Genomic DNA, 283516 nt, shown 5'->3' with positions numbered 1-283516 from the left:
GACCTCTTTTCCCTGAGATGGCCAAGTAAAAAGGATGACAACGGCCAACACAACAATAGCCATCCGGTGTGAATGCCCAGTCTTGAAGCGTAAATACGTAGGTCATAGTTGCATCTTATTGGGCAGATCACATCACGTAATAAGGATGTATCTGATTGCTTAATTCTTGGTACCAGAAATCCTTACGTACAAATATAGGCACATGATATTTTAAAAAGCCACTTTGGAGCAAAGAGGGTAGGTAATTACTATTCTTATTTTTGTTTTGTAAATCAGCCAAAATTACCCCTACTTTTATTTTCGTCAGATCGGCAAACAGTACATTTTTGGTGTGCTGCAGAGGTCCAGTGGTTACTTTACATGAGTTGTGCGATGGAAGAGGCTGAAAATCACTGAGCTGAATGAATGCGTTAGCTTGTGGAGGGATTTTCTGCTGAATTCCGTAAGGCAAGCTCAGCAACCGTGAGCTCAACCAGCGATTTCACATAGCAGTGACGAACCCTGTGCCCAGTCAAAGTCCTCTGTCCCCTGCACTTCCTTGCTGCCGGTCTTGCAGCTCCAGAGCAGGGCAGCACACCGCCCCTTCTCCACCGTCCAGCCCTGGAGGTGCAGGGCACACGGCCGAGGCCAGGAGTGCAGGACTCCAGGGTCGGGCTCGGACTCAGGGAGGTTGGTTTGTTTGTTTCCCTGTTGTAAGTTCCCCTGTAATCTCACCTGCAGTGGTGATATTGTCGGTGGACATGTGATGCATCATCACTCCCCAGGCAGCAGCCGCGGTTCTGGGGACCGAGCCAGCTCTGCGCGCAGGCATGCTGGGACGTAAATTCCAGTGGGGAGACATTGCAGAGCCCTGGGAGGGGCACTGCCCTTTGGGAACCCCAGGTCCCGCTCCGGTGTAGACTGGGGCCACCAGAACGGTCCTTGCCTGATGCTTCTGATATTGAGCCATAAAGATTATTTATCAACAATATCGGTGCTTTTCATGTAGCGATTTGTTTAAGTTGGGTGTGGTTATCCCCCCTTTTTAGGTGAGGAAATGGAGACTCAGGAGGATGACTCGCCTGAGGTCACAGAGCCTGAGGTCACGCAGCCAGAGAGCAGCAGAGTCTAAACTGGGTGGTGCGGCCCCAGAGCCCACGTGCTTCAACTCTGCGTGGGGCTTGGGACAGAAGAGCCCACAGCCTTCACAGCAAACCTGTGTGGGGCAAACTGTTAGGCCCGAGATGCAGAGAGGTTGGGTGACTTTGTTCAAGGCCACAAAGCCGCACTGGCATTCAACACAGGTGACTGGGATGCAAAGCCCACGTTCTTGGCACCCTGGACTTGGGAGCCATGGCCGTCCTTGTGGGGAAATTTTACCCACAGTGCTGTTTCCTCAGCTGGAAGAGCACGGCCCTTGAATTGTGTGGCCTGTTGGCTTCCCGCCGCTCTCCAAGATTCTACCTTCTCCAAAGCCACCACTGTTGGGGGGCAGCAGGGGAGGCCAGCCAAGGAGCAGACTGTGCAGAGAGCCCTCTGCTAAGCAGCCTGGGGTGGAGAGCCTGGAGCTTGTGCTAGTCCAGCTGTCCTCCTCCGCCTCTCCGATGTTGTCACGGCAACCACTTGGGCATCTCAAAGGCGTCTCCTTCAATAATCTGGGCCTCTGATGCCCTGCAGGCCTGTAATGAAGGGACAGTTTGTCAGCGCTGACACAAACATTGGGTTGCCCGAGCCGCCTCTGTCATGTCGTTTAAGGAGTCAGCTCAAGCCAGCCGACAGCCGAGCAAACTGTGAAGATATTTATTTGTTCAGCTTCCTATGGTGAAAACCAATGTTTATGAGACAGGGATTTTTTTTTTGCAGTCATCAGTTTTTTTCTCTTTTTGGTAAGGAAAGAACAATATCTCAGAAAGTGATCACGTAGGTCTTCCCCCTCGGTCGACCGCGGCCGAGGCAGGTGGAGCCCCAGGGAGGGTGACAGGCGTAGGAGGTGCCATTTGCAGCAGACAGGAGCCTTTCTCAGGCGTTGTTCCTTCAGGGACATGTCAGCTCTGCGTGGAAGGCAGGGACCCACTCCGTCCACAGGGGCAGACGTGGGGAAGGAAAGCAGAGAGGGTTAGACACATGCCCAAGGTCACACGGCGGGCACACGACGCCGTCAGGACAGGAGTCCCCCGAGGCTTCCCGTGGGGAGTCCGGAGCTCTTGCTGCCCCCTGGGCTGGGGCGCCCTGTTGCAAGGCACCTGAGGAATCCAAGGCACCGAACCTGAGGTCACAGCAAGGAAGGACAGGGAGTATCTGTCCTTGATCTTTCCATGGGTTTCTACTATTATTGACTTGATGGTGTTTTTTGGAAAAAAGAATGATTAGAGCAACCAGATAAACAAAACTTAGCTGCTGTGGGTTTGTATTGCTTCTTCTTGGCCTTTATCAGGGCTTGGGGGGAAGAGGGAAGGTTCCAGGGGCCTGGAGGGTGGTCACCAGGGCCTCCCAGCCAGGGGCCTGGGGGTCCTCCCTCCATCCTTGGTTTCAGTCTCTGGGTTTCGTCCTACCTGGCAAGGTTCTAGCTCTGGCTCTGGCACTCGTGTGGTGATCGCGGGCAAGCTCCCCAACCACTTGAGCCTCGAGCCTCAGTCTTCTCATCTGCACAGTGGAGCTGACCATCCCCATACTTTTCTCACAGGTCAGGATTCTGTGTCTTAAAGACAACACACTTGCCAGACACCCAACACGTTTAGTCCTGGGCTGGCCCCTCGGTGATGAAGGGAGGGCCTGGGTCTGGGCCATCCGTGTGGTCCAAGTGACCCGAGCTACCTCTCTGGGTTTCTGCTCAGCTGTGGCGAAGCAGGGTGGCATCCTTCGGCAGCGATGGCAGCAGCTCCAGGCTTGGCGGCCGGCCGGGCGCTCCCTCTGAGCGGGGCTCTGCATCCGTGTTGTGCACTTCACACTCTCTGAGCACATGTGCCCATTTGACAGAGGAGGAAAGGGAGGCTTGGCAAGGTGAAGTAGCTAGTTCCAAGTCCCTCCAGTCCTAAGTGGCAGACCTGGGATTTGAACCCTGGTCTGTCTGACGAGTCTCTCCTGCCAGGCTACTGTGAGCAGTCAATGAAACACTTCTCACAGAAGAGATAGTCAACACAACATTTTGTCCAAAAGAGACTCACCAGGGCTTTTAATTTCCCTCTCCTGCTCCCACTTCCTCTAAATCAGGATGCTTCTGCGGCCCCCAAATTAGATGCCACAGGCCACAGTCGGGACAGAGCTGGCTCTTCAGGGGACAGGCGTCCTGGCCCCCAGCCCTCAGCCACCAGGCCTAGCCGGGCAGCAGGGGGCGGGGGGGGGGGGGGGGGGGGGGGAGGGGGGGGCGGGTTGCTGTGGCTCCACCCCTCTGAGAGCCTCTCTCCGCAGAAGCCTGGTCCCCAACTGTCCCCTGGGGTCAGATCCATCACGCCACGGCTGCACTCCATCAGGCGTGCTCCGCCGGAGGGTCAAGCGGCCCGCCAGCACCGGGCGCTGGGAGCCCGTGGCGGCCATATTTAATTTAATTAAGGCTGTCAGTGCTATTGATTTTGGCAGTTTCAATTACTAGCCTGTTATGGTGTCTGGATCAGCTGATCTGTGATGGGTCCTATCAGCAAAGACACACATGGAGGCGCGGGCCCTTCATCTCCTTTAAGCCCCGACACTTCCTGCCACGGGCCGTGAGTTATTGCTTTTATCCGGCCCCGTTCCCCTTCCCTTCCTCATAATTAATTTCTCATTAGACAGCTCTTTATTGTTTAATTTGTGCAGTTTATAATCAAATTGGGCACATTAATTGTCGTTGAATTTAAGGCTAATGAAAAATAAAGGTTTTCAATAACTTACTCTTCCATTACCCCTGACAAGATAAAATAAAATGCAGGGAGAAGTGTCAGCTCTTTACATTATAAATTGGGTTTTTTAAAGAGCATGGGTATTTAAGGAGTAGTTATCACACATTTAGTAATTATAAGCCCTATGCTGCAAAACACTTATTAAGATATAATTCTGCTGCTTTGCTAGGCAGGTTGAAGGCTTGGATGGCGGGGTGGGGGGTATGCCCCGGGGTCTGCAGAGGGACGGGAGGCCAGCCAGGAGCTATGTGGGTGCCTGGGGGGCAGTGGAGGCATCACGCCTTGTGGGCAACACTATTTGGCTTGGGGAAGTGTCGAAGGAGCACCTGCTCCTGGGGCTTGTCTCTGTCCCCCAGAGCTTTGAAAGCCTCCCCAAGGCACCTGGGTGTGCCCAGGCTTTGCTGAGTCCTAGAGACCAGCAGTCAGCAGGCGTGGGCCAGATGGACACACACACAGATGGGTGCAGCTTAGTGGGGAGCAAATGAGAGAATGGTCAGTGAGGCCTGGCCACTCCCCGACTTAAACCTAGGCCTTCTCACCTCCCCCACTTTGCACCCGCTGCTGCATGGGCACCGACTGACTGTGTGCAGGGAACTAGGACAGGGGTTGCAGGAGAAACAGGTGACTTAGGCTGCTGGCACGTCATTATGAAGCACCCACTGTATACCAGGAGCTGGGGACCAGAGAGCTAAGGTCCCTGTCTCAGGAGACCGCAGACTTCGGGAGGCAGACATCCAACAGGCCCATAGAGAAGACGTGTTCAGCCTGTGACAGACAGCAGGCAGAGGCACTCAGGGAGGGGACGAGAGCCTGGGTGGGCAGAGGCCAGCGTGGGCAAGAGGCTGGGGGCGGGGGGGGGGGGTAGGCCAGAGCGAGGCCTATGAAGAGGACCACCTGGTGGCTTCACACAAATTATTTAACCCCTCTGTGCCTCAGTTTCCTCATTGACAGCTGCACAACTGGAGGGTCCCATGAGGAGCCCGTGAGGCAGTTGGGAGAGTGTCAAGTCCCCCGGAAGGGTTGGGGGGCTGCCGTTGCTATGACCATGGGGTGGCTGGGGAGGTCCTTGCGGGGAGCAGCGTCTGAGCTCTCTCCGGGGCTATGAGGAGGGAGGGAGGCAAGAACAGAAGCAAGGAGACAGAGTAGGAACAGACTGCACTCAAGCAGGCAGGGGTGGCTGCAGCTCAGACCAGCATGCAGCTGGGGGTGGCGCTGAGGGCTGGGCTGTGGAGGGGCAGGCAGTGCTGCCAGCAGGTGGAACAGCAACTGCAAAGGCCCAGTGGCTGGAAAGGACACTGTTTGGGGTGGGGCAGGGCACGGGTAGGGAACAGAAGGCTAAATGGCTGGTGAGTGAGCATAGAGCCTTAGGGGGCGAGGCCAGGGTGCCGGCAGAGGCCAGAGCCCACGGAGGCTGAGAAACCAGGCCAGGGAGGTCGGGTTAACCCTGAGTGGTAAGAAGCCATTGCTTTTTTTTTTTAATTGAGACATAATTCATATAACACAAAGTCCACCCTCTGAAAGCTACTGGGTTTTAAGTAGGGAATGCTGGAGACTACGGCAGTAGGCTCTTAAGACGGTTCCCATGACCCCCACCTCCAATATTCCCACTCTTGTGGCTTTTCCTCCTCCTGAGTGTGGGACTAACGGATGACCCGCTCCGGACCAGTAGCAGGCGGCAAAGCCGATGGGATGTAGGTGATTATGTGTACACGGTTCCCTAACGTACACGGGGAACACCCACCTTGCTCACCAACTCCCCCCCACTGGCTTTCGTGAGGTGTGCATCCATTTGGGGGAAGCCCAAGTTCAGGCAAAGTACTGCCGATGACATGCCGGAGCCAGCGGCAGCACCCAGCCGACAGTCGGTGGGAATCTGAGCCCTCCAGCCTGCAACCATAGGGAACGCCATTCTGCCAATAACCAGGTGAGCTGGTAAGTGGATCCTTTGCTGACCAAGCTTCCACGTGAGAACCCAGCCCGCAGAGGATCCAGAGAAACCACTCCCAGGCTCAGAAGTCTGTGATAATGAGACAACAAACGTATGCTGTTTGAAGCCGCTACATTTGTAGTAATATTGTTACAGAGCAACAGATGACGAGTGCAGAGACAGTCTCTGCACGTCACACCGCTGCGTGCCTTGCAGTCAGAGCTGCGGCTACCGTGTCAAACACGTTTGCAGAGCAAACCACCTCGGAAGGTACAGACAGCGTCTGCCTCCCAAGCAGGGGGCACACTTGTTTGCTGTCTAGTGTAATGAAAACCAATGTCTCCCTCTGGGACAACAGTTGGGCAGGTTTGCTTGCAGCTCGTTGTAAAAGATGCAGGTTCCCTAAGTTTGGGCTTCCTTGCCTGCCACACAACCCACTCCCTGTGCAGACACTTCTCGGCTGTGCTGTGTCACCCTGTGGGAACCAGGGAGTCCCAGAAAATGGTGATTTCCCGGCCATTGCTATTGCCATCAGCAGCACCGCTGCTCTCTGTCTCTGGTCCAGGAGTCCCGTGTCCCCTGGCAGCACCCAGGACACGGTGACAGGCCTACTCCTTGACGTCCACGTGGTTAAAATCCCAGACTCTTCACAGCCCCTGACGGAGGGGTGACGTGCCCTCATCTGCATTTTGAATGGCTCTCTGGGGCTGCTGCGCGGGGGAGAAGGCGGCGAGAAGCCAAAGCAGGGGAGCCGATGGTGGCGCTGCGGGCGGAGTGTGTGCAGCGCCCAGATTCGTATGTTGCAGCCCTGAGGCCCAGGGTGATGGTATTAGGAGACAGGGCCTTTGGGAGGTGAACTAGTTTGGATGAGGACATGAGGGTGGGGCCCCCATGATGGCATTAGTGTCCTTATAAGAAGAGGAAGGGACACCAGAGATCTCTCCCTCTCTCTCCATTAATGAGAAGGTGGCCACCGGCAAGCCAGGAAGGGCTCCCATCAGGGACCCAATTGACCGGCGCCTTGATCTTGGATTTCCCAGCCTCCAGGATCACGAGAGAGATGTGTCCTTGTTGTTTCAGCCTCCCAGTCTGCAGTGCTTTGTGGTGGCAGCCTGCGCTGACCAAGACCGGGGACTGGGACCAGGGCGGAACTGGTGAAGACAGTGGCATGAGGTCTCGAGAAGATCCAGGAAGACGTACAGAGGGATGGGGAAATGGAGGAGGGATCAAGGATGCTGCTGAGCCTTTGGTGCGAGCGGGTTGAAGCTACTCTGCTAAGGTGAGGGCGGAGAGGCAGGGGAGAGGTGGGGAGAAGCTGACCAGGTTTGGGTGTGTTGGAGAGGAGCAGTTGGGAGTGGGAGCCTGGCCCTGAAGGGAGGCGTGTGGATTGGAGACACGGTGTGCACACGAACGCAGGGAGGAGAGAAGAGGGGAGATGGAGACAGGGCCTGGGACGGGTCCCTGGGGCGCTCCAACCTGGGGAGGCCTGGCTGCCAGGTGAGCCTGGGTCAGAGCAAGCCCTGAGCACTGACCGAGAAGAGTGAAGCCCTGGGTCGTCATGAGGGGGCCCGTGAGGGGCCAGGCATTTACCCTCCTGCTTCTGCACCATGCGGAAGTCTGGGGACTCCTGGACCAGGGGGCCTGGAAAGTTAAAGGCCCTCAGGGGCTTGGGGAAACAATTTACCAACTGGTATGAGAGTACTCTCAAAGTTAAACAACCAGAGGGATTTTAGCAGTGTCCATGGAATATCAGCCAACTTGGAGAGCCCTTGGCAGGGGTGACCTGGGCTCCCCCCAGTTCCTTGCATCCCCAACCCAGCAGGGAGACTGGTTGCCACTGGTCACTGCTTCCAGCTCCTGAATTTTCATTAAAATCCCGGGCATTTCCCCGGAGCTCAAAGGCGTCTCGATTAATTACGGGCAAATGTTGGCTCTCCCCCCGGAAATCTGCTGCCCCAGGCTGGCTTGGTCCCCTATGATTTTATTAAAATCCACCTTGCCAGCCAGGGCCCCGAGATTTATGGCCACAGCTAATAGGCTGCCTCCCCACGGGACATAAATCTGGAGCCTGCCCGGGGAGCTGCTGGCTGCTAAGAGGCGGGTTAATTGTTCCACCTAGAGGGTTCCACGGAGGAATGTTCAATTAGGCTTCTCAGAAAATTTGGAGCATTAAATAAGGTGAACAGGGATTTGCGAACCATTATTTTCTGGGAAACAGCCCTTTCCGGCTCCCCTGGCCCATTCCAGGTCCCTGGGCCTCTTCTTGCTCTTCTCAGGCTGGAGGAGGGCTCGGGGGTCACAGGCAGTGCCCCCAGCAGTCCCTTAGAAACCAGACAGCGCCAGGACTGGCCATCCTACAAAAGCCCTTGACACATTCTCACCCACAGTGAAGTACCGACTGGCCTCCCTGAGTCTGTGGGTGAGTCGCTTCGATCCTCAGAGACTCCGTTGCCCTTCTCCACTGTGGGGTGACACTGTCCATTCCATCCGCCTCGCAGCGTGGCCGGAGGGCCATATTCACTCGTACATTCCTTTGTTCATTCAGCAACCGCGTGCTGGGAAACGGGTGAGATCTGGGGCTGTCGGGAGAAAAGGACAAGGTCCTGCCTCAAGGGGTCTTGAGGAAAGGCCGACAGAGGGACCCTGAAGATGTGACTGGTTAATGCTAAGACAGAAGAATGGGATAGGGAAGGATGTAGGAGCCTAAAGGAGATGCCCAACCAAGCTGGAGGATAACATCAGTCAAGGAGGACATCCTGGAAGAGGAGACGGGAATTACTTTATTTTGCTGTGCCTGGGCATGGCTGAGCTCCCCCATAGTACCGCCCCAGCCTGTCCCATCATGCTGCCTCTTTCTCAGGTTTATTTATGAGCTTTAAGAATATCTCTTTCACCCTGCATTGTCAACCACGGGCATCGAGCCCTTCGCTATGGATTAAGAACCTTGGGTTCAGAGAGGCTGAGTAACAGGCCCACAGCCACACAGCTGGCAAGTGGGGGAGCCAATGGTGAGACTGGGGCTGACAGCTCTGCAGGATACACGGTCAGACCAGGGGCCTCTGGCCGCCATGGTCCGCAGTCCTGTGAACACCCGGCGGTGATGTCCATGGACCCTGGGTCCCCTTGCCTGCTGGGTCCCCTCTGCGGAAGAGGCCTTTCTTTGAAGCACCATTTATGGGGACCTGACTTTTGGCAAGCCCTTTATTTGTTCAACACCCCTTTGCCTGAGCCCAGCTGTCCCCCAGCCTGTGACCTGGTCTGGCCTCCCAGGCTGCAGGGTCCCTGGTCAATGGAAAAAGGATCCCAGTGTACCCATGGAGTTCACAGGCCCCCGGATCTCTGGAATGGGTCCTCCCCGGGCCCCCGCCCCCTGGTCCCTGGAGCTTGGCCTGGGATCAGGCTGGAGCCGCGTCTGAGCTGCCAACCGAGCCCAGTGCACACACCGCCTCGCCCGGTAAACAGTCTTCTTATGAAATCCCTCGGGTTGCCTGCCGCCCTTGGACAGCACCCTCTCTTTCCTTTGGTGCTAATTGTACCAAGTAAGAGAGACTGAAAAATGCCCCCTAGGTGAATGCGCAAACAAGGAGGACACCAATGCCAGCCTGTTTGAGTCAGTGAGCTTTGGGTTTTGTGACGGGAGGGTGGGTGTTGTCTGATATCACGAACACATCAGCAAGAACATCATCACAAGGGAGCCCATTCTCTGACCGATGTCTCACTCTGGGACGCAGGCAAGTCACAGGGCTACACGGGCCTGGGCCAGCCCTGGCCCTCTGGCTGCACCCTCCGTGCCTCAGTTTCCTCATTAGGAGCAGAGCCACCAAGCCCCAAAGACTGTTGTGGGGATTGCTGGTGAAATGCTTTACAACCTGTGAAGCTCCGTGAGAGCAGAGGATTATCAAAATACTTGGCATCTTTATTTTTAACCTGCGTGAAATTCTGGAAACCACTGGCTGCCAAGAAACGCTAAGCTGCAGTTTGTGTTCCGGGGGGAGGCGGGTTTCGGTGGGGAATTGCATGGTGCGCGGCTTGTTTATTTGGGGAACATGGACGGATCTGTTCCATGGATGGGAACATGAGGCAGCCCCAGCCACCAGCTCTCTCCTTGGGTCTCCCCCACACTCAACCCGACGGTCTGTCTGCTCACAGCTGAGGCGCTTTCCAGGGTCTGGGGAAAAGGTTGTGTTCGCCCAAGGTGAACCTGCCTCACCTTCTCCCTGTCAAGGTTGGGGGGTGGTCAGCCTGGGCAGGGCAGCCTCCCCCAAACGCAGCCCCCTACAAATATAATAGCTTTTCACCCCCGCAGAGGTGTGGCTGCTAGAGTCATCAGCACAGAAGTAACCCCCACTGATTCTCCCAAAAAAGCTGTGGTGGGTGGCAAGTGGGGACCCTCATTTTCCAGCTACGGGAGTGTCGGTGAGACACTCTGAGGGGCCATGCTCCGGAGCCCATGTTGCATCGGCAATGCTGGTGGGTCCCGCTTCCCTTACTCCTCTCTCCCCAGGAGCATCTCCTGCACATGAGAGTCTGTTACCAGGGATGCAGACCTGGGACAAACACTAAGAGTAGCTGCCCCCATTTCAGAGATGAGAAAACTGAGGCACCGACGTTTCAGAAGCTCGCTCAAGGCCCCGAGGCTAGAAAGTGGGGGAGCTGGGGTTTGAAGCAAGGCTGGCTGGCTTCCAGGGAGATGAGCTCTCAACTCGCCCTCAGCAAATGCCCACTGTGCACGGCCTTTCCCCAGCTGCCGAGACACCTGGGCCTCCCAGGCCCAGGACAGCATGGCATGTGGACAAGGCAGCATGGATTTCAGCATCTGCCACTGGACCCTCCAGGGCTGCCCCAGCCATTCCTCCCTTGCTCTGGGGTAACAGGCCTTTTACCTCCGCCTGTGCCCCATGCTCTCGGCATTCTCTTTGCCAGAGGAGGGGGGTGGGACCCTCCATGCTGGCCCACTTGCATAACTCAGGTACGATCCCTGCACACCCACAGCTCACCATCTGGCTGGAAATACCCATGTGTCCATGGTTCAGTTCCCCAAACATGGTACACTAGACACAGTGCTAGCCACTGGGACACAAAGGACACTGTCTCTGCCCTGTGTCCCTGTCCAGACTCACCGTAACACTGCCCACTGCAGAAACACTCCCTGGTTGCCAAAATGTAGCCCAAAGCAGTAGAAAGAGCACCCACCTCCCTTCTGCTTTCTTGTGCTCCTGCAACTATGTTACATGGAACCTAACTGGGCTCATATCCCTGGCTGCAAGGAAGTCTGGGAAATGTAGTTTTTAGCTCTTCAGCCCCTGCAGCTGAGAGAGCAGGAGGTGAGCAGGGATGCTGCAGGCCAAACACAGGAACCCATCCACCTCTGCGCGGTTTTCTCCACAGCTCTTGTGGGCACCCCACACTTCCTTAGAGATTTATTATGTTTATCAAATTCTGCCACCCGAAGGTAAGCGCTATCTCGTGTACCCGCAGCGCCCACCCAGTGCGGGGCTCATAGTAGGGTTCAATGAGTATTTGTAGAGTGGAAGGACGGCGTTGTGTGTAAACATTGGCCACTGCTTCCCACAGGTGGTTCTGCCCCGGCCTTTCACCATTCCCCTCCCCACACTGTTTCTAGGGACCCCCCACCCCAAGTAACGCTTGTCACGTTACTTCCCTGCCGGAAATCCTTCCATGGCTCCCCATCGCCGAGGGATGGAGCCCAGACTCTCCTGCCATGGGGACTCTCCTGTCCCCATGTCCCTAACACTGCCTTCCCGGCTCATCACCCACGCACCCCTCCAGCCCACCGTGCCACGCCGAGCTGCCTAGCACTCCCAACACATGGTGGCTTGTCCTGCCTCTCTGCACCTGCAGCTTCCCCTGCTCGGATGTCCACTCACACTTCCTCAAGGGGCAGATTCCTATTCAAACCTCAAAGCCCAGCCCCAGACTCCCCTCCTCCGCAAAGCTGCAGCTCTCTACTCATCCCTTCCTGTGTCCTTGCTTGCCTCCAGGGTTCAAACAACAGCGAGTTGTCCAGTGCAGCTAGAACTTAGGGTGCAAATCTACTCATGGACTCACTGTCACCGACTTCCCGACTTTGATCCAAACCTACAGTGTCCTCAGGTCGACGGGGGCAGTTTTTCACTCCCATTTTGTACACAAAGAAACAGCGGTCCAGAGAGGTTTGAGCTGCACACGCCCAGAAGTGCGAGGCCGAGGCCAGCGCCAGACCACCAGGGCCCGACTCCAGAGGCAGCACTCCCGACTCAGCTCGCCCCAGGGCTGCACGGAGCGCCTCATTTAAGACTTGACCGAGAAGGGCCTTTTGATCCAAATTACACAGCCCCTAGTACTCCGGAGCAATTAACGCGGAGCCACCGGATGGCATTCGGAGCTGCTGTACCCATGTGGGCGACAAGGCGGCATTATTATCTGGTGCCACGCAGCCTGCCCAGCTCTGCCCCCAGCCCAGGACCCAGGCCGGTGCCCAGCACAGCTGGAGGGGGCATGATTCTCTCAACTGAAGTCACAAAGCTTGAGGGGCATCTGTCCCCACCGGCTGCAGAGTTTGGGCCCCGACTGCCTGGCTCACATCCCCTCAGGTCAGAGGTGCCCACTCTGAGCACGCTGTTCAATCCATGCCCCCACCCCCGCCACTCCCGATCCCTGTTACCGACTCCACTCCTTCCTTTTCTCACCCTCACTTCCCCAGCACTGCGAACACAGCCTGGCTTCCGGCAGACACCTGAGAGACAATGAATGCATCGATGTGTGTATACGTGCGAATGCACGCACAATCCTAGGACACCACTCACTAGTGGGCGACTTTGAGCAAGTGGCCGTCCCGCCTTCGGGCCTCCACGCGCCCTTCTGAAGAACGGGAAGAGGCCTTTCGCTCCACCCCACCCCGCCCGGCACAGGGCAGACGCCTGCAGGCAACAGAGGTGAAAGCCGTTGGCATGTGGCCTGGCAGGTAGCAGGGTCTCAAACTGTTTTCTTGCTCTGCTGACCAACCTGCCCCCCCCCCATATCTCTGCAGTGGCACTTGCCAGTCACCTACTGTGACTTCATGTCTGTGAGTGACTGTCTGAAAGTAGAGGGAATCAAGAGTTCCAGTCACCTAATGCTTAGTGGCTTCAAACAAACATGTCCTTCTATGTCGTGATCCAGGCAAGGTCCATCGGGCCATTCTGATGCCCCACGTGGCACTGGTGGTCGTCAGTTGGTGGCATATGGCAGGCAGCAGGGCTGGTGGGACTGGAGGGGATATGCAGATGCAGAAACACAAGCCTAAGGCACTCCCCCACCCCCACGGGCGTGGAAGTCCTGGAAGGTGTGGAGTGGAGGGGAGGCCAGTGTCTTCCTGACCGGGAGAGGTTCCAATGACAGGACCACGTCCACGTCATCTCCAGCACGCAGCCCTCCCGGCTCCACTCCAGCACTCACTCGGTTGACACCACACCCACACGTCTCTGATGCAGTCGGAGCAGCCCCGCCATCCACTTTCCGGGCAGCAGGAGCAAAGCCACGGCCACGTTGGCTGTGTTCCTTGAGGGCCCCAGGAAATGTAAATGGGATCACACAGGATGTAGCCTTTTCGTCTGACTTCTTCCACTCAGCGGAATGCATCGGAGGCTCATCCACGTTGTTGCCTGTGTCAAAAGTCCGTTCCCTTTTCGTTGCTGAGTAGTATTCCACAGTAGAGCTATACCGCAATTGTTGATGCATGCATCTGCCGGTGGACAGGTGGGTTCTTACTGCAATCACCGGGCTCCTACAACTAAAGCTGCTATTAACATTTGGGTATAGTTCTGCTGGACACATGCTTTTCTCTGTCTTGGCTAAATACTAGCTGTCACATGGGTGGGTCATATATGGTATAAGTGTGAGCTGGAGAAATTGCCAAACTGCCTTCCACAGCGGTTGAATCTTTTCACGTCCCTCCCTGCAGTGGGTGCGGCTCGGTTGCTCTGCCTTCGCTCCGCGCTAGGCACGGTCTGCCCATTTAAAGAGCTGGCCACTCTGGTGGGTGGAGCAGGATCTCCCTGGGGTTGTAGTTTGCACTTCCCTGCTGATTGACGACATTGGGCCTCTACTCATGTGAATATCTGCCATCCGCCTATGTTTGCTGAAGTGACTCTTCAAATTAGTTTGAGTTCCTTCTTAGTGAGTTGTAAGAATTCTTTATATATTCTAGATACAAGCCCTCTTATGGGGAAGTATTTTTGCAGGAAACTTTGCCCAGTCTGTGGCTTGCCTTTTCACTTGTGTGAATGTCTTTTGAGAAGCAAAAATTTTTTATTTGACGAAATACAATTTGATGTTTTTCTTTTACGGTTTGTGGCTTCTGTGTCCTATTTAAGAAACTTGTGCCAAATCCTTGATCACTGCAATTATCTCCTACGCCTTCCCCTTGAAGTTTTACAGTTTCAGCCCTTACATTTCGAGTTATAATCTACCCCGACCCAGTCGCAGCATGTGTTTTGAGGTAGATGTCAGGGCCCGTTCTCCTGCACACGGCTCCCCAATTGTCACGGCCCTATTTGTTGAAAGATTATCCCTTCCTTGTTGAATTGCCTTGGCACTTGGGCCAAAATCGATTGCTGGGCCTCCTTCCAGATCTGACAGTCGGCTTCTGCACTTCCCACTGAAGGCAGCTATGAAATCCAGATAGGACGCAGCAGCAGCCACTCAGGGCTCCGAGCAGAAAACAGTAACGGAGGGTAAAGGCAGGGTACCAGAATTTGAAGGTCCCCTGAAAAACGAGTTACCGTTTTAATAAGCATCTGGAAACCCGAAAGTGAGCACTGTGGGACAGAGAGTTCTAGAAGAAACCTCTACCTCCAGTTCTTAGGGTAAGAAATAGAACTTGTCACCCTCAGGGCAGGTATGGAAATTCTCTGGGTTCTTCCATTCTCCCACACCCCCTCCCCCAAACCCCAAGAAATCAGTGGGAGTGCCAGGAAGGAGAACCTGCAGGAGCCCCCACTGAGGAGGTGGGGTCTTCCCTCCCCATTGCGGGAGCTGCAGTCCCAAGTGTGGTCAGCCTTGTTACTTCTTTCTCTCCCTTCCTTCTGCTGCCGGCCCTGGATGTGGGTGCCACTCAGGGGGTGTGAAGAAGAATAGATTAATTGAAGTCCCAGCTTTCTGGCCAGAGGACTGAAAAGGGAAGCCAGGGAATTGGCAAGTGCTCGGAATATCACGGAGAGGGAGGAGCTTTGTTAAGTGACCTCATAAAGCTGTTTCTGAACTCCTGGATCTACCCCTCCCCCACTCCTGACCCCTTATGGTGCAGGTCCCATCCTGTGTGGTAGATCTTTGAGAACTAGTATAATAAATCAACCAGCACCCAAGTCCTGGGCTCATCAATACCCAGCGAATGGAGTGTGTGGGGGGTACACCCGAGCGGCATGGCCCAGGCCCAGTAGAAGCCGAGACCACTGATTTGGGACCTTCTTTTTCTAGAATGGGCATTTTACTGCTATAAATTTCCCTCTGAGCTCCGCTTTGACTGCATGTCACGCATTTCGATAAGTTGTGTTTTTATCAGTCATCTCAAAATACTTGCTAATTTCCCTTTTGGTATTTTCTTTAACCATTGGTTGTTTAAAAGAGTAATATTTACTTTCTAAACATCTTTCTGTTACTGATTTCTAATTTAATTTCATTCTAATCAGAGAACACACTTGCTATGATATGAATCCTTTTATTAAGACTTGTTTTATCACCCAGAATATGATCTATTTTGGTAACTATTCTGTGTACATTTAAAAAAAATGTGTATGTTGCTTTTGTTGGATGGAGTGTTCTAGAAATGTCAGTTGGGTCAGCTTAGGTGATTGGGTTGTCTGAGTCCGTGTCCTCAGCGATTTTGTCCTACTTGTCCCAGCGGTTATTGAGAGCATTCAAATCTGTGACTGTGCATTTGTCGATTTCTCTTTTCAAGTCTATCAGTTTTTATTTCGTGTATTTTAAGCTCTATTACTAGGAAGGGTACAGAGTCACCCTGTCCCTGTCGAGGTACATGGAAATCTTACGGCAGCCCCTCCTTAGCAAGGGGGGTTTAAACTGGACATGCAGGTCAGCCTCCTCTCCCACTGCGGACTAGGCACCGCTTTCTGTGGGAGCTCGGTCTGCAGGCTGTCGCCGGGGCCCAGCGCACGTGCATGGAAGTCCTGCAGGTTGGGGCCCAGTGGGTCTGCTCCATGGAGGAACACACAGCCACCCAGGGTACACTGGCCGGGGGCAGCAAAGCCGGGCGCCCAGGAGTCGGAGGGACCAGTGTCGCTTCAGATGCTGTCATGAAGCGTCAGTATCTCTGCAGTAGCCCAGGGACAACGGCTGCAGCTTCCGGAGAGGAAGTAGGACCATTAAAGGAAGGGAGGGGACTAAACATGCCCACGATGCCCAGACTTCGGCACAGAGCCGGGAGCCCAGAGGGCGCCAGATGCTGACTGAGACGGCACCGTGCGCCCGGCAGTGGGCCCATGGAGGCACGGGGCGTGGGGGAGTCAACTCGCATCCCAAAGCTCCTTCACCGTGCTGGGCAGCGTGCTCGGAAAGGGGTGTTCCCATCGTCTCTAAAACCCATAAGGCTTATCAGAAACATGTTTCTATTTTATGCCGTTTCATTTCTCACTATACCTTTGCCAACTAGGATTTATTATTTCCGTCCCTTCTCTTAATAGATGAACACATTGGCTGGGAGAGCCAAAGTCACTGGCCCAAGGTCACCTAGCTGGTCAGTCGCAGGGCCAGGTGCGGGGGGCCCTGACACGACAGGGTCCTTGCCTTCAGGGACTTATCTCAGCCATTTAGTAAGAGAAGAGCAGCCCCAACAATACACAGCCCTACCTCAGAACGTGCTGCCTTGTCAGGCACAATGCATGAATATTCTAGAATGCAGACTGGAGGAGCCTGGGACGTCTCCCTGTTAAAGCAGGCAGGAAGGAGGAGGAGGAGAAAGGCATGCTGGGAGGAAGGATCTCTGTGAGCAAAGTCACAGAGATGGAATTTAGTCCAGGGTGTTAAGAGGCAAGAGATGAGACTGGTTAGGCGAGAAGTACCCAGATCTGGGGGGGCCTGGTCCACCTGGAAGGATGGACCAAGGGGCTCTCCAGAGCTTAGCTCACTCTCTTGGCTATTTGTGGGGTCACTAGAGATTTCCAGGCATGAGTACAGGGGTCCACGGAAGGCCCCCTGGCAGGTGTGCAGGATGGACCACACGAGGACAGTGGCGGGTGTGTGGGGTCCTGCAGCAAGGATAACAAAAGAAGCGAGTCAAACCGAAAGGATGGGTCAGGGATGAGCGAGTGAGCAGAGACGGAGGAAGTAGCTCATCACGGCGCGAACATCAGGGAGCCTGGGAGGCCTTTGCTCTCACGGATCCGATCTGCTTCCTTTGCACGAGACACCGGAGAACTTCCTTTGGGGTCTACGGATTGGGGCGGCAGATGGCAGAAGGAACAGTGTGGCGGGGTGCCCGGGGGAGGACTGAGGAGTCGGACAGTTATGGGTTTGAAGCTGATTCCATGGGTTACCAGCCAGGTGGTCTGGAGTGCATCTCTGGGGGCTTCAGTTTTCTTATCTATACATATAGTTCTTATGGGATTGATTAAAAACGAGACTGTGAGTGTTCAATCCAACATCCGAGCATAACGGTAGTAGTGAGTGTTCAGTGACAGTCTTTGCCCTCAGCACCGCCATCACCGTAACCTCAACAACCATCATCATCACTGCCAGCACCGTCACCATCATCACTGTCACTGTCATCGTCACCACCACTCATCATCACTGTCATTGCCACTACCACTGTCACTACTGTCGTCGTCGTCACCGTCACCACTGTCATCAGCCTCACCACCACCACCACCACCACCATCAGCACCACCACATTGCAGAAGCACAGACCATAGGGCTGGAGGAGCTCTGGCGGGGTCCCTCCTGTCACACTTCTTACTTTACAGAAGAGGACCAGAGACTGGAGACTCGTTCAAGGTCATGCGTGAGTCCACAGCAGAGCTGGAACCGCAGCCAGAAACTCCCGGCCCCGCTCCCGGGTCCTCAGCCCCGACACCAGACCAGGAAAGGAGGAGGCTGAGCGGCCTTCTCCCGGGGCGCGCCAACAGCAGAGGGGGACGTGAGGACTCTTTCCTCCTCCCCGTCCAGGGGTCACCTGTCCATCGTCAGTCCTCGACTGTTGTTTTCAGACCCTCAGCAGGGGTCAAAAGTGAGGGCGTTTCTCACAAATTGTTTTGTTTCGATTTTTAGTGAAAAGAAAATTTTCAAAGGAAACGGGGGGAAACAAGGCAGATGACAGATGTGGAAGTGGGCCTAAAGCACCGGTAGGTTCCAGAAAATCGTGCCGTGGGTGCCCTCAGGGAACGCCTATGGGACTGCTGAACACAGCACATGGAATACTTCTTAAGCCCCACGGAAGTCCCCCTGTATTTTGGGGGGCACTCCCAGGGATTTCCTGTCAGCTGCGCCTCTTTCTCACGCGCGCTCCCCCGAGTCCCGTGGCGTGGTCACAGGCCTGCGCCGTTCCCAGGAATCTTCACCCCTGCCCCCCGGTGGCCGTGTGCTTCTTGATGAGTTCACACACGTATGCCCTGGGAGCCGACTTGAAATGTTCCCTCGACTTCCACGGAATTCCTAACTAACTCTCATGGCACGCCGGTCAAATTCCCATGAAATGCTCACAGAACTTGCATCAAATCATCTCAGAAGCCACAGACAGCGCTCAGAGAAATCTTGCCGAACTCCCTGGGAACAAAAATAAACCAAAGACTCTCAAAAGTACCAAGGACAAGGTAGGTCCAGTCCTTGGGGGTCTCTGTCCAAGGATGCTGAGGACAGGAAAAGGAATGGGGACTTCTTCCCAAATGTAATAAGGTGGCACCTTGTTGGCCTGTCTGGAGTTGCGTCTTTCAACAGGAGCGGCAGGAAAGGAGAAGCTCGTATTGATGGAAGATGGGGGACAGATCTGGATTTTATCATCAAGTATTTTCTCCTTCCATCCTGTGTTGTCAACTCCCAAGGCATCTCCACCAAGGACCTAGTGACAATTGAGTGGACTGTCCCTATAAAGTCCTTCATACTATTAACCAACCCCCACCCCCTTCTCTCGGAGCCGTGGGTGAACCAGGCCTGCTCTCCAAACCATTAATTAAGCCGGAGTCAATTAAGAGCCTGGGATGCTGGCACAGTAATGTCTGGCATCTATTGATGCACCGTGTTCGCTTCAGGGTGGGACGCAGAGACGTGGGGCCACAGAGATGTGGAGCCCACCCCGGAGCCTGCTGTTTCAGGACGATACACAGAAACTGGATCCCAAGGGGCTCAGCGTGGGGGACAGCTGTCATACAAAGGGGACGCCCGGGAGGCCAGGGAGGCTGCCAGGCAAGCACTACCCAGCCTTCTGTGCAGAGGCATCTGCCAGGGCTGCTCTGCACCAGCCTGGCCCGGTCCCAAACTCTGGGCCTGGCAGCTGGGGCCCCACGAGCTGGTCCACTGGCCTTCACGCCCGAGTTCCTGAGGTCTCAGCAGTGACAGCTGCTCCCTCAGGAATCCCAGGCTGAGCTCAGCGCCCCTGCCTTTCCCTGTCATCACACCTGGCACGCAGCACAATTCTAGTTAATTAGGTGGGGGGTGGATTGTTTAGGGCCTGGGTTCCTGGCAGGGTGGGCAGTCTGACTTGCACACTGGTGACTGCACACGTGGGCGTGCCATCCGTGTTTGCTGAGTGAATAAACGATGAGAACCCCTCCAGCGCTGCGATAGTGGCAATGATGGTGGCTAATGGCGCTGGGCATGGTGGTGAGCAGGCACCGGCCTGCACCTCGCCACACGTGGAACGCGTTCAGTGAATCGAGGAGTATGGATGGCATGAACGAGTGGGAATGTGCATAACACATACTTACTGAGTGCCTCTGGCTTTCCATTCATGGTCCAAGCTACTGGACACATTTCATTTCAGGCTGGTTGAAGCAGCCCGTGGGCCGTGCCTTCGGCGAGTGTGGCCCTGAAACCAGCTGGGCCCCCAGAGCCAATATCAGTGCCAACCCCAGTCCCCAATGCAGGCTGTCACTGTTTGCACCTCATTGGCCAGAACTGGGTCCCTGGGCCGCCCTGAGCTGCCAGGGAGTTGGGGAAGTGAGCACCCTGTCTTTGCAGCCTCTGTACAGGGGGATGGCCCCAGCAAGAAGCAGGTGTTGCTGGGGGAGCCGGGGGCCAGTGGCTGCCAAAGTCCTGAGAAAGGCCCTCTGAGGAGGTGAGCCTGAGCCTGGGCTGGCGGCAGCCGCTCTGAGCCTGGCCTTTCCTCCAGCGAAAGAAGGAGCGGTGAGTGACGCCACCACAGCCACAGTGGGTCCTGGAGGAGCACAACAGATTCACTGTAGGCTGCTCCACCGCTCACCACTCTTACCGCCTCTGCGATTGTTACCACACCCGCGTGCCACCTGGACTTAATTTACTTCACAATTTTCTTTCAACTGCCTCGCCATTTAAAAACCTTAATCTCATTCTAAGCAATGAAAGCGATGAAATCACAGTTTGAGTGTGTATAGGGCAAAGACCAAGGTCTCTTCCTCCAAAATCACTCTCCCTTTCTTGCCTGTGGTAGAGCCCCTGATTTATTTGCCTGGCCAAAGGGCTGCTTAAAACAAAAACATTCCATCCTGATCTTTCTTTTGGCCAAGAGCAGTTTTTATAACTTGTCCTGATCGGTAGGCTATAAACAGAAGGTGTGAATTAATGGAGAGAAATGCATCTTTCTCCTTTCCTGTTCTGCTTCCTGCTGTCTGGAATGTAGGCGTGATGGCTGGAGCTGCAGCAGCTAGTATAGACCCTGAGGTGACCTTGAGAATGGAAGTCCTGCACAGTGGAGTAACAAGATGGGAGAAAGAGGGGCCTTGGTCTTGCATTGTGTCATGCCAGCCCTTCACTTTCACCAAAGAAGAAAAAAACTTTTTTTTGTTGTTGTTGAAGCCACTGGTTTGTTGTCTGTCAGTTGCAATGAAACCTATTCCTAACTAATATAGTGTGCTAGGAACATTTTTGAACACATTGAAATAAACACTTTGAGACTTTCATGACCACTGGTGATTCATCCTGGGCGCCCCCCACAGAAGGCTACGAGGACTTAGGAAACAATGACATCGTGTAAATGAAAAAAACTTGAAAACTGCACAGCGCTCCGCCCACCCCAGCCTTGGTGTCCTCTGGCCCTGTCCAGTCCCCAGCAGATGGAAGGCATCGGGCCATACTTCTCCGGATGGTGATGACAAAGGAGGGGGACCCAGGGGCATTGACAACTTGAGTGTGAACCTCAGCCCCTCTGCTTCCCTCCCAGGAACAGATAGATTGTGCCACCTCCTTTCTCAGATGGGCTCATACCCTCGGAATTCACATGAAATCTGTTACTTAAGGCATAACCCTGCAAGGCCAGAGCCCTAGGTTCCAGTCAAGGGAGTTAATTCAGAGCGTCTGGTTCACCTCTTCAAGCGTCTTGTGCTCCTTTGTGTGGCTGGTGCTAATGTGTGGTGCCAGGCTCCGTGCCCCTGAGACTGAGGTCTAGATAGGGGTGGCCTTGGCCCTGGGAAATCAGGAGGACTTCAGAGACAGACCTGTACTCAGAGGGCAGTGCCTTCATCTGAGTTCCTCGAAGCATCCTGAGATCCTGAGATCCTGAGACAAGGATTTCAGTGGGCGGTGATTCTGGGACGCACCATCTTAACCTCTCTGGGCCTCCCTGATCTATGAAATTGGCATAATAAGGGCTCCCCACTCCCCCCATCAGGCTGCTATGAGTTACTAATTATTGGTGTGCAGGAGCTGCTCTTCCCAGCTCCCTGTCGGTGACATCACCTTGAATTGGCCCTGGTGGGAGCTGGGAGTGTTTACACCATGGAAATTGGCAAATGCTACAGAGCGAGGCTTCCGGGGAGAGCTGGTTGTTAAGCACTGACTAGAGCGCCCCTGCTGCCGGTTGCACGCAATGTACACGAGGGGTGCCTGGCACACGGCGCCCCACCCAGAGGCAGCAATGACATCACCGAGACTACCACAGGGCAGCGAGAGAGCCCAGGCCCGGGGGCTGAGGGCACCTTTACCCCGGCTCCATATCTTCCACTCCAGGCCATGGGCAAACCCTCTCATCCCTGAAGCTCAGAGCCCCTGCCCATGGGCAGAGAAGGGCACTGGCCAAAGGGCAGAAGGGCTCTATTCTTGTGCAAAAATAGACTGATTCTTTGTTATCCACCAGGCACTAGTTTCTGCTGGAAAGCAACAGGAGTTCAGGCAGATACAGCTTTGTGTTCCTGCCCCAGCTGGCTGCTGAAATCGGCCACCACTCTCCAGTCCTGTGACTCGAACAAGTCACCTGCCCTCTCTGTGCCTCAGTTTCCTCGTCTGAAAAATGGGAGTGACAGTGGCATCAGAAAAAAAATGCCTGGCACGTAGGGAGTGCCCTATAGATTTTACTGCTAGTAACAGAACAGCGCTAACACCAGGTTCCGGCACAGCTGCGGGGGCGTCACTCTTTACGCTTCACCTCTGCATTAGCCACTCAGCAACTGCATCCAGCCAGATCCTGTACAGACTTTGGAGAGATGTCCAGGGCGGTGTGGGGAGCCCTGGAGGGCTAGCGGAGGTCGACTGGGCCCCTTGCACACCGCAGCGCACCTCTGTCCTGGATTTGCGCCCCCACATTCAATTCAGGCTGCCTCTTCCCCTTCCCAGCTGAGAGGCTGCGGGCCCCAAATAACTTCTGTGTCCCCTCACCCCAGCGGGAGCTTCAGAAGTCAGTGGCTGGGACAATTGCGTTTCTTTTCTCTTTCCAAAGAGGGATCAGCCCCGGAGGCCCTCTGAAAGCGCTGTGATCACGTCTTCATTTGAGGGTAATGGGATTAGCACGGCCCACGGCAGAGCCTCGTGTGCGCCTTGGGTAGTGGAGACGGCAGGCACTGCTGGGGTGGTGGTTGTGGGGAAGAGCTGCTCCAGGCCCCAGGCCCCCCACCCACCTCCATGCTTGAGACATGGGGAGGGGGCGGGGTGCCCACGACCTCCGAGGGGTGCAGGGACCGCAAAATGAAATGAGCCCCACCCCAAAGCACTGCAAGCCCAGCCCTGGACTCTCCACCTGCAAGAAGGGTCTCCGGGCCTAAAGATGTCAGAGACTGAAAATCCTGTGTGTGTGTGTGTGTGTGTGTGTGTGTGTGTGTGTGTGTGTGTGTGTGGTGTTGGGTGGGGGTGTCCTTTTCAGCCTTTAGAGACCCCATCCCCCAAAATGTAGGGCAAAACTAAGGCAGGAGCAGAGGAGGGGAGCCTGCTGTTGCGACCTGTGTGAGCCAGCTACATCTAGTCCTCCGTAGACCTCCGTGCGGCGGCGCTTACCGGGACCCCAACACAGCGCGCCTGCCTGGCAGCCTGGCTCCTGAGCTTGGCGTGCAGCGATATTTCCCAGAATTCTCTCCACATTCCAGGGAGGCCAGGGCCAGCCACCCTGGGCCGATGTAAGGTGTGTCCCCATTTCACATAGGAGGGGACCCCAGCTTAGGACTAACGGATGCTGAAACAGGCCCTCTAAACTGACATCAGGGGCCCCCAAATCAGAGGCTTCGGAGGGATTTTGTCTGTTAAAGGCACATTATATGTATTTAACATTTTTCTTGAATTTCCACTCTATTAAACATTTTATTCTCATTTAATTTTATCATTTTCCTAACTTTTATTTGAAAAATGTCAAACCTACTAAAAAGTTACATGGTGTTACCACTGGCCATATTTGCTCTCTCTCACACTCTATATAATGGTGTATTTGTATACATGTATTTATATTACGACGTACTCAGGTGCACATATTTATAGTGTATATGGAACATGCACACACACGTGTGTGTATATAGTTATATGTGTGTGATGCATATGTTTGCACAGAACCACCACAGACATCAGCGACAGCTGACTTTTAAACACGTCAGCGAGTGTCACCTACGAGGACCTTCTCTCACATATATAACCACAGTAATGATTTCCACACTCGGGAAATGTGGCATCCACTCGATTCCATTATCTAATTAGTAATCCGCACCCGGATTTCCCCCTCACTTCACTCAGTAACAACGTCCTTTTTCCCTTTTTAGACCCAGGATACCATCAGGGATCACTCGTTGACTTTATCTGTCGTTTCTCCAAGACGCAAGAATGTATTTCACAGGTGGAGGAATTGAAAGCTGATGGAGAGGGACCTCTCCCGCTGCGTGGCTATGCAGTGTTGCCCGGGCGTAGGCAGTGAGTCCCCTCCCACAGGCGGCCCCTCCCGGGCCCCTGGCCGGTGCTTCGTTGCTGCACAGAGTCAGTACAATGGTAGAGTCTGCCTTCGAGGAGTGTCCTGAGTTCAAGTTCTTCACTTGTCAAATGACATGTCCCCGAGTCCCAGCTCCTGCCACGGGAAAGGTGGGCACGCTCCCCAACAGCCCCCTCCCCTCACTTTCCCAGCCCTGCTTTTGTTCAGAGGCAGGGATGGACCGGGGCTGCCCTGGCCAGCCCATCAGCCTTTGCTGGACACGCCCTTTTGCATCCTCCCTTGCAGCTAGGGTCGGGCATGTGACCCATCAAGCCAGTGAGGCATAAAGGAAAGTTTTTGGAGCTATTCACCTAGGGCACCTTTTTCCTTTGCCAGTCAAAGGAGAAACCGTTCTAGAAAATGCCCCTCCTCTAGCTGTCCCCCCACTCTCCTGCCTTGAACTTGGCTGCTATGCCTGGAGCTGTAGCAGCCATCGGTGACCAGAAAGCAACACTCCTTAGGACAAAAAGCCGGCTGTCTGAGGAAGACAGAGCAGAGAGACGGAAGAGCCTGGCTATGGGACGCCTGTGGTCAGCTGGGCTCCGGCCTGAGCTCCCCCTCCCCCTGCTGCTCGTGGGAGAGAAGGACATGCCTTTGTTGCTTAAGCTGCTATCAAAGGCATTCCTAATTGATACTTTCAGAGGCTTCTAAGAAACTTCCCGACTCAGTGGAAAGTATAAGGTCCATGAGGCCAGACAAAACCAGGTCCAAACATCTGAGGCAGACTCTAATTAGGTCTGTGAGCCTGGGAACAGTATTTAACCTCTCTGAGTCCAAATATCTCAGAAAGAAAACGGGAGGGGGGGGGAGGCAAAACTCCAGGAACTGCAGGAAGTGCTGTAAGGCTGGGAAAATGTATGACATGCCTACATTCATTCGATTGCCCATTCAACAAACAGTCGTCGAGCACCTACGCCATACCATCCATTTAATAACTATTTAACGAGCGCCTCCAATGCTCTAAGCGCTATTTTAAGCTCTGCAGGTATCTCCGCAAAATAACGTCCTTGCTCTCAGAAACGTGCAATCTGCGGTGGCCGTCAGCTTCGCCTGCACGCCAGCAACCCTGCCCGGCAGATGGGGTTCTCTCCCCGTCCACGGATGAGGACATTGAGGCTCAGGGAAGTTGGGCCTCGTGGCAGCCCAGGCCACCAGGCCCTGTTCCCACCACTGCCCAGCAGGGCGGGCCCTGAGTACCGTGAGCCAATCCCAGCAATTCCGCAGCTGTCAGAGGCTCTGCAGGAAGGACAACACCTCTCCCGACGTTTTTTTTTGGAAGTGTTTCCGATTTTGGCCCCATTTTATCAGATACATGAAACAGATTATCTGGAGAATGGACAGGCTCTGTGGTGGTGTGTTCAGAGCCCACAGCCTTGACATTCAACTTCTCCAAGCGGCGGGGGGACAGGGGGGACCGGGGGTTACCCAGCTGGGAGGCTCTCCTGCTGATTTTCACCTTCCCCTGCCCGTGCAGTTTTGCAACAGCCTTGGAGACCCAAGGGCGGAGTTTCTGTCTCCTTAGGGGAGAGCAGGAAAGGACTCCACTTCCCAGAGCTTCCACATTTCATCCTCACGTCCACTCTGGGAAGTAGGTGTCACTCCTCCTGTTTTACAGATGGAGAGACTGAGGCTCAGGGCAGTCACCGAACTCACTCAAGGTCTCACAGCCTGCAGAGCGGGGCCCGCTTACCACGGTGTGTTACACACCTGTCTCCCTGCCTGACCGTGGTGCCGAAACCACGCCTGCCCCATTTTTGCTGAATCCCCTTAGTTCAGGGTCCCGTGCCTAATAAGTGTTTATTGAATTGACCCGTGCTGTCTAGGACCCCTTGCTGCTGAAGGGACTGTGGTTAAAATTCTCCCACGCTCGTGCCTTAGCCTGAGAGGGGCTGAGCAGGGCATAGGGCAGGTGCTAGGAGGAAGGAGACTCATATTTGAGAGTAAAAGCCAAACCATTTAAAACCAAATAGCTCTCCCATTACAGCCTGGGATCTGCTTCACCTGAGCCTCTATGTGTTTCCATCACACAAGTAAACCAAAGGCAGGTGCTGCTTCTGGAAGCAAGAAGGGACGGCAAGGCGCAGGCTTGGGCTTTGGGATTCTCTATGAGTGAGCCCAGTAAACCCCTTCTCCTCTCCGGGCCTCAGTTCCCCCATCTGTAAAATGAAGGCAGTTGGATTTCTAGACTCAATCTTCCCTCTACTCGAACACCCGTCCCAGAGCTAAGATGGCTGGACTTTATTCCCAGTCCCTAGAAAGCAAAAGTTCACAAGTCTAGCTTAAGACGGCTTCGTCTTATCCATTTGCAGAGTGAGTAGCTTCACAAGCCATTAGGATTCAACCTCGTCAAGGCACAAATGATAGTGAAAGTCACACTGACAGGGTGACTTTCATCCTCCCCATTTAACAGATGAGCAAACTGAGGCACGGGGAAGCTAGGCGATTTGCCCCGTGAGCACTGTGAAGCGGTGGAGGCTGACGCCCAGTCTGGGCTCCTAACCACTGGGCTGGGGCTCCTTCCAATTTGGCGTCTGCTGCGTGCTAGACCCGAGGCCAAGATCTTACACTCAGTATTCCGCACTGACTGCCCCCACTGCAGACAGAAGGAGACAACGATGCTTATGATGCTCACACAGGAGGCTGAGCTGGAGTAGGGCCTCCCTGCAAGTTCCGTGCAAAGGCCTCTAAAGATGTGTCCTTAAGCAGCCCGACTTGAGCTAGAATTCCTGCTCTTCCACCCAGCTCTGTGACCACAGGGAAGTTGCCAAACCTCTCTGATCCTAATTTTTCCCGCCTGGCATTTCTGTCGTAGACCTTTGGTTCCTGGGCTTTGCCTCAGGGGATGAAAGGAAAACTCCCCTGAGTGACTGTTTCCAGGGAGGCTGTCCTGCAGGGGGATTGAGGAAACCCTCCCTGCTGCCTGTGCACACAAGGTGAGTGGAGCCAGTGAGAGTCTGAAGGCAGTCTCCTCTTCCCCTGACCACATTCTTGCCTTCTCACCTCCCTGCTGGGTGTCTGGAATGCCACCTCCACGGCACGGGAGTGCCCAGCGTCCCCTGACCCAGCCCCCAAGTACTCAGAGAGAGCCGACATGGAGAACAGAGCCGCCTGCAGAGGGCTTACCGTGCGCTGGCTGCGCTGAGAGACTGGCGTGTGTTACCCTTTGTGGCAGATGGCGTTCTCTCCGTTTCACAGATGAAGACACAAAGGCCCCCGGAGACCACTGCCATCCACCATGTTGGTGCTGGGGTAGAGGCATCTGCCATCCCCGACCAATGGCAAGGTAACAGCCGCTCCTTGGGTCCAGGCTGCAGACTCCTGGAGACCAGTGCTCTGTCTGATCCGCATGTATACCCCATAGGATGTGGGGGGCCCCACCCGCAGAACCCCACTCCCCGTCCACCTCGGATGAGAATAAGTCTACCAAGACATGATCTGTTTGGGGAGGAAGGGCAGCCAATCCCTCGAAGGAGAATGGCCAGAAGCCTTTTCCTCAAAGGGCTTTTATTGGGTTCAGTTTGCACAGAAATACAGGTAAAGCTCATCAATCATTGTCAGGCAGTAAGGATCAAAAAATAGATATCATTCAAAGAACTCTGAGGGCTTGTTCTGAGTCAGGGTCAGACAGCTAAAGGGCTATAAAACTTTGAGAAATAAACTCATTTCATGCTTGTACCCTTATCAGAAAATTGAGGGCATTCTTAGCAAAGCAGGTTTCATAGGGTTTTATGCATCCTTTCTTAGCCTGATTGCCCTGGGGAACCACCCATTCTTGCCCAGGGCTGCACTGCCCTCTGGCATTGTTTCAGGCTTAAATCAGGCAGGGGAAGGAAGGCAGCCAAGAGATTAGGAGACTTCTTGCAGACAGAATGGGACTCAGGCTAAGTCAAAGCTGAAGAGTAAGCGTCCATTGCCCCCTTTTTCTATAGGGTCCTTCCCTGAGGGCCCCTTTGTGACTGTGCCTGTCTTAGGTTGTCCCTCCCTTGAGGACTCTTACCCGTCATTGGCTAACCAGTCATCTGCCCAGGGCCAAGCAGGGTGAAGTAAAAGGGGGCAGAGGCAGCACCCCTGCCGGGAAAATAAGCTTTGTCTCCTTAGTGGCTTATGGTCCCAAGGTCCTTTACTCAGCCTCAGCCATGGGGGGTTGCAGCTTCTGAAACCAGGCAGGGCAGTTCCCAACAATAGGAAGGCTTGGTGTTTAGTAGGTGCTCACTAGTCACTGAATGAACAAAGAATGTGTGAATGACCCTGTGTCTGTGGCAGTGACTGACTGGCTGCTCACCACACCCACTTCCTCTTCCTCCCCAGGAACTCAGCTGGACTACATCTCCCAGCATCCCTTGCAGCTTTGGCCAACGGGATGTAGAGAGGTTATGTGTACCTTTTCTCAGTCCATAAAGCCCTTCCAGGCAACCCTTCACTCTTTCCCTCCCGCGTTGTCTATTCATATGCAGAGGATCCGGCAAAGAATTCAGAAGTTGGAGGGATGATGGAACCAGAAGGTGGAAGGTGCCTCTGCCTGAGTCACCACCCAGAGGATGGCTGTGGGAGACGCCTGCTCTGGGCTACTACTTGGCCAAGAAATCAATTTCCATGTGTGGAGCAGCAGGCGTGTGGAGGGGGTTGGACACAGTATTAGACTCCCACGTGGACAGGGGAGTGTGAAGAGAAAGCTCCTCCTAGAATCCGAGGCTCCCAGGGCTGGAAAGGCCCGTGGGCATCATAGGGGCAAAGCTCCCACCCGGGGCTGTGACCCCTTTACACCGTCGCTGCCAACCGCTCTCCCAACCAGATCTGTGCCCCCACTGTGCGGGGAGCTCACCCTCTGGACACACCCTCATCTGTCTTCAGGCTGCCCTGGATGCAGGAAGCAGTTTGCTCACTCAGCCTTGGCCCACGCAGAGTGAGCTGGCTTCTCCCTACGCATGGTGGCAGGTGGACCCCAGGTCCTCCTGGGTGACTTCTTATCTCTTCACACTCTCAGAGGCCTCCGGCCTGCCGTTCCTCCCAGGCCAAGCCCTCTGTCCACCCGTCCATCCACCGCTCCCCGGCCCCGTCTTTATCACGCCCAGTGCACAGGCCACGTGGAGCACTACAGCACCGCCTCCGGCATTGATGTTGGTGGGAAATGCCCCTGGTGACATTCCCCACCCCGACACCCCATGGCACTTGCCACCCTTTATCTCATTTCCTCCTCATGACCACCCTTGGAAGGCACATCATTGTACTGAAGAAGAAACTGGAGCTCACCATTTGCCCGGAGGACTAGGACTAGAAAGTGTCAGCACGGGGCTCAGATCCGGGGGTGTCACACACGAGAGCCCAGGAAGCCCCTCGCAGGTGGTGAGGAGCCCTGGGCCCAGGGATCTGCAAAGGACCAGGCCGACCAGCTCTGGCTTTAAATGGTCACAAGGGCCCCTAGGCTCAGGTGCCCAGGCCCGTGTTCTGTCCACTGTGGTTGCCCTGGCCACATCCCTGGAGGGCTGCAGCCCCTCCCTGGGCCCCTGGGGTGGGGGGTGGGGGTTACGGGAGCATCGGCCAAGGTCTGTGCTGCGTCCAGATCAGTTAAGGGAAGCCCGGAGTCTGGCAGGGCCAATTGCGGAGCAGACCTCTGCTGACTGGAAAGTTGCTAACATATGTCCTTAATCCGACCTGCCAGCCGTTGCCAGGTGCTAGGATGCAAGAGCAGCTCTGAGGGCCTGCTGAGTGTGGACAGCAGGGCCCTGGCCTCCTGGCCGTGCGTACCTACTGTGTGCCAGGGGCTCACACACATCATTCTACTTCATCCTCACAACAGGCCAAAGGGATCAATAATGCTATACCCACTTTCCAGATAAGGAATCGGAGGCTCAGAGAAATGAACTCATTTGTGTACACAGCTGGGTGTGGAGAAGAGATGAGATTTGCCCACAGTTAGGTCCACCTGGGTTTCAATTCTGTGTATACATTCCGGGACACAATTTCCTAGTTTTCCAGTTTGGAAAGGTTTATAAACAGTGTCTTACCTCTCTCCTAACAGCTCACATGCCGTGGGGCACCGTATGGGCTGTGGGACCACAGGCCACGGCTCACAAGACAGTGAGCTGCATGAAGGCAAGGACTGAGCTGCTGAACCCATCTGCCCATGGCTGTCACTCAGGAAGGGCTCAGGAATTGGTGAGCGACTGAGACTCCAGGGCTTAGCTGTGCAGAGGGTGAGGAGGGGAGAAGGACTGGGGAACACAGGAAGGCAGGCACAGGAAGAGCAAAATGGCAAAAGATACGGGGAGAGAAAGTCAATAGCAAGGCAAGTCTAGAGGGGAAATGCGTTGCAATAAAAGCAAGAGTGATAAGAAAAGAAACAAATGGAAAGGCCCTTGGCAAAGGGAAGATCTCAGCCTCCACGAGAATAGATCGTGCTCCCCAGAAAACCAGGCAGCCATCTTGGGAGGTGGTGAGCTCCCTGTCCCGGGAGGTGTGCAAGCAGGGCTGCACGCACCTGTGACTAGGAAGTCCTAGGGAGGGTCTGTGCAGCCTGGAGCTGATGTACAATCTTCTCCTACCCCCAAGAGATGGAGGTTCTGATAAGGGGCACACGTATGCTCCTCTCACATCCTTCTGTGGCATTTTGAATGAATGTAGAAAGACCGAGAACTGTAAAATCAAAGCTCTCTTCTGCTCGATGTAGATGCTCTGTCCTTGACCCTGAACTCCCAAATCCAGGCCGAGACCAACTGTGATCTTGATCTTGCACAGCACCATGAGGGGATGAGATTGGAATTCCTCCACCCACACTCAGGGCTGCTGTGGCCTGATCCTGACCGCCCACCTCCTCTCCCTCTGCACCCTCATCCGAGTTCCACATAAGCCTGCACTCAACCCTAGGCAGCCCCTCCCTCACTGACCGCATCGGTCAGGCATTGGATGGAGGCTGACCCTAGAGAGTGCTATCACCTCGGACTCCTCTGTCTAGTCCAGGCCTAGTTTTCTTCCGCTGAGGAAATCGCCAAACAGGCTCGCAGCCGAGGTCAGTTTTCCAGCAGCTGGCGGGCCTGGGTGGCATCACAGCGTCCACCACATTGGGTGATGTTCTCTAGCTCTGTGACCTCGGCCACATTCTTGAACCTCTGAGCTTTGGCTTCTCAGCTGCAAGATGGCACACACGGTGGTCCTCAAGCATTTTGGTCGCAGGGCCCCTTCGCCTGGCTGATGCTAGTGAGAAGGACCCCAAAGCATGTTCTGCGTGTGTTATATCCACTAACATTTAGAAACTAAAACGGAAACGTTTTAGAGAATGTATTAATTCACTTAGAAGTAATAGCAAATCTCTGGCATGTTAACATAAATAACATGTTTTTAATTTCCAAAACAATTAGTGAAAAGATTGGCATTTTGTTCCATTTCTGCAGATCTCTTTGCTGTCTGCTTTCAATCCGTCGCAGTAGGCCGCGCGGCTGCGGAAAATCTGGCCTCACAGATATGCACTTGGAAAAGGGAGGAGTATTTTAATAGGCTTTTCAGATAATATCTAGAAACTACACAAACTTGACAAGTGGTAGTGTTTTAGCAGTTGTGACATGGAATCTGAACACACAGCCATGCACTTTTTGTTCTTTGTTACATTGGAACCCATCCGTTTCTTCTGCACATTCAATGGATCTTTGACCTGTGTGTGATTTTTGGAATATCATGCGTTCGTCCTTTGTAAAGCGCTGGCTCACTGACTTGGGAGATCCGCCAAATGTTGACACTTCTAATTACACAACGTCACACAATCACATTAGTTCATTTCATCACCAATTGCACTGCATCGCCACCAGAAACTGTGCAACTATCGGGCAGCAAGCACGGAGAGGAAGCCCTGCGAGGACAGCAAGCAAGCAGCCGTCTGCAGGCCAGGAAGTGAGCTCGCAGCAGAAACTGAATCTGCCACACCTCGATCGTGCACTTCTAGCCCCCAGAACCATGAGAAAATAAATGTCTGTTGTTCGAGCCCTCCTGTGCTTTGTTCTGGTAGCCCCAGCAAACACGTGCACCCTCTCCAGACCCTTCTCCTCCCCAGATCCCTGTGTGGCTGGTTTGTAAGGCTTGAAAGTCCTTGGTCAGCTGGAAAGAACTGGGCATGGGCAGATAATATTAGTGTTTGACACTGTGTCCCCAGGCAGCCCTGGAACTTAGCTCCCAGCCCCAAGGATCCTGCCTTGAAGGAGATTTCTGGTGAGAACATTCCAAAATGCCAGTGGAAAATGCTGATGCTGGATATTTGAGAACCAAATTGGGAAGAACACAATTTTCTAGTTGATTTTCTAAAATAATAAACAGCGGAAAGAATGCCAGGGTGGTAGTTCTAACGACCACATGCCAGAGAAAATCAGCTTCAAGCCCTAAAGCCATTAAGCAGACTTACCAAGGCAGATTTTGTTACCAAGGCAGCGGTTCATCTGACGATGTGGTGATGGTGATGGTGGTGATGGTGGTGGTGGTGGTGGTGGTGATGGTGATGGCGATGGTGGTGGTGGTGATGGCGGTGGTGGTGATGGTGGTGGTGATGGTGGTGATGGCAATGGTGGTGGTGCTGATGGTGGTGCTGATGGTAATGATGGTGGTGGTGATGGTGGTGGTGGTTGGTGATGGTTGGTTATGGTGATGATGATGGTGATGGTGGTGATGGTGATGATGGTGATGCTAATGATGCTGGTGATGGTGGTGATGGTGATGATAATGATGGTGGTGGCAGTGATGTGTTGATGATAGTAATGCTATGGTAAAGAAGATGATGCTGATATTGTGGTACTAGTGACAATGTCAATGATGATGAAGGTAATAGTGACGGTGAGGATAATGACGGTCATGAAGATGCTGCCGCCGACCCTGATGACAGTGGAGATGTTGCCATGTGAGAATGATAACTGCAGTGACGATGACAACAGCAATGACGGTAATGAGAATGAGGATTTACTGCTCCTTGTCTGCAGAAAAAGGAAGCTGAGCCTCTTCCCCAGTTTGGGAATTACTCTTTGACATTGTTTCTCTGACACACAATTCTCCTGAAGGAGGCATCCAAAGAGTGCCCCTGCTCCTAAGAACGGGTCCCTCTTGCAAATCCTAAGGTGTCCATGTCCCAGGCCATAGACACCTGTGACCACGGGACCCTCCTCTTGGACCAGTGGTGGGCACCCCTGCGGGCTCATCCTTAGTGGAGCCATGCCCAGGATGGCCCGCTGGAGTTTAAGCTCCTGAAGACCGTGGGTCACTTTCCCTGGCTGAGATCTCCCAGTTTGCAGGCCATTAGAGACCTGGCATCCCTCCTGTGACCCATGTGGAGAAGCTCAGACTCACCTGTGGATGGAGAGACAGAGCCCGTGGAGAAGGTGAGGCCTGGCAGCCCCAGCTGGCCCAGCCACCCCAGGCACAGAAGGCAGGCCATCTGGAGAGTGACGGCCCAGCCGAGCTCCCCGCTGAATGCAGCCAAGCGAGCCACCCCAGCGGCTTCCTCATGAGCAGAAGAGCCACCCAGCTTAGGCCAGCCGACACACAGGATGGCGAGATGCCGTAAATCATTGCTGTTGTGAGCCTCCATGTGAGGCAGTGACAACAGGTACTGGAAACTCAGAAGTCCCTGAGTACCTCTGTGAGCATTTCCCAAGAACAAGGACATTCTCTCATACACCCTGTGCAGTTATCCAAGTCGGGGACTGTAACATTGGCACAATAGTATGAAAATCCACAGTCCTTATTCCAATTTCACCAGTCGTCCCCATATGCCCGTTACAGCATTTTCCGCCTCCAGTCCAGAATCCTTTTAAACAAATTTGTTCCTAATGGCTAAGAGTATCAAAGATGAAACATATCTCTTACTCGAGCAGCTCAAAGGAAACTCGGACCAGCCATCCCCCATACCCACGACCCCACCCACAGCTCCCGAGGGTGGGCGCCCAGGCCTCACTGGGCAGCCCTGGCCAAGTGGAGGAAAGCACTGTCCAGACACACCAAAAGGGTCCGTTTCCCGATTTCACCCCACTTGCTCCATGACCCCACACGTGCACCCGGGCCCCAGAGAGTCAGTTTCCCACCTGCCAAAATAACCACTTCTCAAATGGGTGGGATAGTCTGGGCCTGGGGCGGAGGCTCAGTCTGTGGGGTTCCATCCTTCCTTCCCAACAAATGCATGCTTTCATGGGTGAGCTACATACATTTTGGCTCCAGAAGGCTCAGCGCCCACAGGATGGAAAAGCAAACTTAGTTTTAAAGGAGACTGCACATCCCAGGGACCACGTTGGCTTCACTGCCTAACAGTGCAACCCCAGGCCCAGCAAGCACCTCCCCCACAGCCCCAGAGATGCTCTGGTTTCAGAGAGACACTGGGGCAGGAGTGGCCAGGGGCAGACCCGCCCAGCACAGAGCCCCTCTCGGAATCCCATTCAGCAGGGCGTGTGGACCAGTCTCCCCTCCCCCCCACCATTATCCTGGGCCTTCCACTTATACATCCACCTTGGGACTTGGCCCCTCTATCTGTCCATCCCCAGCACGGCCCCCAGAATTCACACAGGAATCCACAGGCTGCCCACCACACAGCAGGGGGCAGAGGTGGAAATCACAGGGCCCTCAGCAAACAAATCAAAAGGCCCTGTCCTCTCATTAATGGGATTGCCTAGAGAGCCCTCCGGGGCTGGGGCTAGGGCTGGAACGGAAGGCACCTGTGAGGAGGGGGCGTGGCCATGGCCCAGGTGTTCCTCCTACAGGAGCTTGGCCTCACTGGCACCTGCATCTGCAGGCGCAGTCACCCCAGCTCAACAGGTGTGACATCAAGGCCCAGAGAGCTTCCAGGCTTTTGCTGAAGTCAGAGTGCAGATTCAAAGCCAGGTCCGCCTGTGGCTGAGGCCAGGGCCTGCGCCCCAGGGGGCTGCTCCCTGTGCTTTAGTGTAGGTGCTGCGGGCTGAACTGCTGGGTTCAAATCCCAGCTCCACCCCTCCTTGTACGACCTCAACCTCTGTACTCCAACCTCCAGACCTCAGTTTCCCCATCTGTCAGCGGGTACCGGCAATGACAGCTTCCCGCTAGGGCAGCTGTAAAGGGCTTGCACCGGCCTGCCCCCCCGGAAGTGGTGTGTTACCAGCGCCTCTGGTGCTCAACCGGCGCCCTGTCCAGGCATCGTTAGACAGGAACAATGCGGTTTTGTACGCCAGCTATGCTTCAATGGAGACTTTCAAACTAAATCAATCAATAACTTGAGAAAACATGTTTTCACTTTACCGAGGTAACATTCACGTAGCACATAAGTAACCGTTCGGTGGCACTGTGTTCACCCCCATTGTCTAGGTCCAAGACGTTCCGTGGGCCCAGAGGGAAGTCCCGGCTCCACAACCTGTCACTCACATTCGCCTCTGCGCCCCAGCCCCTGGCAACCCCCAATGCACCCCCTGTCCCTAAGGACTTGCCTACTCCAGACCTTTCATATGAGGGGACTCAGGCTCTATCTGCCGTCTGGCCACGTTCACTCAGCCTCACATTTCAAAGTTCACCCGCTTGCAGCAGGTATCGGCGCTTCATTCTCTTTTCTGACCGCGCAGGGACCTGCCGTGGGAACGGACCACGCTCCGTCTCCCCGTCGGTCGTCATCCATCCGCTGATGGACACCTGGGGGGTCTCCGCCTCTGGGCTGTTCTGGATGACGCTGCTGTGAGCGTTGGCGAGCGAGTCGTGCTGTAGACGTCCGCTTTCCTTTCTCTCGAGGAGCGGGGTTGCTGGGTCACACGGCCGTTTTAAGTTCCCCTTTGGGGAAGCCGCCAGACTGTGCTCCACAGTGGGTGCCCGTTCTGCATTCCCAGCAGCGGTGCGCAGGGTTCCTGCATCTCTGTCTCCCCTCGACACTCGCTGCGTTTCACGCGTGGACCACAGCCATCCTAGTGGGTGTGGCCGGGTGACAGCGTGGTCTTTAATAAAGCTAACGTGGGCGCTGACCGCTGGGCGTTGACTTGTGTGAGCTCTGGAGGCTCAAGCTCTAGACGAAGAGTGAGCCTCTCTGGCCTCAGTTTCCCCCTCCGTCACAGGACCTGGTGGGGCTGCACTCGTGTTTTTCAGACGAGCTCTGTGGACACGGCAGAGGGAGGAGGACTTGAGGCCTTTGGCCTCCAGGGTGGAACTGGCAGGTCCTTCTGGAGTCCCCGAGGGAGTTGAGATGAGCCTCTGGCTGGACTTGCTCCTGCTGGAGGTTTTCTTCTTACACACAGACTCTCACACCCAGTCGTGGGGGGGCCGCCCCAGTGGTCAGTTCAGCCATTTGGGGCTGATGTGCTGGTGGCTTCAGGCAGAGCCCCCAGCCTTCCAGACCACCAAGTGCTATTGAGCCAGATCAGCAGCACGAACAGTCCCCTCCTGCTTGGCTCCTGGCCTTCTCCAGCCACTGTCCCTGCCCTGAGTGGGCCCAGTAACCCCCGTGGCCACGTGGAACATCCCAGGCTCCTCCGTTTCTTAGGAGGGCGTGTGCTTTCATTTCAACCACATGTCTATTTCTCACTGTGACGCTTTTGCTCCGGCTGTATGCACCTTCTGCCCAGAACACCCGTCCCCACCTTCTTGACACAACCTGCTTCTGCAGATCTGTGAGACTCCGTTCAGCACCGCTTCCTCCAGGAAGCCTTCTTTGATAACCAAGCTGGATTAGGGGCCCCGCCTCTGCGATGGCACTCTCTACCCAGCTCCAAGTGCTTTCTGTTTAACGGGCCCCCTCCGCTGGGCTAGGAGTGCTTTGCACAGGCACTGCGGGATCCATCTGCGGGTCTCCAGCCCTCGTTGAGACCACGTCTGGGATACAGTGCCCTCGGAGGGGATGGCAGAAGCCTTGCACCCCATTTCCGTCTGGGATCCAGCCTGCGCTCATGGTCCCTAATTTGGCCCTGAGCTGGGCCCATGGCCCATGCTGGGTGGGTCACACATGCTCTCGGGAATCGGCGGCATGGCAGAGTGACAGAGGTGGCCCGGGGCAGCCAGGTGCTCTGACGTCTCCTTACTTTCTCCTTACTTCCTGCCACGTAGAAACCAGAGCCTCCCCAGTTCCCATTCTGAGGCCTGGTGGTTCAGTGTCTCCTGACTTCCGTGAACTATCCCAAATCCTGGAAAGATTTTGGGGAACAAAGTCTTTTGTTACGTAAGGTTTGCCAGAGTCCCTCTCTGTTGCTTCCAAAGAACCCTGGCGGGTACAACCCACTCGTGTTTTCTTTAACAGATGCGCAGGTGGGCGACTAAAGGAGCCCGACACGAGGGCAGAGGTGGACAGCCAGGTGGGAAGTCAGGAGGAAGAGAAGGCCCAGCGGAGGGAACCACCGGCTGGCCGGTCGGCTGCAGTGAGGGGGCAGGAGGAGCCCTGACTGCGAAGCCCAGCCAGAGACTCAACACCGGACACGCCCCCAACACCGCCTTGCGGTAGAAAGCGTACTTCATTACTTCATCCGTCCTGCACAGGCTGCTGGAGGCCTGCGTGCTGCACGGCCTGGATTCCAGAAACGTGCGTCCGGGACACACACTTTCATCTTCTTGGCCTCTTTTGTTTCATCGTGGTTTGATACAAAGCAGAGGGAAGGTTCTCTGCGTGGTGGCGATGAGAGAGCCAGGAGCTAGGAAGGAGACGTTGGATGATACCCCTCTTCCCAAGAGTTTTGATGGAGAACTTGGGGTGCAGCGTGGCGCCCCGCTGCAAGGTGAGGTCACTGCCCAGAATCCAAAGGTTCCCTTCAGCCACCACCGCGCTGCGGCTGAGTTGTTTTACTTCAGTAAAAATTGATAGTGTCTCCTTCAGGCCTTAAAAGGTGGGCTCCAGATGGACTAAAACCTTAGATGTGACTGCTACAATAACAAAGCAATCAAAGAAAGCAGAAGTCATCTTTGTTGCTAAGGAGGGAATGATTCTACTCCCAAAGTCCCTAAACGTGGAAGACAGGAGGGAGCAGCAGTGATGGGCGTGGCTGCTTCAAAAGGAAGGGTGCCTGCCTGTGAGGGGCACCACGACACCACGACGCCACGACGCCACAGCAGGGGTGGCAGCCAGCGCCGAAGGCTAGACTGCCAAGTGGTTACTTACCACTTAGAACATGCAGCGACGCTCACAACACGGAAGGAAAACACAGAAGATCTGATAGAAAAATCCACGGAGGTGGGCCTGAAGGGAGGCCTAACAAGAGATGTTCAGACTCCTCGGTGGTGAGAGACATGGTGATTTGAAATGCGAAGTGCAGCTTTGGCTCTTTGTGAGGAAGGTGAGGTCCCCAAAGAGGCTGAACCCCATTGGCTGGAATGTCTTGGAGAGCCCAGCGCTCCCATGCAGGGTCTCCAGGTTCCCAAGGCTCCACTCTGGGTAGGAAGTATGCATCCGAGGCAGCCATCACATAGGTACCTGGTGGGGCAGGTAGCAGAGGCCTAAATGACATTGGTCATGGGAACAGGGGACTGGGAACAACCCTCACTGGGAAACCCGTAGCCGTCAAGGTAGGGGCTGCAGGTGTATCGCTGCGCCACAGGGTGCGACAGGACAGAGGTGACCATTCAAGGTCACAAAGCAGGGCTTGCCTTTCTCGTGCTGACCCCTGTTTTTGCCACTTTTTAGCTGTGTCTGAACTCGTGGGCAAGTGAAACCCTTGAGTGTCTGGGCAAACAGCGACTTCCTCCTCCAGCAGACTGGGAGATTAGGTGAATCCTGGAGTGAATGCCCCCTTCCCCAGGCCTGGCCCATAGTAGGTGCTCACTAAACAATAGCCCCCAGCTCTTGCAAACACGCCATCCACAGGCAGGCAAGGCTCAGGCATAGGGCACCACTTGTCCTCATTCCTGGGGATCACCACCACCCAGCCAGTGCCCCGGGACGGGCACCGAGTTCTTTCTTCATTCATGCTCTTGCAGTTGCCCAGTCTCCCACCCCCTCCCCCCAGCCCTGTCCTGCCACAGGAAATGCAGCCACGGCTGATCCTGAGGCCAGAGTGGCCCTCTGCAGCCGCCGCTGTTCCTTCCTGCCCACCCCCACCCCCGCTGCAGGGCCCTGATTAGCCTGGGTATTGGATGACCCCTGCTCTTCTTCCCTGCCCCGCAAGGGTTAATCAGCCTTCCTGCTGGGCGGCTGGAAGGAGGCAGCGGGGCGGCCTGGCGGCAGGAGGCTTTCATTACTTTGATGGGATACATGTGCTGGGCTTTATCTCCGGCCCTTTCCCCGTAATTCAGCGCTTGAACGTCTCAGCTGTCGGCCGATCTGCAGACAATTGCTCGGGGTAACACTATCCGGAAAAAGCTGATAAAACGCAGATGTGACGAGGCCTCTGAAATTTGCGGTTTGCTAAGTGGTTTGCTGCGATGCTTGCCCGTGGCCAGGGCGGCTTTCCTTCCAGGTTGGGAACGGAGGGGGTGGAAGTCGCTTTTCTCTTTAAGTAGAAGGTTGCATAGAGGAAGTGACTGTAGAATTTCTTTCTATAAGTAGGAAGGTGGACAAATAGAAAGTGGAGGGTGGTGTGACCCTCCCCCAAGACCTGTGAGCTCACCTGCTCCTCCGGGCCTGACCAGCCTCCCAGGGCATCTCCCGGAGTGGGGTGCCCGGGGTCCTCTGTGCAGCCTGGTGCGAGTGTGGCGCACTGGTCACTGTGAGGAAGCCTGTCACCTCGAGGAAGACACTTGACCTCTCTCTTGCTCAGCTGACTCACCGAAAGGCCCAGTCACTGAGAACCTCGGGTAGTCACCACGTGTGATGCGCCTACAGAATGTCAGGCACACAGTAGGTGCTCAGTGAGCGATACAGAGGGTCCTGTCCTTCCTTCCATTCACTTAGTTTCCGAGATACCCCCAGAGAGTAAAAGCGACATAATGTTGATGTGAAGACACTGGATCCCCGTTGGTTGGTAGGGGAGGGGCCAGGTCCTTAGTCCCCAAAATCAGGACTTCCCAAGCCAGAGTCACCAGGCTGGACCCCTGGGTTGAAACAATAGCCACTGGGGCCTTCCTGGGACAAAGGGAGGGTTAGGGCAGCGCCCCCCAACATGTACATGAACCCAGATCCCTGGTTCCCATTCAGGAGATCAGGCTGCATTTCCTCCTGAGGTCCCAATGATGCTGATGTCAGTGGTCACTGGGCCACACTGTGAGTAGCAAGAGGCAGGAAGATGCCAGGTCATCAGGCCAGAGAGAGGCGCTGGGCAGATCTAGCCCCAAGGAAGTCTCTGCTGACCAGAGAGGGCAGGCTGTGTGGCTGGTGTTGCACAGCAGGCCAGGAGCAGAGCCGCGCTGGGAGGTGACATCCACGCCTGGCTCGGTGTTTTCCCCACCATGCTGCTGGCGGCCCACCTTCCTTAACTGGCCAAGCACTGTTATCAGATGTCGGGTGTATACACACCAACGTGTCCCAAAGAGAGCACACTTCTTTATGCCCGTCCCATCACCTTTGTGACAAAGGCAAAAGTACGGGAGTTGGTACCATTCTGTGCTGTCCTCGAGGCCACGTAAGGTGGTCCTTGGAACCGCTGAGGGGCCTGGCTCACAGCAGCGAAAGCCCTGAGCAGGGAGGATCTCTAGAGAGAACAGTAGTCCCAAAGGAGGGCTTGTGGAAGTGGGGCCGCAAGCTCTCTTTCACGTTCATGCTAAGGAGGAGGAGGTCCTTTTCATGCATTGGCCTCCTTCTCTACATCTTTCCCTCTCATCCGTGAAGGTTAGTTGCACCCATTTTCAGAGCAGGAAAACCGAGGCCCAGGAGGGTTCAGCCACGTGTTCCAAGTCTCCCAGCTAGCAGAGGCAGAGCCAGGACTCAAAGTGTGTTTAGGAGCGTCCGGCTCCGAAGGCCACACGCTGGTGTCTGTCCCACGCTGCCTCTGGAGAGACAGGCACAACCCTGGGGTCAGCGGGCAGACACTTCCGCCAACTCCACAATGTGGGGCTGGGCCTGAGTTTTTCCCCCGGGAAAAGGCCCCTGTGCGATCAGAAGGTCCGCCTGCAGTTCCCACTTTTCAAGGAAAGAGGGCGTCTCTCCCCCTGCTGGGTGTGGGCAGAGCTGGTAGCAATTTTCCCACAATGTGTAAATTAGTCAATCTCCGAGTCTGTAAACGGGGCCCTTTGAAGGGACCTTAATGAAGGACTCCATTAGGGCTTAATGGCGGCTGCTCCAGCATTACTGGCCCGAGTGCCTTTTGATGTCTTGGGGCCACTGGGTTGGAGGCTCGACTTATCTCGATGCCCCGGCTGGCTTAAAAAAAAAAAAGAAGAAGAAGAAGGCAACAAGCCCCCTTAGAGAAGTTGAAAATTTTTAATGAAAAAAGTTAGCCCTGGCCTGACTGATGTTGGCACTTCAAAGCCAGTGCGCACTAAATTGCTGTAGACTGCTTAATTCAAAAGTGCTCCCTGGCGGTGACAGCCCAGGGGTGACAAACTACAATTGGCACCAGGAGACGGGCGAGATCAAAGGCTGGCTATTGTAATAGTTTTGTCCCGTGAAGAATTGCTTATTGTCCAGAGTTTTTAAGCCTTTTTTTTCTCTCTTCTTTTCTTTTCTCTCTCCCTCTCTCTCTCTCTTTTTTTTCTTGGCTCCCGCGCCTTCTCAGGGTCCGTGTACATAAATACTTGTAATTACCTCCTTCTGATAATACACTCAGTTTGCAGAGGCCGCGGCCGCCCGTCCAGCCGCCTTTCTCGGGGCTCACGGTGCTGTGCCATTGGTTGGAGTGTAAAGACCATTTCTGTGTTTTTGTTAGAAGAGGTCCTCCTGGGCACCCAGAGGGCAAATTGGAGCCGGACCAGCTCCTGGTGGGGCGGACTATTTTAGGATTATTTCAGATTAAACGCTGCCTGGCGGGGCCCTGGAGGGGCACTGGGGTGTAGGTGGTGCTCGGCTGTCAGTCCTGGCTGCCCTCTGGCCTTTCCCTGAGCTTCTCCTGGCCTCCATTTCCCCAGCCGTAAACTGGGGCCCATTCGCTCACCCTGCAAGTGTTTACGGAACTGTGACCGGAAGACTTGTCTCGCAGGGCTGCTTGGGAGACTAAGAGAAAGTGAACCTAAAAGCACTTGGTGAGCCAGGAATTCTACCTGCTCCTCCTCCTCCTTTACCTCCTGCCTCCATCTTGTTTGGGGGTCCATTTTCAGTCCCCACAGTTTACCTGGCTCATTGTCCAGGAGCACAGAACCCAGAACGAGATATCCGAGTTGTTTCAAAACTTCTACCTGCAGGGAGGTGACCCCTGAAGGGAAAGCGTCCCCAGGCCTGGGTTCAAATCCTCCCTCCTCTTCTCGGAAGTATGACTCGGCCAGGCCACTTTCTCCTTCAGAACCTCCGGGAATGATCCCAGCGAGGTCTCAGGGTTCTCCCGGACCTGACCCAGGCTCAGACGTGGAAAAGGCTGCGGCAGCAGGGCCCGGACCGCCTGAATGCCATAAACACCACGCTGTGCGTCTGTGCCAGTTTCCGAGAGGAGCCACAGGCAGCCCGGGCCGGTTCGAGCTGGGTCAAAGCTGAGGTTGACTGGGGACCATTAGGGAGCAAGGAGGCTCCGGTTCCTTTTATTGCTTCGAATATTAGTCACCAGGAAGCCGCCCCATGAAGCGTACAACCTTCGTATCGCTTACTCGTCTTGAATTAATTAAGAAGACTGGGATGGGGACAATTAGAGAAACCTAAGGCCGATGACATCTCCTTGTGATGGAATTTGCTTCTGCATCCACTTGGCCTCCCCCCACCCCGCCCCCGGTATTGGCAGGTTTGTTTTTTCCCAACAAAGCCTCTCGCGTGTTGGAGGACTGGATTAGAGAGTCTGCGGCCACGGGTACCTGCAGCCCGGGAGGGAGGGGTTGAGGGTCAAGTCCACGTGTGTCTGTTTACACGGACTGCGTGTCTTGCTTTTCTACTTTCTTTTTCTTTTAACGAACTTCCCCTGCCCTTCCTCCCCGCACCCACCCCCCGCTGCTGTTTCTGTCTTTTGTTTTTAAATCCCACTGGCACCGAACATTGGAATTCCCAAACAGATCGAGCAGACCTTCTAGGGCGGCATGCTTCTGAAGCCAGCACCCTAAGGGTCCCATTCCAACGTCCTCAGGGAACCTTCCCGGTGTCTGCAGGCCTCTCGAGGCCCACAGTGACTCCGAGACGCTCCCGCAACCATGAAGGGGCAGATGCGCCTGCGCCCTACACCCCGTGATCGCGCATAAGCATGCGTAACCCCAGCTGAGCAATTATGAATCATTAAATCAATTAGAGACAGTCTAGCATCAGTGATGAGGGCCTCGCGGGTGCGGGCCCCCGTAATATTTTAACAGTAAACGCAGGAGCCCCGGCGAGGGCTGGCGGGAGAGGGAACAAAGGCGCGTCCACATGCCGAGCCGTGTTGCCTGGTGACCCTCCTCCGCAGTGTCGGCGGCCTTCCCAGGGAGAACAATGGTAATGAAATGCCCATAAAATATTTGGGGGGCAAGTATAAAGCTTCAAAATGAGTTAATTAAAATCGGATAAAACATGAGTCTCCAAAAGTAGGTTGAGTAAATTTAGTGCTTGAAATCTGACAGGAGAAGGTTTTCCGAATGTGAAACAAACTTTATTTAAAGTGGCAGGGCTGGGGCACTGGGTGGTGGCTCCCAAAGCCTTCCCCCCTGCGTGCAGGCCGTGGGTCGGGCCAGGGAGGCCTCGGAGAGCCTTGCGGGCCGTTCACAGTTCCGCGGGCCAGCCGGTGCCCTGTTTCGAGGCCGCTTGGGGCCAGGGTGGATTAGAAACCTGTCTCGGACGTGCACAGTGAATGAGGTGGGCAGGTTCCGAAGGAAAAGGCAGCTGCTTGAGTCCATTCCCACGTGCTCAGTCCAGGTGAGCGAGCACTCCACAGTGACCAGTGGGCAAGGGATGGAGAGAATCAGCACTGCGACTCAGGTCTCCAGAAAGGGGCCACTCGGTCCAGGGGGCCAAAGCCCTGCTGGAACTGATGCCTCCACTTCTGGTTGAGATGCAGTTCATTGGCTGCCAAGCTGGTCTGAGAGCCGCTGCAAAGGAGCCAGCTTCCCAAGTCCTGCTGTCCCAGTGTGTGCAGGCGCTTGGGGACTCACTGGTCAGTGCAGACAGTCAAGGGATGATTACAACTGTGACGGGTTTGATGAAATCAACAGCAACTTCATCGCTTTTCTGTTTTCTCCAAGTCTGAGCCAAAGGTTTCTATGGGGCTTGCTGTTTAATCATGCAGAGAGATGTGAACAGAGCTTTCCAGTGACAAAGGACCAGGTGCCTTCCAAGTGACGACCGGTACAGACTGGCTGCAGGGCACACGCGTGCTGTGCAAGGAAAGATTAGGAATGCCAGCTCCCTCTCCACCAGGCTGAACCCGCCCTGGGCTCACCCCTGCCACAGGCCCTGCCTTCCACACTGTTCCTCCGAGGTGCCCTCTGGCCTTTCCCACCGGTTGCTCACCTCCCTGCCGAGCCCTGAAGGTGGGTGTTAGCATCCCTGTGTGGTGGATGAGGCTACTGATGCTTAGAGCGGACGAGGCCTTGCTCACAGCCCCGCCTAGCCAGGAGCTGGCTGAGACTCAGTCCCTGCGTCTCTAGCTCAGCCACGCGTAGCTCCTGCCTTAGGCTGCTTCTCAAAGCTGGCACCATGCATATTTGCCATCAGCCATGGGGGAAAAAAAAATCCCCCAATGACATGCTCCCCAAAATGAATGAATTTGGGGTCCTCATTTGTAATTTTGAAGGGTTGCTTTGAGGATCAGCCATCACACCCCTATGCAGACCCGATTTTCCCCCAATTCCAAGGCCTGGAAGAGACCTGAGGGGCAGGGGACTCTCACCATCATTAACCCTCCCGAGTCACTGGCTCCCCACCCCCACCTTCAGCTCTGCAGTTGGCTGAGATTTCGGATCCCAGTGGCCTCCAAAAGGACCCTGCAGCCCTTCTGAGGGTCTTGAGGGTACATCTTGGGATCGAGTCCTCTTCCTCCAGGTTCTGCTACAGCTCATCTTCCCCACATCCCCATGGCACCTCTGCCTCTGTTGTGGGGAGGGTTCTAGCTCCCCCACCGCACATCAGCACTGAAGCCCCAGTTCTCAGGGTGCCCACGCGGAGGGAGCTCCATGGTAAGGTTTGGAGCTGGGGAAACAACATTGCTGGCATCCCCATGGGTTACACTGTTGGGGGTCCCCTCAGGGCTTCCCTGGGACCCACAGGCACACGGGAAGTAATGCCATTTTCCTTTGTAGAAGCTGTACTCTCTCAAGACCCCCTCATGGGTTCGTCCAGGGGATGGATTTGAGTAAGACTATTGTCTGAGTCCCAGAATACCGAGTCACCCTCTTCTAGGGACTTGGGTGGTGCTCTTCCAACAGCCGTGCATGCATAAACAATGGGTCCTTAGCCGCAGGCTCCTTAGCGGCGCAGACACCCACCCCGTCCCTTCCTCAGCCATTAGCCTGATGTGCCCAGCGAGGTGGGCCCATCAGCAGTGGGCACCTCGTGGGCCACACCGAGATCCCTGCTGCTCATATCAGGCATGAGATAAAAATACCCTCAAGAGTAGAAAGAAGAACCGAGGTCTGCTGACCACAGGCTTGACGTCTGCTGTCGGATGAGCAGCCTGGCACCATCCAGCCGAACCTTCGGCGATAATGAGCATGATTGAAACATCCTTTGGGGTCTGACGGTGGGAGTGGGCCCGCCACACCCAGGTGACTCTGCAGGTTCTCGTGGGCGCCCAGGCTGGGCCGCGACCCCTCAGTGGAGGGCCTGGAGCAGCCACACCCTCACGGCACCAGGCACCAGGGAAATGAAAGGGGTGGGAAGGAGACCAAAGCAGGCAAGCTTCCCCCAGCAGCCTCTGCCCCTCTAGGTGGGGGCACTTCTCCCACCGCAGGTGACAGTGGGTGACCCACAGTCAGGGCAATGCAATCCCACCTTGTCTTGCTGATGGCCAGCAGCCTAGTAACCAACTCAGCCCACAGACAGCTCGGAAGGCCAGGGGTCTAGAGGGTGGGCCTAAAGCGGAGAGGGACTAAATCCCAAATCTTTTCTATTTGTAGTTTTGTCGAGGACTGACCCTGCACGGACCTCACACCCCTGTGTCCACCCACGCCGTGGGCCACTACGAGCTGCCTCTGACCCTGGCCATGGCCAGCCAGCCCACATGATAGCAACCCGTCATGAATTGAGCCCGGGCCTTTCTGCTTGTCGGCCAGTCGGGTCGCGGTCCCAAGCCTCGGCTTTCTCATCTGTGAAATGGGCCCAATGCTAACGCAGGCCTGGCTAGCCCACACGAACGTGGGGGCGGAGAGAAGTAAAACGACGGGTGGAAAGCGACCTGCAAACCGTCAGGAGCACGGGCGTCAGAGGCATCACTATTTTATCAGGAATGCTGAAGAGTCAGAGAACTCAAGGCAACGTACCTTCATTTGGTTCACCTGACGTGATAGCAATGCGTGAGCCAATCCCAAGTCCATGTTCTTCCAATTGGGCTTCATAGATGGGGGGCGGGCAGGGGTACCCCCTGGAGGCCATCCACGGGGGGATGGCAAAGGGAAGGGTTGAGAGGGCAGAGCTTGGTGTCTCCGGCTTGGCCCTGTTCCTCCCTGCTTCATAAACTGTCACACTGCTGTGCAGGAAGGTTCTAGTCCTTGACAGATGTCGGGAAGCCCCAGCGCAATGCCACACAATGCCGCCGGCAGACTTGTGGGGGAGACAGACCCCCATAAATAACCCCAGGCAGGGCAACAGAGGAAGAAGCCAAGCTCTTTGCTGGATAAAAAGGAAAGAAAAGCCAAACCAACCCCATTTCCCAGGCTGTGACAACGCCACTCTGGCCCTACTGAGTTTCCCCAGGTGCACGCATTCCGTGCATCGGATTTGCTCAAATCCCTCTGAGCCCTCCACTCTCCTGTCTCCAGTCCCCCCGGGTGACCCGGACCAAGTCGTTCCCCCTCTCTGGGCCTCAGTTTCCCCACATGCATCATGGGGGGGACCGGACGGTTTAAGAGCACCCGTGTGCTCAGCCACCCCAGCCCTGAATTCGCCAAGGCCCTCTCCCTGCCATCCCCTCAACCCCCTTGGAGCCCTGCCTCTGTCTCCAGGAGCCTCAGCACCCCCACCTCTGGCCAAAGCCCCTACCAATCCAGACTTCCCCTCCTCCCCCACTGTGTCCCCACAAGGCCATCGCAGCAATGCGGACAGAAAGCAACGATGTTTTAATTTACTTGATTAAATCGCCATGTGGACAGAGGCTCAAGAAGGACTCTGCTCTACAGAACTTTTCGTTTAATGGAATTAGTTGAAACCAGATCAGCCGAGCCCCGTTCCTGCAGGCCATCTGCCCAGACGGGAACGGCGACCCTAAATAGAACCCCATGCTGCCGGGAGCCTCTTCTAACTGCCGGCAGGGAGCCGCCCCCTGCACCGGGCTGTCTGTTCAAATGGGTTCAAAGCTCTGCCCTTGGGGGCCAGCTGTCCGGTGCGGCTCACATGCACTTGCGTCTTAGGCTTGGGAACTATCCTCAGATTCAGGTTCAGCGCCACCTGCAGAGGACTCCTGCCAAAATCAGGGTTGGCCCAGCCGTGATGCCAACACAGAGCCTCAGGACTCAGATGCGAGGGCTGTCAAGTCACTGGCCTGGACTCCTTGAGAAAATTAGATAAACCAACATTTACTCAGCCTTTTAGAGTCTCCCAAGAAGTTTCCCATGTGTGCCACGTAACCCCTGGGATAATACTGAAGTCCAGCTCTGCTGGCGACTGCTACTTTTCTGCCCTTCCGTGCACTTAACACACCTGGTTCCAACCCTGTCTCTGCCCACACTAGTCATGCAACTTCGGGGAAGCCACTCCACTCTCGGGACTCAGTGTCCCCATCTGTGGAATGGGAGGGGAGGCCACGACACCACTCTTGGGGCCACATGGGATGTTACGTAGGAAACCATCTGGTGTGTCAAGGGGTCTTGCTAGCCCATGCCGGGAACCCCAGGTGCCAACGTAAATGCTATAGGCTGTCCCCCTTGTCACTCAGCGAGCAAGCTGCCAGTGGCAAATGTACTCACGGAGGAGGACGCACCTTTTAGAGCAGGGGTTAGCCAACTCTGGCCCTCCAGCTAAATCGGGCTCCCCTGCCGTTGTAAATAAAGTTTTATTGAGACACAGCCGTGCCCATCATTTACATATGACCTTTGCCTGTTGTGCAAGGAACTGCCAGGCCCCCAAAAGCTTAAAACACCACCTCTGACCCTTTACAGAAACAGTTTGCCCACCTCTGATAAAAGTAAGAGGGTCCTGCAGTGGCACCCCCACTGCAAAGAGGCTGTGCAAGGGTGGGGGAGGGGCAAGGAAGCTGCTTCGGGAGCATTTTAGCCTAATTGTTAATGAGCTTGTTTGACCCCTTGGGGCCCCACTCCCTGACCCTGGGGAGCAGTTGGAGTCTTCCGTGTTTTGATGTGGCATTCCTGCTTCAAAAAGAAATTATGAATGTGCCCTATTAGCCTGTCTTGGGGAGTTTCAAAGAAGGGAGGTGGAGTGGGGATAATTGTTCTGTTATCAAGGGCGGCTTTATAAGTCTGGGACTTCCACCGCGGGGAGTGGCTGCTGTATGGAATTGATACGCGAGGGATTTATAAGGTCAAGTTTTATGAGCCTACAGATTCTCGTGGTGTATTACCACATCCTTATTACAAGCTCATGCTGCTGTCCAGTTAAAGCAGCGGAGCTAATATATTACCCTGCCTGCCTGGGCCTCAGACTCGAAGGAAACGCTACAAATAAAATACTGCCTCTGGGAGCCGAGTGTGCCCTGATTTTTCCGCACAAGTGACTTCGGTGGTTTTCCTCCTCTCCCCAAGCCACAAAGTGAACAAGGGGCTGCCGTTTGGTTTATGCCCCTGAAACAACCCCTGGGGGTGGCCCTGGGGGGGCCCTCCCCAGCTGCAGGGACCTACTGCGGCTGTGCCCAGAAAGTATGTCTCTTCACCACTGCCACTAACGGGGCCATAAATTAGGGCTGGGCTGTTTGTCTTCGGGCAAAGGCTGTTTGAGTGGAAAGGGGGAAGTCAGCCTGAACCAGGACGTGCCCGGGCTGGTTTGGGCGTCTGTCCCCTCGGCGCCAGGCCTCTTGTGCCCTGCACTGGGCGGGGATTGGGGAGGCTGGCCTGGACTGGGGTTTTGGACGGGCTCCAGGAGCAGAGGCAAAGCCACACCATGGCCATTCCAGGTGGGGCAGCAGAACCTCGGGGCCCTGACTGGGGAGTGGGAGGGGCCCAGGCCTTACCTCGATGGCCACAGCACCACGTGGAAGAGATTTCCAATTCTTTTCTGACGACTCCAGGGTGATTCTTTGTCCAGATACGCTTGTTTGCTCCTCTTCTGAATAAGTGAGCTGCTACACACACACACACACACACCTGGGTCTGAAGCCAACGCAAATGTTGGTGACAACAGCTGAGAGGGTGCCCCCAGAGCCTGTGGTCCCCACCCATCCCCGCCACACCACACCCCAGGTGAGGTGCTGTCAGAACCCAGGTCCAGAAAATCCAAGTTCCTCCCTCCGCGCCAGTGGCCAATCACAGACAAGTGCTGGCCAGAGGGTCCACATCACCGAGTTCTTGCCCACTCTCTGTGACACAGGCCAGTCACAGTGCCTCTCTGGACTTCATTTCTGCATCCCTAAAATGAAGGCTCATTTCTAGAAAGTAATTCAACCATCTGTGCAAACTCCTGAGATCATCTTGATTCAGGAATTCTACTTCTAGGAATCTATCTTATGGACATAATTAGGTATTTGGATAAAGATTAGGGATAGAAATATCTGTTGTGTTATTTATATTTTAAAAAATCGAAATCACATAAACACCCAACCATATGGAACTGACTACATAAACTTAGGGTCCTCTAGCCGGTGGAATGCCAAGCAGTCATTAAATATGTATCTTTGTAATGAGTTTGTAGCGACAGAAGAAAAGCGTGCTCTAATGCTGGTGGATGGAGCAGGATGCAGTCTCTCAGCCCCAGCCCCCGCCGGGCTGGGGAAAGCGCAGGTGCTGAGGTTCAACCCTCAGAAGTTGAGGCTCCTCATGTGTTCCCCCACCAGACCCACAAGGGCAGCTGCAGGACACCAGGAGAGTGACTCCAGCCTCACACCTATAGTGTCGGGCACAACTGGAGCGACTCCCATGGGCTCCGTGCAGGCGGTGAAGCCATCAGCGCCCAGGGTTCCCACAGCCTCTACGCGGACCTGCCATCACTCACAGAGGAGGCGGGTGAAGTACAAGTGCTGCGGAATGCCTGAAGCGAGGCATCATGGCCTGGCCCTCACTCGACAGACCACGGAGGCACAGAGAGGTTATGAAATTGCCCAAGGTTACACAGCAAGACAGTGCTGCCTGACATGAACCCAGGCAGGTCCATCCCATGAAGCCCTTTCGCCCTGCTGGGCGCTGGGCACTGAACACCCCCTTGTGCCCGCTGTGTGGACTGTTGATGTTTGACTCTCCCTCCGCACAGGGGATAGGGTTAGGGAAAGCTGGAGAAGCGGGGTGTCTGGGCAGAGGCCAGGCACTGTGCTGGACACTACATACACGACTGAACAAACACGTGTGAGGGGCTCACCGAGCTGTTTCCCGTCTCGAATCTCATGAAATCCTCGCTGGCTCTTACCCAGCAGGCACTATTTTTGTCCCCATTTACGGGCGGAGAAATTGAGGTGCATTCCTAGCCCAAGGTTATACGGACTAGTTGGTGGCAGAGCTGAGATCCAGGGGAGGCAGCCAGGCTCCAGAGCCTGCTGGAATGCTCTCGTGAGCCCCACCACCATGGGGTGCCCTGAGGTTTGCTCTCCCTCTGCCTCAGGACACTGTGCTGCGGGCGCGGTGGCTCTCCAAGCATTGCTTTCACACAGTGACTCGGGGACACAGTGTGGCTCCGGCAGGTGTGTCTGCATTGTCAACTCCAAGAAGAGGCAGGTAGAGGCAGAACCTGGACCTTCACAGCTCCAGGGGAAGGGGCGTGGCCTGGTAAGGGGGGGCTCCTTTCAAGCCCCTCCATTGGCCAGTACCAGTCATGTGGCCCCACAGGAACTCGGAGAGGCTGGAAAGTGAGGGCTGTGTGTTCTCTCCAGGGAGAGGAGATGGGGTGTTGGCGGTGACTCCCACAGTCCGCCTTTCTGGACACCGTCAGGTCCGTACACAGCTCATCTCAGTCTGAGAGCAGGCCTCCCTCTTCCCGCAGGGAGAGCACCCCAGAGAGCCCCAAAGCCCACGTTTCTGTCTGCCTGGGGTCAGGGGGCTCTCATGCCCCACCTAGAAGGCTCCAGAGACCCAGAGGCCCCCTGACCTGCTCCCTCCTCCCTGGCAGTGCCAGGGCTGGCTTGGCCCCCTGCCTCTTCCTCTGGCTCATATAGGTGCCCAACGCTGAACAAGGGACTAGACGTCAAGGTCAAGCCAGGGCGCCCCCAGGACAGGGGGGCTCTGTGTCTGGCACCTGGGTGTGCTCTGGCTTCCTTCCCCCACTGCAGCCCCCTCATGCAAAGGGGGGACACTCCTGATTTCCCAGCACCACTGCACTAGGGAGGCCCCCCGTTCAAAGACCTGTGGGAAACATTTCCTCTCAGGTGTCCGTACTGGGAAGAGCTGAGCTTTCCCGGGCTAGTGTCTGTCTTACAGGCCCAGTGAGTCTTGTCTACCTCTCCGCTTTGGCCACGACGGAACAGTCCCCGCTGTGGATCTGTACACGCTGCTCTGTCAAACTCACCGAAGACCGAACTCAGCTCGTGGCTCGGCCGTGTTTTCCTATGGCCCCCAATGCTCTCATCTCCCCCATTCTTATTACATTAAGCATAGCTTGGTGCGAGGTCTCCGATCCTTTCAAATGGGGAGCAGAAGTCTAAAAGTAAATATAAATAAGTCCAGCCCTCCCGCCCTAACATCTGCTTCCTGCCCCTCTCCCCCCATCCCTAAAGCTTGCTCTAACAGATTTCCTAAGGAGACATATTAGTTTTCCAAGCATTCAACACGGAGCCAGGCATGCAGAGGGATGGAGAATGCAAAGGCCACATGCATGCATGGCTGCGGTGATCGCCAGAGCCCACACGGCCCCCTCAGTGGGCTTCTGCAACGTTCGCCTTAACTTAGCCTTGAAATGGCAGAGAGCCGCGGAGGAATCCCAGCGACCGCCCGATTCTCCTCCTGCCCCTCCATGGTGCTACAGCCTTATTTAGAGAAGTTCGTGTCTGGCACCAGAAATGGCTCCACGGCTGTGTTTGCCACGGCTCCACCATCGCTGCCCGCCCCTGGCCCGGGCAGCGCTGGGGACTGGAGGGAGCCTGGCGTGGCGCTTTCGGTCAGCACATCCAGAGCTCAGCCAGGACTCCTGACCTCTGAGACGTCATCACAATGGGGGAGGAAGCAGGGCTCAGAGAAGTGGGCGTCTGACTCCTCAACCAGCCTGGGAGCCCCTGAGAAACCTGCCCTGCTTGTGCCCAGGGGCTTCCTTCCCAACGGCCGCTGTGGGTGGGCTGATCAGCCACCCTCCCTGCCTCCCCGGCAGGAGATACACACAGAAAGGGGCCAGTCCCACCTGAGGTAGGGACTTCGTGACCCGAAGTACTGGACCCCCAGGGAACTGGGTTGGAGGACACGCACTGAGACCTGAACCCCAAACGGCCTCATCTACTGAGTCCCCGGCTGGGAGCTGAAGCATGGGGACCCTTCTACAGGATGGGGAGGCCCCCCAAGGGATTTTCTTCCAGAGAGAGGAAGTGCATGATGAATTCACTCTGCCCCTGGGACAGGCATCTCTGAGAGCAGGAGACACAGCGAGCGAGGAGGTGAGCCTCTTTCTTTGGGGGGTGAAAATGTCAGCCACTTGTCTCGGTCACGATAGGCGTTGAGCTCTCACTAGGCCAGTGCTGTGGAGCGGCAGAGATGGAGGCATCCCCCGAGACCCTGCCGCGGTCGGTTCCATTGAACATCCCTCCTCAGACGGGCCAACAAAGGGGGTCGGGACGGGGTGCTTGGGACAGCGTTGCGCCCTGATTTTCTACCCCTGCCATCTCCTTTGCTGTGTGACTCTGCAGTTCCTCTCACTGAAGAAACCGAGTCTGTCTGCCACCCCTGTGCTCACTCATGTGACCTGCTATTGTCAAAAGGATGTGAACCAATGAGACACCTGCGCAAGCTTGAAAAAGCACTGATGGGTGTCTTTTCTGCTCTTGCAACTCTGCCTTTGCTGTGAGAACCTACCTGGGCCAGCCTCCTGGAGAGTGGGACACCAGGAGCAGCCCCATTCCCCCAGCCATCTAGTGGAGGCCGCTCCAGGTTAGCGACCCACCACCAGCCACCAGAAATGACAGGGACCCCAACCCAGACCAGAAGAACCACCCAGCTGAGCCCAGCCCGAACCGCCGGCCCAGCCCACTCAGGAGAGAAAGAAATGCTCGCCTGTGTTGGGGCCCTGAGCGCTGGGGCGGCTCGTGGGGCTGTGTTATTGAGGCGGAGAAAACAGTCCTCTTGCCGCGTGCCTGTCTGAGCAGGGAAGGACCCCAGTAAAATCTCACCCAGCGATTTTAAGCTGTTTTCTAGGAATGCTTCAGAGGCACGTTTCATATTTCAATGTTGTAATACAGTTGTTAACTATTATAGAAATGGAATAAAAATTGACACGCACTCGAGCAGACGGAGAACCAGATTTTCACAGACCGGAGGCCACCGCAAATGTGTTATAACTTTTTAAAAATGTGGACTGCCGGATTAACTAGATTTTGTCCAGACCGCTGGGCAAGATGTTTGAAAAGTGTTACCATTTGCAACTATTTATCTCTGCAAATGCGAATTACTTTCAACACGGATGATGCAAATGGATGTCAGAAATCAGAAATAAATGAGCTTTGGAGGCCAGGAGAGCGAGTCTCAGAGAGCAGTCTGAATTTTAAACGTTCATGTTGAAAGCCACCTCCCTCTCCTCACTGTATGGCTGTATCAGTAAATGCACTGTGGATGAATAAAATGTGGTTTGTACTGTTTTATTTACCGGAGCTCGGTGTTTGGAGCATGGGGCAGGCGTGGGCAGTTCCGCACCCCCAGCACCCCCGTCACCCCCATCACGAACAGTCGTGACCCATGGGGAGGGAGTATGGCCGAGACATGGGTCCTGTGGCAGATCCCCAAGGGCCTGCCAACTGCAGGTGCATCTAACTCCACACCCCATGGCCAGGTCCCCCAGAAAGGGACATCTCAGTGGCTGTCCCCAGAGCAGCTGCAACTTTGGGGCCACAGTTCCCTTCAGGAGGAAAACCCTTTCCTGTCTCCCCAGGGTGTTACCATGAGGCTGGAGGCTGGGGGTCAAATCCAGGACAGAGCAGGAGGTGATATTAGAGGCAGAGGGTGGCAGTGCCGTTAACGAACTCCAGGCACCCACTCATTCATTCACTCACTCATTCACTCACTCATTCACTCACTCATTCACTCACTCATTCACTCACTCACTCACTCACTCACTCATTCACTCACTCATTCACTCACTCACTCACTCATTCACTCACTCATTCACTCACTCATTCACTCACTCACTCATTCACTCACTCATTCACTCACTCACTCACTCATTCACTCACTCATTCACTCATTCACTCACTCACTCATTCACTCACTCATTCACTCACTCACTCATTCACTCACTCATTCACTCACTCATTCACTCACTCATTCACTCACTCACTCACTCATTCACTCACTCATTCACTCACTCACTCAAGCACTCATTCACTCATGCACTCACTCACTCATTCACTCACTCACTCATGCACTCACTCATGCACTCACTCATTCACTCACTTACTCATGCACTCACTCACTCATTCACTCACTCACTCATGCACTCACTCATTGACTCACTCATTCACTCACTCACTCATGCACTCACTCACTCATTCACTCACTCACCCACTCACTCTTTCATGTGTCTGCCTATGTGTGCAGACGGCTGACTTGGTGCCGGGCCCTGTGCTAGCACCAAGGAGTCCAGGTCTGGCCGGGTCCCCGTGGAGCCCCCATTGTAGCAGGGCCAGGGGTGGGGGGAGTGGAGTAGAAGGTATAATGCCCCTGGGGTTGCCGGAGTAGGGTTTGAAACCTGGTCTCCCTCCCTTGGGCTGTGTGACCAGGAGCCTGGTGCTTAACCTTTCTGAGCCCCGATTTGCTTGTGAGTAACCGGAATAAAATCATATGTAGTAAAATGCCCGATGCTGTAGACATTTTCCTACCAAAAGCTAGCTATTCCCTTCCTCCTCTTCCTCCTCCTCCTCCTTTAACTTGTAAATAGCTGGCAAACTGTGAGTACTTTATTGGTGGTCACCCACCCCCCACACCTCTGTGGGTGAATCAGAGATAATCAGCATCTCTGATTATCCCTCCTGCTATTCCTAAAGTGATAATCATGGCTACCTTGGTCTCCTGGTCGCTGGGACAAAGCTGGCTGATTTCACATGACCAGCACTTACCATCTCCCAGGTCTAGAGGCCGGAAGTCTGAAGCCACGGGGTCAGCGGGGTTGTCCCTCCTGCACCTTCCAGCTTCTGATGGCCCCAGCTGCTCCTTGGGTTGAGACAGCGTCACCCCAGTCTCCGCCTGTCATCACATGGCCCTCATCTCCCCCGTGTCTCTGTGCCTTCCCATGGCCACCTTATAAGGACACCGGCCATTGGGTTAAGACCTACCTTCCTCCAGTGTGACTGCATCTCAGCTACCCCTGCAAAGACCTGAGGTTACACTCTGAGGTTCCCGATGGACATGATCTTTGAGGGGACGCTAGTCAACCCTGCACAGAGGCTAACCAGAGTTGAGCGCACCTGAAATGCTGGCGCCATGCTGAGTACTTAACAGGTTTTAGCCCCATTAGCGGTGCAGGGCTCTTAGGTACCTGTTCTTATTGCCCTGGTCGAGCCTCACCACCAACCCCCCAGGCAGGACTGTTACCATCCCAGCAATTCTTTGGAGGGACTGCTATCCCCATTTTATAAGTGGAGAAACGGAGGCACAGAGAGGTCAAATTCTTTGCCTGAGGCCACACAGCCCATAGGAAAGCAGAGGCAGTCTGGTGCCTCATCTCCCCTGCACACCACTCCCGCTGTCAGACAGGATGCTGAGGGCTCAGGCAGAAATCCTTCCGGAAGCTCCCTGGAGCCCATCACAGTTTGTTGTTATTATCAACAGCGACTTCTGTCCCATTTCAGAGGTGAGAAAGTGGAGGTCCAGAAAAGCCAAGTGACTTGCCCGTGACCACAGTGCTGTGACGTCCCAGCTGCCTGGAGTCTGATCCCTGAAGGCTATGACTCCTGCTAGCCCAGGCTCCCGCTTGTCCCACACGAGCTGAGCATGGCTCCTGGTCCCACCGACGCCCCAGGACACCCTCCCCACCCCCACCCTCCCCCCACAGGCTCTGGTGCGGTGGCGGCTGAAATCTGTTTTGTATTTCAGCAGCAAATTGTGCCAAACACACCAACCCAGAGCCATTTAAAATTCCTCAGGGCCTCGGGGAGGTTGAGGGCAGTGCCTGGGAACATGGTTGCTGTGCCACCTCCTGCTGTGGCCACTCAGGACCCGAGGCACCCAGAGCCGAGCCAAGGCCAGGGGAAGGCCACCAGCAGCCTGGGCCCTGCAGGGGAATGGCCTCCCCCTTCCTCCTCACACTGTCCCTGCTTCATTTCCTAAAGGCCTCTGGGGGAGTTCAGTCCTGACCGTGAACTCCAGACTTGGCCCTGATATAGCCCGTTTACAGCCGAGAAGGAAAGCTCCCCACTTCTCACATAAAACGTTTTACACAGGCCTGCACGCTATGTCCTCCACGACGAACCGGCGCTCCAAGCCATCAAAGAGAGGCTGTCAGCCATCCAGGGGGCTGCTGGGGACAGACAGGAATCCTGGAGCCCAAGCTAGGAGTGTGTGGAGGGATTCCAGCAGGAAGTGAGGGTGTTGCTGACTCAGGGCCCAGAGGGGATAGGCCGAAGAGTGGGCCGGCTTCAGGGGGCGCTGGGGTCCGTGGGGGCCGGCCTGCCTCCATGGCAAGCGCTTCTCAGCTCTGACTGAGGGTTGGTGGGCGGGAATGCAGGCCCAACAGGCCCAGAGCTCATTGGCAAGAGACACTGAAAATCCAGACTTTGGGGTGTAATTGTTAAATTTTTTGCTAGGCTTTTTCGATGAAATTTTTCAATGTTGTTGACTAATTCAAGGTTTTTTGGAAAACGCTGTGCAGTGTCACGAAGCCCAGGCCTTGGGCTTTGGGACCCGTTGATGAGGCACCAATTCCACTGGTTCTCATTGCCGTGGGGCCCTTGGGAGCGAGACGACTGGGGGAGCTCACACATCCGGGACCACACCCTTCTCCAGCCTTGGACGTGCTCGGGGAGCTTCTCTTCTCGTCCATACTCTCTCCTGTGCTGACTTCTTCCCAGATCGTGCTCCTAAAAAATATATTTATTTACTTATATTTCAGAGAGAGGGGAGTGGAAGGAGCGAGGGAGCGAACATGAAGTGAGAGAGGAACATGGATCGGTTGCCTCTTGCACACACCCTGACTGGGACTGAACCCACAACCCAGGCACATGCCCTGACCAGGGACCGAAACTTTTGCTTCACGAGACGTCACCCAGCCCACTGAGCCACACCAATCAGGGCTCCCAGGTCACACTTGAGAGACCCACAGATACTCCCCAAACCAGTGTCTCCGGACGTGTCCTCTCCCCTGAGGCCCAGGCCCAGTCGTCCATCTCCCTGCCTGACACCTTCATTTGGACGTCTGACAAATGCTCTCTCAAACTTCACTCATGCCCAACTCAGCCACAGAGGCCACTCACCCTCCAAAGCCTCTTACTTTCCATCTCAGCAACGCCAACTGCGTCCTAAGGCCCCAGCTGAGCCCACCTCTAGGCACCCTGAAGATGCGTAGTTGTCATTTAAAGTCACGGAATTCTGGGGGCGATTTGTTACGTACATGGATAAATGGCTGGACGAGTGGACAAATAGGACTGATGTGGAGATAAGCCCCCCCCCTCTCTCTCTGGGCTTCAGTACCACATGGGGAAAGTATTCCTGATAGCTGACGTTTACCGTGCTTAGTGTTGTTCTAATTGTGTCGTTACGCCTTCCTTGTGTACAAGTGACACGCGGTCCACCGCACATATTTCAAGTGCACGGTTTGACTCTTTATTTTTTATTGGACTTATCGGGGTGACATTGGTGAATGAGATTATCTATGTGTCAGGTGTACGACTCTGTAACACGTCACCTGTGTGTTCTATTGTGCGTTCACCCCCACCCGAAGCCAAGTCTCCCTCTACCACCGTGTACTGCCCCCCCCTCCCCCCGCTTTGGGTCTGGCTAATCTTGCAAGATCCCTACCCCTGTGCAATGATCCCCACAGCCAAGGGGGTAACATATCCCCAGTCCTCAAGATTTCCTGACCCCCTCTGTGCTTTCTCTCCTGTCCTCTCCACCCCCGACTCAGACAGCTACCCATCCCTCGCTGTCACTAAGATGAGTGTGCCTTTTGTGGAATTCTGTGTCAGTGAAATCATACACGTGCCCTCTCGCCCATCCAACCTTTCATCGGCCACGCCCTACAGCCCCGTGTCGGGTGTACAGACAGTGTACCCGCTGCTGGTGCTGCGCGGCAGGCGTCCCGCTGTGCACACACGGGCCCGGTGTGTTCGTCCGTCCATCTACCTGCTGCTGGGCACTCAGGGGTTTCCGGTCCGTGGCCGTGGCGCACGGAGCTGCCGCAAGCCTGGGCGCGTGTCTGTGTGCGCACGTGCCCCCGTCTCTCTCAGGTACACATCTAGGAGTGGAGTGGTAAGCCACGTGGTGGGGGTGTGTTGAACTTCTTAAGACGTTGCCAGAATGTCTTCCAGAGTGGCTGTGCCCTTTCACGGTGCCAGCAGCCGTGTGAGAGCGCCGGCTGCTTCACAAACTCAACGGCGCTGGATACGACCTGTCTTTTATTAACTTGAGTTGTGAGGCCTTGTGAGGCCCAGGCATTTCGCATGTAGCTGAAGGCAGGAAGGAGAGCCTGTGTATATGGGGGGGGGTGCAGGTGGGGCACGGGGGGGGGGGGGTGCCCAGTGGGGCGTGGGAGACGTTTTGTTCACGTCACTGCTACTTTCTTCCAAGGAGCAAAAAACTTTGACTAAGTTTCCGCCAGCAAATCTCCCTTCTGTCTCATTGGCCAGCCCCCACGAATGAACGAGTAATTAAATGAATGAAAAAATATATATTTATGTAGATTTATATTTAATCGTGTTTATAGAATTATAAATACATATGTATAAAATGTTCTGGTAGGAAAACTATAGATTTGGGAGCGATACCAGGTGTGAATCCGAGGTCCATTTGAACCACGGGGAGTGAATCACTGAGCTGGGACTCAGTTTCCCCACGTGTAAACTGAGGAGGGTAATACTTACCTCCTGGGCTCTTGTGAGATTTAGAGAATGATGGTGAACGTGTTCTGAACCATGAGGTGACTGGTGATGTGTAGTGAGGGTTGGCCTCTGTGCTCACCTCTGTTCCTCAAGGACACCATGCTGAAGCGTAAGTAGTTGTCAGAGAGGAACGGACGTCAACGGGCGATCCCTCACAGGTTCAGCGGGTTAACTGAACTGCGGGCTGGCTTGCTTTTTCTGACTCAGCCTGCCACCCTCCCCAGAGCGGACACTAGGTTCCCCTAATGCAGCGCCATCCGGGCAGAAGCATGGTCCTGGGGTAACTTAGAGACCCATGTGATGGCAGAGATGATGAGCTGCTGGGGTGGGAGGGCACTAACCCTGATCCCCATGCTGCTGGTCCCTGAACCCTGCCCCAAGTAACCCGCAAGTAAGCATGTCTCTGCTAGGGCCCCTCCCCAGACGGGGCTCCAGGCCTGGGGCTGGTTGGTGGCAGCCACCTGCCCACCCTGAGCCTCACGGACGCTGCCTGCAGACGGGGCCTCAGAGCAGGAAACGCACACACATTTTGGATGGCACAGCAGATCCTTCATATCAAATGTCATTCCATTCAATGTCGCTTTGTCGTAACGTCAGTGAGAAAAGAAATCCTCTCCCAGAGGGGCCATGGTCCGTGGAGTTTGCCTGTCCCCGCCATGTCTGTGTGGGTTTTCTCCGTGGACTCCGGGCCCCACCCACCCCGGAGATGTGCGGTCAGGTGAACCGGCGTGTCTCTGCTGCGGTCCCAGGCTGAGAAGAGGGTGGGTGCAGGGGTGTGAGCGTCCCTGGGATGGGCGGAAGGGCATCCTGTCCAGGGTGGTTTGCGCCTCGCACTCTGAGCTGTGGGAGAGGCTCTGGGCACCTGCGAGCCCGAACTGGAAGAAGCGGGTGGGAAAATCATTCTCTGACCTGTTTTCGTTCATCTTTCTTAACTGTGTATATAGCTCACATTTATGTCCCTGTTTAACGTTCTAAGTGTTTTGGGTCTTTATTTAGAAGTTTGCTGATGATTTTGTGGCCAGAAAAATGCCATAGGAACTTACCTTGTTTTTTTTGAAGTGGCCAGTCTAGGGTACAGGTGGCTTGTTACATGTCACTTTGCTTATAGTTGCTGTTTGCAAGAACCCGTGGCTGACATTCAGGGGGCCCACACTCTGCAGACCTCCTCCCCCCCTGTGCCTGCTCCCAGTCCCATCGGACTTCACGCACAGAACGAAGTTCAAGGTCAGTCCAGGGTTCATGTCAGCAGCCTTGGTGACTGGCAGGGCTGCTTGGGGTTCCCTTCTCTGTCCCATCCCGCACAACTTCCACTGCCTCAACTGCACCAAACTCCCTCTGGTCAGGTCTCCAAACACACGGGGTGGAGCCAGGCCTCCACACCTCTGCCAGGGCAGGTCCCTCACTGGGAACACCCTCTTTTCCCATCTCAGGTGAACTCACCTGCCAACACTTGGCTCCAGGCCCACACCCTTCTGGGAGCCTTCCCTGACCTGCTGGGGCCAACCTCCTCCCCTCTTAGCCACCTTCTCCCCATTCCCTGCCTTCCCTCTGGGAGGCAGCTCTGTGCAGTGTTGAGAGCTGCTTTCTGGGGCCTGAGGATGTGCTGAGGGGTTCAAATCACAGCTTCCCACTCACTCCAGGTGCAGGGGGTGGGGCTCAACGACTCAGCCTCCCTGAACCTAAGCCTTCTCGTCTCTGAAAGGAGACTAATTCCAGTGCCACCAGGGGGTTCGTGCAGATGTCCTGGGAACTGACTCTGGGCTGCTGTCTTCGCCCCACGGCCCGCCCAGGGCATCATTGCACCGTTCACCTGCCCTCGGCCTGGAATGCGGGCTCATCTCGGCAGTTCCCCTGAGCCGTACCAGCTCTTCTCAACACTGCGGATGCGGACTCACCTCCGCTCCAGGGACGGGCTCTGAAGCAGGAGCATTCCCCATGCACTCTGGACTCCCCCCACCCCCACCCACCCTCCCGGAATCAGCCCGCCTGCAGGATCCAAAGCAGATTGCGGCCTCCTCCTCCACTTTCCGCCCACCCCAGTGAGAATTCCCTCCCTGCCCATCCCTGGGAGTCTCTGTCCTGGGCTGATGGGCTGTTTATGGTCCTCATTCCTCTGTTTATGTTCGCCCTCCCCGCCCAGGCCTCCAGCCCCCACTTGCTCAGCCCCCCTAAGGCAAGCGCTGGTTTACTTTCACAAACCTTAAGAGGAAGAAAAAAACCAGGCAGCCACAAATGCCAAATCCCTCTGCAAGGCCCAGACGCCGCATCATAATCATCTGGGCCCCTCTGCACAATCACGGGCCATGCCAAGTCTCCGGTCTAGAGGGGGGAAATACCATGTAAATACACACTACAGCAGACTATAGGTCTATAGTGTCGATTCCAAATTGTTTGCAGCCCTGAAAAAAGGCAGAGAAGCCGGCTGCTCCCTGACGAGCTCTGGGGCCACAGCGAGCCTCCACTTCCTCATCTGTGAAATGGGTGCAGCTGAAGGATACTTCAAGGACCAAATGATTGAAGACAAACGAAGGGTGGAAGCCAGCACCGGGGACCTGAGAAGCCCTGAGCATGTACCCATCTTCTCCCGTCCTGAGCAAAACTGCAAAAAACAAAATAACAAACAGGCAGGAAAAATGAGCAACAGTTTACAAGCAGCCACGGGGGCGCCAGGAAAACCCAACGGACAATTACTTCAAGCCGGAACAAGGAGGCTACTGGAAGGTCCATGGGGTTAGGTGGAGCCAGCTTCTGGGCATCCAAGCCGCTCTGAGGGGAAAAAATAAATTAAATAAATGGTTTCTCTAATACGGGGCCATCTGGCGATTTGATAAAAGTATTGGGTTTCTCAAGGCAGCCCGCGAGGGCTCCCCGGGCGCCCCGTCTCTGGCCTGAACGTGAGTGGCATGTGGAACCAGCGTTACAAATGGGAAACAGCAGCCCCTGAGCCTGTCCCTAATGGGAGCCTTTCATCACCCAGTTACCCTTAAGCGTCTCCCTTCCTATTGTAATTGGCCCTAAATGAAAAGCATTAGTCCTGTCAATAAAAACTAATGGTTCTACTTACTAAAAAGAAGGGGGCGGGGACAAGAAAGGAGGTCTTTTTAAAAGGCAGGAAGGGACTGGCGTGGCCTCCGTTCCAGAACTTCAGGGTTTGATGTAGGGGTGCACAGGGCCACCGTGGGGAAAGTGCTTCTCCGGGAGGTGGGAGGCCGGGTCCCCATTCTGTATCTTGCTGTGTGACGGTGGTTCGGTGGCTCTCCCTCTCTGGGCCTCCCTGATCCTTGTTAAAGTGAATGTAATGAGACCGCTCCAGCCCGCTCACAGTAGGGCTGGTTTCAAAGATCAAAGACGACGCTGGACAGGAAAAGGCTTTGAAACTGTAAAAGGCTACAGCCCCGGAGGAGTCATGGCAATTTTATGGGTCCTGGAGATGGAAGCTGTCCCCCCGGCCCCCAGGCAGCTCGGCCGCCCTCTGCCAGGATGCAGAGGGAAGCCTGTCTGGGGTCCTGCGGCTGCGGGCCCACAAAGAGGGGCTGTTTGAAATTAAACTGAGGAGGCACTCTCCTTCCGGCGGCTTGGGGGAATGAATACTTATTAATTTGTTTGCCTAAGACTTTTCAGAAATGGTCTAATCTTCCCTTGGCCAGCGGCCACCCCCGGCTGTGGGATCTCTGGGCGCGTGAGTGGGAAAGGTGGGTCACCGAGGGAGCACAACTAGAAGAGCCTGGAGGCGACATGTCCAGCAGCGGCCCCCCGCCCCCTCCCACAACTTTAAACCACTCTGCTTCACACTTGGCACGCTGGCTTCATTTTGCTATCTGACCCGGAAGGAGAAGAAGACATGTGGCTTGAGAGCTGCCAGGGACCGACTTGGGGTGGAGAGGTGGGAGGCTCATGCTGGAACACCTGCTGGGCCAGACCCCTCCGGGCAGCTGAGCAGCCCTCAGGTGCATGGCTCCACCAGCCCGCTGCAGATGTGGCTTGCCATCCTGTTCCGTGGAGGCACCAATGCGAGCTCATCCCATAGAGGGAACGGGTCAGGTCACACAGCGTCAAAAGAGGTGGCAGATTCAGGCTGGGCACAGAGTGGGTGCTCCGGGTGCCCCGTCCTGTACAGTGGCTTCCTCAGGACAGCTGCTAAGCGCCCAGCAGCCACATTCTCCTGGTGCGGCAGACACCACCGTCACCCTCACCCTGCAGGTTCATGCTGCCCCCTTCCCGACGCCAGCACTGTCCCTCCTTGCCCGAGGGCTTCCTCTGGCCCACAGAAGAAGCTAGAAGTGTTGGGAGCCCCTGCAGCTGGGGTGCGAGCCCCGGTGCCCTCTCCCTTGGGCGGGCTAACTCCAACTTGCCTGTCTGTACTCCTGCAGTGGGAATGACTGTCCCCCGCCCGACCTCACTTCCCTCATCCCTGAATCTTCGCCTCTGCCTCGGGCTCTGCTTCCAGGACAATCCCAAGGGAGCCCCGTGCCGGTGGTCAACTACACAGCGCAGAAGGAGACAGACGGCAGTTCCAGGTGCCGACGGGAGGAACTGCACAGAGGTGTCAGTGAGAGAAATAAGCCAGACTCAAAAGGGCACTCGCCGCAGGGTTCTATTCACAGGGAGCTGTAAAGGAAGGCAAAATGAATATGGGGCAGGAAGCAGCTCAGCGATGACCCTTGTCTGGATGCTGACCGGAAGGGGAGGTTCCCAGGATGTTGCTGGTGTCTGTCTTTATATGGGGGGGGGGGGGGGGGTTTCCCCTGGGTCTGAATATAGGCACACACCCAGTAAGCCGAGCTATTCCTGTAAGATTTTTGTACTTTATGTATGTTATACCGCAATTAAAAAATAAAAAAGAAATTCACTATTTCGAATGCCGCCGAGAGAGAATCACGTATTTCTGTGTATTATCTTTCTCTAGCTTCATTCTACTATCTTCCCCTTGTAGTCCGTTCTCCCTGACTCGTCGATCTATTTCTTTTCATCCAATCAGATCGCACGTCTGAAACGCCCTCCAACCTTCTGCAATGAGGGGAGTTAAGAATATCAGGAGGCAGAATGTGAGTAAGGGTCTGCTTTCTCACTTCATGGAAGTGATTCTCTTTTATTGCCTCAGCTTCATTGCTCTGGGTCTTAAATCAGGATTTTTCTCTGTCTGCCAGTTTGCAAATGGACCAATTTCTACCAATTGGCCTTAACGTACACAAATCAGTCTCGTAAATAAAAACAAAAGTTTTCCAGCTGACTCGGCTTTGGTTTTACATCCGCAGGCCCCTACGCACCGTGTTCCCCCGGCAGTAAAATAAGAAAGCTATCATTCCCTTCGACACAGCATAAACCGTCGTCCTTCCCCGGGTAAGTCTCAGATGCCGACTGTGGAGGCAAGCCTCCGCTTCATTCCGCTGAGATTCCAGAGTAATCTGCCTCGCGGCCTGCAACCAGAGAGGCCTTCAGCGGACCCCGTTATAAATTAACATTTAATCCTGGCCCAGGAAACGCTGGGGCTGGAGCAGCCCACGGGGGCGGCTGAGCCCACCCCTGCAAAGCCGTCCTAGCTTGGGGCCTGTGGACCCACCACAGTCCGAATCACAGATGCCATTTCTGGAGTGGCCGCATTCAGGGCTCACTCCGTGACACCATGTGGTCTTGGGTGGTGGGAAGGGGGCGTCAACACCACTGTGAACCTCAGTCTCCCCCTACCCGCCCCGCACCCATAACTCAAGGCGCACAGCCTATGGCTTCCCAACTCAACGGTCTCTGGGCCACAAGCTGGTGAGCACAGGACCATGTGGTGTCCCTGGAGCCCAGCTCAGTGCCAGGTACACGGCAGAAACTCAGCCCATGTTTGTTGAATGACTGAGCAAGGACCAACTCAAGGGGTGGTGCTGCTTAGTTGGGTGCAGGGTGCCAGTGGTGGGGGTGGGGTGAAGAATCCAACACGAGGGCCAGGCACCTCCTTGGGTAACTGCTCAGAGGGCAGTGCCTTCAGAGTGGGCGGGGCACAGCGGTCGGGTGGGCATGGTGGCCTGCCTGCTCCTGCCCCAACCCACTCCCCCGGAGAAGAGTCTGGGTCTCACAGAGCACTCAGCCGTGGTCATCATTCCCCCATCCCAGTGCTCGCAGAGCACAATCTCATAGATGAAGGGGACCTGCTGTTCCCAAGGCGGGGCCCCGGCCTTACCGGGAGAAATCACCTTTCCTCCAAATGGAAACAGACTGGGGGACCCTAAAGACAAGCGGCACCCCTCTGCGGCAGATGGGCTGGGAGGTGGCCTGGGCCTGCACTCATGCTGGGGGTCACATGGAAGTGGAGGCTCGGATCCCATAGGTGTCTGTTCCCCCTGACGGAGCCGGCCCACCCAAGGGAGACCGAGCAGGAAAAGCCTCACTGCCCACCCAGGTGATGGCTGAGACATGCCCCCAGTGGCAGGGACCAGGTCAGCCCAAGGGTGAGCCCCCAGATGGGACTCATCTGCAGCAGAGAGAGGGATGGAGCTGCATACTCGGGGACTTGCAGAGGCCGGGGTCTGGGCTGGGCAGGGCTCTCCTCCCGAGAAGGCCCAAGTCCTGAGCAATGCCTGGGAACACAAGTTGGACCAACATTGAACCGGTGTCCCTGCTGGGCTGCGGCCCCCAAAGACACAGCCCTGACCCCCCACAGACAGCCTGGTCCCCAGAAGGGCAAAGGTTCCTTTACTCTGTCCACCTGAGTTCAGCCCTTCACAGTTGACGGACTTTAAACCCCTGTGAACACCACCAACCCCCACAGCGGCTGAGGGCACGCAGTGTGACCTTACGACCTTCCAGAGCTGAGCACGCGGAGGCTCAGAGAGGGTGGATGACTTCTCAGGTTGCACAGAACGGGTCGGACTTTTACTCAGGAATGTTTAAGCTCAAAGCCTGCCCATGGAAGCAAGATGAGAAGACTCCTCATATTGGGAGGGAAATATTTTATGACGAGTAGGAAGCAGCTTGGTATTTTTTATATGAGGAACCCGCCCACAATTATAAGGTATTTCCTTTCCAAAGCAGACTTGCAATTGGCTTTGCTGTTTTTGTGTGATTGTCTGTGACGGGACCCTCTGCCCGGTCGTCTCGCAGGGTCTCTGGCACCAAGGGGTGATGGATAAAGCCACTACAGCCAGTTTCCAGAAGAAAATGCCCGGGTTTGCTCCAAGTGACCCCAGAGTAAGAGGAAGCTTGCCCACCCTCTTGTACTTGCAGACTGCTGGTCACTGAGACCGAAAAATGACCGCAACTCCGTTTCCGTGCCGGCCTCAGAGAAAACCCTGAACGCCAACTGCTGCAGTGGGAACTAGACTGTCTGCATGCCAAGGGGCTCTGGGTTGGAGGGTGGGTACCTCTATGCCTCCTAAGAAAGTGGCCACGGAGTGCACCCCATTTCTCGGACAGCGATAGTAAGGGGAGCCATTTGCTTCTCTGGGTTCCGCCACCTGTGGGATTTGAGACCATGGATAAGCTACTCAACTTCTCTGTGCCTCAGTTTCCCCACATGTGAGCTAGGAGCATTGAGACCCACCTGCCGGGGTGGTTCGAGGGTCAAGCACAACAAAGGTCAAGTACCTCGCCCAGTCCGGACACGTGGCCCGCCTTGATAAATGTCCCTTTTCTGGCCTTCCGAAACACACCCTCTTTCCCCCACCCCCTGGGGACACCTGCTCTGTCACCTGAACCATGAGGACTCCTGTGGGGCTTCTGCCCTTTCTGTGTATGCGGCAGTGAGGGAGGGCGCAGCCACTTATTACCGGTAATGAGGCAGCTTGTACCATCTGCTTCACCAACTCGGGTGCGGCCGACACGCCCGTTCCCTTCCAGTGAATCGCGGAAGGGCTTGGTGCTAGGCCGGCAGCAAGTCCCCATCTCCTTCCTGAGGACCCCTGTCCGCGCACCGGAACCCGCCCCCGTTGTTTGGGTCCTTGGGGCTCACTCAGTCTACAGGGGGTTGGTTCCTGCCTCTGAGGTCCCTTGGAGAAGTGGAGTCTCATCTGTCCACTGCTGTCGTTGCTCTGCATGGCCACAGGATGTCACTGTTGAACACATGCTTGGGGCAGTTTGGCTGAGACTTGCCCGGCCGCTGGCACGCTCTTGCTGGAGCTCACGGTACCCGCGCCCAGCACCTGCAAGGCCAGTCTTGAGGTCCACTCTGATGTCCCCATCTCGGTCATTGCTCCCCAACATAGCCACTGTGCAAGAGGGGCTGGCCCAGAATTTTCAGAATAGGTCGTCACTTCTGCTCCGACCTGTTTTTCCCCCACCCCCACCAACCCTCTGTGAGAGTTAATTTTATGTGTCAAGTTGGCTGGGCCACTGTGCCAGATATTTGGCCAGACGTGATCCCGGATGTTCCTGTGAGAGTATTTTTGGAAGAGATGAACATTTAAGTCAGTGGGCTGGGAATAGAACAGGTGGTCCTCCATACGTGGTGGGCCTCGCCCAGTCAGCTGAAGCCCTGAATGGGACAAAAGACTGACCTCCCCCAGGTCAGAGGGAACTCTGCCAGCATACGGCCTTCGGGTTCAGGCTGCAACAGCAGCTCTTCCCTGGGCCTGCAGCCTGCCAGCCCCCTGCTGATTTGGGGCTGGCGGGGGCGGGGGGGGGGCACTCTTTAAACTAACTCTCCCTCTCATTTTCTTGGTTCTGCTTCTCTGGGGAATCCCAACTTCTACATCCTCCACCTCTGCGTCTGCCGGGTCACCAGGCCTCCCTCCTCTGACTGCCCAGCAAGTTCTCCTTTGGGTCCCTGGTGCCTTTTCCTGACCGCAGATCCCGATGGGAGTGACCTCTGCATCCTTCAGCTCGGAATCCCAGGGAACTGGCACAGGGACCTGGGTCCCGGGGCCACATAGGCAAAGGGGCACCTTCCTCATCTCTCCTCCTCGTGGTCTGAGCCACGAGGCCCACCCATCTTGTCACTGCAAACTCAGAGAGGACCTTCAGGATTTCTTGCTCCCACCCTCTAGGGCCAAGAATCCTGGCAACGGGAAGCAACAGAAGGGACCTACTAGCAGTGGGCCTACTAAGTGCACTTGACATACACTTTCGCACCTAGCTGGATTCTCTGCCGATCCCGGGAGGCGGCTGTTGCACATTCCCAGTGAGAAGGAGGCTTAGCAAAGGGGGTCACTTCAAGGTCACCTGTCGGTCAGTGGCAAAGCTAATATGCCCCTCAGAGGCCATAACAACATTTTAATAAAACTCTATTTTTTTAATAGGAAAGAAAAATTGGATTTGTGCCTTAATCTTCAGCCCACTTTGGCTCTCGGGGCCAGACTACACTCCAAACTTTTAAAGCCATGTTTGGATCGATTGGCCAAGAACAAAACAGCTTCCAGGGAGTGCGCTCGGCAAGGCCAAGCTAGTAACTTCCAGCAAAAGGCGGCCAGAAGGCCGAAATGAAAATTTGATGTCTATTGTTTATCACATTGTTTCCCCAACACCCCTTTATGAAGAATGGATGGGGGCCCAGGAACCCCAATCACCATGCTCCTTCCAGGAGGGAAAAGCAATCGTTTCCCTCACTCTGCCTTTCTTGTGTTTGAGTCAAGTTTATAGGGGCCTCGGTGTTCACTGTCCCCAGTTGTTATGGGAAAGAAGAAAGTGCCGGCTGTGTCCCGAGCCTCTGGGGTCAGTCTGCCACGAGCTGGAGGTATGACCCTGCGGAAGTCATTGCGTCCGCCTAGTCCCACTGAAGGTGAGAGGCGTGACTGGAGAGCTCTGAGGTCCCTTCTGAGGTCCACAGGCTCTGGTCCTGTGAACACATGTGGGGGCCTTCCAGGGGTAGAAGGCTGCTCCCGAGACAGCGGGGCCCAAACCGCTAACACAGTCATACCGGAGCCTTTCCAAGGCCCAGAGGCTGCTCCGGGCTCTGGCGCCCCTGGCTACGGAACCTTGGACAGCTCACTGAATATCTTGGCACTTTCTTATCTGTGTGTTCCACATGGGTAAGGTAGGGAGGATAACGCTGGGCCAAGGCCTCCATAAAATTTTGAAATGGCTTATGTTAAAATACTATAAAGCTACAAGGCGGAGTGCTCCCCTGACAAGGTTTGAAGACAAAGTTTGCTGCTTCCCTCTTCACGCTCCCCTGCCAGGCCCGTGGCCAGTGCGAGGTGTCTGGGCAGGAGCTCCTCCCCCCATGCCAGCTCCACACCACAGGAGGGCTGCCCACACGGAGGGTCCTTAGTGCCCAGAGGAGCCTCGCCGACTCTGTGGCACTGAGCAAGAGAAAGGCCATTGGATTGGCCAGAGAAAGACAGAGTTAGGACTGGACGGCCTCTGCCATGGCCACTTCCGCTCCCTAGTCCGCCTCCGAGGCTCATCTCGTGCAGCCCAGAACGTCCCTTCTCCAGAGGCACATGTAGCTGTTTCTAGCAGAGTTGGGAAGGACTAAAACCCGGCCAAGATTCTGAAGATCAGTTTCCCTGCCCTCCTGCCCCTTATAGGCTGCTGCCAGGGGAGGGAAGTGGGGAGCAAAGGAAGAGCCCTGGGCCACAAGGGCCGGGTCCCCACAGTCGTGTCTGGCAGGGCACAGCGCCCAGCTCTGTGAGCAGCAGAGAGGCTGGAGAACAAGCTGAAGGTGTCGGCCCACTCGTCAAGGGCAGGGCCTTCTCTGATCCCTGGGAGACAGAGCTTGCTCTTTCAAAGAAAGGTATGATCATCTTTAAAATTGGGGCAAAGTGATCCAAAGGCCCAGCTCCCTGCATCCCAGGGTGCCCTCTCCCCAGGCGTGGCAGAGATAAGCGCCCGCACGCCATGCAGCCCCGTGCCCCACGGGGAGCCCGCAGCAGAGGTGGGTGTTTGTGAAAACATCAGGCTGTGCTAACGGCTGGCTGTGCTGTTCTGTGAGCTGCTCGTTGGTGTGGGTCTGTATGGGACAGCCCCTCGACTTGCACCGAACCTAAGGCGAGGGCGAAGGCCAAGGCGAGGCAGGGACCCAGGGCCGACCCCTAAGTGTGGCTCCTGGTTTCTGGCCTGAGCACCTGGGCGGGTGACAGATGGGTCACGTCTCGGGTGGAGAGCACTGGGGAGGGAGCGGTGGGCTGGAGGTGGGTGAGGATAATGTGAGGTCTCTGGGGGAGCTCTAACCTTCCAGAGCTGAGACCGGACAGGAAGTCAGTCTGCTGCCCATGTCACCTTGCACAACACACCTGTGCGCGTCTAGGCGAGGAGGGTTTTCCTGGCAATGCAATTCTGGACAAAATCCCAGCGGCACGAGCCGCAGAGCGGGCACCACCTCCGGGACGAGGGGGCAGAATCTGGGAGGAAGGTAAGGACTTGGAATGACGGGTTTCACACCAGAGGTGACTGAGTCACCCTGAACTGGAGAGCAAACATTTCCACCAAAAATGGAGCCGGGAGACTTGGGAGATGAGCTGAGTTCAGTGGAAGAAAATGTCTCTTGCGGAGCTCATCGCTCCAAGCTAGAGAGAAAACGGAGAGCCAGGTGCGCCCAGAAAGTCACTTAAATGTTGCCACTAAAATGGAGACAGAAAGACCTTTCTCACCCCCCAGAGGGACAGGAGGAGGAAATGACAGAGCAGGTGCTTTGCAAACTCGGACGTGCACCTCCTCCACTGTGAAATATTATAATTCCTAAAATAAATGTTGGATAGTGGAGTGTCAGCTTCTACACCCCACCCCCTTGAAAAGGGTTCAGCTGTGAGCTCATCTCTAAGGCAGTGGGCCCCAATTTTTGATCTGGTACTCATTTAATAAAGTTTTCACTGTTATTATCTGTTGCTTAATTTCTTTATAAATCTAATGCATGGTCTACTATTATTGGCTAACATCCCAAGACACAGTAACCTAATGAGGGCACAACTTACAACTACGGAGACAGTAAAAAGAGCCGTGGTTGCCCAGGGTCTGGGGGGAGGGAGGTAAATAGCGGGGCACAGAGGACCGGGAGAGGTTTCCGACGGTGAAATGACTTAGTATGACACAGTGATGACGGGTACCTGACCGTACACATTTGTCAAACCTACAAAACGCACAACACAAAAATAAACCCTAATGGCAACGATGGGCTTTAAGTAACACCAAGGCAGCGATATGGGTTCTCACCCACTGTAACAGACGCACCCGCCAGTGCCCGGCGTTAATACTAGAGAAGCCGGGGTGGGGCGGCACCCGGGACTGTCTGCGCTTTCCTCTCAATGTGTCCCTAAACAACTGGTCGATGTTTCTCTCTCACATCAGTGTGTCTGTCCCTCTTTCTCCCTCCCTTTGCCTCTCTCTGGAATCAGTAAAAGACAAAAAATTTAAAGATAAGGAAACTGAGGCTTGGGAAGGCCAGACTTGTCAGGTGTCCTGACAAGCCAGGGAATGAAGCTGGGGTTCACTTTCAGGTCTGACCCAAGTCCACATAGTCCCACCCATCATGCCCTTGGAACAAAAGGCCGTGACACCGTGTGTGAAATTTGACATTGAACCAGGGGATTCCATCGGGAAAATCCGAACTGCCCGTCACGTTGTAATGACTGCGTTGCTTCGAGGGAGAACGATGCACGTGCAGCCATCTTCTCTGAATCTGCACACTTCAACGGACCACCACGGATCAGGCGTTGTAGTGGTTTTGCGGGTGCCCTTACCGATTATCGATGTTTCACTCTCCCAGTTCCCTCCTCAGGCCCCGCCAGCCAGCGGTGCAACTCCTTCCCGCCCCAGCAGGGTTGCGAGCACTGGTCAGCTTGACAGCCCCACCTTCTACCGGGCCCCGCCCTCCTGTGGGGGTGGACAACATCCCCTAGTGCTGATCCCAGGACCGTGAGTACTACCTTATATGGCAAAAGATATGCTGGTGCTAAGGGCTTGGAGAGGAGTGCTTTTACTGGATTTTCCAGGTGAACCCTGAGTCCAGGGACAAGTGTCCTTAATAAGAGAGAGGCAGAGGGAAACAGAGACAGAAGTTCAAGTGATGTGCCCAGAAGCCAAGGAACGCCAAGGTCTGCCCACAGCACCAGAAGCTGGGAGAGGCAAGAACCCAACCCCCACCATCTGGCCCGCCTTCCGAGAGATGTGATGGGGAGCCCAGCCCTGCCGACACCTTCATTTCAGACCTCTGGCCTCGGGAACCGTGAGCGGATGAGTTTCTATTGCTTTTAGCTATCGGTGTGTGGCAATCAGTTACAGCAGCCACAGGACACTAGCAAAGGGGAATCCTAACACACTGTCTCCCTGACCCCCAAGCAGGAGCAGGAAACAACAGAGGTCCCTGCTTCTCTCATATTTTAGGGTTCAGCACCCCTCCCATGGAGCACGGGCCACATCCACTTTGTTTGTACCCCATGTCCCCAGGGCATGGTGACTAGTGATCCTCCTTCATGCCGAAACTCTCAGGGTTCAGGCGCCAGTCCACAGGTTCAGAGCTCAGCTCCCACACTTACTGCAGCCACGTGGCTTTGAGCAACAGGCCCCCGAGTCTCCTCTGACCCCCTCCGCTCTACAGACAGGACAGGCGCTTCTCCTCGGGCAACCGAGGGACTCGGTGACACCACAAGGGAAGGCCGGCCCTCGGGGCCAAGCACACCGCAGACGCTCAACACACCTGTTATTTTCATCAGTAATAACAGTAGGTGGGAAATGTGCCGTGCGGTTCACAGGAGAAGCAAAGCTGGATTTAGTGTCAGAAATCGAAGCTTCTCTTTTGTAAAATGTGCATTCGTTGGTCTCACAGTTCGGGACTGTTCAAACACGCAGATTGACGCAATCACACCTACTATGTTCCCACTGCCCGCATTTAACAGACGTTCGTACGGTGGCTCACGGGCCTCAGATCGCCCCGAGTCCTTGCACTTCTCTTGCTTACGGGGTTCGTGGCTCCTCGGAAGAGTAGTCAGCTGTGCCTTTCCTCTTTCTCTTAGTCAGCCTTCCGAGGGCTGGCAATTTTATCAACATATCAAATCACATGCTTGGGGCTCTGCTGACCCCACTGCATGTTTATTTTCTCTTTTAGCAATTTCTAGTTTTACTTGTGTATTTCCTCCCTTTTCCATTATTTGGGGTTTTTCAGTCCTTTTTCTAACTTATTCGGGGGGATACAGTTGCAGAGTAGAGGGAGCGCTGGGAGTCACAGGGCTGGTCCTGTGAGGGAGCTGGGAAAGCAGGATGGGGCAAGTGGTAGCCTTTGAACTGCAATTTGGCCTCAGAAAAGGCCTCAGCTAGTCCTGAAGCGCCAAGCACTGGGGCTGGGATGGCCCCCGGGACTGGTGGGCTTGTCTCTGTGGCATCCACTAATCACAGGGCCAAACCAACAGCTGGGGCTGTTTACATGTGCCTGCAATTCCGAGTCCATACTCGGACCACCTCTTACTCACTCACACATACCGCGCCAGTGGTCCCGCTGCCCTACGTCGCCCAGGACCAGGGACCAGACAACCAGGGGCAGCTTCGATATGTCCCAAAGCCTGCTGGAATTATTCAAAGCAGCCCCTCCTGAAGCGCCATCCTAAAGCTTGCCTCGCCCCATCTTGCATTTTTGGCAGAAACCCCAGTGAGGCTTCGGCCTGGGCTTTCCCCTCACTCCTGTGTCTGCCTCCTGACGACCCTGGGGCTTCCCCGCATGACCCCTGAGCAGTGTGGTGTGACCCTCCTCTCGGGAAATGCGGTAAAAATCTTTCAACGGCCTCCCTTAGTCATCTCTATACAGTAAAATCCGGCAAGTACAATTGAGACAGGGGGCCAGGCCTGTATTTCCCCATCAATAAGTTCCTAGGTGTGGACTGTCCCCACGAAGAGAGTGGGGCCTGGGCAAGGTGGCTCTTTTCCAGCTACCCTAAGAAGAAGTGATTGCTGGCTAAGCAGAAGCTTAAATAACCAGACGTTTCTTCCCAAGCATTCTAGGTCCTCCCTTTGTTTCTGTACAAAGCAACAGGAGCCGTGGGGCCCACGGCCACTCGTGCTGAATGCTGACATTTCTTTCTTCCTGGCCCAGACCAGCTGTATGGCCTTGGAAACGTCCTCGGACAGCTCAAGGTCCCCGATGCTTCCTGGATAAAATGAGGAACCAAGGCTTGTGCCCCAAGGCAGCGACCCGAACCCACGCTCTCTCAAGAATGTTTCATTTCCAGTCTGTGACTCTCCCCTGATGACCGCTGACACGACTGGACATTTCCTGGGCCCCAGGCATTATTTCTAACTGCCTGATATGGAGAAACTCAACACTCGTCACACCATCACAGGGAAAATGCCACTATTGGCCCCAGGTTATGGGCCAGAAACCTGAAGCACAAAGAGGTTCAGTGACGGCCCGAGGTTGGCAGACAAGAACTGGCGAAGCTGGGATTTGAACTGAAGAAATCTGTCCTCGGCTTTCACATCTTTGTCCACAAGGCTTTATTCTCTCCAGGCCAGCCAAAAATGTTGCATTTATATATTTTTTTATTTCTGGAGAAATTCATATAGTTGCTCCAAAATATTATTTTCCTTTTCATCCTGTTTCCCATGGAGTTTGCTCCAAAGCAGAATTCCCTTCAGGCCCATTTAATTTGGCATCAAGTATTTTATTGGTCAAACATTCATTTTATTAACATTTCATCTTATGAAAGCTCAGTATAATTGCACTGGTTACATTTTTCACAAAATTATTTTCACAGGGGAAAAAGAGCTGCCGAGCAGAACCGTCGTGCGGAAAATCTGAAGGGGGTAAAGACGGCGCGGCCTCTCGTGCAAAGTATTTTCTCCCTTCCTCCCCGGACACGGACACGGTGTCCCAACAGGGTCCTCACCAACACTCCACTTAGGGTGGCATCGAGGAGTGCTCACTGCCGAGCCAACCTTCCGATTGTAGGGCCACTGCGGAATCAGAGCAAGTCTGTTTAACTCACAGAATCTCAGAGCTGATTGAGAACCGTTCCTGAACCCTTACGGGAACCCAGGGCTCTCAGGCACCGGGTCTTGTCCAGCCTCGTCCAGCCAATTCGCATCAAGTCTGAACCCGCTTTTTTTTCCTGGGTTTTACTCAAGTAGTCTCCCAGAAGTCTGGCCAAGGGAAAGAGACCAAAAATAAATAAATAAATAAAATAAAGCAAGGTTTTAATTTGATTTTATCTTCAACGAAATGGTGGGATTGAGTCTTAAAATGTTTTATTTACCAAAAGCCCATAAAAATGAGAGTGAAAGGTCAGGGAGGGGCGGGGCATGTGTGGGGCGAGGACTAGCACAGCCATCCTGTGGCCTCAGCAGAGAAATGACCAAGCACCAGGGTCCCTTGCTGGGCAACTTCCAAAAGACCCTAATCTCCAGAAAGGACAGCCCCCAGCACTTCGTGATTTAACCTTCAGATTTGTGTTGGCAAACACATGAATGCTTCAGAAAGGCAGAGTGGCTGTTCATTAAGAAGTTCTAGACGGCCTGTAACCCTAGCTCACAGAAAATTAATGTTCTCTTAAACAAACCCAGGTTTCTTGGCCCAAGCCACAGGCCTGCAGGGCTTGGAGAGATGTTATTAAAAATTGTATGGAAAGAAGGCAGAAGGCCAGGCCTGACTGTCCTCGAGGACGGTAGGCAGCTCCCATCGGCCCGACGCTGGGATGGCGAGGCCCCTCACGCACTGTGAGGGAGGCCCTGTGTGCGTGCACCAGACCCCTGCAGAGCAGAGCGGAGCTGGTGCTTAGCGGAAGATGTGGGAGCACACGGTCACTGCATGAGGCAGGGCCACCTATGAGTGGGTGGACTTGCAGAAGCCTCCTCCTCAAGTCAATGAGTAGACAGTGTCGTGGACCAAGCTCCGAGACGTGGATCTCGCCCTGGTTTGCTGCCTTCCCACCACATTATCTTGGCTTTGTCCTTTTCCTCCTTGAGCCTCCATTTCCTTACCTGCGAGATGGGCCTTGCCCTGACTGGTGTGGCTCAGTGCATTGGACATCATCCTGCAGATGGAAGAACCACTAGTTCGACTCCCACTCAGGGCACATGCCTGGGTTGCAGGCCAGGTCCCCAGTCAGGGCACATGCAGGAGGCAACTGATCAGTATTTCTCTCTCACATCGCTGTTTCTCTCCTCCTCTCTCTCCTTCCCTTCCCCTCTGTCTGACAAGCAAACAAACAAACACAAAGCAAAGATGGGCTGAATGACCTGAGCGTCACAGAACGGGTAGAAGTCAATAATAGCTGCAAACGTACAAGGTCTTTACCATCACCAAGCACTGTTGTTCTTGGCATCCGTAGCATAATTATTACTTCCCTTCCAACTCTGACCACACCCAAGTGTCCACATCCCAAGGACAAGTGATGTGGGGTGTGGTTTTGGTGGACTCAGAGCTCGGTAAGGTTAAAAATGGCAAATTTAGGTCTGATGACGTAGGAAACAGAACCATTGGGGGCTTTTCACTAACAGAATAAATAACATGTTGAATTGGCTTTTAAGAAAGACTATTTGGCAGGACTGTGCCCGAGGGACTAGAAGATGAGAAGGACCAAACCTGTAAGTCAGCTCAGAGGAGCACAGCGATAGGGCAGAGGGGAGAGGGTGGGGGAGGCAACCGCGAGTCAGCTGAGGGACCTTTGAGGACGGCGCAGAGACACTAACCAGTTGCGGGGGTGGAGGGGCGGTAACTTCGAGAAAACAGACCACGGAAGATAACGCATCTGTGAAACAAGAACAGGTTGCTATGTAAAAGGTGCAGTTAGGGAATCAGGAAAAAGGGAAGAAGCTGTCTTGGAATTAAAAAATACAGGGCGGGGCAAAAGTAGGTTTACAGTTTCGAGTATGCAAATCACAGAGTTTATTCTTGTATTACTACTTTTTAATTATGGTATTATTCTTCCTATGAACAACTGTAAACCTACTTTTGCCCCACCCTGTATAGTAGTAGAAATGAAATGAAAGGATTGGAAGATAAATAGAGGAATGTGACAAAGAAAAATAGAGGAAAATGGCAGAGGAAAAAAGTGGAAGGAAAGGGCCCTAATTAGAGCCCAGTCCAGGAAGTTCAGTGTAAGAATGATGAAAACTACCAGGGAGAAAAGAACGAAATAGAAGAGGAAACCCTCAAAGACGTAACCCTCCAGAAAGAATATCTTCCAGAACGGAATGCGTGAGTTGGCAGAGCGAAAGGGCCCATTGAGTGCCCTGGAGCCAAAGGAACCCTGGGCAAGACACATCCTTATGAAAATTCAGAATACTGGGGACAAAGAGAAGATGGTCCAGCCTCCCAGAGAGGAAAGAAGAGATCACGTGCAAAGGACCAGGTGTCGCAACAGCGTCAGGCTGCGCAGCAAAGTAACTTTAATCCCAAATGCTACACTTGGCCCAATTCCCTATCCGGTCTGAGCACAGAATACTTTCAGACATGCGAGGTCTTTAAAAATGTATCTCCCATGTGCCTTTTCTTAGAAAGCTACATGAGGATGTGCATTTTGTTTCCTTTAAAAATGGAATAAACCAATTAAGAAAAAGATGTGGTGTGTAGGAAAACAGGATCCATCCCGGGAGAGAAACCACAGGAATCTCCAAGACTGTGGGGAGAAAAGGAAGAAAGGGAGGAAGGGAGGGAGGAAGGAAGGAAGGGAGAGGGGAAGGAAGGAAGGAAGGAAGGAAGGAAGGAAGGAAGGAAGGGAGGAAGGAACCCAGACTGTGCAGGAGGCCTGGACTGGCTCGGGTCAGGAGAGGCTGCTGTAAGGGTAGAACTGTGTGGAATACCGGATATGTCTGAATAGCATTTAAATAATCATATGCATAATAATGGAAAGGCAAATATTAATCTAAGAAAGTTACAATTAAAATGCATAGGAAGCTGGAAAATTCAAAGGTTGGTGGGGAAGGAGAGGGAAGGGGAGAGGTGAGGAGGAAAGAAAACTAAACCACGTTCTTCCATAGCTGAGGGCGAAACAGGGGCGTGAGGAAGTATTAGCGTAAGCATGTTATCTCTTAACGTGAAGGTAATCACAAAAAAGAAAAGAAAAAAGAGTGGAAACTTGTAACCTCCAGGGAAAGAGAGCTAAGGATGGGCAGGAGGTGGCTGATTTCCACAAACACCGGAAAATTATTTGACCCTTTAAGTTGGGCAAATGTAAATTCTGACCCAAGTAACATTTAAAGAAGGAAGACGTGGGTTACAACTTGCAAACTTGGGAAGAACAAACACCCAAGACAAATCTCATTCTCAGCTCTGGTGAGAACCCAGGACTGGAGAGCGAGCTTGGGTTGTCATGAAAAAGGGCCCTTCGCTCGATATTAAAACTCTGAAAACTCTTCCCAGCTCCACAAGAATTCACTGTGTGATTTGGGGGAAGTCCCACCAATCGCTTGGCTTCCACTTTGGCCTTGGAGCAAGGCAGGTGGGACTAGCGAGTCCTAGCGCCCCCTCCTGGAACCTCTATTCTGGCCCCGGGCATGTAGATGGAGAAGCCATTTGCTTGCCAGGCACAACCAGGGAAAAGTCACCCCAAGTTTCGAGGCAGCATGCAGAAGACAGACAGCCCAGAAGGCTCTGGGGCTCATCCCTCCCGGAGAGCTCAGCCGGGTCAGCAAGTCTACCACCTTGGCGCAAGGGGATGGAAAAGCAGATGGCAGACGCTGAGTCTGAGCCTTCCCTTTCCTGACCAGCTGCTGTGCCGCCGCCCCCCCTCCGTCTCAGTGCATGAGGCTGCCCGAGGGCAGCGTCCCTGTCCAGAAGCCTGTCCCTGGTGTGCCTGGTTCAGGTGGAGTACCAGTGGCCCAGGGGGTCACCAGTCCTGCGAGTTCTGCTATGTCTCTGCTTGCAGTTTCCCCAGTGCACCATCGCTGGCTCTGCGAGAGGCACGTGGTGCTGGCCCGGTGGTGCTGGCCCCTCGCGGGCCCGTGCTGCCTCTGCCGACAGACACCTGGGCGGCCTGACAGCCCCAGGCACTGTGAGCGTCCCTGACACGTGGGCCAGCTCCCAGGATCAGCTCTTGGAGGCTGCCGTGCTCTCTCTTTAGGGTAATACAAACAGGTTGGCGGGCTCGCTGTGACAAATCAAAACAAAACTCGCCCTGCTTTGGCTGTGGGGCACTTGCTGAGAGCGGCGGGACCATGAGCACCTGTGGTCTTTGGCCAACGCGCCAAGAATTTATTTCCTAGCAACCACGTTGCTGCTGTGGGGAGGGAGCGAGAGCTGAGGAGCAAGGAATCCGTTTTCTAAATAGAGAACCAGAAAATCCTTCGGCTTGTTGTAAATCAGGAATCCAGATAGTCTCCGGAAGAAAAAAAAAAAAAAACAAACTTTCACTGTGTGTCTACTTAAGCCTTCAAGAAGCAATGCTGCCTCTCTGCCTGTGGCAAAAATGGCCCCCATCCCAGAATCCTCCCGCACCCCACCCCTCCTTCCTCTTTTAAAACATTTCCATACAATCCAATAAAATGAATGAAAGCTAAAGAAGCCCGAGTTTAATATTCAGGGGATATAATTCAAGTGTGGCCAGTTGGACAGCTTCCCTGTTAATCAGAAGAATGACAACGTTTTTCTCCTTGTTTTCTTTGTAGAACAAGAAGTTAATGCCCTCTCTGTTGAGGGGGGCCACGTGGTGGGTGCTCACTACATCTCCCAGGAAAAGGCTGGGGACCAGATTTTCCCCCGCCTGGCCGTGTAGGGGGATCACAGGAGAGCCTCCCTGAGAATTCAGATCCCTGGGCCCTCTGAAGTTCAGCCTCCAAATATTGCATAAGGCCCCCACTTTCTCTGTCCCACCCCAGCCCCAGGGCTTCTCGTCCCTCTGGCTGCTCGCTGAAGCACCCGCATCTCTCCTCTCCCCAGCCAGGAGGGAGGGCCGGTTCGTCGTCTTGATCGTGGTGTTGGTTTCACAGGCCCATCCATGTGTCACAGTCTATTAAATCATATATTTTAAATCTGCACAGTTTGCTGTGTGTCAGTTACACCCTAAGGAAGCTGTCTTTAAAAGAAGGTCCTAGGGCATCTGGGTGCAACTGCTACTTCCACAACCATCTCCAAAGGCAATAAGGGCAAATACATATGTGAGTTAGGGTGTGTACGCTAAGCTGCTATAACCCCAAGGCCCTAAAACACAGAGGCTCCACCAAGAGGGAAGCTTCTTCCTCTGTCTCAGGGAAGCCCAGAGGACGGCAGGCAGCCCTGTGTGGGCAGGGGTCTCACTCTGCCAGGTCACCCAGGGACTAAGGTCCCTTCTGTTTTGCTGTCCTATGCCCACAGGATGGGAGTTGCTAATCCATGGATATTTGTGGCCACATTCCAGCCTGCAAGCAGGCAGAAAAGAGAGATTGGAGGGCTAACAGTCTCCTCTTAGGGAAGTGTTGCAGGCATGGCACACAGGCTGCCACTCACATTCATTGGTGGGAACAAGGTCACATGGCTGCACCTCGCTGCAAGGGAAGCTGGTAGAAGTAGTCTCCAGATATTCAAACACGGGAGGAGTTTTCTGTTATTCAAAGGAAGGAGAACATATACTAGAGAACAGTTAGCCATCTCTACCCTCGTATCTTGGGAGGGAAAGCATGAAGTAAACAAAACCCAAGTCTCAGTAAGTTGTATTGCCACATGGAGTAGGTCCTCGAGAAAGCAATAACCTTTACTGTGATGACTGGTGTGTTAGTTTTCTGGGACTGCTGTAGCAAAGCGGCTTAAATAACACACAGTTCTGGAGGGCACAAGTCCAAATTCAAGGTGTCACAGGCTCGGCTTCTTCTGAGGGCTGCGAGGGAAAATCTGTCCCAGGTGTCTCTCCTGGCCTCTGGTGGCCTCAGGCTTCCCTGGCTTGTAGGTGATGGTCTCCTGTGTCATCACGTTGTCCCCCCCTCTGCACGTGGTACCCTGTCTCCCCACATGGATTTTTTGTGTGTGTGAGGACTCACCCTACTCTAGTATGGCCTCATCTTGGCTAACTATATCTGCTAAATGCGATTTCCAATAAGGTCACATACAGGGATTAGGACTTCAACATATGCATTTTAGGGGAACACAAGTCAGCTCATACCACGTGGGAAAAGAACTGAATCTGAGATCTGGAAATGTGAGTTCGCGTCCCAGCCCTGCCACCGGCTGACTGTGTGATCTTTGACAATCGCATCAGGCCTGGTCCCGTGAACCTCACTTGTCAATGAGGAAACCACCACACCTGCCCACAGGGCGGGCGAGGGAACTGCCTCCCACCCTCGTCTGACCACAGGTCAGCTCCAGAGGGAGATGAACCTTCTAGCACAGCCCCTCTTCCCTCCCTCTCTTTTTTGAATTAAACTTTGTGGAGGATCCTCCATACTGCTCAAACCAGAAGGGGCCTCTTAGAGAGAAACTCTACCACGGGCAAAATACCTTCAATTCCCTTCAAGGAAAAAAAAAATCCCTTTTGGTCCACAGATGGGTAATTGTATTCACTGTTTCCAAATGTCAAAATGCCAGCCTGGGCCAGCTCTCCACAGAGATCAAACAGGCTACCCGGGCCTCCTTTCCACTGATGTGGGTGTGCGTTTAGCCACAGGGTAAAAGGCTCATTTCTGAGCAGAGTGGGCTCGGCCCACTGCGCCACTCGCACAGCAAAGATCAGACATGTGCCCTCCTCCTACGTCAGACGCCGAGAAGTCACGTCCACACCAGGGCAAGCCCTTCAAGCTCCCCAAGACATAGAGTCTACGTTGCCCAATACTCAGAAACAAAACACGAACACCTCCTGGCCTCGGTGGCAACCAGATCACAAAACCAAACGCAGCAAATCAACACCAACACATCATGCACCTTAAACTTAGGCACGTTATGTGTTACCAGCCCTGGGAGCTGACCAGCGAGCTGGCCCCTCTCAACCCCATTGTCCTTAAGGGCCTGTCCCCATGGCTTGTCCGCACTCCTGTTTCCTGTCAGCGGCTACACTCACCACGGGGCCGAAGAATGTGCAAGCAGAGGAACTAACCTCCAAGGCCAGGCTCCCTGTTACCATGAATCGATATTTGTTGGTTGTTTTAGAATTTTAATCAGAAGCCTTGTGTTGATGAGCGTGGGACTCTAGGCATGTGCGAACTCTCCTCGGACATGCGTCATCCCTCAGCCCCAGCTGCAGCATGTCCACTGAATGTGAGCTCCCGCTCCACTCCACAGTGACGAAATAACAGAAGTGTATCAGCTGACACCACCAAGTGCAAATCACGGGGCTGTCGCACTCGCTGCTGCTCGCTGCCTTCCCAACACCACCTGGGCTTGCTGCTTCCGCCCTTGTCCTCGCTGCTGTCTGTCACCAACCCCAGCGATCAGAGTGAGCCTGTTAAAACATAATCTGATCCGTCTCTCCTCCGCTCCGCGTCCTCCGGTGGCTTCTCCATCTCACGCAGAGTAGAAGCTGTGACGCACGACGTCGCCCAGCCCCTCACCAGCTTTTAGTGCGCACTGTTCATACTCCCACCGTCTGCCCACTGGAGGCCCAAGGGCACTGCGTGTTCCCCAAACACACCCAGGCACACCTGAGTTATCTGTACGTACTCCACATCCCGGTTACTCAGCCTGTTCAGTGTCTGTCTTCTCTACTAGATGGTGTGCTTAAGACAAGGGGTTTGTCCGTTTTGCTCCCTGCTTTGTCTCTGGTGCCTAATACAGTGCCTGGCACACATGCTAGATGCTCAATCTGCATTGAATGAATGAATGAATGAATGAATACAATAGAAAACCACTGCAGGGTTCTAATAAAAGGAGTAACTGGATCGCATCAGTGCTTTAGAAAAATCACCCTTCATGTGAAAACCCTGGTTCTTGCTCACCACCTGCTGTCTAAGGGTCCTGACCGACTCGTCCAGGCTGCCGAATGTCCACAGCAAGGGAACTGTGTTTGCCCCCGCTTTCCTTCAGAGAGCTTCCTGTCTCCCCCACACTCACACAGCTGGTGAGCCCACGCTGGGCCCGGCTCCCAGACACCTCACTCGGCCTCCTGCTTTCGTCCCTGCCAATCTTCTCCAGTTTCAAGTCACAGTGTGAAGCCCCACTGGACACAGGAGGGGTTGGGGGCTGAAAACCTAGTATCAAGTGTTCCTTAAAGGATGGCCTCAGGGATGCAATGTCACTCCATGAGGTGTCTTGTGGCAGGGTTTTTTGCACAGGTATTTTATCCAGAAAGGGCACACAGTGGGACGTGGCCACCTCGGTGGGGTCGATGTTACAGTGGTTGACTTGGGGTGCAAAACCCACCCAGTAGGACGCGGAAATCCTGGACTCCAGCCGACCCCACCCCTCGCCAGCCGTGTGCCACCGGCAGGTTCCCTGACCACTTTGGGTCTGTTCCGTCAGCGACAATGAAGCCGAATCTCAGACTGAAGTCATGGCCCATCCTTTCCAGCTCGAAAATCCTATGTGTGAGGAGCTGGTGGCTGAACTTGGGAGACCAAAGTGCTGGTCCACTTTCTCTAGAAAGCTCTCTTTGGACCCTCCCCCTCTGGGAAACGAGCCCAAACATCTCTCAGCTGCTGTGCCAGGTAACTCCCTGGTGATTCCCTCGTGACTCCCAGGTAACTCCCAGGACCCAAAGCCTGGTGTCACTGGAGTATGTACTAAATTACCACTATTGGAATGACCCTCCATTTACCGACCTTGAAGCTCAAGGTCTAAGACCTGGGTTCAAATCCTTAGCCCACCTCTTACTAGCCGGGCAACACTCAGCAAGTCGCTTAACCTTCGATTTCAGTTCTTGTAACACAGATTGGAGACAGTCAGAGACTCAACAGGCAGTGTCACCGAGCGGACTCAGTGACATTTGCACCATAAAGCAACAGGGACCCATCAGGGGCACGTCTCCATTATGTGAGCGTCCCCTGTGAGGGAAGAGAGACAAGACGCACCAGGTCCTGTCTTAGATGCAGGGACAGAATCCACCAGAACCACACTGCAGTTCTGCTTTCGGCAGGAAACGTCTGGTGTTCACGACACAGACTGCAGAGAAAGGAAAGGATGCTTTGCAGCACCCAGGTCCCAAGGCCCAGGGAATGGTGCCGGCCGTCAGAATAGGCAGTGACGGATTCTACTGAGAGAATGTGGTTTGGAGATAGGGCTGTCTCCTGAGAACGGGTCCTAAGGCTGCCCCGCAGCTGTTTCAGCCTCACTGGGGCAGCGGCCAGGCGGGTGGGGAAGTCCTGGGCACCCGCCTGCTCTCTCGCTCACAGCTCCCCACCGCCTTAGCTTTCCATTACCTCCCAGCAGTGCACAGGCCTGGCACAGGCTGTGTCTCTGGTACAGCATGCCCCCATCTGTCCCAATGCCCACCCCTCATCAGGGGCAACCCCCCTCAACCTGCAAGTGGGTGTCTGCTGATAACTGATGTCCCTAAGGAGACTCCCTGAGGGCCTGTCCCATGACAGCACCCCCCACAGGGCTAGCGCCCCCCCGCCCCCATTTGCTCTCTTCACTGCTTATAGATTCATTCTGCTGGTGCTCACCACACTGGCAACTACTAAACTAGTAGTATAATTTCGTGTCTGTCATTCCAGCTAATTAGTGACTCCCACGAGGGGAAGGTCACCCACCCACGTCCCGTCACTATTCAACCGTGAGGCCTGGGAGCTCCTAAGTTCAGAACTGGCGAGTGAATGAGTGAATGAGAAGGAGGGAAACCAACACTTCGTGCCGTCACCTCATTTCCTCCCCCTACCCTTGAGAGTGGGGCTTCTGATGGGAAGCCAGGGACGAGGAGACAGGATAAGATCTCCCCGGCCACGGAGTGGGGGGCCAGGAGCTGCACGTGGGCAGACGACCCCCACTCAGTGCCCTCCTGCTGCTCTGTCTCCTGCAGTCCGGGGCCCCCAGTGTCTCCGAAGTCACCCTGAAGGGACTGCCCACATGACTGGGCCAGAGGACAGGCCCAGGTGGGTGTGACATTGCTGGCACATGGGGACATTCATGGAACATGAGTCCCTCTCCCTGCTCTGTCCCACATGGGCCCACAGGTGTCTCAGCAATAGCGGGGGGGGGGTGCTTCACCCCACTTCATCGGACCCAGGAGAGAGGCCAGAGGCGGCCTAGGGGGCGGGCACACTGGCCGGCCCGAGCACAGAGTGGTGGGTGATCAGCGGGCTCTCAGGGGAGCAGACGAGGCTCAGACGTGCGAGGGCGCCCGCCTGGTGCGGGGAATTGGATGGGGCTGTGGGGGCTACAGTACCAGCACACAGCATCCTGGGAAGCCAGCTGAGAGAAAACAAGATTACACAAATCCCGCCGGCTCACGGACTCATCAGGCTAATGAGGCTCCAAGCCCGCTTCTCCGCGCTGGAGGAAATTAACTGCGGCCCCGCGTGCCTCCCGTGGCAGAAGAGGGAGCCTCGGAGGGCACCTGTGTGCAGCAGCTCCTGACACGCTGGCCTGGGCCCTGGCCTTCACGGGGAGTCCTCCTCCTTCCTTCCTTCCATCAGACACTCACTGAGCAGCCAGTCTCTCCTTAAAATTTTCCTGTGACCTGTCGAGCTGACAGGCAGTCTGTACCAGGCGCGGTGATGATGACTAATATTGGAGTGTTTACCATGCATTCACATGGATTGCACTAGCTGACACCCCCGGTGAACTCAGGAGTGAGGTGTGGTTGTCCCCCCACTGCATAGAGGAGGAAAAGGAGATGGACCGGGGGTGTGGGGAGTAACTCTCCCAAGATGCAGAGCCAGGATCCGAACCCAGCGTGGGAACCTCAGTGCAGGGTGTGGGAGGGCAGAGGTCAGCCCCGTGGGAGGGCCCCAGGACAGCCACCACACAGGGGCTCACTCTCCACCTGTCTGAGCTCAGTTCTCTGCTCGGCAATGGGTACAGGAAGCCCTGCCTCACAGGCAGGGACACAAGAGGGCATACAAGTGGTTAGAACTCACGGCCTTTAGGGTCTGAGAACTCACAGGGGTGAGTACCACAAGGTCAAGGTGCAGTGAGGCCTGGTGACATTGGGAGTCACGCAGTGCTGGGATGGAAGCCTGGCCCACTGACCCAACTGTGAACTCCTCTGCGGGGGGGGGTGGGCCTGTCTACAGGGCTCTTCATCCGTTCCCTGAGGTCCCGTCCAGGGCCTGGCACACCGAATGGTGACTGATGGATAGATGGCTGGACAGAAAGAGAGGTGCGTGGGGGGTGGATGAAGGGTTGGCAGCCTGGGTGGACGGACAGAAGGGGAGAGAGATGGAAGGATGCGTGGGGGGTACGTGATGATGGATAGATGGGTGGGTGTGCGGAAGGATCGATGGATGTGTGGGAGAGATGCATGGAAGGATGGACGCATGGATGCGTGGATGGATGTGTGGGTGGACAGAGCTTCCGAACTAAGAGGGGCAGTTCAGCTCAATATACCTCTTCCTCTCCAAGTGAACAGAGGCGTGAGTGGGGGCGGTGGTGGGCTGAAGACCACAGTGAGATGGCTCCCTCCCTTAAGGGTTCCTGGGGCTCTTTATCCCTTGGGTGGTGTCTGAACTTGCAGCAGAGAATCCAGATTATAATACCCACTGTCTGGCCCCTGCCTCACGTCTGGCCTGAGCTGCTCGTGGTGCCACGAGCACCCACCCGCCTCCTCTGCAGGCCGTGCATGCCCCGCTCCTCCAGGGCAGCCTCCCTGGGGGACCAGGACGCCACTGCCTCCAGTTTAATAATGGTGAAGACGACAATAATCATCATTGCCACCAGTCATTGAGCCTTTATTTGACGTCCTGTTTATGTGACCCTTCGTGGAGGAGACAACAGTGGTGAGAACATTGATGATGGCCACAGCTCACATCTACTGGGACCTATGACATCCCAGATGTTGAGCTCAGCTCTCAGCCCCATGAGAGAAGTAGAAAAATGTCGCAGATGAGGGAAATGAGGCACAGAGGTTTAGTGACTCGCCCCAGGCCCCACAGCTTGGAGCCCAGGAAACCCTGGTTGGACCCTGGGCATGTTGCCTCCAGGCCTGTGTGCGGGGCTGCTTCTCCCGCCAGTTCCCACGGTTTGCAGGGACAAGCAGAGACCAATTCCACTCGACCGCATCTTCACGGACAGGGCAGAGCACTTCCCACTCGACTTCTCATGCACCGTCCAAGTGGTAGGAAGGCGGGTTCAGGTGCGTGCGACCCCGTCTGGGCTCTGCAGCTCTCTCACACTCCCAGATACGGGCACTCACTCACTGTGCAACTTACGGGAAACAATCACTTAACCTCTCTGAGCCTCCTGAAGAACATGCAAGGGCTGTTCAGTCTTTTAGGTGTGGGGGTCCTGGGGAGAGAGAACACATTCTAGGGCCAGCCCTAGAAGGTGTTTGGAAGCCATCCTGGAGTATGGAGGACATGTCTCAACACCTATGTGAGGGGGCGGGGCACCTGGACGCCCACTGGGACATTCCTCCCTGTAGAGCTTCCACAGGAGCGGCTGGGCACCTCACAAGCAGCTCTGGAGGAAGGGCTGTCGGGCTGCCCAGCCACGGGCCAGGCAAGCGCAGTGGCACGGCGGCTCTTGTTCATGCAGCAGAAGAAATTGTCTAAACACGGGCCGGCTGCCCAGGCCACAGGGATCTCCTGCTAGCTTGTCATCCCACAGTGGTGGGGAGCTCTGCCAGCCAGGGCCCTTCGAAGGGGCTGGTGTGTTCTGGTCTGGTAGCCGCAGCGACTCCCGCACCGGCACAGAATGGACTCCTTACCCTAAAAAAGATGCCCTGGACAGAAGCAAATGAAGAATGATGGAGTTGAGCGGAAGCAAGAGCTGGGAACTGGGGGAAGCCCCCAGGCCAAGGTCATGCCTGAGGGGAGGGAAATCTCGAGTCAGCAGAATCCACCAAGCCCTGTGGCCATTCAGCAGCCAATGCTGGGGGAGGGTGGGGGCGGGTGGGGGCTGACATAACTCTCAAAAGAGCCCTGCAAAGTAGGGACTATTGTCATCCCCGATTTAGTAGGACAAAGGAATTGCCAGTCTGTCACATGGCTGTCAAGCTGCAGTGTCAGCTTTTAAATCTGGGCCTCAGAGTCTGGGAGCCCTTTCCTCAGTCTGCTCTATTCCTGCTGCTGGCCACTCCATGACCCAAAAGCAGGCCGGGTCCCCCTCAGTACCCCCCAGGCAGGTCAAGGTAGGCGTCCCAAAGGTCGGGTGCACCTAGTAGAAGGTACATGGCCTTTCAGACAACAGAAACAGCCTCCACCACAAATGCCCTCAATCACTGCCTCCCCCCACCCCTCCACCCCATAGCACTTCACCCCGGAGGCTGCTGCAGAGTGTTCAACAAGCCAAAGGCTTCCTGTCCCTATGGCTGCAAGGGCTCAGCTGGCTTGTAAACAGGGTGAGCAGACCCTCCAGGAGCAGGCCTGAGCCAGGGAAGGACAAGCACTGGAGGGTTAAGTCCCCAGGCTCCCCGCCCCCCCATGGGGCAACGCCGGTGTGTTCCGCCCACTCTCTCAGAGCCTCCTGGGGATCGGGCCCCACTGTCCACTGTGGGGATCTGCCCACTGCACCCCTTTATGGCCTTCCTTCTCTTCCTGTCTCACCTCCCCTCACCTTGCCCGAGCTTCCTGGGATCATCACCCAAATAAATTACTTGAGTCAAACCCTTGTCTCAGGATCTGCTTTAGGGAGCCCACACATAGACTCCACCCTGTAAGGAGCAGGCGCCATGGAAAAGGGGGGCTCTGGGCCATGCTTCCCTCCCAGCCTTAATTCTGAGTCACTGTCCGCTCCTTCTTGTCATTGGGTTCCGTCCACGTTTCATCCAGATGCTCACCTGACGTACTCATTCATCAGGTGGGCATCCAGGGGGTGGATACTCATTCTCCCTTTCTCGCTGACTCTGCTGTGAGGATCAGACTTTGGGGACACTCTCCAGGCTCCTCCAACCCTCGTCAGGTTTTCTGACGGTCCAAGCGGATCCTCCCTCTGCGACCACCCTTCCGGTGACAGAATTTCCAAATGTGACTGTTTCCACTTATTCTCACTCTCACACATTTTCTGCAGCACGTGGGGCCCATGTACTAGGTAGAACCAAGAAGGGGGACTGAAGGATGCCCCCCCTCCACGTGCCTGGATTGGGTCCATGGATGGAGAGCGATACCATGCAAAGAGTACCTCCAAAGTGATGGGAAGTTTGGGCAAAAGAACAAGAATTGAGTTGCAAGTGCCAGAAGGACAAGCAGAGGTGATGTCCAGCCCGTAGTAAGGCTGTGGAGCTCAGCTTGGGCTGCCTGTGGGGGTGGAGCTTTCCACCGTGAGGCTGGTGGGCTGAGCCATGGAGTGAGTGAGGTTCCCCAGAGCCTGAGCCTGATCCAGGTTTCGAGGGGCCAGGAGCTTATACAATCCAGGAGGGTTCTCATTCAGAAAAAACCTCCACGACATTATAAAAACAAAATTGCGAGACCTCTCTCGGAGCTGTGGAAGGGGCCCATGCAAGCGAGGGACACTGACTGTTAGTCTTCGTTAACTTCGCAGGAACCCTGCCCCTGAGGGGGGCTAAGAGACAGGGCCGTTCCATGCTAAACACTGGCTACATCACTGTCCGCATCACCAGAGCAGGAGCAATGGGGTCCGAATCACGTCAGATTCACGGTGGCCCGGGGTCTTGAACAGCAGGAACTGTACCAGCAGAGTTCAGTGCAGGGAACAGAAACACGTCTAGGTATTTCCAGCAGAAAGGTATCGGTGTGGGGAAACGGACAAGCTAGAGGAGTGGACGTTACGGGGCTGCCCCTGGGCTCTTGGCGTTAAGGTCACCTCACCGCTGCTTTGATTCTGAATTTAAGAAAAGGTGGGGAATCCCTGCTGATGCCCCAGCAGGCCCCCACCCCGACCCCAGACTGAGCAGCCGAGAGTGGGACACAGAGTGTGGATGCTGCAAGGGCTCGAGTCTGCCTGGGCCTGCCCGTCAGCTGCCACAGAACAAAGTCTGTCTCTAAATCTTGTACTAGCGCCTCTCACCAGCAGAACCTGCCCCAGCAGCGAGGAAAGCTGCGTGGAAAACGCAGTTTTTACCCGTCTATTCACTGTGAAAGAGCAGGGTGGGGGGAAACAATGGGAGGGGCAAAAATGGACGCAAAGTGTCTGTACTAAGTATCAAAGGCAGCAACGTAGAGTAGATGCCGTCTGAGGTGTCCACTGCCAGACAGCACACCTCCCCGACACTCAGTAGTCTGAAACAGCCACACTCATTGTCTCCTGGTTTCTGGGGGTCGGAAACCCAGGCACAGCTTAGCTGGACGCTCTGCTTAATGAAGTCTTTGACCAGATGGACCAAGGGGCCGGGCCAGGTGCTGTGGTCTCATCTGAGGACTCGGCTGGGGAAGGAGCCACAGCTCCGTGGGCGTCGGCAGCACTCAGGTCCCCTCGGCTGCTGACTGAGGCCTCAGTCCCTCACCTTCAGTTTCTTGCCACATGGCCATCTCTCCCATGCCCGCTGATTCCCTCAAAGGACGGGCCTCTTCTGCATGCCAGCTGATTTCATTAAGGACAAGAAGTGAATCAGAAGAACCTGCTCACAAGGCAGAAACCAGTCTTTTAGAATCTAACAACACAATTGACGTCACATTGCTTTTGCCATGTTCTGAGGTTAACAGGGAGCCACTAGGTCCAGCCCACACTCGAGGGGAGGGGCTTATAGAGGAGGTGAGGGTCGTCCAGGGCCATCTTTGCAAGCCATCTACCACAGGTGCCAACAAACAGTCGGTGAACACCTGAGTGACGAACGGAAAGGGGAGACCACTGTCCCAGAGAGAGGCCATCGGGCTGCCACACCCAGCTTCACGTGGTCCTGGTATCCTGATGTCCTGGTGGAGTCACCTGGCTCAGAGCTCCCGAAGAAAGCCGTTCTGGGTGTTGCCAGAGGACAGAGGAGGCGGCACCTCACTGGAACCACCCACCCGTGTGACATGGATGGATAAACGGACAGCCTGGCATCCTTCCACAATGGGAAGGTAACGGGCGAGTGGGCCGGAAGTGCAAATCAGCTGGCCGTGTTAGCATGTAATCACTGTTACACCTCAACTTAATTCTGCCTTCCTCCCTCCCAAAATTTCCATCTCCCTTTGTCTCTTTTCTCCATGTTATGGCACAAAAATCCACATGGTAGGACAGTTGTGGCAGGAAGTTCACTCATTCAGACACACTTGGGTGCCTGCTGTGTCCCAGACGTGGCCCCGGGCCACGGGAACACAGGGGGAGGACGACGCAATGAAACGCACGCAGCTCTTACCCAGGCCTTGCAGACCCGGGGTGGGACATGGGCGCAGACACTGACGGTCGGTGGGATCGGAAACAAGCACCTGGAGGGGGCCCTGGAGCCCTGCTTGGTGAGACAAAAAGGCTTCCCACAAGAAGTGACCACTGAGGTGTGTTTGTAAGAGTCTGGGCTGGGGGAGAGGGGCCGGGCCACTCCAGGCAGAGGAGCGCAGCAAGGGCTGGCGGTGAGACGCAGAGGCGGACAGGCTGACCTTGCAGAGGCGGGAACAGCAGGTGGACAGGTCAGCAGGTGGACAGGTCGAACGGAGCTGCCTGTCTGCGTGTGCCCAGCCTATGCTCCTGGAACTTTTAATAGAACGGATGCAGTGTTTAGGGGGCACCAATTTCCGCCTTTGTTTAGAATCAAAAGAAAAGCAATTAAAGTACTTCTCCTTAACGGACGTTTGGGGAACAAGGACATAAGCCAACTAGAAAGAGAAAGTCAGTCCCTTCTCCCTTCAAAGACCAAATGGCCTCTCTGTGCTCAGTGTTTCCATCTGGAAATGGAGCTGATGATATTTCCCACCTACTCGCCCAGCGGACTCTCTGGGTTAATAAAAACTAGCTTCCCAGCCCCGACTGGTGGGGCTCAGCGGGCTGGGCATTGTCCCACAAACTGAAAGGTTGCCGGTTCGATTCCTAGTCAGGGCATGTGTCTGGGTTGTGGGTTCGGTTGCAGGTTGGGGAGCATATGGAAGGCAGCCAATCAATTGAAACATCTCACATTGATGTTTCTCTCCTCTTTCTCCCTCCCTTCCCGTCTCTCTTAAAAAAAAATCAAAAATTAAAAAAACGAAATTGAGTTCCCAGGCAAAGTCATTTCCTGAGGAGTGCGCCTTTGAGGCCTTCATGGGATGAGAGGAGATGCACCCATAAGACCCTACAGTTCTCTGAGAACAAAGGGCCCTGGCCCGGACTCGTCTGTGGGTTTATGGGAACAGGCGACTCACTCAGTGGGAGAAATGGGCCAGCAGAGTGGAGTCAGGGAGGACACGGGGACACTGATGGGAGCCCAGGGCGATCTATGAAGGCAGAAACGGGGATGGGAAAACAAATCTCACCTCAGACAATGGGACATGCGGCCATCGGTGAGACCAGTGTTCCCAAAGCAGCTTAGTGGCGTGAGAACAGGCTTGGCACGTCTGGAGAAAGGGGAAAGCCAACCAGAGAGAAACTGTGTGCATAAAGTCACGTTACGTAAGTATCCGAAGAAAATATACTTGCAGAGGTAAAGTGTGGAAAGAGCTTTGCTTAAAGAGAACACCCAGGTGTGGAATCTCGGCTTTTGATTTTATATACGATTCTTCCCATTTGCCGAATTGTGTACGGAGGACCTGTTACACTTGGAACTCAGAAAAAAGAAATGTTTAGCAATGAACTACATGGGCTGCCTGGAGGGTTGAAGGAGGTGCTTAAGTTGGCATGAGCTCACACGGGTGGACCCTATTGCAAGCTGACCGGTGTCCTTAGCAGAAGAGGAGACTGAGGCCCAGACACACAGAGGGATGACCTTGTGAGGCACAGGGAGAAGACGGCCATCTGCAAGCCAAGGAGAGAGGCCTCAGGAGACGCCAGCCAGCCCACGCCTTGACCTTGGATTTGCAGCCTCTGGACTTGTAAGTAAAGGATTTATGTTGTTGAGGCCACCCTGTCTGGGGTCCTTTGTCATGGCAGCCCCGGCTGCCTCATATACCACCCTGGTCAGAGACAACCAAAAACGGAGCGCGGTGGGGCAGAGCTGCCCAGCTCCGCTCAGCTAGATGCAGAACCTCCCAGCTGAGCCAGCGTTGCCTCAGGGAAACACACAGCATTGGAAATAAATGCGGAGTGCCGAGTGCCACAGAGTCAGTCCTGTGCTGGGTTGTCACACGGCATCACCAGGCCATAGCGGACTGAATCAGGACATCAGTGGGCCTACGAGTGCTTGAACACATCATCACACACAGGACTTTAAACTGGCAACGACTTACTCCTGATACGGCTCGTTTGAGGGGTGGGGGGCAGGGGAGGTCCCCTGTCTTTAGGACTTAAAACCACAGCCATAACAATAACAGCAACAAAAAAAGCAGGAAATCACAGACCCTGGATTCGAATTCAAGTTTTGTCACTCACTGGCGGAGTGGTGCTGGGCGAGCTACTTAACCTCTCTGCACCCTGTTCCCCATTCCGGCACTAATACCTGTGCCACAGGTCTGCGTGAGGGCTGAGTGAGTGCACACATGCACAGCCCTCCGCGCAGTCCCTGGCGCGTGGAAGTGTGAGCTATCGCTATGCACGTAGCACCTTCATCACGCCAGGTGTAGGCTGTGTGCCCTCACTCTGTGATTGTTCTCCTCTCAATAAATCATCCCCACTTTGCCAATTAGCTCAGAGAGGTTAATCCATCCACTTTTCTCCATCCATACTTCTGCCCCCCGGTCCAAAATCTGGACTGCTCTACCTCCAGGCACCCCACCCTGTACCTCAGATCTCAGCTCAGCTGTTCCATCTTCAGAGACGTTCTCCCAGCCTCCCCTCCCCAGCCCACGCCCCCATTGACCCTTTCACAGTGCTGTGTACCTGCCCGGGGAGCTGTATCCATCAGGATAGGCCAGGCTCTGCTGCAGTAACAAACAGGCCCTTCAGTTCAGTGGTTTATGGAAGGTTTACTTCTCCCTCCCGCTGCATGTTCATTGTGGGCTGGCAAGGGGTGGGGGGCAGGGTTGACTCGTCAAGGTCACTCTGGAACCCATGCCTGGCAGAGGCTTCATCCCCGCACATTCCCAGTGAGAAGGGACTGTGGCAAATGGTGACTGGCTTTACAAGCTTCTGCTCGCTCTTCACGGAGACACATGACCCTTCAGCTCATGTTTCATGGGCCAAAGAGAGTCATGGGCACGTGTGACTTCAAAGGGGATGGGCAAGTGCAGTCCTGCCATGCGTCTGACAGGGGATGGGGGACACACTCTGGAGAACGTCACTAGGAACTGCCACCGTGGCATTTGCCCCAGTTGTGAATTCACGTGCGTTTCTGTGACTGATCTCTGTCTGTCTGCCCCTCGCGTGCAGATCCCGGCAAGGGGGTCCTGTCTGGTTTTGCCCGTTACTACATCCCTGGCACCTGGCACGCAATAGCCGCTCCAGAAACATTTACTGAGTACATCACTGAAAAGTGACGTTTCCAAGTCACCTTGTGATAAGCGCTGGGTCTGAACCCACATCTACCTGACATAAAACTTTTATCCACCTCGCTTGACCAGTGTTGGAATGCTATTACTCACAGTCTAAACTGGCGCTCTCTTTCACACTAAGCGTTGTTTTATTTGTTTTTAATTCTGAAAGGGCTAAGGCAGGAGCAATGTGATTAATTTATATCTCGGTGGGAATCAGCTTAATCAGATTTATTATTTTTCTCCTCTTAAAGCTTGGCTTAGCTCCGCCTCAGAAAGCGAGGCGGGAGGGGGGGTTTGGGTGGGACCATGGTTTTAGTGCGATGGGAGGGAAGCCTGGGCCGCCAGCAGGGCTCGCTTTGAGACAGGATGACCGTCTTGTCCGTGTCCTATTTTGCCCACCGTGGACTCTGTGCCAAACGATACAGCAGCAGCGTTCCTTCCTTAGAAGACACGAGCTCTAAGAAACTGGGCCATGTGGCTACAAAATTCCATGCAAGCTGAGTGTGTAAGAAAGACAAGAAATCTGCAAAATATAACTTTCTCTCTTCTTCACTGTGGTCAGAAGCAATTTTGCCAAAAGTAAGCAGGCCCGGGGCATGAAATACTTTTACTAGAAGTGCCCCCCCACCCCGCCCCCGTTCCCCCGCCGTAGCACACACACACCCCGGAAGCCTCAGGGTCTTGTGCAATGGGATACCAAAGCGCCCTCTTGTGTAGGACCTGAGAACTACAAGCCAACCACAGCCATGGTTGGCCAAACACACCACTTACATCTGGCAAACGAAAGTACATGTTTTGCAAAGTATGTTTCCTAAGACCTTCCTTTTGTTGTCAACCACAAGCATTTCCACAAGCATTTCACCCAATGTGGAACGGCGCATTAGCGCTGGATGGTTTGGGGCGTGGGAGGAGTGAGGGCGGGCTGCCGTTCACCGAGCTACGCGCAGACAACCGCGGGTCCGCAATAAGGACGCTATTCTGATACTTTGAGTAATTACAGCCTTTCCCAACTGCCGGCCTGAGTTGCACAATGGACCCGCGGAGAGACTGTCCAGTTTTTCAGGGAAAGAGAAGACATACTCGGAAAGTTGCCGGAGTTAGGGGCAGGGGTGGGGCGGGGAAAGAGTGCTAATTCAGCACAGACATTTTTGCTTGAGAATCTGAAGAATTCAGCTGAGACACACACCCCCCTCCCCAAGAGGAATAAGCGTATTTGAAAGTGATCTGTGATTTCATCTCACATCTTGGTTTTCAAAAGCCTGACTGAGGAGTGCACTGGGGTGGAGCATTTAAATTTTAGCCCGGGGATTTCCTGCCCGTGAAAAGACATTTCTGCAGACTTTACTGCTTGTGGCTCAGAAGCACTAATATCAACACAAGAGGCTTTTAACCTCAAAGGCAAGGCATCTCTGGCACTTTTACTGCCTTCATTCTTGTGGCCGATTTAAATTTAAATTTTCCCCAGAAACACGGCCACACCCCAGTGCCTGCTTGCCCCCCAGCAGAGAGGGAGCCCCTTGTCTGCCAGTGGACAGAGGTTCCCCGCCCCCGCTCACAAAGCCAAGGAAATTCTTATCAAGACAGAACTTCTTTCCTTGGGGAGGGAGGCAGGCAAGATGCTTAGAAAGGCTTAAGACAGGTAGATATCCTAGTCAGTAAGAACCCATAGTTACCAGTAATGTTTACTTAAGAATGGAAGACTAGAAAAAGAGAGGAGGAGAGAGGGAATTCTGTTTAAGCTGTAGAGCAGGACGTTCGAGAGGGAAACAGACAGTGAGGAGAGAGACTAATGTGAAAGTGCTGATCACAATATGTAAGTGTGTTTACAGTGTTGCCTTTTTCCGGCATGAGGCTGCCTTTCAGGATGTCCCATCCATGAGGACCCCTGGGACACTTGGCCCCAGCGAAGGCTTGTCACTTTAGCTCTGGGAGAGAAGTCTGCTCCCCGGAGAAGCCATGGCTGTGAGAATCCTCTGAAGGGTTAACTGAGTGCCTTTCTGGAAAGTTCTGCAAATAAATGTCCTGCTGAGTTAGCCTGTCCCTGTGGGATCAGGGGAAAATGTGGGCTCTCCAAGGGCAAATACCGTCCCGACTCGGTCTCCTCCTCTTCTGTCCAAAAGGGGGAAATTCGAATCAGCTGATTTTTTGGTGATGGTGAGAGAGCAGGAAGGCCAAAACAGCTCCAGCAGAGTGGGAGGACAAGTGAGGGCTGAGGGAAGGGAGCACGGCAGGGGGGGGGGGGGGGGGGGGGGGGTTGGAACACAGATGCCTGTGTCCAGTCCCCCAAAAAAAGCTTGCGATCATCAACCCCAGCTGTGGGAATGGAGGGAGCGGCCTGAACTCCACAGGCAGGGGGAACCAGAAGGCAGACCCCCCCAGGTGGAGTTTCCAGTGCTGGACCTCTTCCCATGGGCCGGTCTGTTTGGCTTGGTCCCGAGCTAAATCTCATAAAAGGGCTTCTCTCCAAAGTGCTCACTGCACAGACCCTGAAATTGCCCTCGAAGTTGACCAGCCCCTGGGGGAGTGAGGGCGCTGCTGTGAAGGGTGGTGGAGAGACACCCCAGAGGGCCAGACTCCAGTCCCCTGCGTCAGCAGTTACACCCGCAGCGTCCTTCAAATTGTCTGCTTGCTTGAATGAGAACCTCAGCTCCACGACAGGGCACCTTCTCTTCATTTTGTGTTTGGCCTAAAACCTAGTTTTTGGGTGGTTTTTTTTTAGTCTAATTATATGTTAAGACATCTTTGGGCCCCATAACTACTGACTTCATATTAGATACCCATCAGACCTAATTCTAAAGTGCCCGTTTTTTTCATTGTTTTTATTTATGTGAGAGACTCTCTTCCTGAGTCTATTGTAGAGCGATTTCTGGGAGTTGGTAGAGCTATGCAGCATATGGTAGCCACTTTCTCTTTTTGTTAATAGAAATGTCCCCATTACCATATGCATTGTTTACATTCCAACACAGCCAAACCCAACCCCCAAAAGTCCCCTACCAACTCCAGGGCAAAGTGGGGGCAAAACCTGACCTGAAATCAGCTTCAAATCATTGTAAATGCCCCCCGCCTCTCTCAGCTTCAGGCCTAAGACGTTACCTGCAAGGGGAGGTATTTCAGACCTTGGGAATGTTCCCTCCTCCTAGAAGCCACCCAGGATCACAGGCAGCCACCTCACCAACCCACCTGCTTGGTTGAGAACAAACCAGGGGCGCCTCTGGGTGAACCTGAAACTCACAATAACAACGAGAGTGCTTTCATAACGTGGTGGGAACTGGAAGGGGGAAGGGGGGAGGGGCTGGAGGGAACTTTAATCTCCATCAAAAAGATTCAATTGGAGGAATTTCATTGAGACTTGGCACCAGGGGTAAGGAGCAGGGGTGACTTAGAGACAAATAAAGTGTTACTTTTCAGATACCTCTGGAGGAATAAAGGACATAGAGGATCCTTAGGTATCCTTATTTTTTTATTCTGTTGTATTGGACACAAATACGGGTATAGCTCTGGGGAAATCAGAAGTGGCAATAGTAGAATGGATGAGTGGAAGGATGGTTAGATGGGTGGATGGACAGACAGTGGATGGGTACATGGATGGGTGGGTACAAAAACAGATGGGTAGGTGGATGGATGGATGGTGGATGGGTGGATATATGGTTGAGTGGTTGGGTGGATGGATGGATAGGCAGGTGGGTGAAATGGATAAATAGACAGGTAGGTAGAAAGGTGAACAGGTGAGAGGTTGGTAGCTGGGTAAACAGGTTGATGGGTGGGTGGATAGGTGGGTGGGTAACTCAGTGAATGGAAGAGGAGATGGGTGTGAGCGTGGCTGTGAGGAGGGATGGGCGTGGCTGGAAAGGAAGGTGGGCATGGTCTGGAAGAATGGGTGTGGTCAAGGAAGGAATCCTGGAAGGTGCTTTAATAAGTGCTCATAAAGATTCCTTTTCTGTGGTGAATAGGCCAGGCCAGATATTTAAGAAAAGTCAAGGGAAATGGCTCAGAGAAGAGATGAAGTCGATTAAAAGATTCTCAGAACTGAATGTGTTATTGAAATCACCGACGGGTGTTTTACGCTGTGGAGATGGAGTCAGAATGGAGAGCAGCTGTTCCAAGGACTTTTTAAAATGGGAGAGGACCGGATGCAAACACTCTGGCCATGGAGGCTACCCATGAGTTATTGTCGATATGACCCACTAATTCAGCCAGTATTTATCGACTGTCTGCACAATGGCACTGCTCTAGGCCCTGGGGACACATCGGTGAGCAGAACAGACAAATCCCTGCCTCTCATGCAGCTTACCCTCTAGCAGGTGCAAATGACAGTAAGCACAGCAAAGATGGCCAAAGGGAGCCACCCACTGATCGTGCACCCGGTGCTGGCCCCACATGGGGACGAAGACACGCAGAGATCTGCCTTCTCTGCTCTCCTGCATCGCTCCACCTGTTGGGAATGACCTCCCTGCAGTCAAACAGAGCATCCAAGTCATGAAAGAGAGCCTGATACTTGGAGTATTGCCCAGACTTCTAATCGGGCCCCAGCACCCAGCAGCACACAGCACGTACACTTCCACTGAGTGCATCGGTTCGTTGAGCAGTGAATGAATGAGTGGATCTCCAGTCAATTGACCAATAACAACACTCCCTGGGAGAGTGGAAGGACGAGGCTCCTGAAAGGAAGCGTGCCAGGAAAGAGGGGCTTGCCAGTATGAGGACCTACTGCGTGCCTGTCTGCATAAGATCCCCATCCCCAACCCTGAGCACTCACAGTGACCGCCAGAGGTTGCACGCCCTGCCCCCCGGCCCCCCTGCAGGCAGGGAGCCAGGCCTTACGTCCAGGTCTGCCTGCTCCTTCTGCTCCCCTTCCCGGGTGTCCCTGTGATACTCCTGAGCTGCTAAGTTCTCAAAAGGCCCCAGTGTCTTTTCCCCCAAGTAACTGAACCCGGGGGAATTTCTCCAGGGACACAGACCTGTGTGTGGCAACGGGGTGTGGTGGGCTGGCCCTTTGTGCGTCGTTATCTAACGAGGCAGAGGTCCCTTCTAATTGGGCTCGTTTAGGGGTGTTCTACCTGGTGCTACAAATTGCTGTCAGTAAATTCAGGGCTTAATGGGGTTTAAATCCCATCTCGATTGGGAGTGGATAGGAGCAGGCTCAGGGACCCTGGAGGGGGGCTGGAAGGGAACTGGGAGCCTGGCAGATCTGGGCCCAGCACCCACCCCCTAAGCTGCCCCACCCTCTCCCGACAGCAGGCGTTTATGTTCTGGGACCTGCAGGCGCAGCTCTGCTTAGGATGACCCAAATGGCTGCTGAGCCCAGGGCTGTTTGGAGGAGGCCATAAATCAGGCCTGGAATTCTCAGGGTAAACACGTTCAGAATTTGTTCCTGCAGCCGCTCCCAGGAGCTCTGGTTTCTCCAGTCATCCGAGGCCCAGGGGAAAAGGTCCTGCAAGTTTGTTCTGGAGCAGGGTGCAGGGAGAGGCCCACAGAGCCCCTCCTCAAAGCTCACAGAGAGAAAGGCCCCTCCCGCACAGATGGGAACGCTGCTCAGGGAGGGAGACGACCCTGAGGAGGATGCGGTACTTAGGAAGCCTCCGAGCAAGCTGAGCATGGGGTGTTGCCTGGGGCAAACGTCCCGGCAAATCTTCTCTTCTGCCCGCTCCCACGTCAGGCAGGACTTGGCTCCAGCCAGGACAGGTGCAGTGCAAAGGACTGGGGTTTGGAAGCTACAGGTGGGCTTAGAAGTCAGCAGGCTTCCTCCCCTCTCTGAGCCACAAGGTCGTCATTTGGAAAAGGGCAGCTCAGTAAATGAAAAATCAGCCCATAGTCCACTGAGGCCACCATCCCAAAACACCAGACCATGTGGCTTAGACAACACACATCTACCTTCTCACAGTTCCGGAGGCTTGGAAACTTGGGGTCATTGAATATGCACGGAGTGGGTTCCCTCCGAGGTCTCTTCTCTCCCCCTGGCATGTAGACAGGTGTCCTCTCCCCGTGTCCTCACGTGGCCATCCCTGTGTGTGTCTCCTCTTCTGATAAGGATGCCAGTCACGTTGGATTAGGGCCCTAATGGCCCCGATGACCTCATTCTACCTTAATGACCTCTGTAAAGACCTGATTTCCAGACACAGTCACATTCTGAGGTCCTGGGGGTGAGGACCTCAACATAAGGATTTGGGGGTGCACACAATTTGGCCCATTGCAGTGCTCACAGAGCTGACTTGTCCACTGTCCCCAGGACCTCAGGCAGCTGCGCCCCCAGGTGCTCTAAGCTCCTGGGAAGAAGAAGGACCCGTGTCTGCGAGCACTTGCCCCGTGTCAGATGCCATGCTCCGTGCTCCACGTACACGTCTCTGAGTGGGGCCTCGTGTATCGAGGGATTTCCCCCTGTGCATTTGGGTCCTCATTGAGAGTGGGGAGTGGGAATTCCACCGTGGGGTAGGGGCTTGTTTCCATGAGCTCTGAGACCCCTAGGGTTCTGGGGCAGGGAATGGGCTTTGTTTACATTACTCATTCATCTAAGAAATATAAATTGAGCTGCTACTATGGCCAGGCATTGCTTTAGGCAAACAGCCTACAAAACTCTCTGTCTCGGTGGAGGTTGCGTTCCAGTGGAAGGAGAGACCATCAACAGGAATAGTAAGTGAACTGCATCCTATGTTAGTGGGCAGGTGCTCAGGGGAAAATGGAGCGATAGACAAGGTCAGAGTACCTTCCAAGGGAAGCTATATGCGTTCAGTACAGACAGACCTGGCTTAGAAGACTCCAGCTGAGCAGGACTGGGAGGAGGGAGGGCAGTTAGCCATGCAGCAGAGGTAGTCTGCAGCAGAGGATTCCTAGCCACCAGGAGCCAGCGCTGAGCCTGGAAGGAGCCAGCCCCGGAATCTGGGTGCCAGATGCCTGTGGCCAGAGTGCTGGCTGGGATGGTGTGAGTGACAGTCACGTGGCTGCTCCGGTACCGCTCATTCGGTCCCCTGACAAACGTTTACTGAATGACTGCGATGGGCCAGGCACTGTCCTAGGCACAGGGAAAACTGGTGAGAACAAAATAGGAACATTCCTCATAAAGCTTGTATTCTACTGGGCGGAGTCGGATGACGGAGAAGAGACAGGTGCTATGTCAGCCGGGCGCTCAGGAGTCATGTACAGGGAACCACGTGACAGACGCAGGGCTGGGCTCACTGTTTCAAGTCTGGTGGTCAGGAAGGACTTCTGGGCGGAGGACATTTGAGCAGAGACTTGATGGAAGTGACAAATGGAGGGGATGGGGAGTTAATTCCCGGCAGAGAACAGCAGTCCCGAGGCTGGGGGAGGGAGCGTTGATTGAAACGTGCAGGGAAGGCTGGCTGCTGTGGGATGTGGGGAGCAGAACCTGTTCCCAACAGTGGCAATCATCAGTGGGGGGAGGGGCACCAGGAATGGCCCAGGGGCGGAGTCTGGGAAATGCTCAGCCTGGGTACAGCCCGCCAGGTTTCTCCACCTAGGGATGTCTGGCCTGAGGCTGGTGGCCCATCTGAAGGCTCCTGAGTAGGACACTGGGAAGGAGGCTCCCAAGTGTGTGACCCCAGAACTTTTGGGAGAGAAAAAGCATATCCAGCATCAACATTCCTCGGAAAACACATCTTCCGCAGCACCTGTTTTCTGAGCTGGGAAGGAAGAGGGGCGGCGTGGTCCCCAGGGCCAGCGGGTGGAGGGGGCGCGGGACGCAGCCCTGTCTGCCCAGCTGCCCTTGCAGCACAGAGGGGAGAGAAAGCCAGTGTGGGGGGTGGCAAATGCGTCCACCCAGGGTGCAGCCTGACAGCCATGTGTCCTGTGTCCGCTGGAGTTCCCTGAGGATGAAGTGACAACTTGTGGGGAAACTGTCCGGTGAGCTGAGCAGCGCTGGGCCCTGAGTCAGTCACAGTCGTCACAGCTGTCTCTCCCAACAGTGGCTGGAACGAGATAATAACTGTCCCCAAGTACATTTGCATGCCAACTGGGGCCTCAGGGGAAAACAAAATCTTAGTCAAGAGAGTTCCTTCTGGAATAAAAATACTGACCCCGCCAAAGGCAATAATAACGATGAATAATAAAAACATCAAAAACAACAAAAGCGATCCTTTGTTTCCACTCGTCTGTTGTCTGTACCTGACCCTTTACAAATATCATGTCTATTAGATATTAGAATCTTCCTTTCACAGATGGGGAAACCCAGCCTCAGAGAGGGTAAGTAACCTGTCCAAGGACACACAGCAGGCCGGCCCCTGGGAAGATTGGTATTCATTCATTCATTCATGGGAGAAATGCCTGCTCACTGCGCTGTCTCTCGTGCTCTGCTGTTTTGGAGGAGCTGACCCCACCACTGTGAGGACAGAGAGAGGCAGAGGGTCCTGAGGGAGCAGACTTGGGCCCAGAGGAAAGGAGTGCTGAGTCGTGAAAATGAGTAATTCAGGAGAGGAGAAAGGGCGTTCCAGAGCCAGTGGAAGGCTCGACCTCCAGGGAAGAAACAGCAACCTGGGTGTGTCCCATCCCAGCCTGGCTCTGTCCTCCAGCAGAGATGCCGCTGGTGCCTGGACGGCGGGCAGTAGGGGGGTTGGGGGGCAGTGCCCAACGGACAAATGGGCTTCCTTCTTCTTGCTGTCCTGCCTTTGACTGTGGAGCCAGCACTGGACCAAGGTTCGGGCTCCCATTCTGCCACCGTTGAGCAATGGGACCTGGGGAAGCATCGGTCTGAGCTTCGGTTTGTCTAGAGGGGGCATTGGCTTTGGACAGTGGGTTTCAAAGGGTGGCCCCCAAACCTCCGGCATCACCCAGGAGCGTATCAGAAACTCGGAATCTCAGGTCTCACTCCACACCGTGGATCAGGAACTCCCGCAGCGCCGCCAGGGAGCGGGTTAGAAAGGTAGAGTCTCAGGCCCAGCCCCGACCTACTGAATGGAATCTGCATCTCACAAGATCCCCTGGGGGTTGCGCGCAGATTAACATTTGAAGAGCGCAACCGCAGCAGCGGAGGGCTGGGTGACACCGGATTCTGAGTGACAGCCCCTCGAAGCTGTAAAACTCTATCAGGCACTCTTAGGAAGATCACCCACCCTTTTCTTTCTCTTTCTGTGAAAACCCCCAGCGGGAGGGGAGCCGGTCGGGCTCAGTTACGACTGGAGTCCTTTGATCCTTCCCAAGCTCCCAATAAGAAGGAGGGGGCACCCACAGGGGGTGGCCCTCTGGCAATACGGGGAAAGTGCCCTCCTCCCCGAGGCAGGAAACCCCACAACACTCTTCTGCCAGTTTGGCCAAGCAGTGCCCCTCACAGAGCCTCTGCATGGGAAGAAATTCCACGCGAATTCCACCGCCCTCCCAGGCCAGCGCGAGAACGCAAGAGCCAGCTCGAAAGCAAGTTCAAAACAATTACCAGCCAACATGTGTTTCCTATGAACGGTGCAAGTGTTAAAACGGATTTAATTTTCTTTTGTAAATAAAGAGGCCGATGCAGAGCAGCCAGTTTATCTCCCTGGGAGAGATGAAAGTGTTTCCTGTGCCAGTAGCCTCTGCCCGCCGTGGAGGTGGGGGGCAGCTATCTGGACCCCATGTGTTCTCCATCTTGGACGCCAAAGTCATCTTTCCCATGTGGGACTGTTTGGGCACCGTGGGGCTTTTTCTCGAAGTCTTATTTTCAGTTATCTCAAATGGTACTCCCCTTTTTTTTTCTTAAACATATTAGTGATTCATAAACAGTAAAATTAGTCTGCTAGGGGCTAGTGGAGGTATTCATCCTGGTGGCGCCTGCTTTCCTGGGTTAGTAGTTAAAATAAATCATGGCTGTCACAATGGAATTCAGGCCTAAAAATCACCTGTGGGAATCCCCACCCCCCCCACCCGCTCCGCCTCCCCCAGGCCCCCAAGCAGCAAGGATCAAAGCTATCTTCCCCCCTCCAGCGGAGGGGGGAGGGGGGAAGAGGAGGAGGCGCAGAAGGAAAACCCCAGAAGTTACACCAAACCAGGAAATTAATGTCTCTGCCCCATTGTTGAAGCTGGAAGCACAGGGCTCGGAGGCCCATTTGTGATATTAGTGTTTCTAAAGCGAAATACGATTAACCACTTCATTATGAAAAGTTATGTTTCCACTTAACCTCCTTGTGCTGGCATCCAGAGCTGCGCTTTTGTTTTGTTTGGCTTTTTTTTTTTTACTGCAAATTTAATAAATTCCAACATGCCCAAACTTCCTGACTTCCACTGTCCACTGCTGGTATCTTTGGAAACTTCAATAGCGGGAGATAACTCGCACAGCCTGCTCTGCCTACCTTCGTGGCCCAGGCCCTAATCCAGGATCAAGCAAATAAGCTTTCATCTTCAGGCCACTTAAGTTAATTACACGAGGCCGGTGGAGGCCCGGAGCCCGTTCTGCGCACAGCCCTCCCAAAGCCAGACATCATAGGATCCAGATGCAAACCCTTGGCAGCTTAAGCCCAACAAATTTCCTTTGTCAAGAAATGCAAACAGCCCAACATTGCAGCCTAGGCTACTTCAGTGAGCCGACCTCCTCCTGGGGCGCTGGGCCTGCCCTGCAGAGGCCAGAAACCGGGGAGAAGCCCCAGTGGTCAGGGCCGAGCTGGTTCCCAGGCAGACGAGGGGGGTGGGTTGCTCTATGTTCTTTTGGACAGGTTACCCATGGAAATGGCAGGCTGCCTTCTTTAGTCCAGCCCCAGGTGTTTTGATGAGGACGGACTCCCTCCCAGGGGCAGGGGTGTAGGGGAGGATGGGGCTGCTCCCACCCGCTGACCGCCCTCTGCTGACTTCCTGGCTTCCGTCTGTACCCTTCTTCTCTCTCTGGCTCCTTCCAAGCTGTCCCAGCCTGAGTCGTGCCTTTTCTTGGAGCCTTCCTGTCCCTTCTCTCTGGCCCTGCCACCCCAGCTCTTCTCATGTCCCTGGCTTCAGGGTCCATGTCTGTCAGAACATTTGTGGTCCCCTCCACCCCCGTTTTCTACAGCGTGGCTTGTACTGGGGTGGGGGGGTAAATCAGTCCTATTCTGGGGCCGCCAGAGGAAGTCCGGGCACCAATGCCCACCTGTGGGAGCCACCGAGCTGGTATTGTGACACTGGTGGACTCAGAGCTCAGGTAGACAGCAGAGAGGTGAGCTTCATTCGCTTCCTGTTGTGGGCTGAATTGTAACCCCCAAAAGATATGCCAGCCCTAACCCCCAGAACCTGGGAGTGTGACCTTCCTTATTATCACTCAGTGTTGCTTGGAAATAGGAGCTTTGCAGATGTAATCAGGGCGAGGTGCCAGCAAACCGGGTTAGAGTGGGCTGTGACCCAGCGACTGGTGCCCTTCGAGGAGAGTTTGGACACAGAGGTGCACAGGGAGGTTGGAGAGAGGCAGCTACAAGACAGGAGCACCATGGATGGCCAGCCAATCAGCAGAAGCTGGAAGAGGCCAGGAAAGACCTTCCCCAGGAGCCTTCTGAGGGACCTGCCACACCTTGATCTTGGACTTCCGGCCTCCAGGCCTGTAGAGAATAAATGTTTGCTGTTCCCGCAGGCCCAGGAAGCTAAGCGCCTCTGAAAAACCTCAGCACTAACCACCTGTGAATTCTCCCACCGGGACTTGGGGCATTGTGGAGTGGCGGGGGGGGGGCAGTGTCTTCCACAGCGTAGCCGGGTCTCACTGCCACGCCCTTGCCCGTGCTCTGAAAGCGCACTGAAGCCTGCGAAGGCTCAGCCCTGCCCGCCCTGCTGGCGTCTCGGATTTCATCACTGGGCCCAGTCCCCCTGCCCTATGACCTCTGCTACCCATGGTCAGCCCCAGGGGCCTGCTCTCCCTCCCTGTGATCCCTGCTAGGCTGGGCCAACTCTTACCCAATTCTCAAGTCCCACTCAGGCGCCTTTCTCAAGGTTTCAGGGGACCTTTCCCAACCCCCATCCAGCCTGGCCCAGGGTCTCCCACCAGGGCCCACAGCCTCACACAGCCCATCACACTCTACTGTCACTGTCCATTTGCAGGAATGACTGCCATCACCACCTCAGGGTGGCATCATGGACCACCCACCTCTGTGCACACAGCTCTCTGCTGGCCTACACGACTCATCAATGTGTGTTGAACCAGTAATGAGTGATAAATAGGTGGTCTCCACGGCCTCCCCAAATGTGTACAGCACACGAATCTCAATGTCCCTGCAAAGATCACAGCCCCACCTAGGAACGGAAGGAGGAAGGCAAGCCCCAGCCTCACCTGCTGTCCCCTAAAAAGGGAAAGATAAAGAGAAAACCCCTCAGAATGCCCTAATTTGGTCCATGGAAACCAGACCCGAAAATGCTGTTTGAGCCCTTGTTTTCAGAGTGTGTGTCTGAGAAAGTCACCGTTCGTCTAGCTGGGGGGCAGTTTCTCTTTCACAGGTTCTACGCCTGCCTGAGGGACTACTGCTGCTGGTGGGAACGGACACACGATCGGTTCCCTGCAGGCCATTAGCTCGGGAGGCCACTGGGCACCAGGACAGCACCCTAACATCAGTACTCGGAAGAATGTTCCGGGTGCAGGCCGGTGTTTCACTTACAGAAGGCTTTCCCCAAGCATTGAATCTAAGAAGAATCCTTCCGAAAGTTCAACAGCCAATCCCATAATATTTTCCCCATGTCCACAACCCACCAGACGGAGGGCCAAGCCAGGCTGCGTTCTCTTGCAATAGAAGTCTTGCTTTCACGCTGAGCTCCTGGCCAAGCCTCAGAGAGGCTGCCCTCTGTTGCTCCCTCCACCTGCAACTCCGTTCCCTGCCTACCTTGCCCTCCTCCTCCTGCAGGGCTCAGGTTTAATGTCGCCTCCTCAGGGAGGCTTTGCGCCCCTTTCAGCTCAGCCCCCATATGTGTGGTGTGAGGGCCCTTCGATGACGTGACCATATCTGCCCCAGCTGCACCGTTCACCAACACAGCGCCTGGCGCAGAGGGGCTCTCCATATCGGGAAAGATAAACAGCTTGGCTGGCTCCCCACAGCCCCTGATTTAGTGAAGGACACCAAGCAGTATAACCAGACATTTAGGCTTGGCGGCTCTAACACAGACCCAGGATAATAGTAGCTTAACAAGATAGAGACCCATTTCTTTCTTATCAGGGATCTATCTCCTCCCTCTGCCTTAACTGGAAACTTCTACCTTGGTGGCCCAAGATAGTATCACCAGACCCTGCCCTCACATCTACCCTCCAGCCAGTGAGATGAAAGGGGACACAGGAAAGCATGCTCCAGTGTTTAAGGGCGTGTCCTAGAAGTTGCATACATCACCTCTGCTCGCATCCCATTGACCAGAGCTTGATCCATTGGCCACACCTGGCTGCAAGGGAGTCTGGGAAAGTAGTCTGGGTGTCTTCTCCCCTTCTCTTCTACAGGTAGTTATCATTGGCTTTAGGCCCACCTGGGTCATCCAGGAGACTCTCATCTCAAGAGCCTTAACTTAATGGCACTTGTACAGGCCCTTTTTACAAAGCAGGTCACATTCACAGGCTCTCGGAGACATATCTTTGGGGGACCATCATTCTACTGGGGGCCAGGGTGGGCACAAGGAGAGCCGTTATGAGGCTACCGCTGTCCTTCAGGTCAGTGGTAACAGTGGCCGGGACCAGACAGGGAAAAGCAGAGCCGAGACAGGTTTAGGAGGTACCAGGAGGTGGAATGGAAGGACGTGATGAGCGACCAGATGCAGAAAGTTGAAGGAGAGGGAGATGTGAAAGGTGACTGTCAGGTTTTGGCTTAAACAACAGGGCGGATGATGGAAAACGTCTTAACTTTATCCCGTGCTACACCACAAAACTGACTCTTCTCCCCAGACCCAATTACCGTAGTTCCAAGGAGGAACAAACCCAATCCCTTCAAAGCCGGCTCTGGTTCCCCAGACATTTTTTAAGGCTGCAGAGCTCTGGGAAACACAGGAAGACCTTCATGTGATTGCTAAGTAATTGCTTTCCAACTATAAAAGTAATTAAGAAATGGCACCAATTTCCCTAAGTGTAATGTAATTAAATCCACTGGCTTGGAAAATCATTTGCGATAAACTGCAACAGCGAAAGATCAGGCCATGGGGAATTAGGGAGACGTCTGACAGGAGGGGCAGAGTGTCCTCTGGGGCCTCTCCCCAGAGGGGTGGCCTGGGTAGGTGCAGAATGTGGCAGGCAGAGGAGGGGGAAAGTCAGATGCTGGGCGGGCTGGCTGGGCCCCGCTCAGGGTGTTACCTGCAGGGGCTCACACAGAAGGCAGGGGCTTACACAGAAGGCAGGGGCTTACACAGAAGGCGGGGGCCCAGGGGCCAGGCAGGGTGGGGTAGCGGTATTAATTACCCCACGAGGCCAAAGGTGGCTCTGACTTTGGTCAAGGAAGTGGCTGAGGAGGCAGGCTGGATGGTCAGGCTTAAGAAATGAGCCTGGACCATGGACAGAAGCAGGTAAAACCAGAGTCTAATTGAGCCAAGAAATGCAGACAGGTCAGGTAGGGCTGTTTGACACACCAAGACTTTGGCCAAGACACAGAGGTCACAGGTCTCTTCTTACATGGTTCTAGCTGCAGGCACTGGGTCTGACCGGGAGGGCCGCACAGGCAACTTTCCAATGCATATGCAAACTGGCCGGGTTTGTTGTTTGTTCGTTCATTTTTGTTTTTGTTCGGCAGAGTGTGGTAGAGAGTGAGCCCCTGTTCCAGCCCGGACTCCCCCACTTTGTTCTCCTGAGCAGCTTGCCGGGCTCCCTGAGCCTGTTTGCTTTCCCAGAACTTGAGAATAAGCATAATTCTTAACAAGTGTGTTGTCAGGGAAGGACATGCTTTGGAAGCTGTCAAGGCCATCCACAGGTCCCCTGGGACTGGGAAAGGGCCATCCCCCCTCCCTCCAGAACCTCCCTCCAGGTGGGGCTTCCCCTCCCCTCACCACTTCATCCCCCTCTCTGCACTGGTCCCCTCCCCTTGACTGAAGCCCCCACTCCCCACTCCTCAGTTGCCACAAATAGAAAAAGAAAATTAAAGTCCCTCCCTGGGGGGTATTGTGAGGGACCAAAGAGCTGATGCTTCAAAAAGCTTTAGGTCAGAGCTCTGTGAGCCTGCAGGGGGTGCTCAGCTGTTACTGCCAGCCCGAGAGGTTTAGAGAAAGCCAGCCAAGAGAAGGAGCAAAAGTCACCCCTAAATGTGCCCACCTAGCAGTAACTGTTGTCAATAATTGTAGAGTAACCTTTGGGGCTTTTTAAAAATGCACATGGTTGTTTTTTTGTGTGTTTTCTTTTTTTTAGTTTTCAGGAACTGATCACATCGTGCACACCATTTGGGGACCTCTTTCTGTCACATAACAACATATCACAAGCAACTTCACACCTTCTTGTACATCACCTTTTTCGTGGCTGCCAGGTTATTGGTGGTTTTATCCCATCATTGTTTCATCAGTTAGCGGTTCCATGGACTGTTGGGAAAGCCGGTCTCCATGCCTCCTTTCCAACCAGGTTCCCCTCACCCCAGTTCTGGCACAGGCTCTCCACTCTCCTGTTTCCTACAGATCTGCACGAAGGTACAGTCCAGTTCTGGACACATCCCTCTTCCACTCAAACACCTTCAGTGGCCCCCCAGTGCTTAACCATTGAAATTGTATCATCTTCTCTTCCTGGCATTCAAAGCTCTTTAACAAAATGTTGCTCCAACCCTGCTTAGCTGCTAAATCTCCCTGTCACATCATGCATACCTCCTGCAGGACACTCTTCACTCTTGCTGGCCCAGCAGCTGTATGGAGCTGCTCCCTCCACACCTCCACCTGTCAGTCCTACCCATCTCTCAAAGCCCAACCCACGTTCACTTCCTCCCTCAAAGCCTTACCTGCCACCCATTGTATCTTTTAGGATCAGATGTGTCTGGGAGGAAACAAGACCTGACAACACGGCCCAAACAAGACAGAAGCTCAGTCTCTCTCTCAGAAAGGACATCCAGGGGCTAGCATGGTAGCTCTTCAGTCCCCTGAGACCCAGGCTTCTTCTGTCTTTCCTCTGACATTCCTTGGGTGCCTGCTTGTCCTCATGGACTAAAAGGGTTGCCAGAGTTCCAGACATCACATCCACACTCCTGCTAGAAGGTTTCTGCAGGAGATGGGAAAAAGAGTGTATGCTCTCTCATTTGGGAAACTTTCCAGAAGTACCACACAAGACTTCTGTTTACTCTCATTAGCCAGAACTCCTTCACTTGGTCACCGAGGTGCAAAGAGGCTGGGCAATGCGGTGACATGTCCACTGCTAGAAAAGAAGAGTGGATAAAGACTGAGCTCCGACTCAGCCTCCCACAACTAAGAAGTAACAGCTCCTCTCCCTGGGCCCTCAATGTACTTCATGTGAGTCTCCAGCACCCCAAGCTCTAACTCCAGGAGGCAGCAGGGTATAAAGAAAGACACAGGCTTTGCAGCCACACAGACACAAGTTTAGATCTGGCTCATTGCTTCCTAGCTAGATGATACAGCAAAGTTACTTTAAACTTGGTCCATCTCTCTGTCTTTAAAAAAACAGAAGCCAGTGTGTGAACACCACAGAACTGAGCCCTGAGTCAAGACCCCCGAGGAAAGGGACCTGGGAGAGCCTGATAAGTACCCCCATGGCTGCTCCCTTCCCCTTCACACCATCAGCCGTCTTCATCCGTGCGTTCTGTCTGCCATACACATGACGGCCACGACGCCCAGGCCCCTGCCGTCTGGTAAGGGCTGTTATTAGTATTTGCCGCATTCAGTGGACTCCAATAGGCCTGCCCCTTTTTCCTGGGCTCATTCTGACCCTGCCTTGGCCAGTGAACTCGGGGCCCTTGGGATGCTTGGCATGAGGCTGACTCAGCAGGTTTGGGGTGGGGCCTGGAAACCCACATTTCCCAGCTCCCCAGGGTGGAAGATCCCTGGCCCAGACGGAGAGCACCTTCTACCTCTGACTCCCTAAGCTCTAGCATGGTGCCAAGTCTGCAGCCGGGGCTCCATGAGTGTTCACTCTTATTATTACCATGTCTCTGTGTGGTGGGGGTATTTTCTTTAGCTACTGCTGCTGAGTAACAAGTGAACTCAGAAATGCAACAGCACTAAGCAACCATTCCATTATGCTCACGGTTCTGTGGCTCAGGAATTCGGGTAGGGTTTGTCCCTATGCCCCAACCTCTGGGCCTCAGCCCGGAGACTCACGTGGACGGGAGCTCGAAGGCTGGCTCCAACTGTAGGGACCTTCACTCCCACGTCTGTCTGTCGGTGCTGCTTGTCAGTGGAGCTGCTGGTTGGGACACACGGACTATCCTGGGGGCTGCGTGGGGCTTCCTGACAGCGTGGCAGCCGGGTTCCAAGACACAAGGTCCCAAGAGAGCAAGGCAGATGCACATGGCATTTTATGATCTAACGGTCAAGCCTTGGAAGTCACACAGTGTCACTTCCGCTATAGTCACAGTTCTACCCAAGTTCAAGGGGAGGGAACATAGACCCCACCACTCGGCAGAGGAGTGTCCAGATTATCAGAAGACTATGTGGAATGGGAGATAATCTTTGCAGCCATCTTTAGAAAATACTGTCACAATATAATAAAGAGGAGGAGAGAGAAAAAAAGAAAGAAGAAGAAAAGATGGAGGAGGAAAGAGAAGAAAGAAGAGGAGGAGGAGGAGGAGGAAAAGTCTTCATCATGTCGTCCTCGTCCATGGCCACCCGGGCCAGTGCCACCCAGTACAGTGGAACCAGCTCTGAGGCAACTCAGATATGTCCCTCACCAGCCTTGTGACCTTGAATGAGCCCCTTCTCTGCCCTTATGTTCTGATTTCAGAACTTGAAGATAAGAGCCCTTCCTTCCTTCCTTCCTTCCTTCCCAGGACTGTCCTGAATCTTAAAGTGGGAGAGCATATAGAAAGTTCTAGGGCCCTGTGCTGGCTCCCTCGGGGTGAGGGGCCGGTTTTTTGCTCAGTCACGCACCCTCTCAGCTGGCACTGGCGCAGCCCTGTGAGGCATGCGGTCAGGGTCAGGAACCCGTGGGGCCAGACCAGCAATGTGTCCGGGCCATCCTTTTTAACGGACTTGTCATGGGCTTCCTGGATCACTGTTCTTTGAAGTCCCCCCGCAGTGCGTCTTGTTGGGAGTCCCTTTCAACTGTGCCCCAGTGAGATACTTGTGGGTGATGTGACTGGAAAGAGCCACACAAAGACTCGCAGTATCTTTCTTCCCAACTTCCCAGTCCTCCAAGGAAAGGCTGTGTGTTTGGTTTGAAAACAGAATGGCTTTATCACCAGCCAGGGACGGGATGAAATCTTTCCCCCTAAAGCTGAACAAACAGCTCCAGGCCCCGCTCACTCCCTGCTCTCAGCTCTGGAAGCCCACTGGGGCTTATCTAAGCCCCGCCTTTTACCCCAGGCCTGTCCAGGCCCCTCTTCCTGGAGGCAGTCCCTGAGCCCCAGAGGACCCAGGGGCTAGGAGACCTGTACCCTCCAACCGCCTCTTCCTCCTCTGAGCCTCAGTCTCCTCATCTGCAAAGTGGGGATGGTGTCACGTGTCTCACCAGACTGAGCCAGGGTTGGATGAGACATTTATTTATTTATTTATTTATTTATTTATTTATTTATTTATTTTAACAGAAAGCCCTGGCTTTGGAGGTACTCAAGGAGCCCTGGTTTGATCTGAAGAGAAAGGGCAAAACCCACCATTATGGCTTTTGCGCTGGGGCACCTTGGGCAAGTTCCTTCATTCCTCTGAGGCTCAGCCTCTTCCACTTGTCAACAATCTTTCGATAATAAGATCGCTGCGGAGCCCGGGACAGAGCTTGGGCACTGCACCTCCACACAGGCGCTTAGTCAATGCAGTTCATTGTTACCACTATTAATGCATTGCGTTCCTCTAGGCAAGAATGAGGTTTTGGAATTCATTTCTGCCCAGCACTTGCCATCTACACAATGAAGCCCCTCACCGTGTTTGTAGGTAGAAACATAATGTTAGCTCGTTTCTATCTTTTCATTGACGTTTTTGAGAGATCGCTGTCGATTGGAGGGCAGGTAGAAGAAATCGTCCAGCGCGATCCCCTGGACAGTCCTGTGGTGACAGCATGGTTACAACGTCGTGCAGCGTCACCACGGCATCTGAGCGCATTCCTGCGGAACCACAGGGACCCTCAGAACTACGGAAGACCTGGCACGGCTGGGCCAGCCCATCTTCTGGTCCTCAGGCCTTCCAGGGGAACGCCAGGCTCTCCTCCCTCCCCACCAAACTTCCCTCTCCCCGAGGCTGGATTAACTCTGCAAAACCAAAAACTTCTGACCTTGCGCGAGGCCTGTTGTTAAAGTGTCATTTCCAAACAAACACAGGTTACAGTCTTTTCTTCTTTCTCTCTCTTTTTTTCTTTTCCCCAAGATCAAAGGAGGCATTTGGACCTAAAAGATAACATTCACTTGGGGAGAGATGGTAATATATAAGATTAATGAAAATTAACATAATCCCTCTGAATAGAAGAGAGCTTTTGTTCAGTCGTTTGTCCTGCTGTTAATTATCCGTTAGGTGGTGATAAATGCTTTAAATCAAGGGATGCCTCCTAACCCACTTAAATGATTTTCACCTAATTAGGTTCCTTGCTTTGCTCTGAGCCCCTGGTGGGGTGGGGTGGGGTGGGGGAAGCCCGGCTGTGCCCCCCCCTTTGGATATGAAATGTGCCGGGGTGGGGGGTGGAGGATGGGGGGTGGGGGACCAAGGAACTCCCAGCTCCAGAAAGAAACTTTTCCGGTTCCCACCAGTTCTGACCCACCCAGCGGGCCCACGTTTTGATTTATTTTTTCTGAGTGGCTTTGCAGATCAAAAGGAAATTTATCAGTTTCTGTCTCCCTTCAGCCTATTCCAGCCAGGCTTTATGACAAGGCCTTAAAGTTGAGAAGACCCGGGCAAGGAGGGAAGGAGGCCCCAGGCAGCTGACTCTGTCAGATCAGGGAGCGGAAATTGCTGCGTGGCACCCAGCTGGCCTTGGAGCAGGAGGAGCGCTGGTGTGTGCAGCGAGGGGTCACACGTTCATAAGTCTCCCCAACTCAGCCGCCCCTCTTAAGTTGAAATGCCATCGGTGCCCCTTTAAGAAACTGGTGAGAAGTGAACCAAAGGTTCCTTTCCTCTGGAGAGGAAAGGCGAGGAGGGTGCTGTGGGGAGGACAAGCCAAACCTCCCGGATCACCAGGGTCCAGAACTGGAGTTGGGCCTGGGCCCAGACCGACCTCTGGCCACTGCAGGACATGTTTTAAAATCAAATGGGCTCCTCCTCCTGGGGCCTCCAGGACTGAAATCCGGCCTGTTCTAGCACAAGGTGGCCCTGGCATATCTTCGGTCGCCACCCCTTTCTTGCCAGGAGATAGGAACATTAGAAGAGGATTCATTTGGAGGCAAAACACCCCCAGCCCTGTCAGCCTGTAAAACGCTGGACCTGCTGGGCCTCCTGTGTGAGGCGGTTCTCAGACCCTGAAGATCAAACCCTGTTACCTCCTCACTGGCGGGCGGGTCCCTGGTATCTGTCTGTGTCCCACAGGCTGAGAGGCATGAGGGGGCCACCCCCTCTAAAGCCAGAAGATACAAAAAGGAAAACAAAACCAAGATCCCTTCAATAGGTACCTCTTCTAGCTTTAAAAAAAAAAAAAAAAGAAGAAGAAAAAAGTTCACATTTGGCTTGGGAGTCTGCCCGGCTTCTCTCTCTCCTTTCATCCCGAACAATTCTCCCATTCCCAGTGCAGAGGCTTCCAGAACCCCCTGAAGTCGCAATTATTGGGACATTTTTTGAACATGTCTGTTAATGATTTGTGATCCCAAGGCCTTATTTTGAATTAATTCCGTTTTTAAAGGGCAGTTTGGTCTCCCTATAAGGGGCAGACCCCAAATGCCACAGCCTCTGCTTTTGTGCTAAATGAACTTTTTAGAGGTTCCAGATGACGCCTGGCACCGGACAGAAGGGAGCCAGCCGGAGAGGTCAATTCTCTGGGACAGGTTCCCTGGATGATCCCCCCGAGTGTGGACGGCAGGAAGCAGTGCCCTCCAGAGCCAGGCATTTCAGAAATGCCTTTGAGACGAGAGGCCTCGGGAACTCGCAGCAGGAGGCGATGGGAGGGTGAGTCCCCAAGCCCCACAGGGCAGGCTCAGTCCCTCCCGCCCCTCAGACACCGCCCTCCGCAGCCCCCCTCCCCCCACCATGGTGCACTCAGTGTCCCCAGAAGGCCCTCAATCTTCCCCGCCAGCTTTTTATTGTGGGAAAAGGTACGTAACATAATGTTTATCATTTTAACTATTAAGTGGCATTAAGTACATTCACAGAGTTGTGAAACCACCCCCACCAACACCTCTAGAACCCTTCATCTTTTCAAACTGGACCTCGGTCCCCACCAAACGCTGACCGCCCATCCCCCCGCCCCCAGCCCCTGGCAAAACCGGCCTGTTTTCTGTCTTCAACAGTCCGACTCCTCCGTGGCCCTCCAGGGTGTTTGTCTTTTTGTGACTAGCTTATCTCACCGAGCATAGTATTCTCGGGGTTCATCCGTGTTGTAGCGCGGGTCAATGCCCTTCCTTTTGAAGGCCGAATAATATTCCACTGTGCGGATAGAACACATCTTTTTTATCTATTCATCCCCAGTTGGGTGGCCCCACCTTTTGCTGATGGTGACTAGCGCTGCCGTGAAGGTGGAAGCATGCACCTCTGTTTGAGCCCCGGCTTCACTCCATAGGGTGTGCACCCAGGAGCAGAACTGTGGGACCACGTGGGAATACTGTTTGGAACCTTGAGAGACAGACTGTTTTCCAAGCAGCTGTGCCTTTCATGTTCCCACTGGCAGTGCACAGGGTACCGGTTCCTCAGCAGCCTTCTAGCACCTGATCTTTTCTGTTCCGCCTTTTTTTTTTTTTTTGATAGTCACCATCCTAATGGGTATGGGCTGGTATCTCATTGTGGTTTATATTTGCATTTCCCTGATGGTTAGTGATGTTGAACATCTTTTCATATGTTCATTGGCCATTTCTGTATTTTCTTTGGAAAAATGTCTACTCACATCCTTTGGCCATTTTTTCCATCAGGTTTTTTCTCGTTGACTAGTAGGAGTCTATATGTTCTGGACGTTAACCCATTACAGGTATATGACTTGCAGATACTGTCCCCCATTCATGGGTTCCCTTTTCACCTTGTTGATAGTGGCCTTTGACACACAGAAGTTTATAATCTTGATGTAGTCCAATTTATCTATTTTTTTCCTCTTGTAGCCTGTGCTCCTCAAGCATTCTTGCCTTTACGTCTTTACCTGTTCTCTCCACCTAGAATGCTCTCCCTCCACCTCTTAGCTGGACTGACTTCTATAAACTGTCAAGCCTCGATTGAAATGCGACTTCCTCCAGGAAGTCTTCTCTGATAGGCCCATGCTGCCATAGGTGCCCTAGTTCTAAGACTGAGGTGCTTTCTTCAATCACAATATTTATTCAATTATAATTGTTTACATGTGTGTGTCCCTCCCCTCAATACACACATTTGCCACTGGACTTCAAGTTCCTTCAGGATAGGAGTTACATGTTCTAGTTCACTAACCAAGTGCAGTGCTTGGCATATGGAAGGCTCTCCGTCAATATATGTGTTGATGGAAATAAGCTAATTCTGTAGCTCCAGACATTTCTCATTATAAAGACCTCTTCCATAAGAAAGTATTTCACAAATCCTCACCTGATTGAAATTATATTTCCCCGTTTATGGTAATTGAGAATATCCATGACCAAACACAGTGAGTTTTCAAGTAAATGTGTTTCTTCTTAGGCCCTGTAACATCTTCAGCCATTGCATCTGCAGCAGAGCTGGGTTGGCGTGGAGGCTAAGGCTCAGAGTCGCTACTCTGTCTGTACTCCCGCCCCCGGGGTCCATTGCCCCTGGGTCTGGAGCGACTGCTCTCTGATGGTTGAGAAGGTTAAGTCTCAGGGGGGAAAGGGAGTTGCCCTGGTGATGCCGGCAATGCTACAGCCTAAAATATCAATGGCAAAAGCATGCCCTGTTCTCTCAAAAAATGCAGGGTCCGGCAGAAGTGACACCAGCTTGAGTGTAGTTGGGAGGGTCCATGAATGTCTCCCCAGAGATGGACAACAATTTGAACATTTTACCTAAAATGCAGTTGGGTGTGCTTGTGTGATATTGTTATGTTACAGAATTACATGCCTGATGGTGTCACTAACCAGGGGCATTAATTGTGCCGGACCCTGTATTGTCTGTGCCTTTGTTGGATTCTGGCCGAGAGACAAGATTAGGGAAACAGGTTGGCCGTGGCATAGACCAGGCTGTGGGGTCACCAACCCATTCCTTCTTCCCGGAACACATCCTGCTCTCCATTTCCTGGCCTCCCTTGCAGTTCAGCTGGGGCCCATACGGCAGAGTCAGGGCCAATGGAGCCTGGGCAGAGGGGTGGGAGCCACTCAGCCTGGGTCCTTGGAAAGCATCCTGGGTGACCCCCGCTTTCCCTTCTCCTTCTGAAGTGCTTTAATATTACTGGACCTCAGTTTCCACATCAGTCAAATGGGGCAGCTGGGACCTACCTCACAGGGATGGGAAGGGATGGGGGTCAGGTGATAAAACATAGGGAGAAGCAAGTTCAAACTGCATCTGAAAGGTTTTTGCAAACGAAGGGGTTCTTGTCATCACCTGCAGATGTCTGCTCTCGATGCTTCCCCAGATATCATTGTTGTCCTGCAGACAATGTTGGAGTGAGTTCATGTGCTCAGTTGTTGAAGAAAAGGGAAAAGGGGAAAATCAAAGACACCTTGGGAGTGTTGAGCCAGGGAGGCTGAAAATGCACACATTCAAACACACACATTGAACGCCTGTTACATCTGATGTGCGTTGATACTGGAAGGCTCAGACTGGTGATCTCAGTTGAGGTAATATTAGTTCCTGTAACCAAAACCCCCAAATTTCAGTGACTTCATAAAATGTTTCCCATTCCCATAACAGTCCCACAGAGATGGACCTGTCTGCTGGGAGTGGGGTCCACTCTTTCCAATGGGGCCATTGAGGAAGAGACTCTGCCATCTCCCCCAGCAACTTCTGCAGTCCTCCTGGGCATGGACCTCTGGCTGGGAGGTGGGAAGGATGGCGTGGAGGGTGGTGCCACAGGGTGTACAGGCCAGGCCTGAAGCCGGCTACCTCCATTCACATGCCATTGGCGCAGGCCCAGGGCCGCACCCAGTGCCTGGAGACAAGAGACCCCATGTTGGAGCGCCACTCGCTGGCTCACTCTGCCAACTGACTCTGCCCTCCAGTGGCTCATCATATAACCTGAACATTAAATTAGGAAAACAACCGCATTTTCAATACTGTCAAAAAGAATAAAATACTTAGCAATACATTTGACCCAAGAAGTAGAACACTTGTACCCTGAAACTACAAAACACAGTTGAAAGAAATTAAAGAAAACCTAAATAAATAAAAAGGTCCCCTGTGCTTATGGATTAGAAGACTTAATATTGTTAAAAAGGCAATATTCCCCAAATTAATCTACAGACACTCAGCCTTTTTTTCTTTTTCCAGAAATGGGAAAGTGCACAAGAATTCCTATGGAAATGCAAGGGACTCAGGAAAGCCAAAACAAACTTTAAAGCACAAAGTTGGAGGACTCATACTTCTCGATTTCAAAACTCACTATAAAACTAGAGTAAGCAAAACACTGCGGTTCTGGCATAAGGGTAGATGTATAGATCAAAGGGACAGAATTGAGGGTTCAGAAATACACCCTCACATTTATGGTCAATTTATTTTCAACAAAGGTGCCAAAACCCTTTAATGAGAGAGAGAATAAAGAATAGTCCTTTAAACAAGTGGTGCTGGATCAACTGGGTATTCACATGCAAGAGAAAAAATTTGGACCCCTACCTCACACCAAATACTACAGACATTAACTCTAAGTAAATCAGGGACCGAAATGTAAGAGCTAAAACTAAAATTCTTGGAAGAGCCCAGAGGCATAAATCTTCATGCCCTTGGTTTAAGAAGCCATTGCCCAATCTGACACCAAAAGCACAAGCAGCCGAAGAAAAACAGATCAATTGACTTGACTGAACTTAAAGACTTTTGTGCATTAAAGAATACTAATAAGAAAGTGAAAAGAGGGAAATCAGATAAAATATTTTCAAATCATAGATATGATAAGGGTCTAATGTCCAGAATAATTAAAGAACTCTCACCACTCAATTAAAAAAAAAAAAAAAAATCTCAGTTTTGAAATGGACCAAGGATCTGTTCTTCAAAGAAGACATACAAATAGCCAATAACCACAAGAAAAGATGCTCTCAACCTCACTAATCTTTAGGGAAATGCAAATGAAAACCATAATGAGCTACCAGTTCACGCCCACTAGGAGGGCTCTGACTGAAAGCACAGATAACAAGTAGTGTTGGTGAGGAGGGGGCGAAACGGACCACTTTGACACCACCACAGAGTGGCACGGCTGTGTACAATGTGCAGCGGTGCTTCAGAAAGTTAAACTCAAAGTAATCATGGGCCCCGGCAATTCCACTCCTAGGTCTGTACCCCGAAGAACTGAAAGCACACGGCCACACAGAACCGTGTGTGTGAAGGCTCATCGCAGCGTTGTTCACAGCCGCCAGAAAGCGGAGACTGCCCAGGGCCCATCAGTGGGTGGGTGAACGCCCAGTCAGTGACTGCCCAAACAAGATGTGGTTTATCCATACAACGGAGCATTGCCCGGTTTTACAAGGGTGGAAGTTCTTCTACAACATGGATAAACCTTGAAAACACATGCTAAGTGAAAGCAACCACTCACACAAAAGGTCACATATAATTCCATTCACGTGAAATGGGCCAAACAGACAAACCTGTGGAGTTAGCAAGCCTCGGATCGGTGGTTGCCAGGGGCTGGGGGAGGGAGCTGACGTTTGAGTTGAGAATTGAGAGGTAAACGTGGTGGCAAAAGATTTCCCATAGCGAAGGCACAGAGAGGCACTCCATTCCCGCAACCAGCCAGGGCTTCTGCACCTGCGTGTACAGTCCCTGTGTGACACCCACCCCCAGGTCCTCTCACTTCTTCTCAGTCCCCTGAAACCAAGAGCCTGTACTTTGGGCAATTAAATGAACCACCACCTTCTGCTCAGGGCGCCCTCTCCTGCTGCCTCAGGTCCACCCCAGCCCATCTCCTCCCCCTGGCCTGTTTTCAAGGAATATGGGCTGGACAGGGAGCCGTTTGGGAAAGGGAAAGAGCAGGACCTGGGCACCTTCTAGAATCAGGTCCCGGGCTCTGGGCTTCACACTTGTTATCCTCTGGCTTCACTCCTCCACCCACCTCAGATGAGGCGCTTCCCAGGGACAGGAAACAGAGGCTCAGAGAGGTTAGCGACACAACCAAGGTCAAAGAGCACAGAAGGGACGAGCTTGGTGCAAAGTTCAGACCCGCCCATGTCTTCAAAGCGCGTGTCCATTCCAGTCCCAAATCCACATTCAGGGGCCTTGAATTTAATTCCCAGCTCAGACACCCACACTCCAAACGGCATAAGTTATTTATTTTACCTCCTTGAGCCTCAGTTTACCCGTCCTTAGATGAGAGAGCTCTGCAAGCTGAAGGGCGTCTCTCACAGAAGGCTTCTATCTCCGAGACCCTTTGATCTTGTGCAACTTCGGATAACATTGGCATTTATGAAAACAAAACATCATCAAATGAGCCACTAATAAAATTCCAAAGCAATATGTAGGGGCTGGGAAAGGGCTGTAAATCCACAGGATGTCAATTCCAAGTTGAATGCAATTTACAAGAATATGGTTCAAATATCACAAGGTCAAAACAATTTTGAGCTTTCCAGTATTTACAAACATACCTCACTTCATAAACCTTTTCAATCCATGCTGCACAATGTATACAGGGCCGTTTTAAAACAACTCTATTTAATCTGATGTGGCTTTAAGTGAGGTCTGTTAGAAATGTGCTACTAATTTTGGACTTTTGTGTTTAGGGGAAAATGCGATTGAAGCTTAATCCAATTTTCTAACACTCGGAAACAGCTACAAGGAAATCGACAGGCATCAGGGAACAATGGGGGGGCTTGCTTCAGACGGGCTCCACTCGCCCCAACCGCACCCGCGCCCTGCTGGAATGTTCCGCACCAATCAAACATCGGCCCTTCAGGCATGAGGGAAAGTCAAGCTGCCCCCGGGGAGAAACTCCCTGGAAGATGTTTCTGCTCTAACTGGCTGCATGGCAGAGTCTCAACCTATATTCTCCTAGTCCTAGGCCTGGATGACCGACCATAACGACATTTATCACGTGCTGAGCAGCTCTCCAAAGCAAATACCTTGGGTCCCCTAAGTAACTGCAGTTTCCACGTCTCCCACAGCGGCTGAGGTCCTGCTCTACCACTCCTCTGATAAAACCAGGTAGACCTGAGCCAAACGTGGTGGTCTCTTCCTCCTTGTTACTGATTAGTTAAGAGGTGTGTGTGGCAGAATGCATTTTCCCAAAATCGATTGCATCAGTATATCTCCCCTCCCCCATGGCCTTCTGACTCTGACTTTGACATGCCTCCCATTGACAGCTGGGAGTCTGGGTTCCCTTCCTTTGACCTGGGGTGGGGTTTTTTTGTTTTTCTTGTTTTTTTTTTTTAATCTAAAAAGAATAGTAAAAGAATGGCTATGGGCCTTCTGAGGCTGGGTCATGCAAGGCAAGACAGTTTCCACTCAGTTCTCTGAGGATGCTTGTTCTTGGAGCTCAGTGGCCATATCAAGAGGAAGCCCAAGCAGCCCATGGATAGGGCCCTATGAGAGGAACCCACCTGAGGCCCCAGCACCAACCTGTCAGCTGTTTAAGTCTTCTTGAAGCTGGGTCCTCTAGCTCCCAATGGTGCCGCCGCCTCAGGGAGCTCACACAGGGAGCAAAGTCCAGTTGTCCTTGTCAATGGAGCCCCCTTCCAAATGCAGATTTCTAAGCAAAATAAATGATTGTTGTGGTTATTAGCCACTGAATTTTGAAACAATTTTTATGTAGCAGCAGGTACCCAGAATAACCTGGCAAATTAAACATGTGTGGAAGACTGATAGGGGTTACCTGGGAAAGATTTCTTTACTCTTCAGAAGACATGCCCAGGGGTAAATGTCCTTCTTCCTCTCTGGACATGGATAGTAAAGAATCTGATGTCTGGAGCTGCAGCAGCCATCTTGCAACCATGAAGGGAGCTGGTGAAAACACTGAGGATGGGCAGCAAAGAGACAAGATGGACAGAACCGATGTTGACGTTGTTGAGCTGCTGAATTAGCCAACCTGGGACACTTCTACCGGCAGGCTATTGTTTATGGGAGATAAGCTAGTTATCGACTAGACAGTTGAGGAGGGTGCTCTTTTACTTAGAGCCCAATGCATCCCAATGATTCACGTCGTAGGTCATGCTTTGCATTATTCTATGTACTTGCGACAAAGATCCTGAAGGGCTAATAGCATCAATTTTTGGCTGAAGAAACAGGCTCAGCAAAGTGAAGCAGCTTTCTGAAGGTCATTTCCCAGAATTGGTGGGGGGACAAGAATTCACCCCCAGGTCTGTCTGACTCCAAAGTCTGTGCGCTCCACACCCACCTCCCCATGTCCCTTTGTCCCTGTCTAGGGGAACAAGCATTAATCTGGAAGCCAGGGTTCCAAGGTGGAGTTTGGGCTCCTCACTAACTTTCCATGTGACTTTGAGAAATCACCTCACCTCTACGAGCCCATGTCCCCTCATCTTCCAACCTCCCAGGCTCCCAAGAAGCTTGACGGTCCCTCCACTTACTCTGATGTGAATATCTGCACCCCTCACGCTGGTGTATCTCCATCCCCCTCTTCACACTGCAAATCTCATCCCCGTCAGCCGCTCTGCTTCAGGGTCCCCGGGAATAGGAGAGGAGAATGCCACCTCGGAAGGAAGAGGCCTTGACCTAGGAAAGTCCCTATTAGACAGGGAGAGTAAAACCAAACCCATCTGGCTCCCTAAGAGGAGAGAGAAGGAGGTAGAACAGAGAAGTGATATGCCCATGACCTTGGGGTAGAAAAGCCCAAACAATCTGGAGGAACAGGCGAGCATTAGGCTCATGAGCTGCCTGCCCAGGGGAGGCAGAGGGGTCTGCAAGCCTCTGGGAGAAGCTTGTGTTGCATGCAGCGTGACATCCCACGTGAAGGTTGAGAGCAACAGCGAAGCATGGACAGAGGAAATGTCTACATACATAACCTCGAGGAGGCACTGCTCATTCTCCATGAGCGGCTGAGGATTCAGAGGTTCCCAACTGCCTGGGTGAGGGGCAAAGAGAGCTGGCAGGGGCCCAAGTCAGTAGGAAGGAGTCACAGAACTCAGGGACTTTGAGAGCAGAGCAAATGGCCAAGACCATGGGCAATGAGTGCCCAGCTGAAGCCCAGAGGACAAGCTGGGTCTAGCTGTCCCTCATTAATCCCACACGGAGCCCCAAGGACCAGATCAGAGCCAACTGGACATGCCACCACAGAGACAAGGAGGCCCAGGGACAGCCCAACCTCCTGCCCACCATGGGGTCACAGAAGCCTTACCCCCAATCCTTGCAGATGCCAAGATAGGAGAAAAAACCAGAAGCCTGAGCACCTACCTAGAAGACACCATGTCACCCCGAGAAGACGTACAGTTGTGGAAGAGACGGAGGGGCCACAGCTGTTGGGCTGGTGCCCTCTCCCTTCTGCAGCCACCCACAGCGTGGGTTCGATCGCTCACAGAAACTCAGACGCACATTTTCTCTTCCCGTCGAGGAGTGCGCCTGGGGTTGCCATTGTTCTCTCTCATTGTCTCTGTCCTGCCACCAAGTCCTTTCTCTACAAGGACGGCTCCTGAGAAAACCTGTCTTTGAAAGTGCTCCCTCCAAACGGAAGAGAGGAGTAAGCAGATGAAGTGGATTTTCTCCCAAGGCCAATGGGGATGTGTCGGTGGTGGAAGTAAGAACACTGGAGGCTGGAGACACTGGTGGTTTAGGAAGGTCTGGCAGCAGCGAGGGGAAGGGACAAGGTGGAGGCTCAGAGCCTCTGATGTGAACTGAAGAAAGAACCTGGACTCGGGCAGGCGCCATGCAGAAGACAGCGAAGGAGGGCAAGATTCCTGACTATTCAAACAGCAAGCCTTGCCTCTGCCGCTTACTAGGGCAGGAACCACATCCTCCCTGAACCTCAGCCTCTTCTTCTGTTAAGATGGGATAATGATACCTACACAGCAGAGATTCAGGAGCCTTGAATGAGATCCTAGTGAAAGCACCTAGCACGGGGTTTCTCCTGCCACCACCGCCACCTCCCTCCCGCCGTGTGAGGACCCGTCTCCAAACAGCAATGCAGATGTCTATGAGAGGTCCACGTGTCTCAGCTGCTGAGCGGAAAGCAAACAAAAAGCCTGTCTCCTGGCTGGAGAGGGAATTATCTCTGCAGCAGCAAGCTGGGACGGGCGAAGCACAGAGAATTTCATTACAAGCCTGTAAAAAGGCACTCGGAAAGAAAACCCTCGCACGAGGGGCCTTCGCCAGCTGCGTCCAGATGTGCCGTGAGAACACAGTGCCTCTGAAGGGTGAGGTGAGGCCCCATGTCACCAAACTGGAGCACTGTCTCCTTCCACTTACCACGAGAAGTCCGGTAGGATCCTAAGCTCCCAGGTCCTTGGGTTTCACGTCTCCAATGGCATAGACAGACACCTCTGATAGCGCAGGGTGGCTGGGAAGCCTACAAGGCAGCACAGGGAAGGGGAGAATCCTGGGTATGGGGTTGCCTGGATGACCTCAGCCAGGTGGGTGGATACCCAAACCCTCAGTTTCCTGATCTGTTAAATGGGCACAGTATTCCCTTCCTGTCTTACCAAGTTCATTCATGTAAGTATGAAGAACGAAGCCAGTATCTGCCGGGTATCAGGCTCAGCACTAGGCACAGCAGATGTAGCAGCTGCTGTCATGGAGGCTTAAAACCTGGTCAAGGTCACCCGCGAGAAGAGTGCAGGTGCCTCATGACAGAGGGATTGGGCACCCCGGGCAAAGAGCCTGCGGAACCCCTGTGCCCAGGTGGGAATTCTCACCTACAACTAACTAGCTCAGTCGTTTTAGCAAGTCACCTACCCTTTCCTTGTCCATACAATGGGGATGCTGCTAGTTTATCCACCGACCTCACTGAGGTAAAGTGTGGAAGGCTCTTTCAACAGTTACACCTACTGTCCTCTCTGAGTCTTATCCTTTAGTGGAAGGGTCTGGGGCCCCAGGCTCCTCCCCTAACACGTTCCTGCCACGTAAGTCACCCGAAGTCTAGTGACACCAAGCTACTCCCAGTCTCCAGCCCTGCCAACACCTGATCTCAAACTTTGAGCTTCCAGAACTGTGAGAAAATGGGTTTCTTGGGTTTGAGTCCTCCCCCTCCCCCCGCCCATGGTGCAGTGTTATGGCAGCCCAAGGAAACTAATAGAAATACTCATATAACATTTTTATGGTGTTGCATAATTCATATTATTGACTAACTTGGAACTTTTTGTTTGGTTTTTACTTAACATATCAAGGACATTACTCCAGATTATTTCATAGAAATGTAATTTTAAAAAGGTTGATATTTGCCCTGGCTGGCGTGGTTCAGTGGATTGAGTGCCGGCCTGTAAACCGAAAGATCACTGGTTCAATTCCCAGTTGAGGCACAAGCCTGGGTTGCCGGCCAGGGCCCTAGTAGGGGGCGTGTGAGAGGCGGCCGATCCATGCATCTCTAGCACATTGCTATTTCTCTCCCTCTCTTCCTTCTTTGCCCTCACTAAAAGTAAATAACATCTTTAAAAAATTTTTTATTTAAGAATGAAAAACGTTGACATTCCAAAAGGCAAGTACCATAGTTTACTCCACCTTCACAGTCCTGATGGACGTTGAGACTGCTTCCAGGTTTTGCCGCCACAAACCCGAGACAACAAACATCGGTTCCCATGGCCTCACATGCTGGGGCTGCATTTCTGCAGGAGAGATTCCCAGAAGCGGGATTCAGGATTGGAGGGAATGATGTTTCTAAGGCGAATAGATGCCTACGCATGCCGTTCCCAAGGGGCTTTGGCAATTCACCAGACCCACACATTAACTCCTGGCCCAGCAACGAAATAATACGCATCAGAAAGGACTCTCCTCTCCTTCAGTGGTCACCCACAGTTAGCCCAAAGTCCTACTCTGGCACCAGAGGGTCATATTTCTAGACATGGAAGCAGGCAGACAGATGGGGCTTCTGTCTCAGTGACCTGTGGCCAGGTCGCTCAGGCCCGCTGAACCTGGGTCCTCACCCAGAGAGGGGCCCAAACCAGACCAACTCACTCTGCAAGCACCGGCTGCACAGAGCAGACACAGGGGGCTGCGTTGGGGACAATCATTCCCTCCACTGAGCCCATGTCCCTGACCTGACTGCTCCGGACGGCTGCAAGGACCATGGCCTCAGTCACATGGCACTCAATGGGCTGGACCCCATCTATGCTTCCCCCCAAGTCGCTGGGCACCACCTGCCCTTTCCTCCCAGGTGCGGCCCTTCCTGGCCTGCTTGTTATCCACCCTTCTCTTCCCCCTCCGCCTTGCCACACCCTTCCCAATTCTGCGCCTGGGTCTTTGTCTACAGGCACAGATGCTCTCCTCCTGGCACAAGCTTGGTGATTCCACTTCATCACTCCGGCAAAATAATAATAATAATAATAATGATGATGATGATGATGATGATGATGTTTGCCAAGCGCCTACCAGGCACCAAGCACCGTGCTAAGGCCCTGAGGTGACATGCATTCATTCATTTCCCCACAAAACCAGTGATACAGGTGAGGAACCTGGTTACCTCTACCTCTGCTGCCAAGGTTAATCTCCTTGAACTTCACAAGACCCAGGACCCGCCTAGTCCAGGGATCCACGTGCCCAGGAAGAACCTGGACTTACCTTGGTCCCCATGGGAAGGTCTAACGTTCCAGGCCACCAGGCGGCCCACCCTGCCTGTCCCAGGTGGTTCTTCTCTGGCCCCCAGTTCCCAACAGAAACTATGCTACAGCATAAGCCCTGCCGGATGCCTTCAACAAAACATCCGCCTGCTCACTTACCACCCCATCAACTCAGGCAGCTCCCAGGGAGCCAACTCTGTGTCAGGTGCTGGGCGCTCAGAGGTGGAGTTAAGCCAGTCCCTGACCCTGAGGGAACAGCCATGTGGGTCAGTGTTTCAGGAGCCCAGGGGGGCTGAGCCTACCTGGACCATTCAGGGAAAACAAAACTTCCACGGTAGGTGACGATAAAGAGAAACGGTAGTGGGCACGTGGTCTGGAGGGGGGCGTGACAAGCCCGGCCCCAGCCACAGAGCTGAGGCCCACACCTCCAGAAGAGTGCTGGCTCAGACTCCTCCAGTCCGGACGCTGTCCCCTCCCGGAGCCCGGAATTAGAATTACAGTCACGCCACATCTGACATCTGCTCCTACCAATTCATTATCATTAGGGAATGAATCCCTAATGAGTTTCTGCCGCCATTAAGTCTGATTTACAGTAACGGTAATCACCGTTGGAGGCATACACTTTATCCCTTTAATTAATAATCCTGCTTATCAGCAAACCTAATGGTCACAGGAGAAAAAAGTAGGAGAAAGCTTCCCATCTCCAGCTCCGGCTTCCCCATGGCACTGAGGGGAAGGGGAGAAGGGGGTCCCTGGAGCAGGTCCGGGGACCATGCAGCCCACCGTGGGGGCATTAACAACACTCGTCCTCTATCTGAACCCTCAGAGTCACCCAGAGGCTGGGCTGGGGACTGGGGGCTGGGGGCTGGGGGCTGGGGCCTGGGACCCAGGGCCCCTGCTGCGCCTCTGCGGGCCCACCTCTACACTGCAATCAGGGTCCTGACTTTAGCAAATCTAAGCAAGTCACTCCCTGATCAAAATCCTGCTGGGGCCTATGGGTGCACCCCAGGACAACACCCCAGCTCTCTGCACCCCTGCTCACCCCCAAACCTCCCCCTGCTCCTTCCTCCCACACCACTGGCACCCCTGCTTACTCCTCTCTTCACCCAGAGACCCCAGCACCCCCTTACATGACAATATGCCTCTTTCTGAAATGACCTTCCTTCTGTTGCCTCGCACGCATCTCCAGCCCTTCCTCCAAACGGCTGCTACACGCCCTGACCAGGTGATGGGTACTGGGAGGCGGGCAGATGGGGCCAGCGGACAAGTCAGTGGGTAACTCTCATCTGTCATGACGAGCAGACACTGAGTGTATGAGGCACAGAGGGGACCAAGGAGGGAGAGCCAGGGAGAGCTTTCAAGTGGAGGGGAGGCCTGAGATAGGTTTTGTTTGCTTGTTTGTTTGCTTGTTGATTATGTGGGTAGGGGAGAGCAGGGGAGGGATGAATGGGCAGAGGGCAGAGAGTTTTTATAATCTTCACCTCAGGATACGTTTGTTGGATTTCAGAGAGAGGGGAAGGGAGAGAGAAAGAAACATCAATTGGTTGCCTCCCATACGTGCCCCAAGTGGGAATTGAACCTGCAACCTTCTGATATATGGGACGATGCTCTTACCAACTGACCCACCTGGTCAGGGCCTAAGCTAGGTATTGAAAACAAGTTTTATAATATTAATGTCTACCCACCACCTATTAAACATTACCAGGTGCTAGACACTTTACTGACAATATTCCTCATAAATGCCACGTCGATACTGTAAAGTGGGGGGATTATCGCCCCCATTTTACTGGTGAGAAGACCGAGGCCCAGAGACGTTGCACATACTCTGGGTTATGCAGAGCCTGTGAGTGAGTGGCAGACTGCATCCCGGCCCCTGAGCGTCTGCCCCAAGGCCCAGTCCTCCAACAGTACTGTGTTTCATGGGGTTTTAACAGTGCCCTTCATTCCAAAGCGGGACACAACACGGCCCTGCCTGCATCTCTCCGAGGATCACACACACAGGTCACTTGAGAGGGCTTGCTGGGCTCTGCCACCAGCCAGAAGCACCCAGAGGGTGTGCATCCCACCTGCCCCAAGGGCTACCGGAGTCCGTCTCTTGGCACCCCCTCATAGAGGTGAGCTCAGGCTGCTGCAGAGAACACAGTCCTCGAGGAAGCCAGTGCTCTTCTGATCAAGGACACTGATCCCACCGTGGGTTCCCTCCCTCATGACCTCATCAATTCTAATCACCTCCCAAAGGCTCCACCTCCAAATCCCACCCCTCAGGGGTGAGGGGGTGAGGGCTTCACAGCAGGACGGGGGTGTGCGAAACAATTCAATCCACAGCACAACACGGAGGGTGTGCTCGCCTTCAGGAAATGCCCTTAGCTGACAAATGATGGACCCAGAAAATGAACGGAGGCTTTTGCTGGCTTCAGATGCTGGCTCAGCCCCTTCAGCGTCCAGAGGCTGAGGAAGCTCCCTGAGCCTCGGAGTTTCCTATGAAAAACCAGGTACCAGTAGTACCACCTGGAGTAGAGTCCTGGAGAGGATGCAGTGATGTCTGGGGCACAGGCGGGATTCGGAAGTGCCGTGCTGGTTATTTTCATGTCGCCAGGAACATCCTGCCTGCTCTTGGCAACAACTTCAGGTTCAGACCTCTGGGGCTGAAAGATGAAATGGATACAGTTTCCCTGCACATTCTCTTTCTTCCCAAACGAGCAGCCAGGTGGCATGTCCTCAGATACTGCGGTTTTAGCGAGGAAGACTGACAAGACAGACACGTGTCTTTCTCCTTAAACCCCTGACTTGGCTTTCCTTCACCTGCAGGGGGCTCTCCAGATTCCTCAGGGCACCGTCCACGCGGCTCCTCAGCTGGCCCCTGGCCACCTCCCGGGATCCATCTCCCGGGGCCCTCCGCCCCTGGTGCAGTTCTGACAACACAGGCCACAGACCCACGGGTGTGCACTCCCCTATGCTTTTTCTTTAATTGATTTACTTACATATTTACATATTTTAAATCCTCACCCAAGGACATATTTGATTTGAGAAAGAGGAAGGAAGAGACAGACAGACAGACACATCTATCAGTTGCTTCCCATACCCACTGTGACTGAGAATGGAACCCACAACCTAGGTTTATGTGCCCTGACTGGGGATCAAACCCACAACCTTTTGGTCCACCCAACTAAGCCACTCACCCAGGGCCACAGCGCACTGTTTCTAAGGTCAGGGCCTGTGCTCACTCCTCTCTCCTCCACCAGCCCAGGCCCCAGTTCTCTGTAAAGACACCCCTCCAAGGAGCCTGTGAGCTGCCACAGCCCCCGTGTCCACCCTGCTGCATGGTGACTCTCCAGTGAAGTTGCCAGGGTTGTGGGGAGGCTGTGGGGAGGCATGTGAACTCTGGCACCCAGCTGCCTGGACATGAATGAACCCCACCCGCCTAGCTGCTGGCTGCACGACGGCGGGCAGTCACCTCGCCCCCTCTTCTCTGCACCTCTGGTGTCCCATCTGTACGTGGGGACCCTGTTAGGATTCTGTGGGTACATAAAGCACTTAGAACAGTGCCCAACACACACGCGGTCAAGAACGCATTATTCTTTACAGAACCGCACCCTCCCCCCGCAGTGTCTTCACATTCCCGCTGCCCAGCAGTGACTGAGACTTTGTAGGCGCTCAATAAACATTTGTTGAGCTGAATCACCCCACAAAATGGAAACAGAACTTGGCTCCCAGAGTGGGCAATCACTTATATTACATATTAGGCGATTTTTCCAGAGTGCATCATGCCAAATATTGTACATTCTTTATTACAGCGAGGGCAGCGATGTTCATTACAGGGTAGTGCAGTTTCATTAGAAACCCTTACTGTCGGAATTTTATAACTCGGCCACAAAAATTCACTCCAGGCAAAATGCTAACCTTCGTCTGGAAATAAATGGGTTTATTTTATAAATTTTTATGCATTTTCCACACACAAGCAAATGGACAGATAAACCATTCTTTAATGGAAGGATTGCAAGGGAAAACTTGATTCTGGCAAAGACACAGGGACTCGGAAAGACTGACTTGCTCGGCCTGAACGTGCTTCGCTGGCCATTTACGCAGAATCTCTCCTCTGAGCCTTTCCAAAGGTCCGTCACACCACAGTGACCGCCACCGTGAGCGCTTCACGGGGCCGGTCGCGGTTCTCAGCACTTAGTCAGCATGCACACATTCCCCCAAGTTAATCTCCTCCCAAAGAATGGGTGTATTGGGTTAAATAGGTGTTCCCCAGAGTTTATGTCCATGCAGAACCTCAGAATGTGACCTTATTTGGAAGAGGGTCTTGGTAGATGTCATATCAAGGTAAGATGAAGCCACATTAGATTCGGGTAGGCCCTAAATCCAGTGGTGGGTGTCTTTTAAGAGAAAGGAGCCCTGGCTGCTGTAACTCAATGGATTGAGCACAGGCCTGCAAACCAAAGGGTCACCACCAGTTCAATTCCCAGTCAGGGCACATGCCTGGGTTGTGGGCCAGGTCCCTGGCGGGGAGGTGCACAAGAGGCAATCACACATTGGTGTTTCTCTCCCTCTCTTTCTCCTCCCCTTCCCCTCTCTCTAAAAGTAAATAAAATCTTTAAAAAGAGAGAAAGGAGAGGAATTTGGACCCAGAGATACACAGGGGAGGAGGCCTCCGATGACACAGGCAGAGATCAGAGTGACGCAGCAACAAGCCACAGATCACCAAGGACTGCTGGCACCAGTATCTGCTGGAAGTCTGCCGACACCTTGAGTTTGGACTTCTACCCTCCAGAATGGGGAGGGAAGAAATTTGTTGCATTCAGCCACCGACTAATACAGTGGGGGGAACTAAGGCAAACGGAGGTCAGGGAGCCTACCTGGTTTGTTCATGGAGAAGAGTGGAGGTGAGATTTAAATACCAGCCGTGGGCTCCAGGGCCTGGAGGCATCCCCGCCCCTACCTGTTCATCAGCCTATTCGGTTCCCATAGGCAAACATTTGGAGCCTGCTCCACAATCAACAGCGTTCTTCACCTGATGTCCTCTCTCACTGCTTTCCAAGTTCCCACAGTGAAAAATGGAGGAACAAACACCCCCACCTCCCCACCCCAGTTTAGCTTTCAGGACTTTTAGTTCATAATCCAGGGCTGCAGTCAGTCACCTGAAAGCCACCTCTCCTTCAACTCCACTCCGGCTGTGAGATCCGATGGAAGCAACAACCAAGGTCAACACACACACTTTGGATCTAGGAAAACAACAGCACAAGAGAAAGCTACTTAATACTGACCAGGTCCAGCCCGGAACTCTCCCCTCTTCATCCTCAGCCAGGTGAGGGTGTGGCCTCCTACCGGCACACTCCAACCTCAATGCCAATGGCGGGGGGTGTTGGAGGAAGGAGGGGCAAGCAACCACTGACTCCTAAACACGGCCACTGAAAAACTGCAGCCGTAGGTCCATCATCACGGGTGTGGGAAGATATGCACAGCACGTTATAAAGTGAAGAGCCGCTGACAAGATGGTGCATGCTGTGCACAGCGTCCTTACAATCTGTAAACACAGATGTAGACGCAGAGGGCGCGGTGTGGGTGTGCACACGGGCGGAGCAAAGGGGGTGTGCTACCGTGTTAATAATGGTTTGATGTCCAGGGCCGTTTTCGCCACTTTACACTTTTACTTACTGTCTGAATCGTCTTCTGTGAATGTGCATGTACATCACAGTTAGAAAATCATAACGAAACTCCTTACATCAGGGCGGGGCAGGATGGGATGGGATGGGAAGCCTGTGAGGTCCTAGGCTCTGTGTGCCACCTGCCCTGCGGATGGTCACGGGGTCCTGCCCCCTGTGCCCAGTGGAAGAAAAGCTCACGTTCATAGCCGCGGCAGCCCAGCGGATCCGATTTCAGCCCCTGTGTCCACTGCACAGCCATTCGGCCTCAATAGGCCTTTTCTGTCTAAGATGCAAGTAAGTTCCTCGGACTGAACCTGAACCTCCTTGCCCCAGCTAAGCAGCAGGGAAATGGAAACCTAAGAAAGTCCCCACCAAGACCCCACAGGGACTGAGCACCCATAGTTCAGGGGGCGGGCCCATGAGAGGGCATGTGAGCCAAGCCCCCTGAGTATCCCAGAGGCAGACAGTGGCCGGTAGTCGCCCCTGGGAGGGAGAAGGGCCCAGGGGTGCTTATTTGAGATAGAGACTGTTCGTTCCCTGTGGCTGCCATTACAAATGACCACAGACCAGGGGCTTCACACAACAGACACTTATCTCCTCACAGTCCCCGCGGCCCGGAGGACTAAACGAAGGTGTGCTCACAGCGATACTCCCTCCAAAGACTCTTGGGCAGCGTCCTTCCTGCTTCTCCCAGCTCCAGGTGGCTCTGGGCTCGCAGCCGTATCGCTCCTGTCTCTGCCTCCGTCTGCCCATGGCCATCTTCTCCCTGTCTCTCTCTGTGCCCTCTTCTTAGGAGGACGCTGTCATTGGATTTAGGGCTCACCCTCACCCAGTATGTCCTCATTCTAACTTAATTACCTCTGCCAAAATCTTATTCCAAAGAAGGGCCCATTCTTAGGTTCTGGGAGGACATGGATTTTTGGGGTGTGCTATTCAAATCAGTACAGAGACATACCCAAGTTTCAGGGTCCCCGGATGGCTACCTTCAGCCCACCGTGAGATTGCGTGTCCCGAATGCCACGTCCTAGAAGCTGGTACCTGATACAACTGCCCCTTGAGCAGCTGGTCATCCACTCAACAGTCAGAGACGCTTTGCCGGGCGCGGCCAAAGAACGACCCAGAGGGTGCAGGTTAGATGTCTGCAGGCACATGGGCTCCCTGGGACGGTTCCTTCTAGGCGTCCACTCGACAGGGCCATGTGGTGGCCAGACGTTTGGGCAGACAAGATGCTGGATGCGCCTGTGAGGGCGTTTGGGTGAAGTTCACATCTCATTCAGTGGGCCCAGTCAAGCAGGTTGTCCTCCCAGGGAGGGGAGGCTCGTCCAGGCCACGAGAGGCCTGAGTAGACTGAAAGTCTGCGTAAGGAACTCCTTCCCTCTGACTGTCTTCAAGCTGGGACATTGGTCTTCTGATTTGGAGTTGAACTAGGACCGGAGCCTACACCACTGGCTCGCCTGGATCTGGACCTCTCAGACTCCACAATCATGTGAGCCAATTCCTTATAAATAAACACAGGCCCAACCACACCTCCAAGCACCCCAGGGGCTGCTTTCGGAGCTGGCCAGCCTCTATCAGCTGGGATGCAGGCCTTCCTGGGAAGGGCTATGACCTTAGGCGAGGGGGGACTCTCCTCTGCAAGGGCCTATGGAACTCTGACAGCAGCTGGGGCAACAGCTGGGGACAGGCATCTGGGTGACACATGGGTGTCCATCCTACTCGTACAAGCTGTGGATCTTAGGCAGTTTCTCTGAGCCCCGTTCCCTCAAATGATGGTTTTACTGCCTCAGATGGACATAGGGGGCGGGGAGATCTAACAGTCATAAGGAAAGCGACTGCAGCATTATAGGACCTGGGCAACGGGGTGTTCTCCTCACCTCTGCCCATCTTTAGGACAAGAAATGAAGATGCTGGTGAAAGTGGTTGTGCCAGTTTATAATAGTGATGATGATGACGATAGCAGGAGCTAATCGTTATAGAACCTCATATTACAAACCGGGCACTGTCCTAGCACTTTCCAATATTAGCTCATCTGATCTTGACCCTGGGCAGCAGGAACTCTTGTCGCCCCCATTTCACACAGATAAGGAAACTGACACAAAGGTGCCCAGTAACTTCTTGACATTTGCAAGAGTCAGAGAGAAAGAGATAAGATTTGCAGTGAGGATTTCTCCTCCTTTTCCTTTCAAATGGCACCCCGTAGCCTAATGCAGCCTTGACGTAGAAGAATAAAAGTCAGGCAGCACCCAGGACATACAGCAGCCCCCGCCCTCCCACCGATCTGCGGTTTTGCTTTCCACAGCATCAGTTACCCATAGTCAACCAGGGTCTGAAAATATGAAATGGAAAGTTCCAGAAGTAAACGAGCTGTAAGTTCTAAACTGCACGCTGTTCTGAGTCACGTGACGAAGCATCGCTCCCTCCCACCATCGCTTTGCTTGGAGTCTGGCCCCGCCCAGAGAGGCTTCCCACTGCTAGTCCCTCAGCAGCCGGAGTGGTCATCAGGGCGACTGCTGCAATGGTGCCGCCGTGCTTGAGTCCCAGTGACCCTCGTCTCACTGAGTCAGGGTCCCAAAGCCATCCATGTAACGTTTACTACACTATATTGTTATAGCTACTCTAATTTTATTATCAGTTATTATTGGGAACCTCTTTCTGTGCCTAGTTTATAACTTAAGCTTCATCATAGGTATGTATGCATAGGAAGAAAGGTAGCATATATAAGGTTGGTGGGTGCAGTTTCAGGCATCCACTGGGGGTCTTGGGACATATGCCCCTCAGACAGGGTGCGCTACTATATAAATAACTCTTGCAACTCAATAACAAAAAAGACAAAGAATTCTATCTAAAAGTGGGCTAAGGACTTAAAGAGATTTCTCTGAAGATACACAAATGGCCAACAAGCACATGAAAATATGTCATCACGGAAATAGATCAAAACCACAATGAGATACCATTTCACACCCACTAGGATGGCTTTAATGTTTTCAAATGAGAAATACAAGTGTTGGCGAGGATGTGGAGAAATTGGAACCCTCATACATTGCCGATGGGAATGCCAAACGGTGCAGCTGCTGTGGAAAAGTTTGGTGGGTCCTCAAAATTGAAACATTGAATTACTGTTACGACTCACCAGTTCCACTCCCAGGAATGTACCCGCGAAGAACTGGAAACAGGTGTCCAAACAAAGCGTGCACACGCATATCACAGCGACACAATTCACAGTAGCTCAGAGGTGGAAACACACGTGTCCGTCGGCAGGTGGTGGATAAACAGCGTGTGCTTTGCTGCCCACTGGAATGCGGGTCACCCACAAGAAAGGAGAAAGCTTATCATTGGAGACAACATGGATGGACCTGGAGAGTATCAAGCTAAGTGAAATAAGTCAGGCAGAGAAAGACAACCACCAGATTTCACTCATATGTGGGATCTAAAGAAAACAAACAAAAGAATGCAGGAACTGACCCACAGGCACAGATCAGACTGATGGTTACCAGAGGGGAGACGGGCTAAGGGGGCTGGTGAAACCGGTGAAGGGGATGGAGAGGTACAAAGTTCCAGTTATGAAATAAATTAAGTCACAGGATGTAAGGCACACAGCAGAGAATATAGTCAATGATATCGTCACAACTAGGCATGGTGACAGATAGTAACTAGACTCAGCATGGGGATAATTTTGTCATGTGTATAAATATTGACTCTGTACACCTGAAACTAATAGGATAGTGTGTATCAATTACACGCCAACTAAAAAATTTAACAAATCAGGCAGTAGATGCAACTCCAGCTCTGCACCCCCATGGAGTTAGAGGCAAATTGGGGGGACGTTCATGGGAAGCCAGAAGTTTGCTCATGGGGAGAAAAGCTTCTGGTTGAACCACAGCCTCTCAGTCAGGGCCTGGCATGGCTGCCCAGGCTGAGCACCCCACAACAGGGACCACTCAGGAGGCTGACGGAGCCCAGACTCCATCCCCAAGCCCTGGGCCCCGAGGTGGGGCTGCATGGGCCCAGAGCAGACTCCCCTTCCCGTCGCTCACAGAAGCACCCTGCGACCTGCAGCAACCCTTCTCCGTCGCCAGCCAGGTTTCCCCAGCCACCCCACCAGCAGCCCACGAGAACTCGTGCAGGCAACCTGTAGCGGTAGAAGAACTGACCAGCCACATGAGGGAACCGCCTGGGCAGTGGGTCCACCAGCCCCCGCTGATGCACGAGCGCAACCACAGGAGGGGCCTCCAGTGAGAGGGGTCCATGGGAGACCTCGGGAACCACGAGGAGAAAGAACGGTTGGGGTACTTTGTTACACGGGACCAGGTAACTCATGCAGCTGTGCGGGTTTAGGGCTCTCAGCCAAGCCAAGTTGTTTACCTTCTTGGGTCTCAGTGCGCCTGCTCCTCTGGGTCTCCTTTGTAGGTAGCTGCTCATTAAGAGTGTCTCATCACAGCTGCACTTTAGGAAAACTAGTGGAGGAAAGGATTCATTCACTCCTAGGTCAGAGAAAAGCAGGCCCTTCCTGACATGCTCCAGAAGAGAAGAAAAAGATTCAGACAGGGACCACGTGGCCAGTGCCCCCTTCCCACCAGGAAGTTCTCTCAGGGCTCACCTGGGAGACTCTTGTTTCATTTTATTAAGGGCAGTAGCATTGGCTTTCCTGGTGTCTCCAGGCTCCAAGTCGTGGTAGAACCACAGGACTGGACGAACGTAGCCCAGGAGAGTCGTGTTCCCAGTGAACAGACACAGAGCACACAGCCTGGGGGAACAGCAGCAGCAGCCGCGGCCAAGGTATCCCCTTCGAAGAGGCTCCAGGGAAGGGAGCAGGAGAAGACGACAGGTAAGGGGCAGGCCAGGGCCCCAGAGGGTCTCAGAAGTAAAGGGAAAAGAATTTTAAGAAGGAACATGTTGAACAACAGACACAAACAAGAGGAGTGAAACTTATTTACTTCAAAGTAGACAAGAAAGAAGATGCAGAGAAGATGCCAACCGCTGCAGGGGTCCAGAAGGAAGGTGAGTCCGATCCCGGGGATCCTCGGCCGAATGCCCCGCCCAGAGCTCCTCCCGGGACCCAGCGCCCCACACAGTCGCCACGCCCCATGGCGCAAGCGCCTCTTACTTTACTAGAGGGCCCGTCGTTTCCCTGTGTTTGTTTCTGTCTTCACACAAGGGCACGTCTCTAGGAACTGCTGAATCGTGGTTTTAGCAGAAAGATGGGCTCTGTCTTCGGCCGCATTTTCCCAATAGATGTCCCCCTTTGTTTGGGCCCACTTTGCGTGTGAACACAGAGTTCGTTGAACATCCCCAAAAGAGGGATTGCTCGGGGGGCTCAGCTGTGCACTGAAATGTCCCCGAGGAGGAGCACCATCATCGTCAGTGCGCAGAGGACAATGAGGAGGTGTCCTGTTACATAACTGAGGAGACAATGTCTTTTATACTCAGTCTGGTTCACTGTTCACACTAAATTAATCTTAATAAGCATCTGCTTTGAGTAAAGGAAGTTTTGTGATAATTCAACCGTGACCTCTGTAAAAGTCCAAATGATTTCACCGCAGCCCCTCAGCCCGGAGTATCCCAGTGAAGGGTCGTCTTTAATTCAGGATCATCAGCGTGTTAACATGAGCTGATTAACCCCATCAACCGGCTACGCCATGCCACCGCGCCGGCACAGCCCAGGGCCATGACATCATTAGCTTCGGCCACGGGCACACAGGCTGGCAGGCTGGGCCGCTCAGCTGGTCCCACAGGTCATTTGATCCAGGCTCCTCGTTTCTGAGAATTAAAAGCAGCTTCTCCCTGTGGTTTGTTTTCTGGCTTCAAGATCCAGGTAAAGTTGTCCCAACAATGGTGTCACTGGGAGCCCACAGTACAGTGGCCCCCAGAGCCGGCAGTCCCTATGGGAGTGGCTTGTGGCCAGGCTGCTGGACCCTCCACAGGCACTCAGGACCCACCGCCCCATGGGACTCAATAACCGCGTGGTCTCCACCAGCCCCCATCTGCCATTTCTGAGCCCACCATCCTCATGAACTGGGCCGTGCACCGTCCCCAGAGCAAGCACTCCTGGACAACAACCCAGACGTTTGTGTCCCTGCCTCCTGGCCAGCCATCTATCCTGGCTCCTGCAACCCAATAGTCAGCTAGGAAATTTCCTACCACATGTAAGACTGTATGAGACACTCCCTGACCACGCAACTTGACCTTCTTTTAGCCTGGTGGCTTCTCAGTGTGGTCCGGGACCGGCCGCTCAGCATCACCTTGGAATTGGTAAGAAATACACAAATGCTTGGGCCCACCCCCACCCCACGGGCACATCTGGGACCTGGGCCCCGCCGCTGTCTCGGTTGTTGTCGCAGTGACTCTGACGAATGTCATTGCCAGAGACGGGCATGTGAACCCAGTCAGTCAGCTGCAAGGTTCCATGAAGGTCACTCTTGGTGGTGTGCGTCCTACGGGTTTTGACAAGTGTGTAAGGACATGCACCCACATCACACTATCCCACAGAGCCGTTTCACCCCCTCTGGGCTCTGCCTTCTCCTCCCTGCATTCCGGTCATTCTGGCCACGAGGTCTGCAGTGCTTCGTGAGAGCAGCCGTGGGAAACACACGACCATGTCGTCCTCCTGCTAGACTTCAGTCTGGAACCCTGGGGCAACATGGAAAAGGGCCGGAGGAGGCGCCCGGCAGCACTGGCCTGGCGCTGCTCTCAGGGGCTCCTGCGCCTGCAGCACCCCATCCTTCCTGCGGAGCCTGCTTCTTGGCCTCTCTGTGAGCTCTAAGGGCTATGCTAGTCCTTCTAGAGGCTGCCTGGCTGCTGAAGGGGCCAGACTGGTGCTTGCTGCTTATCACCAAAGGGCCTAGCTCCCACCCTTCCCAAATGCAGGCTTAAGCTGTAAAAGTGGGGCTGGTAGCTTCACTGATTTCAATGCTAAAAATGCTAAGAAAAGCCTATTTCTGTCTCCAGGACAGAGTTGAAAACAATACTGCCCACAGCACTAACGACCCAGGAAAGCCTCAGGTCTCGAGCTGCTGGCTCAAGCCGCAGAGAAAGCCTCCGGAGCCTCCCGGGGCTGGGGCTGAGAGCTTTACTTAATCCTCACATGGTCTAAGGCAGACACTGCCGTGGTCCCCTTCACAGACGAGGGAACTGAGGCACAGCGAGGTTGCAGGACTGCTCCAGGTTAAGGAACAGCCCTCACAGCTGACCCCTCCGTGGAACAAACTGACGCCCGTGAGAAATCACAGCCCCGAGAGGACGCGTGGCACACCAAACGCCAGCCGGCCCTCGGTTGGCAAGGTCAAAAGCGGCACGGACACGCAAGGTTCAAGGAAGCTTTCTCAGAAACTCTGACCAGCAGTGAGAGGGCTGCTCCGGTCCTGGGGACGTCGTTCGCTTTGGGGCAATATCATTTTCAACTATCCTAGAAACGGGAATCCTTTTTTATCTGAACATTTTAAGGAACGTTTCTTTCATTTATTATTTCACAGTAGAACTTGGACATGAAGACATGAGCTAATTCGGCCTTCCTTTCATGTAGGACTCGGGGCTGGAAAACTAGCGTTGGATGCAGAAACCCGGTGCCCGCATGCACACCCACGCACACGCTCACACCAGTATCAGAAGACGAGGCTGGGGTTGGGGGTAGGAAACTCCGGAGGCCAAGCAAATCCGCCTCCCCAGTGCGGCCCCCCGCCGCTCAGCCTTCGCCCCCCACCTACACGGCCTCGCGGAACGCTGAGAGCCCCGCTCTCTCTCACACACACGGCTTACATTTCTCTTCCCCAGCCCGGCGCAGAATTAAGCACAAATATCCTGTGAGAGGAAATGAGTTGGTGCTGCCTCCCGACTCACAGATGTTTCTCCCTTTTTCTCTGATTGTAGCAGGGAGTGAAGGACTGGAAGAAGACCACCTTGAGGGGGGGTGATGGGAGCACTGAGCTTAGAGGCTAAGGACCTGGGTTCCAGCCACCAACTTGCTGTGTGATGGTGGGCAAGCTGTTTACCCTCTCTGGGCCTCCATTCTTACCTTATAAAAGGGGAAAAACTATAGGGTGGAGAAGAGACCCCAGTTACAACTCAGTTTCACTTGGCTCCATAAGATGCTCGCTGAGCAGCTGCTTGCTGTGAGAAGACATGTTCTCGCACGGGGCACTCGCTGTCCCACCCTCAATCTCGTTTCTATCACTAGCCATAATCGTGGAGAGCCCTGATGTTACAGGGTGAAGCGTGTCCCCCCCTAAATTCGTATGTTGAAGTCCTAACTTCCAGAACTTCGGAATGGGCCATACTTGGAGACAGGATCTGTAAGGACATAATTAAGGTCAAATGAGATCATAAGGGTGGGGGGCTTCACTTGCTAGGACTCAGGTTCTTATGAGAAGAGGAAGAGACAGCACAGCCCCCACTCCTTCTCTCTACATGCCCAGAGAAAGGGCTGTGTGAGGACCCAGAGAGAAGGTGGCCGTCTGCAAGCCAGGAAGAGAGGCCTCACCTGACGCAAGTGTGGTGGCACCTTGATCTTGGACTTCCAGCCTCCAGATCTGCGATAGAATAAATGTCTGCTTTTCAAAACTTCCGGATCCGTGGTGTTTGGTTATGGCCACCCGAGAAAACTAAGACCCCTTCCCCCTTTTTCTCAGGCTGCCTCAGTTTCTCAGATCAGGTCACAGCATCTTTGCCTTTTTTTTTTTTTTTTTGTCCCTGGGACCCATTGGGGACCTGCTGAAGGCACAGATGCTGGTAGATAAGGAAAGCATTTTGAGGAAAAAGAGGGATAGAAAGCACGCACTTCCAGTTTCTGGAAGGGGAACATTACTACAGATTCCGCAATGGTCTTTCATAGGTAATAAAAAGACATTACTAACAACTTTATGCCGGTAAGTTTGGAAACAGATTAGGTGGACAGGCTGTCGTTTTATAACTAAAACGTCATAATGGTACGTAGGAAGACGTAGAAAATCTGAATTTCCTATCTCTCTCTCAAAGAAATTGAGTCTGCAAATAAAACCTTTTCACCGAGCGACCTCCAGGTCCACGTGACGGCAACAGTTAATGCAGCCACGCGTAAGGCGGAAATACCGCCCGTCTAAACAAACACTTTCAGAGAATGGAGAGCAAGGGGACAGTCCCAATAGGTGAGGCCTGCGAGACTCAGAGTCCAAAATCTGACAAAGACGCCGGCAGAAAAGGAAACGACCAGCCAATGTCTCTCACGAACATGGAGGTAAAAATCCCAAACAAAATTATGGAAAACAATCACAGCCAGTGTTTTCTAGTGTTTAAAAAAAGAAAAAAAAAAAGTACATCATAAGTGAGTTGGGTTCGTTCCAGGAATGCAGGATTGCTTTGCCCCTTAGTTAGCTATCAATGTAACTCACTATATTAAAAAGATATTGGTGAAAAGTCTTGTGATCATCTCAACAAAGTGTTTAATAAAATTTAGCACCTATTCACGATAAGTCATGTGAGCGAACTAGGAGGAAAAGCACCTTCCTTAACCTGATGATCTGTATCTTTAAAAACAAGCACGGCATTTTTCTGGGAGAAACGAAGACTTGTTTTCCTGCAGGAACTTGCACACAGGAGTTCATTAGCAGGTTATTCCTAACGGCCCCAAATGAGAAATTCCCCAGATTGCCTTCAGTGGTAAATGGTCAAACAGTAGTCCCTCTGTACCATGTGTGGTGTCCTGGGGCTGCAGAAACAAATTGCCATAAACTTGGTGGCTTAACCAACAGAAGTTTATTCTCAGTTCTGGAGGCCAGAGGTCCAAAAATCAAGGCGTTGGCAGGCCGTGCTCCCACCCACACTCTGGGGGAGAGCCCCTCCATGCCCCCAACCAGCAGCTCCTGGTGACCCCAGGCATTCCTTGGCTTGTGGCTGCATCACTCCAACCCCTGCCTCTATCTATGTGGGGCCCCTTCCCTCTGCTTCTTGTAAGGACACCAGTCATATTGGGTTAGGGTCTTCCTAGTGACCTTATCTTAACGTGGTTACATCTGTGAAAACTTTCTAAATAAGGTCACACATTTGTGACCGGGGCCTAGGGACTTCAAACTGCCTGCTTGGGGGACAGTTTAACCCACGACTCTGGGACACTGCTCAGCAGCAGACAGGAAAGAGCTGCCGATTCACGCAACAACCTGGAAACCTCAAGGCAATTTCTGCTGAGTGGAAAAAGCCAGGCTTCAAAGGATGACTGTTATTCCACTGAGGTTACCTTCATCAGTAACAGAGCAGATGATCGGCTTCCAGGTGTTAAGGATGAAGGGAGAGGAGTGGGAGAGACTATGAAGGGATCACATCCTTCAGTGGGTGAGTGGTTAGCCAAGCTGTAGTACATCCAGGTCCTATCACGGAATACTTGTTACTCTGCAGTAAAAAAGAACAAACTATTGATACACACAACTGGAGTGAATCTCAGAGTTATGGGGGGGGACAAAAACCCCGATCCAAGAAGTGTACAAAGTCCTTCACAAGTGTCACCTTAGGGAACATGACCATCGTTACCGATGAGACAAGTGGGACTTAAAGAGATAAAGTCAGTTGAGACCAGTTGCTTTAGATTGCCCTGAAATGAGCCAGGATTCCAGTCTCTGAGCAGAGTCCTATTTGGTCAGAGGGGAGAGGATCAAAAGTGGGAAATCTGGGGGCGGACACACTGCCCCCCCCCCCCAAACATTGTGTGAGAGTGTGTTTTGCTGGGGGTGAGGAACCAGGAGGAGGTGCATTAGGAGACAAAAGAGGATGGGGTTAGAGAGCAGGCACCAAAAAAAACAAAGCTAAGAAAATCAAAGGACCGCTGGGAAACAATAGTTTAGGAGGCTATTGTGCGCTGGCCTGGATCCTCTGGCTCCCACTGAATAGATTCCCCAGCCGCCCTCCTCCTCTCCCACCAGGGTGCATGCAGGGTCAGCTGGGTTCAAGGATGTGACAGCTGCTCCGGTCAGTGAAAAGCACTGCACAAATGTTTGTTGTTGATGACGATGACGGTGACGATTGTAACTGTTGCTTTGGAATAATTTTATATTCTGTCCTGCCCTGGCTGGTCCACATGTAGGCAACTGTCATTTCCCACGTGCCTGCCGTGAGGGATCAAGGTCTGGCCCTACCAAGCCAGAAGTAATCTCAGAAGTCTCCTAGGTCCTTGCTCCTTCAAACTGGTCCGAAGCCTGGGAGCGATGACCTCGGACCTCTGGAATCAGACTGCAGTTTAACAGGGTCCCTGGAAGATGCACACAGCTCTTGTTCAGCCTCTGGCATGCTGCCAAGGAAGGAAGCAAAGGCTCGGACAGGGAGAGGGACCGCTGAGTCACAAAAGCGTGTTTGTCTCAGAGCTGGGCTCCAGGGCTCCCGGCACACAGCTGCCTTTAGCTAGGGCCTTTGGTTCAGGTGGGCTGAGTAAAGTGAGGAGGAAAGTTCTGTCTTTTCTCCTGAAAACTGGCCAATCAGTAGATCAAAAGGGGCATCAAGTTAGCTGTCTCCTGGGGCATCTTCAAGTCCCAGGAGGGGCAATGGAGAAGAGAGACAGGCAGAGATCTCCTTAGAGACACCCCATATTAGAAGCACCTTTTTTCTGATACACTTCCTGTCTCACATCCATTTTCCTCCCCTCCCACGAGAAAATCACAATTCAGCCAATACTGACAAGTGTCCTCTTTTCTATGCCCGGTAGGTGGTGATTGAGACATAATTATAGTTAGGCCCTGCCTTGGGGAAGCTCACAGCCTAGCACAGCTGAGCCAAGCTAGTTCTGCTTACCTGAAAGTCACACACAGGAAGGATTTGAAGGGTTCCCTCCCCCTCCTCCGGCATCCCCTGCCCCAGAACCAGTGTGGGGGCGGGGCTGGAGTGGGCGGGGCCTGGATGGGCAGCTTGGGGCAGGTTGGGCAAGACTAATCTAGGGGCTGGGTACTCTAGGCGAAGGGCCTGGGAATCACAAGTTGCCAGGAGGGCTTTCCAACAAAAATGTTGGAGACCTGGAATAGTAGTTTTTGGCTCTACCATGAGAAAGGAAAACTGCAAAGTCAAAGTTAATAAATGTTTAATTAAATGTCTACAGAAGGTAGCACCGTGTCAACATCATTAAATTGCTAAATTAATTATTCCTAAAAATTTCATTACATGTGAAAACGGTTTAGATTTTCTCACTTTGCAAGAATTTCCCAATTTGCCCAATCAGTCCTCAGAAATTGCAGCCGTTGTAAATTAGGGCCTTATAGCCAATTAAAAGCAAAATTAAAATTATTTTTAAAATCTTTTAAAATCTTGTAGTAAAAAGGCTATGTGCAAATGTGTGTGATGTTGCTCTTTCTTAAGGGTTTGCTGGGGTGGGGGCTGGGCTCTCCAAGACAGTGCTACCTGAGGGCCGCAATTTACCATAATCTGGTGCCTTTAACTAGCTCAGGGCTGGTGTCACAGGCTGCCCCGCCAGAGATCCTGGGGCAAGTCACTGAACTTTGGGTTTTTCCCCTTCTGAAACATTCAGGAGAGTCACAGTAACCCCAGCTGCAGGCGCTTGTGTGAGAATCCAAAGGCCTCACACGTGCCAGGCAGCAGGAAGGAACGGGTTCCAGCTGGGGAGAAACACTCCCTTGGGATGCAAAATTTAAGAAGGTACAAACCACCTGATAAATGATGGTTTAAATGCAACATTTAAAAAGAAAAAAAGCAAAATAAAGGGCGGACGCGGGGGCAGGGGGTCGCCAGATAAGCAAACTCGGAGGCCCTGGGGCGAGCCAGCCCCGTGGCACCACGTGATCGCTGCGTGCCCGGCGCTTCGGCTCGTGCCTGGGTTTCTGCATCTGTGCAGTGGGGCTAACCATTCCTTCTGCCTCGAGTTATGGAAGGACATGGGCTAAAAAACTAAAGGATTTAGAAGAGTGCCCAGAAAATGGGGCGCCGTAAATCCTTACTGTTACGGTACAAAGAAAGGATTGCACTCAGAACATCACACCTTGTAGGAGAAACTAAAGGTCACACTATCGCAAACAGAATTTCGTTAGAGCCAGGGCTGGGCAAAAGCTCGGGTTTGTGGCGATTGGGGTACCTTACCCGCTGCAGTTCCCGCCTCGGGAAAACTCGAGGGAGTGGGTACTGGGACAGCAGGCCGGGCGCCACGGCTCCCAGGAGCCGGAACGGGGCGCGCGGGACCCCGCGGTGCGCCCGTCTCCACCTTTGTCCCGCTTCTCCCCGAGCAGGGAAGCGGCCCAGAGTCCTTTGTCTGCCCAGTGGCGTTTCGGGACGGCGCTGACACTTGATCCCGCTGCCCAGCAAGCCCCTCATTAGACCCGTCCGCACTTCAAAGTCCGAGCGACCCGCCAGCTCCGAAGGAGATCCTGGCGGTGCCGCGCCCGCGCAGCCACGGGGCGAGACAGTCCGAGAGGGCGCGGTGGCCGCCCCTGCCCCGCCGTGCCCTGGACACCGAGGGGCGCGGGCGTCGGGGCTCGCGGTTCACAGCGGTCCCTTTGGTGCGAGGTCGGGAGGACGCCTTCCCCAAAGGAGGTCAATAATGAAGTGCGTTTTGTCCATTTCAGTCAAGCCGAGTGCGTAATTATCTTCAGTTTCTCGTTTTCGGAAATAAAATAGGCCCCCCTTGGCTATTTCTGAGACCAAAGGAACCCCTTTGAAGCCGACCCCAGAAGAGTTACTGGCGGGAGGAAAACACTAGCACAGATGTTGGTCGGGTCCTGGCTGGGTTGACTACCAAGGGTACTCAGGAGGACCAGGCTGGGGGGTCGTAGGGGAGGTGGTCATTCTGAAATAGACACACGTGGAGGGGTGTTGGTCCAAGACAGCGCTCGTGCCCCTCCCCTTTCCCCATGACACTAACCTCCAGGATCCTTGGTCTTTTGCAGCACCCCTCAACCCAGGTGCTGTTCCCCCTCCTTGGAAGGCTCCTACCCTCCCCTCCCTAAAGAAGTCTTCTCCAGTCTTCAGCACCTGTGCTGGCTTGTTTAGCGCAGGAACTCTGGAGCCAGACCAGCTGCCCAAGTCCTGGCTGGCCCCCAGCCTTGTCTGGGAGCCAGGGAAGAGAGGTGCTGGGCGGACAGTGTCTTGGACCAGGTTTCCCAGACATTGAGCGGAGAGGTAGTGGACCAGGGATTTATTAAGGAAGAGCTCCCAGGAGGAAGCAGGAGGGGAGGGGAGGAAGGGAGCAGAGCAGGACAGGGCTCAGGGCACACAAGGACAGCCAAGTCCCACTCTCAGCCTGACCCAGCAGGGAGCTTCCCGCTGCCCCAGGAAGTTCCTCCTCTGAACTTGTCCTGCCCTGAGGCCATTTCACCTTTGGGGTAATCCTGTGAGAAAGTGGTTAGAGTTTTCCCCAGGCCAGCTCCACTAAAGCTCTACTACTCCAATTCTACCCAGACCCCAGGCAACTCACTCCAGCTGGGGATGGTCTGGGCAAGACATTGCTTTGAGGAGCAGATTTGAGCCAAAGTCTGCCACCTCTTCCAAGACCCAAGGGAGAAAACTGTGCATTGAGGCTGGAGACAGATCTGGGACTCTCGGGGTTCTGAGTTCACTGGCAGGTAACTGGGGTGAGCAGAGTGCGCACTGAAGAGTCTTCGAACACTTCTGTATCCTGGGGTAGCCAGCCTCCTTCCCGGAAGCTCCAGCCGAGGGGAGGGCTGGGCGGTGCATGGGGAGGTCTTTGCCAAGGCTGAGTAATACTAAACAGACATCCGCTGACTCCAGACGTTACTCTGCTGTTTCACCAATAAGGTTTTTCCCCTTGAGTTAGCAAGCAAGCACCCCGGGATAGGTGAGAGTGAATACTGTCAGTCACTCCTTAGGGTGGATTACTTTGCTTCATTTTCTTTGTAATACCTAGGCAAAAAGTTCTCGGGAAAACAACAGTATTATCAGGGGGTGTTGAATAAATGTTGCAGAATGATGAAGTCTGCAGGAATGAGCTGCATTCGTGGGGGAGCAATCAGAAAGCTACGTTCAGAAACTTTGAGGTGGGCTCCTCAAAGCTGGGCCCACGCGTGTAGCTGCACACACACACTTTCACAGGAGCTGCGGAGCTTTTGAGGTCTTCTTGGGTAACAAACGATCCCAAAGTTCGAGAAGCTAAAACAAGGGGAGTCTAAGGTAATGAGACTGTTTAACTAGGATAGGTGTTAGGCTCAGAATATTTGCCCCAAACTGCCCCACACAGGAGACGACGGGGCTGGGTGAGGCGTAACAGCAGCACGTGCAACAGAGACCCGGGGTACCAGCTCCCCCAAGTCAGGACTGGGACCAGGCTGCCGAGAACATTAATGAGCTTCTGAGCCGCATGAATACAAGCGCAGTTTTCAGAACGGGAGACCTGAGAGGCATGTGAGTTAGACCACACCTGAAGTCTGGGGCTCAGTTCTGGGGAGAAACGGGGCTAATGGGGACTGAACAAGATGCCACATCCCAGCAGAGGGAACAAGGGACAGCAGGGTAGAAGAGGTAGCCTTAAAGATGAAGGCTGGGAGCAGCTGGAGAGGACTGTGCTGGTACAGAACCAGAAACACGAGCTGGGCTTTGTAGGTGTTTGCTGGATGAACAAATTGGAGCATTCCAAAACTGAACGCGCTTCCCCACAAGGGAGACAGTTCTCCATCTACGGGAGTACTGAAGCACAAGCACCTCCTTGCTGGAGTTTGTCTCTAGTTACCCGAAAGGGAACAGACCCAGAGAAAGGCTGTCTTGGGCAGGCCTGTGGTGTTTTTGACTTTGTGCAGGGAAGATTTTACGAGCCCAGGTGATTTTTTTAAATTGACTGTTTTGAGAGAAAGAGAGAGAAAAACCAGTTTGTTGTCCCACTAATCGATGCATTCAGCGGTTGGTTCTCATGTGCCCTGACCGGGGACGGAACCCGCAACCTTAGCCTATCCAGATGACTTTGAGAGTATGCTTGTTACAGCTGGGGACAGTGAAACAAGGAAAGGCTTAGGACAGAAGCAGCAAGAGGAGAGGGCCTAGGTAGGCCTGCTTTGGTTCCCTAGGAAACTATGAGAAAGAAGTGAGCTCAGGCAGGGCTGCTGGCAGCGCACTGGAGAGTCAGAGTAAAGGGGGTCTTAGAGACAGGTTCAGGGGTGAGCCTAGGACAAGCTGTTGCTGCCCACTGCTCCCCTTGTTGCAAGTCTTGTGGGGTCCCTCAGAGTTTAGGAGATGCACGCCTGTGGAGAAAGAAAGGCGTACGCATGCCCCGAGAAGAAAGAGCATGCACTGGGGGGGGCTTTGCTTGGAGGGTTTTTAAAGGCTGGGAGTTTAGGGGCGGTCTTAGGGGCGGGTCTCAATAAAACAGTCATCTGCTTTTCCAGGTGTGCCCCTTCAGGGTCGTGGTCTCTACTGATTGGTCAGTGCCAGGGCAGGGCCATTAGTCATTGCAGCTGGGTCTGGCATCGCCCACCTGGTTTTGCTGCTTTTCTGGGCCTGGGGCTAAAACACAGCTGAGGCCTAGATGTTGTCCCTGGGAGGAGAGGTCGGGGTCTAAATCGCAGGAACAGCGATATGGCAGGGGAGGGAAGGCCACCAGTTTGGTCCGTTGCTAGGCACCCCGGACTTCCCATCCACGTGACCTTCTGTATCTGGCTGTAAATTGCATGGCTAGTTTGTTCAGCTGTCTGTCTCAGTTTCCCCATTCCACTTACCAAGAAATTTTCCTAGCTTCTCACTATGCTGCCTCCACTAGGAGAGAGCTAAGCATCCAAGGGCATTTTGGGAATAGAAGCTAAATTCTAAGTCCTGAGACTCTTATTCCGTAAGTCTAGATAGTAATGTCCTTACTATGTCCTCTCAGACATTTATTTCCCTTGTAGTAGTGATTTCCATAGAGAAGGGAGGGAGGGAAGGAGAAAGGAACAGTGGCCAATGCAAGGGGCGTCGACCCCCTGAAGCTGTTTCCCCTCTCCCTACCTCAAGGAGGAGACCCACGGCCTCTGCCTCTGTGTGTCTCCTCATTAGAGTGTTCCTGTGGGGCACGCTCACTGTCTCCCTGTGTACCAGCCTCTCTCTGCCGAGGCCTGAGCCATTTCTCCCGTGCCACTGTGCTACCAACGCTTACACAGCACTGGGGTGGCCAAAGAGTCCGCTACGTTTTTTCCACAAAATAAAAGACATTTTTCATTTTCACCAATAACTTTATTGATTTGGGTATTTTTCAGTATGTCGGCTGTCTCTCCCATGGTATAATGTTAATTCTTCTCAAGTCATGTCTCAGTTTGATTACTATGAACTTCAGCTGGTTTACCAGACCGTGGAGCATCGTCTAGCGAGAATTCTCCAGCACAAAACTTCGCAGACCACTTCTGACACGTCTGATCAGTCACAGCAACTTCTCTACACACTGCAAATATTTTTTCACATTTTCAGTTGCATTTTTACCTTTTTTGAAATGATAAAGCACGATATGCTGAAAATGTTGAGTATTTTCTTCCATCTTCAATATTAAAATGTCTACACAAAAATTCACCAATTGTGATAAGTTTTTTAAAAACGCACAACTGATAGGACAGCTGCCACAAAACAATCTAACAAAATTGTGTCGAGTGACATTAAAGGCAGCTAAGCACTACTAGAGCCGTGTTACGGGAAAAGACAATGAAATTTTTGGCCAAACCGATAGTTGTTGAACAGCACCTGTTAGTAACCATTCGTGGCATGAATGAGTGAATGAACCAGTGGGGGAGCCCTGCACTCTCTGGGCTGTGCTAGGGGTGATGTGTTTTGTACGCTGGTGTGTTTTGCCTACAATGTTCTTAGTAGAGTTTGTTTATATTATTCCATGGGAGGAAAAAGGAAGGCAGGCGGGGGGCAGCTTTTGTTTGAGGGGGAGACAATCTGAAGAAGTGAAAACAACCCTTTGTGAAATTTAGAAAAAAACGCCTGAAGCTGAAACATCGAGTTGTATTTACTTTTTCTTTTTCATAAACAGTTATAAAAGTTTCCTAAAAAACAAACAACAAACAGCAAAACCTCCCGTGTCTTTTTTGTAATGAAATCATAGGAGCATGTGTCTCTGCGATTCTGGGTCTCGACGCTCTTGTTTGGTCTCCTGGGTTTAGAAGAACTGCGTATTTCCTCCACCTCGGGAAGGGCTGTTGATGAGCAGAAGCCCTTGGGAAGGATGTCAGTGAGGGCAGGGCCATCCTCTTCCCCACCATAGCTCCTGCCGCGAGAGCAGTGCCTGACTTGGAGAGCGGCTGACACAGTCGCTGTTGGCCATCAGGGCCGACAGCGTGAAATGAGCACACTGTTAACAGCACCATTCATCTACGACCCCGGTGATGGTTCAGTGCGATTCTGGTCTTAGAGACAAAGAAATGAAAAGCAGGATTAGTCAATGGTGGTAACTGGCTGAGCCAAGGTTCAAAACCACCGGCGTCTGACTCCAAACCCAGTAGTGGCTCTTTGTCACTCAGGAGACAGTGGCCTTTGGCCCAAGCGAAGCTGATCTTGGGTACTTCCTGCCACCTGCCTGACCCATTCTTCCCCTGGTTGTTCTTGGGTCCACATCTCTGGCTTTTGAAAACAAAGCAGAATATAAATATTAAAGTCAATGGATAGACAGCTAGTTACATACAAACCTAGGCCCCTTCTCCTGTTTGTACCTTCATAGGATCAGCCTCTAACCCTTCCCTGTGAATTCTGCCCCCACTGCCTGCCCCACCCACGATGATAAACGCCCCAAGTCTTGAAAGTGAAGTATACTTTTATACCCAGTGTTTGCCCAGACCTCATTCATTCAGGAAGACGATACTGTAGCCAGTGGAAAGATATCAAATGCATGCAAAAACTCCTTAATTACGGGTTTCCTCTCGCTGTCTGCTCCCTTAATAACTTTGGAAACTATTTTATGTAAATTATATTCTTTGAACGGGGCTATGGCCTCTCCCTGCTCCAGCAGCTGGAGCAGAGATGGGGCACAGCAGAATGAGGCAAGAGAGCTGCCCGGTGGGGACATGCTCTGGCCCCAGGAGATGGCCACTCTAACTGCATCTGCTTTTTTCTCTAAGCCCAGTTCCTTCCAGGGATGCTGCGTGTAAATGTGAGCTCTGGGGATGCTGATGTGAAAGGGGGCTGGAAGTTGGACAGACGGGCAGGCACCAGAATAAGGGTGAGGCAGAAATCTTGGCATCAGGAGTGACTCCAAGGGCAGGGAGTGCACAGGAAGCTGGACATGCCTGGGGTGGGACTGGCTGGTTTTAAGGAGGATGCATGGGTACGAGGGAGTGAGATGGAGAAAAGGAGAGGAGGTTGGTGTGGCCAGCAAGGCAGAGCTGGACAAGCAACCCAGAGGGGAGGTCTGGCCAGGCCAGGGGCCCAAGAGGAGAGATGGCCCCTGAGCTCTGTCTTCGGGCCCTGTGGTCTCACTCAATGCCGGAGCTCCAGCAGGTACCCTCCGTGTCCACCTGGCTGGCCCACAGACACCCCTAGCATGGTAGCTGTCTTCCTGGGGGGCCTCTCAGGTTTTAGAGCTGGGCTGCCTGGCTCCCTCTCTGCCCCTCTATTGCACTCAGTAGCTGTGTCACCTTAGGCACGTGTCTTAACCATTCCGTCTCTTGATTTTTCAAATCCATAAATTGGCCATGATAGTATTACCTACCTCTTAGGTTGGTGTGATTTATTGTCCGTAAAACATTTAAAACAGTGCTTCTAAGCTATCTGCTACCTCATCATCACCATTGGCTTCATCGCCTTCATCATCTTCTTCACCATCCTCTGCCTCTATTAATGACAACCAGTCACCCAAGCAAGAATGTTTTGTGTATCTACCTGTGGGGAATGGGGCGTCCCACTGCACCCCCATGTTCCACTTCCTGGGACCTGCCTTCCCCAAGGGGAAGACACACAGGGGTCTGCATGTGCAGGGCGGGAAGGAGGAAGCACAGCAACAGAGGAGGCAGCTGAGCACGTCAGAAGCTCGGATGGAAGGTCTGGAGCTTACTCAGGCCGCCCTGTGGGGCAGAGCGACCTCCCTGTAGTCCTCGAGTGAGCAGCGGAAGCAAAGGTGGCTGACAACCCAAGGAAGGGTATGACCCCGGGAACCTCCAGGGCCTCCACAGACCCAGGAGTTGGAGAGGGAAGAAGGGAAGAAAAGAAAAAGGCCTGAGGGAAGGCCGGAAGGGTGGCCACGGGGGCGCCTTAGGAATGGAGAGCAGAGGTCCATGCTGGACCCAGGGGCCGGGATGATGGCTGGGCAGAGCAGCGGCTCGGGCTCCCCTCCCTCTGTCGACCTCGTGTGGGTAGGAACTTGGAGTGAGGGACTTGCACGCTTTCCTGGACTCCGTGGGAGACTCACCTGATAGGAGCAAGTCTGTTTGTTTATGGAAACTAGGGCTCCTTCCTTCCACAACAAGGGGGAGAGAGCTAGACCGGCCCGTTTGTAATTATGCCTTGTAATGGGGGCATCCGGCCCATGAAAGCCCTTTGGGTATAATTAGGGATTTTGTAAATTAAACTAATGTATTCTTATAATAAATTAGGCATTTGCAACAAAATACTTTGGGATGTATGGGGGCATATTTGATCACAGTCGAACCCATATACAGGTTCTTTGTTTAAAATCTCTTCCAAGTTATAGCCACTGAATTTTAAATCTATTTTAAAACACAAACCTAACCCATCAGAAGCTACTTTTTTGGGGGTGGGGGTGGAACTCAAAACTATTCCCACCGACGGTCACAGTGAGACTTTCATGTTCAATCTTGAACTTAGAGCTGTAATTTGCCTGCCTTTTTAATGAATAATTATTAAAACCAGTGACTGGCTTTAAGGCTTCCTAAATTAACAAGGAGAAACTTGGCTTTTCTGGGAGGGCTGGGGAGAACCCCAGCGGTGTGGCCAATTCCTGATTATTGATAACTCTTGGCGCCCTGCTGTGCGGCCCGCCTCGTGCCGACAAAGCAGAAAGGTGAAGACAAGTAATAATGGAGACCTAAAAATATAGCAACAAGAATAAATGTGTCGTGAGGAAATTCCAAGCTTTATTAAATGCACTTTTGGTGAAAGAAGCCCTACAGAGAATTTCTTAATAAATTTCAAAGAGGGGCGGTGCTTGGTCGCTGGAGTAGCCTACACAAGCAATTGTGGCATTTGTGGAATGTTCAAACTGTAGATTGCCAGAGGTGACCATCCAGCTGGTGTCCCAGTCCTTTCTTGTGACAGACCAAGGTCTAGGACAGTGGTCTGAGGTTGCCTGAGATGTGCAGCCTTGTGTTGGAGGATTCTGGTAGTGTCACGGATACCCCAGTTTAGAAAGAGCTTGTGAGTGTAGCGGTCCCTACACACAGCCAGTGACCCTACACGTAAAGTTACACAGTCAGAAGAGTTCTGATATTGAACTTGGTAACACATTCTGAAGTCCAACAACCCCAGCATCCGGGAACTTCTTAATGTTGAGCCTAGATCCCTCGGGCCTCATTGGGAGCTCACTGGCTCCCATTCAGTCCAGAGCAGAAGCAGGGAATGGCTGCTCTTTGTCCCCGGGTTCACACGCTCAAGGGTCGTTATTTCATCCACCCCGAAGTCTTGTCTCCAGAATAAACACTCCAACTCCCAGAAATGTTCTCTGAGACTGACCCAAACCACGGTGGCCAATTACTTTCTAAAGTGCTTCCTTTTATTCCAACATTCACCCAAGGCACTTCTCAGCCTTCGTCTGTAGCATCCCACCTTCGAAGTGAGCCAAGGCTCCGTCCCACATTTGAAGAGGACTCTCTACCACCTCCAGCTGTGACATGTAGTCTGCCTGTTATCGACCCAACACCCTCCGTGCCACTGTAGCTTGATTGTATTACTGAAGAAATATCTTCTGAAGCTCTCACTACTACTAAGTCATGGGATTAGAACTCAGGACTGCCTGGCTCAGAGCCCACGCTCTTGCGCGGTGCCAGGCTGGGACCTGGCTCTGGCTCTGTAGACTTCCGTCCAGACTGGATGACTGAAACGGCCAGAAGGAACCACAAGAACACCTTCTCTACACACTAATTTCTGGGGTCAAGTCCCCTTTCCAATGCATGTCCTCATCCATGATCCTTTCCTATCTGCAGAGAGTAGGTGGGTGACCTACAGAGCTGTTTTGTCATTGTTTTTAATCCTCACCCGAGGATACATTTACTGAATTTAGACGAAGGGAGGGAGGAATTGGGGGAAGACGGAGAGAGAGAGAGATTGACCAGTTGCCTCCCCTACGTGCCCCAACTGGGGATCGAACCTGTAATACAGGTATGTGCCCTGACTGGGAATTGAACCTACAACCTTTTGGTATATAGGGTGATCCTTCAACCAACTGAGCCACCCGGCCAGGGGTAAAGTTGTTTGTTTGTTTGTTTTTAATTTAATTCTTCAGAGATGTTGTCCAAAAACAACAAACTTCATTTTTGCACCTATTAAGTTTAATTACAATTATCTATATACACACTTGGCCGCCCCATCAGTGTTTGACTTGTTCCAAGGTAGGGACTTCAGATCTGTATTTACATATTCGGCACCCACACTGTGACACTTACTGAGTAGACACAATGTGTTTGGAATATGAGTGAGTGGATGGACGGACGGTGGATGGACGAGCAGATGAAGAGATGTATGTATGGATGGAAGGAAGGTTGGGTGGGCGGACAGATGAAACACACACAAACCCACACGAATTACCCCAATTTTCAAATTCAAACGTACTTACAAGTACAGTACATACGGACTCCTTTATGTGCATGCCATTCCCCCCCCCCAAAACCCTGGTTTGAGGACATTAAACAGTTGGGAGATAAGAGAATCTAATCTCATTTCCCCCCACTAACTCCGTGTGATCTTAGACCATTCACTTTCTCATCCAAAACTCAAAGGGAGTTGTCCTGGATGATACTCGAGGCCCTTTCCAGTCCTAAATTTCCATAATTCTATGGCTATCCACCTACCTTAATCAGACTTATCTAAATAATCACACACACAAAAAACACCACTTCATGCTGGAGAAACACAGTCATAATAAACTAAGCAAAACCAAATGCCCTTCAATATCCTGTTGTGAACTATAAAATGTCCCCTAAAATCACATTTTCCCCTTGAAACAGGATGTAGGAAAAATATTTTCCTATTAAATCCTTTTAAAGTGCAAAGGAAAGCATTTATTCTGTGATTTGCCATCCAACTCAATAAAAAGTGGAGGATTCAGTCGTCCTAATTACGGAAGACACCGTCAGAAAGCAAAAGCGGTAGGAACCCAGGTAGGAAACCGAGATGCCGTGCCAACAGAACGCTGCGCTCGTTTTCTGGAGGGAGTTCCCAAGCGTGTGTCTAGCAGTTTATTTCTGCCCTTATGTTGGGGAAACCAGTAAATGAGTTTTTATGAGGTGATTTATGAAACTCCTGGGGTGGACCAAGTGAGTGCTGGGAAGAAGTGGCATCAACTTCCAAACCTGGGGGGGTGAAGGGAGCGAGGGGACTTGAACTTTGGAAACTGTTAATTACATTGTTGTGCGTTGTATCTTTTCAGATGGGTTGAGCAAAGTGGGACAGTTCCTCTTTAAGGGAGGTAGAACAGGCTAGAGGATGTCAGAGGAGAGCACCTTGTGCTTCGGGCACATGAGAGCCTCCTGGGAGAGGAGATCCTTTCAGGGCATTACATCCGTTTTCCTTATTTCTGCAGACCCTCAGGGTGCTACAGGGAGCTGGCCCAGAAACATTGTTTGAGAAATGGAAAATCCTGGGTGGCTCTCTCTCTTCATCTGGGAAGACCCACAAGGGTGTCTGCCCAGCTCATAACCACCCACCTTTCTGTTGGAGCTCCCCGCACTGTGGCAGGCGGAACATGTCCAAACCCTAAGGCCGGAATGTGTGAATAGGTCATGTGACCTAGCAAGGGCTAATTGGGGCAGCAGATGGAATTCCGGTTCTCGGTCAGCTGGCCTTCAGATGGGGAGATTACCCTGGATGACCTGCATGCAGCCCGTGTCATCACGAGGGTCCTCACACGTGGAAGAGTAAGGAGTCAGAGTGACAGGTTGTAAGGACTCAACTGCTATTGCTGGCTTTGAAGATGGAGGAAGGAGCCAGAAGCCAAGAAATGTGGGCAGCTTCTAGAAGCTGGAGAAAAAAGGCAAGGAAGTGGATTCTCCCCTAGAGTTTTCAGGAAGCAACGCGGCTGACCCACACCTCACTTTCAGCCCAACGAGACCCAGTTTGGAACTTTGGCTCCTAGAACTGTAAGATAGAAAACTTGCTTTGGTTTAAGTTTGTGCGGATTTGTCACAGGAAACGGATGTAGCCCCCGAGCCCCCAGCCAGCAGAGCGTGTCCTGACAGCCATGTTTGAACTGAGTGTCTCTGGATGCTGAGCCACAGCTGGCTGGACCAACTTTCGCCTGCATGCTCTGAACTGGGGGCTTGGGATTGATACAGCTGTGACTAGAAACATGCCATACCAACTCAGGGGCTGACGGTGGCCCATGTCCAGCCACAGGAACTGAGAAGCAGAGAGAGCTGGTTTGCAGACAATTGCATTTAAGGAGAGAGAGATGGAGAGACGTCTGGTAGCACTCTACTTTCTAGCTTTCCTCCAAGGTGAAGTACAAGTGTGCACTACAGACCTCTTACCCAGTCACTTGCCCTCACTGACATCTGCAAAAGAGTCAATGTCTTCAGCTCAGACACATCGAGAGATGAGCTCCAACCAACTGAAAAATGCAGATTGGTGGCTGTCTCAAGTCTTTCAGTTTCCAAATCTCAAGTATTCTTTGTTTGTTTGCTTTCCCTATTACTCTTTCTTTTTTTTAGTCTAGAAAAAGCTTAGAGGTCTCTTTACACATCACTCTTCTGTACTCTACAAAAATTCGGTAGGTATTAAAACACTCAGAGCTCTCACTGTCCAGAGCAGAGAACAGTAAGCATGTGACACAGGTGGGGCTGGTCTGGGCCTCACAGTGTCCAGAAGCTACAGGTCAGATGCAGGTGAAGGTTGACAGAACAATAGCTTCCCATTCCCTTCGGAAGCCTTTGCTCACTGGTGTCCACAGCTGTGCCCATCTGCAGACACTGGGCACTCAGCAGCCCCCGGCCTCTGTCTCTGCCTGATGTCCATGCCTGCAATTCCCGCCCAGTAATGATGGTAAGTGAAGAGGTGCATCCAATAGTCTTGTATGGGCAGCTATCCGGATACGGGTTTTATCAATGAAGATAGGTGAATTACGATGCAGTAACAACCAACCCCAAGTCCCCACGGACAACAGGAACAGAGGTTTACTTCTCACTGCCAGCACACGTCCTTGGTTGGCTGTGTTCCATGCTGTCTCTACTCGGGGCCAGGCTGATGAAACACTGGAATAGTATGGGTATTTATGGCAGAGGGTAAAGAGAGCAGTGAAGCACATCTTATTTCTTAAATCTGCAACACATGTCACTTTTTATGGCTAAAAAGAATCACCTGGCAAAGTTAGTCATCAATAGGTCAAGGAACTCTAATGCTCCCCTAGGGAGAGGCCCTGACTACGAGTGAACAGCGAAAGAGACCACTGCAGTCTCCATTACTGTATTATCGTGGCAAGTTCCTGATTCCATGGGCCCAGAAGATGCTGGTCTCCCATGTCACCCCATAAGAATCTGCACTCCCAGGCACTGGGCATCCCCCAACCAGCAAATGCCTGCTATACCCTCTTTTCCAAGGTGGTGGGGCAATCCAGCCAACCTTTCCAAAGGGAGTGACAAGGACAACAGCTGGGTGGCTGGCATCTATTTCTCATTCACGGCAGATGGGTTGGGCATCTGGATATGCAATATACACACTCTTTTTGGCTGAGGCTGCACTTAAGGACTTCTATGCAGGTCCCCCAGTGTTCTGAGCTGCCGGCATCTATCCTGATGGTAACGAGCACGTGGCTGTAGGGAGCTGTATTTTGGAATTCCAACATGCCTTGCTTTTTTTCAAGAGGAGAGTACCTGGCCTCATGAATGATACGGTGCTACTTAGGAGACCTCATTTATGTACTACATCAGACTGGGCCGTTTGTAGCATCCCTCCACTGTTCTTCCTTTTCATCCATGAGGCCTCTCAGCTTCATGGGGTTTCAAACAGTTATTAGTCTACTGTCAACTGAAGATTCCTTGCTCTCTGTAGTGAAAAGAATAAAATAAAATAAAAAGAATAATAATAAAAGTGAAATTTTTTGTCCCATTGTCTGTGGGAAGACTAAGGGCCTCAGTGGCTTTTCTGGGAATATTATGTACTGTGTCACTTGTGCCTGTTAGAGCTCACTTGGGTCTCATCTCCACAATCTTCTCTGCTTTTGCAGATCCAGAGAGAAAACTCAGGCTTTTGTGCCCACTCTTTTACCCTCCCTCCCCAAAATACTAAGCACCAAACACACTACTCACACTGAGGGTTTGGTGGGGCTCAGGCCTCTCCTCCTCAAAAACCCTCCCAATGGACTGGCCTCCTCTCTGGGTTCTGGTTTCTCCCTCTCACCCTTAATTCAATCCTGTTCACAACATCATGCAGAGCTATTTAACGTTCTTCTACTCTGCCCTAGGCTTACCTTTGCACAGTCAAAGACTCATTAATGTCTCAATAAAACAAAGGTCCATTTATGCAATATAGAATCATTGGCCGAGGTTTTGTAGTTTCTTTCTCATTTTTTCTCTTACTCTGTAGGTGGGAAAAAAACTGCATGGAAACTTATTTTCCTCACACAGGAAGGTTGAAGTGACTAGAGTCAGGGTTTTCCCTTCCTTTTAGGTACTATGTCCTTTCTTGACATCTATTTTTGATAAACTTATTTAACACAATGGGTCTCAAACTTTTGGTCTCAGAACTCCTTTACACCATTAAAAATTATTGAGGGCCCTAAATATTAACTTTTGTTTATACAGATTTATATGGGTTTTTATGAATTGGCATTTACCATATTAGAAAGCAAAAATTTTAAAGTCATTCATTAAAAAACAAAAATGAAGTCATTCATTAAAAAACAAAAATGAATACATTACATATCAACATAAATGTATCTTTTTGGAAGTGAAAAAATACACTTCCAAAACAAATTTAAAAACCTTGGTGAGAATGACAATGTTTTACATGTTTGCAAACCTCGCTAAGTCTGGCTTAATAGAAGACAGCTGTTCTGCATTCATTGTTTTTGCAATATCCCAAGCCACACAGCCTCTGGAAAACTCCACTGTGTGCAACTCAGGAGAGAACGAGTGAAAAGTCAAATAACATATCAGTATTATGAAAATAACTCCATCTTGCTGACCACTCTTTGACAACACTGTTCTTCATCCTCTTTTAAAAAAGAAAACAAACTTGAAATCAATGAGATCATGAATTAAATCTGAACCTTGCGCCAAACTAGAGTCAGAACTCATTGGCTAGCAGTCAATTTAATGAACTGTGACTGTTTAAAAACTACACGTCAAGGGTGAACAGAAGCCAGTGACATCTTCTGCCCTTGTCTCCATCTTGTAAATGCTTAGTCATCCTTCAAACCTGCCTTTCTCTTAATAATGATGCCTTCTTCATTCAGCTCTTCACCTTAAATACAACAATGATAGCAGTAATATTAACAGTAACTAATTTGTATTGATCACTAGGAGCCAGGCAACGCCAAAATACACGTGTTAACTCTTAATTCTCATAATAACACTCTGAGGGAGGTTCTGGCTTCAGGTGGTTCAAGGATGAAAAACGAAAGGCTTCATGCTTCCAGCTGTGCTATGCACACCTGCCCTGCCTTAGAACTTATTGCACTCAAAAGGTCACTGTCCACGTGCTTCGGCCCAGCACAAGGCGGGCCCTTGGGGTCAGAGGTCAGGCTGGGTAGCCTTTGGTCCCCACAACCCGCACGGCGGGGCTCAGTCAGTGCGGGAGTCACCAAATGGGGTGGAGCCTTTTAGCTTCCCTATCCTCTCGCGCCCGGGGTCCACACTCCTCAAACACACGCCAGATCTCCCTGTGCCGTCAAGCCGGGACAGTTTTGCTGGTAGGAGAAAGGGGCGCCGGTGTGAGCGTCTCGGGGTTCGGGGCACCGCGGGAACCCGTCTCCCGCGCGGGCGGAGGCCGGAACCTTTCTTCTCGCGTCGCGGTTGGCGGGCGGAGGCGTGCAGCGCCGGAACGGCCCTCCGGCGACCGGCTTCGCGCAGCGGTCGCCGGCTGCTGACGTGGGCTGGCCTGGTACCGGGCTGTAGGTGCGGGTCGTCATGGCGGTAGACATCACGCTGCTGTTCCGGGCCAGCGTCAAGACCGTGAAGACTCGGAACAAAGCGCTGGGAGTGGCGGTGGGCGGCGGGGTTGATGGCAGCCGGGACGAGTTGTTCCGCCGGAGCCCCCGGCCCAAGGGCGACTTCTCCAGCCGGGCGCGCGAAGTGGTGAGCTGGTTGCTATGGAAACGGAGGGCTGGAGGTGGGGACGGACCCTGGACGCACATCCCAGACGCCAAACCCCAAACCAGACCCTGTCCCATAAGCAGTGAGGGAAAGAAGCGCCTGGAGAACAGTGGTCTAAAGGGGGGACCAAAGAGTTGCTCCCAGGCAGCCGACAGCTGCCTCGGGAAAGGAACAGCCTCACTTGGAAGAATGGGGACGTATAGTGAGAGGCATTCTAGGAAGCGAACTTCTCTTCTCTTGGCTGGGGGGCGCGGTGTGGGGGTGCGGCTGGAGAGACGCTCAGAACTCTCAGTTCGCAAAGTTCAGGGACTGCTCTGTGAGATCGTGAGTTCGCTGTCCCTGCCGACCCGAACGCCGGGGAAGTGTCTGCACAGCCCGTGGCTTCCCCGTCGCAGTGCTGACCACGGTGTATTTGCCTGTAATGTTTAATTGTCTCGTGCCCCATCCCCCGCGGTAGGGTCAAAAATGGTGTTCGGCAGATCTCTCCCTTCGCCGGGCCTCCTGCAGTAGATTAGGGTACACGGTAGGGATCAGTACGTCTTGAGACTGGTTTAGGGTAATCTTCCACAAACACTGTGTTACAGTTATCTAAACTCCTTTCTCTTCCCCGAGCATGGCGGGGTTTTGCGCAGGAGGGCAGCGTCCTTCTGCTTGAGGGTGGGAACAGGGTTGGCTTGGCCTCGGATCCCCAGTGTGTGGCTCAGCGTTGCTTAGTATGTGGTGGTTGAATGGAAAAAAGAAAAAAAAAAAGAACAGATGGTGTCTGTCTTCCCCACTACATTCTGTACGGGGAGAGAGAATGTGCGCCTTGTTGGCTGTTGTATCCTTGGCAGAGAGGGTGGGTGTTGTTTCTGCCTGGTGATGCTCAGGCACTTCTGCCTGTCCTCTAAGAAACAAAAACACAAACTCGCAAAAGAAGGTTCAAGGCCTTGGGAGGTGCAGGTGAGGGGCTCTGGAGGTCAACTTCGTTAATTTCTTGGTAAATCCATTTCTGTTCGGGTCACAGCCCAACACCTGGTACTTCGCAGACACTCAGCTTTTTTTAAAGGAATACATGTATGCCTGAATTAATGAGTGGCAGTTTGCAGAGGCTGTTCAACCATCCCGGGAGGGAGATTGGCCAGATGAATCCATTCAACCTATCAGTAAGCATTGATTAAGCACCTACCTGCTGACCAGCACTGCGTTAGCATAACACAATTCAGAGGGACTGGTGGGGGGAACGGACGTTAACAAAACAAGTGCCATAAAGCCTTGTAGATGTTGTGTACGGCACACGGGAAATGTGCTCCTGGGTGCCAAGAACGGCTTTATAGAGGTGATGACTCCTGCACTAACCCTTAAAGAGGAATAGTGGGTTCCAGTGCAGACAGGACCGAGAGGGGCATTGCAGGCTGAGAGAGGAGTACGCACAAAGGTGTGGAGATTGGTCACTTTTGTGCTCAATTCATACATTCAGTGCACGTCTGTCTGTTAAATTACAAACAAATTAGTAGTGACATTTTGAATTGTAGGGGAAGGAACTTATATCTGAACAACTCCAAATAGCGATAACTATGGCTTTGTGGGGAGAGCTTGATTAGTTAACTTGTTTGGACTATGGCACTAGTGGGGGCCTTGGGAGTGGAGGGAGCGGTAGGATTTGGATTTGGAAGACTTGCATTTGAATCTGGGTTCTGCCACTTAGAAGTGGGTGACTTAGGCAAGTCCTGTGACCTGAGTCTCATTTTCTATGAAGTGGGTGTGATAATACCCTACTTAACTGATAAGCAAATTATTAGGATCTTATGAAACTATGTATCAAAGAGCCATACTGGTTATTACTGTTTCCCTTCACCCCTGCCCCAAACCCATGTAGTCAGTTTAGACTATTTTCATCACTGGTGCCAAGCTGTATTCCCTAAACCACTTAACTTTCCTGTGCTTTCATTCCAAGCCAGTGCTGATTTCCCAGCAGACCCGTGCGGCTCAGAGTCCTTTGCAGCAGTGTGCCCCAGGCAGCCGCTGCCAGTGTTGGGCCCGGGTTGAAATCTGCTTGATGTCTTACCTGACATATACTAAAAATAGAACCGTCTTCCCAGAGCTGACCCCTGGGCTTTGTTCTTTATGTTCTTACAGATCTTCAGTTCATGTTGGGTAGCCATCTCATTTTATAGGTAGGAAAACTAATACCGGGTAGGAGACACGTCTTGCTCAGAGTCCTAATATCTGAGGTCACAGGACAGAGCCAGAAGTAGAAGGCAGGGGCTTTAATGCTATCTAGTATGTCCCCCCACCCCCATCCTCCTACCTTTAATTTCCACTGTGAAAACCAAGAATACAGTTCTTTGGCTTTAGAATGGCAGTGAGTCTCCTCCTTAGGTTAATGCTGGGTTCATAACCGGAGACTGAGCGGTATTTAGAGTAGAAAGACCTGAATTGGAATGCCTCTTACTGCTGTGGGAACTTGGGCAAGACACTTAACCTTAAATAGAGTAATAACAACTGTGTGAAGTTGTTATGCAGATGAAACGAGAAAAGGTATGCAGGGGCCTGCCCGAGTGTGAATTCTTTGGCTGCAGGTGACAGTAACCGAACATAAACTGACCTGAGCAGAATGAGCAGAAGGGGGTGCCGTGGCTCATGTAGCTGGGAAACACAGGATGGGGCTGCTTGCTCTAGCTCTTATCCATACAGCCCCAAGAAGGGGCTCTAGTTGGTTCTGCTTGGATCCCGAGCCTTCGTTTATGGCACCAGAGGGATAAGGTTTCTCTAATGGCCCAGGTCATATGTCCCCTCCAATAGGTGGTTGGCTGCTGTGATTGTTGGCCTGCCAGGACCTTGGAAAAGGGGCACTGCTTCTAGATGTGGGGGGCGAGAGACGCCAGGCAGGCAGAACCAACACAAACGGTCCTCACAGTGCCTGACCTGCCTTCGCCTTACCTGCCTGGTTGTTTCCATCTCTGCGGGGAGTGAAAACCTGGACTGCGGGCGTCTGTAAGTGACAGGTTTTGGGTGTGGGGATGTAGCTGGAGGTGCCTCATAGTGCCGCTCTTCATTTTCTTACTGACTTACAAAGGTAACTGAGGCCAGGGAGAGCACCCCCTGGGAAACCAAGACCCCTCGAAGTAGACAAACTGTCCAGGGGCAGCAGGAGCCGATGAAAAGCACAGGAAACCTGCGTTGTAGCTCAAGGCCAGCCCCGAAGTGGGTAGGCAGGCCGCGTGGTCTTCCTGGGCCCCAGTCTCCACACTGGTGAAACTGAGAGCTTAGACCAGGTAGCTGCCGTGACTCCTTGTCAAACAAAGGTGTTCTGATTACATATGAGATAATAGAGACTGAGCTGTTGGGCACTTTATCCTCAGAGTAGGCGTGCAGGTGAGGTTCTCTCTATTGTACATTGCCTTTATGAAAGCTAAGTGTCGTTTATTTTCATTTTCTTAGGAATTGGCTATTTTGAGTCCCTGGCTGAAATTCCAAGTTCTTGCAGTGACCTAAAGCCAGATGGCCCGGTCCCCACTTCCTTGCGGACCGCACCTCCTCTTACTCTTCTCTGGCTCTGCTCCTGCACCCTTGCCTCTTTGCCTTCTCACACTGCCGGGCACGGGCCAGATCCACCTGCCACCCATTTTTAACTGGAGTTTTCTTGGAGTGCAACCTATTCGTTTGTTTACGTATAGGCTGTGTATGCTTTTGTGCTGTGGTGGCCGGGCTGTAGCCTGAGAGCCTGCAGAACCGATCGCCTGTACGTTCTGGCCCTGCAGGGAAGAAGTTCCCCGGCCCTTAGGTGACAGCGCTGTCGGCAGTGCTCAGAAGAGTGTGCAGTGTTCGCTCTGGGCTGCACAGGCAGAGATGGGAAAGGATCACGTTTGTGTTTTAAAGTAATGGTCAGCCTTGAAGGTGAGTTTGGAGTGTGCAAGACTGACACAGAAGCACTGATCAGGAGGCACTGATGGGGAGGCTGCCACAGCCATTCAGGGAGAGCCGATGAGCTAGTGACAGTAGGGTTGGACAGGAGTGGGTGGAACAAGGAGATACTTGGGAGGCAGGCTCAGCCATCTTATTCCTTTGTGGGGTTAGACAGAGTAAGAGGTAGAGCAATGCCCGGTGTTCTGGTGGCAACAAATGGTAACAAATGCCACAGCAACATTTTTCTCAGAGTTAGAGTAGAACCCCACTTACTCCTGCTCTTTTCTCTTCCAGTTCTGAGCAGCAGAGAATAAGTCCAAGGAGCCCAGCGGCCCCTGGGGTTTTACTAAGGCAGCACGAAGTGGACACCTCCCCAGTGGCAGCGCTTCCTGTAGACCTGGATCGGGGAGCAGGCTAGAACCCAGTGGGGTTCCCCAGCTTGGCCACATTTCGATCTTGGGGGCAGTTGAGTCCCAGATGAGATAGCCAGTGTAGTTGGCCCTTGGCCAGCACAGGTTCGAGCTGCGTGGGTCTGCTCACGTGCAGGTTTCTAAAAATAACTAGGCAGTCAACCTTCCATGTCCCTGGTTTTGTGCCCCCGGGTTTCACTTCCAAAACTGTTTTCAATTGGAGGTTAGGGGTCCTTGGATTTGGAGGGCCAGCTTCATGCACTGTTCTACACCATTTTACATTGGGGACTTGAGCACCTGCAGATTTTGGTATCTGAGGGGTCCTGGAATCAGTCGCTTGCAGATACCGAGGGGTGACTGTAGTTAAGTTTTGGGGGAGTCAAAAGTCACTCACAGAGCCTTGAGCACAGAGGGTTGGCGCCCCCCACCCCTGTGCTGTTCAAGGGTCCACCAGCTGCATGGGGATTCAAGGCCGGCCTCTCGAATCCAGCAGACGGGCTGGGCCTTCCTCCACGTGGAGAGAAGTCCCAGGCGCAGGTCAGCCTCGGTGGCTCATCAGGGCCCTTCTCCTTGCCAGGCTCTTACGCAGAGCTCTGTCTTCCCTGCATGCTGTCTTTATCCTTGGAAGAAACTGCTCTCGGTGCTAATGATTCCACCATGTATTGTGGAAGCACGGCTCTCTGGGCCAGTCAGCTCATCTTCTCCTTCGTGCCCAGAAGAACCTGGGCTGGGGCAGAGTTCCCTTTCCTCAGTTGCTGGGTGGCAGGTCACCAACAGTTTCCTGCATCATGTCCTGGGACAGGGCTGCTGAAACAGGTCTCCTCGGGGTGACGTCTTAGGAGAATTCCTGTTCAGGGTCTGGTTCTGCCGCGCAAGCTTGAGAACCAGATGCGTCCGCATCCTGCGGGTAGAATCATCTGTCTGGGCGGACGTCAGCCCTGCTCATGTCAACTGGGTAAAAGTCCGAATATCAGCTTATTTATTTGAGTGCTATGGAGGACACGAATTTTGGAAAATCAGTTTATTTTTGAGCTGCGGCTGCAGGTCAGGAACTCTGTCAAAGGCTTTACATACCTGATCTCATTTAATTTTTCTCTTATGGGGAGATAGAAATATAATAGTATTAAGTGATTTTATAATATTGTATTGTGAATAATATTCTGGAATTCATACACACTGGATGTTTGAGGTTTCTTTTTACGTGGAAATCTGTATGGGCGCCCTCTGGTGGGTGAAGTATCAGCGACATCTACAGTGGTTAATTACGGCTTGTCTTATGAAAAACTTAGTGTGTTTAAAACATACTAGGTTCCCAGGCCCCTTCAGAACCTCTCTGAGAGCGAATGAACCGGAAGAATGGAGGCATGATGTGTCGAATGAACTCGTGTAGCTCAGATATGAAAAGCTTGCAGCACCGTTGTGATTTTAAACTCAGCAGCACTTTTTTTTCCCCAACTTTCAGGGTCTCAAAGTCTATAAATGCTAGAGTTTGCCAGCTCCTCCTTGTCACAGAATAACATCGTGCCTGTTTGTCAGAACTTTGATCCGGAGCTGTGAGCTGCATCCAACCGCTGAGAGAGTCTTCATTTCACATTACTGTAGAAATTCCTGTTTAGTTCTGTTTTTTAATTTTGTTTATTCATTTATTTTTCAGAGAGGGGGAAGGGAGGGAGAGAGAGGGAGAGACATTTCGAGTACAGAGGAATCACTAGGTGAACATGGCTGAGGAGTGTGTCCTAACATGAGCGTTACTGTGTTCGGCTAAAAATTGCTGCCCAACCAGATACAGTTAAAACTATGTATATAAAATAAAAAATACCCTAGGCATGGAAATAATGATTAAAGGGAATTCCCTAAAACATGTTAACTAGGCGTGGGTTTTTTTTCTGCTTCTATCATCCTGAAGTTCTTTAATGAACATGTAAGTACTTGTGAAATGAAAAACAGAACAAAGTAAAACTCTTAAAAGATGAGTTTTTATTGAGATGCTGCAGTAGGAAATGGAGAATTAATATCTTATGATGAGAAAAATGTCATGAGTAAGCAGTATCTAATTACATATTAAATGCACAGCGGAGGGGTCCCTGTTTAAAGGAAGTCTGTGGTGAGACAGTTTGTAAAGGAGTAATTTTCCTGTAACTCAGCTGGATTTCCAGTTCAGACTTCCTTAACCTACACGAGAAAATCATCCACAAATGTGGCACCGATGTCTTAGCTTTCTGGTTGTCTTTCTAAAACATAATAAGTGATAGTAACAGCTGCCACTTGCTGAGTACCCACTCTGCCCGGCACTGGCTGAAAGCTTCACAAGTACGTTGACAGTGCTTGCAAGTTAGGTGCAAGGCATCCTTTGCTGATGAAGAAGCCGAGGGTCACGGGGTTATGTGACCTGCCCAGGATGATGTGGCAGTGGTGGGGGTGCTGTGTACCTGGACCTGCCTGCCCCTCTCCAGGCTCTTTGCGTGGCTGTGCACGTGGGGAGTGCTGTCCCGGGACTCTGGGGCTCTGCCCCACTTTCATGTTCTCCTTGGCATGCTGTGCCGTGCCGTCAGGCCACCTGCTGCCTCGGGGCATGTTTGTGCCACGGAACATGCACATTTGAAAGTGCCCGGCTAGCTTTTGGGGCGATATAGCTGCCTCCAAACCAAACTTCTAAAAAAAAAAAAAAATCAACAATTACCTTCTAATAGAAATTTATTTATGTTTCTGTATTTGAGTAGCTAATGTATTTTAATGCATTTCTTACAGGTAGTGTGGAGGTATGCTTTGCGGGAAAAGGGAAAAGATTTGTGGTTTTAGTAAAATTAGGAGAAGGAAGACTCAACTTATACATTATAGACATTCAAAAAAGTGTAACTTCTTTTTCTGTCTTTGGGACACTGATTTGTTATTTTGTTTATTTATTCATTCAGCCAGTTCTCATGGAGAACTTCAGGGCTGAGAGGACTTTTCAGAATTGCCTAATGAGGCAGGGGCCAGGCCTTTAGAACCTCTGCGTGGGCCTGCCTCAGGACGTGGGCTTCCCCTGGGGAAGGCCCAATGGGGGGGGGGCAGGGCAGCTTCCTCCTGCCTTGAGCCATCAGCAGACAGTTCTCCAGAGATGGAGGGAAATGAGGGCCTCGTGTCTGGAGGCGCAGGTCTGCCCCATCCCCTTTGAGGGATGCTGTGGGGATTGCCTGAGACACTGTGTGTGGGGCTGCTGGCGCCGATCTCCTGCGTCGCACCGCACGGCAGCAAGCGGCCGCTGCTTTCTTACCGGTTTGTGTTTGCTGAGCGACTGTGAGTAAAGACGAGTTAGACAGCTGTTTGGGACAGAAATGCGAGTGAGGCTTTCCTCTGGCCAGCTGTGCGTCACAGTCTAGAGGGGGGCATCCGTTCGTTCGTTCATTCAGTAAAGATTGGTTGAGCACCTGCTGTAGACTCTGCACTGTCTGCCCCTGGGGACGGAGCAAAGACAGAAAGTCTCTGCTTTCACGACGTTCATATTCTAATGGGAAGCAAGTAAACAGATACAGAGAAATATGTCAGGTAGTGATAAGTAAACTCGTAAGATCTACTCATGCAATTAGAGAAATCTTCAAAAGAGGAACTCTAAGATTCAGAGGACAGATTACCTCTGGGTGAGGTTGAGAGGAGACTTCATGGAGGAGGTGACATTTAGGTGGGCTTCACTGGCCTCCACACGTGGGAATAGAGGAGAAGTGGGACAGGAGCGTGGCAGGTGCCAAGGGCAGGGGAGCACAGGATGAGGAGACCTGCTGAGGGAAGCTCAGTGTAGTTGGGGGGAGTGTGGGAAGTGGGGTGTGCCGCGTATTGCCCCCCACCCCCCCGCTCTTACTGATCTACCCTCCTCCCTTTCCTCTCTGCTCTTGCCCTAGTAGGCTGACCTCTCTGGAATGTGTGGCTGAGTTCCTTGCTCTCTGACTTTTAATCGGGTCCAGCCAGTGGCAGGCTCCAGCAGATTGAAGGGCTGGAAGAGAGGTGTTGGGTTGGGACCTGGGTAGAGGCTTTGCATTGACCGTCCATGGCTCGGGTGGGTGTCTGCCCATCAGCCCTCCAGTCTCCCCCTGCGTGTGTCAGGCACCCGTGGGTTAGGGTGCACGTAACCAGTAGGCTGGTGCCGGCCAGCAGTAGCCAGGGTCACGTTGCGGGCCCGTGCCTGAACATAGGGCCACGGGGCTTCATCTCCACGGCAGAACCGTGGACGTGGCACCTCTGCCTTTTTATTTAAGATGGTTTCAGAGAAGAGATCTCTCTCTCGCTCGCTTGCTCAACATTGCAACAGGCAAAAGTCAAGAATTTTAGGCTCAGACTGATTTTCTCTTAGTGATGGGCAGTTCACGCTTTTCTTCCAGTATGACCTAAAAGGTTAGAGGTGGTAAATGGCTCTTGTGGCATTTTTGACTATAAATCCGAACTGGAATTGAATCTGCAAGCCATTATCAGGCTCTTGAGTCAAGCTGCCTTGTCTTTCTCCTGTTTTTGTTTCAGGGGACATGTGTGTTTTTATTCTGTCAGCAGACAGTTTACATACCTAATAGTAAGAGGGAATTATATAATGAGTACTTGATGTGAAGGGACTAGTTAAATACTTCAACTCCAAGGGATTCCATTAAAGTAATAAGGAAATTACATTTAATTTTAAATGGTAGAAAGATTTTTTAATGTTATTGCTATTAAGCATGTATTATACATACGCAACCCATTTTTTTTTTCAAATGAATTTCCAAAGCACAATTCATCTTTACACAGGTGGAAAGGAAATATTCTTGCAAATTATGTAGCTTGATGTCTTCTTCTTAGCTGTGGAGAGAAGCATACTTTTCCAAAGAACAGAACGTGAGGGTTGATCGGAAACCTTTGGAGTTACAGGCTTCTAGTTCTCCCTCTTGCAGTAAGAAAACCCACAGAGACGGGTCCCCGACGAAGGCGTGGTGGGCACTTTACCGCCCTAATTGACTCCAGACATGGAGGCCATGATTATAAGCCAGCAGTGACAAGAGGAAGTTAAATCAAAATTAAATTAAGGGAAGGAAATAAAAAAAGATATCAAGGAGAGGTGATGAATTTCCTGAAAGCCTCTCAATACCTATCTGTGGGCACGTGAGAAATCTGGGAAGGTATCTACCTCAGTTGTGTCAAAAGATGAAATCTGGAAACATTTCTGCCCTAAAAAAAGCCACCTCTCTTTTTTGAAAGTCTTTTTTATATTTATTTCTTGGTCCCATTCAGTCAGTACAGGTATATTTGCTTCTATACTTTTCCATGACTCAACTGTCAGTAAAAATCAGTATCTCCCATGATACCCAGGAGGTGATATTTGGGGAGGCTTGGTTTTTCTGTTTATAGTTTGACATTCTGTTGTGGTTCCAGCTTATGTACATAAAACTCTGGGAATTAGAGCTTACCAGGTACTCATCCACACTGACCCCGTGTTTGCAGCTGTCTGTCTCCTTTTCCTGACCCGAGAGGACAGGGACCGTTGTACGCCCCAGAGCACAGAGTTAGCATGTATTTGTGAAATGGATTGAGTGAACAAACGCCCTGGCTTCCTCTTTCTCAGCCATCCCACTGTGACCCTGTGGGTTCAGACCCTCACCGTCCTGCGCCCAGCGACACTGGGCACAGCCCCGTTCCAGCCCAAGCCACTCCCCTGGACAGAAGACGCGGCTTTCGTCCTCGTGCTCTGAAGCAGTACTGCTCATTCCCCACGTGACGGATCCTCGGTTGTTTGGCTGGTGTTCAAAGGTCTTTCTAAAGCCAGCCCTACCCACTTTTCCAGCTTTACCTCCCACACTTCCCGAATCATCACACTAGCTTTCACAAGCTGCTCCATTTCAAGCCTCTGCTCTCCTGCCTCCTTGTCTGTCTCCTGCTTCACCCCTTGCTCGGATGCCTCGCTCTCCTTTACTCAAATTCAGCCCATCTTTAAAGGTACTATCTGTGCCCCTGCTCTCCTTCTGAATTCAAGCCATTTGCTGCCTGTTTTCCTCACTAGACAAGGAACTGCGTGTGGCTGTGACAGCCTTGGCATGGTTTTGTGTTACCTCGTGATTTTCGCTGCTGCTAAACTTTCCACGTGCTGTTATGCTGTCTCCTGTGCTGCATGGTTTGCTTTTGCGCATGGAGGGTGGGAGAGGAGAGGGCCAGGCCCTGATGTGCTGCCGCTCCGCGCTTCCCTCGGGGGCTCTTGCAGCTAGTGTGGCAGTGTCTCGGCAGGACCCGAGTCACTTCGGAATGGCGCCTGGATTGCCGGTGCCTGGTGCCGGGCCGGGCCCCTGGTAGGGACTCAGCACATGGCACGTGACTACAGGAATAAAGACACTCAAACATTTGTTTAGTAGTTTTCACTAAAAGGATCAACATAGGTGATTTTATTATTCTTCTAAAAGCCATAAAAATCCAGGTTTTCACTGGGCTTTATTTCATCATTAACAGTCTTCCCTAAAGCACTTCTTCCCTTTGCCTGCCTCCAGCTTCATACCAAAGTGGAAGTCAATTTCCTCTAATTCTTTTCCCTGTGAAATCGGAGAACAGCTTTTTAGTCACCTCCTTATAAATAACCCTTCAACAAGTTAAATTGCCTCTAGGACTGACTTTCTCCAGATTAAATTATCCCAAAGCCCTTTTTTTCTCTAATAAAGGCATTTTCAAAAAGAAGCATTCATTATTTTTTATTTCTTCTTCTAGCTCTTTATAAAACTTTATTTTTTTTTTTTCATAAATGTACCACAGGACACCCCTATGAGGGCTGGTTAATGCTGTCTGGGATGGAAGGCATCTCGAATCTCGGTCTTTTATTTATGTTGGGAGTGTCCTGTTGATTTTTTTTTCATTGCCTATTAGATGTGACTGAGGGTCCACTCGTACCCTCTCCTTGTTTTGTGCATTTCTTTAAATGTGTAGCGTGGCCTTCTTCCCACAGATACCACTTGCCACACCAGGAGTCTTACGGTTATAAGGTACAGACAGCCCAGTGCAAAGCAGCTTGCGTGCTCAAGGGAGTTAATGGATGCATACCACTGAGCAGCCTCGCGGTGCGACCTGACCTCCGGCGCGGCTGGGCCCGGTGGGCATGGTGGCACCAGCAGAGCTCCGTGCCCGCCCTCGTGGTGCTGGCCCCCTGGAGGCACCGCCACGCTCTTGCTTCGTGGCCGCTGAAGAGCCGCATACTGCAGACCTGCTCTCCCATGCTGCCCCACCCAGAGGAGCAGAAGCTCCGTCCTCCGGGCATCTGCTGGAACTGGGGCCTCGGTCACCCTCATGGGCTTACACTGAATCCCTTGCCCACCCTGAAACCCACTCATCTCCAGAGGGGAAGGGTACACTGCTCAGCTTGGTCTGCTGAGGACCACACATGTGGCCGAGAATAGGGGAAGAAGGGTTTCCAAAGGAAGTTCGGGGCGGTTGCCCCAATGGAGGGAGTTGTGGATGAGGGTGGCCTACAATAGAATTGCCTTCAGAATTGTGCCCTTCACTCCACTGTAGACAGGTCATTAACGCTTTGAACTGAGGGGGGTTCTGAGAACTAATTCTTCATTCCCCGAATCCCTGTTTATTGAGCGTCTGGGACATGCCCAGCATGCAAGCAGGTATCAGTGTCCAAACGCGGGAGAGACAAGCCCTGACTGGGAGGAACTCACCGTTCAGTGAAAAGACAGACTCGTGGGCAAATGCATGCTGTAATACGTGCTGTTTCCAAAGTGTGTACGGATGCCTCGGTAGACGCGAAGAACTCCGTGGGGGGGGGGGGTGCACGGGGAGGGCTTCAGGGGAGAGGTGAGTTTTGAGCTGAGCCTTGAAGGGTGAAAGGGGCTGTCCTAGCCTGGGAAAGGAAGGGTGTTCTGAAGGCCATGGTGAAGCGTAAAACGCTGTCAGCAGGGGCTGACAGGATCAGGTGTGGGTTTCAGAAAGACCACCCGGCTGGCCACTGGTAGGGTGGGCAGAGGGGAGAGGGACCACCAGCAAGGCGGAGGACCAGGTGAGCTATTGCAGTTACCAAGTCTAATCAAGACACAGTGATGGCCTGACCTCAGCCAGGGACTGTGGGACAGGGCAGATTCCAGACCTATTTGCTGTATTTGGAGGATTCGTCAGGGTGTGCGTGCGGAAAGTCAGTGGTTCTAAATGGGTTCAGGGCTTCAGTTGTGGGTGACCAGGTGGATGGTCAAGGTGAGTTCAGTTTCTGTTGTTATTTGTGGTGCTTGCAGAACACCCAAGGGACATGTGCTTGAGGCCGTTGTAAATGCAGAAACGGACCTCGGGAGAGGTTTCTGAGCTACAGCTGTAGGTGGAGAGGCATCGGGGCGTGTGTGGGTAGAGGGTGAAGGCTTGAGGAAGGAGCGAGGGTGCCCCAGGGGAATTTCAGGTGAGGAGGAGACCTCAGTCACCCCTCGGCAGTGTCGGTGGAGAGGCCAGCAGGGGATGAGTTGGAGGAGAAAGGGGCGGTGGCGAAGTTCAGTGTGTGGGGCCTTCCCGGTGGCTGACCTCTTCCTACCTTGATGACAGTAATGCCACCTGGGATGGTTTGTGGTGTGGACTCTGGGCTCTACTGCCTTCTGGTGTGTGACTTGTGGGCAAATGGCTTGGCTTCATCTCCTGGTCTTTGTAATGGGAATAAAGTAGCACCTGGTTTTGGAGGATTCGGTGAGCAAAGCACTTTGATGAGTAAACACAGAAACCAGTGAGCGCACCTGTCCGTGTCTCTGTCCCTGGTGAGTTCATCCAAGTCTAAAGTCAGCGTATTCAGGCTGCGCTAATGCACTCCTCTGGAGGGTCTGGTGGTTCCGGTGAAGCAGCGCGAGTTCTGGCTTCTTGAAGGTTTTCCAGGTTATTTATTGGATTATTTTTTTCTAATGACTATTAATTTTACCTCCGACATTGATGTACTTTTCTTTGTTTCTTCCACACTTAACATATTTTTAAATTGTTCATAACGCCTCACAGCATACAGCTTTCCCTTCTTCTTCATCTTATTTTTTTAAAATTTCCTTCCCTAGAATGATTTCTAAGGTTCTGGAATGCTGTGTTAGCTGCTCCCCCCCATTTTGGTCAGTTTCTGGCATGTTACTGTTAATCAGGCTACTTTTCTCATCCATCTGTAGGAATTGGCAGCGTTCTCGACTCCTCCCCATTATGGTCAGGAATATGAACTTGCTGGCTTTTCTTCTTCCTCTTCCATTTTCCCAAGTAAATGTCTCGGACCACTGATTAGATCTATTTGCCCACAATAACATAAGCAGGCACGAAGCTGGAATCTGTTTTAAAGGAGGATTGGAGAGTCTGTTACTCCATTAAAGTTTTTAAAGTCTAGATGAAAATGCAACAGCAGCACACAGGGCTTGAGTATGTTGCTGAATCTCGCACATCGTGGGGCCAGACATCGTGTGTGTTCATTTTTAAGTAACTGGGTGGGTCACTTTTTTATTTATTACGAACACAAACACTGATGCTAACAACTGACATGTGAAAGGAAAACAGGCAATAGTGATGAAAACCATTTAATGATTAGTGAGGAAACAGATATTGTTTAATGAAAATAAAAACCATGTCTAAAGGGCCCGATGCTGACTTTGGGAAATACAGCCGTGTTGCGGTCTGCCGTGCACCCTCTGTCCTGTACAGTAGACATTGTTTAAAACTGCTTGGGAACCGGAGCTTGCAATTGTGAGCCTGGAATGTCCTGCAGATAATTAAGTTGTGGTCAGGCTTTGGAAAAATAAAAAGTTCTCGAACTATGATTTTATAAACATGCTACAATAACATTTCTTTATATTTAACAGTTTCTTATAGAAAGCTGATACTCTCATGAGGCATTGATTAAAGGTAAAACATCAAGAAAGAAAAAATATTAAATTAAAACTTCACTTAGGATGTTGACAGTTGGCTTGTAATATTAAACAGATGTGTATGTTCCTGGGGATATTCTTCTTTCTGAACTGAATTGCTAAGTTGTATTTTTTTTATGACAACTACAAATTTTTGATCAGTTAATAATTTTAAATGCCCTTTCTACAATCGTCTGTATTCTAACTTCATCTGTAGTTTGAACCCTTCCAATGGTATAATGACTGGTGAGACCTTTGCTGCCTCTTCTAAAGTCTTTCACTTTCTTTTTTTCTGCTCCCCCCACCCCCGCCCCCTCTTAAAGCCCTTCTGATTTCATGATGCATTCTTGGGGATTGATTCCTTGAAGTGATTTTAGCATCGTTGGGTAGAATTCTACCCTTTCAGATTTCTGTCTGCAGTTTACCTCCATGTAAGTCTCGCATTGGCATCTGAACGCACAGGGCGACTGCACTGCCGCGTCCTGTTTGTGTGGTCAGTCCGAAAGGCCTCGTGGTGGCCTGCAGAGCCGGCCGTGCAGACTGGCCTGCCCCCCCGCTGTGGGGCCAAAGCAGTGTCCTAGATCCTCAGGATGTGGCCTAAAGGAGACCGGGCTCTGGGGCAAAAAGAGACTCGGTGAAATTCTTCTTGCTTATGAGGATTTTGCCATATTAGGCAAATGACCTAGAGCCCAGTCAAGGCGGGGGGCGGGGGGGTGGGCTTTGGTGGGTAGACCCATCATCCGGGGAGGGTCAGGCTGGGTTCTGCAGGCTGAGGTGAAGATTATTTTGCATCTTTGAAGACTCTTGAAACCTATTTGCAAAACTAGATAAATTGTTCATTATTGTGTTTGGGCTAATGGAAATTTTTTAAATTCTGAAGATCATTTTAATTGTAAGTTGACATCTGGATGTCATAAGTTTTCTGAAAGATACTTTCTAGGATGTAGTTTTGATTAACCTGAGGAACAGTTCAGTTGGTTTGGGTAGATGTATTTATCTTGGAACTGTGTGTTGTTTGCACAGTCTTCTTTGCGGGTGGGGGATTGGTGTTATTTTTCTCTGCAGATTCCACTTGGGAAGCTCTGATCTGGGGCCTAAGTATATGGAAGGCATTTCCAGTAAACACAAGTAAAGGCCCACTAAACCGTATGAACAAATATAACAATATATTTTGTCATAAAAACTTTAACCTTGTAAATGATAAATTCATTTTTAATAGCACACTATTTAAATGTGACTGTTTTTATATCTAATTGCATAGTTTCTTTATATCTAGTCACATATTATTAAAATGTCCTATTTCTTAAAGGTTGATTTAGGTGCAAAAATATTTTTTGATATACACGAGCATTTTTTAAAGGATTTATAAGTATGTATTTCAGGGGTCCGACTTTTGTTCTCTAGCTCGCTGCTTTAGAATTACTCGTATGTTGCGGGTGTGAAGGAAGACAGCAAATTTCTAGGCACCGTGTGTTAGCAGACTAATTGCATCACTGCCACATTCTCCTAGAAATTTGAGGTGCTAATTAACAGCACCCTTTTGGAAAGACTTAGGAATTTTATATGCAGAACTACTATTTAAGTTTAACATAATTTGTTACTCTAGAAAGAGCCATTCGTTTGAGCATAAGAACCTGAAAAGCAGTAAGAATGTCTGTTAAGGTTTCCATCAGTTAACTCGTTTGGGGCTTTCTGTTATTTCATTCCATTCTCTTCAGTGTTTTGCTGGAAGGGAGTGCCGTAAACATTTCAGATGGTTCCCTCGAACCAGAATTACTAATAGCGGACTTAAGCAGAAAATGCTGTTTCACTTTATCATTGTAGCTGCATTTAAAATAACTCTCTGTAAATGATATTCTTGTAGAGATACTGTGGCGTGGCTCCCCGACCCTAACTTCAGTGTTGTGCCTGACTGAGCAGTAGGCTGCAGGGACCTGCTGCAGTGAGTTGTGCCAGGCAGGTGTCGTTTTCTCTGCCGCTGTGGCCTCGCAGTCCCTGCTGCCACGGTGGGAAGACCGTGGTTTCATACGGCTTTCAGTGTTACTGTTCAGTAACTGCCAAGGGGCAGGGAAAGTGGGACGGTTTTCAGCGTAGTGATAATTAAAGAATTGTACCATTTGAACTGTCTCATCTCTTAAAATAATTATTTGATCATCCTTTTTTCCTACACAATGTTGGGATCTTCTCAGCTGTTTGCAGATAACGAATCTGGTGATACTGAGGAGAAGGGAGTACTTTGCTAGTGTTTGCTGCCTGTTAGCGCTACTAACTGTGAAGTCCCTGATTTGGGAATGGAAGCCGGTCGTTGGTCCCTAGTGGTCTAAAATGGGAAGTGCGTCTCTCGAAAATTCCATTAGAACTTTCTGTAAAGCATAACATTTGATTAGAAACAAAAACTTTAACAATTTCAAGTGGGCTGATTGGTTTATTTAAAGTGTCTTTGAGCAACAATTGAAGTTACTTACTTTCTTAGTCTCTTAATGGAAATAGATGAACTTACATATAAAAACTTGGGTATAAGATTAGCACCTGGATTTCAAGCCACTTAGTAAAATGGAGGAAAATTCTGTAAATGCTTGTCTAAGTACTTGGGAAAATCTATGAGAAGGTTCTTTTTTCTCTCATCTCTTTGGTAGCTTTATCATGCTTAATTTTCATGAAAATAATGTGTTTGTTACTGTGGTCACACCGTGATTTAGCTTTGGCTTATGTATGATATTTTATTGTCCCTGTCCTAGAAAATTATAGCAGTTTTTATGAGGAGTGGTTTGTGGGTTCACACAACCCGCTCGGGGTGCCATTTACTATAATTCTCTTCTAAAAGGACCATAAAACATCATGTAAATTGTTTAAAAAGGGAAAGGCATTTTTTGAGAAAGGCTAAGAAGAAATCTCTCCAGCTTTCTTGTGTTTCTTGTATTCATTTTCATGATTTTAAGCTCACAGTTTGTTTAAAACGTTCATGTTCAAACAATGCACGTGTCTATGAGTGAAGATGGTCGTGAGCTAGAGCTAGGCTGCAACTGGTGTTGGTTTGGAATGATGTAGGTCGAATTCATTGTAGTGTAATCTTTTAAAACACGTTTTCTCTGACTTTGGCAACGAAGCGAAGGAAGAAAGGAAGAAAGGGATGGAGGAAGGAGGAACGGAATTAATTTACAGCATGTACGTCTTTTTTAAAAGACCCCTATGTTCTCTTAAGTTGTCGTGTGTCTGTAATCCATATTAAGGTGAAATTTTTAGTGACCAGTCTTGAGAAACTCCTATGTAAATTCACCCGTAGATTTACCTGGAGAAACTCCCCTCCCTGGCCATTTCCCCATTTCGGTGGGCTTGTTGCGCACAGCGTGCACGCACCCTTGCGAAGAAAACGTAGAGCAGCAGCGACAAGGCCCGGGTTCGGTGTGGCTTACTGTGCAGGGGTCACGTGCTCAGATGCTGTCTTGGTTTTGTGTGTGAGCCCCAAGGAGAGCAAGGATGAAATTGCTAATAATTTTCTGTAGCATTTACGTGGTATCCTGGGCTTCTGGTCACTTAATACAGATATATCTTATGTTTAACAAACTGTTATAAGAAAGTCCACATATATGTGAAATTTAAAATAGAAGCAGCTGTTCACTTTGCATAAAGACCTAACAAGTACATAATAGATTTAATGTTAAGAATCAGTTGGTACATGTGAGATCATTATATTTGCAACATTTCATAGGAACACACAAATGAAATGATTGCTGTGTTCGTGTAAAGGTGATATAAACATTTGTTTACACCAAATTTTCTGTTCAAATTAGCGTGTTTTTAAAAACATGAGTGTCTGTTTAGAAGCTCCTTGGCTCTGTGAGGAGAGGCGCTTGTGAGCAGATCACACGAATGCATCTTGGCGAGAGCGTCAGCAAAAGGCTCGGCGTTCGTGGACGAGGCTGTCTTTGTCTCAGTGTAGACACTTCCTGCTTGGGTGTGTCGTTGTGTGAAGAGTATCAACTTAGGTTTTATGTGACTGTAAATTCCCCTTTCCATATGTGTGAAAATATACACACATAACCAACTTCCTAAAACATGTAAAAATGCTTTTTGAAGTTATTCCTTGTTCTGCACTATTTTTCTTTTTTTATTTTTCTATTTTTATTGGGATTTTTCTGTCCCTCAGAATCACAGAGTAGCTAACCAAAGTGAGTTTGGGGAATAGAAAATGAAGCTGTAATGGGAAAGGAGATTTAAAAAAATCGCAGAGTCGAATGTCACGCAGTGATGTTGGGGGAGGTGGGAGTCAGCCCGTGGGCCTCCTGCAGCTCTTCTGGGGGCTCTTTCTGTTTGCTGGGGGTGGGGGCCCTCTCACCGAGACTTCAGCCTCGGAATCCACTTCCTGTGGTTAAGTGTGCTAGGCAAGCAAGGCTTTTTCTGCCATTTAACCCAAGCTGTTGAGTATGCCGCTAATTTTTATAATTAAAAATTTTGTGTCTAGCTCTGTTGAATAAATTGTTTTAATAGAAGATGTTTGGAAATAGGATAGCTCTGCACTGAAGGGACCAAATACCAAACTGTCCAAGTTAGATATCATCTTCCAGTATGAATTTATAATACATTGCTATATAATGACATCATTATTATTGTGAGTGATACAGAATGCCATGTTTAGGGATTTTCTTCTTTTAGATTAGTAAATACTTTTTCTTTTTTTGTGTTAGTACAGACAACATACTTCGTAGTTATTTATAATTATCAAATAAAAAATGCATAGGATTTGACTCAAGTATGATTTGTAACTTATTATTCAGTTGCAAGAAATCTAAACTTACTTTGCCTACAACTTTTGTCCAAAATGTTGATGTTTTCCTATTTCTATTTTTCACTCGAGTTAGTTAGAAAATATTTTTCATGGACTTTGGATGACATGAAATCACTTGTTATTAAATAGCTAAGTTTTTTTTTTACTTGAAAATCTTCATCAGTATGACCAATTCCTGTCAGAAAAGGGGCACAATTTTTCAGTTTTTTCCCCAAAACTGCAACTTCAGAAAATATGTAGGAGATGTAGCAATTAACCTACATGCACATTTATAATACTAGAAAACGGGCGGCTAGTCACATTCAAAGACAGGGTCTGATAGGCCCAAATTGCTTAAAACATCACAGTTATTGAAGATATACCCCAGGGAATCTGAGAAACCAGTTAACAGATGAAAGTACATTTTGAAAAGTCTGACCTTACAGGCAATCATAAAATGAATCAAAACAGTGCTTTTTTCCCTGCAATGCACAGAGCCCATCTGTGTCTAATCCAGTAATTATAGACTGTGTTCAATTACCTTTTCAAACTTGGAGCAGACTGGAGACTAGGCAGTGAGCAAACACAGGGTTTTGTCTAGACCTCAATTGACCACAGTCTAAAACGGGAATTTATATCTAATTTTGTTTTTTGTTTGGTTTGATAGTTCTTAAAGGATTCATTCTTGCTACTTGGTGTTTCACCCTCTTAGATTTGAGATACTGCCTTTTCTCATCACACAGGCTTTGGTATCAGTGATGGTTCGTGCTGTAATCAGATGTTTGTTTTCCGAATACTACTTTCGTCCTCAAATCAATAATTTGCACTGGAGAAAAGACTGCACGGGGTGGGGGAGGGGCTGGCACGCGGGAGTAGTAGTTTTTAAAAGTAGCCTTTAAAATGCTGCTGCTGCTGCTGACTGTAACTCTTTTTTATGTGCTAGGAAAATATAATTTATTTTCCTCTTAAACTCAGAAATTTTCAGTCACTTTGTACACTTAATAAGATGTTTTTTTAAAATACATGTAGGCTGCTAAAACAAATCTCTCTTATTACATGTCATACAGTGTTTTTCTTTCTTCATACATTTTTATTGCATTTGCTCATCAGGCTGGTATCCATTAGATATAGTGGAGAATATTCATAATCCCTTTCAAACCATTTCTCTTCAAGTTATTTTATGATTTGATGAGTCTTCGTGAGAATTGCCACGAACGGCTGTGGCCAGTTCAAATACTTAAATTTTATCTAGGGATCTTGGCAATTGAAGTTTTTCTTGAAACACAACACAAACAAAAGATGGCCACAGTTTTTTAGAATCTTATGCGATGGTCAGGGCCCCCCCCCCGCCATTTTTTAGTAGTCAAGTCATTCACATTCCAGTTAGCATTGGAAACAAATGTTTTGAGGTATTTATTGGATATAACCATTAAGTGTTAGAGCATGAATTTTTCTAGGAATTTTACAACCGCGGCCAGCATGCTGTACTATGTCTTTAAGTCGTGTCTGTTCAGCTTCACCTTCCTAGGGAGGTTTGTTAGGGTGCCGTTAGTGAGGAGGAAAGCACATGTCCGGAGGTGCATGAATGTAGCTTTTGGAGGAGATGCGTGGGAAATGAGACCTGGAGAGGATTACCAGTGCCTTCTGTCTCGTTGCCCCGAGGCCTCCATTCAACACTAGGACAAGGCGCCGTCTTTATTCTCCTCCTGCCGTGGCTGCTTGGGCTCCTCGCTCCTCGTAGAGAAGGCAGGAGATCAGTCTTCCTGAGCGTGGCCTTGAGAGACCCTCTGGACCCCGTCTCATTCGCTCCCTTATCTAGTCCTCTCCACAGACCAGCACGCACCCCTGGTTTCTGCTTTTGTTATGTGTTGTGTGGGCCACTGCAGCCACCTCCTGCGTGGCACTGAGCGTGGTTGCGATTTCTGTGTTTGTTTATTAACCTATGTGTGCCACTGCCACGGACCTGTAAGCTCCTTCAGACCAAAGGCTGCTTGTGCATATGTGTTCCCCTGGTGTTGCAGCACCAGACACAGGGCCTGGCTTGTGGCGGGCAGTGGACTGAGTGATGGATGCACCGCCTGCCTTGCTCTCTTCCCATCACCTGGCTCCCTCGCCGTATCCACACTCTCTCTTTCAGGTCCGCCAAGCCCCGCATAACCCACTGCTGGTCGTCCTCTCCTTTTCCTGCTCTGCCACACCAGCCTGTGGACTCTGTTTCTGTACGTGGCTCTAGCCATGCGGGTGCCTCCGCTCAGAACACCCGTCCCGGTTTCCTTTGAGCCACCAGTTACTCTTCCTTTAAAGACACGGGAACCCTTACTATACCTTCCGAGCTACACCTTCTTTTTCGAGTACTTGCTTGCCTGGTGTCTGCGCTTCACGGGGCATAGCCTTGGAGCATTTATGATTTTTATGGTTGAGGACGTTGCTTTCTGGTCTGTTGGTGTCAGCCAGCGGAGTCTTCTGGGCTGTATTGCTGTGGGGCCCATGTGAGGTCTAAGTATGTGAATAAGATCTAGTATTTCTTTACAGCATTCCAGTTTCTGCCACTTTCGCTGGCTTCTCACAACCCTCCCAGGAAAGCCTCCCTGTGGAGAGATCGGAGCTTCCGGGAACCCAAGTTGACTTGACTGAGCCGTAAACCCCGAACCATCCGGACAGGAATTCAGGTTAGAGTTCACCGTAAACCCTGAGTTCCTCCTGGCCCATCAAGAGTCCTTGGAAGTATTTTCTAGTTTGTTTGTAAGTGCATTCTGGACACCTGGGAGACCCTGTCGGCTTGTTCACTGGCTGGTGTGCCGCAGCCGGTGGCTGTCTGCTACCTCCTGACTGCATTGTGCGGCCGCTATTAATGCTTTGCCCACGTTTTCTTCTCAGGGGCACCGGCCCTGCCCTGCCCGCTCCTCAGTCCACGGAGCGTGGTCCTAGTAGGAACGCAAGAACCTCTATCGGGTGAGCGTCGTGAAGCAAGTGAGGAAATAAAAGAAATGCGGCCGATTTACTGGTGTGGACGGTGTGCCCGTATTTTCTTCGGAGCACGTGGTCCACACTGGAGAGCGGCTGCGAGGAAAAGCACGCTCGCCTCCCCGAGTGCGCGATCTAAATGGAAACAGTGGGTGATGCAGAGGCGACACGCTGTGGAGACGCGGGAATTCCGCCTGCCTAGATGTCCACCAGCACGTGGCGCTCTCTCGGCCTGTGTGAGCCGGGCAGAGTTCTCACCTGTGAGATGGAGGTTACGGGAGTACCTGCCTCGGGTGCTTACCTACAGGGTGTGGCCGAAGTGGGTTTACAGTTGTTTGTATGGGAACTAGTGCAGTAAGTAATAAACAGCAACAAGAACAAAGTCTGTGCAGGAGTGGTTCGCCATGGCAATTGCTCAGTGAGTGTTAGCTCGTATGGACACAGGGCACGTGGGGCCCGGGGCCGCGAAGGCCGGCGTCCACAAAGAGACACATAAGTGTGCCTGATGTGCCTGACCATAAAAATGGTGGGAAATACTAAGGAGTCGCTGGGATAATCGGGGTGGCGAGAGCCCAGTGAGTGGGTGTGAGAACGCACAGTGCAGAGCTGAGCCCCGGGCACCCTGCGTGTGGGAGAAGAGTTCCTGTGCCCTGCCCCACCCCGAGGCTCTGTACGGAAGAGGGGAGAGGTGTAAGAGGAGCGCTTCAGCCCGGAGCTAAGGACGGTTCCTGGCCTAGCCCGCAGGCTCCGACACAAAGCCTGCAGGTGGGACTACCACGGGTCCCTAGGAAGAGAGACTGGAGATTAAATCACTGCTTACCGATCAGGAGGCAGAAGAGCGACCAGGAGGCTTGGCCAGGTTAATTGGTTGTCGTCTAGAGAATCGTTTCCGAGAAGAGTTAAGGGAGAAGCCAGGTTGTAAGGTCAGGGTTAAATGAGTGGCATGTGGGAGGAGGACCAACTGGGCCGTCCACTTACGGTTCTTAGAACTGGAAGGTCGGAGAGAAGATCCGCGGTGGAAATCACGTGTAAATAACATTTAACCTCTCTCTTGTTGCCATGTTCAAATAGCTGAAAGAAAGGGCTTTGTTTTTCTTTCTCTAAATTTTTAAAAATTAGACCAATGATAGAGTGAGTTTTAGTCATGAAGCAGCCTCTGTTTTCCATGGAGGCTGTACTGTTTATGGCTGTGCTTGACCTACGGATTGCTTACCTTAGGATGATATTTATGCAGCTGCTTTCCCCGTCTGCAGTGAGAAGACTGCGAGCATTTCTCTGATCTGTGCACTTACATGTCTTCCTGATCCATGGGGAAACCTTGCAGAAATAACCACGGGGCCAGCAGTTACCTAGCACTTCAAAGCACTGCTTGGTGCAGTGAAGTCACGCCTTCTTGTGGTGGGATTCTCTCCCTCCGCCGGAAGGCGGACCCTCACTGCTCTCCCTTCAGTCCTCACTGGTACGTCTTTGCCTCGCTCCCCCCAGGCTCTCAGGTTGAAGTGGAAAGTAATCATGTCATTTATAAAAGCAATGACTGGACGTGAGTCTCTTGTAAGGAAGGATGGGAGTGTGTGGTTGTCTGCTTGCAGCCAGCTAGCACGGCAGGGCTGCAAGGGAAAGGCGACTCGCCCGCCCTCTGGCTCTGCAGCGGAGATGTGAATGCGGGTACTTCTGGCCCCTCGGAGGACGAAGAGTCTCGTTGGTTATTCCTTTTTGTCAGGTGTCTGCTTAAAATGTGGGAATGTGATTTTTATTAACATCGGGATTTTAATTCAGACAACTGTAATTGAACAACAATAAAATAATTAAAAATTTTTAAAAACCCAAACATTGGGATTTTAGAGTTTTTTCAAGCTGCCACATTTAAGTAATCCTTACTGATGGACTTTTAAAGTATTGCTCATCCTGTGTGTTGCTCCCTGGGGAAGGTAGCTCCTAAAACCAAGTGGAACTCAGTGAAATCCAAGAACAGAGCAGAGAGGCTGTGGCCATTAGCCCCGACACCCAGAAAGCTGACGGAGGTGCCTACACAGGTTGAAATTCCTCACACTTTCCGCTACTGTTCCAAACCTTTTCTCTGTCCTTCCTCTGGCTGTGCTTGGCGCCTGGCCCAATAGAGGGGTGCTTCTTCTGGAATAAGGTGGCAATCGGGTGTGTGAGCCGACTTCTCTGGAGACCATAGGTGAATGGCAAACCCCTGTGAGCTCTGGCTTGGCCAAGGCCACGCGGAGGCGAGAGACCTGGGCCAGACCCACCCTCGTTCTGCTCGCCCCCTCCAGGTGCAGGGGCCTCTGCAGTGAGTCCCGAGCTTCGCGCTGCGATTTGCTGATGAGAGAGCCAGGGAGGGGCTGCCAGGCTCCTGTCTCCTTTTTGTCTTTGGGTAAGTCTTACAATTTTTAACTTAGACTGCTCCCTTCTCTGAATTCTGACTTGAATGCATTTGTGTCCGTTTGATGTGTATATTATCATTTTCCTGGATTTTATTCTCGAACTTAGTTGGAAAGTTTCAAGGCAAACATTTGGTTTTCTGTTAGCCCACAAATTGGGCGATGGATGTTCAATTACGGTCTTCCTTTGACTTAGGCAGGGCCGCATTTTAAAAGTATATTTTGTTAGTAGCCCACAAAGCATACCAACTGTTGGTTCTTCGTCGTGTCTGACTGTGGGCAGGAATATTGCAGTGATAGTAATATTCCCAAATTGCATCTGCGGATTGCTTAAATGTTTCATCCAGAAGTTCACTTTAAAAGACATCAGTGACAAGACCTCCAAGCATAGATATTATGTATTGTGCTTGCCCAGTTATCCAAAACTTGGGAAAGGTCTCCCAGGGGACTCACGTGCTCCCCGGAGTACCAAACTCACAGGCATGCCTCACGCAGGAAAGCAGATCCAGGTGCCCCTTCTGAAGGCTGTTGATGGCCTGCCTGTTTATTGTCCACTATTACATGGTTGTGGTGGACACCTACTATGTTTTTGGTCCCCAAACTTGCTCTGTCAACAGCAGCACTTGCCTGCCTTTGGGAATGAATCCTCCCTCGGACTGGAACTTGTCATTTCTGCTGAAGCTGCTTTGTTCCCATGTAACATCCTCCCCAGTCCAGGACAAAGAACAGGGGTAGGTACCAGGCTCAGATCAGGTGGATCAGAATCCTTCCCTGGGATTTTTTATTTTTTCACAAATTTGAATTAGAAAAAAGAGTCTTTTTTTTTTTTTTTTTTAACAAAACTCAGGAGCCGTTGGTGGCCATGCTCCCTTTGCTTAGCTGCAATGAGAAAATTAAAGCTAAAATGCAGAGGAAAAGGGGATTCGGAATCAAGGGAGCTGTAGAGCAGCTTTAAACACCTGCTTCCAGTGTTTGAGAGGCCCAGCTGCATCTTTGCCCTTCCCATGCTTTACTCATGGAACCGGAGGTTCTTCCCTGGCGGCGCTTTTGCCTCCAGGGAGCATCTGGCAGTGTCTGCGGACGTTATTGGTTGTCACAGCTAGGGGACTGGTACTGGCATATGGAGGGGAGAGGCCAGGGTGCTGCTAAACGCCTTACAATGTGTAGGATAGCTCCCCTCCAAAACGGTAATAATTCCCCTACAACAAAGAATTTTCTGGCTCAGAATGTCAATAGGGTTTAGGTCAATAAACCCAGCATTTTAACCGTTTAAATACAGCGGATAACCTTAGTATCCATTTAGTACCTCCTGCTCTCCCTCCACCCCCTTTGTGAAAGCTAGCTAGAATTAGTTTCCGTTCTAGAGAACTTCAGCTACGTAGGGGTAACCGCAAGCTAACTGTGAGTATTTGGTGGTTGCTACACCATTCGGTCCCACAGTGAGAATTTCCAGCACATGGCTGACCTCATACACAGATAGGCCATCCGCCAGGTTGGGAGGGACTACGGGTCCCTCACCACTGGGGTCCGTTGGACATGTGTAGGCTTTCGTAGGTGTCTGACAGCACATAATCCAAACTGAAAGCTCCTGAAGTAAGGCCCACACATAAATTGCTACTAGGACTGCATTGGAAATATGCTGCCCTCCTTAAGATTTCTCCTGAGACCTATATTAAACCCATATTTCAGGGATAAAATGTCCATTTTAAAAAAAGATTTTATTTGTTTACTTTTAGAGAGAAGGGAAAGGAGGGAGAAAGGGAGGGAAACAGCAATATGCCAGAGATACATCCATCAGTTGCATCTCGCACATCTCCACCCCGGGGACCCAGCCCACAACCCAGGCACGAGCCCCAACCAGGAATTGAACTGGTGACCCCTCATCTCGTGGGCCCGCACTCAATCCACTGAGCCACAACAGCCAAGGCTGAAATATCCATTTTTAGGAATAAGTACAATAAAAATCAAACGTTCAGCTGTGTGGGACAAAACATACTACTATCTCATGAGGGCCTTTTGCAAGCGAGGCTGGCCCAGGGGCCGCCAGTCTTGGCCTGACGGCCTCCCCTCTGAGAGGGCCCGAAAGCAGGGACCTCGGACCCAGCTCCCGACCCCATCACAGGCCCTCAGCGAGCACACAGTGGAAAGGAAGTTAGTGATGGTTTCGCAGCGAGGGTCTGCGACGCAGCCCAGTTCTGCCATCACCACCTAGGTGAAGAGTCAGATTTAACGTTGCCTACGTTTCACACTACCTCCTTTTTTTCTTTAACTTTCTTCGACTTTTTTTTTTTTCCTAAAAGCCATGACTGGGTATTATGTCTCAGTATCCTTTCCCTGGCCTTCCCCTTTTCGTTTTCCCCTCCTTGATACATATTTGACACACTGGCTCATTAAATATCTGTCCAAAGAATGATAAATGGTGGTCTCATCTGGCCCCCCAGCTCTGTTATCTGAATTCCAGCATCTCCCAAGCTATTAGTCCAGCTCTAACTTCTCTTTCAAACCCTCCACCTGGCATCTCTGCCAGAGTCTGACACATACTCCGTCTCCTGGCTTTTCATCACACACAGGCCAGGTGCACTGTTGTCTTTGGGCCCGTGTGCCTGTTCCCCCTCCCAGGTGTCTCTGCACCTTCACACATGTCCTCACCTGCCATCTCAGTGAGGGCGTCCTGCGCACGCTGCCTAGAACCCTGGTTCACCGCCTCCCTCACGCTCGGACCTGCAGCTCCCATCCCTTGCCCTGCTGCTGCCTTTCCTCCCCGGAGCACTCACCGCCAGCTGCCATACTTTACTAACGGACTCAGTGTAGCTTATGATGATGTCACTTTTAACACATGTGTATGTTTATTGTTTCCTACCTCTCTGGGCCTGGCCGGATGGTAAGCAGAGCCATGGTCATTGGAGTAGGGGTCTCTTGATTCCCAGTTCACTTTTTTGTTACCAACCAGCTCCTTCTTGCTGACTTCTGAATGATCCTGACATTGGGGGATTTACTGCCTCTGGTGTCCTGAAGTTCTGGGCTCAATTTTTGCCTCAAAGCAATAAACTTGACATATATCATCTACATAATTAAATTATGTTGCTTTGTGTTTCTGACTGCAACCCCAAAACCCTGGGTTTTTGCCACATTTGGAAGTTAGGTTGGGCTGATCTCAGGGATACTATGGGCTACTTAGCATAAATGAGAGACGAGAAGGGGCCGCCCAGAAATACAGCCTGTTTTCTTCCAGAGCCCCTCAAATGGGGAACATGTAGAGGCCCTCATGATAGACTTATTAAGAAACAGGAACTGCCATGGCTGCTGTGGCTCAGTGGATTGAGTGCTGGCCTGCGAACCAAAGGGTCGCCGGTTCGATTCCCAGTCAGGGCACATGCCTGGGTTGCAGTGGGTCCCCAGTAGAGGGCATGTGAGAGGCAACCATATGTTCACGTTTCTCTCCTTTCTCCTCTCTCTAAAAATAAATAAATAAAAATTTTTAAAAAGATGTAATATATTGATATGGTGATATTATTTGGCAACAAAAAGGAATGAAGAGCTGATAGTACAACTTGGATGAACCTTGAAAACATGCGAAGTGAAAGGAGCCAGATACCAAAAGGCCACATGCCGTCCGACTCCATCTGCAAGAAGTGTGCGGAATCAGCAAGTCCGCAGAGGCGGGAAGTGGGTGGCCATCGAGGGCCAGGACGCTGGGGAAGGGGAGAGTGGAAGCTCACGGGTGTACGTGCGGGGGTGATGAAGATGTCCTAGAATGGACGGGGGTGGTGGTCGCACAGCCTGTGAATATACCAGACGCCGCTGAAACGCACACTTTAAATGGGGAAACGCGTGCGATCTGAGTCGTGGCTCAGTGAGGCTGTTATCTGAGTAAACAAACAAGCTGCGGACTTGTTTCCCAGCGTAACTGCACCGCTTGGTATTCTCACGAGCACCTCGCGGGCATCCCAGGGGCCTCCTGTGCACACCAGCACTTGGTGCTGTCAGCGTTTGGTAATTTAGCCGCTTCAGGACTCGTGTAGTGACATTTCACTGCTCATCCGCATTTCCCGGTGGGCCGTGTGCCTGTTTGCCTTCCTCAGCGAGGTGTCCGTGTCAGGCTTTTCTGTCCAGTTTGAAACCGGGTTGTTTTCTTAGTGTTAAGTTGGAGAGTTCTCTATATGTCCAGGATACAGGTCCTTTGTCAGATGTGTGATTTGCAAGTATTTTCTCTTAGTCTTGAAATTAGCTTCTACTTTAACTCTCTTAAATTAAATACCTCTGGACGGATGGGTCGCCCTTTCTGTCAGGGCGTCCCGGTCTGCTCGCTCCCGTGCCCGCAGAGCCTAATACAGTATCTGGCTCAAAACAGATTCTCAGTTCCTATTTGATGGATGAATGAATGAGTTCCATTTCTTACTGATTAGCAACAGATTTTTCCCCCTGAGATATAACAAATATATAAAAAGAAGCCTGATTAGGTCACTTCCCTGATTAAAATATTTCTTTCCCATTTCTTTGGAAAAAAGAGAGGATTTCTAATACAGATTGTAAGCATGGCCTGATCCAGTTTGAGCCCTTGAACATTTCCCATTCCTTTCTGCCTCGTAGCCTTTGCACATGCTGTTCCCTCTGTCTGAAACACTCTTCCCCCGCTCTCTCTGCCGCCCCAGCTCCTCGGTTTTATTTCCTAGCTGGAACGTCACTTTCATTCGTTTGTTCTATGCCCTGGGAACATAAGAGTGTGCAAGACAGGCGCGACCCTTGTCCCCTTCAGGCTCACTTGTAGTGGCAGAGGCCCTCTCTGCCCACCCCCAGATTAACGGGGGCATGTTTCTTTATGCTCTTACAGGACCCCTGTTTTTGCCTCACAGAACTGTAATTATTGGTGAGTATGTGCGTTCCACATTTTTCACCCCACCAGAGTGGAAGCTAGTGCCCTTCAAGTGTTTTTGTTCATTTACCCTCTAAAAGAATTTTTTTAAAAACTGGGTAATCGCTCACCTATATTTCAAACTGACAGCTATAATTTTTCATCATAAATTTTAATAATTACAAGGGATATAATTTCTAGTATACTATAAAACTTGGCATTTTAAAGTGAAACTTTTTATCACTTTCTAAAATGTATGTCATGAAATCAAAATACTATGTTTGATACCGTCATTTGTTGGAAAGAATCCCTGGGAAAACCTTTTTATAGTCATAAATTTTACAAACATTTTTGTCTCCTTGAACTCATATTTCCACTTTACTTCCCCACATACTAGTGTCCTTTCTCTGTGCTTGAAAATCCTGGATTGGCCATTCTGTCTTATTTCTGTGAAGTAAGATAGGTGTGCAGAGCGCGCAAGGTGAAATCTAATTTGAAAACTCCCGGTGACGACCAAAAGGCTGTGACGACTCTGTTGCGTTACTATGTTGAGATGTTCTGTGTTGTTACCTTTGCAATTATTATTAGTGTACATGGATTAAAACAAAAAATACCTTGTTTTATTCAAAAAGCCTCTAAGGCAATGGATGGGTTTGTTTTTTTCCAACTGGATCGTGCACAAGTGGACACCGTTCCCTTGTTTCTAGACTATGAGAGGGTTCCATAGCAACCACGGCCTTCCTTCCCGCTGCTCAGGACGCCAGCGCCCTGTCTCTGTAAGTTACCGGATGAGCAGAGGAGGAATGTGATGACCCTCCCACTCCACTCCCCCCTTTGAACTTCCTCCGAGCTATGTGCCCAAACTGTCATCAAAACTGTTTGTAAATGACCTGTCTGACCACAACTCACGGAGATAGGCCCTCTCTCATTTTGTTCAATGGACAAAACTGGGACGCTGCCCCATTCCTGGGAAAGGACGGGTCCCATCAGGAGAGCCCTTGCCTTCCCCACCCACGGGGGTGTGTGTCCAGACCCGTGCACTGCAGTGAAGAAAGAGAGCTGAGAGCTGGGCCGGCCTGTGCGCTGCGGGAGAGGGCCATTGTGAAGGGCCAGAGCGACAGAAAGTGGGCAGCAGGAGGTGGGTCACGGCAGCCCTGGGGCAGACCTGCTGCAGGAAGGAGTGTATGGAGGCTGAGGGTGTGGAAATCTTGGCCTGCCCTGCCCCGCCCACCCTCCTCCCCTCGGCTCCCCTCCCCCCTCCTCCCACTCGAGCAGACACCGCGCTCCGCTCCCCTGGAGGCCCAGGCAGGGGCCTTCTCCTCCCAACCACGTTCCCACGGCTTAGCGAGTTCAGTGGGGACTCGGTGAATGGAGTTCGCTCGTTGTGACTGCAAATGTATTAGTCTTTTCAGTTTCCTTTGAAAAGATATGAAAGGGATAATTTTAAAGTTCCTGAGTAATAGTGTATGCTAGGAAGTTAGTTTTTGATTTTCAAAAATAAAAATGTTCTTTTGTAAGTGAACTTTTTGACTCAGTAGCGTCTTGCTGCCTTAATAGTAATACTGCTTTCCCTAAATTCTTTTTTCTCTGTTTTCCCAATTATATTGTTTTAGGTAACTTTTACTGTTTTTCAAATAACAAGGTTCTGCTTGAGTTCTCCCCTGAAGTAATGCTTAGAATATTTTTGGTCCCTTTTATACACGCGTAGTTTTCACAGGTTAAAAAACGTGTTGTCGTTTGTTTCCTTAGCGCCCACGGTGGTTTCGAGGGGTCTGGCAGACACCTCCCGGCACATCGCACCTGGAGGGCCGCGGCCCGTGTGCACATGTCAGATAAATGTGTTACGTCGCTGTTAAGAAGTATGGAGCAGATTGACAGCTTTATTTTTCTGTTAATGTGCAACTTCGTAATGCTTAGTAGTATCCTGGAGGTTTCTGTGTTTCTGCAGAAAATCTGATACAGATTTTTGATTGCCTCTTAAAACGCTGCCCTTCCGCAGGAAAGCGTATCTTCAACAGAGCATCTGGTTCGCTGTGAAGTCATAATTTTGAATCAGAATTTCCAGCGGTGGCATCTAGTTTTATGGAGCCTGAATTGAGAACCAAAACCTAGGTTATGTGTTTAAATACCAGAAGTGAGCGTTATCTTTCCTGACGTGCAGCAGTATGGCAGTTGTATTTAAGTATGCACGGAGTCAGTGCTCCTGGTTTGCTCCCAGAGGGGCCAGGTGGGGTAGGTAACAGCTGGACAGCTCCAAGTGCGTAGGCTGTGCGTTTTGTTCTCCCGTCAGAGTCCTGTGGAGCTGCGCGCGGGTGTGTCTGCACAGGACAGGTAAGAATCACACCGTCCTGGAATTCAGAGAGCCTTAGTGGCCCTTTAGGCTGACTGTCCCCATTTTCCAGATGAGGAAGCTGCCATCTCCTTTTGCCCTGTGGATAGAAAGTGCTCGCTAACTGGAGGCAGAGGAACGTGCGGTGTTGGCTGTTGTAAAGCGCAGTCAGTCTGAATGGGCAAACGGAGGGCTGGGGCCTTGGGGGCGCCGGGCGCTGACTGCTGCCCTGGGCCTGGCCCGGGCCCACTAGGCCCCTCTCTGTTTGGGACAGTGTTTGCCATCCATGTCGAGATTTTAAAATGTGCGTAACCTCTTACCTTGTCATTCCACTTCCAATACTTCGTCTTCAGGAATGACAAAATCAGATGAATGCCTAGCGTACAGAAACACTCCATGGCTCGGTGAGAAGATGCTCATTACAGCGTGCTTCGCCCGTCTGAAACGTGAGAAGAGCCAACCTCGTTGTCCAGGAATAGAGAAAGAGTCGAGTCACGACACAGCTAGACAATGACACGTCACGGAGACATCGGAGTAATTTTAGAGAATTTTAATTACACGGGGAAGTGCGTGTTATGGTGCTAATTAAAATAAGCAGGTGATGGAGCTGCACATCTAATGTGGTTTCGATTCCATAAAGGATATTTGCATAAAATGAATAATTATGCACCAAAGTAGTAAACATTTATTTCTAGGTGATGATATTATGGGTTGAATTTTTCTTTTTTATATTTTGCATATTTCACAAACTCTCCCCTCTTAGCAGAAAATAAAAGTTATAAAAAAGAAACTTAAAATGTAATCAAAGAGGCCAATTATTCTGTAATACGCAGTGATGGGAAACCCACGTTAAAATCCCGCTGAGGAAAAATACACAGTCTCGGCCGTGTGTGCCGCCCCAGCCCCATCCTCCGCGTGGCTCTGACCCGGCTGGACGGTGGGCCGCAGGGCGAAACCCACGAGTCACTGCTCTTTTCACCGGCAGTCGTTTTACTGGGAAGAAGTAAGCTCGAAAAGCCGTTTCCCCCACAGAACGAACGTTCCTTTCCTCCTTCAGTTAGCGAATGTTTTTGAGCGCCCACAGTTAGTTTTCTGCCTCGAAGCTAATGTGCTGCAACCAGGGATGCTTCACCCAGTGATCGTCGAAGTTTTTGTAAGTCTGCGTGCCAGAGTCTTTGTTTGTGGGTAACGTGGCACAGCTCCCGTTCTCACCTGGTTCGGGCGTAACGACTGATGGGGTTAGCTCTTAAATAGTGGGTGTTTGTGCAGCAGCCGTCGGCGTGATGCCTGTGAGCCGGAGAGCACGCCCCGGCCAGTGCAGCTGCGCAGATCGAGCGTGTTGTTCGGAAAGGTGAGCTTCCCAGAGCAGGGTATGGTTGTCTCTGCTTTCACAATTCTCTGAAAAATCTGTGGATATTTTGAAGTCCTCAATTCCACTTTATAATTTCAAATTAATAACTTCTTACGACTGTAATTTCATACGTTTTATACTACCCCCTAGGAAAACAAAGTATTTGCTTACTTCAAATTTCTTATATTGATTTCAGTTGGTCTCATTCCACATTACAATTATGGCTTTCCATTCCACAAGGTATGGCTTAGAGTTGTGTTTCAAATTTGAAATGGGTTGTGCATTAATAAAGCTACTGTTTCTAATTTAAAAGAAAAGATCTTTTACGGAAAGTTTGGTAGGCACTGGGAAGAACTTTTTAATGTCTGTTTTACATAGATCCATGGTATTCTCAGATTGCCGTGCCACCTTTTCCTTCGTTGGCCTTGTCGTGGTGTTGTCTCAGGCGCCGTAACCAGGGGCCCGAGCAGAGCCGTGCAGGGGAGCCTCTGTCTTCCTGCAAAGGTAGCCCTCGGCCCGGTGAGACAGGGCATCCATGCCCTACTTACACTGGACGGTCCACCGTGTGCCCCGTGGTCAGCTTCTCTCGTCGTCCACTTCTCTTTCCTCCTTTTCTTTCACTTCACGTGAAACCTAGAACTTTTTCTGAAGCTTACATTGCCTTGCTATTTGTCCAATACTTTGGATTGCTAATTTATACCCGTATGGAAATAAACCGATTGTCCTTGTTATGCTCCCGCAGTGTCCCGACTGCCTCCGTTCCGCAAGCCGATGCTTTTGTCTTAGCAGCAGTGCCAAGCACCGGTGAGGCAGGGGCCCAGAGCTGGTTTTGCTGGAAAGATTACGGAGCCTTTGGTTCTGGGTTGGACCAATGGTGGAAGCAGTGCGGGCATGTGCACCTTCCATTCCTCAGCAGTTCGGTAAATACTGACGGACCGAGGGGCTCTGTGCCCGCCGTGCTGAGGGCTGGAGACACGCACACAGAAGGGTGCGACTGCGCGTCTCGAAGTCCGGGGAGTCTAGTGGGGAGGCCTGCCCGATACATTGGCAGTGATGTTATTATTTGGGGTTTGTTATTACGGTTGAGCTCATTACGTTTTTCGCAGAAGTAGAAGAGTCACTTCAAATCTGTTTGCTTTTTCTTTCTTTTCTTCTTCTTTTTTTTTTTTTTTTTTTTTTTTTTTGGCTGTGGTGGTTTCCTCCAGAGAAGAGTCATTCTAAAAAGGAGAAAAAAAAATCTTCCAAAGTTAAGAAAGACACATGTAAATGAGTTGTTAGTTTATGGTGACGAACAGCACTGAGGTTCTCTGGAGCAAGAAGTTTGATTGTCTTAGTTAATATTTTATTAAAATCTCATGTGACTTCCCATCAGTAGAAAAACACAACATTGGTTTACTCACGGTAGTTCGTAACCCTGCCCGTCTTTAACGCACCCGCACCTTCAGATGTGAGCACCTGACCGTGCACCGTCTCTGGGCGCAGGGCCTGCTGTCTGCCTGTCTCCGCACACTCGAGCTTCGGGAGGTGAAGCCCGGCTCAGTTCACGTCAGCAGGCACGAGGCGGGGTTTGTTCTGGGCGTGTCAGCGTGAAGCGACAAGGGGACCGTGAGGGCTGGCGAGCACTTTCTCCTCGGTGTGATGCACAGTGTTGACAGTGGTTACGAGCAAAGACTCTGGAGCCGGAGGGACTGGTCTGAAGCCAGTTAGGCTATGTGTTGGCCGAGTGACGTGTGCCTCAATTTCCTTGTGTGTAGAACGGAGAAAATCAAGCTGCCTTGTGAGGTTGTCACTGAGAATTCAGTCGATAGTAGTAGGTCAGTATGTAACTTGCCTGGTGAGCAGGCGAATAGATGTTTAGTTATCAGTTAATGATTTTGGTATTGATCACAGAATAATGAAGTAATAACGTTCCCAGCTCCAGGGCCTGGTCAGTCAAAGCTGAATAAGTTGAATGGAGACTTATTTTTTCCTAGTTTTTCTTTGTCGTCCGCCCCGACGAGTTTTTGTCTACTGGTGGTGCCTTATAAACATCTCAGAAACTGGAAGTCTGTGCCCTTTGCGGGCACATTGTCCACGTAGCCCTGGGAGTTCAGCCCAAGCCTCTGCGAGTGAACCCAGGGAGGGCGCCTTGTCCCCAGGGTGGCCTCCCGGCTGCTCGGGCTCTGTGGAGCCTGAGGGGCATCTGGCAACTGTCCCTGCATGGGTGTGTGATCGCCCAGCCCACAGCCAGTCTGGACCCAGGAGAGCGGGCCCGCTGCACCTCCGGGCCGAGCTGGGAGGGACTCGGGTTCTGTGGGATTCATTTCTGTGTGGAGCACTAAGGAGCCAGCCCCTCCCCCGGTCCTCGCGGACGCAGCTGACTTGTCCCGGCAGTGTGGCGCAGTCTTCCCCTACAGTGGATACAAGTCACTGCTCCCCACACCCTCCTCCAGCCCTTTGAAGCAGCTATTTCTCGGGCACCCCACACACTTGGCGCTTGTGGAATTTGCGGCTTTTGCGTGACGCTGTGGTTTCACGTGATGGGTGGCAGGCTATGTTTGTCGTGACTGAGCATGGAAGGGGTGAGAGACGAAGTGCCAGGCCCTCTGCCCGCAGGGGGAAGGCCGTCTCAGGCTGAGCAGGCGGGCTGCAGCCACTGACTGAAGCCTGCAGATAGCCCAGGCTCGGCTCCTCCTCCCTGGCAGGCGTGGGCCGCAGGCGTGGGAGGTGTGCAAGCGTGGATGTGGGTTGGAAAGGGGAGAACCTGCCGGGCGGGGACAGCAGTGAGGAACCCTGAGCTCCCGGCGGGTGGGATGGGTGGAAGGGGCAGGATTCAGGAGCTGTGTCTGAGGTGGGATTGGGGGTGTTGCTGACGGGTGGGCTGGTGTCACGCAGTAGGAGCAGGGACCAGCCTTGGGCCCCGCCCGGGAGACGGGTGTTCTCTGGCTCCCAGCAGGCTCCCAGCAGAACTGTGGCCACAGGGTCCCCACGGGTTGTTCTGAGAGGAGGGGTTCACAGGACGTGAGAGAGGCCTCCGCTGTTTGTGGACACTTTCGTTTTGCTGCCCTGGCCTCTGCTCTTTCCCTTGCCTGTCCCCTGCGGTTGCTATTTAAGAAATCAGTGTTCCTGTCACTGAATGGTGGCCTTGGGCAGTCCCTCGGCCTCTGTTCCTTCATTCTCAACTGCAAGATTCTATGTTACTCGAGTTACCTTTATCTGGGGAATGTGAAGAACAAGCGGGGAAGAAAGGGGGACTCTTGTCTTTGAAAGTGACAGACATCGTGATGAAGGCGCACTTCCGGAAGGGAGCGTGGCCGACCTCCGGGTGAGGGACCCCAGCTGGCAGTCCCGGCTGTCCTCCCGTGCCGGCCCAGGGTCTCAGACACGCACAGTTCCCGGCCAGGGTGTGCCTGCCGACAGGTGTTGTCTCTGTACCTTGTCAGTGTACCGTCACTCTCAGACCCATTTTAACTCGTGCCATTTCTCCACACTAGGGTACTGTGAGAACCTCCTTTAAAAAAACCGCATTACAGTTTGCTCCACAGATTATTTTTACCTAAAAATGAATTTCATTGTTTTTCTCCCTGTTTAACAATTTAGACACAGGCGTGGGTTGGGGGGCTGGAGCTGCTCCTGGACTGGCATAAAGTTACCATTTATTTTCTGCATTTAAACATACAACTTAAATGTGGAAGAAAAAGAAAGAAGAAAGGCTGTCCTCTGTCACCGCCGGCTGTAAGGGGACACTCACTGCATTCGGCTTGCAGGGGTCCCTGCCCAGGCGCGAGGGGCCTTCCCGACGTCGTGCCGTACTCGTGTGCCAGGCGCTTCGCGAGCCCATCGCAGAAAATGACTCGTTCTCATGTACCGTAAGAGGTGTGCAGGTACTTCCCCCACTTCACAAGTGAAGAGACTGAGGCAAAGGCAAGCTAAGTAATCTGGGAATGACCAGACAGCTAGTGGCCCTCAGAGCCTGCATCGGACCCAGGCAGGTCGACCGCACAGCCCGCTCTCCTGGGCCCCCTCCTCCAGGGGTTCTCGGCCCTGCTGGCCCATTCGAGTCATCTGGGGAGCTTGTGGAGAGGCCAGAGGAGACAGAATCACATTTACCTGGCCCTACCGCAGGCCAATCAAATCTTCCCTCTTCTGCCACGTCCAAGGTCCCAGGTCACTCCCTCCGTGTTTTTATTCCCCCTCACCGGAGGACATAGTTTCATTGTTTCTAGAGACAGAGGAGAGGTGAGAGGGAGGGAGGGAGGCGGAGAGAGACAGACAGACAGACATGTTAGTTGCCTCCTTACCGTCCTGACCAGGGAGGGAGTGAACTCGCAAGCCAGGTATGTGTCCTGACTGGGAACGGAGCCTGCAGCCTTTTTGGTGAACGGGATGATGCTCCACTCCAACCCACTGAGCCACCTGCCTGGCCAGGACCTCAACATTTTCTGTCCCATTTTGCAACTCATTACATATGCCAAGATGTCTTGATTCTCTTAAACGCTTGAGAAGTGTTTCCTTTGTAGGCCTGTAACATTAGCCGTGGGCAGTGTGGGGAGGAAACGCCTGTGTCTTTTCCAAGAAGTGAGGCTGCTTAGAGAAGATGGTGACAAATGTTGAGCGTCCTCAGCAGCCCTGAGCTCCTGCGGAGAGACACCCAGGCCTGGCCCCTAAGTCTGAGAGTAGAGACGTCTGTAGCTCGGGCTGACGCGGGGCTCCCAGTGCACCGTGTGAGCACTACAAATATAAGGGTTGTTTTTGACATGATCATCCATGTCTTTGCTTCAATTCTACACCAGGCTCTTAACCGTCTTCGTTTTTATCTCATTTGTTCAGAAAAGTTCAAATGTCTGGGTTTTTTAAAGATAGAATGTAAACAGAATGCGGCTTAACTTTTAAAATTATTCACTGTATAGAAAAACCTGGAGCTATAAGAGTTAATCAAATTTGGTAGTACACAGGTTTCATCAAAACCTGAATTTTATAAGCTTTGAAACTTTGACTTTTTAAAAACATTTGAGTTTTTCTTTACCATCCTTCACACGCACAAATTCTTTCAGTCCGTGGGGGGGAGTGGCGCAGAGGGCCTCCCCCATTCCCCCAGGCCTCCCTCGCTGGCTTCTCCATCTGAAGGAGACTTCTGGGTCCTGCGGGTGATATGCAGAATTCAGAGCACGTTCTAGTTAGCGCGTGTGAAATGGAAAGTGAGAGTCGCCCTGGAATGTCACTTGAGTTACGACGTGGGGAAGGGTCTTCGTGTTAAGGCGGGGTGAACAATGTTTTCAGCTTCCTAATGAAAACAAAGTGAGCTCCGCGGTGAGGGCGCTCTCCTCATTGTTACAATTAAATACTTGTCTCTGCGCTTTCTTTTTCTGCTCACACTTAGATAATCTGCAAATACCATTTGGGTCCCGTGTGTTTCACTTTCTTTTCTCATTGAAAGTGTCCAGTCGATGTGTTCCCTGAGCAAATCCTTTCCAACAAAATATTTAACTTTCTGTGCACACAAATTCTAGCCAATTAAACATGGGTTTGATTAATTTATCACAACAATTGCCACCTTGGGTTAAAACAATTCTACTCTGTGGAAAGTTTCTTCTGTTCGAAAGAGGGTCCTTATTTCTAAGAGCAGAGCTCTGATTTTAATTAAATAAAGAGCATTTTATGCACTTTTTTTCCTAAAGCTTAAGATTAATTTCTATGGTTACTAGGGATATAAATCTCCAGATTGCTTTAAAACAAAGATTTTTGTTCAGGAGAGAGTTGACAGCTCCCTTTAAGAGAAGCTATTACTTAATTTTACTTTCCTAAGTTTAAACACATAAAAATATTTGTAATGATACCCCAAAGGCATCATAAAAATGTAAAATAATTGTGCTCTAAAATATCTAAAATTACAGGAAATAGACCTCATTTTGAAAAATGAACTGGGATTCGCGGCTGGGGGACTGGGGTGACATACTTCAGAACCAGCATCTCCTGTCCGGAGACTTTGTTTTAAATAGTAAAAGAATCTTTTCTGTTGTCAATCATGCGGACTTAAAATGTGTTCATCCTGTTCTGAAATATTTCTTTATAGTTTTATTAGCTCGAACGCGTAGCACTGAGCGGACGGCTTAGATCCCCCTTGAGGGACAGATGTCTGTCTCGGACTCAGTGGCGTCCCTCGGCTTGTGGATTAACTGGGTCGCAGTCACCCTTTGCACTGTTTTTAGTCATTATTTTAAAAGTGTTTAGCCCAGTTTTCGAAGCAGCTTCGAACAAGGGTAGCATAAATAGTTTCCAGTGTTTTACTTACCCAAAGTATACTTCCTCTTTTAGGAGATAACGTTAACTGGTAAATTGTCCCCAGGTTAAAGGTTTGTCATATTTCAATCAGTGTGGTATAAAGTCTGTATTAGAGGTGCTTGAAGGGAAACCCCCCAACTTTTTAAGTCAGTGAATTAATGCTCATCCTCTTTACCACTTCAGTTTTGTTACATCAATTCTTTTGTTATTTTCAATTACTAAAATTTTAATTTGGTCTTACATAGTAAAACACCTTGGTTTTACTAGGAAAAGTGAAATTAGAGGCATCAACTATTCAGACTGCAGTTTTGAAAAATGGCATCTCCTACGCAATACGAATGCTGCTGAGACTGGGTTTACTTACAGTTTAAAGCACGCCTTGTCCAGGAACGCTCTGCATCAAATGAGCTTGTATTTTGAGAGCAAAAGGAGGGGAAAGAGAAGTACTCTCCCTCCTTTTTCTGTGAGACAAGAAAATTCAGCTGAATGCAGATAGTGGAAGTGCGGTCAGCTGAATGTTCGAGCGTCGAAAGTAAACACTGCTTATTGCAAATGTACATTTGGACCGGTTTACTTTTATCTTTCAAGCGAAACATTTCCCACAGTTTTTGTGGGTTTTTATTTAAGTTTGGAAAACTTTGGAAGTTTGTGTGAAAGTATAAATAAGTTTGGGAAAGTTGTGATTAGACTTTGATAATAAACATGCAAAAGCAAATTGGGAGACTCTATTAAAGTCAGATGTAACATTTAATAATGTTTTCTCCAAAACTCCTTTTCAGAGGGAAGAATGGTGATTTATGTGGCTCGGGAACAAAGACTTTGGCTGTACTTGAAAATAAGGGTTACACAGGAATTCTTCAACATGGAGGCTTGCGTTTTAGAGAGAGCCTCAGCGGCTGTCATGGGGGCCCCCAGACGCCCCTTTCCGATTACAGGCACAGAAACTGTGTGTATTTATAGATTCGGTTTGAGAAACAGAATGCCTGTTTAGTTGCCAGGAAAACTTCAACTCTTTATAAAATAAGCATTCCATTTTAGCATATAGGGAAATCCTTACTTTTGCAAGGAGGAAGGAGATTTTAGTTGGTTCAAATAAAGTATAAAGAAAAATAAATTTTAAAAACCTTAACCTAAAATTGGTTTTAAATCTCATTGATATAATATTAACCTCACAGTTGCAAATTAGCATTTTATTTTTAGTTGCTTGTACCCCGATTCTTGGGGAAGTTTGTCCACTCCTTACTGTAATACCGTAAATGTAGAAAGCTGTTTCCTAGTTGTTACATACAGGGGCTTTTGAAATAACAGTCACGCCAGCGTTTGGCCAGGTGCTGGCTAATTAATACTCTGGTTTTGAAGGAGTTCTGGAGCATCCTCAAGTCTGAATGTCCTTTTTTGGGACACTGTTACGTTGTCCCTTAAGTGAGTGTGTGTGTGTGTGTGTGTGTGTGTGTGTGTGTGTGTGTTGGGGGTTCAGTCAGTGTAGCATTTTGATGACACTTCTATTGCTTACAAATTGATAAGCAATTTTAACTGAAATTTGTTGCTATGATAAGAATGGAAATTTTTATACGTGCTGTGTTTAAAAGGCTTTACCTAATTATCTGAAAAACCGTTAAGAGCTTTAACTTGTACATACCGGTACAACTTTTAAAGCTTTAAAAGGGAGTTCTGGATATAAAATTCAAATATAGGACTTAAATTTTTTGTGTCTTAGTAAAACAGTAAATCTGAAAAGTAGGACAAAAAGATACACTTCGGTTCTCAAAAATCAAGCTCTGTAATACTCGGCTCAGGGTCTCCCCACTGTTTTTCTGGTTATTTTTACATGTAGGTTTTTCTCTGGCAAGTGTTACTCTAGGAACTGATTAGTTTATGCTGTTTTGACACTTAACCAAAAATGAATTTTTATTAGACTAGTCTGTCCCCATTTTATAAAACTTATCAGTTAGCACTTTGGTGCAGTTTCTTTCAATCTTAGAAACCACTATTTTTTTTCTCATTTTTTTCAAGCTGAGACGATGTTAGAATTTTTTGTAAGTTATTTCTTGGAATAATATTTCTGCCCTTTTTTTTTTTTTTGGCTTGTGTACGGAAGTACTTCTAAGTTTCATGCCCCATGTACCCCAAAGAGCACCCCGGCGAGGGAAAGGGATCTACGGTTTTCGGATCACAGGGAACGGTGAACCAAGGCGCTGGATTGTGCTCGGAATTTGGACATTTGTGTCTCTGGTGGAGGCCAGCACGCTCTGCATTTTACTCCCATTCACTCCGCTGGGGGATGGCGGTGGGCGGCTCTGTATCTCGTTACCCAGCCCTCGTCCTCAGGGCCTCGTGACAAAATGCACACTGATTCCTCTGCTTTTGTTTCTCCTGACAGAGAAAAAATACGTTCTAATAGAGCGAAGCACTTAGACTTTGGGGGTTCAAATGTTATCGAGCAGCGTTTTTCTGTTGAATGTAAATTATTGGCATCTACCAAGAAGTATGAGAGTTGTATGTGCGTTCCCCCTCCGCACCGCCCGCGGCCGAGCTCAGCGCCTCTCTGCTGATGGGAAGCAGAGACTGGACAGGGTGACAGTTCTGATGATGAGATTAGAGGTAGCCAGGCTGACTGTCTCCTGGCTTTTAGAGAACCTTGTAAGCTCAGGCCACCCCTCCCCTTGTTTAGATATTACTTGCTCTTTTGAGTCTCAGGTTACAGGAGCAATTGATCTGCATGACCTATCTTAAGAACTTTAACTTTGCAGTGGAAACTTAAACCAAATGTATATCCTCAAGAGACAAATCATCTTAAAACCAGGCTGTTGTCATTTTGATGTACTGTACCGGTCCCGAGGAACAAGGTGGTGGAGAGCACCACCTGGTGGACGGGAGCTGCCCCTGCGCGGTGGGTAGAGATTCACTAGTCTGTGTTGATGGACTCTGGCCCCTCGGCTTGCAAATAGTGAGGCTTTATGTTGTTCCCAGCTCGCAGTTTCTACCCAGGGCTTGGGTCCTGGGAGGAGGAGGAGGAGGCTGGGAGCAGTTGTGATGTGCCCGTTTTATCTGGTTTTCTCACTGCTGTCAGGTTGGGTGCAGGTCCTTGCCAGTTTCACAAACATTTTCTCCTTAGAGTTGATCTTACGATTCAAATAAAAAGAGCATGTTTTAAAAATATCCAGAGGGCAACCTTCAATCTTTGGAGATTGCATGGTTTGGGGTGAATATGTGCAACCTGAGTGATAAGAGACTACCTCTGGGTGGGTGGCACCTGAGCTGTTCGCCTTGTGAGAGGGGAGCTGCTGCTGGTGGCCAGCTGTGGGTCATGACCTGCCGGCTGCACGTTAGGGAGAGTTGTGTCTCGTGTGTCCTGGAATGTGTATAAAAATGGTGCGAGAAAATCCCACACTAAAAAATATCTTTCCTACATCGTAACCACCAGTTGTGGGTATGGATGTTTCTTAATGTTTGTTTTATAATAACAAATTCTTGATAAAATGTATCCCTCATTCACCGGTCATTTGTTGAGCTGGGAACCTTGCCAGGCTTTGGGAGTCCAGAATGAACATGATACACTTCTTTTTGGACATACAATTTTTAAGTCTTCTAATTCCTCAGCGCAAAGGGAGAGAACACATCCCGGCAACGCGTGTACTGCAGTGGGGAGTGGGTGCGTTTGTTTGCTCCGTGTTTTCTGCCGTGGATCGGAGAGGTGGGAAGGCAGTTGGCAGGTGCTTTTGGAGGAGCCGGTGAGTGAAAGTGATGAGTGAAATTGATGGCTATGTGTGGGAGGTTGTAGGAGGCTGCGTGGGAACTCTTCTTTGGTTTGGTTTTCAGCTCAACTTGTATCCTCAAATGGGCCAGGCTTGGAGACATAGAGTGAAGAATTTAAGAGCGCAGGCCCTGGAGTCTATTTTGGAGTTTGGGCCTTGGCTTTTCAACCAGCTGTATGGCCTTGGGCAAGTCACCTAATGGTTCTGTGCCTCCGTTTCCCCAGCTGTTCTCTCATCTGTTGTGAGAATTAATGAGATGATCTATCCTACGGGCTTCATATGGTGCACTGAATATTGATGATGATGGTGGTGGTGGTGGTGATGGTGATTGTCTCTCTCTCCCCTTTTCTGTGTGTGGTAAGGCAGATGTGTGAGTGATTGTCACAGTGCGGGCACACCTGCGGGCCCCTCCACCCATCCCTAGGTGGGACTGGTTAGTGTCACTTGTCACCGTGTAGACAGACTGCACTGACGGATAGCCAGCAGCTGTCTCCGATGCTGAGCTGGACATGCTTCCTTACACGCATGAAGTTTGGGTGTTTGCTTATTGGACCATGTCTGAGATTGGAGGCCCTTAACCTGAGCTCCAGGGAGTGCAGCGCCTCTGAAGGTCACAGCGGCAGGCAGAAGCGCTGTGCATCTGTGGGAATGTTCGTTTTCTTAAGGGAAGAGGGCGGACACGGAGCTTTTGTCAGAGTCCCAGAGACCTCGGCCCTGCAGAGAGGTCACGTGGACTTCAGATGTTCACGATTCTTTCTGGGACACCGCTCCAGAGGTTAGAAACATAACCCCTCCTAGAAATGAAACTCAAACTTGAATTTTACACTCTTTGTTTTGTATGGTACAGAAATAATTCTGAGGATATAGTTAAGATTTTAATTGGGGGGGCTCAAATATAAATGGAATGTTTTTTCTTCTTCTTCCTCTTGTCAAAGTTCTGAAGAATCATAAGAACAAGGAAAAGTTAGGCATGTAGGCCCTGGAGTAGACCTCCTGATTCAAGTTCAGCTCTACCACTTACTAGCGAGACATTGAGCAGGTGATTTAGCACCCCCACCTGTAAGGGGGAATAGTAATGGTACCTGCCTCCCAGGGCCCTGATGGCGAGACTGGATGAAGCCGGTGTAGCCCCTCTCGGCGTACGTTCGGTGCCGTGTAAATGTGGCGGCATCATTTCTGTTGCATGTTCACCCAACAACGTCTGTAGTAAGTACAAGTGAGCTGCCTGTTTACCTTCTCTCTTATTGTCTAGTCTACCCACACCTTACTGATGTGTGAACAGATAGAAATCTAACTTCTTCTGACCAGACTTACCGAGGTTCTACACCTCATTAATAAATGAGGATCCCATACATGGACCCTTTGACTCATGCTGGAAACTTTAGAAAGCGTGGAAGCAATGAACAGAAACCTGCACGGTTTGGTCAGAGGGAACTTGTAAGTTGCTGGTACACCAGCAAGTGACCTTGGAATTTCTGTGTCAGAAGACCCTCTTGTCCAGCCTTTGCGGGGCAGGTGAGGGTGGAGGCCCAGGGCAGGGCCGCCAAGGTCATGAAGCTGGCTGTGTTCCCCTAGGGCCTCTTCTGCCTGTGGTCCTAGCATCTAGGAATAATGGCTCTCTCCTCATGGCTCCTGAGCTCAAACCAGCCGCTCCTTCTGATGCAGCGCTGAAGAGCAACACTCTGTCCCAGCTCTGGGGGAGAGGAGCTGCTTTGAAACGAGTGCGCTTCTGCGTCCAGAGGGGCCTCTGCCCGTGTCCTGGGGACCGTGTGCGCTTTCTCCGCATGCACTCACATTAGGGCCGACACAAGGTGCGGCCCTGCCGTGGGGGTGGCCCAAGTGCAGCAGGACAGACAGCAAGACAGACAGCAGAGCACTTGTCTGGGGCCAGCTCTTTTTCGGAGCTGGTTGTGCCCCGGTGTAAGTTGTCCCCAAGTTGCTTTTGAGAAAGGCTTTTCCAGATGCTCTGCCATCACGGCATGGAGCCTGCCTCAGGCTGCCTTTGTCACTCCTGACTTTGCTCTGTGCCTGTACTGCCTTTGCTCCTGGCCTTGGCCCATGTGGGGGCCACCCGTCCCCACCAGGCAGTTAAAGTGGGCTCTGCAGCCAGAGTCACTGCGGCCAAATGGTGCTGTGTCACTAACTTGCTGTGGAACCTCAGGCAGTCACCTTGGGCAGCGTGTTTAATCTCTCTCTGGGCCCGGTCTTCTCCTCTTTCACCGGGGGAATAACCACGCCTCTCTCATGGGGTTGCTGCGAGGGTTACATTAGTTGTGTGAAGCTCCTACCTAGAGCAGCGTCTGGCATACAGTAGGCACGCAGCAAATGCTCGCTTCTGGCGTCACCACCACCTGTCCTCCTGTCAGGCTGGACGTGCGCCAGGCCCAGTGTTTCTTCCCGACTCCACAGCTTTCCTCCTCCTGTGCTCTGAGCTGCAGTTCTGCGTGTGGCCTTCCAGCCCAGGTCCCCACGCCTCCCTTCCCACCTGCCGTCCCGTGGCAGCCCACAGTCCAGGCTGACCTTGCTTCGAGGGTGAGACCCAACCGGGACAAAGAGGAAGCAGAAGCAGACTTAGGCTGAGTGAGCACCTGCTGTGTACCAGATGTGTTTTCACGGACCACGGGTGGTCACCCTCAGAGTTACGGCCTCAAGTTTACACATCGAAGGCTGAGGCTCAGAGACGTTGAGTAACCTGCCCGAGGCCACGTGGCTCGTAAGTGACAGGGCTGGGGTCTGAACCCAGGTCTGTGGGACTCTGTAGTCCACGCCCAAATTACCGAGACTGGGAAGATCGCGACACCCACGCACACTCCACACGCCCAGTCTCCGCACACGCAGCCTCCTCACGCGCACTGTGCACACACCCGCACTCAGCCGCCAGGCCGGACCGGGTTTGGGTTGGGTTTGAGAGCAGTGCGAAGCCCCGTCAGGTCCTGAACTTGGAACTCCCTGGTCCTTCGCCCTCCTCCTTTCTCCCTGTCTCTTTGTTACCTTCTTCCTCAATGTGCCTGGCTCATACTGGGGCTTGCTTATTTGTCAAGGAGCAAATAGAAGAAAGGTTTTCAAGTGCGCAGAGAGTAGTGATGATTAGCCAGCATAGGTTCGGGAAGCACAGCCATGGCCCCCAGCCTCAGCGTGAACCTCGGAACGGGTTGCCAGGCAGAGAGGCGAGAAGACCCCGTTTAAGAAGGCAGTTAGCAGTGTCCCCACGACTCTCTTGTGGAGGAAGCATAGTTAAAGTGGGCCGAGCGTGGGCCCTCAGGGCGTCTGTGAGCTGGTTGACCACAGGGAGGGCCTACGACTCCGCGCTGCTTTGTCAGCCTTATTTTCATCCCATTTTTTAATTGATGACTTTTAGTTCCAGATGCTTTCAATAGCAGAACGATCAGAATGGCAGGTGATGAGAAGCCAGGGGGGAAATAAATGCAGTGACACAGCAGCAGCAGCTGTTGAAGAAGTAATTTTTTTGATGTTAAGTCACCTTGACTCAGGGACATGCAAGCGAGGGTGCTCGCAGGTGGCATTGCTCGAAGCCCGAGGCCGAAGCCAGGGAGGCGGCGGCTCTGCTTCCTCCACACTCCTGCTGGCACACACGGCACCAAGGCCACTCCAGGGCCGGGTTTGGTGTTTGGGGCCCTGTGAGTTGCTGCAGTCAGTGGGCGGCAAAGAGTTCTCGAGAGGCCTGAGGGTGTTCAGGCTGGAGGAGAGAGGACTCAGATGGGGGATGCAGTAGCTGACGTCGAGGCCGAGGGACACAAACTGTGTGAGCGGATGGCTGACCTGGAGGAAGCAGGGCTCCCCCATGTGGACAGAGCAGGGACACGTCTTCTGGGCCCTCACTGCCCTTCCGACTGCCGGAGGGAGGCTCTCACTGCACACTCGGTATCATCCGGCTGGTGCGAGGGCCAGGCCTTGGAGACATCCCCAGTACAGGCAGCTTGCGGAGCTCCAAGAGTGGGAATCAGAGGGTTTGATTGGATGAAAGCTGAGTGTGCCCACGGAGAGACAGAAGGAGCGAGCAGGCCAGGAGGGGAGGCTGGAGGACATGACAGGCTCCTGCTGTCTCTTGCGGTCAAACGGTCCTATACCTCTTAAAAAAGAAGTCGCCTTGAGCTTCATGGGTTATTAAAGCACCATAGGGTACAAATCAACTTAAAAAAAAATTAAGTCAGGAGCTTTCATCATGTCATCAACACTAAAAATATAAGAGTTTACTTCTTTTAATTTCTGAATTTCTTAATGGGGGTGGGGCTTTATAGTAGGAAGGAGCAAACTTTTCAGGTTGTTAGAAAGTTAGTTGCTAATGTCAAAAATTAGACCACCAAGTTCATCCCAACTAGTGTCTATCGCCCCTGTGCCCTGTTGGACCAGCCTCGTCTGTGGTCAGGACTCTGCAGCCAGCGTCCAGTCTCCCTCTCACGGGCATGCGTGTCTGTCTCTCTCTTGCAAAACACTGTGTCCTGGCCGGTGAGGCTCAGGCATCGTCCTGCACACTGGAGGGTCAGCAGTTCAGTTCCCACGCAGGGCACGTGCCGAGGCTACCGCTGGTCCCCAGGCAGGGCGCATACAGGAGGCAGCTGATCAATGTCTCTCTCTCTCTCCCTCTTTTCTTTCCTTTCCCTCCTTTGCCTCTCTCTAAAAATAATTTTTTTTAAAAAAGACACATGTGAATTCTGGAAACCACAGTAGGCTGACGTTGGTTCTGAACAGGTTATTTGACTACTAAGTACAGTTTTTCTTAGATCAAGGCCACCTTGTGTTTTTTTGCTAAGGAGATTTCCACCGTGCCGCCCTGATGGGACAGAGCAGTTTACAGGTTCAATATTATACTGAATATTCAGTGTTATAATATATGCATACATACATATATGTGTATGAATATATATTCAACATTATAGCCTATGTTCTATATATACATATACAATGTGTATATATTCAATATATTACGTACATTTATATGAATATACAATACTATACTGATATATATTCAGTATTATATATACACATACATATGCGCACTAACATACATATGTAGTAATATTTATATACATATATACACATACTACTTATATGCTTATATAACATACATAGCACATACATTCAACTAACAGCATGCTCCCAGGAAGGCTTGATGCAGAGCAGGAAAGGCCGTGAACCCAGAACGGCAAACCTTGAACCCTCCTGGGGCCCAGCACATGGAGTGGAAATGGGGCCCAGGAGAAGGAAGGCCTTGCCGGCAAGGAGGGGGCAGCTCGGTGAGGGGAAGGCTCTGTGGTAGGCAGGCCACCTCCTTGGGTGGACGGTTGACAGGGTGAGTGGACAGGCCCCACTGACCAGTTTACTTTGTGGGGTGGGACAGAGGGAAGGAAGAGCCTGAAGTGAGAGCCTGTCTAACTTGGGGACCTGAGATCGCTTTCTCTCCCTGGGGGGGTGGGGGCAGGAGGGACTGAGGGGGGCCAAGGGGGTGAGTGGGAGTACTTTGGGGCCTGTTGCTTTGGAGGGGACAGTGGAATCCATTCCTGTGGACCTGGAGGGTGAGGGAGGGGCTGGGCGGGCCTTTTCGGTAGACAGTAGACGAAGCTGTGGCTGGGCGTGAGTGGGTTCAGAAGGGACGACTGAGGGCTGCACCTGAGTGTCAGAGGTCAGGGGAAGCAGAGGAGGTGATGATGAAGGTGAAGAGGAGCTGTCAGGCATTGTGAGGAGATCCTGGAGGGTAGGCGCCCTGGGAACCAGTGGGGGACAGCGCTTCCGGAGGGGCAGGGGGCAGCGTTGGAGGTTGAGTGAGGACTGGGAAGGAGCGGCCAGGGCTCCCACTATGACTGTCACCCTCCAGTGCCCGCAGCCACTGAAGGGTGGCGTCGAGCAGTAGAAATTACAGGGGGAGGGTAGGAGATGCCCGCCCGTGGTACCGCTTGCTGGACAGTCGCTGGAGTGGAGGACGAGCGAGACAGGAGCCACGCGTGTGTGTGTGGCCCCAGCCCATTGCAGGGTCTGGGGCGCCGGCTCTTGTGCTGGCACCTCCTTGCTGGGGAGCTGCTCCAGCATGGGGACGGGACACAGACAGCCCCCATCGTGCCGCCAGCAGGTCGCCACGCTCCACAGCTGTGCTGGTTCTGAACGTGGAGCTGGAATCGGTGTGGGTGCAGTTTTCAATTGTGGCCGAAGGGAGTGGATTCAGGACTTAGCGAGGGGGCCTCCCGATGAGAGTCGGGAACAGGGCACTGCGGAAGACCAAGTTAGCTCATTGGCAGTTGGCAAACGCGCGCACAGCAGTGGTGGCTCTGGCTGTGCTGCCGGCGGCACACCAACCTGAACGGCGAGCTGTGTCCACTGATGGATGAAAAAAAATGATGATTTTGTGTTACAGGGAACTTTTTACAATGCGCCAGAGGGACCCACTGGAGTCTCTTTAATCTTGAACAATGGTTGTTTCTTACAGAGGCAAATTATGCAAATCGGTACTCACTGTTTCCTAATCAATCAGGCCTTTGTTGGCAGTGTTGGGAGTGCCAGCGGAACAGAACGGCCTACCGTCCTGGGGGGGGGGGGGCGGGTGCAGCTGGCAAGTCAGGAGCGAGGACACTCCTGCCTGCTTTGAACTCCCCTGCAGCCGCAATGCCAGTCGTCCTGTGCACAGAACCCCACCATTTGCACCAGGGTTTTTGCTCTGCACGTCCCTTCCTTTGGGCCACTTACAGAACGCCCACCAAGGAGCAGCTGGGCAAGACTGTCTGTGGGTGACACAGGTGCGTAGGGCTGGGCCCGAGCCTGGGTCGGCAGGTGGCGGCCAGCCTCCCCCAGCCCCTTTGTGACCCCTTCTTGGGCTCATCCAGGTGCACGTGTGCGTTTTGAACAAGGTCATTACAGCTCCAGCCAGGCACGACAATTAACCTTTAATGGTCCTTTGATTCTAGATCAAAGACAAAGAAGCAGAGAACATTAAAAGCCCTTGGGAAAAAACTGCTAGTTTTGAGCTGTAACTGTGCTACTGCTCTAGTCCTTGTGCTGCCTTCTAGTGGAGAATAGGAAGCACGTAGGCGACTTCCTGTGGGGGGTGTTCATTTTACCCGCCTGTTAATTCCTGACGGGAGAGGAGAGCAGTCTTAAACCACATCGGGGAGCCGCTCCGGGCTGGGCCTGTGAGCAGCTTGCACCACATTTCAGAACCAGGTGGTAGCATGCAAGAGCGGTCCTCAGCCTGGCCTGCAGTGGCCGAGCAGAGCCCTGGAGGCGTGATGCCCAGCAGTCGGATGAGGCGGTGGTGGGAGGTGGGGGAAGGCTCGGCAGGGACTGGGCCATTGGACTTGATCCTGGGGGTCCTCCGCCCAGACAACCACGGAGCTCTCAAGAGTGGCCCTTTAGATCCTTCTCTCTGCACGTGAACGGCGTTAGGTGCGCGTTTCCTGTATTCTGTGCGAATAGATTGCACAGTGTGCGCTTTGGGCAGCTGTGGATGCCCCCACTCAAAACATTCTCGTGGGAAACCCGCCCTGTCGGCAGCCCCTGGGGTCCGGTCCCCGTCAGTGGCACAGGTTCGTCCTGGGGCCAGACCGCACTGGTGTGTGGGTTGGGATGGCCAGACCGCACTGGTGCGTGGGTTGGGGTGTTTTGCATTTGTTTGGTCTCTATTCCCGAAACCTCCACGTGTGAGGACAAGTAGTGTGACAGTCCTTTCCCTCAAACCCAGCATCTGTGGGGAGGGACCACACCGCGGCTGTTTCGTAATCAGTTTGCTTTTGTGGTGGGTGGGTTGTGTGGAGAACTGCAATGTCTTGATGGTTTTTGGAATTAGCCTTATTAACCTATAGCCACTTGGTAGTGAACTTGATTTATCTTCAGAGAAAGAAAGGTGAGTCAGGTGAATACCTGTAGTTTTAGAATGCAGTTTAAGTAAATGGTCTGGTTAACAGCAGCTTCCTGAAGAAGCCAGGCGCTGGCTGAGCTCCGCGTGGCTGTGAGCTCTGTGCTGTCCTGGAGCCCTGACCGCCCCTTTAGCCGGAATGGCACGTCCTGCCCCGGTGCTTCCTGTGTCTCTCAGAGTGCCCTCGGCGCTCCTGGTGAGGGCAGCTCGCAGAGAGTGCCGGCCCCGCTGGGGCAGCAGAGCTGTCTCTGTGGGCAGACACGTCTCCTGTTTGTCCTGGGCCATTTACACAGGCATGTTACCTCGGTGTTTTCTTACCTGTAAGATGAGTCATAATGGGCTGTGTCTCATACGATTGTTTCCAGGAGTAAATGAGGTAATGGATATGGGCCACTTAGCTTGGTGCCCGCCGCATAGTATGCACTCAATAAAAGTTGGCTCCTAGCTCGTGCTACTACTGTTTTGCAAAAATAATTTTTATGGCCCTCCCTTTGTTGTAAAGCCCAGGAATATTAGGCAACTTGCTCAAAATTTCAGTTGGCAGAGCTTAAGAGTGTAGGGGAGCTTATAAAAGCACCCCTTTCTTCCCAGCCCAGTTTTGGAACCACCTGAAAGAGAAATGCAGGAGTCAGAATACCAAGAGCCAAATGGACGAGCTGGCTTTAGATTCGTGGCCAGATGTGGGCGGAACACAGACAAGAAAAGACCCTCTCTGCAGGCTGGCTGGCTGCCGAGCGTGCTCACCCTTCTCCAAGGCACAGGCCAGGTAAGTTTCTCCTCTGCCTTCGGAGAAGAGTGGGTGAAGTGTTGGGAGAGGCCAGGGATGTTCGTCCAGCTGAAGTCCCTCAACACAAAGCCTGAGGATGGGGAGTCGGGGTCCCCTTCAGCAGTAGGTGGCGATATGGAGATTAGACCCAGAGAATCTTGGCCAGCACCCTGGGTTTGTTACCAACGCTCTCTTGTCCGCCCTGCTGTGCACAAACCCTGCACAGACTCTTCTGCCCAGAGCCCTGAGCTCAAGGATGGACAGAGATGAGCGCAAGTGTGGGGAAGAGAGCCCATCCTGGAAGTTGTCTTCATTGCGCCTTTAAACTGTTTCGCAGTGGTTTGCGGATTAATGCTCAGGGTGAACTGGTCACATTGGACCATCTGTCCAACCATCCCGTTTTCTTGCACATTCATGGGCCTTCTCTCAGCATTCCATGACCCAGGTCCAAGCCTCCTGTGTAGCAAAACTCAAGGAACAGCAGCTGCCTGGAGGGAGTCGACTTTAGCCAGGGAAACCGTGCCCTTTGGATGTACGTGCACTCTTCTGCTGGTCACTAAGGGCCTTGCAAATGAGCGGGGTGTGGGGAAGTGCTCAGAAAGCCTCTCTCGCACATCGTGCTGTACCCACTGTATTATGTTGACTCAAATCTACGGTGTGAGCCAGAAGGAAGAAAGAAACATCCAACCAGAACAGAATGAAGAAACAGGAACTCAAAAAAATGAGGAGAGGCTTAGGAAGCTCCAGGACAAGTTTAAACGTTCCAACAGCCAAATCATAGGTGCCAGAAGGAGAGGAGGAAGAGCAAAAAGTGGAAAACTTATTTGAAAACATAATGAAGGAGAACTTCCCCAACGTGGCAAAGGAAATAGACTTCCAGGCAAGGAGGGGCTGGAAAGATTCCAAGTCCTGAAAGGCAAGGACCTATATCCAAGATTACTGTATCCAGCAGAGCTCTCATTTAGAATGGAAGGGCAGATAAAGTGCTTCCCAGATAAGGTCAAGTTAAAGGAGTTCATCATCACCAAGCCCTTATTAGAGGAAATGTTAAAGGGACTTATCTAAGAAAAAGATGAGCAGTAAAATACGAACAGTAAAATGACAACAAACTCACAACTATCGACAATTGAACCTAAAAACAAAAACTAAGCAAACAACCAGAACAGAAACAGAATCACAGAAATGGAGATCACATGGAGGGTTATCGGAGAGGATTGGGAGAGGGAAGAAGGGGGGAAAAGGTGCAGGGAATAAGAAGCATAAATGGTAGGTACAAAATAGACAGGGGGAGGTTCAGAACAGGAAACCTCCTATTCTGGAGTAGGTTCATGTAGGAAATAGAGAAGCCAAAGATCTCATATGTATGACCCATGGACATGAACTAAGAGGAGAGGGGGATCCAGGGGGCGGGGTGCAGGGCAGAGGGGAGTAAAGGAGGGGAAATGGGACAACTGTAATAGCATAGTCAATAAAATATATTTTTAAAAAATGACTCAGCGAGTAGAGCATTGAATCTGCGTCAACTGTTGCATTTAGCTTGAACGTTCCTCCATGGAAACTATTCAGATGGTTCAGAAGGCTGCAGCTATGGGCCACTGGTGATTGGCAGCTTCATCAAGACAATGTGCCCACTCACGCATCATGTCTCATGCAGTTTTTTGGTGAAACATCAAATCACCCAGGTGACTCAGCCCCCTTACGGCCCAGATTTGGTGCCCTGTGACTTCTAGCTTTTCTCAAAACTAAAATCACCTTTGAAAGGGAAGAGATTTCAGACCATTGATGAGATTCAGGAAAATATGATGGGGCAGCTGATGGCAACTGGGAGAACTGTGTGTGGTCCCAAGGTGCCTGCTTTGAAGGGAACTGAGGCGTCATTGTCCTGTGTACAGTGTCTCTTGTATCTTGTATCTTCTTCATTAAATGTCTCTGTTTTTCATATTACCTGGCTGGAGACCTTCTGGACAGACCTCGCATAAAATAAATAACTCAGCTTCTGAGTAACAGGCCTGCAGTCCATCCCCGTTCTGCCACTTACTGGGCTTGTGGCCTTGCATGGGCTTCAGTTTCCATGGCTGTGACCGTGCGTTGCCGTGTACAATGCGCACCCACGTTTCTGTGCACACTATACATGGGATTGTTATGCCCATTATCAAACCCATGGCTTGTAATCGTTATGCCCATGTATAATGCACACCCTTATTGTTCCCTCAGAGATCTGGGGAGAGAAGTGCTCATTATACACGCCAAAATACGGTATGTGGAAATGGGGGCGGATGATGTCTGATTCTTCCGATTGCTACAGGGAGCAACTGGCAGAATGTCGAGCAGGCGACACCTGGCACACATATGGCTGGTGCCCCGTGTGTGGCAGCCACTGTCGGGAAAGTCAGGTGCCTGGTGCACCACTGAATGCAGGTTCAAGAAGGAGAGCATAGCTTGACCTTGCTCACTCGGATGCCCTTCCCAGTCCCCAGCCCTCCCCTGTAGTCCCTGGGCTGGAAAACTGCACTTGTGACCTACCAAGACTCTGCCTGAGTTTGTACGTGATGGAAGGCCTGGGGTTCATCCAGGCCTCGCCTCGTGTGTCCCGCTCGCGCAGATGCACTGCTCTCGTCTGTCATAGGGGGTGGTGACGGGGAGGGTTACAGGATGAACCGATGCACGCAGAGCTCTCGGAGTGCTGTCGGGTACTCAGTGAGCTCTCAAAGGAGGTGCCGATGATTTATTGTAGGTGGCTTTGAGTCTGACAAGTGGAACTTCAAGCAAAGAATCCAAGTACTTAGAAATAGAGTAGCTGGAGATCGCAGATGGATTTAGCCATTGGTTCAGGTGTGGGCACTACTGTTGGCAGCAGAAAACCTGTACTTCAAAATGACTAGAAATGTTAAGAAAGTGCTTACATGGGAGATTTTTAAAAATAACATTCTATAAAGGCAAATGTTTAAAGTGTACCACAGTAGACAGAACGGTACGGGGGTCCCCGTGGACACGCGGGCCCCTCTCCAACAAGGAGGAACTCCTGTTCCCTCTGCTCCTCCCTCCCTCTCTGTCGTTTTGAAGCAAATTCCAGGAATATCATTTTACTTGTAAATTTTTCAGTATATGTCCTTAAAAGATAAGAATTTTAAAAACAAAGAAATTAAAAACATAATCTTAATTACATACATTATCATGCCTGAATAAAAATTTATTATAATTTCTTAATATTATTAAGTGTTAAGTGGGAGATTTTCAAACCAGGTGAATAATAATACTCAGCAGGCATTAAAATGACTTCAGTGTCAGGTGACACTGGACACAGGTTGTCTTTACTGTGACAGTGTTGAGGGAGCCCGTGCATCTCGGCATCGTTAAGGGTCTGGTTTCAGCTCTGTCCATGAGTGTCTCTCTCTCTCTCCCTCCCTCCCTCTCTCTCTCGGCTTTGGTTTCCTTGCACCAAGAAAAATACCGACTTCCACAGGTTGGCAGAATTAAATGAAGTGACCCACTTAAAGTGAGGGTGGAGGAGATGTATTAAATATTGCTGCTTTCCTTTTCTTTCACTTTTAGCTACTAGGTGCAACCTTCTGATATCTTTGGTGCTTTTTTGATCCAACTCCTAAGTCAGGAGTGATCCGATCTTGAAGCCTCTTTCTGTCCCCTCCCCACTTTCTTTTCCCCCACTTTTCTCCTTTTTAACATTCAGGCGCTGCTAGAAACACAGCAATGAGCAGGACAGATCCTGGCTGCGAGAAACTGCATCGAAGCTGCGTAGGGGGCGTAGATGGATACTCTGATACAATATGGAAACCGCTGGCGGGTATCTATAAAATACTGAAGGGGGCGTCAGGGAAGGCTTTGTGGAGGAGGGGACAGTTAAGCGGAACCTGGAAGGATGTGCAGGGGCTCTTTGGGTGGCATGGGGTTGGGGTAGAGGAAGAAGGCGGTTCCAGCAAGAGAGAGAGCAGTCACCCAGGCTTGGATCTCTGAGAACGGTGTGTCCCTCACCTGCCCAAGCCTGTGGCGTGCCCCCTCACAGCTCAGCCCCCAGAGCACTCCCTGACATTAGCCCTTGCACCGACCTGGCCCCAGACACTTTCCCGGTGACCCGTTCCTTCCTCCCAGGACCCTCTCCCTACCTCTATCGCCACCCACCCCGTGTCCTTCGATGATCTCAAGACTAAGAAACTGCCTCTAGTTTTACACATTTATAGGGCAAATGCTTTCATTTTACTCCAGTTTTCTTGCCACACTTGACACTGGAATGATGGCCTTTCTCCTCTTTTTTTTTTTTTTTTTAGTATAAAATTTTTATATTTAGAATTAGCCCGCTGGACTCAGTTTAGATGACCCCAATTTTGTTGGCCGCATCCAAAGCATCCTAGTCTGGAGCCAGTTGAACACATGCCTTCTTCTCCCCATCTGATCCGGGCCTGATCCGGGTGCTGACCTTAGCCACGTCAGGGTCACAGAGCTTCTTCGCAGCCTGTTCGATCTGGGGCTTGTTGGCCTTGACCTCCACAGTGAGCCCGAGTGCATTGTCGCCTCCGGTCTTCTTCATGGCTGCCTCGGCAGTCGGGGAACTTGATGAAGGCAGAGGGGTCAAGCTGGTGTCTCCTGGGGGCGCCCTTCCCAGGATATTTGGGCTGCCTTTGGAGCCGCCGTGTCTTAGGCCTCCCGAAGGTGGGTGACGTGTGGATCTTTTTTGTGTGGCTGTGGACGCCTTTTACCACCGTGTTCTTTGCCCTCAAAGCCTTTGCCTTGGCCTCGGCTTTGGGAGGGGTAGGGGCTTCCTTCTTCGCTTTGGGCGCCATCTTCATGAAAAGGGTTTGGCTTTTCTCCTCTTGAAGGTAAGAGGCATTCTCTGCAGAAATGCGCATATATAAGGAGTCCTTCCGAACTAGCAGTGTGTGTGGAAATATTCCAAATCCAAGGCATGCGGCTCTGCGACCTCTCTGAAGTTTGGTGACGTCAGGCGCCTGTCAGAATTGAGTGCAGCGAGCTGTCTGTGTTGGTTTAGTCTCAGAAACAGGACGGGGCACAGCAGCAAACAGGTCGGATCGAGGCCGAGAGTTTTCGCAGGGACAGCGGCGGTCAGGCGATGAGGCTGCCGCACCTTCTCTAGGAGAACGCCCTGTCCCGGGGCCGCTGGGGGCTTCAGTTGCCTATTGGTGCAAACAAAAGGCCTAATGACATTTTTTCTTTTTGTGATCGCTCTGTTGTGATTTTTCTGTTTTTAAATTAGGAAGGTGATAAAATTTCAGGGCTGTCAAATACCTGTGGAAATCTTAATGCTCATTTATTTCTTTTCATTCTTGGCATAAGTGTCACTTTATACATCGTGCTCACGTGAGGCACTGAGTATTCTTCTGATCATAGTGTTAAGTCAGTAACTACTTAACACCTCCTGACTTGCCAAGAATTCCACTTAACCCTGAATAACCTTAACTCCATCTTAATAAGTTCATTCTACAGAAATTTGCCATTACGGAGCGTAAGAAATTGGGATCACACTTGTTACACTTTAAGTGAAAGCTCTTGTAGTTTGTTTTTGAGATGCCTGGGGGACCTGCTGGTTCCTGGCACGCCCTGTGCGCCGACCCCCGGTAGACTGGAACCAGCTAAGATGGGCGCGGGGTGGTGAGGGGGGCAGCTGGTTCTCGCTGCGCATTGGGTTCCTTCCACAACGTTCCTTGGACCTTTTAAAACTTTTTCGTGGAAAACTTTTTGACCCCTAAGGAAACCTGTTTTGGTTGTTCGGGTCCTAAGCAGGTGTGCTGTAGACTGTGTGCACCCCCAAAATTGCTAGGTCGCAGCCCTGCTCCCCAGTACAATGGGGTTTGGAGGTGGGGCCTTTGGGAGGGGATTGGGCCAGAAGAGCGGATTCCCACAAATGGCGTTTGTGCCCTTTGAGAGGAGACGCGAGAGAGGTGATCCCTCTGTCTCTCTCTCATTGTGTGAGCAAGAAGGCGACGTCTGTGCCTGGGAGGGGCCATCACCAGACACGAACCGGCCAGGGCCTTGAAGGTGGCCTCCAGCCTCAAAACCTGCGAGAAAGATGTCTGCCATTTACGCCGCCTGGCCTGTGATCTTTGTTAGAGCAGCCCAGACTGACTAAGACAGGTGTGTTCTCATTGCTGCTGTAACAAATTACCACAACCTCAGTGGCTCAAAACAACACCCGTTTGTTATCTGATGGTTTTGTAGTTCGGAAGTCCAAAGTGGGCCTCCCCAGGCTGAAATCAGGGCTTGGGCGGGGCTCCATTCTTTCCAGGGAGACTCCAGAGGAGAGCCCGCTTCCTGGCCTGGCCCTGTGTGTGGAGGCTGCCCTCTCCTCCTTGCTTCCTTCCTCTGTCTTCCAATCAGCCAGGTGGGACTGAGCCCGCTCCCATGCCACCCTCTGCCGCCGGGAAGGACCTCTTGGTGACAGGGCCCTCCTGCCTGCAGAGTCCGGGGTCTCTCCTGCTCTGAGGTCAGCTGATGAGCAGCCTTACTCTGTCGGCCGCGCTGAGCCCTCTTTCGCTGTCTAGCATAGGATACTCGCAGATTGCAGGGGTCAGGCCCCGGACCTCCTCGGGGGAGGGGGTGGCATTGCTCTGCCTGCTGCAGCGGGAGTCACCCACTGGTCTGCTCCTGAGGCTCCGCTTTGTACCAGGAACTGCGCCTGACAAGCTCTGAGGACAGAGAGAGGGCCCTTTGCCCTCTGGGAGCTTGTGGTGGTGACGGGGAGCCGGCCCCTCATGAGTCAGGTTGCCACGCAGGAACAGGCGCTCACGCGGGAACATGTGTGCAAGTGGGCCTGGCCCGTGCCTGGGCGTGGGGTGGGTGTGGGAAGGAAAAGAGGCTCTGGAAGGAGGAGGAGGACTTGGCCGTGGAGAAGAGTGGACAGGGCACCCCAGCGAAGGGGAAACACGCGGGTGGACGTAGTAGGAAGCCCTGGGGCACGGACTCTGGGGTCAGTGGTAGGGTCTGAGGTCACAGGGACTTCTGCAGCTGAACTGAGAAGGGCCTTGCGTTCCGTATTTGGAGTTTGGACCTGACCCCATTGGTTAGGCCCAGAGGTAACACTCTGGCTGCTTGTTGGCACATCAGCCAGCAGAACCACTTGCTTTGGCTGCAGTATATGTTGAAACCAGAGCTCACCACCGCCCAAGGTCCTCACCTGCCCACTTCCCTTGCTTTACTCGTTTATGTCGTTTACCTGGCCCTTTGTGGCCAGGGGTTAGGCAATGGGATGGAAACCACGCAAAGTTTTAAAATAGAGTAATTTGGTCAAATTTGTATATGATGCAGTAAACACTTCGCTTGCACATCTCTTAAATTTTTTTCCCAGCAGGCTAAAAAGCCCGATTTTACACTGCGGTTTTAGTGGAAAACAGGAGCAGGGTGTGAGTGCGCAGCTGTGGTCGGCGAGCTGGACAATGTGCCGAGCGTGGGCTCAGACAGTCCTGCGTGCGAGTCCAGGCCCCGTGCACTGGTGTGTCACCTGGGACGAGCCACGGAGGCCCGTGAGGGTCCTCCTCCTAGGGCAGTGAGGTCGGGGCCCCCCCAGGGCTGCTGGGGTGCAGGCGCCATTGCGGGCGTGAGGGCAAGCCCCTGGCTGGCAGGCAGGGCAGGGTGGTGGACAGGCTCAGCCATTGTCATCTGGCGAATAAATGAGGACCGTGGCAACGCACAGCTTTCTCTCTGATTCCTGCTCTGGAAAGGCCTGCGGGCGCTTCTCCAAACTGCACTTAGTGTTAGCCTAGACTCTCGGAAATTTAACCAGACCCTGCTGACCTACCTCCAGACAACCGCCAAATGTTTCTCTGGTGCAAATACCATTTTGGTATTCAGACATGTGCTTACTCCCCAAATACTCACGGACCCCTCCTGTGCGTTGCATGTGTTTGGGGCCTCCCGGCGTGGCTCATGGTCCCCTGACAAGCACGCGTGTAGAGAAGTTAAGGCCGAGGACGGGCCAGGTATAACGGAGTGCTGGTGGGTGGTGTGCGCAAGTGCTTTCAAGTGCAGAGCAAAGCGGGAATTAGCCGGAGTTGGCCTTGACAGCAAACCTTCGTCAAAAAGATGGAAGCTGAGCAGGCCCTCTCAGGCTGGGCTGTGCATGTTTGCAATAAGCACAGATGGCGTCAGGAGGAAGCGAGCTGAGCGGTGGTCGAAGCGCAGAGCAGGCCACCGGCTTGGCCGATCACTCTGTCCTCCTGGAAACACTTCCAGCCCTGTCCACCCTGCTCCTGGCTTTCTTCCTGCCTCTCTGTTCTGTTCGTTTCCTCATCCACAACTCCGCGCACAGTGCTCCGCACGGGGCAGGGCCTCAGAGTCGGGGGTTGTGGTGCTAGAAGTCAGGCAGCGCACGCGTCTCCGTTCCTTTTGTCCACCCGTGGACGTGGGCTGGAAGGACGATGGGGACTTGCTGTGCAGGGTGAACAGTGGCCCCTGGAGCCGCAGCTCGGCTGCTCTGCACAGCCCTTCCCGCACGGGAAAGCTGCAGCCTGGCGCCCGTCCCCTCGCCCACCGGTCCATACTGCTCCACATACAGACACATAGGAAAGGAGTTGGCCTTCTCCGGGCACCTGCTGTGTAAGTGCTGGACGCACAGCACCTCACGGGATCTCCGAGTTCCCCAAAGATCGGCTCTTCACACTGTCACAGACCACAGCGGTTACAGGAAGGAAGAACCGTGGAAAAGAGACCGAGGCCCAGGGGTGGGGTGACTTTGGCGAAGTGGCTGCACGAGAGTGTAAAACCAAAGCTGTCCAGGTTGTAGTTTGAGAATCTTTCCACACCTTGCATCCCGTCCTCTGTCAACTGAAAGTTTATTACATGTGATGGTAGCATCTATCTATATAATTTTTTTCTTTTAATTTTAGATCTCGCACATTGGCAAGCTGAGGGATTTTCTTCTGGAACACAGGAAAGATTATATTAATGCTTACAGGTGAGTACATACTTTTTACCATGACTCTGCTGACTGTTCTTTTCCGTACTTATATTTCACTTTTTAAAAATATATTTTATCTACTTGTTTTTGGAGAGAGGAGAGGGGAGGGAGAAAGAGAGGAAGAGAAGTGTCAATGTGATCGAGTGGTTGCTTCTCAGACGTACCCCAACTGGGGACTGAACTCACAACCCAGGCATGTGCCCTGACCGGGAATCGAACTGGCGACCTTTCACTCTGTGGGACGATGTCCAACCAACTGAGCCACACCAGTCAGGGCCACACCTATGTTCTTATCTTTTACTTAATAACTCTCAGAGTTGAAATGGGGAAGACTGGTTTGGCAATGGTTCCCCCTGAGCATGGGGCTCCCACGCCGGTGGAGGGTGGGTGCTCTGCCAGACCCCTGTCTCTGAGTCATGACCACCCTTGGCTGCATCTCCTGTCCCCGCGCCCCTGTGCATTGGCAGCTCTGGGTGCCCCATCACGGTGTGGACAGCAGAGGTGAGTGAGACAGAGCGTCTCACGTCCATTAAACAGGTGAAGGGGTGATGCAAGGCACGGGAGCGTGGCATGTGGGGAGCTGAGCCCTTGTCTCCAGGGAGGGTCGTGGTCAGACGGATTTTTAAAAAGAGAGAAAGCACTTCGAGGCTTCCAGAACGGTTTCTGGAGTGGACCCCAGCTCCCACCAGGCAGGAGCAGTGCAGGGCGGCTCTCTTGTCTCCTGCTGCGCCGACCTCCCGTCACACCGCGGGACGCTGTCGTGTGCTACGTGAATGCGTGGGGAAGGCGGGTTGGACCTAGGACGCGACGTCACTCGTCACTCGGAGCAGCCGAAGGCTTTCGTGTTCAGGAAGCAACGGTATTTGCACTGCAGAGCCCTTCCTCTCACGAAGCTGGAAAATAGGAAGGAAGCCTCCTGGTGTTTTTTAAAAACCTTCTCAGTGTACACAGAACGAAACTATTTTGTATAAACTCTTTAACAGAGAAAATAGTTACACCTCAGGTGAATTTTGAATAATCCCTGCCACTTTGCTGAAACAAGTAGGCAAATTTATACATTCAGTATATTTCGTTTGTATAATTTAAAAATATACTAAAATTATTATTCTAGCGCACAGTACCAAGATGAGTCCTTATTTTTTAAGTTTAGTTCAAAGAGTTGGTCAGCACTAGATGGCAGTGTGATTGTATTTCTGGACGTGTGTCTGTGTGCCGAGCACTGAATCCAAAGTCCCTGAGAACGGGAGTTACTCTGGAAAACTTCAGCACACCCGTCTCCACCACCTCCAGTCTCCAGCCCCCGTGTCTGGTCCCTGACAACACAGGTTCCAGGTGATGGACTGTTGGCGTCCCTTTGCCTCGGGGAGGCGTCCCGCTGGGGGGAGGCTTTAACGTCGCCTCGGCTCCAGCCGCCCGCCTCATCTGATCTGTGAAACCCAGCGTCCCCTCCAAACCAGGGCTCCGGTCGCTGCAGCCTGTGTCTGTGCAGCCTGTGCACTAAGGATAGCTTCTACCGTTTTCAAATGGTGGGGGAAATAACGGTGCTTCACCACATGTGGAAATTATACGAAACTCAGAGCTCGGTGTCGGCTAGTAAGGGTGCCTGGAGCAGCGCCGCGTCCATTTGGGGTGAATTCCCGCGGCTGCTTTGGCGCCACAACGGCAGAGGTGAGTGGCCGTGACAGGCCACGTGGCCGGCGGTGTCACGTGCTTACACACTGCGTGTGTTTGCAGAGCCCTGCTGGAGGTAATCGGGGTGATGATCACTTGCCCGCTGGAAGAGAGATTCTGATGAGACAGTAGGAGTTGAGCCCTGGCTAGTGTGGCTCGGTGGATTGAGTGCTGCCCTGTGAACCAAAGGGTCGCTGGTTTGATCCCCAGTCAGGGCACGTGCCTGGGTTGTGGGCTGGGTCCCCAGTAGGGGGCATGTGAGGGGCAACCACACATCGATGTTTCTCTCCCTCTCTTTCTCCCTCCATTCCATCTCTAAAAATAAATAAAATCTTTAAAAAACGACAACAGGAGTTGAAACGCAGGAAGGAAAAGCACCTGAGTGAGGAAGAGGCTGCTGTGTCAAGGTGTTGTTCTGAACCTCCATTGTAACAGGGTCACTAGGGTGGTTCTGGGACAGCACAGCGCATCTCCACCTCGGCGCCAGTGTCCGCAGACCAGCACAGCCAGCCTCCCTCCGAGGCCTTTCCTTGGGCCACAGTGGGCCACCGGCCCAAGCCTTCCCCTCTGCCAGCATCAGTGGCAGCAGACGCTGGGACTGAGGACCAGGGTTCCCGGGGCCAGGCCCACTCTGCCCTCCCCTGGCCGTGTGGCTTGACTGTCAGGTGGAGCCGTGGCTCCTGAGGCTTTCCTTATCTTGACCAACCTATCATCCCTTTCCCGGCCAGCTAATGTCCTCTGAGTTCCATTCCTAGCCCTGTTTTTGGTCTTTTTGAAAGAGCAGGGGCCTTGGGGCCGCCACACCTGAGAGCCAGCATCGTCTCCACCAAGTGTTGGTCCCATGGGTGCACGCAGCTCACTCCGCAGCCTCGGGCTCCTTGGCTTGTTTGCAAAGTGTGGACGGTGTCCTTAACGAGGAGTAAACGAGAGGGTTCTTGGCACATGTGAGTCCCTTGGTGTGTGGTAATTGAATTGGAACGCCCTTTGACCTATGATGCAGTTGGGGTGGTCATTTAAAAAAGAAAGCACCTCTGTTCCCAGAGGGAGAGCAGGAAAGAAGGTGGATGCAGGAGGCAGGCCCCTGTGATTGGGATGGAGGTGCTGTCCGTTTCACCCCCAGCAAAATCTCAGGTGCCGACAGTGCTTAGGTCTATGGGTGGGTGGCCCTGAGGAGGGAGGGCTCCTGAATTATGCAGGCTCACTTGGCCATGAGGGCCAGTGAGCAGTCCCAGCTCCTGGGGAACAGACAATGGGGGCAGGTCCCTGTAGAGCAGATGAAAGAGGGGTGCAGAACAGAACCTCTGCTGTCCAAGCACGCAGACCCCAAAGGGCGACGAGAGAGAGAGGCGCTGTGGCCAGCATGTCCTTGTTCTGCCCAGTTCCTCTGCCAGGTTGTCAGTGGGGACGTCCCTCCCCTCCCAGGGGCAGGGTGGGGGAGGCTGGGTGTCACCCTTGGGGAGGTAAGTGGCGCAGAAACTCTACGGGGACTGGGGGGGCTAGGAAAGAAGCATTGCCCTCAGTGCCTACAGGCTCTTCAGAGGGAGAAAGGCCATCCTTCTCTTGTCCCAGTAAGTCCTCCTGCCCAGAGCCCTGGACTGTGGAGAGCCTCCCTCGCTCACCCCGCCGGCCGGCAGCACCGTGCTGGCCTTCCCCGCGGCAGTCCGGGTAGAGCGAGATGGTGGCGTTGAAAGAACGTGTTTAGAAATACAGCCTTCAGACCCGAAAGGCTATGTGAGTTTGACAGAATTAGGAAGCTGAGGATTTTTCCATGATGCAGAGTGAGGCTTTACTGACCCATTTAATTTTTTAACAGTGACGTTTTACTAGCGCAGAGCAGCATGCAACCTAGCAGCCTCTGGCTGGACCTCCTGAATGATTGTATTTAAAAACAATTTCTCCCTTTCTGGTAGATGTACCTTTTCTGCAATATCCTGGCAACAAAACTTTCTTGGTTTCTGTTGTTACTAACAGAATAACCATACTGTTAATTTCCAATTTAAAAGGTTAAAGTATAATATGTCCTAAAGGAGCATCACTTTTTAACTGTGTGATCAGTTTTCTCAAGTTAACCTTTAGGCCTCTTCCATTTCACTGAGCTGAGGTTCCATTAAATCAAAATACAGCGTAGGAAGATGTTACTCTAATGTTCTTAGAATTAGTCATTTATAGGTACCTTTCTATTTGCCCCTGGCCCTGTTAGCCTTCCCGTCTGATGCAATGGTTTCCGTCCAGGAGCAGCACAGGCTCCTGGCCCTTCTGCTCACCACTCTCCCCCACCACCCCCGGACCTCAGTAGCTGGAGGGACGGGGGCAGGGCGGGTCTGCGTGCTTTGCTCAGCCCTGCTTTCTGTTAGGGTCACCATGTGAGGCCAGACTAGTTCAGAAAACAAGATGGGGGGAATGCTGGGACAGGGAAATACTTCTGCGTTACTCTTCAAGGTTTCAAGGACCATCCACTCCCCAGGAACCCATGGGTAGTCTTCTTCCTTCCATCTCTCTCTGGAGTTGGGCTGTGCAGTGGGAAGGGGCCTCAGTAAATGAGGAGACTCAGCTGATGGATGGGCCTGAGAAGAGTCTCAGGCTTAGCTCCTCCCTTTTCTCTTCGGGAGGGGCCGGCGTCTGGATGATGGGTTGCCTGCCTCTGTGTGCCTTGCATTCTCCAGGACAGGCGCAGGAAGGGGGAGGCCTGCAAGCCTTGGGGTGGGGTCAGCTCAGCGCGGGAGGGGCCTGTTATGGAGCACACCTGTAGCTGAACTTCAGGCCTGTTCTCCAGGTCAGCCTCACGCACCGAGTTGGATCATTCACCAAGTATTTGATTATTGATTTGTTGATTTATCGGCCTACTAAATGCCAGCAGCGCTCTTGATGAGGGTGATGCAGCAGTGGACAGACAGACAGACAGAAGTCCTTGCTTATGTGGAGCTTAAATTTTGCAGGGAAGACAGGCAAGAAGGAAGATACATGGAATGCTAGAGCAGGGTAGGTGCTTTTGGTGGGTGGGGGCAAGGGAACGGGATTAGGAAATACAAAGGAGGGTACAGTTTTATGAAAGGTCTAGGGAAGGCCTCATTAAGAGGGGGACATTGAGTGTCATGGAGGTCGGGGGAAAGAACATTCCAGGAGGAAGAGACAGCAAGGGCCAAAGTCCTGAGGTGGGGGTGTGCCCAGACGTTCAGGCTGCAGGGAGGAGGTGAGGAGGCAGGTGTGGCTGTTGCAGGAGGGGTGGGGGTCATCGAGGAGCTCCAAGAGGTGGCAGGAGCCGGTGGTTCGGCTCCCGTGAGGACCTCAGCTTTGACCCAGGCGGGAAGCCCTGGGAAGGGTGATGGGGCCTGATCAGGAGGCCCGAGTGTTGGCCCTGGCCAAGGGGCGCGGAGGCGGCAGTTCTGGGGAGCTGCTGCTATAGTCCGGGTGAGAGGGATCGATGTGAGCGCAGGAGGGGCAGTGGATGTGGGAGCAAGAGGTCAGGTTCTGGAAGGACTTTGAAGGTAGAGCAAACAAGATTTATGGGTGGCTTAGTTATGAGCTGGGAGAGGAAAAGAGAAGGCAAGGACGACCCCAGGGTCGGGGCCGAGCAGCTGGAGGATCGGCACTCCTGTGGGCACAGGCGGGGGCGGCTGCCACAGAGCCGTGGGAGGAGAGCAGGCAGGAGCTCGGTTTGGGCGTACTTGAAACGCAGGTTAAATATCTGAATGGAGCTGTTGAACAGGTAGTTAGATACACGTGTCTCAAGCTCAAGGAGAGGTCCAGGCTGAAGGTATAAAGTTGGGACTTGTTAGCCACAGCTGGTATTTATAAAGCCGTGAGGCTGCACAGACTCACCAAGGGAGCCTTGTGGGTAGGAGGAGACTAGGGACTGAGCCATGAACTGTCCATCACTAAATGCTCGGAGATCTAAGACGTGTCAACAAAACGAGCTGAAAAGTAGTGGTCGGAGAGTTGGGGGGAAGCAGGAGGAAGCAATCAGCTACGTCCAGTCTGCCTCGACTGCCTGGGGGAGGGCTGAGCCAGTGTGGCGTCAGCGGTGACCTTGGGGAGCAAGGGCGGCAGGGATGAGGATGCAGGACTGTTTGGATTGGGTTCGGGAGAGAATGATCAGGAAAACGGAGACCTGGGCATCTTCGAGAAGTTTTACTCAGAAGAGGGGAGAAATTGGGCAGTGGCTGGTAGGAGACATTGGAATTGAGAGGTTTTGTTTGGTTTCGTTTTTTTTAAGGTGGGAGAAATGACACCGTGTTTTATGTAGCTGGGAAAGATTCAGCGGACAGGAAGAAGTCGGCATTGTTAGTAACCAATACACATAGTGTCCACGGTGTGCCAGACCCTGTCCGAACAGTGTGCACATGTCAATCCCTTGGAGGCTGTTGAAGGCTGATGATGCAGGAGAGAGAGACAAGGGTGCTGGGCCAGCCCTGGCTGGTGGGGGGGCGGGGGGGCGGGGCATAGCTGAGAAATGGGCACCTCCACAGCAGCTGGAGGAAGGGCACTATGGGTGGGCCCAGAGGGAGAGCCGTGGGGTGGGGTGGGGCTGTGGTTCTCAGAAGACAGGAGGCAGAGGTCTCTCCGACAACGGAGAGGGTTGGAGGTTTCAGAAGCCCGGGGTGGGGCGGGAGGGATAGGAAACGGTCACCGAGGAGAGTGGGAGAGCAACGCACTGGGCCAGTCACTTTGCTTCTCTGGGCCCCAGTTGCTCTGTGTGTGAGATGGGAATCATAGCACCCTAGGCTCCTCCTCATTCGTCTCTGCGCCCTGTCAGTCCTTGTTACCTAGGAAGTACCTCTCTGGTCAGAGATGCCTCCTCTCCCCGCTGATGTGGCCACAGCCCGGGCTCTCTTCTTGTCTTCCTGGACTCTGCAGTGGGCTCTTAACCGCGGTTGCCTGCGGTCTGGATTCCCGTCTCCAGGTCAGAACCAGAGGGTCCCTGCAGAATGCAGATCCATCTGTCTCAGCCTTCAGTGGCTGTGTAAGCCGCCCCTGGCCTCTGTATTGCAAGGGCTCTTTTCTGGTTGATGTGGGGTATTTGTATTTTGTGTGACTGAGGCTAGGGAAGCAGCTACTGCAGATTCCGTAACAATTTTCCATGCATGTGTACTCCTTCATCCTAATACCATTAATGCATGCCTTTGAAAAGCAGTGCAGGCGTCTGCCAGCCGCTCGAGGGTCTCTGTGGCACAGGCACGCACAGGTGCGTATGGAATGCTGTCCCTTGGAGTGATTCAGGGGCCCCACGGTCCATAGCTAGGGTGCTGGGGCTGCAGGGGCCACCCAGTGTACTCCTGTGTTCCCTCTCCCGCGTTCCCTCTCCCGCTTAGGTGTGTCCAGGTGGAGTCCCCACGTCATGTGGTCCTTCCAGCCACAACCCGCAGGTTAGGAATTTCTGGGGTGTCTTCCCCTCTGCCCGTCTGGCACCCATCCTGCACTGGTTGACTTCTTCTCCTGTGGGTCCCACCTCCCTGTTTAGTGTCAGTCTCCCCAGACTGACACTAAAGGGGTTGTACGGCACACTCTGTGGGGGTCAGAAATGAGCCTTGTTCAGCTGTGAACCTCCAACCCCTGCCACAGCGCCTGACCTATGGAGGGGGGTGTGTAATTGAGTCCGTGAATGAACTGTGAGGGCCAGTTACATAGACAAGCGTGTGAAAGGCACCGGGAATGGTGCCTGGGAAGCGCTAGGGGCTTGGCTCAGGTCGGCACACCTGCTTTGTGCCAGACACAGTTCTGGGTGTCAGAGAGGTAGAAGTGGGCGAGCCCGAGTCCCTGCTCCGTGTAGCTGCGCCCTTACCGGAGGAGACAGACGTCCATGTGTGCACTTTCAGGGAGTAATAGCGCCCTAAAGAAAAATGCTGCGGGTGGGGACTAGATGTTGAGCGGCAGTACGGTTGGGAGAGTCCCGCCAACGCGGCGTGGAGGAGGAGGGCGACTGTGGAGCTGAGAGACAAGGGCTTACTGCCTGGCTCAGGGCTGAAACCGGTGGCAGTGGGGGCTGGGGGCCGAGCAGGGGGTGGCCAGGCAAGCTGGCTCTGAGCAGGCCCTCAGAGGGAGATCCGCAGGGAGAGCATTCCGGGCTGGGCAGGAGGAGGCCGGCCGGTGTGGCTGGAGCGAAGTGGGTAAGGGCCTGTGGCAGGAAGTAAGGTCATGGGTGGGGGTGGGTGGAAATGGAATGACTTGACTCTGTGTTATCTGAGTTCTCTTCCACTGGATATTGGATGGTTGCAAGTTTCAGCCGTGACGTCCAGAGTGCTTAATTAGGCAACTACAATAATAAACAGTAAAGTTGCCACACCTGCCCAGAACCCACGAAGATGAGCCAGGTAACAGCACCCATGTTTGAGTTTTGTGCGCTCACTGCTGGAAGTGACGCGCTCACTAGCCCACTGACTCGCGGGGCTTTAACTGAGTATCGGGGAGGTGAGCTGCGTTTCTCAAAGCTCCTTTCCTGGGAGTTCTGAAGGCTCACTGTGGATTTTGAAGATCGCTTGTCCGCGTGGGAAAGAATGGCAGCCTGAAACAGCTGCTCACACACCTCTCAGAGCCTCCAAACCCGGTCTACGCTGTCCTCCACGCAGCACCCCGCTGCAGGCCACGTCTGTCTCTGTGTCCTGTGAAAGCGTGTGTGCGTGCGGTGGCCCTCTGTCCGAGCCCTTAGTCGTGGAAAGGCCTCACAGGCTCCGCCCGCACCCTGTGTCCACCTCACCCTCCCTGCACTGGGCCGTTCACTCTGGTCTCTCTCTGCCCGACAGCCTTCCGAGTATCGGTGCCTCCCCTCTCAGCCTGGCCGGTCCCTCCACACCCCACAAGTCTCAGCGGGGTCACTTCAGCAGGGACACGTTTCTTCCCTTCACACCCCATGCAGACGGCACAACGTGCTCATTCACTGCTGCCCTTCATTCTGCCCCTCACCCCTCCTCTCTCTCTTTTAGCCATATCATGTCTGAACACGGGAGGATGACAGACACAGAACGAGACCAGATAGACCAGGACGCGCAGACATTCATGAGGACCTGCTCAGAAGCCATTCAGCAGCTAAGGACTCAAGGTGAGGTGTTCCGAGAGACACGGCAGACAGCCGTGACTCTGCTACGTTCTTGGCCTTCTGACGGCACAGCCAGCTCAGGTTTCCTCTCGTGTGCCTGTCTAGATCCAGGCTTCACACCTCTAGAGTCTCTTCTCCTGGTCAGGGTTTTAACCTGAGCTGTTAAAAGTAATGAAGAGGCCATAAGTCAAGGTAACTACATGGGAGAGGAGGAAGGGAGGTGGAAAAGACCTCTCCGGACAGGACTGAAAGTTGAGGGGCCAGGGTCACGGGAGACAGGTGCACGGATGTGCGTGCATGTGTGCGTGCCTGGGCTGTGTGTGGCATTCCCTCAGTCCGTGTGGGCAGCGATGAGAGAGGGCGATCCACGCCCTCTACTCGTGCTATGAGGAGAACTCCTGGCTCAGCCTCCCGTGGTTCAGAGGAAGGCTCCGGAGCCTCCCGGCTGCACCAGGTCCTAGCCATGAGGCCTCGGGCCCATCACCCCATGGCACCGGGCCCCGTTTCTTCCCTGGAACGGGGAGACAGTCCCAGGGCACACCTCTCAGGGCTGCTGTGAAGAGTAAATTCTTACGGCGGGCCCTTGTCGGGTTGTGTCCTCTCACTGTCACTGGTGTGTGAGGCTGACTGAGGCCCTGAGGTGGCTTCCCAGGTCACCTGTCTTCCCTGTGTTTTCGTTTGCTTAGGCAGATATGGAATGCATTCAGTAGTGTACGGTTCAAAGTGACCAAGGACTGCTGTGCTCTTGATGTAGACCTCCGTTTGGGGAGCTTCCTGAAGGGCCCCCTGGAGTCTCTGATGAAAGCCCAGTGTCACGGGCCCACCGAGTCTCCCATCTGGCCCCCAGGTGAAGGGCATACACCACGCCCCTGCCCTGACAGGGTCTGCACTGACAGACCTGGAAAATACACACCAACATTAACAAAACCGGAATTAGTGCCAGCGCCTGCAACCTGGGCACCTTATTGACACAGAACCTTCGTTTCCTCGTGTGTGAAACCGGCATAATTGTAACAGCCGTTAGGAGCGTTTCGGTTACCAGCAGCGATGTGTGTCTAGTATTGACTAGCAACCTGCACATAGTAGGTGCTCAGCTGCTCCATAAGTGGGAGCCGCCCTACCAAAGTAAATGGCTCAGACTGTAAGAAGATGTTGCAGTGTGCAGAAGGAAGGCGTCCCTGTGGGTGGGAGTCCAGGGAGGCTCGACCCCTCGTCTGCAGGACCCCGGGATGGGCGTGGCCGAGGGGCAGGATGGAGCCTCCCCACTCAGCAACAGCACCGCTCAGGCAGCCGGAGCAGGGGCGCGAGTGTGATTTAAATGTGTCATTGAAGGTCAGCCGGAGCCCTGGGCGCTGCTGACACAAACAGGTCAGCTCTCAGGAAGTGGGGCGCTATAAAAACGGAGAACTGCGTGACTACAGTTTTTCTGCAGGTTTAATCTCTCACTCCTGTACAGCCTGATAAGTCTTCCTCTTCAAAAAGCATCATGCACTTGACCCCACACCCGTCTCAGGGTTGTATTTTAAAAACTGCTTTGAATGAAGCAGCCGCTCTGAGGAAGCTGCTGCCTTGCTTCTCCGGCGTGGCTGAAAGCCGAGGCCTGAGTGTTGTCTTTTCTCTGCAGCCCACAAGGAGCTCCATTCCCAGCAAGTGAAGGAGCACCGGAGCGCCGTGGTGGACTTCATCGAGGACTACTTGAAAAGTACTGCGCTGTGGCGTGGCGGCCCGCGTGGCATTTCCCACTAGCTGGGGCGCACGGCTCAGCTCTGCGGCTGAGGACCGTGGTGTCTCAGTGTATTTAATGGTCCCGCTGCCTGAGAAGCGGTTTTAAATGGTCTGTTTTCTGGTGTTTCCCCTGCAACAGGAGTGTGCAAACTTTACTCAGAGCAAAGAGCCATCCGTGTGAAACGAGTGGTGGACAAGAAAAGACTGTAAGTATTGTCTGTCGGGCTCCCTAAGTAATCCTGGTGGCAACAGCGACAATAATGATGACAATGACCGTACAGGTCCCTTGGTGCCGTGCTGGGGTTTCCGCCCAGAACATTGGGCTCCTTCGTGTGTCAGGCCCCGTGCCGGACTTCATAGCTTGCAGCTACCCCCACTCCTGCGTGCGAGGCAGGTCACCTCTTACCCTCATTTTATAGGTGGGAGGCTGTGGCTTAGAACTTAGGTAACTCACCCCAAGGTCCCACCGCTAAGCAGTAGCAAAGAGGGGATTTGAGCCCAGGCTCTTGGTCCAAAATCTATGCCCTTTCCTATCTTGTTGTCTTAGTAACCCTCGAGACTGGCACAGTTTCAGCTGTTTTGCCTGTGCCTCTCTGACCCCCATGGCATCCTGCTGTCTCTGAAAGTGTGCTCCTGCTGGGGGAGCAGAGCACAGCCGGCAGTGCCCCTGCCGGGCCTTCCTCCGGCATCTGTGCCCACTCGCCTCCACCCCAGCTCCTGTCCCACGTGGTAGAGGAGGGCGCACAGAAGCTCCGGCAAGTCTCAGCTACCAGGATGCAGCCAAGCCAGACCCACAGTGCCTGTCTGCTCTGCCGCCTCCCCACCCTGCCAGGCTGTGCGCAGGGCCGTGCGCCGGCCTCCAGGCCCAGGGACTGGTCCTCGTAGCTGCTCGGCCAGCCGATGAACATGGAGTGCTGGGTCCAGGGCCAACTGTGGCCACTTGTGACTTTGGAAAGGTTGTAGGCCGTTCTTTCAGAAGATGACAGTACAACCTCTTTGGGGTCAAACTCTGATTTCTTACTGTGTCAGGGTCCCAGCACCACCTCAAGTTTGGTAATTTGCTGGGAGGATGCAGAGGACACAGCAGAGGCCTGCACACGCTGCGATTCATTGCCCTGCAGGGTGCAGAGCGCACAGGCGGGGGAGGCGCAGGGTGAACGCAAGGAAACCAGGAGCCCACCTCCAGGGTCCTTGCCAGTGCAGACACACAGCATGTGGCCTGTGACAACTCTCATGTGAAGTGCTGTCCCCCAGGGGAAGCTCATGAGAGACTCACTGCTCAGGCGTTTTACTGGAGGCCAGTCAGGTGGGACCTGCTACCTGGCAGATGTCAAAACTCCAGACACCAGAAGGAAAGCCACGTTGTCTGTGCTACTGTGCAGCCCAGTGAGCCACTTGTAGTGGCTGGGGTGGTAGGAGGCCAAGTCTGGGTTCCCAGACCCCAGCCCAGGGCTGCATTTGCAAGTGGGCCTTGCGAAGGAGAGCAGTCCCAGGCCTGCGGTGTCGGCTGCTTCCTGTGCTCTGGTGAGACGGGGTAGGAGCTGCCGGTGCCCGCCAGTAGAAGCGCTGGTGGGAGGGAGTGAGGAGAGGAGCCGAGTTGCCGGTCAGCACGTGCTGTTTATGGCGCGAGGCCCTGAGAGCGTAGCCTCTGCCCTCAAGGAGCTTAGAGTCAGCCTGGGCGGCCCTAGAGACTCGGAACCTTGGCCGACTCGACCAGCATACACCATCGGCAGTGGGGCTGGCACCCGGTTCAGGGGGTGTGGAACGATCAGGGAACGTAGCCTGGAGCCCAAGAGCCCAGACTCTCGGCCAGACAGCCTGTGTTCAAGTCCTGGCCGAGCCACCCGCAGGCTGTGCAACTCCGGGGAGATCGCTTAGCCACCCTCACTGTGTGAGACGGAGCAACCCTGCTGCCAGGACAGTGAGTCGGTGCCGGCGACAACCCTTGTAAGTGTGAGCAGTTACTGCAGGTCCCTGTGCACTGGCATCAGCTGTTAAGCACTTGCCGTGTGACAGGCAGTGTGTTCGTCCATTTGATCCTCACAGCCACTCTATCAATACGTATTAATGTCCCGAGGAAATGGAGGCTCAGACAGCCTGGGTCACTGGCCCAGCATTGCACGGCGGGACTCGCATATGAGCGTCAGGGTCACTGGAGCAGATTTCCCAAACAGTGGGCTTGGGATGTTGAAAGAGCGGTATCTGGGAAGCAGTAGAGAGGAAGCCAGCAGTGCTGGCAGAGGCTTTGGGTCCAGCCTTGGAGGGGACGGTGAGCCTCTGGTGATGTGTGACTTACTGTCGAGATGATTGGCCACTGGGTCTCACCCCCCGCCCCCAGGGAGAGAGGCCTGCTCTGCTTCCTTGTACCAGGCGGACCCAGGCGCTGGAGGCGGGACAAGTTCCCCAAGTGAAGCAGAGGCTTGCCCACTGCCTCCTCAGCGCCTGGGTCTCAGCAGAGGTTCTCACAAATTAAAATCGGTCAGTTGGGAATTGCTCTCATTTAGACAGTGAGCTATGGCTCCTGCCGAGGAGCTGCCCTGTGCCAGTTACTTGGAGCACGAGACCCTCAGAGAGAACGGTGTGACCGCTCACACTGCAGTCCGCCCTCCCTCCCCGTCCCCTCCCCCTCGCCCCAGAAATTGCCTGCCAGGCAGTGCATGCGGTGTCCGCGCCCCTCTGCTTCCACGCCCCACAGAGCACAACCCCTCAGCCTGCAGTTCGAGGCCTGCAGCGACCGGGCTGTGGCCCCCATTTCTGAGTCGGTCCCCTTGGGTTGTGCCCGCCCTTGAGTGCTCGGCACTCTAATGAAGCCTGTTTTTTGAAGCTCACGTGCCACCATCCTTGCCGGTTCTCTGCCCAGAATGTCCTTCACCATACTTAGTCTCTGCCCTGTCCCCCGTGCATCTGGCAGACAAGCTCCTGTGCCCCCTTCCAGCCCCGAGTCAGATGTTGCCTGCTTCTGAGGTCCCTGTCAGGGGCTCCTTTCTCTGAGGTCCCCACACATTGTCATGGTCAGGGGCAGCACACTGTCTGCCACTGCACCACCTCAGCTGTTGGCTGCCCAGTGCCCGCCCGGGTTGGGACACCCCTCGTGAAGGACGCTGACGAGTGAGTGACGCAGCCCCTGAAGGTCCTTAGGCTGTAAGTGGAGTTCCTTCATTGCTGGTCGGTCGGTCTGGTGGGTTGTTTTTGTCTTGTTCTGTTTTGATTGGCGGTGATTGCTGCTGAAAATCATTCTGATGAACTAGGTGTGAGGGGCCCGATACTCACCGCTTGTGGCACCGTCGCTCTTGTGCTACTGTGCTTGCTGAGTTCCTGGGGACAGGAGAGGGCGTTGGTCACTGAAGGGGCGGTCTGGTCGTTCAGGTGTCTCCACAGACGAGGAAGGACGGTGTCCCAGGCTGGGATTTGCCCTCAGAGAAGGGTGCTGTCATCCTCATCCATCGTACCAAAGGGCTCTTACTCCGAATTGGGTGCAGATGTTTTGTTTCTTAGAAGTGGGCTCAGCTGCCCTGTCTGCGTTTTTCCATCATGCATGTTCTTAGGACAGTCCCTGAAGCCAGCCCTGAGGGATGTGCTGCTGTCGCTGGGGTGTCCTCTCTCTTCTTTCTCCTGCTACAAGACGGGGAGTCCTTTGAAGGCAGCAGCCCCTGTGCCTCTTATCCCTGTGCTCCCAGTACCTTGGTTGGAGCCGGCCAGAGTAGGTGCTCGATTCACAGTCTCGGAAGGAAGGAAGGAATGGGGCGCAATCACTCATCCCAGGCTCCTCAGGTCTGCACAGTGAGAGCCCATAAACTGGGCAGGCCGTGGGCCTGTGCCGGATGTGACATCAGCCTGTGTGGCTGTGTCACCCCGAAGGGTTTGAAATGTGCTCTTTGTTGTCCTGACTGCCACATAGCACGGACATTTTGGCTGTGATTTAAGTTGAAATAGCCATCAGATGCCCTCCTGGGTGTACACTCTAATGAAAAACCACGTGAGCTAATCAGAAACATTTCCTCTTTCCAGAAAGTGCTCGGGTTCTGTGGCACTGGGTTTGTTTTTCCTGGGGGAAGAGGTCTAAGATAGGAACCTAGAAATCAGAATTAACCTGGTCGTCTGCACTGCTTCAGAGGGTTTCCTTTGTGAAGGCGTCATCAGTCATGCAGAAGTGCAGGGGCAGATCCAGACTGAAACACGAGGCCTCTCTCTCCACACAGCTGTTTCTCTTACCGAGGGGCGGGTTGCGGGATCCTCTTATTGCCCCATGGCCCAGGTGCCTTAACGTGCTGGTTTTCAGTGCCTCACTCAGCACGTCGCTTTCACCGGTACAGTGCTGTCCTTAGAGTGGACACTTTGGGCTATTTCTCTGTCTCGAGGTTGAGAAGGATAAAACACACTAGCCTGAAAGATAATGGTGCCCCTAACATCTGGGAGGCTGTGAAGCAGCAGATAGGAAGACCAGACAGTTTTATGGCTCCTTCCCACTTGATCAGTGCGGGCTGAAGTTAATGACCAGAAGGTTAGTGCATCCTGCTGTGAATTCTCAAGGGCGATGGCGGTGCGAATCTCCTGGGTGTTCCGAGAAAGCGCCACTCTGAGACCTGTCTCCATGGTCCAGCAAGGCGAGTACTGGTGCACAGAGTTCTTTCTCCGAGGCCTTGCAGGGCCTCATGGCATCTTCCAAAGGGGGCTCACTGTGGAGCCCCCACTCTTGAGATGCCTGGCAGACGCACTCCAGAAAATACTGCCTCATGCCAGCCATGTGGCCTTGAGTTATTTATTACTTACTCCCATAACTTAGTACAAAAAGATCAAAATTTTGCTGTATTCCATTTTTTTTTCCTTAAAAAAAAAAAACCATCGGTACTCTTCCAGCACGTGCTCTCACCATCCGCCTTTGGTCCTTGAAGAGCGTGCCCCTACATTACTGCTTACGATTCAGGCCTCTCGCCCAGCCAGGCGGGAAGCTTGGTGGCGGCAGCATCATCTCTTACCTCTTTGGATCCACAGCCCCAACCCAGGATCCGAGGCATAGTAAGAGTTCAGTCGGTAAGTGTTGTCAGTGACTGGGGATGATGATGATGACGACGACTAAGAGGAAGAAAAACAAGAAACGATGCTAGGTCCGTAGCAGTGAATTTGTCTTCTTTTACAGCTTAGCTCTGTGGAGGCAGCGTTGACATCTAAAGTCGCAAGCCACGTAAAGCGCACATCGTGGTGATCCGACGTGCGTGAGCACTGTGAAAGGGTTCCTGCCCGTCTGGTTAATTAACACATCCGTTACCTTACACACGTATCTTTAAAAAATGACTGGCCAGAACATTCAAGTTCTCCTCTCTCAGTGAATTTCATTTCTACAACACAGCGTTACCGGCTGCACTCCCCATGTTTTACCTTAGACCCTCTGAACTTACTCATCTTACAGCTGAAAGTGTGTGCCCTTTTACCCCCCTCTCCCCATCTTCCCCACCCTGGGTTGTCTTCCTCTGCCCGCAGCTGGGGCCTCACTCCTAGCCTGGAAAGGCCTCGGCACACTGGCCCATGAGCCAGAGCTAGCCGTTTGCCTGTGTTTATGCAGCCCGTAAGCTAAGCATGGTTTCTGTAATTTTAGAGGTTTTTTAAATGAAAGAAGAAAAAGAATATGACGCAGAGATCACATGTGGTGTACAAAGCTTAGCATCTCCTGTCTGGTCCTTTACAGAAAAAGTGTTCAGGCCCCTGGCTCGGGGGCAGGCTCTCCGAGGTGAAGGACCACTTCCGTTGTTCATTCTTTGCCGTCCTTGGGGACTGAGGTATATTCTGCTGCACAGGACACGTTCCCAGCCTATGCGGCAGGTGACCCACTGCAGCAGTGGGATGACACCTGAACTGGCCTTTTCCCTGTACCAGAGCTGAGTCCACTGGTTCACTGCCAATGTCAGGGGTTGCTGTATATGTTTCTAAATGCTTACTCTTCGTTTCTGTATGTGTCTGTTAGCAGACCAGGACCAGACAGGTCCTTGGTCTGGTTCTGGTGCGGGCACTGCGCTGTGAGTACCGCTGGCCTGAAGAACTCCTAGCACCTAATGAACACTGGTGCAGCCAGTGAGTGGCTGACGGTGCCGGTGGCTCAGTCTTGGGAGCGTGAGACCGTTCTTACTCTGTGGGAGTGCACAGTCCCTGTGCCTGAGCGGGCACCTCAGCGTGAAAGCCACTTTCGAAATGACTGTGCTATCGTCTTGTATGTCCAATATATCTTCTTTCTACCTAGAGCCTTCATTGGGGGCATAAAAGAAGTTTGGAACCAGGGGTAGGAATACTTTCTCTTGTATTTGTATAGGGCTTTATTTAAGGCTTACGAAGAACTTCTCCCACATGTTTTTTTGTTTCAAAACTGAAAAATCTGCCTCACCCTCTTTCCTACTTCCTTTTGTTCTACCATTTTAACTAAAATCCCAAAGTTTTCCAAATAAGGGGCCTGGAAACATGTCGGCCAGGTGGAGACTCTGTTGATTGCGGTTATGAAATGCTCTGCCTTCAGTTAGAGAAAGTGATTTAAATCAGCCATGGGGTATAAACAGATCTTTCTGGGACTTTAAAAATGGTTCCTTTTCAAATTCCCTTCAACTAGACAATTTGTAATTTCCCTGAGGGATTTCAGTAGACATTCTGTGTATGTAATTAGATCTGTTTTTATCCCTTAAAAAAAAAAGCACCGAACTTTATCTAAGTCTGCTGCATTGCGGGCTTCCATTCACTTTAAATGGAAAACCAGCACATTAGCAACTCTGCACAGAAGGGATGACAGCCGTTAAAAGAGCCCTTTATTTAGAAGTCAATTAAGGGAGACTTCCGGTCAAGATGGCAGCGTAGGCAGACATGGCTCACCTTTTCACACAAGCACAGCAAAGTTACAACTAAAATATAGAACAACCATTACTCAGAACTGCCAGAAATCAAGCTGAATGGAAGCCTGACAACTAAGGAATTAAACCATCCAGACGGGTAGGAAGGGCGCAGATGCAGAACATGCTGCTCTCTCACCTTCGTGTGGCAGATAGAAATTCAGGAGGGATAACTCGGGATCAGTCCCAGCCCCACACCAGGCCCCCCAGCCCAGGGTTCCAGTGCCAGGAAGATAAGTCCCCACAACTTCTCGCTGCAAAAACCAGCAGGGAATGAGTTGGTGGAAGAAACTGCCAGAACCCCAAGCAGTTTCTCTTAAAGAACCTACACACGGACTCACCTACTCAGACTCTCTCCCTCTGAGCTCCAGTGCCGGGGTGGCAGTATGAAGGGCACCAGTGGCACATGGGGAGAGGCTGAAGTGTCTGGCATTGGGGTGAGCCATTGTTCCTCTTCTGAGCCCTTACCCCGCAGAGCCACTGAGAGATGATAGGCTGGTGCTATACCTGAGATTCCTTCAACCTGACTAATGTTTGACCCAGTTTGGAGGTCCCTAGAGACTCCACCCCATCCAACGTACAGGCCCACCCAGGCTGCTTTTCTGTTTGAATAGCTGGACTTGGCTCAGCTCATACTGCACAACTTCCTAAATCCTCTCAAACAAGCAGCAGCTGGCCTCAGTGATCCCCAGGATGGGCACTAGCACAAGCCAGCCTAGATTCACAGCTGGGCTTCACCTGGGAATCTCCAAGCCCAGCACAAGTAGCAGCCCTCTCAGACTGCTTTATAGCTCGGGCAGGGTGGCCCCAGGCTAAACGCAGGTGGGGCCAAGACTGACCTTGGCCTGTACCACCTGGGAAACCCCAGGGCCAGCACACCCAGTGGACAGCTACAGACCACATCAGAGCACTAACACCCTGCCCCTGCACAGCTGATCCTCCACGGAGAGCAGAGGTTGGTGGTCAGTGGTCACAGCCACTCCTTGCAGCTGACTGGCCTGGGTAAGTCCCTCCTATTGATCTGCCAACAGCAACCAAGACTCACTACAGGGGGAGGGTGTACTCAGCCCACACAAAGGGCGCACCTTGAGTAACCAGCTTGGGTGACAGGGGAGGCTGTGCCACTGGACCCTGCAGGACACCTACCACATTAGGCCACCCTACCAAGACAGAATCAAAGCAGCTCTACCTAATACATAGAAACAAACACAGGGAGGCTGCCAAAACAAGGAGACAAAGAAACGTAGGCCAAATGAAAGAGCAGATCAAAACTCCAGAAAAAGAGCTACATGAAATGGAAATAAGCACTCTATCAGATGCAGAGTTCAAAACACTGGTTATAAGGATGCTCAAGGAACTTAGGGAGGACCTCAGCAACGTAAAAAAGATCCAGTCAGAAAGGAAGGATACACAAATTGAAATAAAGAACAATTTAAAGGGAAACAACAGTAGAGTGGATGAAGCTGAGAATCAAATCATAGATGTGGAAATAAGGAAGTAAAAAAAAAAAAACAGAACAAGCAGAAGAAAAAAGAATCCAAAAAAGCAAGGATAGTATAAGCAGTCTATGGGAACACTTTAAGAGGTCCAACATTTGCATTATAGGAGTGCCAGAAGGAGAAGAGAAAGAGCAAGAAATTGGAAATCTATTTGAAAAAATAATGAAAGAAAACTTCCTTAATGTGTTGAAGGAAAGAGACATGCAAGTCCAGGAAGCACAGAGTCCCAAACAAGATGGATGCAAAGAGGCCCTCTGAGACATATCTTAATTAAAATGCCAAAACATAAAGAGAGAATCTTAAAAGCAGCAGGAGAAAAGAAGTTACCAACAGGGGAGTTCCCATAAGACTGTCACCTGATTCCTCAAAAGAAACTTCTCAAGCTAGAGGGGATTGGCAAGAAATATTAAAAGTCATGAAAAGCAGGGACCTACAGCCAAGATTGCTCTATCCAGCAAAGCTATCATTTAGAATCGAAGGGCAAATAAAGAGCATCCCATACAAGAAAAAAACTAAAGGAGTTCGTGATCACCAAACCATTATTATATGAAATGTGAAAGAGACTTACTTGAGAAAAAGATCAAAACTATGAACAATAAAATGGCAGTAAATATATATCTGTCAACAATTTAATCTAAAAAACAACCTAAGCAAACAAGAAGAACAGGACAGTATCATGGATACGGAGAGCGTTTTGATGATTGCCAAATGGGATGGGCGTGGGGGCACCAGGTGTAGAGGAGAGGGGATTAAGAAGTGCAAATAGGCATTTACAGGATAGCCATGGGGATGTGAAGTCCAGCACAGGAACAATGCTGGGGGGTCGGGGAGGGATGGCTGGAGGGAGTGGTGGGTGCTGGGTGGAGGAGGGTAAGGGGGGAAATCAGGACAAATGTAATAACATAACCCATAAAATAAAATAAAAAGGAAGTCAGTTAAGCCTTCCCCTTCGTGAGCAATCAGTGTGCGGCCCAGGAGTGGGGCAGAGTGAGGTGGGCACGTGCAGTGGTGGGGAGCGAGTTTCCCAGAGCAGGTCAGATCCTTCCCGAGCTGCGGGGCTACAGCGAGGAGAGGGCATGTGCACGTGGGGAGGGCTGGTGGTGGGGATGGCGGGTTGACTGTACACAGAGGGACTGGTCAGATAGTAAACACCGCGAGGGCAACGGGAGCCGGGTTTCTCACTGGAGGAGAGTGAAGGGAAGAAGCCAGAACAGACCCTGTGGTGCTGGCTGGGAACGGAACATACCGGTGTGCACTCGCGGCTTGCAGTTTCCATAGATACACATGTGGTTGTAAATGTGTGTGCACAGGTGTGTTCCTTGCAAGACACATATATGCAAGACATATGCAAATATATATGAAAATATATACAAGACACATGCATATATTTTCTAGCACTGGCCACCGAGAGGGCCTGGGACCGGTGATGCCCCAGTGGCAATAAGCGCACGTAGCACTCAGGTCTTGGCTTCTAAATAGCAATTTCAGCTGCCAGGAACCAGGGCTCCTTGGAGAAATGGCTGATTCTGGGGCAGGACAAGTATGAAATGAGCCTGTAACACTCATTTTATAGGCTCCGGTTGTAACACTTGCACCAGAAAGCAAGGAACGTCTCAGAGAATGATGGGAGTGTGCAAAAGGACATGAGCCATTTTGCAGGGGCTTCTACTGGCCAAACTGGAGACAATTAGAGCATCCAAGTAAGTGGTAGTAGCAGGTTATAACCCACTGGACAGAATGGGACATCATGAATCCATCTAGCTAGAAATAAATAAGTGACCCACTTGAAAGTCTGAAATTGTTCATTACCTAGTATCCAAGCATCCCCTGCCCCAGGCCTTACTGATTACAAAGTGGGAGGGAGTGACCTCTGGGTGGGGAAGTGGGGCAGGCACTGCCTCCATCAGGTGGTCCCAGTGAGCTCCGACGCAGCAGGTCAGAAGCGGAAGCGGAAGCGAGAAGAGTGCGCAGAGATACCTCCTCCTTAATGCAGAGACATGTGACCTGAATCCACCCACAAGGAAAGGCCGGCCAGACTCAAACTGAGGGTGGCCTACCGGGTAACAGGCACAGCACCTCGGGGTCAAGGCCGGGGGACTCCGGGAGACTGTAGGACCATTCCAAGCCGAAAGAGACTGAGAGAATGACAGGCGCAGTGTGATTCTGAACTGGGCCCTTTTGTTTTAAAGGACATGATTGAGATAACTGGTCAAAATAGAGCGAGGTGTGGGGGAAGGACGGGGGAGCTCCCTGCTGTGGGTCTCCTGACTCTGGCAGTTGCGCTGTGGTCGCGCACAGGAGCACTCGGGTCTAGGAGATACTGAGACACGCGGGAGTGGGGAGGGGGGCGCTTTGGGTTGGCAGCTCTGGAGAAAGGGCTCGCTGTTCTCTTCTGTGTGTGGTTGGTTCACAGCCAGATCAATGTTAAAAACGCAACACATCATCTCACACATGCTGGAGTGGTTAAATAAAAGTGACACGTTGGGGAGGATGTGGAGTGACCGGAACTCTCATCCAGGCTGGTGGACGTGTTAAATCATTCCTTATAAACAGCCAAGTAAGTCTCTAATGTTCAACGCCCGTCCTCTGACCCAGAGCGTTCACCCCTGGGGTCCTGTGTCCAGTACACTTCCGCTCTCTCTGCCTGGCGAGGTCTTCCTCTTTCAAGGTCTTGCCTACACCATCCACCTGTGAAGCCCCCAGTAACTTCTACGCTCTGATCGTTGGTGAAGTACTTAACACTGTAAGTGCTGCTTTTTTTTGGTCTGCCATTTTATTTCGTCTTTGCAACAACTTTGAGTGGTAGGCATCACTGGGAGGGTGCTGGGAGCCAGGTTTTCATCGTCAAAGAAGTGGGAAGGGGAACGCCAGAATGCACCCGTGTACCTCTCACCCGTACGGTCCGTTCTTGACATGGTGGCTCTGATGCGTTTGGAGTCTGTCTTGGCGCGTACAGCGGAGGGGAAGGGGCCTTGCTGTCCTCGTCCCGTGGGACTGCCTGTTTGTCCCGGCCCCACTCACTGCAGAGTAAAGATCTCTACACAACTGACTCTGTGAACGTTCTGTTTCATTTTCACGCCCTGACATCACGCTTTCTTTTTTAGGGTTTTCCTGGCTATTTTTTGACTCCCCTCCCCATCCCCACCACATTTTATAAACAGTTTCGAACGTGCGGCCACGTCGGAGTTTACATTGTACACTCACTCACCTGCCAGCTGCGCGCTGCCATTCCCGTCCTGCTGCCCTTGCCGCGTCACCGGTCTGCTTCCAGACGCTCACTCAGCCTGCGGGCCTCGGTGCGGCCGGCGCGCACGCGGCAGCTTCTTGACCGGCCGCTGTCTCGCGTCTCGCGTGTGTTTCACAGTTGCCTCTCCCGCTTCGGAGTGGGATCCCGTTGTGTTTGTAGCTTAGGGAGAGCCAGCGTCTTTGTGCTGTTTGGCTTTTTCATTTCTCTTTTCTCTCCAAGAACATAATACACTTTCTTGTTCATTACAGTATTTTTTTTGTATCTCTTAAGAACATCTTTTAGTTTTTCGCATATGGATTTTGGACTTTTCTTGTTAAATTAGTTTATGCTTTGGTTTTTATTTTATTTTTTTATTGTTAGTTTATACCTTTTGTTCTGGCATTGCAAATGGAGTTTCTCTTTCGTTGTACCTTCCAACCGTAAACCAGGTGCTTTGGATGGAGGCTCAGTCACTGCCCCCATCACTGTTAGTGGGGCTGCGGTGAGTGTCCCGGGACTGCATCCCGGGAGGTATCTGCATTTTCCAAAGGACGAGGCCTCTGTCCCCTCCCCTGGAGCCTGAGTGGACCGTTGCACCTGCCTGGGCCGTAGAACAGGGCCAGAAGGCCAGTGTGTGGCTTCGGAGGCTGAGGTGTGAAAGGCGTGGGAGCTCCTGCCCCGTCTCTGAGACCTCTCCGGGTGGGCCAGCCGCTGTGCCAGTCACACACCCGGGCGGCTCCCCCGGCCGTCAGGCCCTCAGGCGAGGCAGCCCCGCTGCCATCCGCTGCTCTGTGTTGAGAACCCCCAGCAAGGCAGCTCCCGGACCCCGGAGCCCAGACACACTGGTAGGTAGAAAGTGGTCCTTGCTGTGCCGAGGCACTGCGTTTAGAGTGGCTTGTGACTCGGCCTCAGTGACCGGGACACTCAGGAAGATCGGCGTCACAGGCACCTTTGGAAACCGTTGGTGGTGTAGAGGAATGTTTCCTAAACAGCTTTTCTTGGAACTCGAGGCTTTTGGAAAAAACTCCATGACAACGGTCTCTGTGGTCAGGGTGTTTGGAAAAGACATCCTTTCGGAAATTCAAAATGCACTCTGCTGTAGCGCAGGCCCTGCGGAATTGGGGAGCAAAACAGCCATATGTGTGGACTCAGCTTTCTCAGACTGACGTGGCCTCGGAAGTCCCTTCTCAGGGCATGTGTGGGGGCCTGCTCTCCAGGGAGTGCACATGAGGAGCACAGCCTCCAGGGCCAGGTGCCCCACCAAGGTGACGCCCCAGCCCAGCCACTTACGACCTGTGAGCTGGGCAGGGTTCCTCCTCTGCAACAAGGTCATGAACACTAGCACCTGCCCTCTGGGGATGGTGGTAATGAGTAAATTTGTCCTTACGAAGTGCTTAGAGCATACTAAGTGCCCAGTGCATACTAAGTCTCCGTGCATGTCAGCTGACACTGACCTCACCCTCATGTGTCTTTACGTGGCCCTCCCTGTTCGAGGTCTGGCTGCCTACTCCGACGACCTGCCACAGATCTCTTTAGCACTCTGCCTACAATCCCGTAGCACTGTGGGTTCCAATGAAGCCGTTACAAGGCCTGGCGTGTCATAACCGAGGTCTTTTGCCTCGTGTTAGCCTTGTACTGAAAGTGATAAAGCGTCCGTTCCTTCAACGCATACCTACTAAGCACCGAGGGCCAGGCACCCGTCTGGATCTGGACACAGCCCACATGGCTCCTAGAGTCCCAGAGCCTGCCCCGAGCGTGCGCCGAGGGGGGCAAGACAGACAAGAGACAGGTGAGCGATGGACAGGTCATCCCAGACTGTGGTGGCTGCACAAAGGAGGACAGGCGGGCGCTGCAGTGCAGAGCAACAGGAAGAGGGTTTTTTTGAGGAAGGGAGGTCGGAGAAGGCCTCTCCGCATAGGTGCGAGTGAGCCTCGCCCCGCAGGTGGAATGCCATCTCGCCGTGGGAGGGGCCTGGAGGCAACACCAAGTGTAGTTCCTGGGAGAAGCTGGTTCCATCCAGTGGGTATTTAAGGTCTTGTACTTCTACATTTGAACCACTTCAGGACATCACTTACCCATGTGTTGTGTAACGGGCGTGTGTGTGTATTCAGCAACACTTCGCATTGGTGGGAAACAGCCAGCTCTCTGGATGTGTTGAACTAGGAGTAGGCGGCCTGTGCCACCCGTGTGCTGAGCGTGGCGTCAGTGTGTGGGATGCGTCCTGTGCTCTCCCCTTCAGCCCACACTGGCCACGCTCCCCCTGCGCGCTGCGGCCGGGCATGTGCAGTCCTCGCCCTGCAGGCCGTGACTGCAGGGCCTTGTAATAAGTGCCCGCTAGAGGCATGTCAGGGCAGTCCCTGGGCCTAGAGGCGGTCGCTCTGCTCCCCGTAGAGGGCACAGAACAAGCCTGCCGGGGTCACGTGGGGCTCCCTTCTGTTGTCAAAGTGGAATTTGGTTGCTTAAGTAAATTACATGACTGCTGATTATTTTTAGATCCAAGCTGGAACCAGAAGCAAATCCAAAGACCAGAGAATCCATGTCCTCTGAGAAAGTTTCACAAGATCCTTCAAAAGAGCCAGAAGAAAAACCTGCCCCTGAAGAACATCCAGGTGTGACTTAAAATCAGAACCTTGCCTTGCATCCCTTCTTCTCACCTGTGGGCACAAACACAAAGCAGACAAGAAGGCACCGGTTCGGGACACCGTGTGGTGTTTGTACTCACATAAAGCCAAAGAAACTTAGCAGCAGCCTTTCTCCCGTCACAGCGGACCTTGATGGCTGCTGCTGGGACAGGGTGGGAGGACTCCCCTGTCACCTGGAGACTGGCAGGTCCAGGAGAAAAGGCCTGACAGTGTCGTGCACCACAGGGTAGCACTGGAGACTTAGAAGGAGACCTTGGAGGTCTCTGCCCAAGGGCACTGCCTCCCTGCCCCCAGTTTCGGGGCACTGCCCTGTGTTCTGGGGCAGCGGGAACCCATGAATACTATTCAGGGGCCAGGAAGCGTGGAGAGGAGCCAGTAAAAAAAAAGCACTTTGTGTGAAGCACATGTATGGGTGGGGGGTGGGAACTAAGGTTGGAAAGGCAGGTGGGGCCAGACCGCACTGAGGGCCCTGGGTGCAGGCCCAGGCATCTGGCCTTGTCTGCTGGCACTGCCGTGCGGGGTCTGGGCAGAGACTCGCAGGTGTCAGCATGGCCCCCAGGGGTACACAGGTGAGTCTGTTTGAATGCGAGTTCCCTTAACTAACCCTTGCCCTTTGGCTCAGAGATGACTTATGCTTGCTCCTGGGACGACTGATGTTTGTGTTCCTAACTTTACGTTCTTAAAAAACGTAAAAGCAAGAGCTTGACAAGGATGCCATAATGAGGTCCCTTCGGAGACAGTGGGCTCTGGGGCGGGGGCGGCCTGAGTGAAGAAGAGCGCAGGTGCTCTCACTGGGAGTGTCATCTCGAGAAGCTCCCCGTCCGTTTCCAAACATGCTTCCAGCCTGTCTCCTACAGATATGTCTGTTGTCTATAAATTACACAGATATTTCACATGTGTGCAGAGTATATAAGATTACATGTAACTATGTCTTTTATGAATTCCATCACAGTTCTGGGGGGGGAAGCCATACAGCTAGCTTTTAAACACTCGCCAAAGTCGCAGGCGACGTGGAGATGTTTGGTCATGATGTGACCCGGGTGGCCATGCCCCACCATGGCCTGCCCGGTCAGCCTTCTCTAAATTAGTGCTATCATCGTGCTGCTTTCCCTGGTCAGTCTCAGAATAAAAGCTCCGGACACGGTCCATCTCCCGGGTCGGAGATCAGCTGTGGGAAATTTCCTGAGATTGAGAAGAGAAGAAAAAAGCAGCAGTACCTGCCTTTGAGTCCTTGACAACCCACTGACCAGCCCAGAGGCACCACCCACTGAGACACCAGACACACAGCCACCTTTAGAAACAGACCCCATCGCAGCCTCCCCTGGAGGAGGAGCGATCCCTGACCCCTTCCGTGCACCTCCCCCATCTTCCTCATGAACCGCACCGGCCAGGCTGCTCTACCCCCGCCCTGGGTGGCACAGCCGCGTGTTAGGACCTGTGTTTAGATCGTGACCAAACAGGTGTGGTGTTAAACTGTCCATGTGCTGCCTGCCAGCCGCTCACGCCAGAGGCCTGTGCTGGGGTCCGCCAACACGTGCACAGCACCGACCGGCACCCACACCGTGGTCTGGGGAAACCGAACAGCCGGAGGCTGTCGCTGTCGGCGGGGCTGTGGTTATGTAAGAACAGTGGGCGCTCACAAGGGAGCACTGCGCAGTGACTTAGAAGAATGGCGTGGGTCTACGTGGGCCCGCACAGGACAGTCTCAAGAACAGACCGTGTGAGTGCTTAGATGAAGCCCCTGAGGCCATGTCAGAGCGTGACAGAGGCTACCTGTGGGAACGGAGTGGGTCAGGGGCAGTGTGTCCCTGCACTCCGTGCGTGTGTGTGCGGCTTTCCTCAGTGAAAACGCCCAGGCATTTCCGTTCTTCCAAAAGCAGAGGGAGGGGTGCGTGTTTTGAAGTGAAATACTTGGGAAGGCCGGGCTGGAAGAGGTGCCGAAGTCAGCGCAGTGCTGAAACTCTGCCCAGGCCCCTCACGCCGCCCTCCACATGCAGGCTCACACTCACACACACAGCGACCAGGTGTGCACATGCAAACCCGCGTGCGTGGTGCACAGACGCGCGGGCCTGAGCGCTGGCCGGTATTCACTGTGAGCTTCCTTTCCTTCCACGCTTGTCGTGTGTCTGCCTGGTCTGAGGGGAGTATTCTGCCTTCTCCTTATTTTTAATTTCTTTTACCAGAAAAGATTCCGACTGAAGCACAGCCCGAGTTGGGAACCTGGGGAGACGGCAAAGGTGAAGATGAATTGTCCCCAGAAGAAATACAAATGGTAATGCTGTTCTCTGCCTAATGGTTTGTTTTTAACTAGTTCCAGCAGGAGTACGCATTGAGTAGGAGCTCACCCTAAACGCCCTTGCCCCGATCTTTACACCATGCTTTAAAAATTGTAAATATTTTAGATGCAATTTGTCCACTAGGTTTCCCTTTTTTTAAGATTTTATTTGTTTATTTTTAGAGAGGGGAAGAGAGGGAGAAAGAGAGGCGTGATTGCCTCTGGTGTGCCCCCTACTGGGCCTGGCCTGAAACAGTCTTGTGCCCTGATTGGGAGGCAAACCAGCAACGCCTTGGTTCACAGACTGGCTCCCAGTCCACTGAGCCACACCAGCCAGGACTATCCACTAGGTTTTCTAATTCTTTGTATGCTTTACATACATTTTAAATTTATAGTAACATAATTAACAAAGAAATTGCCTTGGAATAATTTTAGTAATATTAGTATCTTTTCAGCAGCAGTGAAATGTGGTCAAGACTAAGTGGTCTTTCGTAACTGTTGCTGTGGCCCCTGTTGGGTGCGTGAGCCGCAGGGGTCACGGCAGCATGGAGAAGGCGTAAGCAGCAACTGAAAGTTGCACCTAACTGCTTCCCTTGCCTCCTTGGCTCCCTGTCCTCTGGTCGCCATTCGCTCTACTCTGCCAGCTTGGGGTGGTCTCCAAAGGGACCAGACAGAGTCGGCAAGAGCCCTGCCAGCCCCGACAGCAGGGTGGCTCCTCTGGGTGAGGGTGTGAGGCAACCAGGCAGGACCTGGCCACCGGGGGCGGGGCCACCCTCCGGGAGCTCTGCCCCTCCCTTCAGAACTGAGAAGCTGGCTCCCACACCGCAGCGCCTGGGGGTATACTGGACAGCGGCTGGTGCCTCAGTCTGCACTACAGTCTGCAGGTGACAGAACTTTCCAGTACGTGTTCTCTCCATGCCAGTCTCAATGTTCACAGTAAGAGGTGGGGGGGCATGGCTGTCTCCTTTTAAGTTCAGCAAAAAGCAGTAAGGGTCCTGCCCACGGTTCCCTCGTTGTCCAGGGGCAGCATTTAGGACCACTCAGGGGGCACGTTTCCACCCCAGGTCCTGATCAGGAAGGGGAGTGGAGCGTCGCGCCCGAGCTCGGCCGGCTGAGGACGGGTCCGGTCTTTGCCCAGTGTGAGCCTCCGCAACAAAGCCACTCGTGTGGCGGGGCTCTTGCTTTTCCCTGTTGCCCTCACACCTTGTAGGACTCACATGCCACATCCTCAGAGTGGCCCTCCCCGGCCACCCCACCGTGACTTTTCCAGGACTTGCTGTGGAGGGGTCCCGGGAAAGAGCCTGTGGAGCCTTCTGTGGAATAATAAGCAGAGCCAGCTTGGACGTTTGTGGGCTAGGATACTCCTGAGCTAAGGAAATGACACGGATGCCTTCGAGTAGCCTGCCAGACCCTGCCTTCCTCTCCAGCGTCTCTCACCTTCCAGAATGCACCCTGTGGCAGAGCGCCTGCTCGGTGCGCCCCAGGCCCAGCGGAGGCGTGGGGAGAGCCTCGCAGTGTGGAGGGTGGCTCGCAGAAGACTGCGGCCAGGCTCCAGGTAGCCACTGCTGCCCCATCCAGTCGAGAGGTGGTGAGGGCCTTGGACAGAGAGGGGTGGAGATACAGACTGGCCTCGGTGATCCTCTGGAGGGCAGTAGGGGTGTGAGAAAGGGTGAGAAGGAGAAAGAGCCTGGAGCTTTCTGACTCGGCTCAGCAGGATGCTGGCCGGCAGGAGAGGGTGGGCAGGCTAGGGTGGCCAGGAGGCGAGGAACCTCACCGTGGACAGGTGTGAGTTGGAGGGCCGGCAGGAGATTCCCTGGAGGTGTCTGCTGGGTGATGGGAGACGTCTTTCTGCTGACTGTTGAAACTGTGTGCACAGGGGGGAGAGAGGGAGCAAGGACACGACCCTGGGGACACCCCACTGGAGGGCCAGCCGCAGCAGAGAAGCCACAGATGAAAGGAAGGACAGTTAGATCCCACCCCCTTCTTATGGCAGAAGTTTCTTACCACCTCACAGCATTTCTTCAGTTTATACAGAATAACTTTATTAAGGGAAACGATGGGTCACGTTCCCCCAAATAAGGAAGCCTGGCCACATGTCTTTGCGGGAGATAAAAAGGTGTATATAGCTCAACCTCCTTGTTTTGAAAGAGCACATTTGTGTTTAGGCAGAACTTGCTGGCTGTTGAGGACTTTTTAACGCTCTGCACCACTCTTCACAAAGGCAGGAGCCCGAGTAACAGGTGTTTGCCAGCAGACCGGGCCTTTCTCCTGTGGGCTGGGCAGTGGCGAGCAGCAGAGATCCATTAACCATCCCAGATGCATGTCTGTGAAGCCTCTGGGTGGGATTGTGGTGGGGGCGGGGGGGGGGGGGGGGCCCACCTGGAGAAGGGTGTCTGGGACCCTGGTGCCTGGTCCCTTGAGAGATGACGAAGGAACTCGGGCTTTAAGACTAGACAGAGTTGGTTGAGTCTTCTTTATGTCATTTACTGTCTGTGTAATTTGGGGCAAGAAAACTAGCCTCGCTAAACTCGGATTAAGAACCCTCAGCCTCACGGACTTGCTGGGAGCGCAGCACTAGGTGTGTGAGCACCCACGGAGTGTGGGGCGTGCTTCGCCTGCTCAGCAAGTGCCGGCTCCACCCACGGAGACGCCGAGGGGGCTCCGCTCTGCTGCGGACCCGCGTGCATGTGGACAGGGCTCCCCCGACACCTGTGGAAAACAAGTGGCCGTCTCCTTGGGCCTCTCCCTCCCTGGTGGCCCTGCGTGCAGCATCTCGTGGTCCTGCCCCAGCAGAACCGTCCTGTGAAACCCGCCTCGCCCATTCCCGGGAGGGCCAGCCACTGCGGCCTGGCCGTGTGGTGCCTGGAGCGGCCAGACCGGCCAGCGCCCTGACCTGTCCTGGGTCCCTGCGCGTGGCCCAGAAGCGGCGGCCATGTGCAGCACTTTCGTGACAAGCCACTTACGTCCAGCCAGCGTCCTTCTTAATTGGGGGAGACAGCCGAGCACCGTGCCTTGCAGACTGCCTGCCCGAGTCTCATTTCAAAGACTTAACTCTGAAAATGAAGAGGAAGAAACCCCACAGTAGTGGTTTTAAATGGGAAGTGTTGTAGCAGATTGTGGTCCTACTTCATAGGCACTGTTTTGGGCGTTTTCCTCGGGGTAAAATAACCACGTAAGCCCTGTAATGGCAGTTTAATCCATCATTTCACTCACAGGGCCGTTGTCACACGTTCCAGAGTGGTTGCAGATTGCTGTCTTATTTCCACAGCGAATTCCCATCTATAACTCATGACACAGGAGCATTAACGCCTTCGATTTGATATAGGCAGGTGTTTTGTGGTTGGGCCAAGTGCGACCAAATTGTTTCTGACGTCTCATTGAAGAAACGCCTCCTTTTCCGAGTCCGTGGCTGTGTTAATATCCCGGGCAAAGCCAGCTGCACTTATTGATGTATTTCTTAGGATAATTTTTAAGGATGCGAATGTGATTTCTGTTCTTAAATCTGTATGAAAGGTGTCCCTACCCCCTGTCCCCTGAGGCGGCCCAGGAAGCACCAGGTGGCCGGCCGGCAGGGCTTGTGCTCTGGGCAAGTCCAGCTCCTGCATTGAGAACAGAATTGGTGGTGGGAGCGGGTGCCGGTGGGGCTCAAGGTTGGGGTCGCGGAGCCACAAGTGTGAGGGCATTGGCACAGGAAGAGCCACGTGGAAGCGCCCAGGGAGGTACCTGCGGTCCCTGGTCTTCACTCAGTAGTGGCTCTAGGTAATGCAGGTGCTGCTCCTGGCCTCCTCTTACACTCAGAGGCCTTCACAGCAGTGCTTTCCTTTAAACAACACTGAGGAGGGTGATGCTGGAGAAGGGTTTCCGTAACCACGTGTTTACAGCGTGCACTTGGGTACACCAGTGTGCAAACCCTTCTGCGGGGCCCTGTTTGAAAGTCTGGCCGGCGTGTCGCCTCACACTCGGTTCGCACACTGTGCACCGGCACCGCTGAGCTCTGTGGTGCTCGTTTGGGGACTGAGGCAGGCCCCGCCACACTGAATGCTCCCTGGTGCTGGACACTTACTCACGTGCGAGGCCTGCCCCGAGGGAAAGCGCCGGACTGTGGTGTGAGTCCTAGGCAGAGAGTGGAGTGGGCTGTGCGGGAGCCCACCACGCGGGTGGGCTGGCTGCTGTGCTGCTGGTAGGGCCCTGCTCGCTCACCTCCTGGGCTCCCTGGCCCCTTGCCGGTGGCTGGGGTGTTGGGGAGACTAGGGCAGGTCTGTCCTCCAGTGGGCCCCCCGGAGATGGGGCTGTGTGCGCATTTCCTGTGCTGGGAGAGGGGACTACCCAGAGTCCCCAGGGCCCTCCAGAATTTGGAACCAGAGGAGTGGAAGGGGCCTTTGGAGCACTTAGGGACTCATTTTGCAAATCTAGAGTCTGACAGTTAAGTCACGAACACGTGGCAAGGGCTTAATGTGAGCCAGGCATTCTGGTCAGCAACGTGCATTCATTAGCCCCTGTCTTCTTCCTAACAACTCCGTTAATTACTGTTACTATCCCCATTTTAGTGTTGAAAACAGGCAGACAGGTTAGGTCAGCTGCCGAGTCACTCAGCTTAGAAGGTGAAGGAGCCATCCCTCCCCACTCTCAGGACCAGGTAGAAAAGGGTGAAAATCATCACATCTGTTGACAAGGAGAAACCCACAGGCCACAGGAAAGGCCAGTGACTGGCCCAGGGCCACCCAAGGAGTTCGTTCACGAGGCCCTGGGCATCGGGCTGCTCCCTGCTTACCGGGCAGGTGAGCGGGGTGCCAGTGGGTTTCTGGTCTGCTGAGCCCTCGCTTGCCTACGGGAAACGGTTTTGTTGTTTTCGCGGCCGCAGCCCATCGCAGCCGCCCGCCCGGGAATGGCAGCTGCTCTCCCTAAGGCTGCTGGCCCTCATCGCGGTTCCATCCCTAGGCATTTCTTTCCTCCACTTCCGCGGGGGACTCCTGCTTCGCAGGTGGGTGGGAAGGCAACCGGAGCCAGAATGCGATCCCACTCCTGAGCTTGCGAACAGGAGCCCTGGACTGGGGGTCACTGGGGGGCCAGAAGGAAGTGCACGGTGGGGCGTTGGAGCGTGGGCTCCTGCTGGGGAGGAACAAAAAGGCTTTGTTCCCAGGAGCATTCCAGCCATTCATCACCTCAAAGCTGAGTTAATTTTGTTTAGGAACAGTTTAAAAGCAGGAAAGGGCTGTGGATTTCAAAGGGCAGGGCTGTGTTTTGTCATTAGAAAAATTCAAAGGAAATGCCCCCTGCCAAAAAGGAAACAACAACGAAGTAGTACCTGCGGGGTCCGCCCAGTGAATTAGCCCTACCTGCGGAAATAGTTGTGTTTTTCCTGAGATACCAGACTCTTAAGGAACTGTTGACAATTAACAGAGCTGGTCCTTTCAAACTCAAAAGTGAAATTTTTAGTCTCTTAAATGGCCTTTGTTTGATGCCTAATTAGAGGCCCTGGCGGCCTGGGCAGCAGTAGCCCTGCAGGGAGCTGCCTGGCACTGCAGCCCTTCCCAAAGCTTTGCCAGCCCCCCGGTTTTCTGACCCAGGGGGTCTGGGCTGGACTGAGACGTGTCCAGGGTCAGGACCAGGGTACAGAGAAGAAGGGTCACCAGCCCCAGGAGGGAAGGCAGGTCCTGAGCACGGGTGAGCCATGTGCAGGGGAGCGTACTGGAGAGAGGGGATGAGAGGGGATCATTCCTTCTGATCCGATGTGCCCAATCAGCAGAATGTCCCTCTGCTGGGCCTGAGGGACCCATCGGACCGCAGACAACACAGCACCTCAGACTTGAGCTGTTGGGTGAAGGGACAAGGCAGCATGCGATAGTGCAGATTGCTTTGACCAAGGAGTGGAGGACAGGTCGAAGGAGAGAGAGTAAGGGTGGGACTTGACCACAGGGAAGGAGTGAATGCAGCTAGCGCACTAGGCAAAGTGCAGACAGGAAGGGAAGGCGCCGGGAGGAGAGGGGCTGCAGGAGGTGAACAGAGCAGAGAGGAGGGGTGCAGGGAGAGCCGCAGAGGTGCAGTGGGGCTGGTGGTCATCAGGCGTTTTGGAGCCATGGTCTTCCTCCATTGGTGCTTTGCTAAGCAAGTGGTGACCAGACCTGGAGGCGGATTGCAAAGCCACTGGCGAGCAAGGGACTTGCCTCTCTGTCCCCCACACTGCCTGGCAGAGTGTGCCTCGGGGAGTCTGTGGGTGTGACCACAGCTTTAACTGACGTGAATGAGAGATGGTGTGTGAGGCTTCTCCAGAGTTGGGGACAGGCACAGCTTGGTGGGAGGCAGAAAGTGGTTCCGTCCTGTGAGGTTTTCAGAGACGTCAGGCCAAGGTTGGAAACATGAGAAAAACCTCGAGCTCAGGGCCCAGGATGGTGTCGTGGAAAAGGCGGCATTTGCGATGGGTCCTCAGGACGTGGGAGAGGAGAGGAGCATGTCTCTGGCTGCCTCGTGTTCAGGGAGTCGAGTGGGCCTGCTCCAGGAGTTCTGTCTGTTGGGCCCTGTCAAGGCGAGGATGGCCAAGAGCAGCTGCCTGCCTGCCAAGCCACTCGGCGCTGACGAGCTGCCCGGGTGACGTGTCGAGGGGGCTGTTCTTACCCAGGCTGAGCCCTGAAGCCTGGTCGCCAGGCTGAGCACCAGGTCTCTGGCTCCTGGGCTGCTCTGTGCCTGTGGCTCGGCCGAGGGCAGCTGTGAAATCAGGTGTGTCCCTGTGCAGCTCTGCCACGTCCTTGCTCTCGGCAAAGCCAAGCTGCTCACTGCTCCACTTATAAAGAACAGTCCTGGAGGCAGAAGGCAAGGGCCCGTGGGAGCCCCCAGGGGAATGCGGGTGGGAGCATGGGCTGCACCTTCACTGTGGTCTCCCAGCCGGCCACCAGAGTCAGCGCTGGCCCTTGAGCTCAGGTGCATGGGGTGGAGCGGCCCAGCCAGCAGCAGCCTGCCTTGTGGGTGCACTTTCGTTTTCTGGCTGAAGCAGATGTTTTCACGCTAACAGCCAGGGGCTTCCAGAGTGCCCCTCGCTCCGAGCTGGAGCAGCTCCATGGTGAATCTGGAGAAGGGACCAGAGGCTCCTGTGCAGGCGTAGTGCTGGGCCCGTGCCTTTGGCTGCGTCACTTTTGAGACTTGAGCTCAGTGTGATGTCGTTTTTAATGTGTTTCCTCGCAGTTTGAACAAGAAAACCAGCGCCTCGTCGGTGAAATGAACAGCCTGTGTGACGAAGTGAGGTAAGGGGGGCGGGGAGGTCGGGGGGGCTCCTTTGCAGCTTCTCCAGGACCTCGGGCCTGTCTTCACTCACTCTGCTGCCCAGGCACCCACCCGTGGCTCTCAGGCAACATGCAGTCCCCCGAGCAAAGGGCAGCAGCCACCTGCAGACGCTCCCCTGGGTCTGTCTCCCCGACCCCCAATGAGTCACAGCACAGAAGGTGAGGGCCCCTGCTGAACTGCCAGCAGCCCCTAGCCCTAGGACTGCCCAGCCTTCAGAAAGGAAGGCCCAGAACCCTCACTGTGGAGAGAGCACGTCCCAGCAGAAGTGAGTCCTGGGCGCTGTGCCCACACCGCCCTGGAGACAGAGCACAGACCCCCTCCCGCATCCCCGAGCCGCCCAGGCTCCTCCAGCCAGTCCCTGCGAGGCAGCTGCTCCGCTGCCCTCGCTCCTCCAGCTGAGCCTCCTGCCCCTAGCTGGTTCTCCTGGGCTGGGCGCTCAGCCCACTGCCCACAGCCTCTCGCCTCCTGTCGGCTGTCACTGAGCATGCCAGGACAGCGGCTCACTCTGGCGCCCTTCTAAAGGCCCACCAGCCCAGCACCCACCCCTGCTGCCCCCCACTTGGGGAAAAGTGCCAACCTCAGATACGAGGTTTGCAGAGAGCATCAGAGGTGGTTTCTCTTCCAACACAGTTGGTTTCGGTGGTAAATGCACCCTTTCCATTCACCTGCTGAGCAGGAACGCAGCTGGGGTGGCAGTGCTCTCCCAACACTCCCATTGGACTCCCCCATGAGTCACTGCGGTTACTAGTCTAGGGACCGCCTCCAAGGCATTGCCTTCCTTAAGGGGTGGGGGCGCGAGGCCACGTGCTCCTGGCGCCTCACAGACTCAGAGGCAGGGGCGTGGGTCAGCTGACATGGGAGGGCGGTTTCCTGGCAGTCCAGAGCACCCCACTAGGCTGGGAGACATTCGAGGGGAACTGCCCATCTTCCGTCTTCCTCCCCAAGCCTGATGTGGTTTCCCTGCTCTCGAGGATGACGTGGTGTGCCCCCTCCCTCTCACACACACCTTCACTTGAAAGATTTCTTTAGAAATGTGTAACGTTCCTTTTAAGATTATCAAGTACTAATAGTTAATATGTAATCTATTTTTTTATGAAGGCAAATTGAAGGGAAAATGGTTGAAATTTCCAGACTCCAAGAGATATTTACAGAAAAGGTTTTACAACAGGTAAGAAAAACAAGACCTGTTTTAAGTTCTAGCTTAAAGAGGAATATTCGAAGAACTCGGGGTGCTGCTTTTTTTTTTTTTACATTTTACTTTTTTTTTCCAATTTTTAAATTCTTATTGTTGTTCAATTACAGTTGTTTGCATTTTCTCCCCATCTCTCCACCCCACCCCAGCCAAACCCACCTCCCTCCCTGCTTCCACCCTCCCCCTTGGTTTTGTCCATGTGTCCTTTATAGTAGTTCCTGAAAACCCCTCTCCCCACTGTCCCCTCCCCACTCCCCTCTGGCTATTGGTAGATTGTTCTTAAGTTCAATGTCTCTGGTTATATTTTGTTTGCTTTTTTCTTCTGTTGATTATGTTCCAGTTAAAGGTGAGATATGGTATTTGTCCCTCACCGCCTGGCTTATGTCAACTTAGCATAATCCTCTCCAGTTCCATCCATGCTGTCACAAAGGATATAAGCTCCTTCTTTCTCTCTGCAGCATAGAATTCCATTGTGTAAATGTACCACAGTTTTTTGATCTGGGAAAACATATTTGCCAATGATACCTCAGACAAGGGTCTGATATCCAAAATATATAAAGAACTCACATGACTCTACTCCAGGAAGACAACCCAATTAAAAAATGGGCAAAGGACTTGAACAGACACTTCTCCAAGAAGGACATATAGAGGGCCCAGAGACATATGAAAAGATGCTCAGCATCACTAGCCATCAGGTCACTTCTGAAGCTGGCAGATGTCGCAGCTGAGTTCCCTGGGCCGGGCTGGGGGGGGCAGTGCACATGCACAGAGCTCTGCTGGCAGAGCCTCTCAGGCATCTGGGGCAGCTCTCTGCATGGACCCGAAGGCTGGCCCAGGCCCTGAGGGCCGAGGACCGGGCTGGGGAGGCGCCTGGATCTAGGCTCTGTGCACCCCAGCCAGCGGGGCAGCCTCTCCCAGCTGCGGTTTCCCATCTAGAAAACAAAGAGGCCCTTGCTCAAAGTCCAGCGATGGCGCACTCAACACGCCCGGCTGGCACCGTGCCTGATGGGCAGCAACTTTTTATTTATTTTTTTAACAATAACTAAGGGTAAAAACTTAATAATAAAAACTTTTATTGATTTTTTGAGAGACGAAGGAAAAAGAGACTATCGATGTAAGAGAGAAGCATCGATCAGTTGCCTCCCATACCTGCCCCAACCGGGAACTGATCCCACAACCTTTTGGTGCACGGGAGGGTGCTCCAACCAACTGAGCTGCCTGGCCGGGGCGGGTGGGAGCTTTACACGAGCCTGGCCCACGGTCCCCCAGGTGTGCCGCCCTCACGGGAGTTGTCCTCATGGATTTCCATGGCGGGTCTACCTCCACTTCTGAGATTCTTCTGCCCAGTAACCAGCAAGATCTTCACAGACCTGATAAATTTGCCCTTTTGTTCTCAGCCCCCACAGACTGTGGAGAGCTTTGACGGAGAAAGTCATTTTTCTCCACCGTTAACTGGACTGGTGGACTTAAGATGCTGTACTCACAGAACTTCCCCTAACCACACAGCCAAGGTCAAACTGTAAATGGGCACCTCAGGTCTGACGGCAGTTTGGAAGGCCAGGTTTCGAGGAGTCACCCTTTGTCACAGCCCATGAGGCACTATCCCAGCAGGTGTAGCTCAGCCTGTCCCGGAACCCTGACGGTCCTCAGCTCACCACCCGGCACCCAAAACAGTGACGGGCGATGCCTCCCTCTCAAAGTCAGGGCTTGTTTCGAGAGGTGGCTTGGCCTGGTTGAAGTGCAGAGGCCAGGGACCGTCACACAGCCAGCCCCCACCTGGGCTTGCTGTCACATTGTGAGATCTGGGGCTCTCCTGAGTCCCCTCCCCCTCTGCGAGCTGGGGCTGATGTCCCACCTCCCTGAGCTATTGGAGAGGAAGTGCCTGGCTCCCCCAGCGTGGCCCACTGTGGGTCTCGGTACCAGTGTGGCTGACCTGGGCTGCTCCGTTTTCCTGGTGCAGCAGGGAGCTGCTGGCAAAGGAAAAACTGCACCCCAGCGCATCTTACGTGGTGGCCGCAGCAGCCTCCGGCATTTCAGGTTTCCACTGTCGCTTATGCTCCCATCTCTGCCCAGCCACCACAGAGAACCTGCCCTGGGCTTTCAGTCTGGAGGGCAACTCTGCTCGCAGGCAGCTGCCCCAGTTCTGCGCCTGTGCCCCACTGCCCCACCACCCAGCAGTGCACGGGTGGGGTGGGGTTTGCAGAGCACAGGCTGGCGCTGCCCCGGCTCCTCGGGCGTTTCTAGGCCTGAGGAGAGCTGTCTGTGTCTCGGGGTTTTCATGCTGTTGTAAGGGTCTCATAGGGACAGTGTCTGTCAGCTCCCACTCGGAGCCCCTCCCAGAGGATGAGGGCAGACAGAGCAGCTGGCCCGTGTGCCCTTGGCCATGTGACTTGGAGGCTAAAGGCTTCGCTGCTCTGCAGCACTGGATCACCCCGGTTTCTCCCCACACCCCCACCATACACATCCCCCCACCCGCCACCCCCCCACACACACACACACTCTTCTCACCGGAAGGGAGCCCACACTGCTGCCCTGACCCCAGCCTGGGTCCTGGCACCAGCGCTTACCGGCCAGGTGTTCCCTGGGAAGACCAGGCTCCCCCTTTGGAAGCTTCCCAAGTGTCTGGAGTAAATGCTCTGCAAACATCCTGCACCCCATTTTGAGTGCTCCATTCTACCCTTTTTCTTAGAGGCAGCCAGCTGAGACAGAGCACTTTTTTGAAGCTAGCACACGTGTTTAAAAGCACATACATCTGAGCTAACTTTTCTAGGCTTCACAAAAAGCAAATGATACTGGAAGGGACGCCCCTGGTGTGTGGTGGCCACTCTGTCATCAGCAGCTCTTCTCTTTACCTGGCAGGTGGCACTGGAGTGGATGGAGAGGACCTAGGCACTGGGGGCCAATCCCAGGCCTGCCGCTTGGTGGCTGTGACTTTGGGCGACTTACTAAACCCCTAAGCGCCCTAAGTCCCCCTTTTGTAAAATGGTGCATTGCCCGCCTCTTGGGCGCTGTGAGGGTTCCTGGGTTCAGGTGTGTGAAGCGGCCCTTAGTGCGCAGCAGCTGCCGTTTGGACCGGGGGGGGGGGGGGGGGGGAGGCACAGGGGAAGTGCTGGTGTTCATGTGCCCTGTCCTTCCCCAGGAAGCTGAGATCGACAGCATCCACCAGCTAGTTGTGGGAGCGACAGAGAACATCAAGGAGGGCAATGAGGACATCAGAGAGGTGGGTACCCTTTGGGCCCTGCGTCTGACCTGGCGCGACCCTGAGTCAGGTGGGAGCATCATCCTCGCCAGCAGGGCTGCCTGAGAATCTGCGGGGGCCAAGCCGTGTGCTGGGCAGTCCCAGTTCGTCCCTGCCCAGCCCAGGGCTCTGCAGTTGCCAAGGGGCAGTGGCTCACCTCCTTGCGCAGGAACACGGATACTCTCGGCAAGCATCTGACCTGCTCCCTAAACCCAGGGGTGGGGCCCCAGCCAAGGGTTGGAGCCCCAGGTACCGTGTGGAGGCTGCCAGAGCCAGGTGTTGGGTGACCTTTTCTCTGAGTGAATCCTGGGGTTGGGCTGACAAAGGACTGTCCCTAGGCCACCGCCATCGCACTGCCAGGGACACCAGCCAGGGCAGCCGCGGTGCTCGGAGTCTGCATGCGGTGTCCGCCCTGGCACAGAGGGAGCCCTCTCCGGGGTGTGGGGGTTCCCGGGAGAACAGTGCAGGGGCTCCAAGTGGGGGCTGGCCGGGAGGGCAAGGCCGCCCCTTTGTCTTCAGTGGGTTTTAAACCGACATTTGGGTTTTGCTTAATGAACAGCCTTCTGCTGAGGGGAAGCACAGGGTGCAGGGGCGCGCCCACCCCGGTGCTAACACCTGTGCTCTGCCCCCAGGCCATTAAAAACAACGCGGGCTTCCGAGTGTGGGTGCTCTTCTTCCTGGTCATGTGCTCCTTCTCCCTGCTCTTCCTCGACTGGTATGACAGCTAGGTGCCCAGCGGTCAGCGCAGGCGTGGTCTCTGCCTCAGCAACGGCGCGCGGTCGGGACCAGCTTCTACAGCAGTCATTTGGGGGGAGGGGGGCTGAGACAGATGCAATTCACAGAAGGGACACCCAAACCCATTATTAGCTAAAACAGAAAACAGCGAACACGGGCTGGAAGTGGTCAGTGTGGCAGCAATCACGGGGCAAGGTGGACGAACGGGAGGGGCCGTCCCTGTGTCTGACCAGAGGCTGCTGTGCAGAAGCCCCCGGGATGGCCCAGCAGGTCCCCGCTCTACCACCTGCCTCAGGGGCTCAGAGGAGGCGTGACCTGCCCTCTGAGGCCCGACTTCCTGCCTCTGGGCCAAGGAGTTTCTATTCCAAGAAGGAAGGGGCCCCCGAACCAGCCTGTGCCCCAGCCCCTCAAGGAAACGTGATGGGAATGCCCACTTGTGGAAGCACAAGACACCGGAGCCACATCACGCAGTGTGTGCTAGTGGCCACGGGGCCACCTCGGCATGGGCTGGCCGGCCCTGTGCTGCTCCCTGGGGAACACGTGCTGTACAGGGGCCCCTCGGGCAGCCACGGGGGCCCTTGTGTCCTTTATGTGCCCAGAGAAAGTGTCTGGAGTCACGTGTGAGTGAACTGACCGTCAATAAAGGACCTGTCTGCTAGGAAACACGTGTGGGGCTGGCCTTGGCGCCGTGACCGTGTCCGTAGGCAGGTGGGTGCGGGACACCTTTCCACAGGCAGGCACCACTGTGTGTGCTCCCCACAGCTCCGCAGCGCGTGGCCACACTGTGCGCACACGCACACTGCCTGCGGTCGCGGTCCGTGTGCAGAGGCCCTCGGTGAGGAAACACGGTCCGTTGGAGAAGCGCGTTCGGGAGGCAGTACGGAGCTGGCCGAGGCCACCGTGCCTGCTCGCAGCGGGCCTCGCACCGCGCCATTTATTTTTGGTTACTTAGAAACAGGGAGACTCCGGACACGTCTGCCAGAAACAACACATTCAGGTAACGGGGGAGAAAACGTCTGAGTATCTGCTCTATTTAATTGTCTTACACGTTTAGTTATCTACTGGCAGTTTTGTAAACGTACTTTAATGTCAAGATTCAGGTTGAAACAACTTTTTACAGAGATTGGGAGTTGAAACGCCACCACTGGCCTTGCGAGGTGCTGCACCAGCCCCACCCCAGCCTTTCCTGCCCGCTGCTTACACTGGGGGAGTTGTGTCTGCTCCCCAACATTACAATCGAAGTAGCCTTGGCTCTCCAGCAATTACATTTTCACTTTTCCCACCCCACTAGTTTTCCAAAAACTAACTTGCTAGTAGGGCCGTTGGTACAAATTTAGTCATAACAGCCGTGAACAGAAGGGCCAGCGGGGTGGCATTCCTGTTCGGCCAGCACGCCACCGAGCAGCTGACCCCTCCAGGGAGGCGTGTCCAGCAGCCCGGGGCCCAGGGCCCTCTCCCTCCAGATTCCCCGCACCCCAAATGCCTTGCCATAGTCAACATGCACTCGAGCAAAACACACGGTCTGACAGGGACCTGGTGGCACCTGTCCCTCCCCCTCCGCAGCGCTCACCCCCGTGAGCCACGGCAGTCAGTGCTGGCGCCCCTGGTGGGGCGGGGAGCACAGCTTGCTCTGAGCAAAGCAGGGGCGCGCTGGGTGTGGGTGGGCGGTGCGTCTGCAAACAGCAGGGCAGCTCAAAAATCAGTTCCACAAGTGCGTCGTTTGTCTGAAACGCAGACCCCTTGCACGTCCAGGGTAAATTTACTTTTGGACAACGTCACATAGACCCCAGCAGAGTAGCTGAGTTGAGACCCCGCAACGTGGAAAGTGTGTCGGCGCTCTCAGGCACCGCGGACGTGCACTTGACCTTTTGCTCTTGGGAGGTCTGCGGCAGGTTTCATTTGCAAAGCAGCAGTAGCAAACAGAAGCGGTTGCACCGTAAATGAGTAACCCCTAACTTATCGGTAGTTATGTTTAATGAAATGTCCCTCAAAGTCCCTTTGTTACCTTCAGGCGGTATATTGTAAGGAACTTGCCCACCTCGCTAAGCGGACTTCTCGGCCGCCTCGGTCTCCTGCTCCGACAGCTTCTCCTCCGACAGCACGGACATCCAGGGCGACACGGAGCGGGCGATGCTCTGCTTGGCCAGGTTGTAGTGGTTCACGACAGCGTAGAACTTGTCCGGGGAGTGGGGGTCTTGCTCCGCGTAGTAGGCTGCCAAGCCGTTGGGGATGCACTGCGTGTTCTGGAAGAGGAGACCACCAACACGCGTAGTCAACACGGGGTGCAGGGGGTGCGCCTGCCCTGGGCTCAGAGGAGAAACAGTGCTCCGGGGAAGCGGGTGCGGCCCAGCCCTGGGCAAGTCCCACGGAATGGCCGTCTGCCACGAGGTAGGACGAGCGGTGCAAGGGCTCCCAGGGCTGCACGCATCACAGGGCACTGGCCTTCCCGCCACATGGACCGTCTCACACTAGTGGTCGTGTGAGGTCTAGAAAACAGCTAAAGTTCTGACGTGTCCAGCGGAAATAACACTCAGATGAGGACGGAAGGGAAGACAGGCTTCCTGTGAGCCAGGCTGCTGATAAGCCTTACCAGGTGGGGGGACGCAAAGGAGACCGGCCTGGGGGCAGGGGAGGTGGGAAGGTCAGTGGCTACCCAGACAGGAGGGGCTGGGAACAGAGGCAAGAGGCCAAGGATCAGGCCACACCCCCTGTGGGGCCCGAAGGGGAGCTGGAAGGGTGGCCTTGTGGTGTGAACACAGCCGGACAGTCCTGAGGTCCTGTCCCGGGCAAGTGTCCCCCAGTAAGGAAGAGGCTCTGTTCCCACAGGCCAGAGTCCAGGGCGGGGGGCAAGGGAGGCTTCAGACAGCGGGCAGCCCCTAGGGTTCTGTGTGAAATGCTGCCGTCGGGGGATCGTGTGGGGATGTCAGTCTGCAGCTGTCCTGAGCTGGTCAGGTCCAGGGCCCAAGGCTGCCTCTCCTGGTCCCTCCAGATGAGACTGTGTCCCGCCTGGCCCACAGCCCACGAGTTCATCACCTCCAGGTCTGGGGAGGGGTGGGTGGGTGAAGGACAGGGCACGGTTTTCAGGGGAAGGGGTGTCAGGCACCGGCATTTTGCAGAGGCTCAGAAGTCTGTTGATGCTGGCGGCAGCCCTACGCCTCTGCCCCCCATCAGGGCCTGGCGCTGCCGTGACTGTCCCTGCCAGGGTTGCCGGAGCTACTGTGCCTCCTGCCACCCATCAGTGCAGATGGGAACATGCTTCCTGCAGCCCCGTGGAGAGCCGGTCCTCCCCACCAGCTCCCCGACCCCTGGAATGCAGGATCCAGGGACCTGCCAGCCCTCCGTGAGCACACAGCTGCTTCTTCCAGAAGGAGCCAGCAAGACGTGCAATGTGTTCACCCAGCTGGGGGGGCAGGTAGGAAAAGCTCAGCTTTGGAGACAGGCCTGTGCTACCGGCTGAGTTTTCAGGAGCTCAAGTTCTCACTGAGCCTCTGTTCCCTCACCTTTAACGTGGGGCTAAGTCACTCCCAGGTTGCTGTGAGGCCTACAGCCGCCACACAGTAGTTCAGGTGAGGAGCCAGGGCACGTGCAAGGTCGCAGTGGACAGAACAGACCCAAAGCCACAAGGCACACCGTGAAGGGAAGCCCTTTCCCCATCAGTGTGTTGACCCCAGCCGTGACCCCAGCCGCGCCCTAAGCCTTGCAGCTCAGCCTTCGTGGCCAGCCCAGGGACAGTGGGGATGGCTCTGCCGGTCCCCAGCCTGGACTGCCACCTCCCCTTCACCACATCCCTTCCCCTGCTGCTGGCCAGTACAAGGGCCTACAAGACTCCGGAGAAGGTCAACACCTGCTGGGCAGAGAGCAAGTCCGCCCCAGGCTGGGACAGGGCCTCCAGGCGTCTGGGACAGGTACCAGCACAGATGTTAGGAAGTGGCCCGCACAACGGGGTTGCATGAAGAAAATTCTGGCAGGCAGCCTGGGAGCTGGGGGGCCAGAACCCCAGGGTGGGGAGGGCTCCAGAGCCACCTGAAAAAAGGTAGGGAAGGGGGCTCCCCAGGAAGTCGCATCCTGGCCCCTTCCAGCCAGCAGCACAAGGCCATATAGAACAGAGAGCCCTTGTCCCCAGTGGGTGGCCAGGGGGGTCATCAACCTGGCCCAAGGCCTCCTCCCTCCGCAGGAAAATGGGACCCATGGGGTCACCCAAGAAAGCACGTCCCCAACAGCCCCGGGAGGAACACGGGCCCCTCGTGGGACTGAGCCCAGAGGAGCCCCAGGAGGGGGTGGCCCCAGGCCCTTCCCAGCACTTGGCAGTTTCTGAACATGGGCCTGCGTGCTGCCCCTCCGCACAGGTGGGGACCTCCCGACCCCATGCTGCATTGCTGTGCTGGGGAACACGCTGAATGTGCCAGGGTGTGACCAGGTACAACAGATGTGCACAGAGATAGGGAGGGGACTCCCCCACACTCGCACCTCCCCTTCCTCCAGCTTTAGCCCAGCACAGTGGAATTTGGACCAGTAGCTCCCAGCACCTCCAGCTGTGCTCTCCAGCAAGAACCTCCCCACCCCCTGCATTAAGTGCTGGTGGACAATGCCAGTCCCCAGAGACGCAGCTGCAGAGCGGGCTGTCAGGGACGCTGCATCCCCAAGGCTGGCTGTACACAGGATCCCCTGGACCAGGGCACCCAGCAGACCCTGGCCTTGCAGGATGGGGAAGGCCAGTTCAGTCTGCCCCTCCACATGGGGAGTTTGTCCCAGGCCCAGAGAGAAAGAGCCGCTGTTCTGTGACCGGTGAGCCAGCCCTGCTCCCAGATCCAGCGAGGCCCTAGGCAGTCCGCCCTCCCTCCCCACACCAGCCCTCCCCTTCCTGCGGGGCCTGCCACACTGGAGTACCCTCCCTAGGCATTCCTCCCACGGGAACCTTTCCCAAGGACCCTTGCCAGGCTCAGTGACAGCTTCAAGGGCCCAACCATCCCTCAGGGGCTTCAAAGTCTAGTGAGACATGAGGTGCCAGGTGTCAGGTGGGGGAGGGCGGGGCTTTACCTTGAGGACGAACCCGTCGGGGCAGAGGCGCTCGTACTTGTACACCTTGTAGACGACCAGGAAGACGACACAGGTGAGGAAGGCCAGGGCGATGAAGACCAGCACGGAGACCTGCGGGCAGAGGGGCGCCAGTGTGGCCGGGACCCGTGCGCCATGCACTTGCACACAGGCACACGCAGGTGCACACTCACACATGTACACACACAGGCAGATACTGTCTCTGGAAGGAGGCAGGAAAACGCACTGGGAGGCCCCCGGTAGCGGACGTGGCAGAGTTGCTGTTCCCTGGACAACTTTCTGTTCCGTTTCCATCTCCACCACGGCCACACGTCACCCCTGATTTTATAAACCAGCTATTTTTAGCGCTCCAGGCCCTTCGTCCAGGGCTCCAGGTGACGGAGCCTCACGGTCACTGGGACACGTGACTGATGGCTGCCCGTCTGACTGCCGGCAGCCATCGGCTGTTCCAGTGTTTCCCGAGGCCTGCCTGCCGGCCCTGCCCCAGAGCTGGGACCAGCTGGGCCCCCGTCACCTCTGCCCTGGACAGTGTCTGTGTGCTCAGCCGGTGTCCCTGCCACGGAGGGCAGCGCCACGTGCACAAGGAGCAGGTGATGACGGCACGCAGTGGGCGCCCAGCTAACGTCTGCAGGTAAATGCAGGGCACCTGTGGAGAGAGCTCAGAGGCAGAAGGTCCTGCCCCAGCTGGAGGGTGGGTGGCATGGGGGAGGAAAGGACACCAGGTCCGGGCCTTGAAGGTGGTCCCTGTCAGGGCTGTGGCCCTCTCTCAGGGTCAGAGTCGCTCCAGTCTGTCTGGACAATGTGTATTGCATGTGGGCCCCATGCCTGGTGCCGGAAGACCGGCCCCCATGCCTGGTGCCGGAAGACCGGCAGGATGGAGCCATGGCTGCCACAGGGCCGAACACCACAGGGAAGGTGCCATCTGGTCCTGGTGGCAGGGACACAAGCCTACAGCCCCGCGTGTGTGGCTGGGTGACAAAGGGGGTCAGTCCAGAAAGCGGGGGGCAGTGGCCCCAAGGACATGTGGCACCAGAGGGAGCAACAGAGTAGGTTCAGGGCTTTCCAGCGACCCCAGGAACCCTGCTGGCCCAGTGCCGGGGAGGGGGCGGGGGCAGGGAGGTCACAATGCAGCCCCCGCAGGGGCCCAGCTCCTGCAGGCCAAGGGGGTGGGAGGGCCATGGATTCAGGGCGGTGCAGCTGAGGTCAGCACCTGGGCGCAACGGGGGCTGCGGAAGGAAGCCTTTGCTCTAGAGGCTGCAGCTGTCCCCACTGCCCTCCCCCCTCACTTGGGTTGCGCAGCTGGGAGAGGCACAGCCTCCCCAAGCCTGCCTCCCTGTCCCACCAGAGCCTGCACCCCACGCTTCCTCCGAGCTACTGCTCACCCAGACCTGCCCCGCCCTGCCCGGGACCCAGCCCCCTGCTGGCAGCCCCTCCAAGCTGCTTCAGGGACTCTGCACAGACCAGAGCCTCAGGGCCGCCCCACCTGGGGCTCTGTGGGGAGAGCTGTATTTAGCACAAGTACCTCCTTCCTAACCCTTCATGTTTCATTTTGGACGTTAGTAAGCATTATTACAAGAAGAGGTCCGTGGCACACAACAGGTTAGGCCCTGTGGGACTATGATCTCAATGAAACACTAGCAAAGTGAATTCAACAACGCTTTAAGGGGAGCATCCACTGCGATCAAGTAGGATGCATTCCAGGGATGCAAGGATGGCTCAACACCCACCAGTCGGTCAGTGATACATCACGTTAATAAAATGAAGGATACAAATTAAATGATAACTTCAATGGGCGTGGAAGAAAACATTTGATAAAATTCAACATCCATTTATGATAAAAATGCAACAAAGTAGGTACAGAGGGAACATACCTCAACATAATGAAGGCCATATGTGATAAGCCCACAGCCCACATCAAACTCAACTGTGAAAAGCCAGAAGCAATTCCTCTGAGGTCAGAACAAAACCAGGGTGCCCACCCTCACCGCTCTTACTCGGCATAGCACGGGAAGCCCTGGCCAGAGCAGTCAGGCGAGGAAAAGAAATAAGAGCATCCAAATTGGAGAGGAAGAAGGAAAGCTGTCACTATTTGCAGATGACGTAATATCATATGTAGAAAACCCTGAAGATGCCACCAAACAACTGTTAGAATTAATCAACAATTCAGGTTGCAGGAGGCAACTGGGTAAAATAAGTGGGGGGCAAAAGGCACCCCTCCAGCTACAGGTACCCCGAATCACAAAGGTTCACTTTACACCACTTCGCTTTTACAAAAGATCTGCATTAGTACCTGTCTTCACTGACCGGAAGAAAACGGAAGAGCATTTTTCTCTTTTATTAAAAAAAAAAAAAAGGGTGAAAAGCACAGATAGCATTTGGCACAGGTTTTGCAGCGAGCCACGACAGGCGGAGCCTCGGGCCGAGTGCAAGTGTCAGGGCTGGGTCCCGATGTGTTTGGCACCATTCACAAGATGTGCCTAAGGTCTCAGAGAATCCCGCGAGCTCAGGAGAGTTCCGTCCGGCACAGAACTGAATGTAAGTAAGCACCTTCGTCATGATGAATGAAATGCAGACGTTGTGTGCATGCTGACTTCGGGCCTGGGGACGCTCACAGGTGTCCCTGTAAATGAAAGGTGCCGGCTTCCTCGCTCCATACTTCAGCTCACAAAGGCTTTCATCGGAACCTCCGCTTTCAGACAGTGAGGGAGTCTGGTCTCAGTCCGGGGCTGTGAGGTCCACCACGGTGACTATAGTAACGGCACTATTGTACATTTGAAAGTTGCTAAGGGAATGGATATTAAACGTTCTCACTGCAAGGAGAAATCCGTGTAACTCTGAGGTGATGGGGCGTCACTAGACTCACACGTGGCCATTTCGCAAACCACACAAATACTGACTCGTTACGTTCCGCACCCGACCCTAACGTCAGCAACATCTCAGTAAAAAGAACCTGACGTCCAGCCCTGGAGAGGGGCATTCTTACACCTGTCCCTTGAATTTGGAAACCTCACCAGAGTGCCCCCATCTGTCTCCCCAGCGCACTCCACTGGCCTTTGGGGAACGCCTGCCTCAGGCCTCTCCTCCTGGAAGCCGGCCTGGGCCTTCCCCCAGGATTCCCAGGCCTCGTGGCTGAGGAGCCCACAGAGGAGAGTGTGACAGCCCCCGGAACAGTCAGGGGAGAAGGGCAAAGAAAGAAGCCCCCAGAGAGTCAGCAGGAGGCATGGGGCCAGGCACAGCCCCTCCCGCAGCCGTCCCCTCACCTGCCCCCTTACCCCTGACAACCCTGGCCTCCCTGGGCCCCCAGGTCTGCTCAGCCCTGGGAGATGCCACGGTGGGGACAGAGATGTGGGCATGCGACTCACCACGTGGCACGGCATCCCCCTATGCTTATCATGGCCTGAGGGGAGAGCCCAGGCCCTTCCAGAAAGATCCCCCATGGGGCTCAGAATTGCATCCCAGCTCTGCCCCCTGCCACCTGAGTGTCTGAGGTTGCCTGCGTCTTCCTTGTCTGAAGGGGGGACTCGTGTATCAGGACAGCGTCAAGGGATGAGGAGCATGTTGTCACCCCAGGTACTGGGCCTGCTGTGGGTTCAACTGTGTCCCCCCAAAATACAGCAGCCCTAACCCCTGGTACTGGTGACCTTATTTGGAAATAGGGTCTTTGAAGCTGTGATTAAACTAAGTTGAGGTCATCAGGGTGGGCCCTGATCCGCAGCTGTGTGTGAACCGCCTCCCCCAGGAAATTGGGAGAAATGGAAATTGCAAGGGATCCTGAATGGCCAAAGCAATCTTGAAAATAGACCCGGTTGGAGGACTCACCCTTCCCAATTTCAAAACTTACTACAAAACTACAGTAATCAAAATGGTGTGGTAACGGCATAAGAACAGCCGCATAAAGGAATGGTGTAGAACAGAGTCCAGAAATAAAACCATGTGTCCGCGGTCAAATGACTTTCAGTAACAGGTGCCAGGGCCATTTGATGGGGCAAGAACAGTCTCCGCAACACATGGCGTTGGGACCCCTGGATGCCTGCATGCAGAAGGATGAAATTGGACCCACATGCTGAAAGTAACTCAAAACGGAATAAAGACCTGAAGCTAAAAGCTAAAGCCGTAAAACTCTTAGAAAAAAAAACATAGCAACTAACTCTTCGTGACCTTGGACTTGGCAATAGTGATTTTTGACACCAAAAGCACAAGCAGCAAAAAAGTAAATGCCCTTCAGCAAAGTTAAACAATCTGCACGTGAAATAATAACACCCACGGAATAAGCGAGGTCTGCCACTGGGTGGGGTCCAGTGCCCGGGGCAGCCCCCGCGAAAAACAAACAGCCCAGCGAAAAACGCCAGGACAAAATGTAGACAATTCTCCAGAGACACACACGTAGCCAAGGAGCGACGCCCGCCGACGCTGGCCGTCGGGGACACGCACAGCGGCAGCACAGTGAGCTCACACTGGCACGGCGGTACGGAAACAGACGGGCACAGCACCCGCACACAGTAAGAGGAGGCGGAGCACCGAGGCCGCCCAGCAGGCAGCTGCCGTGGAGAACGGGCTCCTCGATGTGTTACATGTGACGTCGCTGTATGAGGGGCAGTCCCTCTCCCGGGGACAGACCCAAATCCACCGAGCACGGTGTGCAGACAGCTCAGACTGGAGCGCTCACAGCAGCCAGAAAGGGCAAACGACCCACAGGGCCACCGGTCGATGCCGGGGACACCAGGACAGGGAACTCCAGGGGCAGAGAGCGGGTTGGCGGTCACTTAGGGCTGGGGCAGGGGGACAGGGAGAGACCGCCAATGGGATGGTTCTCTTCGTGGTGTTGGCCGGACGGCACCGCAAAAGCACTAGACGTTGCCGAGCCGCACGCTGGGAAACTGGGCGGTGTAGGTTACGTGCATTTTACCACAATTTTAAAAATGGCTGGGAGGCGGGAGGCCGGGTGGCACAGGCCGAGGCAGGGGCAAGACAAGAGGGTGAGCCCACACCAGAGCAGTCCTGCCCGGGGGGCAAGAGGGTCCTTGGAAGTATTTTCTGAAAAGAACAGTCAGGCATGGAGCGCAAATCGGATATGGGCCTTGGGGTGAACTCACAAGGAGTTTGTAAGGGAGGGACTGTGGGTCCTAGGTGCTCGGCACAGTCCCAGCTGAGTCCTGCCCGGGTGTCCCAGATGCACTGTGTCCACTATCATTCGGGAGACTCCCAGCCGGGCCACTCAACCTGCAGGGAAGGCCCTGCCTGGCCCCCGAATCAGTTCTCTAAGTGTTCACCGCAAGCGGGGCATTAGGAAGCGCCCACTGAAGACATGAGGGACTCGCGTGGCATTGGAATTTGATGCGTTCCAGTCTGCTCTTCCAGGCCTGGGGTCTCCTCTCCTTCTTAGGGCCCCACTGGGGTGGGGCCTCTGGTGTCTGCAGCAGGGGACAGTTGCCCCACAGAGCCCACACAGCTGCAGGTGCGGGACACAGAGCCTGGTGTGCTTGGTATGAGAGGAACATCTGTCCAGCCTACTTCCACCCCTGGCTAGCCAGGTGACCTGGAGCCTGCTCCTTGACCTCTCTGACCTCAATCCCCGCCACCCCCATCCAACACCAGGGCAGCAGACCAACCCTCAAGACTGAAAGGGACAGTCCTCGTGAAGCTGGGGGTCCACGGGCACTGTGTGGACGTGGCTGGGTTCTTACTCCAGTCAGTGTCCTCCCACCCTGGGGGGAGAGGAAAGAAATGTGCGTTTCCACTGAGTAACGCGGTAAAAAATAATCCTGGGAAAGAGGGTGCATCCTGACACTATCCAGTGTTTACAACGCTAGGTATTCTGGGCAGCCCACCCAAATTCGACCACACAAACACCCCCACCCCAAGAGGTGACCCAGCCCACTGGTCACCCGATACCGGGCGACGCCCCCACTCGCCAGCTGGGGTAGACAACGTGGGCTCTGCACCCTCAGAACCAGGACCGAACCCTGCAGGTGCTCAGAGAGGGTAGGGGTGTTCAGAGGCACCTCTAGGAGCTCCAGGCCACCAGGTGAAAACACCACCACTGAATGCCAAGGAGATGCTGTGGCTGTTCATAAATATTTAACAAGTGCATCTGGAAACACACCCAGGGATTACCGGAGAGTGTGCTCAAGGTCACGCAGGATGTGAGAGAAAGATGCACCCCCCCCTTCAGACTCATGTGTGACAGGGTGAGCAGGGACACCCCCTGCCGTGTCGCCAGCCAGCAGTGGGGACCAGTCACACGAACGAGGCCTCTGCCCCTAGGATGCTCTCCCAGCTCCTGGTTGCCCATGAGAGACACACGCCCGGGTGACCTTGGAATCTCATAAAAACCCCGAAGGTACTGTGGCGGGGCCCACCAGCTCTCCCAGACCCTCTGCTACCAGAGGGAGGGGCTGGAGCTCAGGAGTGTCAGCAGCTCCGTCCTGCAGCCACACAGCCCCCAGGGGTCGGCAGGCCCCTCCCACCGCTCCGCCCTGTTGTGGCGTCACCCAGGCGTCACTGCCCAAGCTGGGCCAGGGCGGTGCGCAGCAGCCTCAACCCGCCTCTCTGCACGGGCAAGCCCGAACACGCGATAAAAACTGTTCATTCTCGGCATAAACACACCAGTGATTGGAACAACGGCTTTTCTCGTGGGCACGAATGTCTTCTGAAGCGTGTTTGGCCACCGTGCAGGGGGCGGGGGCAGGATGTGTCTGGCAATCTCAGAGTGGCCGAGTCTTAGGAAACCCTGCCCTCAGTTACCTAGCAACCAGCCTGGCAACCTCACGGCCCAAGAGATTAATCCCTGAGTGATCACCGTAAAGGAGCATCCACAGAGACAGCTCGGCTCAAGGATGCGGTCCAAGGGCGCACAAAGACGGGGCTCAGAGCGGCGGCGCCTCGCTCCTGTACCACACGATTTAGAGACAAAGGGAGGTTATTCGCTTGTTGCTCCCACAGCTGGAAGGCCCCAGCTCGTTCCTGAAGAGTCACGCGATGACGGAAAGGTCTGAGGAGGTGGCTGGGCTGGAGACAGACGGGCGGGGCCGCGTCACCAGGAGCTTGCGGAAGGCCGACTGTCCCAGGGCTCATAGAGAGGGTCCGCAACCCCGACCCGCCAATGCCTCCCACGGGATGCCTTCAGGGATGCCAGAGACAAAACAGCAATGAAAGGCCAAGAGAACATTCCAGAAAAGCAAGCACTCAGCATTTCCAAAGGCGCCGGCCCTCCTGAGCTTGCCCCCCTGGGCCTGCCCCTACCCGGTGCTGGAATGCACCCCGCCCATAAGGGGTCGCTAGAGAGCTCGCTGTGGCGCACACTCCCAGGGCTGGCACTCTGCCCCCCATTCCCCCGCCCCCCAGGCCGATGCTTGGGAGCAGCCAGGCAGACTCTCCTCCCCTCTTCAAAGGGGCCGCGGCAAAGGCCTGGCGCCTCTCACAATGCAGGTGGTTCCCGCTGCCGCTGCCGAGTGCAGCCCACGGGCAGCCCACGGGCCTCCCAGTCAAAGCGCTGAACCGCCCAGACTCACAGCCCGCTGCCACTCACTGACTGTGAGCCCCAGGCAGCACCTGCCCAGGCCACTGGGGGAAAAGTGACAACACGAGGCCCAGAGAGAGGGCTCTGTCAAGAGCTGCCACTGAACTCGTGAAGCGAGGGCCCCACAGGCAGGCCCTGGACACCGGGCCAATGCCCCTCTCCCCCAGCGGCGGTCTGTTAGTCACCCACAGGTCACCAGGTGGGACTGTGCGCATACTCAGCCCCAGATGGGAAGGGCTCAGGACCTCCTGTCCTGCCTGGCACCCAGGGGCTGATGAGAGCACCGCACCAGGAGTCCGGTGCCTCCACTTCTGGCTCACGTGGTCTCAGGGGCCAACAGGCCCTGATTCCCTCCCCCAGGTCACTGACTCAGGGCGAGAAGCCTTTGCTTCAAAATGACTTCACGGGACACCTGGTGACGGGCGTGCCACCAGAAGAGAGGCCTGGGCCGAGAACAGCCTCTCAGAGCAGGGAGCAGGGGCAGGGGCAGGGAGGCCAGGGCACCCCGCTGTGAGGGAAGAGACCAGAGGAAGGTGAAGCCGCTACTGGAGGACCGGGGAGCAGGCTGCCCCAGCTCTATCGGCCCCTGAGGAGGGTGACTGGTCCTTGTAGTTCAAGGTCAAAGGGCTCCTGGAAGCACAACCTCCAGCCCAACGGCGGCCTGGGGTCAGAGCGCCCCAGGCAAACCCACCCTCCATGAGAAGCCATGTGACCTCAGGGGTCACAGCCAAAGGCAGGCCACCTGGGTCCGCTCTGCCTCAGTTTCCCCTTGGCGGTGCGATGGAGACAATCACGGTGCGTTCTTCCCGTGTTTCAGGACTGGGGGAGATGATACGCATCACAAGCGGGACCCAGAGTGTGGTGCGTGGGAGCATGCCACAGTGTCAGATGCCATCACTGCCCCCTGAGAGGGCGGGGGCACTCAAGGGGGCTGCGTGGGGGAGGTGCTATCTGAGCTGGCACTGGAGGTGCGTGGGGTGTGGGGTGTGGGAGCTGGAGGTGTGGCATGTGCGGTGGGAGGTGGGTGAAAGGCCCCAGACCGGCGGGCAGGGAGTCGTGGGCTGTGCCCCACTCCCCACCGGTGACCATTTGAGACTCAACAGCTTCATATGTGAAAGGAGCTGGTGACGCCCCCCTCGGGGTGGCTGTGAGTCACAAGGGGCCACAGATGCTGAGCGCCCAAGTGCGCCTGGCCCGCGTACACGCAGCGCTGGGGAGGAGGGCGCACTGCGGGGCAGCGAGGTCCTGGGCCCTGGCTGCATGCGTCACCTTAGGCATCCCCAGGGGGTGGGAGCAGAGACGAGGCAGGGTTCTGCCACCACAGCTGGTCCCCCGGGATGGGCACCGGTCTTCTTGAGATCCTCTGGGCCCAGGCCCTGGGCAACAGGAGCCAAGTAACCACCCAGAGGCCCAGCTGTGGCTGCTGAGAGCCCTGGTGGCCAGGTATGTCACCCGTGCCCTAAACAAGGGACCTGGGGACTGGCACCCAGGGGACGTGCGGAAGAAGCACAAACGAAGGACACCAGAGGTGGGGGACAGCCTGACACCCAGTGGGCACTCAACAGGAAGAGACTCCCGCTCAAGTGCCCCCTGCACCTATGGACACGCCACACTGGGGCTGCAAGAGGCACAGGGCAAAGCAGGGATGACCAGGGATGGCAGTGGTGTCCCACCAGGGAATGATGCCATCACAACCTTCAAATATAGGTCACTTCTGCCTCAAACAGGGGATGATCCCAGGGCACAGACAGGGCAGGTAGTGAGAGGCAGCAGATGAGGCTAAGCCAGAGTGAAAGGGAGTGCCGACCCCGGCTCAGCGTGGCCTGGTCCCGGCCCCGAACCCCTCAGCCAAGCCCCAGCGGCCCACATGCCCTCCTCACACCACCCGCAGACCGACCTGGGCCCATATGTAGAATGGGCCGTACAAACAGCACTTACCTCTGGGGCGGGGGGCTAGATGAGCTAGCACAAGGAACACTCCCTCCCCCGAAACTCGGGTGGGATCCCTGGGCCAGGCAGCCTCTGCCTGGTTTTCCTCCAGCCCAGTGGGGCAGCATGGAGCCATGGGAAGGAGGAGGGATTTAGGATCACTCCCTGGCCTCCCCAACCACCCCCCGCAAAGACTCCTCTCCTCCTCGGCTTCACTTCCATCTGTTACCTGATCCCCCACATTGTCACCGAGCTGGGGAGGACCTGGTGTACAAGCAGTGTGGACACCTCCACACCCCTGCATGAGCACAGTACTCACACGTCCTCAGAGAGGACGGCCAAGGCCGCTCTTCAAGGCCTGGCGACCCCGAGGTCCCCCATATCACCCCTTTTGGTCTGCACGAGGGCTGCCCTCCCACCATCTCTCAGTTCTGGAAGATCAGTATCCTAACTTGTTCCTCAACCCACACAGGTATGTGCACCCCCAGAGAGCCCCCCACAGGCCTGGTGGGGCCCACCCCGTCCAGCAGCTGCGCCTCCCCAGAAAACTGACCAGAGTGAGGCTTCCGACCCCAACATGAGCGTGTCCAGCAGCCTGTGTCCAGAGGGCCAGCCAAGCCTCACACTCCACACGGCGTCAGGGTGGCACGGAGAGGCTGGACGCAGGGCTCTGGGCCCTGGCCCTGCCACGGGGAGCTGTGACCGCTCTGTGCCTCCACTTCCCCATCTGCGAAATGGGCCACCCCGCCTGCCCCGCCCTGGTGGGAGGGCTGTGTAGATGAGCTAGCACGTGTGCAGCGGGCTCGGGTCCGTGCTGGGCGGGTGACGAGCGGGACAGTTACCCTTCAGTCACTGTCTATTTCCCTCCCACAACCACTAGGCCAAGATTTCTGTGTTTGCTGCGTGGCTTTGCACATGTTTAAGATCTTTGTCTAAAAGAAAGTTTAGTGGTGGGTTTCCCCCATTTTTAAAACTAAGTAACACGTGCTTATTTGGGAAGACGAAAAACAAAGAACTTTTTTAAGCCACAAGGTGGTTTGGCACAGCTGGGATCACAGGATCAGCCCAGACGAGTGGTGTCTCATCCTGTCGTGGTCCCTCCCCAGGTCCCCTCTGCATCCGGGGACCCTCCTGAAGTCCAGCAGCATCTCCCCCGCGCCCCAGGGCCACTCACCTTAAACCTCTCCGACATGCCCTCGGCGATGCTGACAGTGAACTCGGCGATTTTGTGGACACGCCCCTTGCCTTTCTTGCGGTCAGGTTCATACTCAGTCTTAGTTTTCACGACCACCTTGTCCAGGAAACAGAAGCAAAGCTTTGGTCAGTGGGCAGCCAGGTGCCTTCCGACACACCTGCCCGAACAGATGCGTGTGAGAATGCTTGTATTCAAAAGTTACCATTTTGCCAGGAAATAGTTCACAAAAAAGAACCAGGACAGCCACCATCACGGGCGGCCTCCTCTGTGCCAGGACTTCGAGAGAAATTACCCACGAAGGGTCCCGACAGCAGCCCCAAGAGGGGACAGTGGTAACTGAGGGCTAGAGAAGTTCAACTCAGGGCCAAGGCCACACAGCTAGTAGGTGGCCAGCTAACGGGACCCCACAACGCCAGCTTCCTCTGACCGCTGCCCCAAGCCCTTCCCCAGCCCGGGGGCGCAGGGTGCCTTCGGTTCCGCTGGTGCTCAGAAGGAGCCGTGGGTTTTAAAAGGGGAGAAGGCCTGAGGACGCTGTTCCCTCCAGGATTAGGCAGAAGCAGGCGCCAGCCTTCAAGAAACAGGATCTCCGCCCCTCTCTGTCCGCCCTACGCCTTCCTCCTCTCCCTGCTGTGAGGGGAGGGTTTCTCCAGACAGGAAGCCTGCCCCACCACGTCCCACGCAAACCCTTCCTCACACCCACGCCAGCCTCAGAGGACGCCCTAGCCCGCCCCTTCCAGCCTCCTCACCGTCCCTGCCCTCCCCACACCCCGTGGCGGAGGACTGTTCACATCTGTCCCCACTGGACAAGGAGGTGTCTGGGAGCAGGGTCTGGGGTCACACGTCTCTAATCCCCAAGCCCCCACCCCCAGAGCAGGAGCCAGGAAGGGTGTGTCGAACTGGGGAGCTCCGCCCCCATTCTCCCTCCCTGATGACAACGCTCTTTCACTGGGCAGCTCAGGGTTTGGGGTGGGGGCCATTCTCCAGGGCGGTGGGACCAGGGCAGAATGAGAAAACCCTCTCAAGTCAGGACGGCCACCCACAGGCAGGCAGCTGGAGGGGCTCCCGCCCTGAGCTTGACCCTGGACCCGGCTCTGGGAGAACTTGGCCCATGCTGGAAAACGACCCCAAGGGCCAGTCCCTGTAACCAGCTCTTGCCTTCCCTCCACCCCCACCCTCCCACGCAGAGGGGCGTGAGTGCCCAGCCATGCTCCAGCACCACCCTGCCGTCCACCCTAAATTCCAGCTGAGCCCGACTAGCTGTGTGACCTTGAGCCCACACTTGGCCACTCAGGACCTCAGCATCCTTGCCTGGGCAACGGAACAAGGCCCATATCGATGGGCTACGGTGAGGCGAGGGGTCCGCAGAGCCTCAGCCCCGTGGGGACTGCTCATTGTCCCTTCGGCCTGGGTTCAGTCTGCATCTGCCACTAACAGGCTGGCTGACCTCGGGCAAGTCCCTGAAACCCTCTGGGCCTCCACCTGCACCCCTATCACATGGCGTAATCATGGCGCTGCCTGGTACAGTCAGCAGGACCGAGGAATCGCACCCGTGAAGCCCAAAGCCCAGAGCCTGGTGCACAAGACACAGCCAACCAACGTCAGGGCATGCAGCCTGGACCCCGCTGCCGCCCTGCGGCCACCATCACTGTCACACCTCCAGAACTTCGGCACTCAGCACACATCCAGCACAGAGTCTGCTGACAACCCTAACTGCCTCTTCAGCCCTCGGACACTGTCACGTGGAGCAAGTGACATCGCCTCCCAGAAGCCTGGCTGCGAGCAACAGGGTGCTGCTGTTCGGTCTCAGAAGGGCCTCGAGCAGAGGACAGCGGGAGGCCCTGCCGGAAGCTTCTGCATTCCGGAAGTCAGGAGCCCTGAGCCCAGTGACCTTGGGCTCGTCCAGTAAGTGACTCTGACACTGGGCTTCCTCAACTGTGACCTTAGGAATCTTCAACACCAACTCTCGCAGCTGCTCCCTGTGTTTGAACATGCCCAGAGACGGGAGACTCATTACCTTTGGGGGCTGCCTCGGCTACTCCTGGCAGTCCCGCTGGTCAGCCAGGACCCCCTCCCTGCCTGACCTCCTCCCTGACAAGCCTGTGTGCCAGACAGTCCTGCAGTGGGACAGACTGAGGGCGAAGGAGCAGGGTCACTGATGGGCACTGCTCGGACATGTCATTCCTGGCTCAGGCCGCCCCACTCTGGGGGCAATGTGGGGGGCTGGGGGCATGGGGCCACGCTGTTCTAACTGGGCTGGATGCCCCCTACACAGCCCAGCCCCTCCCGAGCAGCCACTTCTGGGCCATCAGTGCCCCAAATGGCTCCAACCACGGCCCAGGTGCACGGGTGACCAGGGATCCTCCTTGCCGGGGCTGAGAGACCTGTGCCTGCCTTGCTCCTGCCCCCACCCCCCATCCAACACAGGCGGTGCAGCGGGGGAGTGGCCCACTGGGGGTGGGGGGGCAAGTGAACCTCTCACAGGGCCCACCCTGGCAGTAAAGGAATCATCTAGAGGGGAAGGACTCACCACAGGAATATCCCGCCATCCCCATGGCCAGCCATCACCAACAGCCCAAGTAACCACGCCTGAGTCAGAACCTCCTCACCAGGGACTAGGTGATACAATGGACGCAAATGTGCTCCACTCTGGGAAGGGAATGTGCCTGCTCGTGGCAGTGGCCGTGGCCCTGGCCGGGGTGGTTTTCATGAAGCAGCCAGGTGGTGAGAAAGGATATTGTTTATTATTTTAGGTTTGTATTTTACAATACAATTGTGTGAGCTTTTAAGCATCGCATTTACCATTTTTTAGTGTTAACTCCTGAAAATATTATCCCTAAATGAGCACAAACTACTTGACTGGATGCTGTATTCAACAAAAGGCAGGATCCTTTACATTCAGAAAAAAATAAAACCCTCCACGGCTTGGGGGTTGTCCCCAGTTACACCAACACCGAGGGCAGGAGCGCGCGTTCGGAGACTTCACAAAAGGAACAAAGGAGGAGGCGGCTGGGTGTGAGCGCACGCAGCCTGCAGCAGCCACAGCCGGCTGGGAGGGGCGGCGCAGAGGGCGAAGAGGGGATTCAGTCCCCGGAGGGGCCACCCGGCCGCGGAGACCTGTCTCCCCACCGCAGTGGGGCAAATCAGGCTGAAACGGAACCACCTGGGCAGCGGGTCCCGCGCTCACCCCAGATCGAGGGCTCCCCGGTACCATGGGGCGGAGACGGGGAGGGGCAGGGACGGGGAGGGGCAGCGTTGGGGCGCAGCTGGGGGGGGGGGGGGAATACAGGGACATCTCTCTGACAAGACTCCCACGGAAATCGAGAAGGGGCCTTTCCCGTCGCACGCGTTCCGTTGTCTGCATGAAGCTGTCATTCCCGCCCCCGGATCATCGGATCCAGAACGCCGCGCGGGGACGCTGTCCTGGGGGAGGACTGTCCCCCAGCACGCCCGAGTCCGCCCCACTTCGCGTCCCCAGCGCACGCGGCAGGTTTCTTTTGTTGCAGCCGCCGCCCGAGATTTGGGGGTGCGCACCCGGCACAGCGGGGTGCGGGGCCTCTCACCTTATCCGGGGGCGGGAACTGCAGCTGATTGACATCGAGGGGCGTCATCAGGGGGATGGTGTCGAAGCCATCCTCCAGCAGCACCTGCTTGGTGCCCTTCTCCGCGAAATTGCTCCCCAACTTCACCATGGTTCCGGGAGACCCGAGGCTGCCGCCTGCGTGGGGAGAGCCGGGCCGGAGTCACCGCGAGCAGGACCCGCCCGCTGTCCCCAACTCGCCAGCCGCCTAGTCTCTAGGGAGGTGTAATGAGGACGCGGCGGTCAAGGCCCGGGGTGGGGGACTGCTGTGTCTGTACAGGCTCCGGTCCCGCCGGACGAAACCACGGGGGCGCTCCGCGGGCGGGCGAGGGGGCGCTGCCCCTGCCCGGAGGGTCGACACGCGTCCCTGGTCCTAGCGCCGCTGCGCCCGAGACCCCCGTCCCTCCCGCCTGGAGTGACTAGCGGCCCCGGAGCCTGCTCCCGGCGGGCAGGGCCCAGCCCCGGCCCCGCGGCCGCCCGCACCTACCGCGCCCGGCTCCCGCAGGTCTGGGCTCCGACGCGCTCCGAGCCTCCGCGTCCCCGCTCTGCTCACAGCAATGGCGAAGGCGGTGCAGCGGGGCCGGGGCGGGAGCCAGCGATTGGGCTTGGCGGCAGCCCCCTCCCCCTTCCTCTTCCCCCTCCCCTCCCGCCTCTCTTTCTGCCGCGCCCCGGGGCTAATTGTGCGCGGGTGAGTGTGCGCGTGTGGCCGCGGCGCCCCCGCCTTGACGCAGCGCGCGCGGTGCACAAAGGAGCTCGGGGCGAGCGAGAGGGGGGCGCTCCCTGGGGACCCCGCGCTGCAGACCGAAGGGGAGGGGGTGAGGAGCAGGACGGGAGCGCGCCCCGGAGTAGGGATCGCGGCGGCGGAAGGCACCCCTGGGCTGGGGACCGGGGAAGCGAGAAGCGGAAAGAGGGCTGCGCAACACTGGGGCGGCGGCCGGGACGCGAGGCCAGTCGTAGCGAAAAAGCGGAATATCCTAGGGATGGAGTGACCCCTGAAAGTGGGGGAGGGTACCCCGTCCGCAGCCGCTCTAACAGGGGGGTCTTGAAAGATGTGGAGGGCTTGGGTGGCAGGGGGTCTCCAGGAGGCGGCGGACGTGGCAGGGGCGGAGCGTTCCCTCCGTGTGCAGCTGCGCTGGGGAGGGGGCAACAAAAGGAGGGCGCTCCCCAGTATAAAGGGGGCACAGATGGAAGAGGAGGTGGGCCATGTTAGGTGATGCGGGATGCGCTCTCCAGGACTGAAGACGGTGCCCGGCAGCGGGGCGGGGGACATGGGGCGGGTACGCCCCAGGGTAGTGGGAGGGAGGGTGTTCAAGGCAAAGAGCGCTTCGCGCGCCGCGTCGTGGGGGAGGGGGAAAGGTCTCTCTGGTGTGGTCGGAGGAGAAACCAGAGGTCCCCTTTCCACAACAGCAGCCTCCAACATCCCGGGGTCCTCTAGAAAAAGCACGGCCTGAAATGAAGGAAGGGGTTCTAACCTCCCTCGCTGGCCCCCTCCCCTCCCTCAGCGGGGCACTGTCGCAGCTGCCCAGAGTAAGGCCCCATTTTGCAGACTTCCAACCAGTCCCGGCCGCAGGACCCGCAGATGCAAAGCTGCAGGGCTGTGGGAGGCAGACGAGGAGGTTTGGGACAAGGCCTCCACTGCGGAATCGCTACTTCCCCAGGCACCTGTGTCCTGCCCTGGGAGGGCACAGAGTGGGTGTCCCCTGGGCTCCCCCTTTGCCTGGCTGGTGGCCCCAGGCCCAGCGTTTTCCACCAGCCAACTGAGAACCATGAGAAAAACCCACACATACAGTAAACCGAGAGCGCGGTCACCAGCCACTGCCCAGAGCCCTGGCTGGTCACTTGGCCTGGGCACTGCCCCTTTTATGGGTGAGGTAACTGGATTCCTCTTCACTCACCGCAGGTCCCCAGCAGGGTCCCAGGGGGCCTTTGACCACAGGGCAGCCGGACAGGGCCCAGGCTCCGGGCAGATGACCCCTGGCCAGCCCAGCCCAGGGAGGGCAGGGGTCCTGGCAGCTGACCTCTGCCACTGGCCCGGGGCCTGGCCTCAGCGTCCTTTCATCAAAGGCCCCTGGAAACACAGGGATGGCGTATTGACGAGGTCTCTCCGTGTGCCATTAGGGTTTCTCACCTGGAGGAACCCCGGAGCAGGTGAGGAGAGTAGTCGGAGCTGTGCAGGCCGCCCTGGGGCTGTTTCCTAGCATATGAGGGTCAGGGGTCAGGACGAACCCTGTGCGCTCCAGGGAGGAAGCTGTTTCGTCCCCGTCTCAGTTGCCAGCGGTTTAAAGGCCACTGGTGCACGCACTGGTCGGAGTCCCACACGGGCTGCTGCAGGGCAGGCTGTCCTGCACCCCTGAGGACCACAGAGACGACAAGGACTCGTGGCTGTCACAAGTGGTTGCCACGGACGGTCGCTGTGCTGTCCTGGTTTTTGACTGGTGCTGGTCACTGGGGCTTTGCAGCTTCGTCCTGCACGAGGGTGTCCACAGTGCACCAGGCTGGGAGCTTACGGAGGGGGGAATGGACCGGCCAGTCTTTGAGGGAAGCAGTGAGCCCACGAGTGGGGGAGGTCACCCCCACAGCCAGGGGGCTGGGATTAAAGGATGAAGTCCCCGAGGGAGGACTGAGGGACAGCAGATGGGACTCGGGGCACAGGGAAGGCATTCCAGGTAGGGGACAGAATGGGTGAGGCAGTACCACACTGTTGGTGGCTTACAACAGCAGACATGTATCAACTCACGGCTCTGGAGCACAGACGTCCCAAAGCAAGGAGTCAGCAGGGCACCCTCCCCCTGGAGACGGCCTCCTCCAGATCCCAGTGACCGCGGCAGCCCTTGGCTTCTGGTCGCATCACTCCAGTTTCCGTCTCTGTGGCTACACTGCCTCCTTCTCTGGATCTCTTACCAAGGCATTTGGACTTGGGGCCCACTCAGGTCATC

The 283516-nt window shown here is 53.3% G+C and overlaps 2 protein-coding genes, 1 long non-coding RNA gene and 1 pseudogene across 5 annotated transcripts; 1 reads left to right on the top strand and 3 right to left on the bottom strand.

The window, feature by feature from the left end:
- Window positions 1–131731: 131731 nt before the first annotated feature.
- LOC123478034 (uncharacterized) lies at window positions 131732–137496 on the bottom strand. Its single transcript, XR_006653135.2, has 3 exons — window positions 137410–137496; window positions 136389–136549; window positions 131732–132835 (listed from the first exon to the last, which is right to left on the bottom strand). It is a non-coding gene; the product is annotated as an uncharacterized lncRNA (long non-coding RNA).
- Window positions 137497–161067: 23571 nt separating this feature from the next.
- Window positions 161068–261998, top strand: STX18 (syntaxin 18). 2 transcript variants are annotated; one of them, XM_045182607.3, is made up of 11 exons: window positions 161068–161189; window positions 221861–221928; window positions 230520–230635; window positions 232257–232334; window positions 232497–232563; window positions 246442–246557; window positions 248774–248862; window positions 256042–256100; window positions 257239–257308; window positions 260472–260552; window positions 261203–261998. In XM_045182607.3, exons 1-11 carry the CDS (start codon window positions 161085–161087, stop codon window positions 261296–261298), a joined length of 945 nt encoding a protein of 314 aa, XP_045038542.2. In that variant the 5' UTR covers window positions 161068–161084; the 3' UTR covers window positions 261299–261998. The 2 variants fall into 2 exon arrangements, with proteins under 2 accessions (XP_045038542.2, XP_024429374.1); XM_024573606.4 differs by lacking the exon at window positions 161068–161189 and adding an exon at window positions 161312–161574.
- LOC112316728 (large ribosomal subunit protein uL23 pseudogene) lies at window positions 217333–217804 on the bottom strand (annotated as a pseudogene).
- Window positions 261999–262367: 369 nt separating the features above from the next.
- On the bottom strand, window positions 262368–281203 carry NSG1 (neuronal vesicle trafficking associated 1). Of its 2 annotated transcripts, XM_053922121.2 has the most exons (5): window positions 281068–281203; window positions 280564–280718; window positions 276983–277099; window positions 266343–266453; window positions 262368–263548 (listed from the first exon to the last, which is right to left on the bottom strand). In XM_053922121.2, exons 2-5 carry the CDS (start codon window positions 280690–280692, stop codon window positions 263348–263350), a joined length of 558 nt encoding a protein of 185 aa, XP_053778096.1. In that variant the 5' UTR covers window positions 280693–280718; window positions 281068–281203; the 3' UTR covers window positions 262368–263347. The 2 variants fall into 2 exon arrangements, with proteins under 2 accessions (XP_053778096.1, XP_053778097.1); XM_053922122.2 differs by lacking the exons at window positions 280564–280718; window positions 281068–281203 and adding an exon at window positions 277206–277557.
- Between the last annotated feature and the right edge of the window lie 2313 nt (window positions 281204–283516).

This window comes from Desmodus rotundus, chromosome 4, assembly GCF_022682495.2.
Source record: "Desmodus rotundus isolate HL8 chromosome 4, HLdesRot8A.1, whole genome shotgun sequence".
Taxonomy (NCBI): Eukaryota; Metazoa; Chordata; class Mammalia; order Chiroptera; family Phyllostomidae; genus Desmodus; species Desmodus rotundus.
The sequence above is the reverse complement of the archived record's forward strand: the minus strand, read 5'-3'. Positions and strand labels throughout refer to the sequence as shown.

Excerpts from the sequence above, each read along its gene's own strand:
- STX18 (XM_024573606.4), top strand. The coding sequence starts at position 161,407 with ATGGCGGTAGACATCACGCTGCTGTTCCGGGCCAGCGTCAAGACCGTG. Across the intron at positions 232,564-246,441 it reads GTGGTGGACAAGAAAAGACT|ATCCAAGCTGGAACCAGAAG; the intron begins GTAAGTATTGTC and ends GATTATTTTTAG. Across the intron at positions 246,558-248,773 it reads TGCCCCTGAAGAACATCCAG|AAAAGATTCCGACTGAAGCA; the intron begins GTGTGACTTAAA and ends TTCTTTTACCAG.
- NSG1 (XM_053922121.2), bottom strand. The coding sequence starts at position 280,692 with ATGGTGAAGTTGGGGAGCAATTTCGCGGAGAAGGGCACCAAGCAGGTG. Across the intron at positions 277,100-280,563 it reads AGTTCCCGCCCCCGGATAAG|GTGGTCGTGAAAACTAAGAC; the intron begins GTGAGAGGCCCC and ends TTCCTGGACAAG. Across the intron at positions 263,549-266,342 it reads CCGACGGGTTCGTCCTCAAG|AACACGCAGTGCATCCCCAA; the intron begins GTAAAGCCCCGC and ends CTCCTCTTCCAG.